General features: G+C 33.6%; 22 protein-coding genes, 2 long non-coding RNA genes, 1 other non-coding gene and 4 pseudogenes across 47 annotated transcripts; 10 read left to right on the forward strand and 19 right to left on the reverse strand.

The window, feature by feature from the left end:
* The first annotated feature begins 1214 nt into the window (after positions 1 to 1214).
* Positions 1215 to 4357, forward strand: LOC146944697 (mitochondrial pyruvate carrier 3-like). The gene is made up of 5 exons (XM_085743044.1): positions 1215 to 1314; positions 2418 to 2516; positions 2981 to 3033; positions 3584 to 3657; positions 4048 to 4357. Exons 1-5 carry the CDS (start codon positions 1260 to 1262, stop codon positions 4085 to 4087), a joined length of 321 nt encoding a protein of 106 aa, XP_085599170.1. The 5' UTR covers positions 1215 to 1259; the 3' UTR covers positions 4088 to 4357.
* Positions 4358 to 4558: 201 nt separating this feature from the next.
* Positions 4559 to 8395, forward strand: LOC146944698 (mitochondrial pyruvate carrier 4). Its single transcript, XM_085743043.1, has 5 exons — positions 4559 to 5399; positions 6822 to 6920; positions 7139 to 7191; positions 7738 to 7811; positions 8216 to 8395. Exons 1-5 carry the CDS (start codon positions 5345 to 5347, stop codon positions 8253 to 8255), a joined length of 321 nt encoding a protein of 106 aa, XP_085599169.1. The 5' UTR covers positions 4559 to 5344; the 3' UTR covers positions 8256 to 8395.
* A 2547-nt stretch (positions 8396 to 10942) lies between these two features.
* Positions 10943 to 19939, reverse strand: LOC146944699 (golgin family A protein). The gene is made up of 3 exons (XM_085743045.1): positions 19463 to 19939; positions 15857 to 16030; positions 10943 to 11356 (listed from the first exon to the last, which is right to left on the reverse strand). Exons 1-3 carry the CDS (start codon positions 19784 to 19786, stop codon positions 11228 to 11230), a joined length of 627 nt encoding a protein of 208 aa, XP_085599171.1. The 5' UTR covers positions 19787 to 19939; the 3' UTR covers positions 10943 to 11227.
* Positions 19940 to 22066: 2127 nt separating this feature from the next.
* On the forward strand, positions 22067 to 22153 carry LOC146944700 (small nucleolar RNA snoR109). The gene has a single exon (XR_015029567.1). It is a non-coding gene; the product is annotated as a small nucleolar RNA snoR109 (small nucleolar RNA).
* An 8156-nt stretch (positions 22154 to 30309) lies between these two features.
* On the reverse strand, positions 30310 to 31989 carry LOC146944701 (uncharacterized). The gene is made up of 2 exons (XM_085748799.1): positions 31441 to 31989; positions 30310 to 30846 (listed from the first exon to the last, which is right to left on the reverse strand). The coding sequence occupies exons 1-2, from the start codon at positions 31883 to 31885 to the stop codon at positions 30329 to 30331; spliced, it is 963 nt and encodes a 320-aa protein (XP_085604925.1). The 5' UTR covers positions 31886 to 31989; the 3' UTR covers positions 30310 to 30328.
* Positions 31990 to 38945: 6956 nt separating this feature from the next.
* On the reverse strand, positions 38946 to 40424 carry LOC146944702 (uncharacterized). The gene is made up of 3 exons (XM_085748800.1): positions 40138 to 40424; positions 39928 to 40035; positions 38946 to 39359 (listed from the first exon to the last, which is right to left on the reverse strand). Exons 1-3 carry the CDS (start codon positions 40372 to 40374, stop codon positions 39249 to 39251), a joined length of 456 nt encoding a protein of 151 aa, XP_085604926.1. The 5' UTR covers positions 40375 to 40424; the 3' UTR covers positions 38946 to 39248.
* Positions 40425 to 45130: 4706 nt separating this feature from the next.
* Positions 45131 to 49824, forward strand: ATCES1 (Alkaline phytoceramidase (aPHC)). The gene is made up of 3 exons (XM_085743046.1): positions 45131 to 45269; positions 47268 to 47589; positions 48867 to 49824. Exons 2-3 carry the CDS (start codon positions 47336 to 47338, stop codon positions 49378 to 49380), a joined length of 768 nt encoding a protein of 255 aa, XP_085599172.1. The 5' UTR covers positions 45131 to 45269; positions 47268 to 47335; the 3' UTR covers positions 49381 to 49824.
* A 2823-nt stretch (positions 49825 to 52647) lies between these two features.
* Positions 52648 to 59788, reverse strand: CDS2 (cytidinediphosphate diacylglycerol synthase 2). 2 transcript variants are annotated; one of them, XM_085743048.1, is made up of 13 exons: positions 58915 to 59788; positions 58494 to 58572; positions 58219 to 58350; positions 57128 to 57384; positions 56697 to 56848; positions 56373 to 56514; positions 55182 to 55338; positions 54980 to 55027; positions 54799 to 54885; positions 54090 to 54218; positions 53921 to 53977; positions 53224 to 53307; positions 52648 to 53134 (listed from the first exon to the last, which is right to left on the reverse strand). In XM_085743048.1, the coding sequence occupies exons 3-13, from the start codon at positions 58297 to 58299 to the stop codon at positions 53045 to 53047; spliced, it is 1284 nt and encodes a 427-aa protein (XP_085599174.1). In that variant the 5' UTR covers positions 58300 to 58350; positions 58494 to 58572; positions 58915 to 59788; the 3' UTR covers positions 52648 to 53044. The 2 variants fall into 2 exon arrangements, with proteins under 2 accessions (XP_085599174.1, XP_085599173.1); XM_085743047.1 differs by lacking the exon at positions 58915 to 59788 and having other exon boundaries at positions 58494 to 58684.
* Positions 59789 to 64474: 4686 nt separating this feature from the next.
* Positions 64475 to 67238, forward strand: LOC146944705 (uclacyanin 1-like). The gene is made up of 2 exons (XM_085743049.1): positions 64475 to 64933; positions 66655 to 67238. The coding sequence occupies exons 1-2, from the start codon at positions 64753 to 64755 to the stop codon at positions 66999 to 67001; spliced, it is 528 nt and encodes a 175-aa protein (XP_085599175.1). The 5' UTR covers positions 64475 to 64752; the 3' UTR covers positions 67002 to 67238.
* A 4546-nt stretch (positions 67239 to 71784) lies between these two features.
* On the reverse strand, positions 71785 to 78381 carry LOC146944706 (nucleolar essential protein-like protein). The gene is made up of 7 exons (XM_085743050.1): positions 78068 to 78381; positions 76527 to 76619; positions 73849 to 73993; positions 73610 to 73720; positions 72637 to 72719; positions 72500 to 72557; positions 71785 to 72113 (listed from the first exon to the last, which is right to left on the reverse strand). The coding sequence occupies exons 1-7, from the start codon at positions 78350 to 78352 to the stop codon at positions 72034 to 72036; spliced, it is 855 nt and encodes a 284-aa protein (XP_085599176.1). The 5' UTR covers positions 78353 to 78381; the 3' UTR covers positions 71785 to 72033.
* A 134-nt stretch (positions 78382 to 78515) lies between these two features.
* On the reverse strand, positions 78516 to 80095 carry LOC146944707 (uncharacterized). The gene is made up of 4 exons (XM_085747982.1): positions 79643 to 80095; positions 79111 to 79349; positions 78872 to 78999; positions 78516 to 78823 (listed from the first exon to the last, which is right to left on the reverse strand). The coding sequence occupies exons 1-4, from the start codon at positions 80093 to 80095 to the stop codon at positions 78516 to 78518; spliced, it is 1128 nt and encodes a 375-aa protein (XP_085604108.1).
* Positions 80096 to 85122: 5027 nt separating this feature from the next.
* Positions 85123 to 92291, reverse strand: LOC146944708 (transcription initiation factor IIF subunit alpha-like). The gene is made up of 9 exons (XM_085743051.1): positions 91946 to 92291; positions 91712 to 91870; positions 90833 to 90978; positions 90354 to 90721; positions 89776 to 89891; positions 87796 to 87936; positions 87289 to 87498; positions 86329 to 86544; positions 85123 to 85524 (listed from the first exon to the last, which is right to left on the reverse strand). Exons 1-9 carry the CDS (start codon positions 92108 to 92110, stop codon positions 85435 to 85437), a joined length of 1611 nt encoding a protein of 536 aa, XP_085599177.1. The 5' UTR covers positions 92111 to 92291; the 3' UTR covers positions 85123 to 85434.
* A 3312-nt stretch (positions 92292 to 95603) lies between these two features.
* LOC146944709 (transcription initiation factor IIF subunit alpha-like) lies at positions 95604 to 101949 on the reverse strand. The gene is made up of 9 exons (XM_085743052.1): positions 101625 to 101949; positions 101381 to 101539; positions 100873 to 101018; positions 100398 to 100756; positions 99778 to 99893; positions 99123 to 99257; positions 98595 to 98795; positions 97374 to 97589; positions 95604 to 96050 (listed from the first exon to the last, which is right to left on the reverse strand). The coding sequence occupies exons 1-9, from the start codon at positions 101787 to 101789 to the stop codon at positions 95961 to 95963; spliced, it is 1587 nt and encodes a 528-aa protein (XP_085599178.1). The 5' UTR covers positions 101790 to 101949; the 3' UTR covers positions 95604 to 95960.
* A 9907-nt stretch (positions 101950 to 111856) lies between these two features.
* Positions 111857 to 114875, forward strand: LOC146944710 (uncharacterized). The gene is made up of 3 exons (XM_085743053.1): positions 111857 to 111974; positions 112153 to 113382; positions 114501 to 114875. Exons 2-3 carry the CDS (start codon positions 112196 to 112198, stop codon positions 114664 to 114666), a joined length of 1353 nt encoding a protein of 450 aa, XP_085599179.1. The 5' UTR covers positions 111857 to 111974; positions 112153 to 112195; the 3' UTR covers positions 114667 to 114875.
* A 387-nt stretch (positions 114876 to 115262) lies between these two features.
* On the reverse strand, positions 115263 to 118405 carry LOC146944711 (uncharacterized). The gene is made up of 2 exons (XR_015026048.1): positions 117807 to 118405; positions 115263 to 115714 (listed from the first exon to the last, which is right to left on the reverse strand). It is a non-coding gene; the product is annotated as an uncharacterized LOC146944711 (long non-coding RNA).
* On the forward strand, positions 115607 to 118222 carry LOC146944712 (uncharacterized). The gene is made up of 2 exons (XR_015026049.1): positions 115607 to 115737; positions 116710 to 118222. It is a non-coding gene; the product is annotated as an uncharacterized LOC146944712 (long non-coding RNA).
* A 462-nt stretch (positions 118406 to 118867) lies between the features above and the next one.
* LOC146944713 (uncharacterized) lies at positions 118868 to 128360 on the reverse strand. 19 transcript variants are annotated; one of them, XM_085743070.1, is made up of 21 exons: positions 127991 to 128247; positions 127843 to 127876; positions 127381 to 127422; positions 127013 to 127042; positions 126828 to 126934; positions 126656 to 126700; positions 126196 to 126314; positions 125748 to 125852; positions 124960 to 125034; positions 124468 to 124508; positions 124295 to 124366; positions 124057 to 124116; positions 123772 to 123879; positions 123064 to 123142; positions 122758 to 122966; positions 122360 to 122397; positions 122107 to 122277; positions 121965 to 122016; positions 121587 to 121739; positions 120733 to 121019; positions 120253 to 120644 (listed from the first exon to the last, which is right to left on the reverse strand). In XM_085743070.1, exons 8-15 carry the CDS (start codon positions 125800 to 125802, stop codon positions 122857 to 122859), a joined length of 600 nt encoding a protein of 199 aa, XP_085599196.1. In that variant the 5' UTR covers positions 125803 to 125852; positions 126196 to 126314; positions 126656 to 126700; positions 126828 to 126934; positions 127013 to 127042; positions 127381 to 127422; positions 127843 to 127876; positions 127991 to 128247; the 3' UTR covers positions 120253 to 120644; positions 120733 to 121019; positions 121587 to 121739; positions 121965 to 122016; positions 122107 to 122277; positions 122360 to 122397; positions 122758 to 122856. The 19 variants fall into 19 exon arrangements, with proteins under 19 accessions (XP_085599198.1, XP_085599196.1, XP_085599189.1 ...); XM_085743063.1 differs by having other exon boundaries at positions 126828 to 126937; XM_085743069.1 differs by having other exon boundaries at positions 127381 to 127432.
* Positions 128361 to 131635: 3275 nt separating this feature from the next.
* Positions 131636 to 132011, reverse strand: LOC146944714 (protein RALF-like 32 pseudogene; annotated as a pseudogene).
* Positions 132012 to 139000: 6989 nt separating this feature from the next.
* Positions 139001 to 140719, reverse strand: LOC146944715 (protein RALF-like 32 pseudogene; annotated as a pseudogene). Its single transcript, XR_015026050.1, has one exon. The product of XR_015026050.1 is annotated as a protein RALF-like 32 pseudogene (transcript).
* Positions 140720 to 141340: 621 nt separating this feature from the next.
* Positions 141341 to 145814, forward strand: LOC146944716 (fumarylacetoacetase). The gene is made up of 14 exons (XM_085743074.1): positions 141341 to 141593; positions 142288 to 142366; positions 142580 to 142638; positions 142731 to 142855; positions 142943 to 143017; positions 143223 to 143298; positions 143500 to 143599; positions 143677 to 143736; positions 143928 to 143998; positions 144100 to 144162; positions 144306 to 144370; positions 144505 to 144601; positions 144721 to 144846; positions 145543 to 145814. The coding sequence occupies exons 1-14, from the start codon at positions 141384 to 141386 to the stop codon at positions 145603 to 145605; spliced, it is 1269 nt and encodes a 422-aa protein (XP_085599200.1). The 5' UTR covers positions 141341 to 141383; the 3' UTR covers positions 145606 to 145814.
* Positions 145815 to 150809: 4995 nt separating this feature from the next.
* LOC146944717 (uncharacterized) lies at positions 150810 to 152681 on the reverse strand. The gene has a single exon (XM_085747984.1). The coding sequence runs from the start codon at positions 152679 to 152681 to the stop codon at positions 150810 to 150812; it is 1872 nt and encodes a 623-aa protein (XP_085604110.1).
* Positions 152682 to 153106: 425 nt separating this feature from the next.
* On the reverse strand, positions 153107 to 156464 carry LOC146944718 (uncharacterized). The gene is made up of 3 exons (XM_085743075.1): positions 156392 to 156464; positions 155666 to 155725; positions 153107 to 153827 (listed from the first exon to the last, which is right to left on the reverse strand). The coding sequence occupies exon 3, from the start codon at positions 153825 to 153827 to the stop codon at positions 153396 to 153398; it is 432 nt and encodes a 143-aa protein (XP_085599201.1). The 5' UTR covers positions 155666 to 155725; positions 156392 to 156464; the 3' UTR covers positions 153107 to 153395.
* Positions 156465 to 157763: 1299 nt separating this feature from the next.
* Positions 157764 to 159113, forward strand: BAG5 (BCL-2-associated athanogene 5). The gene has a single exon (XM_085743076.1). It carries the CDS (start codon positions 158025 to 158027, stop codon positions 158586 to 158588), a length of 564 nt encoding a protein of 187 aa, XP_085599202.1. The 5' UTR covers positions 157764 to 158024; the 3' UTR covers positions 158589 to 159113.
* Positions 159114 to 195753: 36640 nt separating this feature from the next.
* On the reverse strand, positions 195754 to 201724 carry LOC146944720 (uncharacterized; annotated as a pseudogene).
* Positions 201725 to 201730: 6 nt separating this feature from the next.
* Positions 201731 to 203017, reverse strand: LOC146944721 (acyl-CoA--sterol O-acyltransferase 1 pseudogene; annotated as a pseudogene). The gene has a single exon (XR_015026051.1). The product of XR_015026051.1 is annotated as an acyl-CoA--sterol O-acyltransferase 1 pseudogene (transcript).
* An 8628-nt stretch (positions 203018 to 211645) lies between these two features.
* On the reverse strand, positions 211646 to 214711 carry LOC146944722 (rho GDP-dissociation inhibitor 1-like). Its single transcript, XM_085743077.1, has 5 exons — positions 214074 to 214711; positions 213910 to 213976; positions 213127 to 213345; positions 212673 to 212797; positions 211646 to 211961 (listed from the first exon to the last, which is right to left on the reverse strand). Exons 1-5 carry the CDS (start codon positions 214302 to 214304, stop codon positions 211890 to 211892), a joined length of 714 nt encoding a protein of 237 aa, XP_085599203.1. The 5' UTR covers positions 214305 to 214711; the 3' UTR covers positions 211646 to 211889.
* Positions 214712 to 228262: 13551 nt separating this feature from the next.
* Positions 228263 to 230823, reverse strand: LOC146944723 (uncharacterized). The gene is made up of 5 exons (XM_085743078.1): positions 230276 to 230823; positions 229506 to 229617; positions 229331 to 229412; positions 228739 to 228793; positions 228263 to 228630 (listed from the first exon to the last, which is right to left on the reverse strand). The coding sequence occupies exons 1-5, from the start codon at positions 230687 to 230689 to the stop codon at positions 228490 to 228492; spliced, it is 804 nt and encodes a 267-aa protein (XP_085599204.1). The 5' UTR covers positions 230690 to 230823; the 3' UTR covers positions 228263 to 228489.
* A 13453-nt stretch (positions 230824 to 244276) lies between these two features.
* LOC146944724 (Vacuolar calcium-binding protein-like protein) lies at positions 244277 to 245839 on the forward strand. Its single transcript, XM_085743081.1, has 2 exons — positions 244277 to 244377; positions 244955 to 245839. The coding sequence occupies exons 1-2, from the start codon at positions 244363 to 244365 to the stop codon at positions 245426 to 245428; spliced, it is 489 nt and encodes a 162-aa protein (XP_085599207.1). The 5' UTR covers positions 244277 to 244362; the 3' UTR covers positions 245429 to 245839.
* Positions 245840 to 246010: 171 nt separating this feature from the next.
* Positions 246011 to 249697, reverse strand: LOC146944725 (E3 ubiquitin-protein ligase UPL5-like). 2 transcript variants are annotated; one of them, XM_085743080.1, is made up of 4 exons: positions 247938 to 249697; positions 247165 to 247556; positions 246970 to 247094; positions 246011 to 246560 (listed from the first exon to the last, which is right to left on the reverse strand). In XM_085743080.1, the coding sequence occupies exons 1-4, from the start codon at positions 249565 to 249567 to the stop codon at positions 246500 to 246502; spliced, it is 2208 nt and encodes a 735-aa protein (XP_085599206.1). In that variant the 5' UTR covers positions 249568 to 249697; the 3' UTR covers positions 246011 to 246499. The 2 variants fall into 2 exon arrangements, with proteins under 2 accessions (XP_085599206.1, XP_085599205.1); XM_085743079.1 differs by having other exon boundaries at positions 246970 to 247556.
* Between the last annotated feature and the right edge of the window lie 13388 nt (positions 249698 to 263085).

Consider the following 263085-nt stretch of genomic DNA (forward strand, 5'->3'; position numbering starts at 1 on the left):
GAGCTGCAACTTCTTCTAAAGCACAAGCATAAGATTGCATTAGTCTTATACTACGAAGCACGAATACGGACACGGATATTGACACACCGACACCGCTAATAATTTAAAAAAATCACATAATTCAATGTAATTATATATACCAGTGTCGTGTCGATGTCGAACGCAACATGTGTCTGACACCGGGACACGTCTAATCTTAGGAGTGCCCGTGCTTCTTAAAGTATATACAAGAATAGGATGATGATCAGACTTAGACTTAGTTAACGTGCAATATGTAACATTATTCCAACCTTCCATGGCTCAACCGAAAAATAAATTTTGGCTTATAATAGACACAAAAATTATAGAGGACAAACCTTGGGTCAAAGTTGACAATTCCACACATGGGACTGGATAATCCACACATGTTACTGGTTTTATAATATTCAACATCTTTAACAAGAGAATTCTAATTTCTATGTTTTTTCTTATGACCTTTACATCTTACCAGATTAATCCTTCTTTATCCGGCAAGTGTTTTATAAGGTGGTTGTTGTGAATGTGTGTTGAATGTTTTTTTTTTTACTAATAATGTGTGTCGAAGGTTGAAATATACTATGACTACTAATTTTTTATTTAATTAATTAGATTTGAATATTATAATTTTACTTAAAGATGAGTTTTGACTATATGACAACCTTTTTAACATGTTACTGAGTTGATAAATTGAGTCGTTTATGAATTGGACCATCAATTTGTTTTGATAAATATTTTTAAAATATTAACTTTTTATAAAGTTTACTTAGATAATTAAATGTTACAAATATTTGAAAGAAAAAAATATTAAATGTCAAAATTGTATATTTGTATATTAACTTTTTTTTTAAGGCTCTTTCAAAAAAAAACATTAACTTTCATTTCATTACCTTTCTCTATCTATCTCTTGAATTGTTTTATCTCACGTCTGTTTTGTTTATTTTAAATATCATTTTCTATCTTTTTTTTTATCTAATCTTTACCTAAAGTCACTAAGCTCCAAAAAGATTGAGCATATCCTTATCCGTCAAAACAAAGTGTGTTGACCTGGCTTGAATCCCACGTGTCGCAAATTAATTGGTTGATACGGAGGAAGTAGTTCCCATCCTTCCGTAGATAGATGAATGATGTTTTTTTGACAATAGTAAAATATAAAACAGGATAACATTATAAATAAGTTTCAAAACCAATTTGGTTTCAATCCAAGAGAAGAAGAAGGAGGAGGATTCATTTCATTTCATTTGATGGTGGCTTCAAAGCTTCAAGCCTTTTGGAATCATCCAATTGGCCCCAAAACTAGTGAGTTACTTCCCTTTTGAGTTTTATTGCAATATCTTGATCAAACCTGGACTTATTATTATCAAAGATGTAGAATAATAGGGTCATGTTACCTCTTTTAAATTTGTAGCCCTTGAACAAAGTTTTATATTATACGGTTATGTTAGCTAGTGTCCCAAAGCAATACTTAATAGAGGTAAAAATTGAAGATTTTCATGGGAAACAACAAAAGTTGACTTTATCCTTCAAAACAAAAACAAAAACAAATTGTTGACTTTTAAAAAGTTGAATATAAATTTTTTCACACTTTCCAATACAATATTTCCATCGGTTGGACATGGGGCTGGGGTTTTATTTTTCACCAGCTTGGAGATTGGGACGAGTACAAGGATACCTGAACCCCACGGGAAGGCAACCGCTCTGCTGCCATGCTTATTTTAAATTGTAATAAAGCATGTTTGACACCAACAATATAACAAATAATTCCCTCAAAAAAAAAAATATAACAAATAAAATAGATCTTATATTTTTTAAAAACACCTGCAACAACGTCCCCGCTCCGCACTGCCATTTTTTTTTTGAAGAAATCAAAATGAAATTATATACCACATTCCGCCCTGCTGCCATGCTTAAGGGTAAGTTTGTTTAGGGTTATTTTTTGACCAATGAAAAATCAGTCCAAATAACCTTAAACAAACTTACCCTTAATTTTAGAAATATATTATTTTAGATGACACTAGATGTATATGTTCTGCACATACAAATACACATGTATGTTTGTATGTTATGTCAGAGTTGGATTCCCTAATGTAACTGCGTCACACAGCTCACAGCCGTTCAATCTGGATTGTCGGCTGATATTGTTTTACCATGTGAAAATGACTGTGTGATTATGTCAAATCGACAGTCGTGATTAACTATTACTTCATATCCGAACTGCAGGCGATTGTGATCCATGTCATGTCACTTGCTTTAAGTTCAAATACGAAATAGATTACATTTTTTTAACCTGATTCAAATTGTTGTTTCGTATTTGTTTCCAGTCACCAGTGTTGTTGTCAAGTGTTAGCATTGTTATTGTCAAACCTGCATCAATCCATTAATTGACCACTTTTGTTGTGCAGTTCACTTTTGGGCACCAGCATTTAAGTGGGGTATCACCGTTGCCAATGTTGCTGATTTTACAAAACCAACTGAGAAGATTTCCTATCCTCATCAAATAAGTATGTGCATGCTTATAGAACTGCATGTAGTGTTATCTATTGTGAAATTCTCTATGTCACACACACCTGCGCGCTTTTTTGCTCGTTATTAGAGATATAAAAGTTAGTTACATATTAGTTAGGAGTTAGTTAGTCCAATTGGCTATATGACGGGTATTCATCACTGGAAGGGATTGGAATTGGGAAGTACATAGCGTCAGAGATATTCACGTTGGGTACAATTGGACCAACTAATCTCTAACTCATCTAACTAATATGTAACTAACTTATACATCTCTAATACTCGTCATTCACCCTTATGAAAATGTGTATTTGTGGATTCTCTGAAAGGAGCAGACATGTGCAAGTGAATGAATTTACGGAATACTGAGTATTCAAGTTGCAAGCAGCTTTCAGCATATATTCTCTTGTATTGGGTTTTATTTCCATCTGTGCATTGCTGATTCCTTTTGTTTTCAACACAGCTGTCATGGGTAGCGGATTTATTTGGGCGCGTTACAGCACTCAAATCATTCCGGTAAGTTTTATATTTTCAAAGACAGATTACTTTTAAATAGTTCATGAAATATTGAAAATTTAGTGGATTGAGGATCATTTGGTTTTATATTTTCACTTCATTGCATTTATCGCTACAGATTATGTGTGCATGATTCTGGTTTATCATTACATTATCTCTCTTAGAAGAGTATGACATACTCAACTTGTAAGATTCTGTAACATCAATTAGACTATAACTTGGTGCGTGTAATATGCAACTAGACTCTTTTTTTGGCTTTATCTTTTTCTCTGTAATCTTTGGTTTCTCTTAGACTTTAATCCTTACTTTTGTTTACATTATCTGATTTTCTATCGTATACTAATCAGCTCTCTCCCTGTATATATATGTTTGCCTGCCAAAAGATTAAAAGTTAGTGTTAAAATAGAGTATACAAGAATTTAATCTCGGTTAACATGGCATCATTTAGGTATTATTTTGTTGCAAAACTATTACTAAATGAACTTTTGTTTACGCGATTCAATTTCCCATGATCCTGATATGTTAGTGGCAACTACTTCCAATTTTGCAGAAAAATTGGAACCTTGTTTGCGTAAACCTTACAATGGCAGGAACTGCCTTATACCAAATCTCGCGCAAGTATCAGTAAGTGATACTTATCAATATTTCTGTTAAGTTTTTGTAAGATTGCTTTTTGCTACTTTATGATTCGATGTTCATGGACTGAAAAATATGTGGTTGATGAGATTAGGTTGGCCCTTACTAGGCCAAAAAATATTTGGAACATCAAAACACTATTTTTAATCAGTAATTATTAAGTTTATTTTCTTTGAGAGGATTGGATTGAATTTATCATAAATTCATATTCTGACATTTTTCCGGACAAAATACAATTACAATGTCAATTGAAAAACTTCCTTCTTTTGTAGATTAACCTTTGTGTTATAGCCATTGATATATTTTTGTGTTATGGATTTTGGCACTGTTTTGTACCTCCATGGCGATACGTATATTAACTTGTGATCTACTTCTCAGGCATGATCATTCCTCAAAAGAGGTCGTAGCAAAAGAATGATGACAAAGAATTTGAAAATAAGTTATTTGGAGTATGATGCCCCAATTAAGTGGGACACATACAATTCATACATTGGAAAAATGTATTGTTGTATGATTCAAGTATTTAAGTGGTTAGAAGTAGTTATTAGTTAGTAACTACCTGTTTGTTAAAAGTTAGTTAGTTGGCTTGTTATACAAGTTACAAATCAAGGATATAAATACTTGTATCAATGTATTATATGAATTACTCAATTCATAAATCACAAGTCCTTACCACTCTCTTCTCTCATATTTTCATCCCTCTCTTTCTTTTCCTAAAGTGCTTGAATCCTCTTGAACTAACTACTTGAATCCTCTTACACTAACATCATAAAACATAATTTTAGTAAATGAGATTAAATATAGGGCTTGTTTATTATGGATTAAAAAAAAGTGATATTGACATTCAATAATTTTGAGTTTATTTTTCAGAGGTTTATAACAAAAAAAAAAAAAACTGAATCAATTTTGTGTTGTTTATCATAATAATAAAAACCACTTCTTAAAAAACAATTTTGTTATGGTAAAAAAACAATTTTATTTGTTTGGATACAACTATATAAAAAAAATTATTACAAAATTACATCCATCTTTTGATTCTTATTTTATCTCTTCTGTAAAAAAATCTATAATTTGAAAAATTACTCTTAATAACTTTTCATTTGAAATTACTTTCTAAAGTGATTTTTTTTATTTTTAAAAAAGATATTTTTTTGTTATAAAAGTTTTAAAAAAAATATTTTTCTTAGAAAAGTTATAACAAACGGCCTAATAGGGTCCATTTGTTACATATGAAAATAAAAGTGACTTTAACATTTGATAATTTGAAGATTATTTTTTTAGACATTTTATAAAAAAAAAATGATAACTATTTTGTGTTTAATTATCTAAATAAAAATTTCAGATTTAAAAAAAAAAAGTAATTAGTTTGTTTAAATACAATTATATAAAATAGATTTTTCATTACAAAACAACTCTTTTCTTTCACATCTTGTTACAAAAATTATCAAATGCTACAAAAAGTAAACAATAAAATAAAAAATTGGGATGTCAAATGATTAGAATGCCATATTTAATATTATCTTAAATAATAAATAAATAAATAAGAAAACAAATAATATTTTTTTGTTAAGGAAAAACAAATAATATAGTTTGCAAGTGGTGGTAGCTGAACCCAAATCGAATTCGCTTTTCAATCGGAGAGAAGAAGAAGAAGAAGAACGATTCATTTCATTTCATGGCGACTTCAAAGCTTCAAGCTTTTTGGAATCATCCAGCTGGTCCCAAAACCAGTGAGTTACTTCGCTTTTTCCTTCTTTTCTTATCCATTCGTGTTTTTATTTATGAATTCGTTGTTTTCCCTTTGATAATGCACTTCCGATCTTATATATCCATAGCAGCTCTTTGATTTGATCTATGATTAGTGAATTATTAGAACGTCAATGCTTAATTCATAACCTAAGTTTTTTTTTTTTTTCGATTAACTTAATTTGACTTTTGTTTGCTTTGTAAAAATTGGATCATTTTTAGGGTTGCAAAAATGGGTATTATTTCATTTTAATTGAGTATTTTGCTTGTTATGTTTATTGTGATATTTTGATACTTTGTGAAACTTGGACTTATTATTATCAAAGATCTGGGATTATGTTTGATGTGTGAAGTAGCATAATGTGAGGCTTTTTAGAGATTAAAAAAAGTTAATAATAAACCAATAAATTAGTCTCTACTTAGTAGGACACTCTCAAAGAGTGCTAAGATTATGAATATTTCAAGATACTTCTGATGTTATTAAACAGAGATGGCCAAAATCATATATACAAAGTTATGGCATATTATAGAAATAAACATGTACCTTGTATGCGAGGCGATTGAGCTATCATGAGAGAGGCCATGAAAGACAAACAAACTAGGGTTAAGAGCTCTTCTCTCCCTTCTTGATGCTTTGTACGATTAAAGTGTGTATGAGTGTATTCTGGCCTAATGGGATAGTCAATATACACAAGCACCAGTATAGAGAGAAGTTTATATATACTGACTATCCAATTAGGTTAGAATACACTCACACACTTTGATCGTACAGCCGAAGAGTGAGATGATCTCTCAACCCTAGTTTGTCTCTCATGGCTTCTCTCATGATAGCTCAATTGCCCTGGAGATCCATCGATCAGACAAGGTACACATTTACTGTATTTCTATAATATGGTATAACTTTGTATCTATGATTTTGGTCATCTCAGTTTAATATTTCAACCGCTGATTCTATTAAACGGCCAAGGTGGCCCCTATATTTAACCACTTTTATCAATTAAATCCTTATGTTTTACCCACTTATTAGCAATTTGGTCTCTAAATTTAGCCACAAACTATCAATTTGGTCTCTCAACCCTAATATTTCTAAGGACTAGTATGAGTCAAATTTGACAGAGACTGGTACATTTTTTAAATAATCATAATCTCGAGAACCTATTTGAGGATGTCCTGCAGAGTTAGGGATGAATTTGGTGGTTTATTCAAAAAGTTGACGAAGATTTATATATGTTCTTCACACACATATACACATTACTTTAAGTACTAGTACCAAATAGATTACATTTTTCACCTGATTCAAACTGTTGTCTCTTATTTGTTTCCAGTCACCAATGTTGTTGTCAAGTGTTGATGTTGACATTGTGAAGCTGTAATGAATGCATAAATTGACCACTTATTATGTGCAGTTCACTTTTGGGCACCTACATTTAAGTGGGGTATCAGCATTGCCAATGTTGCTGATTTTGCAAAACCACCAGAGAAGCTTTCCTATCCTCAACAAATAGGTATGTGCATGCATATAGAACTGCATGTACCGATTTCGCTCATCATTCACCCTTTTGAAAATGTGCATTTCTGAATTCTTTGAAAGGAGCAGACATGCCCAAGTGAATGAATTATGGAATGCTGAGCATTCAAGTTGCAAGCAGTTTTAGTATATATCCTCATGTATTGGGTTTTATTTACATCTATGCATTGCTGATTCCTTCTCATTTTGACACAGCTGTTACAGCTACTGGACTTATCTGGTCACGTTACAGCACAGTAATCACTCCAGTAAGTTTTGTTTTTAGTCAAAGGCATATTACCTTTAACTTGTTCATGAAATATTGAAAAACTAGTGGTCTGAAGATCATTTGTGGACCTTCAGTAAGCAAAGTTTTGTATAGATTCACTTTATTTCCTTCACTATATGTGATGTGTGCATGATTCGGGATTATAGTTGCATTATCTCTCTTGCAAGAGTATCACATACTCAACTTGTAAGATTTTGTAACATCAATTAGACTATAACATGGTGCATGTAATATGCAATGCGAAATCAAAACTTGGATTACTGTTTTTTTGTTGCTTAGTTAAGTCATGTGATAAATAATACTCTTTCTCCATGATCCATGGTTTCTCCTAGACTTTAATCCCTACTGTTGTTTGCATTATCTAAATTTTTATCGTATACCAATCAGCTCTCTCAGCATATATGAGAACTACTACATAGATTACTTTCTGCATATTATTGAAAGTGTAATTTTCTTTTGGTTTCTGTCTGCTATACAATTTTCCATAATCCTGACATGTTAGTTGCAACTACTTACGATGTTGCAGAAAAATTGGAACCTTTTTGCTGTGAACGTTGCAATGGCAGGAACTGGCCTATACCAACTGTCACGCAAATTGCGGTAAGTGATATTTATGAATATTTATGTTAAGTCTTTGTGAGATTGTCATTTGCTACTTTTTGATTCAATGTGCATGGGCCCAAAAGTACTTTGTTGATGATATGTTAGTTTGGCTCTTCCTGGGCCCAAAAATAGTGGGAAACACACTATTTTTAATCAAAGTTTATTTTCTTGAGTGGGTTTGGTTGAATTTATCATAAAATCAAATTTTGGCATTTTTCTTGAAAATCTTGAAGAACATCGTAGAAGGACAAAATACACAATTACAATGTCAATTGAAAAACTTTTGTAGTTTAACCTTGTGTGATAGCCATGATATATTTTGGTGCTGTTGGAAAGATTGATTTTGACACTATTTGTATCTCCATGCTGTTATGTATCTTAACTCATTATCTACTTCCCAGGCAAGATTATTCGTCAGAGAAGGCTGTAGAAAAAGAATGACGACGGAGAATTGGAAAATATCAAGTTATTGTGTAATTGGAGCTTGATACCTGGATTGCAATTTTCATGTTCAGCATATATTTGAAATTTCATTTTGGGAAAAAATAATTAATAGATTTTAAAACCTCCCTTTGCCGTAATTCATCCCTTTTTTTTTTTATTTAACAGCAGTAAGTCATCCCTTGTTGTAAGTCTTCTTTGCAATAATTTCCAAATTAAGACCTGTGCTTTTAAAGGAATGTCACACCTCCAAACATTTTTCAATACCTGGATCCAAATTGTGACTACTCATAAGAGAAAGAGAAAGCAAATTATTATTCACCGTAAAGCACTCATCAATACTAACTTGAAACAATCCGATCAAAACCACCTATCATCGTAACACAATTTCTTTATACCAACCTAAATGAGACAAATTACCAACTCCCACGTACACCATGTCTCTCCACCAAATTAGAGCTTTTTTTATCAACCCCATTGGAATCGCCACAAAAATATTTATCCCCATCCCATACTTAAAAGAAAGTAAGTCATGCCAAATAGCATCTTTATCATGCAAACACCGCCAAATCCAATTGGGTAAAAGAGATTATTAAATACTATTCCCTCCGTCCCATAATACATGACACAGTGGACCCTATTACGCTTACCAATGCATAATTTTGAGCTTAAATATCTTGAATAATATGTTAGAACAAATTATGAAAATTTGATATTTTGAAAATACTCATCAAGACGAATCTAACGATATCTTATAGGGCAAATTATACTCACCTCCCTTGAGGTATTCTTAAATAGCACTAACACCCCCTCCAGTTTTGAAATAAACATTAACCTCCCTTCTCATGTAACACCGTTAACTTTCTGTTAGTTACATGACAAAAATTTAGAGATTAGCTACCATAATTTGGCTACCCACGACTGAGGTAGTTAACTCGCTGCTAATTAAAACAAGAGATTAATAACGTTTCCCTCAATCACCCACGCTATGTTCATCAAATCTTACAACTTAACCCAATTTTTTTTGTATATATCCTTAATAAAACAATGTTCAAACCTAAATTCACATTGATTTCACATCTTTGTTTAATTCACATCAATCCACACCTTCTGCTGCTTCTTCTTCTTCTAAATTAACAAATTTCTCTTGTTTTACATCTTGCAATGATTTCAATAATATATTCTGCTAACGAGTTCAGTTCAGATTTTCAATCGATTTGTTTATATTTCTTTGATTCATGCACTTGATTTTTCTTCATCCTCTTGAATTTGGTTTATCTATTTTTTCAACCTTGAATTTCAGTTTTATCTTTCTACTTCCTTCTCCAATTCAGCAAAAGCAACGTTAAGCAATAATTCATCCAACTTTATTATGTTGATGTGAATTACAATCACTTCCTTCATCCTAAAATTGAATATTTATTATGTTTAGCATCAAACTTCACGCCTCAAAAGTTAAGGTTTTATTCCAGGTCTTTCCATTAATCCATTTTTCACTAGATAGAAGATAATCATTGTTATTGCTTTTCCATATTTATTTATTTTTTATATTTCCTTTAATCCTTCCATTAGTTCATTTTTCACTAAATAGTATGAAGCATGTGTGAGTTTAAAGAAGTTTGTTGAACAGCCTGGTGTGGCACCGTGGCTGTTATTGCTTGGCCGTTGTATGCAAAGCATAGATGAATGGTAGGGGGAGTAGTTTTGTTCAACAAGGAAGCTTAGTTAACAGAGAACTAACGGTGTTACATGGCAGGGGTGGTGTTTGTAGATTTAAATAAAATTTAAGGGAGGTTAGTGTTTAAATAAAAACTAGATGGGGTGTTAGTGCAATTTAAGAAAACCTCAAGGGAGGTGAGTGTAATTTGATATTTTGAAAATACTCATCAAGACGAATCTAACGATATCTTATATGATATTTATCTTTGTATATTAGTATAAAAATATGGTCAAAGTAAGTTTGGTCAAAATTGCAAATTTTCAACTGGGTCATCTATTGCGGAACGGAGAGAGTATCAAATTCTTCACACCAACTCACCTTAAGGGTGTGTTTGGATTGAGGGTTTAAGAGAGGAGAGTTTACTTTTCTTTTTAAAATTACGGATTATATAACATGTTTTTCTAAAATAAATTAAATGTGATTGAATTATTATATAATTGTTTATCATGCTAATATGTTAACTTTTTAAAAAAACATTTCATAGTGTCCGTAAATTAAAAATGAAAAATAAACCCTTCCCTTCCCTTTCCCTCCTAAATCCTCCATCCAAATACACCCTGAAACTTTGTTAAACAAAGAAAGTCCCACCTAATCCACAATACCTTTCTTCCTTCACTATTTTCACCACACTAAAATAGAATTGGAGCAAGAGAATCTCCTCGTTTAAACCCTTGCCTGCATTAATTGAGTATACACCGAATGGTTAGTCATTAGACTAAATAAAATCAGTGGATGATGAAGCATTATATTGTGGATTACCGAAACAAGTCAAATACAGTAGTTGTGTTAAGTGCCTGTTACATTTCAATGCTGAAGTAGTATACAGATACCATTAGGCATTAGATCTCTAACACAAGGTAATCTTGGTAGAAGGTTCGTCAGTAAGGTTGTTTGATTTTCTTTTTAAAAAAAAAAAAAAAACAATCAATTTCAGCTACGCATGATTGTAGCTTCCAAATCCATGATATTCTGTCGAAATAAGTATCTGGGAAAAAATTCTGATCAATGATTGGGAAAATGTATATCATATGTTCCTGCATTACATATTCTAATCAGACCAGCAAGGACATTGAAGAATAATAAAAACATACAATGGGCATATGCCACTACAACAATCCAACCTAAAACAGCTAGGGAGTGAATATCTAGCCAGGGTGAAAATTCACTTCTGCAGGCCAATATAAAGACTGAATCACTTAGAATCATGAGGCCACCCTGTTCATGTCTCGGTACTACTTGAGTTCAACTTGCGTCACTGGCCATCTGTAGTTTGATTGGTTTTTGAATCAGAATCCTGATCTTCATCATGTGATGTCAAACCCAAACTCAAATCCAAACTTTCATTGAGATCTTGGCGTACGACCTGATTTTTGTCCTGAGGCTGAAATATAAAGTCCTCATTATACATAATAAAGGTAATAAAAGGAAATTAGAACAAACAGCTCGCTAGTGACTGTACATAACAAAGGTAATAAAAGGAAATTAGAACAAATAGCTCACTAGTGACTGCTCTGAACTTCAATTGAGTTGGTCACAGGTGCGACAAATACAAGACATGTAGATTACTATTTACATGATAATAGTTTCAAAACTACAATTTTCAAATTGGTAATGCTTGTGTGAACCATAAATTTCAAACTGTGTAATGCTTGTGTGAACCATAAAACTTGTCCAAAGTCTAAAATGACAGACGAGCCATTTAGTTTTTTTATTGAGCAAGTTGAAACAATCTATCTATCTTCTATCTATCTACTATCTATCTATCTATCTATCTTCTACCAACAATATATAAAAACAAAGTACTACCAAAGTTACTTAACTACCCATACCTAATTTTCTTTCAAATTTTTTCCTTTACAACTTTAAGGTTATTTTTGTCAAATCCACTATCAAAACTCACTTTACTAAAACTCACTTTCTCACCTATCTTTATTTAATAATAAAATTTTCTCTCTCATCACACTTTCTCACATTTCTTTATTTAATAACTAGAACGCCGACCCGTGCATTGCACGGGTCTCACGGGGTTAGCTTTAGGGGTTAATCTTTAGTAAGTAAGATGTTTCGGAAAATAGAAGAGATAAATATGAAATAGTTGTTTCGAAAAATAGAAGAGATAAATATGAAATAGTTGTTTCGGAAAATAGAAGAGATAAATATGAAATATGATCAATGACTAAAATTGAATGACGCCTAAATGTGCAAGATCCAATGGCTTAGAAAAGTGGAGGGAAAAATAGGGGGAAAATATTAGGGTTAGGGTTAGCTTTAGGGGTTAAGCTTTAGTAAGTAAAATGTTTCGGAAAATAGAAGAGATAAATAAGAAATAGTTGTTTCGGAAAATAGAAGAGATAAATATGAAATAGTTGTTTTGGAAAATAAAAGAGATAAATATGAAATAGTTGTTTCAGAAAATAGAAGAGATAAATATGAAATAGTTGTTACGGAAAATAGAAGAGATAAATACGAAATATGATCAATCGCTAAAACTGAATGGCGCCTAAATGTGCAAGATCCAATGGCTTAGAAAAGTGGAGGGAAAAATGGGGGGAAAATATTAGGGTTAGGGTTAGCTTTAGGGGTTAAGCTTTAGTAAGTAAGATGTTTCGGAAAATAGATGAGATAAATATGAAATAGTTGTTTCGAAAAATAGAAGAGATAAATATGAAATAGTTGTTTCGGAAAATAGATGAGATAAATATGAAATATGATCAATGGCTAAAATTGAATGGCGCCTAAATGTGCAAGATCCAATGGCTTAGAAAAGTGGAGGGAAAAATGGGGGGAAATATTAGGGTTAGGGTTAGCTTTAGGGGTTAAGCTTTAGTAAGTAAGATAAACTTTTCTCTTTCATCTTTCTTTATTTATAATAATAAACTTTTCTCTTTCATCTATATTTATTTAATAATAAACTTTTCTCTCACCTTTATTTTAATAAACTTTTCTCTCTCAATCTCACTCTCCTCTCTTATCTTTTTCTTACCATCTTTCTTCATTTTTCATTTTCTCTCTTCATTTTCAACTCCATTTCTCTACTAATTTTCAATTGAGTTTCACTAACAAGTTTTTTTTAGAGGAACCTAACAAGTGTTGTTGTTATAACAGTATATGATTTTGTATTTTACGATAACACTATTATAAAATATGTTAATTATGTTTTTTCACGGGACACATATTAATATTTTTCACACTTAAACATATTAGTAAATAAAATCTATGATTATTTTTATTTATTAGCTTTTTTCATATCGTCAATACTAAAACATGAACAATATTATAATATACTATGATTAATCATACTTCAATTTTTTCTGTTGTTTTTTTTAAATGTATCCCTAAAAAACCCGTTGGAGTGTACAGTTGTAACACAAGACCCATTTTAATAACCACAACGAGTGATCAGTTTTAATTAGTATTTTTTTTAATATCACTAATTTAACACCACAATTGCCTAGGTTTTATTAATATATTAATAAAATATATGTGGGTGTATGGACTATATATTAATAAAAATATATGAGTAATGTTTGTTTTATGGGAATATATTAATATATTCTTATTTCTGAAATTTAATGGGAACTATATATTGATAAAATACAAATGAGAATATGAACTATATATTAACAAAAATATATCTCACTATATTTTTTTACGGGAATATGTTAGTATATATTTATTTATGAAATGTATTTTCATTTATTAGCTTTTTTAATATTGTCAATCCTAAAACAAGAACAATATTATAATATATTATGATTAATCATACTTCAATTTTTTCCCTTTTTTTTGAAAGTGTATCACTAAAAAAATCATTGGAGTGTACAATTGTAACACGGGACCAATTTTAGTAACTACAACGAGTGATCAATTTTAGTTAGTATTTTTTTAATATCTCTATTTAAACACCGCGACTGCCTAAGTTTTATTAATATATTGAAAAAATATATATGGGTGTATGAACTATTTATTAATAAAAATATATATGTGAGTATATATTTGTTTTACGGGAATATATTAGTATGTTCTTATTTCTGAAATCTAATGGGAATTATATATTGATAAATATATATATATATGAGTGTATGGACTATATATTAATAAAAATATATCTCACTATATGTTTTTATACGGGAATATGTTAGTATATGTTTATTTGTGAAATGTATTTTCATTTTTTTTAATATCGTCAATAGTAAAACAAACAAAAAAATTATAATATACTATGATTAATCACACTTCAATTTTTTCCATTGTTTTTTTAAAAAATGTATCAATAAAAAACCCGTTGGAGTGTACAATTGTAACATGAGACCCATTTTAGTAACTATAACGAGTGATCAGTTTTAATTAGTATTTTTTAATCTTTCAAAAAAATTAGTATTTTTTAATATCTCTATTTAAATACCGCGACTACCTAAGTTTTATTAATATTAATAAAGTATATGTGGGTGTATGGACTATATATTAATAAAAATATATATGAGTATATGTTTGTTTTACGGGAATATATCAGTATATTCTTATTTCTGAAATCTAATGAGAACTATATATATTGATAAAATATATATGAGCGTATGGACTATATATTAACAAAAATATATCTCACTGTATTTTTTTACGGGAATATGTTAGCATATGTTTATTTATGAAATATATTTTAAGATAACAATATTATATAATCAATTAATTATGATTTTTCACGGGATGCTTATTAGTATTTTTCACACCAAAACATATTAGTAAATAAAAACTATGATTATTTTTATTTATTAGGTTTTTTAATATCATCAATACTAAAATCTAATATATATAATTGTTCATATTAAAATTTAATTATTTTATAATTTTTTATTACTAACGATCAATATATACATTATTATGCTTTAAATGCTTTACATTTTTTCACTATAGACAAAAAAAATCACTATGCCAAGTGCATCCGAGACGCGACACGCGGCGGAGCCGCGGCGGAGCCGCGGCCATACAGCGCGGCGAAGCCGCGCTACCCGTGCTGTAGCACGGGTATCTCGACTAGTAACAGAGGAAAAGGAAAAGCTATGCCCTGGTTACTTTTGGAAAACATTTCCTGTTTCCATTTTCTAAAATTTATGTTTACTTTAAATTGCTAACAAGGAGATGGAAGAATTATGTATTAAACAATTGTGATAGAGAGAAGATGGAAGGCAAGCTTGGAAAACTGCATTGAAAACAATATTTTGACATTTCCAAAAAAAAAAGCTGAAAATGCTAGATCTATTTTCAAATATTGTAAAAGAAAATGGTGTGAAAAATGTTGGATCTATATTCTCTTATATTGATTAGTTGAAGTGATGTTAAAAACAGAAACACGATAAATAAATGGCCCTAACGTCTCAGTATGATGGCCCCTAATGCATCAGACAGAATACAATAAAGTTGAGGAGGACAATCACTATTCCCTCCAATCTTCAAAAGAAGATGTGCTGTGATTATTACTGACAACACAAGTTTTGTTTTGGAATGACAGCATAAATTTTCTTAAGAACCATTTAGTTTAAGAAACCATATGTTGTCATTAATAATCACAAGAATATCTCCTTTTCTTTAATTTATTCTTCATTTTAAATGTGTCCAAGAAATGGAGAAAGCAACATTTTAGTGTCTTTTCATCATTTCCCGCCATTCAAACTTTTAAAATGAAACAAATGATTATTTCCATGAAAAAATAGAAACTTCTCTCAAAATAAGCATGTCCTGATTCTAACTACAAAAGCAGTTCCCTTTTATCAATCTAAATCGACATTGAGTTGGATGTGAGCTGCAGTTATTACATTCTAGAAAAGTTCATGGTATTGGTATGTAGATAAACATGAAGTAAATGAAGAGGCAAGCAAGGGTTTACCTCGCTTTCTTCCATCGGGACATCATTTATATCAGGTTTTTCATCCAAAGTATCATTCTTGCTGGTTGGTTCTGCTGCACTTGAATCAGCCTCTATTGGATTAGAATCATCTTCAACCTTTTCAGCAACCTCATCTTCTGTAGCCTCGTTTTTCTGCTCCTCTAGTACAGCAACCTACATCATCAGATAGTCCAGATTACAACCATGGCATTGCCTTCCCAATCCCCATACTATTTAACATGATATATTAATTTATGATCATCCACCCAGATTATCAGCATCAAAACGAGAAATTATGAAATGATTTATCATGGTGAAAATGTGAAAGTGTAACAAAGATGATTTCGAGTTCCAGGCATAACAGACTAGATCAGAGACCAAATAGATCACAACAGGGTACAAAATTACTGAAGAGTGAAGGATGGTGGGACTGGGCCCCCTCGTTGGAGCTGGATTAAGCTCATCAAAGTTGGGTTCGCTTACCTTGTAGACCTGTTGGATTCATTGCAGCCTTGCAAAGATATGCTGGGAGCTGTAAGGTTCAGACTCAGTACAACACCGCCCCTTGTTTATTGATGAGTTCCCGTTGAGATGCTAGATGCATCTATGCAGACAAGTGCTACAACTGTGAGGTTAATGATTAGTGCACCACAGCCCCATATCATTCAGCTATTGCTCTTAGGGTTTTTTAAAAAACACTACCATTATCACTGTATGGTACCCATACTTGTGACTCTATACAAGTCTATCCAAGTCTACCACAGAAGTAACTTTTTGAGTTAACTCAATTAAGATACCTAGTATTGTAAAGTTATATGATTCAGAAATTGACAAACATCGATGACTATAGCTCTGATTAGTAGGTTCCACCTAACGGCCAACAAATGTGTTTGAGGGGAACATAACAAACACCACTGAATGTTGCACAAGCCATTTCCAACATAAGTGTGATTTGCCCAAGGGAACACTGAAGTAGTGTTTGATAAGTGTGTTAAACAAGGATGGGACATATATGTTTTTTCTTGGTAGATGGAACCATAAATTATAATGGGAAATGAAGTTTAAAATTGGTATGTTTTGATTCCACTAAATGGATTGGTGAGGAGTGTGGACCAAAGAGAACAAAACAAAACATCCCATTACGTTCAGTCTTCATATATGCCAACTGCCAAGCACTATCTAAAAAGGTATAAATCAACAACAGTACTACCCAAAAAATTCCAAGGGTTAGGTATATGGTCATCATCCGACTATTTTTAGAAATCAAAATTATGACAGCATCATTGCGTCAATAAATCAATTTTAAATCCTATCAGAGATGCAGCGGCAAACCACTATATTTAGATCTAACAAACACAAGTGCATCTGGACAATTAAAAGTAGACAGAACACCCATTATGATCCTCAAGACTTTTAGAACATCAATTTGATCCTCGATTACTGCCTCTTGACATTAAAATAGCCAAAAACTTATTGCTTACCAAACTTATAGCCCAAGTAGTACCAAAAAGTTAACCAAAAACTAATCTGTCCCTATACTTCTGTAATTTGCAAAGCCGACAAAAATGCATTTTACTATCTTACCAAACAGTTTAATAAACCCGACAAAAAGGCATTTTACTATCTTACCAAACAGTTTAATAAACAAATCTCAAAACAAAATTAAGATTCCTCACACTTCTTATCTTCCGTTTTATCATTCTTTTTAATTGATAAAACACATTCTCTGACGTAAATCTAAGGGAATCATAACTCAAAATACCATGTACAACAATCTTGGTCAGTTAATTATCAATTCCATTAAAAGATAATTAAAGTGTTAGGTCTAGGTATATGTTCATCATCCGTCTAGTGTTTAGGAAAAAAAAATCATTTAACAGCACCATTGTGCCAATACCTCAAATTGAAACCCTATCAGTGATGCAGCGGCTAACCACTATTTTTAGATCTAACTCAAATGCATAAGGACATTTAAAAGTAGACAGAACCTCCATTCTGATCCTCGAGATTTGAGAACATCAATTTTGTTCCTTGATCAATGCCTCTTGGCATTAAATAGCCCAGAACATATTGTATACCAATCAACTTCGTGACATTTGAGGACTAAATTGAGAGTTTACAGTTAATTGTACAATTATGTTGTCTATCACTATAAAACAATATTTCCTAATATAACAATAGAACTGACAAAAAAATACTTTTCGCGGATGATCAGCAATCTATCCTAAAGATGTATTAAAAAATAACCATATACCGACACAAGGGAGAAATTGGTATCTCCGCGCGAATAAAGACAATAACAAATTATTGAAAAATAATTTGGCAGATATCAGTATCTTTGCCGAATAGATCCTCTTTTTCCATTAGACTCTGACTACAACCACAAACCACTGTGTAATGCTATGTTTCCTTTCCATATCCACAAAAAGAATCCTTGTCTCCCTCCAATACTCTTGGATTCTCATTGTGTGGTACTTTTTCATGAAGTTCTTATTCTCATATTTAAATCATGTAACTATCAGCACTTGAGTAGTTCTTTTATTCATCATACAAGTTGCCAACTTGCATTTATCATATTTACAGACTATTTTTCAAATTCAATCCTAACGAAAACTACCACAATTTTTTATAGGAATTCTCATCAGTTGCCGTTATCTCAGGCCTCAGCACCACGACACTCGACAGACACCGCTCACCATAATGCATCCATATTTCCATCTCGGTACATTCATGCTAGAGTGAATTTCATTTCTTAAACAAAGAATCAGAATTCAGAAATCTTGTTCCCAATTCTAGTTTCATCAAACTGTACGCCAACTTATAGCCCTAGTACCGCAAAGTTAACCAAAAACTAATTTGTTCCTATACTTTAGTCATTTGGAAAGCCGCCAAAAGGACATTTTAGTATCTTACCAAACACTTGAAATAAAAAATAATCTAAATCTAAACAGAATTAAGATTCCTTACACTACTTATCTTCCTTTTCACCAATTTTTTTAATCATTATTAGAAAAGAAAAAAAAATATTCTATGAAGTAAATCTACAAGAACCATCACTAATAAATATCATGAACAACAATCTTGGTCAGTTAATTATCAATTCCATAAAAATGCAAATAATTAACAGAAACGCAAACATGTTCGGTTCTGCACCAACAAAAATTGATTTTACTTAAAATGATATGAATGTAAAGTGGCTTGTGTTTAGATTCATTTACATAAAAGTGAGTTGAACAATAAACTTTGGTATAAAAATCACTTTTAGACTCAGAAGTTATAAATCCTGAATTCAAGTTGAAATTCTAAAGGCAAAATCAATTCTATTAGAGAGCAACCAAACATATCAAAATCAATTTTACATTTCCATAATCGATTATTGGTGCTCCAAACGTGGAACCAACCATATATATCAGCATCCATAAAATATCAATTCTAATTCCCATTCTCAGACACTAAAACCCTAAACTAAACTCATAAAACCCGAACAACAACAACCACGCTTTATCCCACTAACTGCCTCGGCTACATGAATCAAACGACACCATAATATCCAAATTCAATAAAAAGATAAATAAAGAAAACAAGTGCATTGTAATTGAAAATTACCGGAACATATTTAAACTTGCGCCGCGGCGGCTCTTCCACCGGCTCCACGGCCGCATCCTTAACACTTCCATTTCCATTACCGTTGGCGTTGTTCTGGCTTTGAGTAATAGGAGTCCACTTAAAAAGAAGAAGATGAGAACCGTTATTACCGTTAGTACCGTTAGCGTGATTTTGATTCGCGTTGTTGTTGTTGGAATTCGATGAAGAAGATGAAGGTGAAACATGAACCCATTTCTTCTTCCATTTTCTAACCGGTCCAGTGAAAACCGTTGCCGGTCCATAACGGGTCGAGGACCGCCCCAGTCGGGCCCCAACTCCTTCCATCCTAAACTAACTAAACAGATCTGCCTTCCGATTACTCCGATCCACCTCTAACAATGATAAATTTTTTGGTTTTGTTTTTTAAAAGAAAAAAATTGGATATTTGGTTTTTGAGTTCTCTATGCAAAAACCCTTTTATTTCTCTCTCTAGAGATTATTGGTATTAGTGTGTTTTGCTTGTTTTTATAGTTTAGTTTCCAGGTTTTATGATGAGTTATCCAATGGCTCACATTTGGTATTGGTTATGTTGTAGCCAATCAGGGCCGTCCACAAGTTGTTTGTTACACCACTCTCTAAGACTCGTTATATTATTGTAAATTTATACCCTTTAGCCACTTTATATAAGATTTGTTTTTAAAATATGAGATCTATATTGATTTCGTCTAATAAAAAATAAAATGTTTCTAGCACTTGTTATCGTTGTATATTTGAAAATTAATGTGAAATATTCATGATTTAAAGCGAATATATTAGTTTGTCTCATAGTAAATTGAGCATGAAAGATTTTATAAACAAAGTGAAGGTGTATATTGCACTCTTAACTAAATAATCAAACTCGATAATAACATTTAGAGTGGAATGCAAACTATATGATTAACCTACATTATATAATCGGGATAGGGTCGTGTAATGTGCAAGGCGTACAAGGCCCTAACTTTAGACTCAATGTAAGATTGTTTGGTATTGCCTCTCTTTATAACTCTTTTGTTATCATTTTTCAAAACATGAGAAACTTTTGAGAAGGTCATCCAATTTATATGCATTATATGTCCAACACTGAACTATAAAATTCCCATGTTTTGCTCCAAGAAGATCGTGCATATTATGGACATAATTTGTATCGATCATTTCATTTTTGGTCTTCAATCGTAAAGGTGAATATAAAAGAGTAATTTAGTTTTGTCCAAGAGACGATGGATTAAGTCTTTGTTATTTCAAAAAATTACATCATTCCACTCTTTCCAAATTACTCAGACATAAATAAGTAAATTACGTGCATTATAGATTGTTGAGCTCTAAAAACATTTGTTGAATGACCAAACTGAACAAAGTGATTTGAAATACACAAAAGATCAACCGATAATATCTCAATCCAATGACAAACAAGGTGTCAAATAGCGCTGAAAAGATTACATTCCAAGAACAAATGATTTGCCAATTCAAATACACCACAACGACTCAAACAAAGTTGTGATTCATGATTTTTTTTTTAATAAGCTAAACTAGCTCACCCAATGTGGGGAAGAACCGAACTCGAGACCTTGAGTAGTTGCACACTCCAGGGTCCTTAGTCAACACCACCACACCAACCTAAGTGGGTTATGTGATTCATGATTAATGACGCCTTGTTTAAAGTTATCCTAAGTAAAAAGACGGTTGCGAAGAAGACGCCAAACAAATATAGATACCTATAGATGAACATCCTTATGTCAAATTAAATCTAAAACAGATGAATGAAATTGCGGTTCAAGATTAGCTAGCAAATGATACGCTTCACTAAGTGAATAACCAACAACATGATCTAATAGCAGTTATTACATATCCTCTTTGCTAAGAACATTATGAAGTAAAACCTTACACTCTCCTACCAACTTTTCCTCCTTTGCGTTCAACTTTTGTTGCCAAATCCTAAGGGCTTAACTCAAAAGTCGAAATATAATTCATTTTCTGTTATATTCATTTTTAACTTCAACCAATTCATATTCTTTTCATATCCTTTAAAAAAAAAAATCACTCTTGTTTCTCTTGTAACCAAAACACAATAAAAAGCATTCACAATTTTCCAAAAATTGAAATATCAATTATTGAATAAAATAATAACACATCTAATGGTGGTAAATAATGGCACATGATAGACCATATTATATGACACTGGAGCGTATAATTACCAAATTAACAATTTGATTAAGTTTTATTTCTACTACCTCCTTTATATCCATCGGATCAGTCAAAAATAAACGGCCACGATATGTTTACTAGGCTCAGCCCTGCATTTCGATTATAAATACTCACCCAGCCCTCACTCCAGTCTCATCTTTCTCTTCTTTAGGTTTAGGGTTTTACGGCTGATAGTTAACACAGATCTGAAATCGCAGCAAGTTTTTCATTTTCCAAATTTTTCAATAGCAACTTCGTTATTTCATCAATCTTATCTTATTACTCTCTATTATTATGTATTCAGTTTCTCTAGTTTTTTTTATGTTATTTTGTAACGATGCTACATTGTACCGAGAGAAGGGTGGTAACAAAAAACCAATACCCTTGATCTTGAATATGCCATTGCGGCTGTAGCTATATTAAATCGAAGAATCTTACTGGCCGGTTATTGTGACTCTGTCGATAAATCTGCTTACCGAGTTTCTCACATTTTTTCTAAGTTTCTTTCAGGTTTTATTACTTGTTTGATTTTTTGTTCGATCCATTTTTTGAGTTTTAATTTGAGAAAGGAAGAAGAAAGAAATAAGCATGTGATTGGCTTATTTCGGAGACCTTTCTCTTATATTGAACACTTTTGCTTTTTCAAAAGGGGGTAACTTTCCAAGTAATTTGCTTTGATTTTCCAGCATCTTGCGTCTAACGTTGCCAACAGATAAATACACGTTATTGTGGATTGTTTTTCATGCTTTATCAATCGATTGTGTCAATCTTGTTGAAGTGTTTGCATTTAGAAAAGAGGATGACATAATTTAGGAAAGAGATGTAGACGAAGATGAGATTTGGCAAGTATGTTGTTCTAGTCTCAGAGCTAGCCTTGTCCATAACAGACTTGTCTAATGTCATCTTTTTCTACATCTCTTGCAAATTAAAGAGTTGAAGTAGAGTATACTGAATCAACGTTGTTATGAGCTTGTGCATTGTGATGCGATTTTGTGGATAACCAGCATTTCTCTTTATGATCACACATTAGCTTTTGGCAAATTAATTAAGTTAATCTAATGAGCCCTAATCCATTTCAGCCCGTCACCTTCTATTTACCAAATAAGTAAATTAATTATAACAAATTCTAATCTATGTCAGCTGATGTTTGAAAATTTGAAAAAGCATCTGAATTATTTAGTGTCCGTTCAGTTCAGCTTTGAATATAATTGATTCTGATAGAATTGATTCTGACAGAATTGTATCTGAGAGAATTGATTTATGTTTGGATACAATTATGTAGAATTGATTAAACAAAATGATTTGTGTTTGGATGCAATTATGTAGAATTGCTTTTGAATGTATAATTACTAAAATAGACATAGGTAAAGGAGAATTGATAAAGAATCAGAATTGATAAAGGGCAATAAAGTAAAATATCATGTTGTAATAATAAAATATACAAACCTATACACGTTGTTCAAGGAGAATTGATTCTAGAAAAGCTAGAAGCTAGGATTTGTAGCTTCATGGAGAATTGCTTTTGGAGGATAAAAGCAATTCTGAAAAGCCAAACCAAACAGGCCCTTAGTGGCTGTTGTTTGTTTGCTAATGCATTGTTGGTCATTCAAAAAGTATAACAAATGCAAAGGAAACCACCTAGTCTTAGAAAGCTAGTGCTGTGAAATCCAGACAAGTGATATTTTAGCTGAGCACCATTTATAATACGATTACAATGAACATAAGCAACCATAGTATTTTTTCGATCTAAACTCCCAACAGAAGCAAGGTGACGTTTATGGTGGGAATGGGTAATTATTTTCCCATGGTGGGAAAAGCAAAGCTTACCGGTTACAGCCTGTTGTTCCAGTTTTATACTTTATGGAAATTTCAACCTGTAAAACTGAGAATGATTGTAAATGTTCCCAATTATTCTCTTTATTACATTTGCTATCTTTTTAACTAAACACTTTTTTTTATAAATCTTTTTAACACAAACAAAAAAATAGCATCCATCTACTTCTCATCTTTTTCATCAATTTTTTTTTTCCTTTATAGACTAAAAATATTCTCCATCACCGAATCTTGTTAACGACACCGCAAATCAATCATGTGTACTAAATCATTTTAACGACATAGCAAATCAATTATCCAATACCCAAATTTTCACCTCACGTTTGTGTTTTTTTCCACATTTTTTGAGTCATTTCCATCTCTAAATAAGAGTGAACTAAATAATTTTTTTTTGAGTTAACTAAATAGTTTTATAAATGTATAAATCATATTTAACATAATTAAAATGTACAAAGAAATACACCCACGGAAAACATCTTGAGAAATGAACTAGATTCTCTTAATACGGTGAACTAATATTTAAATCTTAACCCAGAGTGTTACTACATTTAACGTTGGGTTAATTATGTTTCTAGTCCCTATAAAATAGCGACCTTGTAAGTTTAGTCCCTACTTAATTTTAATAGCATTTTTAGTCCCTATAAAAAAAATTTACTTATAATTTTAGTCCCTGCTAAAACAAAGTTTGATTAATTATCCTTAAACTCTTAAATTTTTGAACGATTTTTTTGAGACAAGATTATAACACTATGAAAGGTTCGTTTACTAAAATTTAGAATTTTCTGACATGAAATGAATTAAATATGAATTTTTTAAAACGACAAAAGTTAAAGATAAAAAGTAATAAAATCTGGATGTAGAAATCAAATTTTGCGATAATTTTTTGCGGACGAACTTTTAGTAATGTTCTAAACATGTCTGCAAAAAAATTGTTCAAAAATTTAAGAGTTTAAGCATAAATTAAACAAATTTGAATTGAGTAGGGACTAATACTCAGTGCAGAAAAACAAAATTAGGGACTAAAAATGCTATTAAAATTAAGTAGGGACTAAACTTACAAGGTCGCTATTTTATAGGGACTAGAAACATAATTAACCCTTTAACGTTTAACACATCTCAAATATAATTGTGACCAATGAAGAGAAGTTATAAAAATAATATTTGCAAATCAATTTATAACTAGCAATTTTTTTTTGGAAAAGCTCAATTTATAACTAGCAATTTTCGTATTAATTTTTTTTAGATCCATATCATTTATTATAAAAATTTCTTTATGAATTATTAATCTACTAAAATTATTTTTGGTTAGTTAATTATTCAGTAACACACTTTTTTTTGGTTACAATATTAGCACTATTTATTAAACTTTCTTTAAAAAAAGTATATTCTGGGCATTTTATTATAGAAATCTTTGACACAAATAAAAGTTGTCAAAGTTGCAGGGACAAATTTATAAATAACCATAGATAAAGAAAGTGATTGGCACAAAAGGTAGCCATTCATCAATCCTGGCCATCAAATATTTTTACAATATGTTAATGGTGGATTTCAGCTTTTCCCATCATGGGAAAATTAAGAAGCCTTCCCACCTTAAACGTCACCCAGAAGCAAATATAATTAATGCAATCACACAATCTTGACAGTGAAATTGAGATCACTGTTTTCATTCCAAATCTGTTGTTCGTTCTATCACTAAACTAGAGAATGTTGATAGCATGACCATGTAAAAGCGAAGGAAGATCATAAACATGTTAACATTAGTATTTGTATAAGTTAAAAAATTGGATCAAAATGCGACATATATTTTGAAATAGAGGGAGTAACAATTTTGGACTTTCAAAATATGAAAATTTGAAAATACATCTCAGATTTTAGAATTTCAAATACGTCATTCACACAAACCAAGATTTTTTTGGAGTAAACCCTCGTTTTGATCCCTGAAAGTGTACTTTGCTATCAGGCATATCCGTGAATCAATTTAATCAATCAAAAAATCAAATGCATCCAAAACGTTAACTTGGTGTTAACGGTGCTGATGTGTCTGTTAAACTTGTCACTTCAGCTGCTGTATTGGCCTTCCATGTTGGCAATGGACCAAGCTGTTGGATGTCCACATAGGCTAGGGACCAAAATGACCACAATTATGTTAATGCATTCATCTTCTCCAACGCCTCCAATTCCTTCATCTTCTCAAACACTACTCATAAACTCATGCTCACCAACACCACTGCCCATAAATGATCATATTTGTATTCAAAATCAAAAAATTCAAAATTGATTTACTCTTTTTATCTTCTTCTTCATCATCAATTCAAAATCCATAATCCAACAACTCAAAACCATAATCAACATATAAATCTCCTCAAAATTCCATGGTTGTTCATGCTCAAATCTCTGATTTTTTTTTCTTTCTTCCATCCATGGTTTTTGGTATTCAGAACTATGGGAATAAGAATCGGCCCCAACAAAATACACAGAAATTCAATAGATAAAATATTGAAACTTACATATCTGAGCACAAAAATAAAACCCTCAAAATACCTCCAAATCCAAAATAGAAATTCAATCTATAAAAAAACTATGGAAATTCATTCAAGAAGAAAAACAATGTTATTAATTTAATACAGAAAAAAAAAAACATATTGTGTTGCTCAGTTTATACTGAATTTTTGCCGTCGGTGGTCTGACTTTTGTTATTTCCCTGACGGTGACGACGACGGTTATCACAGTTGAATTTGATACTCTGAGTTGAATTCAAAGACATTGATGGGAATCATGTATGGTTGATCTTGAAAGTGGTGTTTAGAGTCAAGTTGATGATTTGGATTCAATTGGGATTGATCTCAACAATGGTGAAACAGTTGATGAATAGATCAAATTTTCAGGTTCAACAAGGTATCACAAAAATCATTATTTTTGTCTCTTGGAATGTTTTGAAAGGAAGGGTATGGAGGAAGATGAAGATGACAATATGAGCTTTTAGTTTTTTCCAGAAGATGGAAGAGATATTACATTAGTTTTGGTCCATCTCCAACGTGGAAGTCACACATAAGCATCCAACATGACAACATTAATGGACACATCATCACACTTAAACTTTAGTTAAAGTTTGGACTATTATGACTAACGGATCAAACAATGGGGGAGTTTTTGGTTCGTTTCATTGATCCATAGACGCACTTGATAGCGAGGTACACTTTCAGAGACTCAAATGAGGGTTTACTCGATTTTTCTGTGGCAATGTTTCTTTTCTCTTTGATGCTTCTTGAATTAGAAGCACATCTAATGTTTCAATATGAATTCTTTGTTCTTTCTTCTATCTAGTAAATGTATCACATTTTTCTCACCTCTATTATCTTCATGTTTGTTTTTGTGTTTAACTTTCTTCATTCCCATTCGATATATAAAGAGAAAGAAGAAAGAATAACATGGAACACAAAAGTGTGAATGGAGAGTAGATATGACGAAAAATATTGACACAAATGGAAGAGATAACTTCACAACAAAATCCTAGACGTGCTTCTGGTTTACACCAATGAGAGAAGACGACATAAATGTTGTGATAGAAATTTTTTAGTATGCATGAATGAAGTTCGTCTTTTAGCTTCTTTTTATTGACAGTCTCCATGTTTTTTTATTGACAAAATTATACTATAAATTGTTTATCTTATTTATTTATAGAAAAATGATATTTGTACAACCATTTTATGACAATTTTTTGACAACTTTATCTCTCATACTCAAATTATGTTTTTATTCTCTCTCTTCCTTTTTCTCTCTCTGTTATTTTAGACAAATAAAAATAGAGGAAAAGGAAGTTGTCACTAATGGTTATTCATATATCACTACTCTTATTTATAACATTTACGTCATTACTTTTATTTTTTACATTTACATCCTTTATTTATTAAAGCGTATACAAGTTTAACTTTTTTTTTTTTACAATTTAAATCCAAAAAATGATGAGTTGGCATTCCACATAAGATTATTAATAATAATTTATTTTTAATGAATTTATTTTATAAAATATATAGACCCCAAGAAAATAAACACTATTTTTTCGTATATTCATCATCTTTTTCTTCAAAGTTCAAACCTATAAAAATCAAGAATTTTCATCTTCCCAAGCAATCCAATATCAGAAAAGATTATGATGGGGATTATGACTAGTGTGATAAATGTTGATGAAGAAGATTGAAGATGAAGATTATGCATGTTGCTTTTTTCTGGGTTTTTTGATAAAAGAATTTATTTAAGAATAAAATTATTATTAATAAAGCTTAAATATGTAAATCATCTTTGTAAGTTAGCATGTTTTTGGTTTTCGTCTTTGTATTTTTTTTTGTTGTTCTAAAACAAACATCCTAAGTTATAAACGTTTTGCTTTTGGTCCCTGTCATCATTATCTATTACAAAAATGCTTACGTGTCTAACAACAGCTGATGTGGTGACGTGTGACGTAGCAAATGAGGCTTATGTGTCGTTCTAGATGACCAGTGACAAGGTTATAGGGACCAGATCCAAAAACGAAAATTTATAGCGGGACGAAATTAAAAAACAAGGATTACCAAAATTTCAAATTAAAAACCTTGTTTTCCTTTCTTCATCTTCTTCCTTCCTCTTCTTCATCATCTTCAACCTCACCTTCATCAACTGTAAAAGGCGCCCTCTAGGAGTTTGATCTTGAAGGTAGAGAGGGCTTACAACTCGGTTGATTCAGATTATTTGGATGTGATCTTATATTTTAGTTAGTACTATGTCAGTATTGGTGAACGGATGTCCACTAGGAGACTTTAGAGTAGAAAAAGGTAGGAGACAAGGAGATTCACCAACTTCATTCCTCTTTCGTGCACTTGTTGAATTGTTGAAGGTTTATCAGGTTTGACTCCTAGAGTCATTGAGATTGGCGCGTGCTAAACCAAGAAGACACTATATATGTAGGTTCTTATGGTGGAAGCAATAAAGAAACTTTCTTGGTGAAATGAACGATATTTGTCATGGATGACAAAGTTGGGTTAATTATTTGAGAAATGATATTTGTGCAACTATTTTCTAACAATTTTTGTGACAACTTTCTCTCTCATACTCACAAATATTTTTACTTTATCTCTCTATTGCTTTGATTTCCGTGTCAAAATCTACTTTTTCTTTGTAAATTTATGGTTGTACAATAAGTTGTCAACCAAATGGTTGTTCAAATAACACACCTCTAATTATTTTGATGTAATTTTTTTTTTAAATGGTTAAATTTATTGAAATAACACAAACCCAAGTATAAGTTATATGCTCTGAAGTTCCGATACATTAAAATTGATGAAATATTGATGTCTGATACTTATTCTGATAGTATCTTGTGATTAAATATATTTTTAAAAATAATTGTTCGATACATTTCTGATACTTTCAGGATGTGCGAGGAATACGGCGGTGGGAATCGATAGACCCGAGATACTAGATTTTTTTATTATCAGTATAAAAAAAGGGAAACATGATTTTTCTAATTTCTTTTTCTTTTTTTCTTTAAAAAATAAGAAAAAAATAAAAACATTATAATATATTTCCTCCGTCCCAAAATATAAGTAAAAATTGGTCAACAAAAGTTAATGTATTTGGTTCAAAATTTGTACCAAATACATCAACTTATGTAATCCCTCAAAAAAAATACACATAAGGTAATGATATTCTTTTTGGGATATAGTTTAACAACAATGATATTCTATTTTTAGGATATACTCCATCGAGATTGAAATATAAACAAAAGTGATAGTTGAAAAATCAATGTAAGTGGTTAAAAAGTTAGTCCACAAACATCAACTTTTCACCTTTCCTTTTTGTTTATATTTCACTCGGGAGGGGGTATGTAACTGACTAAGTAATTGATGTTTTCTTTTTCGGCTATAACTAATGACTAATTGTCACTTTATTTATCATCAAAATTACTTATATTTATATATTGTACTTTTAAATATTTAATTTTTTATTAAAGTATCTCGACCACATCATATATTTGGGTTTCATAGGTTATACGAGAAGAAAAAAAAAGTTATACACAACTGCATTAAGGAGGAGAGTTAAGAATTGAAAATATAAATTAGATAATTGATACCAATAAATATTGATAGTTGTTTTATAGACCCCTCGTATTGCTCAAATGTCTCTTGTATTTATAGGATCATAACTCCAAATTGCATCAAATTTATCGAGAGTTACAACTCATTCTTTAAGCGAAAATTAAAGTGCAAAAGCAACACACGACAACAATATGACATCCCAATTATGTTGCACCTAAAAACTACCATCAATCCCTTGCAGCAACTCAATAAATATTAGTATTAAACAAAAAAGAAAGAAAATTTGGGGACTCAATGTCACAATGTCACCAACCTCAATGTCACTCAAGTGCTACCCCTCGGGAATGGATTTCCTCCTGTGGAAATTTCTCCAGTCTTCTCGAGTGACACAATCTGCACCATTAATTGTCTTCTCTCTCTTATTTTCAACATTGAAAATTCCCACATACATTAATTTTTAGTGGACAAGATTTCACTGGACTCTCATGTGACTGGAGAGGATCCAAACCCCTACCCCTCAGCCAATATGTCATGTATATATTAGACACAACCAATCATTCAAATTTGTACTTCATTCATATGCCACAAAATATAAGTGCTAGGTAACAATTGGATATTTGATACTGTATAATATTTTTTCCACAATATTTATCTCAAACGAACAAATGAAAATTGCTAACGATTAATCTCAATTGTTTGCTATATCTACCCAAAATTGACAAGAATTTCCATGGCTATACAAAATAGAACAAATGCAACTATATTACAATCCAAAGTTATCAGAATTTAAAGCAGCAGTCAAGTGACCAATTCTAAACCCATTATTAATCCCCACATAATCATCCCTACAATTATATGCTTTCACATGTCGTGCTTCAAATCCCATAAACTTCTTAGGACAAAAAGACTCAGCTGAAAAATGTGACGATGCTTTTATAGTTGCAACTGCATTAGTTGTTCTTTTGTAAGAACTAAACCATTTGGTTTGCATGTACAAATTTCTCCTCCATGGTGGTATGTGTAGGTCCATTTTTTTCATTGAGCCTTTGATTGCAGAGCACATTAGTCTCACAATTCGTTTGAGTTCTTCCATTTTACCAACAAAAATCATTGGGAAAATATTTAACAAAGAAGAATATTGGTTTGTTGGTCGAGCTATTTCGAATTCAGCAGCTAAGGAAACTTCGACTATGTAACGTTTTCCTGAGAGATTGACATCAATGTACTCATAGTCCCCAGCTGTTAATTTTCCCTTTTTCTCCCATTTGGTTTTGCATAGCCCTGCACAAATAGTAGCAATGTCAATATTTGGCTTGAATTTAAATGCAATAATATATCACTCCTTGTACTTTATATCTCTAGCTTAGTGATAAGGTGCTCCAAGTCAATACTATACAAAGTGGATCACTTTATGCATTCACTTAATAATTGATTTGGACTGTTTTTGTCAAAAAAATAAATAAATTGATTTGGAATGTTTGATTGAGATCAAATGACTCAATCTAGATTTATATGACGGCGGATTTGCATTCTTTTGAATCAAACATGAGAGGTTATGTTTATCATCTCACAATTAAAATTTATTTGAATCCACTTCTGTAACTTTTAATTAAGTTGTTATAAACCAAATAAATTTTAATTGTGAGACGATAATATAACCCTCTAATGTTTGATCCAAACGTTAGAGGATCCAAATAAGTATGATTGCATAGTGTACAACTTCTTGAAAGTAGGAATCTAAATCCAATTAAAAATACTTCAATGTGGTATTTAGTAGCGAGAATATTTCTTTTCCCAAAAGTATAAGTATTTGAAAACATCAATTAAAACAAATGAACATGGGAACTCATATAGGACTAGATAATTAGTACTCACCAGCATCTAAACCTTTCTCCCTTAATTGAGACATCAACGAGCGTTTGAATCCAGGAAATGAATCACTCCCAACAAGTCCAATTGCAACCTCAACCTCTCTTCTAATCCTTTCTTTTGCATCCTTTTCATCCTCATCAACATCTTCATTCCCACCAAACAAGCCCTTCAACATTTCATTCTTCTCACTATCACACCATTCACCAATTTCTTCAACATCTTCATCACCCTTTCCATTGCAATCTTTGCCACGAGCAACGACATCCTTTTCTTCCTCTGATCTCTCGTTGTCTTCCATGAAAGACAACACGAGATCAGACAAATCAGGTGAACTCTCTGGAGAATGCTCGCTTCCGCTGCTCTCGCTGCAGAGCTTCCCACGTGATAGTGCCACATCAGCATCAAATGCCTCCATCACTCTCTGAAACCTCATAGGAACATTAGCCATATTTAAAAAGCTAGCACCACCACGAATATTGTCAAAAATATGTTATGGTGTTAATGTGATAGGTCTAAATTGATTAATATATGTTGTTGATATGGTGTTTATGGAAATGGTGTCATATTTATACATAATTGTTGAATAGTACTATACATGTGCTTTAACTTAATAAGATAGGGAACGGTGGAGGGTTTTTCACTTCTAAGTGTAACATGAATGTAGGCTTAATCAGACACTTTTTGAATGAACCTGGCCTCCAAATGCGTCCGGGTTCAATTTGTAAAATGTTGTGTCCAGAACCAACATTGGATTATTATCACAATCATTCACCTTCCAAACTTATTATCATCATCATCATTATACTCAAAAAGAATTTTTTTCACGCTTTTCTTACTCTCCTTTGCTTTCTATATTTTAAACTTCTATCTTTTGACGGCTAAAGCTAATTCTTTGTTTTACGGTATCTATTTATTGACTAAGTCAAATCTTTACTACTCTCTCCGTCCCTATATGTAAGCACCGTTTACCTCTAATAAAAATATGCTTAGATATATTGACGGGGGAGTATTTTACAAATTTGGTTATGTTATTGCCTAAAAAAAATGGTTATGTTACTTTTATTTTTGACATTATTTCGTTGTGTTATTTACATTATCTCTCCTTGGATATATATATATATATATATATATATATATATATATATATATAGACACATAGGGACATTGTAATATGTTAAGGTTGAGGATTGAACTCTTGATTTCCAACTTATTTATCTTAAGTGGTGAATTTCTAGCAATGAGATTACTTATTAAAAAACGTACAAAGGATGATATAATAGTGAAAGTATAGAAATGCATTAAAATGAGTATTTGTGGTGTGTTTTGTATCGGTTTTAACACAAAAACTCATCTGATTTAAAAATAATATTATATCGTGGTCCAATTTTGGATAACTCATTTAAAAAAATCTAACCCGATCCAATTTAATGTAGTTTAATTTGAATTGATTCTTGGATATTAAATAATAAATTGTAATTTTTTTTACTAATAATTTTAAGGACATGGTTAAATAACAAATTTTATGCAAAATAATATATATGATTTATAAAAAAAATTAGTATCATGGAATGACAATGACGATTAAGTTTGATACATAAAAAAAAAGATCAAATAAAACTAGTAAGCAGTACTTTCAAAAACATTGAAAACCAACGAATAATAGACTTTTTTGGTGGTGACCAGGATTCGAACCCCGAATTGAAAACCAACGAATAATAGACTTTTTTGGTGGTGACCAGGATTCGAACCCCGACCTTCCATATACTATGCATTGTTCATACCAACTGTACTAAGCTCACGAGGACCAATGAATAATAGACTAAAGCAATATATTAATAAAAAAAATACTACATCTTGTCCTTATTATCAGAAAAACTTTTTTATTTTTTTTTAAGTTCCATGAATAACTGATGTATTCGGTCTATATTATAAACTAAATATATTAATTATTCATTGAACCTAAAAAGTAAATGTTTTCTTATAATAAGGAGTGGAGGTAGTAAGTATTAAAAAATATGTATGTGGTTTTGTTCCATTTTAAAAATCAATCCAAGATTCGATTCAATCCGAATTGTTTTCACAAAAGGACATACAAACACATCCAATTTTGTGCGGTTTTAATTTTTTTTAGATCGGTTTGAGATTTTAATTTGTATCGACTTATATTTGATCACCTCTAGTTCAAACACATGCCCACCCACACACATCCCCTAATATAACAACCATTAAGTACGTACTCCCTCTGGTCACATTTATAAGCAACTTTTACCTTTTTAGATTCATTAAATAAGTGACGTATCTATACTATATTATATTTTAGATACATTAGTTATTTAATGAACCTAAAAAAGCAAAAGTTGCTTATAAATGTGACCGGAGGGAGTAGTTTACTTTTCCGTCTCTTTTGGTGTTAACCTTTCCCTTTACAATTTTGTTAATAGGAGGAATTTGTTGACCACTTGACTTCATTCATTTGATTGTTTTCTCTTCCATCTCAAACGGGCTGTTATTTAATATTTTCTCAAGAATAAAATATAATTTAAATTAACATCCTTTTCAAAAAAAATATGTAACAAAAAAAACATCCTTTTCAAAAAAAAAGTTGACTCAACACGTTTTTTTTTTGTCAAGTAGTCTAGTGGTCGGAGCTCACACAATTAAATTGTGGAAAAGTGGAGTGTCCGGGGTTCGAACTCCAATCCATGCGTATAATATGCAATATCCCTACCAACTAAGCTAAGCTCACGAGGAGCACATTATTTTTTAAATTAAATATAAACAAATCTTAACAACTTGTCATAGTATTTTTGAAATATATCTCATTTAATTTAACTTTTATATCTTCAATTACCAAATATATTAGTTACGAAGGATAAATTAGACAGTAAATTTAATTTGTTATTGGGATAACATGGATTCAATGTGATCAAATTTTTTTAATATGTATAATTTGATCGATCCTTAGCTCAACTGGATAAATTATTGAAATTGTTATCAGACTTTTTGATTGATGTTCGAAACTGGACTCCTCCACTTATATGCGTGAGTTTCTATCGACTATACAATATTCTATTTCAAATTAGTTTGACTGCAAAATAAAAAATGCACACTTGTTAAATCTTTATGTTTTTAAGTGGATGTTAATTAGCGTTCTCCGTGTGTATATATGAGAAATATTTCTCCGGTCTTATTTATAAAAAACAATTGGTTTTTTAAATTCATTGAATAATTTATGTATCTGAATTAGAATATAAACCGGATACATCAATTATTCTATGAATTTAAAAAATTAATTGTTTATTATAAATAAGATCGGAAAGAGGATGCATATACATATATTATTTGAATTTTAGCTTTGACTTTCAAAGACAAATAGTAGTTGGTGAAGAGTGAGACGCGCAGCCTTTAATCCAATTGGTTCCACTTGGTTCCACTTGATATCATGTTAACTGTCAAGTAGTGGTGCGTTCAATGGAGTCAATTGTATGGATGGACTTGTATTGGCCTATTGGGCATGCTCTTTGTTCTTGTTCATAAATTGAACATGTGCTTTATTTTTCATCATTGACACATCTTGTGCTTGCTAAGAGTCCCGTTTATGTTAAACACAATACTTTTTTTTTTTTTTGGTTAAAGAGACACAATGCAATTTCGACTTTAGAAGTTTTCCCCACTTGACATAGGGTGATGGGTACACTTTTAAAATCTATACCAAGGGGGTGAGCACGATCCATCTCACTATCTGGATCATCATGTCTTATTTAGACATGTAGGTAAAAGGATATTAGAGGGAAGACAGCGAGAAAGAATTTCTACTTTTTTTAAGAGACTTAAGTTTATAGAGAATGATAAATGATTTTTTTTTTTGATAAAGAGAATGATAAATGAATGTTATTTTAATTTTAAGAGTAACGTAAAAACATAGACTCAATTTTAAGATTGTAACAAAAACCCTATAAAATCTTCATCTAGTATATATTTTGTGTTCCTCTAAATTAGAGTGATTTTGTCATGTGAAGAAGAATGAATCCCCCCTCCGAAGTTTTCTTTTTTTTTTTCTTTTGGAATTTTTCTGGGATTCTTGTTGTTGAAAGTTGATGGAGATGATATGAAGATGAAAAAGTGGAGAAGAGGAAGAAAACCTAACGTTTTTGAATTAAAATTAACGGAAATGACCCAAATGTGTAACAGAGAGAAGTTAAGGGACCAAAATAAATCAAATTTTAATTAAGGGACCAAAACGATACTACCTAAATAGTTAAGGGACCAAAAATACAATTTAGCCAATTATATTTGATGAATGTTCATATACTCGTATCCACTGAATTCCAAGTACTTGTAACTTGATATATGCGCTATGAATAACTCTAAAAAGTTACAGTAATAAAAAAACTAAATCTAAAATGAAAAATACAATTTCATTTTACATCAATAAAAAATAAAAACATTTATGCAAATTAACCAAAGTATGTCCTTTGATTAAAAGGAAAAGCCATGTTATATTTCAAGTTATAATGGGATGTGGAAATTGGGAGGTGTTGTGTTTGTTTGGGCAGGTGATTTATGTTCACCCAGACCAGGTTCAATGAACCACAATTAAATGTCTTCATTCAATGAATTCTAATCATTATCTTCTCCAATCTCCCATTCCATTTCTGGTAGAGCTGCTTGCGACATCAAATTTTGTCTTTTTCTGAAAATAAATGTTGATGACAAACCATGAAATTATTTTTTTCTTATTTTCAAAATCGGCATCTTTCTTCTTTTGGAAATGACCAATAATGTCACTTCTTACAAAAGACACTTGAATCATTATTATTTGGGTCTTGTTAACCAGTGCCCGGAGTGCCCGGGGCACTGGTTAAGGAAGCAAATGTAGTAATATTTGTCTTGAAAACTGTGTAATCAATACATTAAAAGATTAAAAAGTGTCTTTTTTGACTTTTACTTTCTTCTTTTAGCTTCCTTAACCAGTGCCTCGGGGGCACTCGTTAACATTTTCCTTATTATTTTTTTCTTTTTCTTTTTTGCTAATAGACATTTTATGTACTCTTTCCCTCTCAAAATAGATGTCCTTTTTTTTCGTATCAAATTATTTGTCTACTTTATAATATTAATACAAAATTTCTTATTCTTTTTCACCATCATATCCTTATTTATTGCATTTTAATCATCTAATTATATCACTAACTATAATTAATAAAGATGTTTTAGTGAATTGATCATATTTTTCCATTAAAATCTACACAACTATTCATTTCCAGAATATTATAATTGTGTGCGTGAGTTTTATGTGGTACTTGTCACTTCCGCCATGGACAAAAACATGTCTAGTCTCATTATCGAGAACCGAGTCAAAAATGTTTTCTTCAATCTCAATCCTTTGGTTTTTAAAGGGAATGACTCTATTAATTCGAGTTTGGGCGAGGTATAAGTAATGTTTCTTTAAAAATTGTTTAAGTGAGAATTTGAACTCAAATTCTCAAAAATAATTGTTACAACTTTAAAGAGTTTTATAAAAGAAACTATTACTTGTTGTTTCAAGAGTAACTAAGGTATGCTTGGATGCAAGATTTTGGAGGGTAGGGGTTGATGTATTTTTTTTTCTTTTTCTAAAAGATGGAATTTATAAAATATTTTTAATTAAATGTGACTAAATGTTACAGGACATTTATTGTGTTAATGTTCTTTTAATTTTTTTAAAATCTCATATGTATAAAATATGCTAATTTACACACCATCTAAAGACATACAGGATAATATCATTTGGATGAAGAAAAACCTTTTATCACTATTTTAAATTTGAAGGTGAAAGAAACATAAGAAGAGAGAATTGAATTGTGCTGATTTTTTAAAAATCTTTTTTAAGTGTTTATCAAAGATAGTTCAGAGATTAATTAGAAGCAGGGTTCTTATCAGAGTCTAAAACAGAGTTATGGAGCGGAATAAAATTAAAAACACAGAGAGAATAGAGAAAGAAACGACACAAGCAGATTATACTGGTTCCTCTCACAAACCAAGAGCAGTCCATTTCCCTTGCACTTTCAATGGATAACGTTGTTGAGTACTCATTCAAATTCCTTTGCTTATAATATAATGATATGTTACATTCTCTTTGTCCTTAAATTTCTTTGTTTGTATATACAAGTGAACAGAAGAAGACAAATTGTACTACTCTGATTTCCTTCAGAAGACGACAGGTTGGGTCAAAGTCTTTAGCTGCTGACATCACCTTCAGAGTTTTCATTCCTTCAGATGCTTATTAGAGAAAAGCATCTTATGATCTAAGCTCAAGAGTCGGAATTTAACTCTATAATTTTGCATACTTGAACACACATTAGCACATCCAATTGTTCTTTTATACATTGTTATCATCAAAATTTTAGAGTCATTGTTCAAAACTCATTTTTTTTTGGTGGTGGTCGGGGTTTGAACCCCGGACCTTGCATGTATTATGCATTGTCCCTACCAACTGAGCTAAGCTTACGAGGACGTTCAAAACTCATTTTAGTTCAACAAAATCAGTTTCAGTTAGAGGATAATTTGGTAAAAAAAATATTGTACAGGTAAATTTCATTTATTTCATATTTTGAAAAAGAAAAAAACCATGAAACATTGAAACCATGACAAATAGTCGAGAAAAGAGCAAAGACTTATTAATACTATGATCATGATTGGTTGGTTAATCCGCACATCTATTTTTGCTGCTATAAACCACTACAAGAAAATCTCTTATTACCCAGGGACAAAATCCGTCTGTAAGAGCAAAAAGCCGTGGGTAATCTTAATTACCCACGGCTTACCAAGGGTTCCTAGGCCATGGGAAAATGCCTCGTCGGTAACGTTACCCACGGCTATGTAAGCCCTCTGTATCTACCGTCGGCCACACCATGGATAATTTGTGGGTAATCGTGGTTTCAACAACAAATTTTTGGTCATATATTACCCACGACTTAGCCGTCGGTAGCATTACCCACGACTTAGCTGTCTGTAACATTACCCCGGCTTAACCATCAGTAATATTACCCACGGCTTAGCCGTCAGTAACATTACATAGGCCGTCAATAATTCTTTTGTATGCTTTGAGCTTCAATCATTAATACCTACGGCTAAGCCTTTAGTAATGTAATATTTTTTTCCCTATTCAATTGATGGTTCTTTTGTTTCATATATAGCCTTCTAGATTGCTATATTTTTAGAACCACACACACACACACACACACACACACACACACACACACACACATATATATATATATATATATATATATATATATATATATCGCATTGACCTTTATGTAATCAACAAAAACTAAAATAAAATCAAAATTCAATAACTTTCATAACTGCAATGGATTTTAACATAAACAAGTCTCAATCATTATATATCAATCCACAATTCTCAAAATGAAATAAACATTAATATAGCAATCAGTTTGACATGAAGTTAAACAAAAGATAAAACAAGTCTTCAATAAAACATAGTGTCGATGTCAAAGTAATAGTAAAGCATAATTCAATCCTCTACGTTGTCAACCGAGTCGGCCACCCTTGATTGAAGCAACACTTTCAGCCAATTCCTTTAGTTGTCTCTCCAAATCCTGTTTACGCTTATTAGCCTTGAGACATTCCTCACGTGCAACTCGAGCATCATCCTCTGCTGCATTTGCTCTCTCTTCAATTGCTGCCATCTGCGCAGCAATCCCGACAGAAACTTGGCTACTATATGGAGAAACCATTGATTGCTGGGTCAGGGAGGATACACCTGGCTTGTAGCGTTTTGCCATATCACCAGTACCATAAAGACGTCCCTAAGTCTTTCCCCCAGCTGATTTAGCCCATAAGTTCAATTGAGTTGCAGGATCAACCTCCTTGGTGCCATTATCAGATGCCTTCTTCATCTTCTCCTTATATGTTTCATGCTCAACAGAACAATATAACATACATATTACATTTAAGTTGTCACACGATATATGAAATTACTTAGCAATGAAAAGTATATAAACATACACATTTTTATATGATGACTGAAGCATACATACTGCAGTAGGTATATAACCTTCAATAACTTTCCATCATACTGCAGTAGGTATATAGCCTTCAATAACTTAGTTCTCTAATATGTAATAAATATTGCGATCTACTGTTCAATTTGCAATTGTTGTTTCCTACACTTCTACAATAAACATAGCAAGTAGAAATTCGCTGAGAGATGCACAAGATCACATTTAGCACTTTTTTCCTATGTATTTTTTGTCTCTATTTTTCTCTAACTTCTTATTAAGAAACAACTAGTGAAATTTCCACCAATAAACCAGATAAGCTATATTATACATATATCTGAAATCATCTCAAGCAACAAGCACAAAATAGTACTAGTTGTGAATATTGTGGTCACTACAAAACATGTGATTATGAGTTGTGGCTTCACCCAAAAACAGCAACACCCAAAATAAAAACTACATCTACTGAACATCAATAGACACTTACATATGTCCTCTTGGATCTTTCGTCCACCCATAAAGATTTGTCCTCCTTTTTCGTATGAGTCCATAAGAAGACCTCATCAATTGTGGGCTCTCTACCCATCCCTTGACGCTTATACATGATAAAAAATTACTTATGAATGTTAGAAACATTAAATATTGAACCTATAAATTGAATTTTAAGAGATCAAGTGTTTAACATAAAAAAACATACCATTCGTATGACATACTCATTTGTGGATATGGATCCACCTGTATGGACGGATCCACCCTTGGCAGAAGCACGATTATTCTTATTTCGGGCAGATTTAACCTTATAATCTGTAGATTGCCATTTCTTTTCAAGCCCTTTCCAAGAACGCGGGCCAATCCAAGATGGGCGTTCATTCTTGTTCCTTGCCTCCATTAGCATCTCAGAAAGGCGCTTTGAGCCCTTGCTCTTGAAGATCATCTTAAGCTCAAACTCATCCTCAGGCCGCCATGCAACTTTTTTCTGCAATAAGAACCAACACAAACAAAAAAAAATCAAAGTGAAAAACTTCACACAACTTTGAATAGCTAAGCATATTTAATGACTTAAATGCAAGAACAATTTGAATAAACATAACATTGAACTAAAGATTTGAATCAACCACAAACATTGAATAATTTGAATCAGTGACAATCACATCGAACAATTTGAACCACAATAAGCACAATCACAGTCAATTGAAAAACACAATCAAATTAAAATCTAAACCCTAATAACCACAAATATACATGTATTGAATATGTATTTGTAACTAGAGATGAGGAAAGTGAGAGTACTTACCAAAATCGGTGGATCACGAGCAAGAAGGTGGATCACGAGAGAGAAAGCGATAACTGTTCTTGTTCTTTCAACAGTGTCAATATTGAAATTAATATGAAATACGAATCTTTAATTAACGATGAAGAAGGAGAAAAGAAGACTTACCAAAATTGAAATTGGAGAATCCCCTTCCTCACAAGAACCCCTCTTCTGACGAGAACGACGAGAACCCTTTCTCACGAGAATCCCAAAATCGAACACACAGAGAGAGAGAGAGAGATGGAACTGGTGGACGATAGAAGAAAAGAGTGAGCCGGGTGAGGAGATTTCACGGACGAGAGAGAGAAGAGTGGTAACCGTTCTACAGTGAGTTCCACAGTGAGATACGTTTTGTTTTATGTTTTTTGTTTACGTTTTGTTTTATTTGTTTGTGAATATGAGTTTTGGCACATTTTTTGGAGCCAAATCTTTAAAATTTTGGGATTGGGGAAAAAGTTTGGAGCCAAAATCACAAATAAATATATTGTTTTTTTTTTAAAAATAAAACAAATATATTGTTGCCAATATGAAAATAAATTAATATAAATAAATGTATCATAAAGAGGGTTAGACCATGGGTAACTATTGACGATAAAAAGCCGTCTATAATTATTGATGGCTAAGCCGTGGGTAGCAATTTCAAAAAATTCACATTGAGATATTAACCTTACAGACGGTTTAGCCGTGGGTAATCCGTCACTACTCTAAAAAATTACCCACGGCCTTACGGCCGCGGGTAACTATTCGTGGGTAATGACAGATTTTCTTGTAGTGAACATGAGAGCACTTTTTTTTTTTCTTTCGGAAAGAAAACATGAGAGGACTTGAAAGTAAAAGATTTATAAAAAAAATGATATATAAATGTCCTTTATTTTTCAACATCTCACTTGCTCTACATCTCTATCTTTTTATCACATTATTCTATAAATTTCTTTATATCTCAAGGTGTCAAAGAGAGGTTTGTGTGTCTACAAAACATCTCTCTAAAATTAGTGAATTGAAGGCTGTTGATCGAAGCATTCTAATACTCTAAGAAACCATATCAACATAAAACACTTAAAACTATAAGTGAATTTTTACTATCTAAAATCTAAAACTAAAAGAGATAATTTGATGTTTTACTATGTGTTGGTGTAACAAGAATTTAGTTGAGGCTCTATTGAATGTCCTCAACTATGATTCCTTTACTTCAAATTGATTGAGATTAATTAAGAAACTTTTTCCATCAACTGTGTATTCTCTAACTTCTCTAGTAGGACATTAAGTACAATTATTTTTGGGGGTTTTGAGCTACACTGTGAAATGCATAAAGTAAAAATAAAGATAAGAAGGTGAAAGGATTAAAAAAAAATGAAATAAGTGTGTTTGGTTGATATTGGATTTTTTAATAACAGTGTATGTATTGAGTATTTATAGTAAAACTATTGCTTATTAGCCAAACGACGTGACTTATAGTGTTAAACCTCTGCTCGGCTAATTTTGCGGGCAGTGCATCAGTTTTCTCCCTTGAGGAGGTCGTAGCGTCCCATCTTCCACTGTAAATATCCTCATTCACGACATTATTCGTTGATACAATTCTTGGTGCATAGCTCCACTACAATCATGCTTCGCCCCTCATCCTCTTTGTGGTTAGTGGCACTACAAACATGGAATGTGGATTTTGTGTGTTATCATCGAGTCCCACTTTTTCTTGACTTAGTATGAGGTCATTATAACGAATGAACTCGATTAGCAGGCTTGTGAAATAATCAATTTCCCTCGCTCGGGGTGCTCCAAGATCGCCTTACCTTCCATCGGCTAGGGGTTTCATCACCTAAAATCCAATCACTTATCTGTCGAGGTTGGCTAACATGATAATTATTTTTAGGTGTGTACAAATGACTCATACATTGTATTATCAGGTTCCCTTTGAGAGACGAGAAGATGCGATGCAAATATCAAAGTTGCGCGTGAACATTGTCATTATTACATCGTAAAGTAGAAATGAATTGTAAAGTAACCTTGCCTCAACAGGCAATTGTCATCGTTGTTTGTCTTTCAATATGGACGATTCCTTTTCCCAGTTAACTCTTTCACTTTTCTCTATCTACCTCGGAGAACTTCATGCTTGATATTCAAGCATTTTATTTACAAATCAACATACTTATATAGGGGGTGTTTGGTATCCTTACTTCCTCTGATAAAACATGAGCCTCGCTCCTCCTTCAAATTTTAATATTTTAGACTTCGTAGTAAATACATCAAGCCTCAAGTTACTTAGAAGTTCTTTCTATTGGACATCATTTCCTCAATCATAACACTTCAATGTGGATAAGAGGCGAGGCTTTACATTCCTATTCATGTTGAGTTAAATCATCATCCCTTTCACTCTTTCTTTCACGCTTTGACTTTCTCGACGAACAATACTTTTATATTTCCTCCTTAGGCTAAGAAGAAAATTCATATGATGTGGAATTTGGAGAGTTTTTTTGTTGTTGCAAGAAGCACATTTAAAGCTTGGGAGAGACTCGCCAAGAAGTCTTTCAGAGAAAACAGGCTAATCCTTGGGTATTTGTCTCACCGCTCCTTTGCCTCATCCAAACCCTAGTGAAGATGTATTATCATTATGAGGTTTTCTCTTCATGTAGATCTTCAAAGAAGGATCCACATACGATTTTTTTTCTTTTTCTCGTAAAATCAACTAGATAGTTGACCTTGTGGCTATCCATTTTAATTTGAACATAATGGAACTTTTTGTTTTGATGCCCAATGTTTTGTTTTCAGCTTATGCTCATTTTGCATTCGCTAGCTGATATGTTCTTTTATCATGAAACATGTAACACATGTGAGCCAGTGTAGATAGAAAAGTTTATATAGTCGTTTAGAACTTTTATACCCCCACTTAACCTATGATCAACTTGGTCCTGCATGTATGATGAACAAATGGTCGCCTCTTTGATTAATATGAAAATAGATTTGAGAGTATATGTATTTCAATCTAAATATAAAAGGAAATCACTAACAACTCTTCAACAGAACAAAAGACAACTAATATTTCAGTTGTCTAATAAAATATATCTTTAGTCAAAGTCATCAGAGTCTTCCTCACTCGTCTCTGCCTCTTCACCTATAATTTAGCATTGTTTACTCTTGATATGACTTTATGCAAACATTAGCCGATCCGGCAAACTTGGAAGTTCTATAGGAAGAACTATTCATCGAGGACCTCGTCAAAAGCTCATAGGTCGCCTGAGCCTTTAGTTGGAAATCTTGGTTAGTGACGTTGAAAGCTTCTCGTGCTCCTTCTTTGTATTCCTTAGGAACACTGATAGTAATTAGGTGTGGCGAGTATAATAATGCATTCAACATTTTTACCTCTGTTAAGAAAAAGGTTCTTACAACTTCCACATATTTAACTTTATCGTCTACACACAACACGAACCTTTAGTGAATTGTAGAAGAAACATGCTCGTTGATATGATCCAATGCTCGGCGAGAATGTCATAGTATGGAAGCTTGCCGTCTGTAAAAAAAGGAAATGGATCTCACTTCCTTTTTTAGAGGAAATTGAATACGCTATATTTGAAGTTGACATCTAAAAGTATGATATACCAGAAATCATTAATGTTTTAAAAATTAATATTTTTAATTAATTAAAAATAAAGTAAGGAGAACGCGACACATATGTTTGAAATTAATATGTCTGAGTCAAATGTCGAATATCGCTTGTGGGTAGATCCAAGTAGGAAAAATCGTGTGCGTATATATAGACAAATATTTATTAAGTGTATTTATATTCGTTGACACCACTTTGTTAGGGTTTGCACAATATCATCAATGTTTTAACGTATAGTTCATACCTAATTTGTTTCCACGTGAATTTCATCGCTTGTGTATTCATATGCGTCGACACCACTTTGTTAGGGTTTGCATGATATCGTCAATGTTTGAGCGTATTGTTCATACCTACTTTGTTCCCCCGTGAATTTCATCGCTTTCAATTGTTGTTAATCAGATGTTCAAATCTCGTCCCCTGCATGTTGTTCTGCTCACGGGTATATGTATATTGCCCTTTTGTTCCCCGCAAAAAATAAATATATTTTTTTATCGCCCTTTTGTAAAATCTATAACAACAACAATCAAACTTTATTCCAGTAAACGAAGTCGACTACATAGATTAAATTACGTTGTAATGTTCTATCCTAAACCATATTCGTAAAATTTACTATATTGAAGAAAAAAAAAAAAACTTATCAAGTTTTGAAGGGCTTCATACTAAAAAAAAATTACAAGAATCAAAGTTTGTTAAATTTAGATAAAAAAAAATCTAATTAACCTTTGTACCGAAAAAAAACCTAATTAACCCAATATTAATGTCGTTTAAGATCACTCACGCCGTACGAGGAAAAGAGATCATCCGACCCATCCTTTTGTTCTGTTAATCTGACCGAATATTAATTTTTTCAAACACAAAAACAAACGCAGGAGCGAACCCAACCCAGGATGCGATCTACTTGTTTCTTCTTCAATCTCCTCAAGTATGTATCTTTTTCACATTCTCATTGCTTTTATTATTGCCTTATATATTTTCACCATCTGGGTCGTTGTTTTTGTGTGTTTTTTTCCTAAGCATGAAGCGTTTTTTTTTCTTATTTGGCATGAACTCCTTTGAAAATTGTTGACAATGCTATAAATTTTTGTTTTTTCATTGACCCTTTTGTTTAATTTGAACGGAAAACGATTCAGATTGGATCTTCTCTGCAAATTTTGGTAGAATTGGAGTGCATTATTTTGAGGATTTTTTTTTTTTTTTTGCTTTTTAAATTTTAATCTGTGGGATCTGATTATATCTATCTTCGTTTATGATGAATTTAGTCAAATATTATGTTTTTGAAACCAAATTACAATGTTTTTTTTTTTTGTTTGTTTGTGTTTTGTAGTTGTTATTTGGTAGTGACTTATTGTGGTTGATAAAAGTTTTCCATTATTATTTTTTTATGTATGTGTAATAAGGTGCATTAGAAATTGCAGAATTCACAATTATTTGAACATTGTTGGTCATTTTGAATTTCATAAGTAGGTAATTTACAGCTTCAATTGTTAGGATTTTTTAAGTTTGTGTCTTGCGTATGTATGGACATTGTTATTCTTTTAAGGTAATGAATCAAGTGTAAATCCTTATAGGTTCTCTTTCAATAGTTTACTTATCTTGCACTTTGAACCCGTGTTTTAAATAGAGGTCCGCAACTGCGATCTAGGATGTGACATGTCGGTTTTTGATATTGCTTAAACTGACCATGATTGTGATTGCGTCCTCTGCATCTGACTGTGGTTTCCGCAATGTCAAGAACTGCAATGCCACAACAACCCTTACCACTATCTAAAACCGTGCTTGGAACTAGAATGAATTGTCAAATTTTCTGTTGTTTTTTCATGTTGCGTTGTTTTAGCATAGCTATCATGATTTCCTTGTGAATTAACATCAGTTTTGTTAAATATCCGGTACATCAGAGCTATACTGCTCTTCCGTATTGGAAGTTAGGGTAGACGATACAAAATCCGATACGATTTAGCAACTTCGATATTTCCAAAATATCGGTGAGATTGCACAAATATGGTATATCAGTCATGGCATGCATATCGGAATTCCGCAATTTTTAGCGTGTATCTTTTAATGTATTTTTTTAATAAAGCCCAATATTATAGTATTTTATTGGAAACTGATGGGTCAGTCAAATAGGTAGGCCCAATATAATAATATAAAGAAATGCTATTTCTTACGAAAAATGTGTAGTGGTTCTTTTAATAAAAAGTCAAAGAGTATTTAATTTGTTATTTTATAGAAAACAAGGAGGGGCAGTGGATGTAGCTGGTCATAAAAAAAAACACGCTCGTATGTTTCGTGTAAGAAACATTCGTAAAATCCAGTATTTCCCATAATATAATACCAAAAACCTATGATGACCCTGTCTTGGTAGAATCAGAAGCAGAGTTTAAGGAAATTGATTCAGATGATTCAATTGAAGAAGTTGACGGAGATGCCTCACTATCTGAAAATGAGGACAATGATTATGTTGGGGAAGAGGAGAATAATTAGATCTTTTATTGTTCATAAAAAAAGATCTTTTATCACTAGTTAGAACTACCAATTATTAGTTGATTTGAACTATTTAGATTTTGGGTTTCAAGTCACTTTTAATTTCTGCTTCTGGCTTTCTGCAATAATGTGTGCAACTATGCACCAGGTTCTACTAGTTGTTTGAACTATTAAGATTTTGAGTTGTTTATCAATTCATTTTTACTTTCTGTTTATTTAGCTTTTATTTGTTTGTAGCATGCTTTATTTTATATATTATCATTTATTTGAACCGTTTTGTGGCTTCCGCAATATCGGATTCTTGGCGATCCGATATTAATAACACTGATTAACATGCTCATGTGCTTGATCGACGAATACTTCCTGCCTTATTGTTTCCATCCCTATAAAAAAGTTACAGGACTGATTGAATTTTGGCACGTTGCCACATGATTTGCAGGAATTTGTGAAATCTGCAGCTTTAAATACAAATATCTAGTTAAGCAAATCATCTGGTTGTAGAGGAGAATGGCAGAAACGATATCTAGCTTCTGGGGTCCAGTTACATCAACTATAGAGTGTTGTGAAAAGAATTATGCATACTCTTCTTATATTGCAGAATTCTACAACACAATATCCAACATTCCAACCATTCTCCTGGCTTTCATTGGTCTTATAAATGCTTTTAGACAACGGTTTGAGAAAAGATTTAGTGTTCTTCATGTATCAAATATGACGCTTGCCTTTGGAAGCATGTTATACCATGCTACCTTACAACATGTGTAAGTATTGATCTCTGTCTTCTTTTGCACTAATTTATCTAAACTTTTAGTTGTTTCTTTTCATTTTGTTTTTAAGTTGCTTTGCATCATATAAAATGTTTGTACAACATACATCATGCATTAGTTTTGTTTTGTAACGAAAATATTAAGGTCATGCAAACAACTTCCCTAAGGACATTGTTTAAGGAACCCATAAAAGAAAATTTTGTCTTGGAAATACAAGTCAAACACTTGTCGAAGTAATTAATACATCAATTTCTGTACAAAATTTACCTCTTTTGATTCCTTAAACAGTGCCCTGAGGGAACTTATTAGCATTTTTCAAATAAACCAGAAATATTAATTGTTATAGATATGTTAGTTTAGTTGTTTTCCACCGGCACAACTGTCTCACTAATGAACCTCGTTGTATCTGATGCACACAAGACTTTTGTGCATTTGAATTAGGTGGCTAATTTTGTGACTACATCTGTTTTCCCCCCTTGTATTTCTGCATTTACATATGTTAGACAAACTTATTTTTGCTACTGAGAGGAAGGGTTTTATTTTGATTGGGTTAGAAAGATGGATCAATAAGATATTTTGACTAAACAATAGCTGTTTGATTATGCTTGAGGGTTGATTATTGAACTATTTTGGTACTAAGAGCTAACTTTTTACAATCATTGGGAATTTTCTTTGTATGCATAATATTGTATGAGAAATGCTAGGGACACTCTCTTTCTAGCATTCTCTCTAACACTCACTCTCTTATTGGGTGAAACCCAAGTGGGTCTCACCATTTTATGTGGAACCCATTTCCAAAGAGTGGTACCCACATAGATTTCACCCAATATGAGAGTGAGTATTAGAGTGTTCCTAGCACTCCTCATATTGTATTCAGTTAGTTTCTTAACATAGTTTACAAAAAAAAAATTCAAGTTTATAACAGGTTCTAATTTAGGATGTCCTTTTAATATAGCAGGTGTCTATTTATTGCTAATTTACTAATGAGATATGAGAATGATATAGTGCTTCAAAATGCATGACTGCTCACTTACATAAAATCCTTTTTAGTTACATTTTTCTTCTGCTGAAGCTCATAGGCAATTAGGTGTTTGTTCACTATCGTAATCGTAATGCGTAGGCTATTAAGTTTGTCAAAGCTTATAGGAAAGTGAAGTTTTTCAATTAATATCTATTGTTTTTGGATGACTATTTATTCTTCATTTGTTGCACTTGAATATCTATTGTTTTTGGATGACTATTTATTCTTCATTTGTTGCACTTGAATTTAGGCAACAGCAGAGTGATGAAACACCTATGGTGTGGGAGATTCTGCTGTACATGTACATTCTCTACTCTCCAGATTGGCACTACCGTAGTACAATGCCCATCTTCCTATTTTTCTATGGTGCTGCTTTTGCCGTTGTCCATTCATTTGTCCGTTTCGACATTGGCTTCAAAGTCCATTATGTCATTCTCTGTCTCCTCTGCATTCCAAGAATGTACAAGTATTACATCTATACCGCAGATGTATGCGCCAAGTGGATAGCAAAGCTATATGTAGCCACTCTTCTATTAGGAAGTTTGTTTTGGTTATGCGATCGAGTTTTCTGCAAGGAGATATCCCAATGGCCGGTTAATCCACAGGGTCATGCTTTATGGCATGTTTTCATGGGACTCAATTCCTACTTTGCAAACACATTCCTGATGTTTTGCCGTGCTCAACAACGTGGCTGGTCTCCGAAATTCGTTCGTTTATTCGGTGTTTTGCCATATGTGAAGATTGAGAAGCCAAAAAGCCAATAAGGGAAGATAGTAGAAGATGATGAAGGTTTTCTTCAATGATACATTTTGGAAGAGTTATCAATGTTTCGTTCTTGGTTCTCAGTTTTGTTTTTCTGATTTAGATTGGTGTAAGTGGCGATGATTTTTTATATATTTTGTTGCAGTTTTAGGACATGTACCATATTTATGCCATATGGATGCTTTCTTGGCCTTAGACTGTTAACATTACTTTTGACAACCAAAGGTTTTGCTGTACTGGTTGTTTGATTCTAAGTTTCATACCAGTACCTCATTTTTACTTGTAACATGTTGTGTAGCCCTTTCTAGATGAGTTTTGAGTATGTTATTATTAACTTGTGGAACTTCAAAATTGCTTTCACTGGGAAATTTCAAAATGAAAGTTTCCAGGCCAGTTGGGAATTTGATGTTATGCAACTGAAAAAGTGCAGTTGTGGTTCATGTAAACTGAATAGCAGCTTTTCTTGGTGCATGATTCTGTTAGTTTACTCTGTATTTGGTCAAAAGCATTCGAGCATTTCGATTTTAATCAATTTTTATAGCCTTCTAGTTTGACTTAAAAAAAAAAAAAATTCTGCCTTCTGAAGTTTCATGTATAATAATAAATTTCAAAATTAGCTTATAAGGTGAATAATGTCACTATTTATAAACCTTTTTTAAATCTAAACTTTTTTTCAATGTGAGATAATATGCCGAGTGATCTGATCGTAGACTTCGATATTATTTTAGAATATAGGTCGAGTCTAATTTAACATAACAAAATTGGTGAACCCACTTTGGTTGGTTTGATGGTTTTGAGTATGCTCATCTTAAGATCTCAAGTTCGATTATCCCGGGTGTTAATTTTGGTGGGTTAGTTTGACTTAAAAAAACATCACAAAATTCGCTTGTATAAGGTGAACAGTGTCACTATTTATAAACATTTTTTAAATCTAAACTTTTTTTCAATGTGAGATAATATGGTCGGTGATCTGATGCTAGACTTTGATATTATTTTAAAATATAAGTTGAGTCTAATTTAATATCACAAAATTGGTTTGGATAGTGAGGTACGTTTCTCACTTATGCATTTCGATTTTAATCAATTTTTATAGCCTTCTAGTTTGACTTAAAAAAAAAAAAATATTCTGCCTTCTGAAGTTTCATGTATAATAATAAATTTCAAAATTAGCTTATAAGGTGAATAATGTCACTATTTATAAACCTTTTTTAAATCTAAACTTTTTTTCAATGTGAGATAATATGCCGAGTGATCTGATCGTAGACTTCGATATTATTTTAGAATATAGGTCGAGTCTAATTTAACATAACAAAATTGGTGAACCCACTTTGGTTGGTTTGATGGTTTTGAGTATGCTCATCTTAAGATCTCAAGTTCGATTATCCCGGGTGTTAATTTTGGTGGGTTAGTTTGACTTAAAAAAACATCACAAAATTCGCTTGTATAAGGTGAACAGTGTCACTATTTATAAACATTTTTTAAATCTAAACTTTTTTTCAATGTGAGATAATATGGTCGGTGATCTGATGCTAGACTTTGATATTATTTTAAAATATAAGTTGAGTCTAATTTAATATCACAAAATTGGTTTGGATAGTGAGGTACGTTTCTCACTTATGCATTTCGATTTTAATCAATTTTTATAGCCTTCTAGTTTGACTTAAAAAAAAAAAAAAATTCTGCCTTCTGAAGTTTCATGTATAATAATAAATTTCAAAATTAGCTTATAAGGTGAATAATGTCACTATTTATAAACCTTTTTTAAATCTAAACTTTTTTTCAATGTGAGATAATATGCCGAGTGATCTGATCGTAGACTTCAATATTATTTTAGAATATAGGTCGAGTCTAATTTAACATAACAAAATTGGTGAACCCACTTTGGTTGGTTTGATGGTGTTCACTTTGAACTTTTGAGTATGCTCATCTTAAGATCTCAAGTTCGATTATCCCGGGTGTTAATTTTGGTGGGTTAGTTTGACTTAAAAAAACATCACAAAATTCGCTTGTATAAGGTGAACAGTGTCACTATTTATAAACATTTTTTAAATCTAAACTTTTTTTCAATGTGAGATAATATGGTCGGTGATCTGATGCTAGACTTTGATATTATTTTAAAATATAAGTTGAGTCTAATTTAATATCACAAAATTGGTTTGGATAGTGAGGTACGTTTCTCACTTATAAACACATTTACATTACAAGATTGTTTTATGCTTCCCTCCAAAAAATTATTGTTTTATGCCTTTTATCTAGAGAGCATTAACGCTATTAGGGTTGAACCCTAATTTTTTAAAAACAAGTTATTATAAAAATTTGTGGTTCAATACCTATTTTGTTATATGTCGTGTAATGTTAGGATTGGAGTTATCTATATGAAAGTGTAGTTGAAGTTTTGGTTTATTTAAAACTATTTTATATCAAGGGTTTTAAGGGGAAAAAAAACTACCGATCCTGTTATAAATTAGTTATAAATCATCAAAGGAAACGTTTATATAGGTGAAATAGTCCTCCTTGATACTAAAAAAAGGTTTGTGATTTCACCAAAAAAAAAAAAGGTTTGTGTAAACAATTACAATATGTGAAACTAAGTCAACAGTGATTAGTAGCGAAAAATAATTTACAACATACTGTAAGTGGTTTTAGGCAAAATTTATCTCGAGATCCCTAAATTTAAAGCTTTAAATTTATCCTTTATTTGTTTTATTTGGTCCTTTATAATTTCAAAAGGCTAACATATTTATAATTTTCTGAATTTCCGTCTAATTCTTCCCCCTATCCATTAGTGACAAGACAACCAACACAAAACAAGGTTCATCCCTTCCTTTTAATTTCTAATCATTGTGCTCGTTCTCGTGCTCATGCTATCTTAAGAACCCAAGGCATATTATATTGATTGGTTGGGAGAATGAGTTGGGGTCCTCTCCATTTAAAAAAAAAAAAAAGGCTTCGTACTTCGTAACCAGCATGTTGTATTCGAAATTCCGCATTTCCAACGTATTCCAAATCTCCTTTTCACTTAGGAGTAACCAACTTTGTTTTGTGGAGTTATCAACAAAAAAGACAACAATTCAAGACAACACAATCATCGATAAACGGAGCTCTAAATCCCAAATCAAGGTGAAAATCAAAGCTTAACAAAATCACAGCAACCATTTGAACAAAAAAGTATCACAGGTAGAAAAGCAATTAGCATCCTTTCATGTACTTTGTTGTCCAAACCCGTGACAGCCTGCATTTCGATTCACAATATTGGCAACATGTAATAGTAACTAGAACAAGATTTATTGTTTATTGCGGTAGAATATGTTAGCGAACTACATTCAAATTACAGTTAATTGAAAAATGTTAATACTCCCCTCAAGGAACTGAAAAACAATACAGGCGTTCTTCTTGAGCTGCCATTGGCTATTTGAATATTAAAAGATATTGAGTGAGCAATGGCTGTTCAAGTAAAGCCATCAATAAAAAATTCAAGAAGAGTAGCGAGAGAAACATAATGGGATATTTTAACGGTCAAGATACACGCTGTACACATCTTGACAAGTTCCGAGTCTTTGATTCGTTTCACTCAAAACATACATGTACAAAGTATCCTTTTCCCTAACCCTTGTAAATGAAAGAATCAAATAGAAGGAGAAAGGACAAATACACCTTGCAACGGATCTAAGACAACTTTTGAATTCCTTGTTGCAACACTTCCCCAAGCCTCCGATACAGAGCTTCTTGTTCCTCAAATGACAGGCTCATCAATATCTGAAGCAACCCGTGCAAACACCATAAATACAACATTTTTCAAAATGTTATTTAAAAGAGTGTTGCTAGCATTTTTGTAAATAAAATACCTGGTCCAAAATCATCTCAACTGACAAACTTTGCGGCACAACAAATGACTGATGGTATATATATGCAAATACTGCCATAACCATCTACACAAGGACAAATTGGTCAAATATTGCTTGACTTGTACATCAAATCAGGGTCTAGAATGGTTTTCATTTCCAGTCCCCCATACTTATAATGAACTGAAAAGAACTAAAGGACAAATAGTAAAGGCAGCAGCATGTAACGGAGGGGTTAAGTTAAAATGTAGTGAGAGAGGAGGAGCAAAAGTAGGTCTGTATATAACTGGATACAATAAACACAAAATTCCTGAAACCACATTTTATTAGCATATCTTTATTAGCCATTGAAGATATTTTCAGTAAGTTCATTGAAGATCCTACGAGATCTACATGTTTTCAATAACTAGAACTAAGTGAATGTAGAATTTCCCTTCTATTTGTATATTTAGTGTGCAAGATCCCCTTTAATGTTTCATCATATTTTTTCTCCTTGGAAGTTCCTTCTATCTCCTTTTTTTACAACTTTCTTTGGGGGTAGGGTAAAGACGTGAGAGAGAGAGAGAGAGAGAGAGAGAGAGAGAGAGAGAGAACTGTGGTTTTGATTCTTTCTAATATAGTTTAGGTATTATGATATTTCCAAGCAGTCAAATATTACCAACTTAGAATAAGTTTGTAGACTGAAACATCAAAAGTCTACCTGGCAGTCCATTCTGTCAGTAAGTCCACCATGTCCTGGAATACTATCGCCAAAATCCTGCAAAAAATGGAAACACCCATCAAATCTATTTATACCTCCGACCTAAATGGGTGATATTCGCTCGCATGATCATATCTTGATCAGAAAAATGGAAGTGGCAAGAGCATACCTTTATCTTAAAAGCCCTTTTGAAACCACTTGCAAAGAAACCTCCGAAAGGTGCAATAATTGAAGCAAACAAGCCAAGACATAAAGCATGCCATTGAACTGGTAGGATAGATATCTCTTTCCAAGGAAACTGCACAAGACAACATAAAGTGTGTGTGTCAAATGTTATGATTTGCCGACATTCCAGGTTTATGGATTGGCATCTCATTATTACGGTCCATACATATATTATAAGCTCAACCGCAATATGGAAATAGAACGTTAAACATTCAGTGGTTGATAGAAATGTTCGCCTTCAAATCCTATGTTGATACCTTTCTAATGGTAATTCTATCTAAGAATTGAACTTAGAATGAATGGTTCAGATTTGATGGTTTACATTCATGATAATTTTGACCAAGTCAATGATACGGTCTATTGAGTTGGAGTAATTAATTGAGCTATCTGAGTCTATAACCCAACTGTTTTCGAGCTAACCCGTATCCTTCTTTGTCCCGATTAGATACATTCCAATTCTATATGTTTTTCAAGTTCTTTGAGTCTACAGAGTCAAATTGGATGTTGTGTCTGAGGTATCCAAAATGTGTTATTGGTAAATATGGATAAATTATCTGGTGAATTTTGGACTACTATCCCACATAATCATACACTGCAAAGTAGATACTAGTAGGTTATAGAATTCAGACTTCAGCTGAATGTCAAGTGCTTACCCAGTGAGGAGTCCATCCCAACAATGAGTAAGATTCTGGCTTAAACAGAAAACCAGGATCACAGTCAAGCCAACCAGTTGACAAATCCTGCATTTAATCCAACGGTGTCGATGATGTGAAATGAACACAAGTTGGTTGTTGAATAAAAGACCTGTTAATATGTGATGTGTTAGAGAGCTACCTTTCTTGGACATGTCAGCCACTGAGAACGACCCATGATGTTAGCAAGCTACAAAATAAGTTTTGAACAATGACATTAGCATCTAGTTCAGAATAACTTCTTTGATACATAAAGAGTAAAAGCAAGAATGTTTAATCATAATGAATATATAACATCACAAAAAACATGTTTAATCTTCATTAGCTAATTACAATTTGCTCACCATGAATGCAGATATGATGGTTGTAACAGATGCCCCAATAAAACCCTCCCAAGTTTTCTTTGGAGATAGTTTAATCAATGGGGTTTTTCCAAAGAAGAAACCAAAGATATAAGCAGCAATGTCATTAATGACAATAAGCGTTGCCGGAAGAAGAAACCTGTATAAAAAAATCAGTGAAACAGGAACATTAATTCAAATAAAACGCAATGGAGCAGTGACATGTTTTGTTCACGTAATATGATATTAAATATATGACTAAGTTATTCTAATGAGGCTACATAGTACATATACACAATCACTTTAAATCTTGGCAGTCAGATTATATCATTTTACAAGCAAGAAAATAATTTAGGAAACGAATTAACATAATATCTTCAACGATAAAAAAATTTAAAAGTAAATTGGGAGGAATAATATAGTCGTGAATAGACGTTAGGAATTAGGATTATATAAATAAGCAATTCTGCGCAGGCAGTATATCCATTTAAACGGACAGACATTTAACCTCTGATTCCAATATACTGAGATCAATTCTTCAAATAGACTTATAACAAAATTGTAAATACTAGAATGTTTACATAACAACGATGAGAAGACTTGACATAAAGATACGACCTCATATCTCCCATTTCATTTGTTTGATTGCTCCCATCAATACCTTAGTTTATGCTTATGAATGTAATCGGAAGTTCAACAGCCAATTGAAGACTATTTGATTCAATATTTGCTTAATATAGTAATGCATTTTAAAACTCTATCCCTATGCTCCGAAAAGTCGGCAAGTAATCCTATTTTACAGCTTTATGGGTTTTCCGAAAAGTCATCCATGAGGAGAGTATAATTACTTGGTCACCTCCCATGCAGTAGAAATTTTTCCTCATTGCTCAATCCCTAATCTTTTTTCCTATTTTAAGGCTTCAGTCAGTTCTACGGTTTGGGCAAGAATTCAAAACAACCGAAGTGATCTAGCTTACAAGCTCACCAAATATGAAATTTACTTAACCATCCTTTCAGGTGATTATTATGGATCAAATACCTATCAGATACCATTCAGTCAATCTAACTGAAAAAGTTGTTTACATGGATCAGGAACAGCACCACAAAGTATAATATCAAGCAATGCAAATGGTTAAGAAGTTTTCTGGGTATAATTGTTAAACAATCATTATTTCCTTTTATTGATTAAATTACCAGAAAATCCCTTCAAAAATGCTTGGCACGGTGAAAGAGGACTGCCCAAATACAACAATTAGAATCATGTGTGTCCAAGCATACTGTCCAAATTGGTACTTGTACATCTTCTTCTTCAATGTGAGAATGAACCATATAAATCCTGAGCCCAATCAATAAAAGGGAAGACAATCAAAGTATAAGAGTCCTTACAATGGTGTAAAATAATCAGTAAAATTGCAATCCTAAAAAAATAGAAACCAAATTTGCCAGGCATCTAGCAAAGACATTGCACAAGAACTAGCCCATGAACATTAAAACAACAAAAGTGATATGCACCGTTACCTGTAATGTACAGGGAGTAGCAGACGACCATATGATACTTTATAAGACTGCTCACAAGCCGATATAAAACCTTGTCGGAATTTACTGTGTTAACCAGACGTTGACTCAGAATACGTCCATAAACAAATAGCATTGCAGTGAAGAAAAAGTGCCTGAAATGGCATATGCCAATTAAAACATTAACAAGTTATTACATGAATTTTATTTTTATTCTAAATCGGATGGTGGATTATGACGGTCAGCCAAAAAATCGCTATATAAACATGGTGTTGCAGCCCTATGACAGATATAATAGATGTCACGGCCTATGGCAGCTGGCACAAAATCTGCCACGCTATGACGGCATGGCACCTCCATGGCGAAAATTGACAACGCTGACTCGAAAATAATAAATTGCCTTGATGAAGGGTTAATGAGTTTGTAATACATACCAATTCAATAGCCTAAATCCAGGAAGCTGCTTATCTTCATGAGTTCGACGGAGTAGATTGAACAATTCTCTTGCCATGAAGATTTGGATAACAACAATCATGGCAGTAATGTAGAGGTGACCCATATAGATGATCAACACAAAGCTCCCAATCATCCAAACGGACGAATAAGCACGAATTAACATGGACTTGTATTTGCTCTTGTCATTAACAAGTAATTGGCCGCTGCCATTCGCTTTACTAACTTCTGGAATAACCTGATATAAAGACATTCAGAAAAGTTATTTCAACGCATCAATTGACACCCGTCACCGTATATTGATACAATTTTGATTTCTTTATTGCAATTTTCTCTCTCCTCGGATCAATGCAAAGTTTAACTTGGGTGTATTTTATATGGTAACTGTCAAAGACTTAATACAATAAATTGTCTTGAAATAGTATACATATACTTTTCCAAACAGTTATTGCAGAAATTCAGTTCCTAAATCATTTTACTTATTAATTCCACGTCTGGAATCTCTGTGAATTTGACAAAATTACCCGACGACCGCGCTTTTGTTTAATCCCCAAAATATAATTTTTTCCTAAAATCACAATAACACACTTTCATTCTGCCAAACTCGCCTATGGCGGCAACAACATCAAGAAGTAACATAATACAAATGATAAAAAGTATAAGGGCTCGTTTCAATTGGCTTATTTTTGAGCTTATGAAAAATAGCTTATGCAAAGAAATAAACTTTTATGTTAATTTATGAATTTTCATCAATAAAAATTATATCTTCATAAACTGTTTTTACATAAACTTATGAATAATACATAAAAGCTTATTTATTTGCATAAGCTGTTCTGTATGAGCTCAAAATAAGCCTAATTGAAACAGTCCCTAAAACCTATATTTATTCTTATAAAAAAAAAACGACCTTTCTTCCAAATTCCAATCATGTTTTCCCTATTTAGACACATTTGACAAACTTTTGAACTAATCAACATGAATAAAAAAAAAAACTACAAATACAGTTTATAAATAAAAACAATGAGCAATTAAAAGCGAGAAAAACAAAGTGATTAAAGAAGTAATTAAGCACCTCATTAGAACGTTTTCGGTGCCTACTTCGTCCTCCTCCTCCTGAGGAAGAAGTAGAAGTAGGACTAGTATCCTTTTGCATAGCTCTTGAATCAAATTTCAACAAATCAATGTAAAAAAATGAACATGTAACCTGCAAAGTAAATGTGAAACGTTAATATCGAAGTTTGAGATTCAAAAACCAAAATCAAATAGAGAATAAAAAATGAAGAGATTAATTAATTGGAAACTGAAATCGAATAAAGTAAATCGAAAGAGAAAAGAGTTGAAAAATACCTGAGTGAAGTGGAAGTGGAGCTGCGAGAGCGGTTGGCGGCGGAAGAAGACGGAGGTTGAGAATGAAATGCGAAGTTTACTGAACGAAGAAGAAGAAGAATAATAAGCCAAACGGCGGTGAAGCTTTTTATGTTAATATGTTCTCAAAATAAAAAGGAATTGTTCTTTCCTCAACTGAATAAACAGCGCACAAATATCATTATTGTGAGGGATTCCTTTCTTTATTTTTTAGTTTGTTTATTTTTCTACAGGCTAATTTATAACAATAAATAAGCACCTCTAACAAAATATTATTTCTATTCACACCCCATATAATTCTCGTTACACCAAAATTAACTTAAATTTTTTGTTTTAATACCAAAATTGTCCCTTGTCTCTGCACCCACTATCGAAGTTGGAAAAAGCAGAAACATCATAATACCAGTACGACGGCGATGGAAGGAGTGAGGTGCGACTCGAGATAGAGGTGGTCGTCGGAGTAGATGACTGGTGTTGGGAGGAAGACTCAACACTGTAGACTCAACGATGGCGAGAGCTGGTGGCCGCTGAAACTAGTGGTGTGAGAAAGAAAGGCGCGTCTGCCTTTTTATGTTTTAAATAAGAAGTACCACATGGCACTACTTAATTGGTCGAACGGCAGGTGCTTTTCGCGGGTTAATGGCACCGAACCCACCAAATTGACAGCATAAAGAACGCAGAACACACAACAATGGTATATAAATCCAAATCACAAAACAATCAAAATCATCATGAATTGAAATGAGGGAAAAAACATAAATGAATTAAGAACACAGTTTTCTAACTTTCCTTGTTTAAAAATTGCTTTGAAATCTTGCAAACAAACTTGCTGTCTGTTATGTGGAGAGAAGAACTGTTTTGGAAGAGGAGATAATAATGAAGGAAAGGGTTTTCGGTTGGAAGAAGAAAGAAAGATTGCAAAGGTTTTTGGATGAAATTGGGAATTAAATTTTATTTAAGGGTGTTTTTGTCATTTATGGGTGTAACTAGAAAGCAAAAAAATCTCAGTAAAATAACAATAAGCCAGTTTAGGAAATTTCCTAATCTATAATATACTCCTCCTATTTGGTAAGCTGAATCATTTTTTTTCTCGGTATTAATACAAAAATCAAAATTTGTCAAGATTGTGTAAGTAAGTAACACTACAGCTTTTTTGGAAGGGCAGAGACCTGAATTTCTACAATCAAAATTATTCATTTCTAGCAAAGACATAAAGGACAATTTTATCTGATTATAGTGTCTACTCTCTTTCTAGTATTTAGAAATGTTACCTATCTGTTTGGGAGTGGAAGATTATTCGAATATAAAAAAGCAAAGGTTCATTTCTTCCATCATGATAAAGTGGCATTTTTAATGTTGCGCAAGGAATATATAGAGATTCTTCATCTTAAGATGCTGTGCTCACCATTTGTGCCATTATAAAAATACAATAAAAAATGGTTCAGTAAATATTATCAAAATGCCTATTAGACTGCAGTATTGTAGTTCTGGTCTTAATAGATGCTATTAAAAAATTCCAAAAAAAAGATATCATATTATACAAGTTTTTTTTCCCTTTCTTCAAATACCCTAATAACAAAAATCACACATCTATTATAATAAATGTTGGAAAAGGAGGTATTGACAACTTGTGTTTGGTTCCACTTCTAAATCGATCAAAATTTATTATGAAGATGTAAAATTGATTTTAACATGTTTAGTTGTTGTCGAGTAGAATTGATTCTGTCTCCATAATTGATTCTACTTAAATCTAGGATTTGTAGATTTTGATTCTAGAATTGATTTTCACACATAAATTTAATCAAAATCAATTTTCCCCAACGCACAACCAGACATGCACATAAGCTTTATGAGACAATTTTTATAAGTCATCCTTCTAAAAATATTATATAAGTCTTCAGTCATGTATTGATATCACATCTCATCTGCTGTAGAGTGTGGATTGGTTTTTGATGAAGTGTTTCAATTATTATATATATAAAATAAAACAATATAGTTTTCTTTTTACGGAAAAAATAATAATATAGTTGACAATGGCTAACATTAACATGTGTTTTGTGCAAGAGTATATTATACAATCTGGAATAGGATTATATTTAATTATGTTTTAAAAGAAGTTTGACTAAAAATGTTTCATATGACTGAAGATACAAAAATTAGTTGGGCAAATATTGTCAATGAATTAGGGTGAATTGTATTTTTGCACAAAGTCACTGTGATAAAAATACTAATTGAATTGTCAATGATCTGTCACTTTTCCGGTATGTTTTTATTTTTCAGAAAATTGAAATCGTCATTTTAAGAAGCAACATGTTTTTTTTAACATAGATTGCTATAAACTCAAAAAGACCAGAAAACTTATGGCAAACGCTGTGAAGCAACATGTTTTTTTAACATGAATTTTTTTAATTTGCTTTTTAACTCCATTGTCCAAAGACATATATATATCCTTAGAATTCACAATAGTATGACTATGGGTGCCAGGTAGCGGAACTCGAGAGATATTGAAAGATTACATGTAAATTAGATGAGAAGGAACGGACATGACTATGTCCAGGGATCAATGTTACCTGAATTCTTTGTGATTGTTTTTTGGAATTAATATGAAAAATGTCGATATCAATTTTCTGAAAAATGTCGATATGAGAAGGCTCCTGCAGATGTCATTACTTCCCTTGAATATGTTTTTAACTATTTTTTTTGGGGGTAGAAGTGAGGAATTTAGGAAAATATTTTTGATAAAATGGGATACTATTTGTCTCAAACAAGAGGAGGGAGGCTTGGGGTCAGGCGGATTAGGGAGTTCAATTTGTCGTTACTTTGAAAATGGTGTTGGAGTTTGAGGGAAGAAAAAGCCAGTTTGTGGTATAGAGTTCAGCTGCGAAGTATGGTGAGGAATGAGGAACTATAGAAAACGGGGGGACATTAGCCTCGCTATGGTGGAATAATTTACTTAACTTTCATAGGGGCGCTGGACTGAGGGATGGTAGCTGGTTTACTGGTCATTTACGGCGTGAGGTAGGGGATGACAAATGAACTTTATTTTGGTGGGATCCTTGGCTAGAGGGAGGAATTTTGAAAGATTGATTCAGTCGTCTCTTTTATCTCTCCGATAACAAATTGGCGACTGTGGCACACATGTTTTCGGTAGGTTGGGGGGAGGGCGGTGAGGCGTGGAAATAGCGCCGGAGGTTATTTGCTTGGGAGGAAGAATTGGAGAGTGATTGTTGCCCACTTTTACTACCAATTGTTTTGCAGGCTGATGTGAGTGACAGGCGGACTTGACAACTTCACGCCTCTCCAAGATACAATGTTGCTATTGTTTACAATTATTTGACATCAAGAGACTAATCTCTACATAATGATCATACTTCCATCTTTTAGCACAAGGAGGTTCCTTTAAAAGTCAACATTTTCGCTTGGCGTTTATTATGTAACCGCCTTCCAACAACTTACTCAGGAGGAGAAGGGTAATCCAACAAAATGCATTACCGTGCTCAGGCGGCTGTGGCTATGCAGAGGATATGGACCATCTATTCTTGCACTGCCAATTTTTTGGTCAAATTTGGTACGATATTTATACTTGGCTCGGGTTTGTCTCGGTCAAGCCAGCTAATGTTCATGACCACGTCCTTCAATTCAGATCGTTGGGTAGCTACTCTAAAACCATTTCTTCTGCTCCCTACTTGATATGGCTCTCTTGTGTTTGGATTGTTTGACGTAACAAGAATTCTAAAGTCTTCCAACAAACGGGGAATTCTATTAATCAACTTCTAGATAAAATTAAGCTCTAATCTTTTTGGTGGTTGAAGGAAAATCACTCTAATTTTGTTTTTAATTACCACACGTGGTGGCTTAATCCTCTTTTATGTTTGGGAGTTGTTATTACTTAGTTTCAATTTGTTTCAGTATCTTTTCTATGTTCTAAGCGTCCCTGCTTTTTAGCTATAACGCTTGGCTTTTTTTGGTAAACTTGATGTAACATATACTTTGTTTCCTTAGTTCTCCTCTGGCACTCCTTGTGCTTGAGAGACCAAGTGTTTGGTTATTTGATCCATTTTATCTTCTTCAAAAAAAAATCTAAAAAATAAAAACATATCGGGAAAGTGATTGAAAGTTTTTCGGAAAAAAATGCTTACCAAAAATGTAAGTTAAAGTTTTTCGGAAATTTTAAAAGTGAGGGTGAAAAATTTAGGTGTCAAAAGTTAAATAGTAAAAAAGATAATTTTTTTTTTTTTTTTAAAGTGAATTGTAGATTGAAGATATAACCGTAGAGGTATAGTGTAAAATTTCCTAATAATGGATGTTGGATTCATAACATCTCATCTCACTTTATCACCCACTTTCTTGTCCTCCACCCATAGTGTAAAATTTATATATAGTAGCGTGGGGTTTATAAGAGTAAAGCCCCTTAAATACCTTCTTTTATCTTTACTTTTTTAGTCTTCCATTAAAATTATGAGAATAGAGAGCACATATGGTCCTTATAAACTATTATTTTTGTTTCAAAATGAATGTCACTTTTAGTTTTCAATGCGCTATTAATTACTTTTTTCCAATAGTACCCCTTAATTATTACCATGCACACTACTTCCAAAGTACCACATTTTACTTTAATTTATAATGATGGGAAATGCACCAATAGTTAGCAAGGCTATTTTAGTAAAAATGTCATGTCTTTAGACAACATTATTGCATTTCTTAATATGTGTGTAACAACCTAAAACGACACTCATTTTGAAACGGAGGGAGTAAAATTTTTGATTGAATGTTGATGTAAAACTATTTTACAACTACAATGCATCTCCACAAATAAAATAAAATAAATGTAATTCATAAAGAATATTAATTTCAAATGGAGACTAATATTTCTCACAGATATTATAATCTCATTGAAAGAAAGAAGGAAAAATCTAAAAAAAGTTAAAGAATGTGACCCCATAAAAGGGGTAAAGTTGTAGAGGAATAGTGAGGGGCATGTTAGCCATTCAATTTATTGTGGTAGTTGTAATGTAAATAGAATTGAACAAAAGGGATTAAAAGGAATATACGTATAACCAAGGCTCTGTTTGGTAAGACCATAAAAAGAGCTTATAGCTTATAGCGGATAGCTTATAAGTCCGTTTGATAAAATAAGCTCTGTTTGGTAACTTTTTTTACAATGAGCTTATAGCTTATTTCACGAATTTCCACGAGCTAATAAGCTATTTTTCAGACGCTATTCCAAGTAGCGTTTGAGCTTATAGCTTATAGCTTATCATCTTTTGTTCCATTTTTACCCTTATTATTTTAATTAAAACCCATATTTACCCTTTATAATATATTATACTTTAAAAAAAAAATGCTACTGGACGGCGTACAATGCTTTTGTTTAGCACATTAATATTGCAGTTCAACAACTCTAATATAATGATGGACGTGTGTGTGTATATATATACCTCCCCTGTGTGTTATTTTTTTTTTAAATGATAATATACCTCACTTGTTTTTTTCCCTTGTTCTAAACTATATAAAATTGTTTTAAGTCTTTTGTAAAAATGTCTATTTATCCCTTATTGATTGATAATGTATTTAATAATTCAGTAAAATAAATTTCAAGAAGGTCCTCTCAAAAAAAAAATTCATTGTAACCGTCAATTATTAGGTTCTAAACCATATAAAATTGTTTTAAGTCTTTTGTAAAAATGTCTATTTACTTTTTAAAAAACAAAATTGAATTAAGAATTCATGAATATTTAAATATCAAGTTATATAAACTTTATATTTTGAATTAATAATACCCTTTTATGTCATTTTACATTTATCAGCTACTTAAACCGCTAATTTTACCAAACACTTCAACTAGCTTATCAGTCATCAGTCATCAGCTAGCTTATCAGCTAAAAGCTATCAGCTAGCTTATAAGCTAAAAGCTATCAGCTAGCTTATCAGCTATCCGCTATTTTTACCAAACAGAGCCCAAGATGCACTTTATTGTAAGCATGTGGTGAGTGTGTAAAGAGAGATGCACATTGCACAAATACCTTATACCTACCAGTCCCCGTCCTAGCTTGTTTTGCTTCATGTGACTTTTTTAGGAGAGGAAGGAAAGAAAAGTGGTTGTTGGTTGCTTCCATTCTCAGCAAAAAAAATTATAAATAGAAGTAAAACTTAGAAAGCTCTTTCCGTTACTTCTCTTAACTCTACTCTCCACATTCTATATACACATACTACCCACCACTATCTTCATCAGTATAGGAAAATGAAAATGAAAATGGGAGGGATTATTGTTGGTGTTATTGTTGTGGTGGTGGTGGCTATGAGCATGGATGTGGCAACAAGTGAGGTGCATCATGTGGTGGGAGGAGATCATGGGTGGGATCCAAACTCAGATATCTTATCTTGGTCTTCTGGAAGGGTCTTCAGGGTTGGAGACCAAATATGTATGTCTTTTTCTTTATCAATTTTTTTGTTTTGTTAATTCTTCTTCTATTTTCCCTTTTTTCCCACCCTTTAATCATGAAAGTTTATGCTCTTTTATTTATTATTATTTTTTCTCACAAGAGCTAGATTCAAAATGGAAAAAAAAAAATTAGGATGAGGAACGGTTTAAGGCTAGGCAGAGAGAACCTTAGGGCGCACCAGCAGAGTTCGAATGAAGAACCGTCAGAAAAATGAAATGATATTATCATTTGTGTAGGAAGGAAAACTCATGACTATCAAATAATTTAGGCTAAAATATGGTATTGGTCCCTGCAAAATAGGCCAGTTTTGGTTTTAGTCCCTGCAAATTTTTTTTATAGTTTTTGGTCCCTGCAAAAATAAGTCAGTTTTGGTTTTAGTCCCTGCAATTATTTTTTATAATTTTTGGTCCCTGCAAAAATTTTTGTTTTTGGAAATAGCCCCTGACCCCAGTTATGTGATGATTTGTCACTTTTATAAATTAAAAAATAATTATTGTATCTGTTTTATTATCATTTTTTAATTAAAAAATAATTATTGCTATATAAATTATAAAAAATAATATTATTTTTATTAAGTAAGCACATATGCACAAAAGTGACAAATCATCACATAATTGGGGTCAGGGACTATTTCCAAAAACAAAAATTTTGCAGGGACCAAAAACTATAAAAAAAAAAAGTTTAAATGTGTAATTGGTCCCAAGTGCAGGGACCAATATTTGTCCAAAGTGCAGGGACCAATACCAATATTTTTACAAAGTGCAGGGACCAATGCCAAACAAAAAAAAGTGCAGGGACCAATGACAATATTTTTACAAAGTGCAGGGACCAATGCCAAAATCTGTTGAAAGTGCAGGGACCAATTACACATTTAAACCAAAAAAAACACAAAACTAACGGAGTGCCACGTGGCCCAATCATTTCACGCCACGTGGCACCAATACCAATATTTTTACAAAGTGCAGGGACCAATACCAATATTTTTACAAAGTGCAGGGACCAATACCAATAGTTTTGTGTTTTTTTTTTAACAGAAAATTAACCGAGGGACCAATACCAATATTTTTACAAAGTGCGGGGACCAATTCCAAACAAATAAAAGTGCAAGGACTAATGCCAAAATCTGATGAAAGTGCAGGGACTAAAGACATATTTAAGTCAATAAAATAAAATATCCGTTCAAGAATAAATGTGTAAAAAAATAGAACCTGTCAAAAATAAAATAAAATAAAATAAAATAGAAAATGGTATTTAGAAGGTTTGATTTCAATTTATCTCATTTGATGTTATCTAAGTAATAATATAATTCTAAAAAAGTAATAATATTATTTATTATATACTTTTCTCTTTTAATCAAATATAACTTTTTTAAGAATACTTCATTCCATAGAATAAATAGATTTTTCTAAAAACTAAAAAAGTGAAATTCAATTTGTTTTGGTACAATTTTTTTTTTTAACATAACATTTACGATTTATTTCATTCTATTTACCACTTGCGTTGTTGCAAATGGTTAAACCTTTCACTTACACATGTGACTTATGTTGTTAATTAAATTATATGTAAATTCACAATGAAGTTGGTGGTTCTAGCTTGCATATGTGTGTCTCCCTCTTAATCTAAACTTTTTCTCATCAAAAAAGTATATATCATTCATTTTATTTTATTTTTGTGATGACAAACATTTTATTTATGGGCAGGGTTTGCGTACTCAGCAGCAGAAGGATTAGTTGCGGAGCTGAAAAGCAGAGAAGAATATGAATCTTGCAATATGAGCAACCCTATCAAGATGTACACCGAAGGTTTACATACAATCCCACTTGAGAAGGAAGGAATCAGATACTTTGTGAGTAGTGACTCTGAAAATTGCAAGAATGGTCTCAAACTCAATGTTGAAGTTCAACCTAAGGACTCACCTTTACATGCCTTACCCATCACTCAAACTGTTGTGGCTGATGGCCCCACTACTCCTTCTGGTTCAACCCGTTATGGTCACAATGCAATTCTTTCATTATTCTTATGTGTCATTGTGGTCTTTGCTTATTGATATAAGACTAAGAATTGATGAGTTTTTTAGATAAGGTGTTGTAAGCAAAGCATATCTAAGTGTAGTTTGGTTTTACTCTGGGCAGTTTGTGTTGTTGCGTTTGATTTGAAGTATTTGGCTTTTGGGTTAGCTTTCTTTTTTAGCACTTCAACCATGGACAACAGAACAAAAAAAAAAAAATTGGTGTTTTTGGAATTTTGGATATTGATATGATATGAAGCTATTACTTATGTCAAATATATTTTGTTCAAGGAAGTTTCCTGAAATTGTAGTCTTATACTATTGTGACATTGTGCGGCTTACAACCCATCTTTAGGGGTGTTTGACATGCATGATGCATTTTTTTCACATTGATGATGAATCATATAGGAAAATACTTTATTTTAACAATATAGGATCATTTTTTACGAGCAATATAGGACCAAAACTTAAAAGTCTAAATTTTAATATTTTGTTGCATGTTATGAAATTGATCATAAGTATTGCAAGATATTGTACAACATAGAAGAGTAGAGAGAAATGGATAAAGAGAGAACAAGAAAGTATATTGTATTGCTTCTCAAGTGTGTTCTTTACATTGAGATATAAGTCCTATTTATAGGACACAAACGTGGTAAGTTACAAGTACATGAAGAGCCATAAGACTAAGTGCCATTAACAATGAATATAGGCTTTCACTCTTAGGAGTTAAGGAACATAGAAAGCCTTGTGGAATATGGACATCCACATCATATTAATATTATTCATAACACTCCCCCTTGGATGTCCATGAAGGATATGCCTCGTTAAAACCTTACTAGATAAAAACTCAATGGGAAAAAATTATAGTGAAGGAAAAGGAGTACAACATCCTTTGTGTGATAATCTGCCTCGTTAAAAACCTTACCAGGAAAACTCAATGGGATAAAACCTTGGCTAAAGAAAAGAGTGCAGAACACATTTGTGTCTCCCCCCATATTTCATTTCAAACTTCTCTATAATCAACATATTTTAGAATCTCTTCAAGAGTTCTAATAATATTTATATCATCATCATAAAATTGATTATGACAAATTAAATTCTAAATCTTTAAAATTGACATATGATATCATTTCTTCATTATCTCATGAAAATGAACTCCTTCTGAGAATTTCATATACTCATTACTAACACGTGAGTCATACAAAGTTTCTATATCCTTGTTTGGGTTAATCTTTCCTTTAAGCTCCTTTTCTTATTCAAAGATTTTTATATTTGGAACTGATTGATCTATCATGCTTCATGCATGATTGAGACTCATTTGCAATATTAGATTATCCAACATGGAAATCTATTTCGTTTGGAGCATTAGCAGCTGATATTTGATTTATTTACCTTTGCAAATGAGTTATATCTTGAGGATCAAGACGAGACAATAATATTTCCTTTCAAATAATTTATTTGAACTTAAGTTCACATTTTCAGCTGCTTATTATCTCCCCCTAATATTGGGAAAACTAATCCATCAATTGATAATCAACCTACTTGGTTGTAAATAAGTTGGCTCAACACAATTAATTATAGATGGAGATTCATATCAAATATTTTTCCAATAATCATTCAGGATTTATCTTAGTGCATTATATTGGAGCAATTGTGATATACACAACACATCCAAAATCCACTTGGATGAGAAATATTAGGTTATTAACCTAAAACCAATGATAGATTAGGGTAGACTTATATATAGTAATGTGTTGGCTTGATGCAGATCAATATCTCAACATACAAGATTATTGATTCCCAAAATAGAGCTTATAAGACATAGTCTCATAACCAAACTAGAGTTTATAAGGTATGGCCTCGTAAGTATCAATCATACAATTAACTTTAGACGTCTAAAGAATGGATCTTCAAGTCCATTTTTATGAGCATATGCTACCAGCTGTTCAATGTTAATTTCAACTGACGAATGATACTTATCAAATGCTTTCTGAATAGTTTAGAAAATAAACTCTTACTCAAATTGTTTACATAATAATCTCACAAACTTCTAGTTTCTGCATCATAGTAGATCCGAGATAACCCAACCGGTTTTGCCAACGATAAATTTAATATAATTTGTAAACTTATGGTTTACAATAATACGTGCTTCTATTGCACAAATATAATATGTAAACTTCAGGTTTACATTAGTATGTGCGTCCATTAGTTATTTTTTCAACTATTTTTTTCCATAAATCTTAATCTATTAAACAGAACAATAATTGCCAAATTCACGATTATAATACTTACTATTCATTAGGAAAAAAAATGTGGCAAATTATAAGTGTTGAATATGCAAAAAGGTGATATAGATGATAATACCTCTAATTTATATGTGTTGTGTGAACTTATTAGTAGTAAATATCATAATCATCGTAAGCCATGAGTAATAAACTTTTACCATTTTCACATGTATCATATCAATTGTAATGTCTACTATATCAATGTCTTGCTACTTCAGGAGCCGATTCAAGGGACAATTTTTTTTTTCTCTTTAATTTTATTTCGTCCAACTTAGACTATGATCAAATAGATCTTATATATTTCAATTGTGACCAAAAGATTTAGTTCTTCGAGAACTCAACCACAAACCACTATCGACAATGACAAAGGAAATCACAATAGTTTTATTTTGCAATCTTTCGCTAATGCTTGATATTAAGTTATTAGTTCTTTTAGAACTATATCTCAAATCTTTATAAACAATGATAACAAAAACAATATTCATTCTTTGAGCAATCCTTCGGGGATGCATTAATATCACAAGAAAAAAAAATAGTTTTTCAAGAACTATATCATAAAATATCTTCATTATTTGAGCAATTTTTCAATGTTAAATTTTAGTTCTTCTGTTTACACATAGGAAATATACTCACGATTATGAGACGGTGGTAACGTGATGTCTAGATGGACTTAACGGCATGTGTTCCGGCGGAGGTGAGACATGGGTAGTGTATGAGCAAGAGGATGTTATGGTGGTTGGAAGGGCTGGCGAGAGAGAGGAAGTGAAACTTCCCTCTCTACATTTTTCCTATCATTTCTCTCAAAAAAACTCTCTTTGTTTTGTTTTCTTTCTCTGCCTAAAAATTCCTCCCCTTTAATTGTAAATTCTCCCTTTATTTGTAGGTGAAGAGAAACTTGCAAATCAAGTTAGAATATGGCTGTTTTTTGAAGCGGAGGATTAAGTCACAAATGGTTGGATGCAAGCTGCCATGTGACATCATCTTAGCTAGCTTTGATGATGTCATCTTAGTTGGCTTCGATGATGTCACCTCATTCCTTTTGTACTACAACCAGAATGTTCTCCAAAACGAACATTCTGGTGTATGCTCTAGATCCTTCCCAATAAAGCAAATCTCAATTCATGTTTTTTTTTTTTATATATATATATTTTTTGGAGGAAATTACTAAGGTTGCAAAAAACAAAAATTAAACAAATTAACACTTATTTGTGATTTTTCAAATTTTCCCGGGAAAAATTAGGGTACTACACACTCTTTAAGCACCTTTAATAGTAAGTTTTTATGAAAATATGTGTAATCAATACATTGAAATTTGTAACGTTTGACTTTTTGAAAGAATATTATCTAAATTTGGGATCCTTAAAGAGTGTCTCGGGAGCACTCGTTAACAAGACCCATATATAATCAACTGCCCAATAATAGCTTAGAGTGTGTTTGGATGGAGGGTTTAGGAGGGGAAGGGAGGGGAGGGTTTAGATTTCATTTTTAAATTACGGACACTGCGAAATATTTTTAAAAAATTGAACATATTAACATGATAAACAATCATATAATACTTCAATCACACTTAATCTATTTTAGAAAAACATGTTATATAGTCCGTAGTTTAAAAAAGAAAAAACAAACCCTCCCCTCCCTTCCCCTCCTAAACCCCCAATCCAAACACACCCTTAGAGTTTTCCTCAAACAGTTACTACCTCCGTCCCAATTTAATTGACACAGTTTTGCTTTTCACACATATTAAGAAAAATGTATAAATAAAGGGGAAAGTGGGAATGATAAAAGTAGTATTATTTAGTGTTATATTGTATTGGGAATGATGAAAGTTGTATTAAAAATTGAAATGGGTCAATTATTTTGGGACACTTTTTTTTAGAAAATAGGTCAGTTATTTCAGGACGGAGGGAGTATCATTTTAGGAAAAGTTCGGTTGATTAAATATTTTAGAACAAACCTCTGAGGTTGAAATACCCCCAACAAAATGACTTTTTCTAGTTAAACCATTAAAACATCTGGTTACATCCATTTTTTAATATTTTATCATAATACTGATATAGCTTATACTAATTTTACAAACCTTGTGTTTTTATCTTTATCTCTCAATGTTACCCTTCATCTCTCTCACAAAGACTCCTCTTAAAAAAAATATTCCCTCACACAAAGATCCATTACCTTCGCAATCTCAACTTGGGATTCTATCATCACCACAATTGCAACAACACATTTCTCCTTGACAACATGCCTCCCTGAAATCTACAATTCTTTTCATGTCCTTTTAAAGAACCATATGATTTGATTAATATGCACTTGATTTATGTGGTGGAATTGAATCCAATGGTGCACATATTTTAGTGGTAAGCGTAAACCAATACGGTTTACATGAAAAATGTATAGTAAGTACGTGGATTGGAGATTTTGATCGATAAATACGCTACGGGAGGGTGTAACTAGAAAAAATCCAACAAAATTGGTAGATCTCATCGCATGTATGTACCTTCAATATACTCACTGCAAAACTCTATTCTTGGCCTCTGTTATTTTCGTAGAAACCATAAATTTTTTCATAAAATGCTTTGATACCAATTAGGGAACAAGAGTTCCTATGATGTAGAAGAACATAGAGATAATTTCGAAAGTTACAAACAAAATCCTATGATGTAGAGCAAGTGAGCAACATAGAGATAATTTAGACTACGAAGTTACAAAAACAAAACTGATATTACATAAGCTAAATGTGCAACTCAAACAAATATACCGTCCATCCAGCATAAATAGAAGAAGCTAAATCACAATATGTTCCACTTTCCCTCAATAGCATTGGTAATCCTTGTAATACAGTAAGCAGCACTTAAAGGGTAACCAGAAACTGAAATCAGAAAACACAATGAAGTAAGATACTCAAAATACTTTTTTTTCCATTGTGCACAAATACATTAAGATCATATTTGGATAATCAGCTTAATCAAGTGCTTATCATATAAGTGTTTGTGTCTAAGTTCTTTCTATAGTAAAAGACAAAATAAAGTCAAATTGTCTTCATACAAGTTATAGGTTGTTTTCATAAGCTATCTTGGAGAGCTTGAGGAAATAAGCTGAAAACAGCTTATGGGATGTCAAAAGCTGTTTTCACAAGTTCTTCCAAACAGTCTCACAAATGCTTATGACAATAGATAAACTCAAATTAGCCAATCCAAACAGGCTTCTTAGTTTTCGGACCAAATTTAAGGAAAAGTGAATACAAGGATAACATACCAGCTATATAATCATCTGTGTAATCTGTCTCAACCTTCCCATGTGCCATTGCTCCTACCTTAAATTAGATCATTCAAAAGTTAATCATCAGCTGAGATAAATAGGTAAAGGAATTCGAAAATTGAGCTAGGGAGTACCACAAAGACAAGGTCCTGATTGCTTGGAATTGTTGACAAATAGTTGTTCATGTCTACCAGCTTCTCTGAACTAAAAGATAAACCTAACATTCAAAGGAAACAATTACTTATATTTTTTTTAAGAGAAGAGAAACACAACAGCAATGTTCCACAAATCGAGTGTTGACTCGCCGAGTTTACCGAGTTTACGTTTTTAGGTACCAAAATCCTGTCAACTCGGATGTAAACTCGATTTCTGGTAAAATCGGAATGTTTGACGAGTTTGACTCGAGTTAACTCGGTAAACTCGGGTAAACTCAAGTAAAATCGGAATGTAAGTCTAATTTTTTTTTTTTTATAGTTTTATTAACAACTTTAGGAACTTGTGAAACTTGCCTTTTTGGATGGTTAAGATTAAAGAGACTTATGATTTTGCAAGTTTATTTTGTATTTTGATGTTTAGTTGAACATAATGCTTTATTATGGCAGTTAAAAACCTTTATAATTTAGTCATATTTTGCACTATTGGACTATTTACAATATTATATTAGTTTACATATGTCATGTAAATAATAAATCTTATTTAATTTTAGGTAAACTCGTATGAGTTCTCGAGTAAAACGAGTTGAGGTAAACTCTCGAGTTGTAAAACCTTGCACAACAGTGTACAAAAAGGAAGAAACAAATTGAATACAAATCAGATCCAATTCCACTGTCTATCTAATCAAATGAAATACACATGCGGCCTTCATGATATCAGTGTTGTCAAATAGCAGCTATAGCAGCGCTATGGCAAAGCGGAATTTGAACAATTCGCTATTGGTTTCCCACCAACTATTAGTGCAAGGTGTTGTTAAATAGTGGCTATAGTGCTGTTAATACTATAGCATTGTAGCGTAATAGAATATGACCGAACTGTTATTTTCTGCGATCAACAATTGGCAACACTAAATGGAGTCATTTTTTAAACCATTGGGCAACAACAATAACTAACCTGCTTTTCGAGAGTTGACGGGCAAATACTGGGCTACGGGGTTTTTGATCGTGCGGAGAAGTTTCTCACGTTTTCCAGCAGCAGTTATACTCAATTTCTGAAGCAGTTCCACTGCAAAACAACAATGTATAAAAGCAACAAATGAGAGATTATTCATTTTCCTCATGAAAAGAAAATCATGCAGACACACACAGGATAGTAGTCCTAAGTGTTAACACAGTCAAATAGCTAAAACTTACACATGACACCAGCGAACCGTTTGAATGTTCTTGGAATACGAACATAGGGCTTAACCTCTATAAGAACACCTTTTTCAGTCCTTATGTATACCATTTTCAACCTCCCAGCTTTATTTAGCGGGCTATCTAAAATAGATAGAAGTGCCTGAAAACAACATTTTATATCGAATGAGATTTAAAGTTGTTATGCTTAAATGTTTTTTATTCCTCAAAATATGATAATATTTGCTTTTGATCCCCCAAAACTTTGTCTCGTTTTTGTCCTTAATTTTTAGAAATGTATCAGTTTTGGTCTTGTAGCTAGGGGTGTACAAAAATGTGGTTAACTGAATTGTAATCATAAACTGAACCAAACTGGACCAAAAATCAGAAGTGTCTCAAACAATATTCACGTATCCATGGTCTTCAAGCCTTTAAAGTCATACACACTGCCTTGAACCAACAACCTAGAGTTTTAGCACCTCAACGAAAAATGGTGATAAATAGAAATAAATGAAAGTTGAATACAAATCAAGGAGTAAGTTGTAGCAATATAGAAAATTTGTTAAAAAGAACAAGAGAAGAAGAAATGCCCTTTTTACTATCCAACGACATGTCTCCATCAGACGGGGACAATGCTTTTAGTCGTCAGCCTCGGACACGGCCTCCCCCATCGCCGTGGCCTCTATATGGAAGCACCTCACACTTCTCTTTGGGTTGGTGGCCTCTCCTTCATTGGCACTGTCGCACACACTTCACTCTCTCCCTTATTTTATCTTTCTTTTGTTCATTTTTTCTAAAACTCGTCGATGTCATCACACAGTTTTGTATCTCTAACTTTGTGTTCTCAATCTTTGGATTCAGAAACACATAACTCGTGCATTGAACCTTTAAATCAATTCGGTTTGAGAAGACCTATTAGAGCATCTCCAACGCTGTTCTATGCTTTGTTCTTGAGGCCATGAGAACTTGTTTTTATGTTCTATCCCATTGGAGTGGAATGACATGGAAGCCATGTTGGAGAACTGTTCTCCCTGAAGAACACGGGAGAACACTGTTTTCCGCAATAACTTGACAGAAAAAGAAGAAAACAGGAGAGAGGGGAAGTGGGGTGGGGCTGCAACTGGGGAAGGAAAACCGTGTGGGACCCACTTAGAAGAAATTAAGAACAAACATTATATTTTTGCATTAGAGTAAAACTACATGGCTGTTCTTGAATCCACATGTGGCAATGATGGACCGAGCAAAATGTTTGAAGAACACAAATCTTGTTCTAACATTATATATGCTCTTAACGGTTTGGTTCAATTTTACCGAAGTGATGATTCAAGCTTTCACTATATTGTGGAGAAGCTGAGTGGTTTAATTCATCTAGATTTTCTATTCTAAAAAAATGCATGTGAAGAGAGCAAAAATCTGGTCATAGATTTATGTTTCACAATCAACATGAGACATGCCAGGACATACTTTGTCCTTTTAAAGCAAGCTAACCGGCACTCATAGTTGGCTAATTGTGAATGTAGCATTGGGACACATTTGTTTTACATCTTACTTCATTATTCATGGTTGGTCAGTTTGTTAAGATTTGATTGTGCTCCTCTTCACTGCCATTCATATGTAAAAAAAATTACTTGTACTATGCACTTTGGACCCTGACATTGACTTGGTCAGTAGCTATCTAGAATTAAAGATTGCTAAAAAGCCCTTTGAGGGAGATGCCAGCAATAGTATACACAGTGCTGAGTTGAGAACAATAGATCAGAAAAATAGGCGCAAGACACAATTAGAGTATAATTAGACTGACAGAGTCTTAAATTTTCAGTCAATGCTAAATCAATCCTACAAAACTGTCTTGTAATATGAGAGATGTCTCCTACTTATAACAGTATCAGGCCATATCCCATCCATCCAATGTGGGACCCTAAACACACCCTCAATTCTGTATATCTAGAGCGTGATCCGAGTGGCCTAATAGCAAGCCCAACGAATCTTGGATAGCCTATGATACTATCTTAAAATTTGGATTAAGCCTTAATCAACCCAACAAAGTCAGCTTGTAGGTTGGGGGATGTGTTCCACATATAAACACATGTTTGGGTCATATCTCATCTAATAGTAATCTCTCAACATAAGAGTTAGCTACAGAATCAAAGTTGACAAGTTTTCATAACCGAGTCAAAAACTTGGTGGTCCAAAAGCAAAAAAAAAATTGTATTTCGACGACTTAAAACATATTTAAGCCCAATAATTACTACAAATATTCAAGACCAACATTGTACATTCTTTGAGGGAGAGAGGAACCCTTCCAATCAGGCCATGGTAGGCTGTGTAACAAGACAATACATTAAAGCTTTGAGGAAGAGCGCTTAATTACTGTGGCTTTGAGGTTCTACAAATATCCTAATAGAATCAGATTTCAAGGTTATGGTTAATCTTATTAAGCATGATTGTTCTTCTAATAACCTAAACTATAATTTGATTCACAGTATTTGTTAGTTAATGCAGTCAAATGGAGCTTGCAGTATTTATCATATTTAGCATGAGGCAAACCAAGTAGATTCGTTAGCAACGTTTGATTTATCTTTAGTGTTTTCCCGATTCAAGCGGGGTCTGTTCTCCTAGCGGTATCTAGCAGCATAAACATCAAACTAGGTAACAGAAAGTAGTGAGAATACAATTGAAAACAGTTTGGAACCAACCTGATGACAAATGTCAGGTCTGTAATCACCAGGATTCTTGCTATGTTTGCGGAGGAAATTAGCATGCTCATCAGAGTTCAACAGCTGATATGTCTGTAGACACAGTTCAAAATCATTATTACTCGCAATACCGAAGCATCACAACATCTTTGCTAATTGCTAGTAAAAAACAATATTAATACAATTGTTTACTTTTGATACATTATCATTGTAAAATTTTATCCCATTAAAAAATCATATATGTAACTTTAGAAGTAATTATGAGTAAAGTCAAATGTTTCTAATAATTAACTGACATTATAAAAACATTTAGAGACTATGTGAATGAAGGCCTTGTTTGGATAACCGTTTAATCAAGCGGTTATAGCATAGACGATTATCATATAAGTGTGTACATAACAGAATTTTACACCTCTCATAAACGATTATCATATAAGTGTGTGCGTAGCAGAATATTACACCTCTACTTTCTGTGTGTGTACGTAACAGAATATTATACACCTCTACTTTCTGTGAAATCAATCTTGCCTGAGATCTTTGATAGTTAAAAACAATAATTAAATAAGTGCATAGTTTTGATGCATTATCAGCCAAAAATTTACCCTGGAAACAAATCACAATCAATTATTTATGTGATTTTAGAAGTAATTTGATTAAAATCCAATGGTTTTGATGATTTAACAATAACAATCGGTTGACATTATAAAAAAAAAAAAATCTTTATAGAGACTATATGAATAACCTGTTTCTAATACAAAAGACAGAAAGAAAAAAAATCAAACTGTTTTCATTTTAGCTATCCTCCAGGGCTCATAAAAATAAGTTGAAAAACAACTTATAGACATGTCATAAGCCTTTTCATAAGTTCTCCCAGATAAGCCATGTTAAGATGAACAACTTACTTTGCAGCTAATATAACATAAGCGCAGATGAATAAGCTAGTTACGTAAAACAAGATAAAACAAAGGCAGATCGTTTAGAGTCTATAGGTTGTTTTCACAAACTATCATGTAAAATCTTTTAGAAATAAGCTGAAAACAACTTTTGTACGTATCATAAGCTCATAAGCTGCTTTTAAAAAGTCTCTCAAACAAGGTCACAACTCACACGTGTTTATACCAGTACATAAACTCAAATAAGCTGAAAACAACTTATAGACATGTTACAAGCCCTTTTCATAACCTTTCTCAGATAAGTCCTGTTTGAGTAAAAAAACTTACTTTGCAACTTATATAACACAAACACTTATCATATAAACACTTACTAATAACCAATTTCTGTAATACAAGTAAAATCAAATTCAAATTATTTTCGTATAATCTATTTTTATACGAGATCCCAAAGCTCAAATCAGCTTACTAGTTACCACATATCATATGTTGTTTTTATAAGTTCTCCCAAACAGACTCACAAAGTCTTATCTCACTAAGTAGGGTCGGCTCGGCTACATGGATCAAATTACGCTATAATGTTCTATCGAAACCTAAAAACAAATCGTAAATCAATTTAACAAAATAAAAAGATGACAAAAACCAAAGTACCTTGCCAACTTTAGCGACTTCTAAAGAAGCTTTTTCGAGAATGAATATGACACCTTGTTTCTCGCTATTCTTTTCATTCAAAGGAGCAATTGGAATACCAGGAAGTTCAGATTCCTCTGTTGTTGTTGCCATTGGCTCACTTTGTTCCTCGTTCTGACGATTTGGTTTCTTCGGTGTTGGTTGAATTTGTTGTTGTTGTTCTTCTTCTTCTTGTTCATGGTCGTGCTTTGTGGCTGCGTCTTTGTTCTTTCGCTTTTTCCCCTTTACAGTGTAAGCTCTCGTCATTTCTCACAATACGGCTCGATAATCTCTTGCGATTATTTTGTAGGGTTTTGAAGAATAATATTAATATTTATTTATTTTTTGATAAAATTAAATTAGGTCATCAAATTTGACACTAAAGAATTTTTTTAAAAGGAAAAATTGACAGGTTTTTAAAGAAGGATACTTATAGCATTTCATTATTAATAAAATGTTCAATACAACGAGGCACATGATAATAAATCTTGGGACTAGCTGATAATGTGGCAACCCCCGCTAAGGTGTGAGCTACCTCATTTGTTTGTCGCCTACTAAACTCGACCTTAGAGTTTGTAAAGTGTGTGGTAAACAACTGTCGGCATGCCGTAAGGATATGACCAGTTTCTGTGACATCCACGGTAACCTTTGAGTCGGAGCAAAAATCGACGTGGTCAAAGGACATATCACTCAACCATTCCAAGGCATGATAAAGAGCTAGAGCTTCTCCCATACAGACTGAACACAGTGAGGAAATAGGAATCACTTTAGCTAAGACAAACGTACCTTCGTCATCTCTTATGCAAATGCCAACCCCCGTGATGTTCCGCTGATCCGAAAACACGGCGTCCACGTTACATTTTACTCTACCATGAGAAGGGGCTGCCATTGGACCTGATTGTGCACTGAGCTTTCTGCAATAACAGGAGCATTCTGATGTCTTTGCCCTGGACATGATGTGATGCGCGAATCATAATTGGTGCTGCTGCCAGAAGTAAAACGCAAACTGCTAGTGTTTACATGACAATTGTTTGCTATCTTCCAACATTCTAATAGCATGATCCACAACATGAGCAACCGTTTCTAAAGCGTCATCCCAAAGCTTAAGGTTCCTGTGTTTCCAAAGACTCCAAATATTTGTAACAAAACGATGTTTGCTAACATAAGGCAAATTATGCAGCAGCTGAAACATGGACTCTGCTGCTGTCACAGTGTGCTGAAGCGCTTGTTGAATCACCTGCCAAAGGCCGCTACGCTGCCAAACCTGTACTGCAAATGGACAATTAAAAAACACATGATGCAGATCTTCAGAACCAGCCTCACACGAAACACAATTCAACGGACAATGCACCCCTTTATTTTGGGGTCTAACGCGCGTAAGAAGACAACCGCGACAAATACGCCAGATTAAATTCTTAATTTTCGGAGGGCATTTAAGCTCCAAATATCAGACCACTTGCCCGGTCTTCGAAGATGGGACGTGTCAACTAAGTCCTCAACACAAAGCCGATATGCACTCTTAATTGAATACACCCCATTCTTTTATGCCTTCCAAACCAATTTATCTTCCGCAATTTGCGCTACAAGAGGTGTGCGAACAATAGACGCTGCAATACCCGGGCTGAATACTTGTTGTATCACATCATAATTCCAAGTCTTCGAACTGTGATCCATTAAGCTACTAACAGAGAAACCGCTAACAAAGTGAGTGCCCACAATATTGTCTTCAATTTTGTCCCCACTCACCAACCAAGGTTCATTAAGAATAGGTATTGATTCTCCATTTCCTATACACCACCGAGCCCCACCACGCACAATAAATCTAGCTTTCAAGATACTTCTCCAAACATAACTCGGGTTATGTCCCAAATTTGCATTCAGGTAATTAGTGTTGGGAAAATATCTAGCTTTGAAGATACGAGACACCAAAGAGTTTGGTTCAAACATGAATTTCCAACCTTGTTTTCCAATCATAGCCAAATTGAATGCAGTTGAGTCTTTAAAGCCCATTCCTCCGTGCGTCTTGTGCATACAAAGCTTCTCCCAGGACAACCAATGTATACCTCGATTCGTAGCACCTCTGGTCCCCCACCAGAAAGAATTCATCATTTTCTCTATGGTAGATATTAATGATGTAGGTAGCAGAAAAATGCTCATCATGTACGACTGGATAGCTTGCAACACAGATTTAATCATCAACTCTCACCCTGCTTTTGAGAGACACTTGCTACTCCACGAATTGATTTTTTACCAGACACGGTCTTTGATATAAGAAAAGAAAGAATTACGATCTCTTCCCACCATCGACGGGAGGCCAAGATATTTACATGTGCCCAACATGGCTTGAACACCCACAATAGACGTAATCTCATTCCTCAGATCCTCAGGCACATTTCGACTGTAAAAGATTTTGGACTTAGGGAGACTTATGGCTTGCCCCGACGATGCTTCATACATAGTGAGAATATCTTTCATAATGCGGCCTTGGCGCGCTTCCGCTTTGCAAAACAGGAAACAATCATTCGCAAAAAGGAGGTGAGTAACCGGCGGAGCACCTCTACAAACAGAAGTACCTCTGAGCTCTCATTGTGCTTCAGCTCGCTTAATAAGGCACGAAAGCCCTTCTGCACACATAATAAAAAGATAAGGGGAAAGGGGGTCCCCTTGTCTCAATCCTCACCCCGGTCTAATAGGACCCCCCCGGTATAATAGGCATGAGAGTATATTGTAATATGGTTTTGAGAATAATCAATAATTTGACAGTTAAGAGAAGAGTTCCAATAAAAAGCTAAACCACCACTTCTACCAACACGATCAACAGAAAAGCAATTAGAAAAACCAAGCACATAACGAAATTCCTCAATTTTAGTTCGACTGACTAATGTCTCACTTAAGAAGAGGATAGCCGACTTATAGAACCGAATTAGGTACTTTAAATTAGGAATTGCACTTGGGCTACCTAAGCCCCGACAATTCCAGCTAATCATACTCATTTTCCTCGGCAAACCTGATTATCAGGTCCCGACGTTACATCATGATCTTCACACAAAGGATTATTGATAACATTACCCATACGGGAGGCTATAGATAGGAACCTAGAAAAGCATCTAGATCTTCTAAAAGAAGCCATATGAACATAAACACCCACAAGGATTCAGAATTCCGGCCACAAATTGAATGAACACGGCGGCCCAAGCTTAGTGGAGAAGAAACCCTAAACCTAGGAGAGAACACTCAATCATACATTCGTGCCATTAACTTGTCATTTTGTAAATTTTCTAAAAGAATGCTTGATATTAAGTTATTAGTTCTTCTAGAACTATATCTCGATGCATTAATATCACAAGAAAAAAATAGTTTTTCAAGAACTATATCATAAAATATCTTCATTGTTTGATCAATTTTTCAATGTTAAATTTTAGTTTTTCTTCTGTTTACACATAGGAAGTATACTCACGGGTATGATGCAATGATCAGTACATCAAATGATGTCAAATGATTTGATTATGCTCATAAAATAAAGAAACGGTTACAAGTATAACACATGAACAATTATGGATATTTTAACATGCTACTCATGATGGTAATAGCTCCTAATGTGTAAAAACTCCAACATGAAAAGAAACATATTTCATATTTAGATACAATTATCGATCATTAGAATAACATCTAATGTAATATTTTTCTCTAAATTAATTTCAGAAGATAAAACACCACAATGTAGAAAGTAGCACTAATATCCATATCCAAGAAGACAAAAAGTGTTGCTCAAAATCTAAATCAATTCAAAATTGATAAATAAACAATAGACGGTAAGAAGCCAAGAAAGCAATATTTTCATAAACTTAATTAAAACTAGGCATGGCAATGGGGCGGAGCGGGGACGGTTTTTACCTACCCCATCCCCAAACCCAATTCCCTGATAAAGCCCCGTTCCCCGCCCCGTACCCCATCGGGGATGAATAATTGAACCCAAACCCCATCCCAAATGGGTTCGGGTATCCCCGCCCCGCCCCCATACCCGCAGTGGATTCAGATTTTTAATAAACATAATCCCTTGGCCCAAACTAGAACATATATCATGAACCCAAAATTCGTCCGAACATACAAAAAAATTATTTCAAATAAAGTGCAGCAACCATACAACTCATAATCCAAATTATCAAAACCAATATCAAATTTATCAAAACCACATAATATTGTACTAGTAGATAAGAGTATTCCAAACTACCATCAAAACAACGACATAACCAAACCAATATTCCAAAACTGCCATCAAAACAACCACATAACCAAAAATATTCTACATCATTGTTCATTGAAATTGCTAACTAAGTAGATAAAAATCATTGTTCATTGAAATTGCTAACAAAAGTAGCTAGATAAGCTGCCACCACCAATGTAGTCTTCTTTCTTTCTCTTTTCTCAAAATACTATTGACCATCTTCAAAGAGGGAAGTAACGCCACTAGCTAATATTTCACCTATATAAAATATACAAGTTATAATATAAACATTAATATTTCACCTATATAAAATATACAAGTTAAAATAGGGGTAATTATGTAATTTAATATAATCGGGGCGGGTTCGGGGACGGGTTCGGGGTGGGTACATGTTTCCCCATTACCCGCCCCACCCCCATCCTTTAAAATCGGGGAAAACCCAAACCCAAACCCAAACCCAGTCAAAGCGGATTTTCCCCGTCAAAATCGGGGCGGGTTCGGGTGGGTACCCGCGGGTACGGGTTCTGTTGCCATGCCTAATTAAAACAAATAACAACAAAAGATGGTTGGGAGGGACTTATAGTGACTATATGCGAAACAAACATAAGTCTATACCATGTGCATCCAATAGTAAAATTTCAGTGATAAATTTTTCTATAAGTTATGTTTTTGCTTATCTGAATTCGCCATCATTTTTCATTGTAATGAATGCAAATTTTTACGCTTATGTCTCTGTGACCGATACTACACAATATATCTAATATAATCAAACAAAGCTAAAAACAAAAACAATGAGAAAGAAAATGACAGGATAATCATGTTGATCGTGAATAGATCAGTGAAAAAAAAAATGATGAGAAGAATAAAATTTCTAGCAATATAATTTCCTAGGTAATTAAACCATATTTTGATACACTATTTCGTTAATATTAAATTTTAGTTCTTCAATAACTATATATACCTCAAACCTTCATAAACCATGATAAAATTTGATTGTTTGCAATCCTTCAGGGATAATTTTTTTTTTTTTTTAATTCTTCAGGAATTATAGCACTCATGATCTTCATAATGATCAAGAACAATTCTTTCTTGTTTGTAATCCTTCAAGAATGCTTCAATGCTAATTCTTTCAAAATTTGACAAGAATAAACAAATAAAGATAGATAATTATACAAGTAAAATAATTTTTTCTTTTTCAACAAAATTTATGTGTAAAATCAAAACCTATAAGTTTCAAGAATTTTTATTGCCTATGTTAAATTAAAACCATCAACAAATAAACAACAACAAATGTTATAGAAAAATATTATGGTATGAAATTTCAATATACTAAATCAATATTCAAGAATAAAACTACTATACTCATTTTAAGTGTACATATATAGTTGAAGAGATTCTAAATTAACCGTTGAAGTTAGTTCCACACTGTTCAAATTGTGTATCGTAGGTAAATATATTTTAACACCTTTTATTATACATATAAAATATGGAATTAATTTTAGGGAAGAATAGGATTATGTACTATGAATAGCAGTTATATGTTTCGGTGTGAATCCTGTGAGCATAGTCCTCGAAAAAGGTAACTATCATCCACTAAAACCAAATATAATTTGTTGAGCAACCACAAATTATCGTAAAAAGAAGAAAGAAACAATGTTACCTCAAATGCTCGTGGAGTTTCGTGCTAATAACGTGTTATGAAATTAATCAAAAGTAATGTAAGATATTGTACAACATAGAAGAGTAGAGAGAAATGGATAAAGAGAGAACAAGAGAGTATATTATATTGCTTCTCAAGTGTGTTCTTTACATTGAGATATAAGTCCTATTTATAGGACACAAATATGGTAAGTTACAAGTACATGAAGAGTCATAAAACTAAGTGTCGTTAACAATGAATATAGACATTCACTCTTAGGAGTTAAGGAACATAGAAAGCCTTGTGGAATATGGACATCCACATCATATTAATATTGTTCATAACGTTGCATAAGTAATGCTATCGTATTTAGACTATTTGGATCGACTTGTTAACTCATATTTTGTTGTATTTATAAAATTACCATAAACTTTTTTTTTTTTACAAGAAAAATTATCATAAACTTGTAAATTTTAAATATTAATATACATTCACTCAACTGAATTGTAAATTAATTTTTATTCATAAGTTCAAAATTGTGCTGCTTAAAATAGATGATTGCCTTAAGGTCATGATTTTTTTTCTTCCAAAAAGCAAATAATATATTTATTTTTTTGAAAAAACAAATAAATTTTCAATATAAAGAAACACCCACAAAGCACAAGATATACATTGCGGGTACAACAAGCTAAACATGAAGTTAGATTCCAACATTGCCTTGATTTAACAAAAAATTTGATATCAACGTATGACTTTGCAATAAAATAAAAGAAATTCAATGGATGAACTACTCACTAAACAAACTACTAATAAACAAGTCTCAAGTATAGTACTTAGTCAGAAATTACAATTATTGTCTATATTTTGCTTCAAAATTACGGTTGCTTGCAAAAATTGATTTTCTTTATCTTTCCAATTAAAACTAGTTTTATTTTAGCATTCAGACAAAATTAGTTTTTCTAACACCACTTTCGATATATCATTTTTAAAACAAAAACCAGTTTCATTAAAATCAATTATTTCAAAGTCAATTTATTTTAAAAATATTGTTTAAAAATTATTAATTTTTATTTGCTATGTCATGAAATTTTTATCAACTAACATTTGTTTAGAAAATTGTTATCGTTATACAACATGAAAGGTAATGATAAATATGCGTATGCATTACTACTATTGTACAATTTGAATCTATCATATCATTATTTAGTATAAGCTTTTTTTCAAGGAATTAACTGGTATAAGTTGTCTATGCAATGCATTAGTGTAACACCATCTCCATCTCCAATACAACACTCCGAAATCTGTTTTTTCAAGAATAACAAAATTCGTACGCGTAATGGTCATCAACTTACTAAAATAATATCAAACTTCTCTTGGCACCTCGAAGATAATGCACACTGAAAGTTATCTGATATTAACCGGTATAAGCTGTCAATGGTGTATTAGCATATCTTCCAACACAATCAATCACTGGATATTGCAAAGTTACTTCTCTCTCAGGATAACATAACTGGATCCATTGGTTTTCTGTATCTTAGAGATTCTCTTCAGGATATTAGCAAAAGCTTCCTTATCCTGCACATAACAAACAAGCACATGAAATGTTCAGCCATGTTTTAAAAAAATAAACTGATGAGAGTTCCTGGTCAATGTTCTGACCAATTACCATCCATCCAACCAGATAACATGAAAAAAGAGCAAGTAAATAGTTATGCAGTATACAAACAAGAGAAGGCAATTATACTAGCTGGGAAGTGGGAACAAGTCTCGCATCCTGCTAGAAAAGGGGAGGAAGCATATGTTCCACCCTTATTTTAAACTTAATGCTGCAACTAATACTATTTGATTTTGAGCAAATCAACTGTGGGCCTATATTAGGTTAGAGACTGAAATTTTAACCAAAAGTTCTAAATTTTAGATGTTAGAACAGTTCACTGATTTTGATCAACTCATTCTGGTTCAACAAGGAAAATATGTTTTCCTTTTTCTGGACAGTTATATCAGCAAATTGGTCTAGTCTGGTATTTGAATTTGGCTACAAATCATGAGTAAAATTATTTTTAAATGTTGTATATTAATACATGACTGCCTCGGGCTAAGAAAAGGCGTCATAAGGATTCGTACGTTTATACTTCATATATCCAAAACAAAGGAACTCTCTCTTTAATTTGTGTGAAATGACATAATATGAAAATTACTATGGGGTGGAGGAACCATATCTAAATTTTGACCAAATGTTGATCAAGAATTAGCCTTGGGCTTCCGGGAGGAGGGAGCAAGAAAAGAAGGATTGGATGGACGGTGTAAAGATAATGAAATTTAGAATGGCTAAGCAAACATATTCAGTTTAAACAAGGATAAAGAAAAATTAGAACATACCTCTTTACATCTTAATCTTGCCCTAAATTTAGCTACAAGCTCCTGTGTGGTTAATGGAGTCCTCTGCATTAGAACAGCCTTAATTTCTTCCTCGGTTACAGGTCCAGAAGCTGCATTAGAAGACCCAGCGTTTGATGACGGTGGTGGTGTACCTTTTGGAGGTGCATTACTTTTGGACGAAGATCCATTGACATCTTTTGCAGAAGATTTTAGTTCCTGATTCAATAAAATAATGAAGAATTTTAATAACAGCAATAGGAAAACGCTCTAAAAGAAGTTATTTGAAGAAAAAAAAAATTCTCCGACAAGTTTTTTTAAAATATATTATCTGATGTGTTAGAATATATTAAATTTCTCATAATATTTAAAATTTTATATTAGAGTATCTTAGTTTATCTTTTAGAATCATACTATGCAGGATGTTACAATATTTACTTGTCCAAAGTCCAAACCATTTCAAAAAACAGTTTCCCAACAAACTTGCTTCGCCATTGGTTTTAAAAAAAATCTGCTTTCAAGGGTCTATTTACTTTGTGAAAACATTTTCAATTTTCATTTCCTAAAATTTGTGTTAGTTTTACTTATCAACAATGAGAGAAGAGATTCTTAAAGTGAGTCATTGTGAATTTGTGACAGAAAGAAGATCAAGTGCTAGCTTGGAATGATGTGTTTCAGGAAATAATGGACAGTTCTTTTGCCATTTTCATTGTTTCCAGAAATGCAAGACAGTTGTTCACTTCAAGAGTCTCTTTTCTCCTTATTACCAAGTAAGACTAACACAAACTTTAGGAAACGAAAATAAAAGATATTATCTCAAAGAAAACGTACCCTAAATAAGCTACAGTCCAACTTAATTGTTCAATTCTGTATTTTACAATGTTCTCCTAACAGCTAACATTAAAGGTTTATAATAAAAGAAGCCCTCATTATTAAGCTAGCCAACAAAAGGCAATGACTTACATTTTCTGTCTTCACCTTCTTCGTTGGTACACTAACAGAAGGCTTTGCTTCCTCGTTTGCTTTTCTTTTCGCCTTTGAAGACTTTGAAGTAGGTGTTCCACGAGCAGGTCCTGTTGCTGTAGGTTTTGAAGGACTGTTGTCAACAGGTTCTTCCTTAGGTTCCTTCTGCTTAGTAGCAGTCACAGCAGGAACACCATCTTCGTCATCAATCTATACAAATAAAATTGATCCACTGATTAATGAGATATGCTGAAATCTAGTCCAAACCATGGGCAAGGATTTAAAAATGGCAGTAAAGTTGGAACTAATCAGCCACTTCCTCAATAGAGAAGTTACAGAAAATGTAAAGCTATCTGTAGCACACCATAAAGGGAGTGTAATTTGCACTGAGCTATGCTTATCTTTCATCTTATAAGTGGAGCAAAGAACAATAAAAATTGTAGTAAATCGAAAGTAAGTAAAAGGAAAGGGAGAAGTGAAAAGAGAAAGAAGGAATAAAACCCATACATCGTCGTCGTCGTCATCGTCATCGTCCTCAGATTCACTTAGACCACCAGCTCGCCCAAGCAGCTTCTTCAGCTCTTTCCCAGATTTACTCAGACCTCCCCCTTCTTCATTATCTTCATCCTCCTCCTCCTCATCATCATCCTGCAATTATGATTAAAAGAGTTACTTAACAAGGAATGCTTGAATCAACAACACCAAAGAAACTAAATATGGAATTGTCCTCATCCACTCCATGTTATATTAGATATGTATAAGTCCCCAAAGATATAAATATAAAGGATGCCTGCCATCAGTCTCTAGTTAGGTTCCTAAAACTGGGTCAAAATGTAACCCAACTCACATACAAGAGTAACTGACAGGAGTTTGCTCCTATCTAGCAAGGGAATGTATTTTATAGATGAAAAAAGGGAAATAACAGAAGAAAAGGAGCATGATGCATTGTGTGTATCCCCTTATAAAACAGATGAACAAAACTATTTTTTGTTAGGTCAAGGAATAACCCACAAACAAAGATTACACGAGACTTCTTAGTTCAGAACATATTTTCTCTCTCCTGAAATTTTCTCCTCTATTTTCTGCCTAGAGTTGAGCATACAAAAATAAACTTGTAGACTTTGTATTTGTATTTGGGAAACCCATCAATATAGGCACCCATAAGTGATTGCCTAGTCCTCAAGGTAGAAATCATGAGACTTCCCTAGAAAGGTACATTTAACCTACTAAGAACATCTATCATTGTATCTGAACACAATTTACTTGTGGCTTGTAAAAAGTGAATTCAAGATTAGATTAATGAATAAGAACTTATTGATAGCAGGAATGGATAAAGCTAATATGAAAAATGAAAATGAAGTAGAAGGAGGAAGAAAATGGGGGTAGGAAGAAAAAAACAAAAAAAAGGGTGACTTGTAGGTGTTATTGTAAAGAGGGATGAACATGGGCAAAGTGTTGTTTTTTTTATTTCTTTTTTGAAAAACGGCTCAACCCAGCATCTTAGATTCTTAGTTAACTCACTGATTAAGTGAGACAAGCCAAGTTAACTTGGATTTTTAGTGAATTATAATTTTTCACCCACCAACCCCACTAAGTGGAACAAGGCTTGGTGGTTGTTGTTGTATAATTTTAACAACCAACCCACCAATGAACGTGATTGACTTTGCATATGATACAAAACAAATATGGGAAATGCTAACGGAGCACTCTTTAAGGACCTTAAATAGTAAGTTTTATAAAAATTTGTGTATCAATGCATTGGAAATTGAAGTGTTTGATTTTTTAAAGAATAATTTCTTAATTTGGAATCCTTAAAGAGTGCCCTAGAGGCACTCGTTATCCAACAAATATATACAAGTTGGACATAAAAGGAAAAAAATATCAGGGATTGAGAGAGATCACAGCTGCAAATCTCCTCTATCTAAGAAAACTAACTGTTTCAAGGAATAAGAATGAAACTAATAAATAGTAAGAGAAAATACAAAAAGTTATCAATATAATCAACCAGATCAAATAAATCCATCTAGAGAGTGACAGGATTCTTAGAAATTGTGATTGGGCCTAACACAACCCCACATAACCGGCTTGTGAGGATTACCCCCACTTATAAACACATCGTTAGGCCATCTTTTATCCGATTTGCAACTCTTTAACAGGGATAAAATGTTTTAGATACTTTATTGGTCAACAATTTTCACAACAAGGACAAAACCATGCCATGTAATCGGTATTAAGGTCCAATGATAGATCATTTACCTCAAATCTCACTCATTACCTCTATGGTTTGGCCTATAGTTTCCATCGTCTCTCTTTACCTCTAACAATTAAATTACCTTTCATTTAGTTAAATCCTTCTTATGAAGGATAAAAGTCCATAAATAAATACATATTTAATATATAACCAATTGTAGAATTAGCCATGACATAGAGAGGGCAATATATAACTGACGTATCTCAAGTAAAAGAATTTGTGGACTGAAAACTAACCTGTTTGATCTCAGGAGGAGCGGGAACTTCGGGAGCCAAATCTTCCCTTTCCTCGGGATCATTACCAACAGCTTCATCATCATCAGTGAAAATCTCTTCATGCTCCCAATCATCACCTGTAACAGATGTACAAGTACAACTATACTCAGAAAGAATAAGCACAAACTCATTAAAGTGTTTTGAAAGATTTCAATTCATGCCGAGTCAACTTTCAAGAAGCAACCAATTTGATTTCTTTATTACTCTCTGCGCTATCCTCCTCCAGGTGAATAGATCCACAGCACAAACTCATTAAAGTGTTTTGTAATTTATGACATACTCCCTCCGGTCACTATTATAAGCAAATTTTTACTTTTTAGATTCATTCAATAAATAATGTATGTGGTCTACAATATAGACCACATACATCATTTATTGAATGAACCTAAAAAGTCAAAATTTGCTTATAATAGTGACCGGAGGGAGTAATGTATACCGTAAAATAATTGTTCGCTACATAAAACTAACTAGAAGTAAATTGATAACCTTCAACATGGATTCATAAAAATAATATAAAACAAACAAGGCAAGATACTCACCCTTTTCAACATCATAATCATCCTCATCATGGTCCCCTCCCCTTGGACCTTCTTCATCATCGTCAAAGGTATTTTTTTTATTCGGTCTTTTCTTCCTATCTACTTCCTCGTCTTCATCTTCCTCTCCTTTATCAGAGGAAGGACCTTCATCTTCATCATCACCAGTCTTTTTACGGCCCCTCCCACCACCTGCATTGCTCTCCTTGTCATCTAACTTCCCATGTTCACCAAATGCAGCAGGCCCATTATTCGCTGCTTTCATCATCCATCTTTGATATCCATCAGCAGTTTTTTTCCTATTTTTCATCTTCTCTTCTGCTTCCTCTAAAGTCAATTGCTTATATTGCGCGACCTTGTTAAAGTTGTACCTAAAAAAAGGCATGACAAACTTTGCATCATCCTACTGTCTTTGAGCAGTAACAAACACAGATAACAAGAAGATAAAAAGCAGCCACAAACACAATCCTTAACAAACATACCAGGAACCAGCAGGAATGGCAACAAACTCCTTCTTTTCCTTCATTAGCAGGTAATACGTAGCTGATTGTGAACCTTCAAGATGACCCTGAAACTGGGACTGACCTGTTTCATCCTCCAAGAGCCAAGGCCTGTTCTTGTATTTCTCCTATGTAATGCAACACCAAATCACACATGAACAAAAAAGAAAAGAAAAAAATTGACCTATTAGTATTTCAACCCAGAGGCAATTATTCACTTTCTTCATGACAAACACATAATCGTATTTTCATGTCCACAACAATCATCAATTAAACAACTCAATATTTTGACCCAACATTACCATGACATGATGACTTCGGTATTCATCATACTATTAATAAAATACAATTCGCTTAAATGCAATTCTTATATATATATATATAGGAATTAATGAACCCCCATAAAAGCCAGTTTTCTCGCACTCGGGCTGAAAACATGTTCGATATGCTAGTTGGTGTAATAAAGAAATAGTAAACTACCAAATTTGCCTTTGACTTTGTAAGGCACTCAAATAATATGAGTAAAATTTGACAGAGTCAGGGACCTCTTTGAAATTCTAAAGAATACATCAAGTATTACACTTTCACAACTTCTAAGAGCATACATGGTGTTTTTAGGCAGTTATTCTCTCTTTAGCACCGACACTTCTGATCGAAGACATGTCTTTCGGTGTATGACACATCTCAGTGTCTGACACCGACACATGTGATTACATTCAATTTTGTTATTTTCTTAAATTACTACCAATGTCGACGTGCCAGTGTGTATCCGGTGTCGTGTATGCGCTTCATAGATTCTTCTAAATATAATGCAAGAAAACCACAAAGACAAAGCAATAATCCAAGAACAAATTAGAATACCCTTGTAGCATCAGTAACTTGACGACCCTTCAATCCATCCTTCTGCAAAGACCATTTATTTTCAGCACTTTTCTTCTTTGAAAAATCAGGTAACCCAGTCATAAACCTTCCAATGAAATAATTCTTATCATTGGCCGAACTCGCACGAACATTATACTCCTGTAACAAAAAATCATCAAAAAAATCGCACAATTTCAAAACCTAATTCAAAAAATTGAATAAAAGTAATCATACTCGAATCAAACGAGTGAGCAACGCGCCACAGGTGGAGCATTTAGAGCGATTTTCCGCCATGGTTTTGCCACAGGGGGCGCAAATAGTCAAGTGCTTGCAATTGCTTCCGTAGAGACCAGTGGTTTCACCGCATCCGCTGCAACTGGATTTCAATTGAAGATCCATTATCGTTGTTGTTGAATCTTTTCGGCGAGATTGAGATTTATGATAGGATTAACGAAGGAATTATCGTTCTAGGGTTTCGTGATTGGGATTTCGCTCAGTTCATAGTTTCGGTCTTTGGGAATCGTTTGCTCAGTTTCTGAGGGTAAGAAAGAACTCCAACACAATGTTCAATTGTTTAATTGCTTCGTTCCTTTCTCAAACTCTCACATAAATAAATGGAAAGTGTTTTTGGTTACAATAATTAAGGTTACACTAATTAAGTGTTTTTCGTTGCAATAATTAAGGTTTCAACATTTTATTATCTTTAATTTTCGGTTTTTTTTTTGGTTACCTCTTTAATTTTCGGTTGTATATAGCACATTTTCGGTTGATAGTATTTGTATATAGCACATTTTTTTTTTTATGAAGTATATTGATACTACACAAATTTAAAGTTTTTTTTTTTATGTTGAAGCAACTGAAATTTAAATTGATTTTTTATGGTACGACATAGATTTGAAATATATAAGTATTTTTTTTCGGTGGTGGCCGGGATTTGAACCTCAGACCTTGCATATATTATGTATTGTCCAAACCAACTGAGCTAAACTCACGAGGACACAAAATATATAAGTATATATAGACACACAATTGTCTGAAATATTCGTGACTCGAAACTAATTTTTTATGTGACTGTAATCTTTATCTTGTTATATGTAAAGCAAGACCCTTCTAAATATTATAGTGGAATTTAATTGATTTTTTTAACAAATAATTTATTATCAACTTGATAAAATTATATTAATTGATTTTTTTAATAAATAATTTATTATCAACTTGATAAAATTATAAATACTTTAATTTAAATAAAGGGTAAAAATGTACTACACCAAAATTATGTATCTCATTTATATACAAGCACAAATATTCGATATTATATGTAAGTTTTTTTTTTTTTTTGTTTTGCCAAATACCACATGCGATCCTTTTAAGAAGAGTTTAACTCAATTAGTATGGACAATGCATAATGTATGTAAAGTTTGGGGTTCAAACTTCGTCCACTACAAAAAAAAAAAAAAAAGATGTTTATAACAAGTTAGTCAATTTAAGTTTTTTGTTACAAATTTGTTCTTTTAAGTCATAAAATTTATGCACTATTTTCCTCAAACCTAGTTAAAAAATGTTTATATGGAAGTTTGATGTTAAGTTGGTATGTCCAAACTCACCACTCTCAAAATTATGGTTTATAGGTGTGTTATTCGGTCTTGATTTGAAAAAAATAACTGATCAATTTATTGATTTGTAATATTGTCGATGAAATATTTATTTGTAAAATTTTGCTTAAATTAAAAAAAAAAACATGTTTTATGTCATAAGCACTTTTGAGCCTACTACATCACTGCTAAATAGTTCATAAACACTATCCCCATGAGCTTAACTCAGTTGGTAGGGACAATGTATAATATATGCAAGGTTCAAGGTTCAAACCTCGGCAAAAAAAAAAATTGATAAACACTTTTTAACAAACTTTGTAAATATTATAATATTATATAACCTAAAATAATATTATATAACCTAAATGACCAATTTGTAACCAACAAAAATTTAAAGGACCAATTTATAACAAAAAAACTTAAAAATTACTTGTTATAAATATTTAACTTAAAAACCACGGGAGGTATTTGACCTTTTGGTCTATTTTTATTTTTTAACTTTTTTTATTTAAATCAATTTTTCAAACCGATTTTATATTCAACCCATTTTTTTATTCAATGAATTGTTTCTAAAATCAATGTTTCCGATTAATTAGTTCAAAGATGACTTTAAGTGTAAAATCGAAATTGTAAAAATTGATATTATTGTATCAAATTCGAATTTAACAAGTACTAATTATGTCAAACTACTCAATAAAAAATAATTATGTTTTTTAAGGGAGAAATAATTATGTTATGTCCCTAAAAAAAATTAATTATGTTAGACCAAATTGATTATGTTATGTCTCTAAAAAAAAATTAATTATGTTAAATCATTGTATTGCAATATTAGATAGAGCAACCGTAACCAATTACTTTTTTTGGATAGAGTAAAGGTAGTTCTTTACAATATTCAGAGGCACTGAAGAGGTGTGAGAAAGGGAGGCAAGATACTTGTTTCAAGTTTACCAGATCATTTCATTTTTATAATCTCACAGTTCTGACTTAAAAAAAAAAAAAAAAAAAGAGAGTGAGAGAAATAAAACGATAACAATTCTCGTGCATATGATACTCACAAAACAACAGAAGATTAAAATGTTTCCCTTGAAGCTCAATCTAGTCAAAGGTTTGATTCACTTTCTTAGAATATCTTTCTCATCAACATCTAGAGAAATTTTTCATTTGCATAACCAATGAAAGCTTACTTATGCATTAAATAAACTTGGCTTGCCTTCACGGGGTTCCCCCAAAAGAACACATATAACAGTTTTGACGAGAAGTCGACATATTAGTGGTGAGACAAACTCTTTACAATTCTAAGCAAGAAAAATTTTGTAACTTTATTTTTTCAGTGTCCTATAGTTTCAAGATATCACGCAACAGTGAATGAAAATATCTTAAATCTTGGTGATGCAAGACTCATAAAATCATAAAAATATGAGTCAGGATCCGTTGACACCAGGTGTAAGTCAAAGGATTTACACCAAATCTCAACCGTTAAATTTAATTGATCGCACAGCTCAAATTATATCAACATAATAACAAATAAAAACACAACACAGTGGATCTCGCTCTTCTTTCTTCTTTCTATTGTTTTTCTTTGCCACCATAAAACTGATCAGAAAGAAATTCTCATTGGTACCATGAAAAAACTAATACACAACACAATCAATCTCATTCAAAAACTGCTTTTGTTTGTCATCATCTACGTTAGAGCAACAAGGAGGAAGCTTTCAACGTGAAAAAATAATCAATTTTGATAACCGGCACCGATAATCAAGCCATCATCTTCAATTTTGATTTTCTATAATATTCTGAATGCCACGGCACATCTATGAAAAAATAATCCTAAAATAAGGAACAACAAAAACAATAGAAAGAAGAAAGAAGGAACAAGATGGGACCGATAATCAAGCAATCATCTTCAATTTTGCTCTTCAATTTGCTCTTCACGGCACAGATGGGAATTTCTCTTAAATCAGTTTTACAATAGAAAGAAGAAAGAAGGAACAAGATCCACTGTGTTGTGTTTTTATTTGTTATTATGTTGATGTAATTTGAACCGTGCGATCAATTAGATTTAACGGTTAAGATTTGGTGTAAGTCTTTTGACTTACACCTGGTGTCAACGGATCCTGACTCTAAAAATATTATGTCCTATTTTCCCGAAAGGAATCTCCATATTTATGAACATCTCACCATTGCTCTTTGAATTGCCTCTTGGTCAAATTTGGCAATTAAAGAACAGACATGTCTTTCCACAAAGATGACTATATTTGCTTCTTTAAATTGTAAAATCTCGTTAAATGAACACACAAAGATGATAGAACTAGTTGCATTATCATACTTCATTTTCCATCACAATAGTTGCATGGAGATTTCTTTTCTATGTCTATTGTGAAATGATTCCATGACCCTGAGCAGTTCTGATGCTTCTTAGTTTGCACTATTAGACCGTGGGTGGAGGGGTAGAAACTGTATGCTTTTTTTCAAGAAATTAACTGGTTTAAGCTGTTTATGCAAATGCAATAGTGTAACACCATCTCCATCTCCAATAAAACACTCTGAATCTGTTTTGCCAAGAATGGCAAACTCGTAAATGGTCAACAACTCACCATAGTTAATACCAAACTCATCATGGCATCTTCCGACACAATCAATCACTGGGTATTACATATTTACTTCTCTCTTAGGATTACATAGATGGAACCATTAGTTATCTTTTTCTTGGAGATTGTCCTCAGGATATTACCAAAAGCTTTCTTATCCTGCACATAACAGAAAAGCACGTGCAATGTTCAGCCAGGTTTCAAAAATTAAACTGTTGAGAGTTCCTGGTCAATGTTCTGACCAATTTAACTATCAATCCAACCAGATAATATGAAAAGAGCAGTAAATACTTATGCCAGTATACACGAACAAGAGAAGGCAATTATACTAGCTAGAAAGTGGGAACAAGCCTCGCATGATAATATGCTGCCACTTGTACTTTTTGATTTTGAGCAAATCAATTTTTTCTCCCTTATCTTAAACGACAATTTAGTTTGCTTTTTTTTTATCAAATGAGCTTATAAGCTAAAAGCTAAAAGCTATAAGCTCATTTAATGGGCTTACCAAACAGTCTCCGAATGGATTAGATCAGACTGAAATCTCGGCCAAAAGTTCAAAATTTAGATGATTAGACCTGTTGACTAGTTTTGGCCAATTCATTCTGGTTCAGCAAGTTCAGCAAGGAATATGTTTTTCTTTTTCTGGACAGTGCCTATGTGTAACTCTAATCTATAGTTGAAACAGTTTAGTCTGGTTTTCAAAATTGGCTACAAATCAGCAAATCATGGTTAAAAGTATTTTTAAATGTTATGTATTAATACATGACGACCTCAGGCTAAGGATTCGTATATCCAATTATCCATCCAAAACAAAATAACACCACAGTAGTTTACCATAATATTATTAGTTAGATAGATAATAGATTGCATCATTATAATCCAACATTGACAAAAAATATCAGTCACAGATTCATTCTAAAGATTAAAGTATTCTTCATAAAATTTAAATGTCAGATAAGTGTGAAACTAAAGCCAATTTATAGTTTTATACTCTTTTAGTCCCATAATAATTGTCACATTTGCAAAAGAAAAACTGTCCCAAAAAATTTGTCAATTTTGATTTTCAATGTAATTTTTAATTGTTTTTTTTTTTTTCTTTCAATTGAACATCTAATTAATATTATGTGCATTAACCCGAAATTATTATTTTACATTTCACATTTATTATAATGGAAATACACCAATGGTTAACAAAGTTAATTTGGTAAAACTGATACTCTCTTTCTTTCAAGTATAAATAACTTTTCTTTAATTTGTGTGAAAGGACATTATATGACAATTATTGTGGGGTGGAGGACTGGACGGAGTCCTTTTCACCATATATAAATTTGACCAAATGTTGATTAATAATTAGCCTTGGGCCTCAGTGGAGGAGGGAGCAAGAAAAGGCAGGACGGATGGACTATTTAAAGATGATGAAATTTAGAGTGGTTAAGCAAACATATTCAGTTTTAAAAAGGATAAAGCAAAACTAGAGCTTACCTCTTCAGATTTTAATCTTGCCTTAAATTTAGCTGCAAGCTCCTTTATGGTTAATGGAGTGCTTTGCATTAGAACAGCCCTAATTTCTTCCTCAGTTACAGGTCCAGAAGCTGCGTAAGAAGACCCAGCGTTTGATGACCGTGGTAGTGTACCTCTTGGAGGTGCATTACTTTTGGATGTAGATCCATTTACATCTTTTCCAGATGATTTTGGTGCCTGATTCAATAAAATAATGAAAATTTTCAACAACGGCACTAGGAAAACACTCTAAAAATTAAGTTATTTGTAAAAAAAAAGTTTCCAGACAAGTTTTGTTTAAAATATGTTGAATGATATTTTTTTTTTTTGTTGTTAACCCTCTGGGTTCCTAGGGGAAGGGGGCAGTAATCCGGAGTTCGGTTAGGAGAAAAGTAAAGTCTGACTAAGCATTGTTCCCACCATGAATCAACTCGGGTTCTCCCGAACGATTCGTAATAGGGAGAGCTTATTAAGCACTTAAGTCCAATCACTTGGTTAAAAATATATTGTATGATGTTAAAATATATTAAATATCTCATAATATTTTTAATATTATTTTAGAGTATCTTAGTTTATCCTTTAGAATCATATAATATGAAGGATGTCACGATATTTGGTTCTCATAACTGGAAAGTGCCACCATGTCAAATTAGGAGAATTGTTGTCCAAATCATTTCAAAAAACAATTTCCCAACAAAGCAGAGCATCGCCTTTGGTTTTAAAAAATCTGCTTTCTAAGAAAGGGTCCATTTACTTTGTGAAAACATTTTCTATTTTCACTTCCTAAAATTTGTGTTAGTTTTACTTATTAACAAGGAGAAAAGAGATTTTTAAACTAAGTCATATAGATAGTGAGAAGATAAAATGCTAGCTAGGAAATATGCGTTCAGGAAATAATGAACCTAGCTCTTTTGACATTTTCATTGTTTCTAGAAATGCTAGATAGCTGTTCACTTTAAGAGACTCTTTTCTCCTAATTACCAAGTAAGACCAGCACAAATTTTAGGAAATGAAAATAAAAAATATTTTCACAAAGTAAACGGACCCTAAATAAGCTACAGATCAACTTAATTGGTCAGTTCTGTATTTTACAATGTTCTCCAAGCAGCTAAATTAATGAAAATGTAAAGCAAAGAAACAATTATATAAAAAAAAAAATGGTGCCCTCATGATTAAGCTAGCCAACAAAAAGCGATGACTTACATTTTCTGTCTTCGCCTTCTTAGGTGGTACACTAACAGATGGCTTTGCTTCCTCGTTTTCTTTTCTTTTCCCCTTTGAAGTAGGTGTTCCACGAGCAGGTCCTGTTGCTGTAGGTTTTGAAGGACTGTTGTCAATAGGTTCTTCCTTAGGTTCCTTCTGCTTTGTAGCAGTTACAGCAGGAACACCATCCTCATCATCAACCTGGACAAATAAAATTGATCCGCTGATTAATGAAAGATGCTGAAGTCTAGTTCAAGCCATATGCAAGTATTTAAAAATGCCAATAAAATTGAAACTAATCAGCGGATCAATTTGTAAGAAAATTGCCACTTCCTTGATAGAGTAGTTACAGAAAATGTAAAAGCTATCTGTAGCACATCATAAAGGGAGTGTAGTTTGCACTATGCTATGCTTATCTTTCATCTTATAAGTGGAACGAAGAACAATAAACAATTGTAGTAAATCGACATTAAGTAAAAGGAAAGGAAAGGGAGAAGTTAAAAGCGAAGGAAAGAATAAAACCCATACATCGTCATCATCATCATCCTCTTCATCAGATTCACTCGGACCACCAGTTCGCCCAAGCAACTTCTTCAGCTCTTTCCCAGGTTTACTCAGACCACCCCCTTCTTCATTATCTTCATCCTCCTCATCATCATCATCCTGCAATTATGATTAAAAGAGTAACTTAACAAGGAATGCTTGAATCAACAAGACCAAAGAAACCAAATATGGAATTGTCCACATCCACTCCATGTTATACTCTATATGTACAATTTTCCAAAAGATATAAATATCAAGGATGCCAGTCATCAGTCTCATGGGTTAGGTTCCTAAAGCTGGGTCAAAACGTAACTCAACTAACAGATAAACAAGAGTAACTGATAGGAGTTTGCTCAGATATCCAAATCTCTCCCAATGGTTTGGCCTATAGTTTCCTTCGTCTATCTTTTACTATTAAATTATCTTTCATCTAGTCAACTTTTGGAGGATAAAAGTCCAAATATACATATTTCCATAAATAAATCCATACCTAATTACCTAATATATAACCAATTGTAGTTTTAGCTATGACACGGAAAGAGCAATTATGATTGACATGTCACACTCACAAGTATAAGAATTTGAGGATTGGAAACTAATCTGCTTGATTTCAATAAGAATTTGTGCACTGGAAACTAACCTGCTTGATTTCAGGTGGAGCGGGGACTTCGGGATCCAAATCTTCCCTTTCCTCGGGATCATTGCCAAGAGTTTCATCATCATCAGTGAAAACCTCTTCATGCTCCCAATCATCACCTGTAACAGATATACAAGTACAACTATACTTACAGAAAGAATAAATACAAACTCTGTGATCTGAAAGTTTTCAATTTATACCGAGTTAACTCTCTCTCTCTCTCTCTCTCTCTCTCTCTCTCTCTATATATATATATATATATATATATATATAGAGAGAGAGAGAGAGAGAGAGAGAGAGAGAGAGAGAGAGAGAATCAACGTTATAGTCAAGCTAATTAGTTGTGCTACAAAATCAGCACATTGTACTTAGATGCCATAACTCACGGGTTATCCTTATCCAAGCTCTACTCAAGTCTTGCGAGCTTATCAGTCTATTACTTACTGATTAACAGATTTTTGTGTTAGACAACTTTTAAACAATATGTTCTCAGATTGTCCTATTAGCAGATTTATAATGTATATGGTAAAAAAATTGTTCACTACATGAAACTAACCAAAAGTAAATTGGTAACCTTCAACATGGATTCATAAAATATAAAACAAACAAGGCAAGATACTCACCCTTTTCAACATCATAATCATCGTCATCAAGGTCCCCTCCCCTTGGACCTTCATCATCGTCATCATCATAGCCACTTTTTTTATTCAGTCCATGTCTACTCTTCCTATCTACTTCTTCGTCTTCATCTTCCTCTCCGTTATCAGAGGAAGGACCTTCATCATCATCACCAGTTTTTTGACGGCTTCTCTTGCTTTCCTTGTCATCTAACTTCCCATGTTCACCAAATGCACCATTATTTGCTGCTTTCATCATCCATCTTTGATATCCATCAGCAGTCTTCTTTTTCCTATTATTCATCTTCTCTTCTGCTTCCTCCAAAGTTAATTGCTTATATTGCGCATTTTTTTTAAAGTTGTACCTAAAAAACAGCATGGGGAACTTTGTATCATCCTACTGTCGTTGAGCGGTAATAAACACAGATAAGAAAATAAAGAGCAAAGTTCTTTCAACGAACACAATCCTTAACAAGCATACCAGGATCCAACAGGAATGGCAATAAACTCCTTCTTTCCCTTCATAAGCAGGTAATATGTAGCTGATTGTGAACCTTCTAGATGACCCTGAAATTGGGACTGACCTGTTTCATCTTCCAAGAGCCAAGGCCTGTTCTTGTACTTCTCCTACGTAATACAACAACAAATCACACATGAACAAAAAAAGAAAAGAATTGACCTATTACAACCCACATGCAAATATTCACTTTGTTCATGACAAATGTTATCATCTTTTCATGTCCACGACAATCATCAACTAAACAACTCAACATTTTGACCTAACCTTACCAAGACACGGTGTATTCAGTATCGTACTATTACTAAAATACAATCCACTTATCCACTTAGTAAAATGCAGGTTGGATTATTATTGATGTCTACTTGTAGCTCCGTGTCCATGTTTATGCTTCATAACCATAGGTTCTTCTAAATATAATTCAGGAAAGCCACAAAGACAGAGCAATAATCCAAGAACAAATATTCAATACCCTTGTGGAATCAGTAACTTGACGACCCTTCAATCCATCCTTCTTCAAAGACCACTTATTTTTAGCACTTTTCTTCTTTGAAAAATCAGGCAACCCAGTCATAAACTTCCCGATAAAGTAATCTTTATCTTTCACCGAACTTGCATGAACATTGTACTCCTGTCACAAGATATCCATAAAAAAATGCACCTCGCAAACCTTAACAGAAAAAAGAAATTGAAAAATTCAATGAAGGTAATCGTACTCGAATCAAACGAGTGAGGGTGGTGCCACAGGTGGAGCATTTGGAGCGACTTTTCGCCATGGTTTTGGCACAGGTTGAACAAAGAGTCATGTGCTTGCAGTTGCTTCCGTAGAGACCGGTGGTTTCACCGCATCCGCAACAGCATGATTTCAATTGCAGGTTCATCGTTGTTGTTGTTGAATCTTTACGCCGGAGAATGAGATTTATGATTTGATTAACGAAGGAATTTTGTTTCTAGGGTTTCGCGATTGGGAATTAGCGCAGTTCGTAGTTTTGAGGCGGAAACTCAAACGCAATGCCAATGTTCGATTGTTTACTCTTTGATCCTTTCTTCCGTATATATTTGCCTTTTTGTTTCTTGAGCAGCAAGAATTAAGTATTTATTTGCCTTTCAAAAGGGTTTTATGGTAAATTCATAATTTGAACAAAAATTAAAAAGTTTTTTTTTTATCTATACTATATATATATATATATATATATATATATATATATATATATATATATATATATAAAAAAAAATCTATACTATATATATACACACACTGTCCTCCCTCCGTCCCAAATTATAAGCAAAAAAACATGTTTTCTTTATCCCAAATTATAAGCAAAAAAAAAATTATAAGCAAAAAAAACCAACTTTTAACATATTTAATTATGTTGTTTCAAAAAATTATCTTTTCCAAAGGAAAATTAAATTCAAAGTGCATTCAATTTGTTCTCTCTTTCATTTTCTCAATAACTAATAACCAATGAAAATTATTTTTACATCTTCCTATCAGGGCCGTCTTAACAAATTCATGGGCCCAGTTTTAATTTTAGAAGGGATGCAAAAAAAAGAAAAAATTTGGGCCCCAAAAATAAATAAATAAGTCATTTAAAAAAAAATTAAAAAACACACTTTGGTGGGTCTTGAACACATGACCTCACACTCAACAAAAAGTGGCCTTGCCACTGAAGCAATCTTCAACAAAAAGTGGCCTTGCCACTGAAGCAATCTGTGCAGCTTGATATAATTTGCTTTTAATAAATATATATCCATTATTTTCGTGTCTTACATATAAAAAAAATATTTTGGGCCCCAAAAAATTGGAGGCCCGGTGCCGTAGCCCAGCCTCGACGGGCTATGGGCCGGCCCTGCTTCCTATAAAACTTATTTCAAAGATAAAACAAGAAACTATGTTGCAAACTACTATGTTTTAGTTTTCTTAATAAGTGTGATTTTTTTTTATTGTTTATAATATGGGATGGAGAGAGTATACAAATAAAATTACCCCTTTCAACACATTTGGACTGGACTTTTCTTTTCAAAAATACCCTTAATTTTCAATACAAATAACATGTAACAAATAGATACGAATAAATTTTTTTTAAAAAAAAATTAAATATTAAAACAAATTTAACAAACACGATATGAATATATATATATATATATATATATATATATATATATATATATATGTATGTATGTATGTGTGTGTGTGTGTGTGTGTCTATATACTATCATTAAAAAGTGTAACAAACTAGATGAGTATATTTATACTTACTTTTTCATCATTCCAATTATACCCTTAAACAAATTTTTCTATAATAAAATTGTTGTTCGTGTCATTAAAAAAATAATTTAGATTTTTTTTTGTTATATTGTATTATTGTTGGTGTCGTTGAAATAGATAATCGTGGTTAGTTTGATTTTTTTATAACTTGAAAGCAACAAACATTTATATTTTATTAAGTTTTAATCAAAATCAAAATCTCATACAAAAAAAAAACACCTTTCATAATTTTCAAATGTTAACGCAATAAAAGAGCGGAAAGACGAGCACGCGAGTGCCCGTCTTTTCACTAGTTTTTATAAGGCAACATGCTCCATTCATTTAATTTATATATCTTGGACCCGTATTCATGACGGTACATTAATGTAGAGGTGAGAGCTAAGATTACATGAGAGTGTCTTTGCAAGGCATCGCAACAAAACTCATACCCGCGGGTATCCACCCGAACCTGGTGATTATTGTCCTGCATTGAGCTGTGTGATTCATCTGCTTCACGCCTTGCCTTTAAGAAATGGGATGAACTTTTCACAGAAAAAGTAGCTGACCGTGAAGCGCCCCACACAAAGTCATCTTGCGCTTTAGAGAAAGAAATTGGCAATTGAAGAATTTGTTGAGCCTCAAAAGGGAGAAAAATTTCATTAATTAAAGGAGCATTCCAACATTGAATATCGTGGTGAATGAGATCTGAGACAAATGTAATATCACAATTAGGGGATTTAGGGGACCAAATCTTGTGCCCATTTTGATAAGGAAGCCAATTATCCTCCCATACATTAATTAGACGACCATCTACCACTCTCCAAATACCAGCTTTCTCAATAACATCCACTCGTGCTTACAAAATACTTCTCCATGTATAACTTGGGCAGTAACAAGTTGAAGCTTTCAAGAAATTGCTTGTAGGAAAATACCTTGCTTTCAAACACTGTGAGATCAATAAGTCGTCGTTGTGCATAATACGCCAGCCTTGTTTAGACAACATTGCAAGGTTAAACTCATGAAATGTTCGAAAGCCTATTCCACCTTTCTTTTTTTCCTTACATAAAGTCTCTCATTTAATCCAATGAATTTTACGCTCACCTTGTTTGCTGCCCCACCAAAATTTATTAATCACACTCTCAATATGCTCACATAAACCTAACAGAATTAGAAAACAACTCATCAAATACGTAGGAATTGTTTGAACCACTGATTTGATCAAAACTTGTCTCCCATCAGTTGATAGAAATTCTTCTTTCCAACCTTTCAGCTTCTTCCACACCCTATCTTGGACAAAATTGAAAACCTGTCAACAAAGTAGGAAGCCCCAGATACACTTTGAATGACACTCAACAGCCTTAATTTGCATCCAACCTTGGAACAAGATTTTACGATCATCAGGTACATTTCGGCTAAAAGAGATTTCAGATTTATCCAAATTTATAAGTTATCAAGAAGCAGATTGGTAAGTAGTAAGAATTACATGAATGGTTTGATAATCTTGAAAAGAATCCCTAAAGAAAATAAGGCTATCATCTGCAAAAAAAAAATGATTAATTTTTGAAGCTCCTCTACCAATTTGAATTACAGGAAGACCCTTTTCTGCTTGTGCCTTATTTAGAAGCCCAGAAAAAACCTCAACACATAAGATAAATAGGTAAGGAGATAAAGGGTCCCCTTGACGGAAGCCTCGTTGAGGATAAATCTTTTGACAAGGATTTCCATTCAACAAAACAGAGAAAGAAACAGTGGAAATACAATTGAAAATCAAATTCTGTCATTTCTGAGAAAAACCCATAGACTGAAGCACCTAAATTAGAAAATTCCACTTGATACAATCATATGCTTTTGACATATCTAGCTTTAAAACCACACACCCCTTCTTGCCTTTACTTTTTTTTCTCATATAATGAAAAGATTCAAAAGCTGGTAAGGCATTATCTGAATTAAACGTCCCGGCACAAAAGCACTTTGGAATTTTCCAATGATATCCGGAAGAATCATTTTCAACCTATTTGCAATTGTTTTTGTAATTATTTTTAAAATGACATTGCAAGGAGAAATAGGTCGAAAATCACCTGGCACCTTCGGCTTCTTCTTTTCTGTAATGAGACATATATAAGTATAATTAATGTTGCTCGGATTTCCACCACCATTTAGAATCTTCAAAGCAAAAGAAGTCACATCCTTTCCAACTATACTCCAAAATTGTTGATAAAATAAAGCAGGCATTCCGTCCGGTCCCGGGGCAGCATGAAGCTTTAAATTTTTAGCCGCTAAGAACACCTCATTTTCTGTGAACTCAGCTTCCAATATGTTACGCATAGCATCCGACAATCTATCTTTGACCAGTTGTACAACTTCAGTAATTCTTTCTGGGTGACTTGCAGAGAAAAGATCTTGAAAGAAATTATTAAACACCATGGCAATGTCTTCCTCATCATCAAATTTTATCCCATGATCATTACATATAGAATCCACCCAATTTCTAGATTTTCTCTGAGAAGCTTTTTGATGAATTTTTTTTTGTATTTTAATCTCCATGTTTTAACCATAAAGCACGAGACCTCTGAGCCCACCAAATTTCTTCACTCTCCACCAAGTCATTCAATCTAGCATCAACTCGTCTAATTTCTGACATCACCCCCTCATGTTGAGTTTGCTTATTAAGATCATCCAATTTCTTTTGAACAATTTTTACATCACCAAAATGATCCTTACTTCAGTTAGAAAGTTCATTCACACATCGATTAATTTTATCAGACATAAAATCCCCTGCGACCTCCCAAGAACCTTTCACTACATCCAAAATTCCACTATTACGCAACCAACATTCTTCAAAACGTTGTAATTTAAGAACATTTTGTTTTTTCTTTGGCTTCCTAGAAGCAAGTCGTATCCACAAAGGTAAATGATCTTAAGCATATCTCGTTAAACGCACCACTGAAGCTGAAAGATGAAATGAGGACCAATCTGGCGTCGCTACCATCCTATCAAGGTGTGCCTTGATATTAGATACATCATCTTGTCTATTATGCCAAGTAAATTTATCACCCTCAAAACCTAAGTCAAAGAGATTGTGATTTTGAAGAGTGTCCCGAAACAACGAAATCATATGAGAGCTTCCGAAATTCCCGCCTTCCTTCTCATCATGTGAAAGAATCAGATTAAAATCCCCCATGAGAATTCACTTATCAGTACTTTCCACCAATGATAATCGGTCAATTAACTCGCAAGTTTTATGCTTCGTTTGAGACTCCGGAAAACCATATACCCCAGTTAGCCTCCATTTCTCATCACTATTCTCAATAGCAATTAAGATATCAATATGGTTAGAGGAAAGAGATAATACCTCCACTTAGACTCCTTCCTTCCAAAACATTGCAAGATTGCCGACACGTCTATTACCTTCTCCTGAACAACTAACGGCAACAACACCAGATAAACCTTGAACATTCCGAAACTTGTTCATCTCAAAATCTTTTTTCTTAGTTTCTGAGAGGAATACACTTGTGGGGTTTTTTTTTATCTCTTAAAGAGCTTTTTGAACGCACTAATCGTCTGTAGATTACCAATCCCACGGCAATTCCAAGCTATGCAACTCATTGTCTCCGATAAAAAAACAAAAACTCCTTATTGAAAGGGAAAAACAATACTCCTTATCGAAAGGGAAAATAATACTCCTTATTGAAAGCGAAAATCAATACTCCTTATTAACACGGAAAACAAAAACACAAAAAAAAAAAATTCTTCGTGAGTAATTCATCAAACAGGTTGAGGGCATCCTTACTTGATATTAACAGAGGTGGACGAATGAATTTCAATGGTAGCAGCACAAAAAACCCTATTTGAAAATGCATAACATATGACTTCTCAACGATCAATCATCCTGACAAAATCAATAGTGTATTGAATTTTTCAAAAAAAGCTAGAACCCTTGTGATTAACCCATCAAGCTTCAGATACCTCAAAATTGTGATAACACAAAAACCCCTACTAGCTTGATTCAATTGTCTTCAAGCAATCATGATTAAGCAGTTTGTGAAAAACCAAATCAAAAAATGTGGCACCCAAGGAAAAGTCAAACGGTGAGCCCAATCAATAGTAGCTGATTGTAGTGGTTTGTAGCATCAAGGATTATGTGTAGCGGTCAATTCAAGTGCATCGCAATTCTAATGTTGTTTAACGGCTTCAATGAATTTGGGTGTTAAAGTAAAGAAAACGTAAGTCGTTTTCTTTCAGGGAGAATCGTAAATCGCTTCGACTAGAGAATCGTAAATCGTAACTCGCTCTCGTTTTAAGTTTGTTGTGAATTGAGCTTTTTATGTAAATACTAGTAACAGGGTGTGGTTATGGTGCATAAGGAAAATCCTTATGCACCATGCATAAGTCCAGCCCATTAACGTGTAGCCCAACATAATTGCTTCCTACACCCCCCAAACCCGAAAATCCTTTTCACTGATTTTTTTTACCTCTATTTACTAAGATGTATTGCTATCTACTGGCACTAAATCTGTAGTCTGGTTGTATTTAATCAAAGGGGCTCATGAGCTGTGCAGATAATGGGTGCTGAGGGGTTATAAGGGGACCACTAGTGCATCACATTATGCTTTTGTTGTATTTACATCTGATTCTGACTTTAGGTTGCTGTGACACATCTTAAGCTATAACACGTTATTGGCTTTCTTTAATAATAAGATGTAGCTTTTGCAAAAAAACAAATGTTATTTCTATCACTGATAGAAAAAACCAGTAAGCCAGATAATGTATCAGTTATGGGGAACTTGATTGCTGCTCAAGTGATTGCAGGAATGGTTTGGAAATATAGTATAGTTATAGGGAACATGGATTGGTGCATAACATAATACTATCTTCCACACTAGCATCTGGCAAGTTACAGCTCAACATCACATGTCAGAAATTGTTCTTTATAACAACATATTCAAAATAATAAAGTTATTTTGGTATCACTAGTGAGAATTCAAGTTGAAACCCACTAAGAGTATGTTAAGAAAGCACACTAAGAATCTATAAGTCAGGAGGACTAAACTACGCATTTATCTACAGTCTAGGGATTATGTCATCTTCTGTATCACTTCTGTTAATTATCATGTTTAAAAAATTTAATTGTTTGAAGATAGTGTCATTTTATCTGGGTTGATTTAGTTATCACCAGTGGCTCGATTCTAGGAAACCATAAGTATGGTTTAATGGTTTTGATAGTCATGTATGTGAAACCAAAATAATTGTGTAATGGTTTTTAATGAAATTATTATTGTTAGATGGTTTTGAATAATGATTAAGATGCTATACATTGAAATTATTACTGAAACCATAATTATGGTTTAATGGTTTTGATAGTCTTCTATGAGAAACCAAAATAATTGTCTAATGGTTTTGCTATGGGTATGATTTATGTGAGTTGTACTCCAAAACCATTTTGCTGTGGAAATGGTTTCTGCGAGTTGTACTCCAAAACCATTAGATGTACTTAATGGTTTTGAATTTTCTTTTTCATCAATTCACAGCAAGAAACCTTCGCCGGAGAAGACAGAGGAGACGAATCCGCTGAATCGGAGAAGACAGAGGTGCACAAACCCTAAATTCTTTCTCTCTCTTACAATTTCTGGATCAAACGTCAACTTTTTCCAGAAATTGTCAAGAACACTATGAACACCATCAAGAACAGTTTTCCATAAACGCAATACATATGAACACATAAACACAAAACCAAATTTACACCATTCAAACATCACAAATTACTTGAACTCTCCTTTCAATAACTCGTTTTCGGATCAGTTTTCTTTCAACAACAACACTGTTTCAACACAAAAATTCCATCAACGATTTATCACACAACAAGATCAAATCTGAAGCGAAAACAACACAATTCCGACTTGCACAGAAACCGAGAACGGAAGGCGGAAGACAGATTCAACCGAATCAGAGTAGTGAGAGGTGTAATCGCACGCGGATTTGTGAAGGGGAAAGGGAAAGAGATGTGTAATCAAATCTGATGGTTGTGATTAACTTATGCATGGTGCATAAGTTATGGCTTATGCACCATAACTTTTGCCCTAGTAACATACTCGTGCATCCGCACTGGTACTGGTTGGTCGTGGATGATTTTGTGTAATATGAACTCGACATTATGTATTTGTGAGCAGTATAAATTTAGACCATTTTATCAATGACAACTTGTATCGTGTATGATTGTAATATTTTAGTACATGCTCACATAGCCCGTGTATTTTAGTCGACGATGATTCAATATAATTGTAGAATTGAAGTGAGGTAATATTCTAAACATTATAAACGTTTTAGCAGGATTTTTTTTTTTTTATAAATTATAGTTTGTACCGTATATCAAAGTTAGTTTAGTTAGTGACAACTTATCACATGCATTTGAGTTAATTTTGAAATTTTAATAAATGCCCACTTCACTCATGCAATTTATTTATTTACGATATCATATAAAGTGTCCATTTACCCCGTGCATTTTAGTTGATGAGAGTTCAATATAATTATAGAGTTAAAGTGATGTGATATTATAAATAGTATAAACGTTTTTGCAAGAACAATATTTTTATTAATAACAATTTGTCCCGTGTATCAAACTTAGATTTGTTAGTGACAATTTATCCTGTGCATTTGAGTTACTTTTGAATTTTTGTCAATGCCCGCTTCTCCTATGCATTTTAGTTATTTAATTTTTTTTAGACAATGCCGACTTATCCCGTACATTTTAGTTGTTGACGGTTCAATATCATTGCAGAATTAAAGCGAGGTGATATTATAAATAGTATAAACATTTTATAAAGAACAGTTTTTATAAATGAAAACATGTCCCGTGTATCAAAGTTAGTTTAACCAATGACAACTTCTTCCAGTTATTTGAGTTACTTATGAAAGTTTTGATATGATAAAATTGTGGAAACTCGTTAATATTGTCAAAATATAAACATTAATACAATGTTTCTATTGAATAAATTTTTATTTTATATATGTAAAACATTGTTCAATGTTTACACCGCACCCGTTGCAGATTTTATGTACATATATATGCATAAATAATTTTTTCATGTACATATATGAGAAAATCGATATGATCAAATTTTGAAAACTCAACTATTTTCATAATATCAACATCTATGTAGTGTTTCTATTAAATAACTTCTTATTTTATATTTAAAATACCGTTAAAAATTTGCACCACACTCGTTGAGTATTTTATATGCTTATATATGCAGATTTTTTTTTTTTAGTAACGATATGTGATAAAATTAGGAAAAGTTGTGACTATTTTTAAAATATCAACGTCACTGTATTATTTTTTTATCTAATCGACATCACTGTATTGTTTCTCCAAACTACTGTTATGGATTTACACCGCATTCAATGTAGAATTTATGTGCTTATATCTCCAAAATCAAATGGAAAGATAGTCATGTTTTCTTTCTCCTTCATTCATCGAGAGGGGTGGTTTTAGGTCATTTTTTGACCTAGAATCACCATTCTACATCTTTTTTATGTTTTCTTTCAATATAAATAAGTAGTTTTCACATATATCAAGTTTTTTCTTTTGTGGTTGTTGTGATTTCGTCGTCTAAGTGCGGCGTTGTGTTGTTCGTCGTCTTGTGCGGCGTTGAATTTCGTGTTTTAACGCAGTGTTCGTTTAGTTCCTACTGAAAGATCGACTTCAGTGAATTACAAATTCAATCAATGATTTGAGCGTTAACGTTGCAGAGCCGGAAGCATGAATATTTCGGTGATTTATTATTTGTAGGCATTTTGCCGTTGTATCCTATTAACTTGGGTGCTGTGAGTTTGTTCCCAAATTCACCCTTTATGTTTTTAGCGATGTTTGTATCTGATGTACTCGATTAATTTGAATGAATAAATATCGTTTTATTTTTGTTAAAAAAAATGAAAAGATAGTCGTCTGTAATTATCATGATAGTATATTGGCTTTTAAAAAGGACAATTATGCAATTTTATTAGATTTTGATTTTTATATATTATTTTTTTTCAATATTTTTTTATATGATGAAGTAGATTAAAAAAACAAATAATATTTTAAAATTAAAAGTGTTCCAAAAAACAAATAAATTTGTTATATCTATCTATCTGGGAAGTGCAAATTAGTTACAATTTCTTTGTAGAGGAAAATTTGGCTACACCTTTTTGTTTTTAATTAAAAAACAAATAATATTTTAAAAGTATTCCAAAAACTAATTAATTTTGCATTCCAAAAAAAAATATGCATGGAAATTTTTTATATCAATGGCTAATTCCATAATATTTGTCCTCGTGAACTTAGCTCAGTTGGTAGGGCATAATATATGCAAAGGTCCGGCGTTCAAACCACGACCATCACAATTTTTTTTTCCATAATATTTGTTTCTAAGTCATTTTTTTAAAAACAAATAAATTGATTTTATAGTTATCCGTGAAAATTTGTTAGACTCGACCATTATCCGTAAATTTTTTAATAAATAAATTAATATTTTAGTTATTCGTGCAAGTTTGTTACAGTTATGATAACCATTATTCATAGTTAATTTTAAAAAAAAATTAAATTTTGTAAAGTGACCATTAAACACATAAAATTAAAAAGATTATGAGTTTTAAAAGGACGATTATGAAATTTTGCTTGTTTAACGTTCATATATATTTAGTAGATTGATGAGAAAACTGAATAAACTAGGAGAAAGAGACGCTGCCTCGAAGGAGAGAAAAAGACAGAAGTTCTCGTTCGCCGCCCCGACCAACACCGCCGCACCACCGTCTTCGTTGCCGCCGATAGATTTACCCTGAGGTTAGCTCTTTAACCTTTTTTTTACTCTGTTAGGGTTTCGAGATTTTAGCTTCCTGATCCTATTATTCGCTATTCGCTCTCAATCTTTTTCTCTTAACTCGCGTCCCATAAAACATCAATCTCCTTCATTTTATTCGATACGATTTCTTTTACTTATTTATGCATCTATTGAAATTAGGGTTTGAACACAAAAAAGGAATTGTTGAATTCGTGGAAGAACAATGTCTGTAACAGCCGGTGTTAGTGATACAGTTATAGCTGTAAGGGATAAGCTTAGAGGTAAAATTGGACAAACAAAAGTGAATCGTTATTGGCCTGGTAAAGCTCCCGAATGGGCTGACAAGGAGATCGAAGATGCATCCGGTGATATTAGATCCGATAGGGAAGCTGCTTTGGATAAAGCTTTTCCTCGTCATGAAGAAGATACTGCTATTGTTAGGAAAGATGATCGTAGGCTTCGTAGATTGATTGAGAGTAGGGTAGATAACCTCGAGGAAGTTAGAGCGGATCATAGAAGAATTCGGCAGGCTGAGATTGTTTCTACTTCTACTATTGAAGAGGAGGCAAAGAGGCAGGAAGGGTTGGATTTAGAAGAACAAGATGAGGATGCTACGACGGAGAGAATAAGACGGATTAAGGAGAAGTTGCCTCAGAGAGATCAGGAGGAAGCGCTTCCTCGGGAAGAGGAGGAAGAAGAAGAGGAGGAGGAGTCTGATTATGATACTGATTCTGATGAGGAGTACACCGGAGTAGCTGTGGTGAAGCCCGTGTTTGTTCTAAAGTCGGAGAGAGATACCATTGCTGAGCGTGAGCGTCTCGAAGCTGAAGAGGAGGCTCTTGAGGAAGCAAGGAAGAGGAGAATGGAGGAGAGAAGAAATGAGACGAGGCAGGTTGTTGTTGAGGAGATTCGGAAGGATCAAGAAATTCAGAAAAATATTGAATTGGAGGCGAATATTGCTGATGTGGACACTGATGATGAACTCAACGAGGCAGAGGAATATGAAGCTTGGAAAGTGAGAAAGATTGGTAGGATCAAGCGGGGTAGGGAGGACCAAGAGGCACCGTTGAAAGAAAAGGAAGAGGTTGAGAGGGTGAGGAATATGACAGAGGAGGAAAGGAGAGAGTGGGAAAGGAAGAATCCAAAACCTTCTCAATCCTCAAAGCAGAAATGGAGGTTTATGCAGATATACTATCACAAGGGTGCTTTCTTCCAGTCTAATTCCGATGACCGAGCTGCCACTGTTGGAACTGATAATATTTTCACACGTGATTTCTCTGCACCAACTGGGGAAGATAAAATGGACAAGACAATATTGCCCAAGGTTATGCAAGTCAAACACTTTGGTCGCAGTGGAAGAACCAAGCGGTCCCATCTGGTCAATGAGGATACTACTGATTGGAACAACCCGTAAGTTCACTTTCCCTTTGTATATCTTCAATAATAACGGTAGATTCCATTTTCTATTAGTTGATATTATTGTTTTGCTCTTTGATCCTGCCAAAACATTGCTTCTCTCTTTACAATTTACATGTTCTACTGAAGTTCATATGGTTTGACACTCATCCAAAATGGTCTTGGACATAATATTTTTACATTCTTGATTTTATATTGAGAAGCTTAGGTCTAAACTGAAATCAGGGAAATGTTAATTATAATAAGATGCATTGATAAGGATACGAAGACAACTAAGTGGCTTTTAGTATATCACATGCCTTTATAATGCATTTGTTTGAAAGATGTCTCCTATGTTCCTGTTTGTTTTTATAGTCCTTGTGTGTTTTATTTGTTTTTCATTTGCTTGTGAAGTTAAGAGACTATGGCACAATAGTTAAAAGTTATGATTCTAATTAATATAATGATTAAGGTCTATTTTCTTGGTGTTTTTGGACCATATGAAATGCTAGCTTTATCATCAATGAAACCTTTTATCTGTTTGTTTTGGATATTGATGTAGTTTCGTGGAACCAATTTATAAACAGCAAAAGGTTTTTTTACTTGTTTTTAGTCTTTCACCAGAGTTTTATCATGCATTCTCATTGTAGGTTGATAGGTTTGCTGTCATGTTAGTATGAATGATAATCATTATCGAAACCAGCTTTAGCATTTTAGGTAGCATTTGCTGCACTATCACCAAGATTGCTGCATCATGGCATATGTTTATTTTTAAATATAATCTGGATTCACACATAAGGTGGATTATGGATTAATATAGTTCGAGATAGTTCTATGATCCATGTAGCTAACTAACCTTATTGTTATCTGAGCGACTTTCTGAAATCTTTATGCTTCCAAGTACTTTTCTTGTCTGAAATATGTTTATGTCCCTCATGGAGATTTTTTTGCTATGTTAATGCATTGCTGAATTCATTTTGTATACCATGCAATCTTACTTCAGGACCACTCTTGTCTTGTCCCAGAAATTAAAAAAGGGGTTTTCTAGGATGCTAGAATGATTTTATACCTGGATTATTGATTTATTTTTTTATGCTCTAATGTTCTTTTTTTAATACTGATTTGCAATGCAGGTGGACTTACAATGATCCACTTCGAGCCAAGTATAATGAGAGAATGGCAGCAATGAACGCGCCTATAGGGAAGCGCAGAAAATTGAACGCGCCTTTGGATAGTTTGATTACTGAAAAGACTAGATTAGCTATGCCATATCCTATGTATACTTGTGTTCTATTTTAACAGGAAATGAAAGCACTTCATTATTGGCTTAAGCATGCATGCTATGGATCATGGAGCACAGTTTATGCAGATTGGAATTTATGCCTAGTTCATCTGTTCATTCTTTCTCACTTAATGAGTGAATCATAGGACTATGACTTCCTCCCTTGTATGTCATCACAATTACATTGTTACTGGCTGTTGATAAGGATTATATTGGGTTTTTCCTATATTGATGCTACTCGTTTTTTACAAGTCAATACTCAAATTAATAGTCGAAAGACTGTGTCTGTTATGTTAGACATAAAATGATTTTAAAAGTTGGCCATATTAATCTTCATGTTATGTAAAAATTGAATATACACATTCAACGATCAAATCTTATTGTTTTAAGCATCAATCAATCAAATATATATATGAGAAAACAAATGCCTACCAAAATTTCACAACTGTCCCTGCCACTTAATTTTCAACTGCACTGTATTTTCACTTTATCAAAGGGTAACATTGTAAAAAAATTTGAAATGGGAGAATCCTGTGTTTTTTACCAATTTCGGACTTCTAATACCCTTCTCCTATTCTCAAATTTAACTATAACACAAAGGGTAGACATGATATTTTGGTACAGAAAACCACTTTTCTAATTGAAAAACACTTTATCCAACTCTTTACTATTCATAAATTTCGAATTTCAAAATTCGAAAATTCAAATTTCAAATTTCAAATTTCAAAATTCATTCATTCACTTTATATTCCCTCTCTTACAATCTTTGCACAAAAACAGACTTCATTTCAATCCTCTCTCCTTCTCATTTTCTCTGTCTCTTTCTCAATGTTATATCTATCTATTTCTTCTCTTTCAAAAAAAAAAATATATCTATTTCTTCTTCTTCTTCTTCACATTTTATTGTTTTATCCCTTTTTCAGTTTCTTTTTCTCTCTACATCTCTTCTATTTCTATCATTTTGCTCTTCATTTTCTTCATTTTCATCCTCCCATTGTAATCTTAAACTCTTATATCTAACTGTTGATTGTTTTTTTATGCAGAAAACTTGAAAGATTTTCAACTCTGCAAAAGCAAGAAGGAAACATGTAAGTAAATGACAATAACACCAATTCTTTAGAAACACATGCATTCTTCATTATTCTATTCTTTAGAAACACTCCAACAACTGAAATTAACATCTATAATTTCTTCTGTAAAATATATTATTATTTCTTTTGTAAGAAATAAAATCCAGATCAACTTATTAACAATGCTTCGTAAGAAATAATAAAAATTCATGAACATAAAAGAATATATACTGCAATTTTATTATAAAACTTTATACTATTTTTGTTAAATCATAAATGTCACTAATTTGTTAAATTCATGAACATGTAACAATATATACTGCAATTTTATTATAATAAACTTTATACTATTTTTGTGTGTTTTTTATTTGTAGTACAAAAAGGAATTTTGCAGATCTGAAAATAGCTATGACAGATGAATTGATCTAAAAAAAAATACATACTCCCTTCTCTTGAAAATTGAAAATACACCAGAATCACACCAAATTTAGTTAAACCAAAGTAATTTATTCCAACGATTTCAAATATAAAGCAGTGTCAAGAATTTGGATCAGCCATGTAAGATTCACTGAAACATCAGCTATGCATTTGAACAAATAACTTACTAACGGCAAAGAATAAGAAAACAATTACCTTTGAGAAGTAAAAATGAGAATAAAACAACAGCAAAGAAAAAGAAAACAAATACCTTTGAGAACTAAAAATGAGAGAACTAAAATCAATTTGGAAAATGAAAAGAAAGAAGAATAACAGGTGAAATGAGTCAGTGTTAAAATAGTATGGGTATAATAATATTAAATGGTTTGGCCAAATTTTCAATTTCAAATTTCAAATACTTTATATATATCATGCACTACTCATTCATAAATCAATACTCCCATTATCTCTCTTAAAAAAAAAAATACTCTCATTATCTCACCTGTCTCTCATCTCTCATTTTCCTTTTTCTCTTCTCTCTTTGACTGATTCTTTTAACTCCATTTAATGCAGGAAAATTGTTATTTTTAAAAACAACATGGCAGGTACAAGAATTCGTTTTCATCCTTGAAGATGAGCAATTAAAGAAAAAAATACATATCCACACAGTACCAACAATTTTACAATTATCACTACAACAAAAAACAAAGGTAACTGATCTACAAAAGCAAATCAAGAAAAACAAGTAAGAATCAACTTCATAAGAAAATATATCATTTGAGTCTTCTTCATTTCCAAACTTGTCCTTGATATAATGTTTTTCCTTTGAATAGCAGGAAAGGGAGGTGTGAGAATATGAGATATCAGTGGAAAGAGGAAGTCTGGCCTAATTTTGAAATGTTTGTAGTGGTGTTATAAAACAACCATTGAAAATTTAATATTCGTTTGTACTATTTCTTACCCAAAATAATTTGTGATTGACAATAAAGATGTATGTTTTTAGTTTTTTTGAAAGAGAATGTATGTTTTTAGTTGAACTAGATATTATTATTTATATTTCAAAATAAGTGAATCAATTGGAACATACAAAAAAATTTGAGTTATATTAAAAGAAAGAATTCAAAAATAAAAAAATCTGGGATGAATTTCAGTTTGGGTTTTATTTTTTATGCATAACTATTTGGGCTTGGAAAAAATAACTATGTTTTTTGTTATACTGAAAACTAATTTTTTTTAAAGGAAGTTATACTAAATATTATTATAATTTAGAAAGAAGTGAATCGATTAGCCAACTTACAACAAATTTTGAGTTAGATTAAAAGAAATATTTTTTTTCAAAAGAACATAATAAGTCGCAATAAAAAAATTGTTAAATCATTCTTTTGTTTATGTTAAGAGTGAATATTGACAGGAAAAAACATATTCTTTTGATTTGCAAACAAAAAAATTATTCAACTATGAAAAAAACCTACTTAAATTATTCAACTATGAAAAATTACTCAACTATGCAAACATAAGAATAGTTTGTTTATGCATGTTTAGTTTCAGATTTCAGTATGTAGATTTAATTAAAAAAAAGTAAAATGTTTAAATAAAATCAAAAAAACATCAATTTAAAGTAGATATATTGCTGAGTTATTGTACCAGTAAAATAGAGGAGGAGGACTTACCAAGAAAAAGAAAGATAATACTCCGGTGTGGTGGCTGCCGGTGGTGGTGCGGTGGTGCAGTGGTTTCCGAAGAAGTTTGTGAGAACATTATTTTTCTTTGAGGTTTTTGTTAATCAGCTGGTCAAGAGTGCAGATCCAATATTTGTTTACACAAATCAACGTCGAAGTTGCCGGAAATGGCCTCTAAATCCGGCGGTCTGAAAAAATTAAATTGATAGATCATAAAAATAAAAGTGTGTCTTTTAAAGGAGGAAGTGATTAGTTTTCAACACATGCAAGCTTGAAGATTGACAAAAATGGAGGATTAGTGAATGAGGGTTGGAGAGAGCTTCACGAGAGAGAGAAGGAAGATCTCAATTTTTCTTCCTCTTTTGTCTATTTCATCCACTAATACAGCCACAGAAAAATTAACATTATGCCATTGCCACTCATCAGTTTATATTTTACTATTTTACCATTATATAGTTGTATTGACCACTTTATCCTTCACTTTGGTGGTATTGATCCAAAAAATATATTTTGATCCAAATATTTGTTAGACTTTAGATATTCTAATTCTTCTCCACTAAAATTTAGAATTGGGTTGTTACATATTTTCAACGGAAACTAGTTACAAACCCGTGCTTCGCACGGGGTGGATTGCTTTTTTCGGTTAATTTTGTTGGCAAACACATATTTGTTAATACGCTTAAAAGTAAACTGATTCCAAATATAGATATTACATGCATATAAATATAATAAACCATGATCCATAATATATCAAATCCTAGATAGGTCTACCATAAACCATGATCCACCCCCTACTTTCATTATGTAATATTTTGTTCTCATGAATGATTGCTTATAATGTTTATCCTTTTGGGAAAAATATTATATTGGATGGATAGACTGCGAAATAACAGATATTTATAGACTATAATAGATGAAGACGACTTATCACGAGTAATAAATGGAAAAGTGGGAAACTATCAACCATGGTAACATAAAATTGTCTAAGTCATCTAACTTTAAATTGTAACCGAAATAACAAAATATTGCTTATGCAGCATGCATTCATGAGATTATAGCTAAAACAACTTCATAATCGGAAAATTTCATTTACAAAAAACTTGCTAGTGGATGCGTACATGCTCAACCCACATCTTTGTTGGTGGATTCTCCAAGTCAAAAATCAATTTGTCATCTTTTTTCAAACCCCTATCGATGACAAATTTATGCCATTCACCACACATAGACTTTTCAGCATTCCTTCTTCCGGCAGTCCTTATTTTACATTTGTAAATCTTGTGTGTTTCGACATCTTCGAGTTTCATGCGAAGATACTTTCTTTTCAATATGCTCTTTGAGATGTGATTAGGGAAATGCTACAGAATATAATAGAAAAATTATAAAATTTAACATCATGCATAATTTTTCTAAGAACACAACCTATTCTAACTTTGAGAATATGATTTGATTTGCAATATGTTATACCTAATGACCCAATTGAATTCAGAAATAGATGCCAGCAATTATTCCAAATACTAAAAGTATGAAATCATATTCCAAAATAAAATAGATATAGATTTTTAAGACGGGAATGACTGAAGCAAAAACAGTAATTATGTTAGACCTTTAGCACCACCCAAAACTCAATCACCAAAATAATGAATTTGTTCTCAACTATAATAGCAGAAACCAAAACAACATGTGTTAGAGCTTTAGCATAAACCAAAATTCAACAATCTTAATATACAGGATATAAGTCTAGTTATCTTGGTGCACATTTTGTTCGTCATCTCTATATTTTAATCATACACACATTTTTGCACAAAAGAGATTGAAACAAATTAAGTGGAGCTTAATTTCCCTATAACTTGATTTGCTAACCCTTGGAACGTGTACTGAAGCATTTTAAAATGATTAGAATTAGAGCCTTTTTCATAGTACAGGACTCCTTATGAGAAGAAAAGCGTCCAATATTTTATGAACAGTATGCCAAGTTTTATGTTGTCAATTTTAAATTGCTTCTAGATCATGCAAGTGTATTCTAGTTCATGTCACGACTACATATCATAGCTCCACAACTCAATGTCTCGTGTTTTCATTATGTTGTGTCACGAGAGGATTCCAAGGGACCACCCACATTAGATAAGAGCAACCAGACAAATGAGATAGACACACAGTTATCTAAAACCTTAAGACGATGGGTTTAATCGCACTTATAAAGTGTTCAACCTACACTTTTTAAACCGATGTAGGACTTCTAACTCACACTTGATATACAATTGATTAACTTATATTAACCAATTAAAAGATTTTTTGTGTTGAGAAAACCCTATTAAAAGGTTAGCAAGCCTATTCCAAAGTTGTGATTATATGTGATAATTCATTACTACTAACATTTAAAAAATAAATAAGATCAACTCAATGATTGTTGAGAAGGACTGAAACTAATAAACAACAATTGAAGTGGAACATAACAAATCCATTTATAGAACTAAACGCCAATCAGACACACAGATGAGATCTACCAATTACCAAAGAATCCAAGTCCAATCAAATTCTCCTAGAATACAATCAAACATTACAAATCAAAGGGTAAACAAAGCCTTACATGAATATAATGTAATGCCATTTGACGTCAAAATTTACATATTTCTTGGCATACATTATCATCTTTAGTTCGAAGTAGTGTATCCTATAATTCTCAGATTTTTCATCATCATCGTTTTCCATGCTATCACCTTTGGAAGAGTCATTGTATTGTTCTTGAGGCATCCATAAACCTCCAAGAACTACAACAGAGTGATCAGTACCACTTGCAGCTGGAACTCTCCGCGTATGAAGTCGGTATTTCTGCAATAATAATCAAGAATCATATGTCAAACATTCAGTTCAAACTTGAACCAAAGCATGATGTAAAATTCATTAAAATGATCCTTACTTATCGATATTTTCCTTCACAATAAGAGAAACTGTGAAATTGGAGTTTTGCTATTTAGTGTGTTTTAAAAACGTACAAACAGAACCTTGAAAATACAAAAGATAAACAGAGTTTTTTTCCTCTCATCACAATGATATTGGCAAAAACAAAGTTATAATGTAAACTTTCCCATTCTTCTTTTCAACTTGAACAATGGTGACGTTTCGCTTCGGATCACGCAACATTATGTAGTCGTCAAGGGCCACACCATACTCTTTAGCAAAACACGTTGGAAGCCTTGCCTTGTCCTAGCAAATTAGCAAATAATGTCACACTTCTTGTCTGCATTAGCAGTGAAAATATAGTTTGGAATAAAAAGAAGAATGAGCAATGAGTGATAAATTGGATTACTGCCTTGGTATCCAGCATACAAAGCAAAGCTATGAAACTGTTATAAGGCCAACTTTTGATAAATTTAAACCGATGGTGTCTATACAAAGTGTTTACCTATAAGCAGGCGATGAAACTATATGTAAAAATAACCCTAGAGCATACTAAAAAGAAACTACATTGTAACAAAATTGCAACCAAATGTCCACTGGATGAAATATATGGATTACTTAGGTGTGAAGAAATCAATGACACACACATATAAACAAAGCGGTTATCAGTTCTACATGTCACGCCAAACATATATATGACACACATAATTGCTTCATTGAAAATTACATGAAAACTTCACATTCATATATGCTTGATCAAAACAAAGAATGTTCAAGTATAGACATTTTACCAATGCGATTTCAAATTCAACCATAAACCTGATGTTAGATAAAAAGGATTGAGGTTCTCAGTGGCAAAACATATTAACTTACAGATGTGAATTCATATTCAACCATATATGTCTTCAAATTCCAGATGTCCTTTCCAACAAAAGCAATATCATCACCAATATGCTGAGATGGTGGAAACACAAAGAGCATAGACAGATGAGTGCATAATGTGAAAATATACAAAAATTGGATATTCTGCACACAACAATAAAAGAAGACTATTTTTAGGGAACAAAACAATGAATCTTGTGTTTAACTCTAAATAAAAGAACCAGCATATTGTAAACGGAATGAGCTGGTAAAATGAAGTTATATAGTATTGTAAAAAAACACCATTAAAATCATTAAAGAGACACACCTAAGATCATCTACAAAGAAACAAAATGCAACGAAATAAACCAAAAAATAATAGAAGCTAACCTGGATATGTAAGTTGCCCTCATAACACAACCCACTCATATAATCTCGCAACCTGCAAAAATGATGTAAAGAAATCTGGAAAATGAAGGAAGATAGCGAAAGCAAGACATTTTACAACCACATCTAAACTCATAAATATCACCTTTGAAATTTTACCATAGTTTCAATTTCTTCAGGTCATAATGTAGAGTACACATCAGCAACAAAGGAAGATTACACATGAACAATCAGACCTATTTGACTTGACAATAACTTCATGATTATTTTCACTCATGGCCTTCAAATGAGATTTGTTTCCCTTGATTCTTAATCCCTGAAAATTTGCAAGAGATCACTATTTAATGTAATAATAGACATTATAATTATTATATAAAAGATCTCCCTTCAATACAAACCTGAGTTTTTTTCTTGGTGTAAGGCACTGCACTGTTACCTGCAAAATACATAACCACTGAATTTCAAACTTTGTTCAATGGCATTTTTATGCAATAGCATTCCTACCTAAATACATAGGTGTATATCTATCTACTTTACAAATACAACAACAACAACAACAACAACCAAGCCTTATCCCACTAAGTGGGGTCGGCTACATGTCATAGAGATTCGACAAAGTCTTACGTTGGCTGTCGAGGCCTAACACTTTATGTTTAAAAATATATACAAATAATACTATATATTTTTAAACACAAAGTGTTTTATTTTTCAGATTTTCAGTGTTAAATTTTCCCTCAAATTTGACAGAAAATGCCTTTTATGCACATAATACATAGCTTTCAGCAGTCTAACTCACATTCAAAACTGTCCCATGGTTGCACTTATTTAGTGGGATTGAAAGTGGAACAGCTGCATCTGAACTCGCATAGCTGGTCATACTAACTATGGCCTCTCTTTATAATGCTTCGGTTTCAGTTACTTCTTGCGCTTCAACGACATTGTGAATTTCGCCATAATCAGCTCCAAGGCATTTCAATATCATAAAACTCACAATCATGAAAAGTCCTTCAAAATGAAAAAGGTAAAAGTCACATAGATATAAAAAAAATGTAACGTAGGAAACAAAGTTTTCATAAAACAATAATAGTTTATTTTAAGGTACCTAATAGAATTATGCAGGAAAAAACACGAGCCATAAAAGAAATTTCAACAAACCATGCATCATTATCATCATCATTTCCCTGTAATCAATTCATAGGAACCATAATGAATATACATTGAAAAAAATATACAATAAGATGATATGAATTATAGCAATAATTACTTAATCTTACATTTTTTGGTGTTGTTAGTATCTTCATTTAAAAACCATAAGAAATTTGGAAAGGTTAATTCACAACAGAGCCAAGTCGTTTATAGCTATCAATAAGGGCATGGTTTGGAATCATATACATTATTAATATTCTGCATAAATGTAAAAGCTAAGCTACTTCTAATTTCTCGAAAAAGATTGCAATTATTCAAATCAAATTTTAAGCATACCACTGAGAACCCTGTATAAAAATTTACCAATTCATCATAAGACCAACTTGTAATACTTCAGTCATATATACCAATTCATAATCTAGCTACAGAATATGGAGAAAGTACTCCAAATATAATTTATAGAGTTTACATTAATTTTTCCACCTAATGCATATAGTTTTACATAAACCAAATGACATGCACACACTGCGGGAAGAGATCCTAGAAGCTCTACCCGGAACAGGACTAAATATCATTTTAAAAGGGGATCAACCATATAAAAGCAGGACCTGTAACATAAAAAATAGTAAAAATTGAGATTGACATTCTAGGCAAGAGAAGTAACCTCAAGCTTATTTGTAGAAATCTCTGATGAAGATGTTATTCCACAGATAACTATCGTCAATAAACTCAACTTATGAGTCCAATTCAAAGCCTTCCATGCTCTCTGATGCTACAAAACAGATTATATAGACTCCATCATCCTAAGATCATACATAATATCTCAGCTGTTTCCAAAGAACATACATAATACTTCAGCTGTTTCCCATTGTTTCAAAATTTCACTAAGTGCAATACTCATTACAATCCCTTATTCCCCCACAAAAATATCGAGACGATAGAATACTACCATGTGAATGTCGAATCTCTTAGATGCAGCATGTAACTGAGGTGCTAAAAATATATCCACCTACAAATGATAATGAACGTGTTAGGTTATATATAACTATGACAGACAAAAATTCAGCGCAAAACTTCAGTTTGGTTAAAAAATCAATGTATAATTACACATTTCCATTTATGAATATCATGAGAACTTACTGTGAATAAAAAATAATAAATAAGTGTAAAATTTCTGAATTATTTACAAAGAATAGTTTCAATAGCAGCTTGTAAGAACCCTCTTTAATAAAGGGCCAACCTTGGTTTCCTTCATAAACCTGAAAAACAAATAAAATCAAAACTTTTTTTCAATGTAAAGCAAAACAATGGAAAAATCAAAACTTTTTTATTCAAAGTATTTGAAGAAAAGAAAACTAACACCAAGAAGCTCCTCAACAGTTTCTCTAACCCTCTTCATACCTACACAATAAAAATCACAGAATTAAATCAAACTCTCCATGGTTAAAAGAGTTTACTTTTTAGGTTGAAATGGTTCAAAAACTTCCCTAGAATGAGTTGTAAACAGGCATGAAAATTTAAACTAACTAATACTTCATCAATTCAAAAGTATCATAATTTTAAGTTGATTTTTTTTTTTAAATTCTATTTAAAAGGTAACTTGCTTTAAACTAAGTAATACTTTAAGGTAATTTCAAAAACTTAAGATTAAAAAGATTAAATTTTTTTGTATTTGAGCATATATTCAAATCAGAATTCATTTTTATAAGAACAAAAGTAACAATAACTGCATTATATTCATAAAGTTAGAAAATCAATCATTTTTGCAGGCAAAACCTGAAAAGATATTGTTGGACTTTGTAAAGCCCCAAGAAAAATCTCAAACCAGAGGTTGTTGAATTGACAGACTCACCGGGAGCAGTAAACTCTGCCACTGAAATGGACGAATCAACAGTATAAGACAAAGCACTACTACAGATAGAACACCCTGCATTGTGTCAAAAATTGCCAAAATGAAAGCATCCCTAAAGCAATCAGAACTAATCCACATCAACAAAAAATGACCATTGATGTTGTCCATACTGATAATGCAAAGGCTTTCTCAGTAGCTGCCAACTTCGGATTGACCTTTTTTACCAAGTAGAGTTGTAAAGAAAGCACATATTTATGGATAACAGTTGTGTTAAAAATGACTTAAGAATTACCTCAGTTGGTTCAGAACAATCTAAAAAGTTTTATTTGAAGCCAAGAGAATCAATTGAATGTCATATATATTGAATAACTTGTAAATCTTCAAGAGGGTGGAACATAAAGTCAGAATTTGGAAGTGATTTACCTCACTGAACATGAATTTTTATATATTAAAACTTAAGTGAGGTTTGCTCAAGAACATGAAATAAAGTCCATACTCCATTGCACATATATTTTCAACCAAAATGAAAACCAAGTAACTTATTCTTTAAAAAATGTAAAATGAAGCAATAAAACAAAAACATGAGCACGCTGTTAAAATTGTTGAAGGGGTTTCTCAGTTTCTTACCACAACCTTGTGCTCAAAGTATAGTCCAGAATTTGAAACAATTAAATTCAACAATAAAACAAATAGCATGATATACCATAATTTGAATCAACAAATGAATTCAACAATTTTTGACTAAATATAATCACACAGATATATAAGATAGAAGAGAGATAAAATACCTAATTGTGTCGAAACTGTCAGTTGCGTTTCAGAGGAAAGAGCATGCACAGCCATAGTTGACAGTCATTAAAATGCAACCAGTCCCATATTGTTCCTCTCATGTTCTACGCAAAAAATATTAAAAACATACGAAACTTAATCTCGTGTTCCTCTCATATGTTGAACGGAATGGAATGATTGTTATTTATAATACTATGATGTACTAATTAGTTGGAAACCATATCATTTTCTTCTCATACTGATTTGGACGTACTGAAACTTCGATAAATGCAGGAAATAACCCTTGAATCAAAATTACAGATTATGATGCTAAGTAGGGATAGAGATTGGGATGAGTTTTAAGAATCTATTTCAGTAAATTATAATTTTCTCTCATATATAGTTATAGGTGTATAACAGAAATAAAATATGAAAGTTTGGCAAAGAAGTTTCAAATGATCTGCAAACCTTAGAGAAAGCCAACCCTTTCAGCTTTTTACACCGACGATCAGCATTGTCCAAAGTGAGGATTTCATCAGGTTTAAAATTTTTGAGAAAATTCACTGTGATATCATCCTCAACATATCCTGAAATTGTCAAATTCACACACATCACAGCAATTACGGGAACTATTTTCCCCTGTGTCTGTTTTCTTTTCAGGCTGAAGCAAAGTTACAGAAAAAGGTTCTTCCAAAAAGAAAGTCTGGAACGGAGATTAACAAACATTTCAATCAGTTGAAACATCGACTGTTAAACTTAAGCGCTTAATTATGTCTGGAAATTCAAACGGTAGAAAATGCCTACTAATTCCAAGTGCTTGGAAGTTGCAAACACAATTGCATTGAAAAATCACACATATCATGATATATCAACAGATGTAAATTAATTACAGTTCCTGATGCATAATTAGTACATCACAGAAAATTACCTTGCATATTGAAAATTTTCACGCAGCTTAAACACTTATTATTTCCTGAAATTCAAACCGCACAAAATGTCTTATATTTCAAAGTTTCATATATAGCACTTCATAAAAGACTATCCATTAGAGATATCCTTCTAATCCAGAACTTGTAAAGGGTGAATCAGAAGTGAATTACCTTCTACAGAATTTGGCAGGAGCAGGGCTGTTGTATTTGGGTCACCTTCATATGGTTTCAGCTATCCGCCTGACCAGCTTACACGGACCATAAAAACGCTTGGCAAGCTTCTGGATCAGATGCCAAAATTAAATACGGCCGCAGCAAGATAAAAAAACTCCAATATAAAGAACAAATAACCATACCTGCAACAACTTGTATTCCAACTTAAGCTTCTGCAAAACAAATTAATTGACAACTTATTGCTTCTAAAGACTTCAATTTTAACCCAAACACTAAAACATCAATTCAAACATACCCCACAACAACTTAACTGCTACTTTCTAAACAATCTGATAACAATAGTTCAAAACTATACAAATTGAGAAATTTTATTTCACATATTGAGACATTACCTCAAACACTTGGTGAGCACCTCTCCCAACCCATTTATTTTTTACATCAATTCACTTTTTACATCAAACAAAAGTCATAACTGATAACTTATAAAGCAAAAATCTAAAATAAATAATTTGTTTAAATAAAATCACATGACTGAGAACATAACAATTACCAGCTTTGAACAATGCATTCCGTTCTTCCTTCTTCTTTCCATCTGCATCAATCTTCTCTTAAAATAAAACCCTTAAAATAATAAGAACAACTTTCTCAAAACATGCAACCAGAATCAATGTTGAATAAAAAAAAGAAAAAACAATTTCACAAATTCATCCCACAAACAGCTTATGGTTTCTAGCTTTTCATCCCAAACAGCACAACAACAATTTCACAAATTGATTTCAATAACAGGACAATAAAATGGGGAAGAAATCATAAAAGAAACAATAAATACAAAATCACTAAACAACAAAACCAGAAACTTCAATTTGGAACCCTAATCACCGTCTGACTGAAATTTTTTTTTCAAAAATCAAAACCTTTAACATGCAATCTCATATCCAAAGCAAGAATAGAACAGAAAACAAAAAAATACAGTTGATCATGATTTTAGATTCATCAGAGATAAGGAAATTACCTTCAATGAAGAAGAACCAATGAGACAGAACTATCTGCAAAAATGAACCAAAATAACAGTAAATTAAACAGAAATCAACAAACAATAAACCAAACCCACAAAATCAAACCCTTAAAATCATAAAAAAAAAAACTTTTTGGAGACATGCATGCAATTAGATTGATGAAATTTGATGGAAAAGAAAGAAGAGAGGGTGAGGCCGTGTTTGAGAAGAGAGAAGGAGAAGAACGCGTTTTTTAGATCACTTTTCCGATCAAAACCAAGATTGCCTCCCTCCCACCGCCGGCGGTACTTCCTCTCTCACCCTTCTTTCTCTCGTCCACCCTTCTTTCTCTGTTCCTGTTTCCTCTCTCTCTTGTCCCCCTTCTTCCTCTCGTTCCCGTTTCTCTCGTCCCCCTTCTTTTGTTTTTTTTCTTTTCACATATATATAGGCAAGAGGAGTCCATTTACTAATTGACGAAAATGCCCTTAATAAGGGCAAAAGGGTAATTTCCACGGACATTGATTTTCATATTTGGTTTAGTAGATATAAGTGACCTTATTTGTTTTCCTAAAATAAAGTAATGCTATTTGAAATATTATAAAATTAGTATATTATAAATTATAAATTTGTATCATTTGTAATATAATGCAAACTATATATTAATAAGATGCTTGACTTACGACTCTTCCGTTAATAATTAAATATGCACTACACTTTAATCTATTTTAACAGAAATAAATTTTTTATGATAAATACTAATTTTGATATACCATTTAAGAAAAAAAATTCATTTCTTTATAATTTTTTTTAAAGGATCATTTCTTTATAATTTAAATGTCATTGAAAATTAAATTAAAATATTTTGCTATTGATTTTATAATTTAAAGTATAAAATTAAATTTTAAATAACCATGATTAATTTTCTTTAGTAACTTTCACATATTTTAATTTTGTTTTGGGTTGTTTCATATTTTATTATAGGATTTAAAACTATACGTTAATGAAATTGTGAATAAAGAATAGCGTGAAATAAGTATTCAAATTTTGTTTATATTAGAATAGATCCGCAATATATTAAACTATCATGCACTTGACAAGGTTTCACTAATCAAATTTCATAACTAACTCAAATGTATGTGATAAATTATTACTTACTAAACTAAATTTGATACACGAAAGTTATCATTGATAAAAAAAAAATTGAACACTAGACCGTCAAAATTAATGTATCATTAAGAAACTTAGACCGTCAAAATTATTGTGTTGTCCTATCCTAATACTTTGGTTTGCTTTAATAACTCAGTTTTGAGGATTAATTGTGATATTTGCTAATAAGATGACTAAGAGTTTATAAAAATACTATATAATAAAATCTCCAGATAAAATTTCCACAACCGAAATCATCCGAAGAGTGTATAATTGTTACACGGGACCGAATTTGAACACTAATATAATGTAAACATAAGAAACTTAGACCGTCAAAGTTATTGTGTTGTCCTAACCTAATACTTTGGTTTGCTTCAATAACTAAATTTTTAGGATTAATTATGATATTTGCCAATAAGATGAACTAAGAGTTTATAAAAATACTATATAAAAAAAAACTCCATTTAAAATTTCCACTACCAAAATCAACCGAAGAGTGTATACTTGATACACGGGAGCGAATTTGAAAACTAATCTAATGTATACATAAGAAACTTAGACCGTCAAAGTTATTGGGTTGTCCTAACCTAATACTTTGGTTTGCTTTAATAACTAAATTTTTAGGATTAATTATGATATTTGCCAATAAGATGAACTAAGAGTTTAAAAAAATACTATATAAAAAAAAACTCCATATACAATTTCCACTACCAAAATCAACCGAAGAGTGTATACTTGATACACGGGAGCGAATTTGAACACTAATCTCATGTATACATAACAAACTTAAACCGTCAAAGTTATTGTGCAGTCCTAACCTAATACTTTGGTTTGCTTTAATAACTCGGTCGTTTTGAGGATTAATTCTGATATTTGCTAATAAAATGAACTAAGAGTTTATAAAAATACTATATACAAAAAACTCAATATAAAATTTCCACTACCAAAATTATCCAAACAATGTATAACTCATACACGGGACCCAATTTGAACACTAATCTAATGTATACATATACATAAAAAACTTAAAGATTGCCAAAGTTATTGTGTTGTCCTAACCTAATACTTTGGTTTGCTTTAATAACTCAATTTTGAGGATTAATTTTGATATTTGCTAATAAGATGAACTAAGAGTTTATAAAAATGCTATATAAAAAAAAACTCCATATAAAATCTCCACTACCAAAATCATCTGAAGAGTGTATAATTGATACACGACACCGAATTTGAACACTAATCTAATGTATACATATACATAAGAAATGTAACGACTGTAAAAATTATTGTATTGTATTTGCCTAATATTTTGGTTTGCTTTGATAACTCGGTTTTGAAAATTATTTTGATATTTGTAAATAAATTAAATTAAGATTTTATAGAAATACTATATCAAAGTTTTTTTTTTTTTGAAAGGACTATATCAAAGTTTTTTTAAATGCTCCATACTACATTTCCACTACTAAAATTATCCGAATAAAGTATAATTGATACATGAGACTCAAAATTACTCACCTATTAAATTATAAATTTTTTTATAGCATTATTTACTATTATATTTGTTCTCGCTGACGTACAACGACACACATGTCGCCGCGCGGCGCAGCCGCGCTACCCGTGCTCAGCACGGGTATATCGACTAGTAGAACATGAAAATTAACGACTTATTTTCTTAGAATTTATCTGTAAAGTTTTCTTGTTCGTTAACTGTTCAAGCTAGTTTTTCAAAACAACTACTGGTATATATTTTATTTTACTTTCAAAAAAAAAAAAGTTGACGGTTGAAAGCTGAAACAAAAACACTACAAGAACACAAGATTATTCATGGATCTTTAGCATTAGTTTTTATTTTTATTTTTTTATAGGAAGGACATATTGTATAAGATTGAAGTTTAAAGGAAGAACATACTTTATAGGATTTCAATATAAATCACACACGAAATGGATAATTTGAGATCGATTATGAGCACTAAATATTTGTTAAAGAGTAATGATATTTTGACATCCATTTGATGACAACTTTGTTGACAACCTTGTTTTTCTCACTTCTTATTGGTCAAAAACAATGGAGAGAGAAAAAGGAAGAGAGAGGATAACAACATCATGTGAGTATGAGAGAGAAAGTTGTCCAAAAGTTGTAAAAAAGTGGTTGTCAAAATATCATTTCTCTTTATTAAATTATATGTTCTGCAGCAGACCAACACACTCACATAATTCATTGTTGGCATGTAAGATTAGATTAGAATAGAATATCAGTCGTTTCACACTCATTTGATATACACATTTATACATAATATACATGAGATGATTAGAAGGGAAATAAAAATGTGATGTTTTTTTCCCTATGAAATTCAATGTCAGCAATTCAGTTTTCTGCAAATGGAGGTAGTTTTCTACTGCTGAAGTAAATTTGCAGAAAGGCAAAGCCAACCCATTGTATATGCCAACACGCTAGCAAGCTAACTTGGATGATTATTAAAACAAAAATCGTGGACAACAAAGTTAGAATGTTTGAATTGAACTTATTTAGAAGGTTTGCAAAGTCTAAATGTAAATATAGTTGTGACAGAATATGTTGTAAAATTTCATAAATTTCCAAATACAAAAAAGTCATAAAATTTAATGAAAAACAAAAAAAAGTTGTTTGCATAAAAGCTTCTTCATTCATTTCAAGAATCAGACCTACAACGATAATGCTTAGAACATCCTCTATTATAAGGATTTGAAGGTGGAGGAATACACCCTGCAGATTTACTATAAGCTTCACTACCTGCACCACCATTACAAACTGGTTTATCTCTAAGAGCTCCTTCAGAAATGTATCTCCTTTGCTCCAAAAACCTTATGCTTATTTCAGACTCCATCAATTATTGTTCATCTTCTTGATTGCATTCAGCTATGGAACCATTGCATATGCTTGCATGATGATTACTACTCAATGATATTACAATGCTGCTTAAATTCATGAAGCTGAAGAGCATGAAGTAGAAGAAGGTAAGGAGTTTAATGGTAGATTTTGAGTCCATTCTTCTGATTTGTTTCTTGTCTTGTAGGTGTTGTGTATGTACCCCTATGATAAAAGCGTGAGTTTTTATTTTATTTTATTTTTTAAGCGAAAGGGTAGCAGATGGTGAACCAACTGCAAAACCCTAGATAGATATATAAAAAACAAGAACAAAAGGAGAGGGGGGACAAGGACCAAAACCCTCTTTTTCTTGCACACTATTTCAATCCATTTTTGTGCTATTGATTTTTTTTTTTTTTTTGTATTTTTCGTTTATGTTATTTTGGTTGTAATTATAAACTAATTCAATCCTTTAAAATTTATGTTTGTGCGACATTTGATTATATCTGCATTTTATGATACCTTTTGCTTTCAATTTTGCTATGGATCTATAATTTAAATCATTTGGTTATGGATATATTATAATGTATTTTCTTTAGTTTTTCTCATCCAAAAGAGGAACATTTTTTTTTTGTCTTAAATACATTTTTACTGCCCTCATTTAAGAAAAATATTTCTTGCACACCATTTCAATCGATTTTTGTGCTATTGATTTTGTTTATTTTTTTTGTATTTTTTGTTAATGTTGTTTTGGTTGTAATTATAAATTAATTCAATCCTTTAAAATTTAGGTTTGTGCGACATTTGATTATATCTATATTTTATCTCATGCAAAAGAGGGACGTATACTCTTTTTTTTTTTTTTTTGCCTAAATACATGTTTGCTTCCCTTATTTAAGAAAAATAATAGAGTTTTGGTCCCTCTATTTTGAAAATTGGTTTTTTTTATCTTCTTATTTTACCATTTTTTTTACAAAGTCTCCCTGTTTTACGTTTTTCTTTTTTTAAATTTTGGTCATTCGTCTAATCTTTTTGCCATTTTTTATGGTGTAACTTATTCATTTATGTATTATCCAAAAATAATAGTAAGTATGGATTCTTTCATTTGGCCGTTTTCAAATATTTTACTCAATGTTATGTTATTATTGATATATTAGTTAATTTCAAATATTTTTATTCTAAAAATTTAATCACTATTGCTTCACAAAGATTATTACTCACTATTACAATTTAGTTTTCTTATTTATATCAAAACAATTTTAAAACAATTACCCTCTTTCTCTAATTAAAAGCAAAAGTGGTCATCTAAGCAGTGTACCATGCATTGTTGATCGGCCCATTATATTAAGTAAAAAAAGATGCTATTATACAACATCATGTAAAGTTAAAATATATATATATATATATATATATATATATATATATAGATAAAAAGTATAATACATAGTGTTATACAAAAAATATAATACATAATATTATAAAAAAAATCGGGGGAATCGTGAGCTTTATTAGTACCCCATTTTTACTCTGTCCCTATTGATCCACACCTTTATATTGTTGAAAAGTAGTGTGCCATGCAATGTAGGTATCAAATAATGACAATAATATTGATTGATTGATTCATACAAACACGACTACTTTTCAATTTTATTTTCGTAATATGCATTGATGACGATAAATGGACACTAGAAACAAAACATGACAAAATAAAAATCTTTAATTTCCTCTCTAAAATAATCTTTAATTTCTTTAATTTGGTCAAGTGCACATTCAAATTTGTTCACTTTAAGTAAATAGAAATTGAGTCATAATTACTATAAATTAAAAAAGCTACAAATAAAAAAAAGAATGATCTATCTAATTAAATGCATTGATACACAATAACTAAAATGTCTTTTAGAAAAATCAATATAATTAATTCACCAAAAAATACTCTTTCATATATTATTCTTTTTGTTTCTAAATACATGTTGCAATTAATCATTTCACAGATGTCTTGCACAACTTTGAACATTATCATGTTTATTATCTGTAATAAAAAATTATAAAAAGTTGATCTTGAAAATATTCTTTAAGACAGATCGAACATATTTTTTTTTGACAAAAGATCGAAAATCTTATATACTAACATATATCTTTATTAGTAAGTATATTTGGTCAAAAGATTTTATGAATAATACAGACAAACTGCACACGACAAGTATTTAAGAACGAAGTGGGTACAAAACAAATTCACAAAAAAAAAAACTCTACAAATCAAGACAAGGAAAAAACCATGTAATTAATTTAAAAAGATTACAAGGTAACAGAACCTAAAGAAATCATTCTTTCTTCTTTACGCTACACTATATTTAGTAGTATTTATTCCTTTCTTAAGGAGGTTGTGCTGAATGATATGATGAAGAAAATGTTAGGTGTTAATGTCATTACAAGTAAAACCGCCAGTGACAAAATATTTGTTTCTAGGATGAATATGGTGTCAATTGATCTTAGTATAACTTTTAAATTATAGTGTATGCAATTTCGATTAACATTTTATCTTGCAATGATTATAATTAAGAGTCAAACCAATTTTTATGTAGGTATTTATCTTTCGAATCCCTTCTTTACACATGGTTAACTTTATTTTATTGTCTCTCGCCTTACATCTAAAAATGATAGAAATTTCTAAATTGGATGAAGAAAAAAAATTGCAATGAGACTATGAATGTATTTATTCTATCACTTTGTGTTTGCAAAATTTGTAAGCATTGATGATGAAATCGAGTTATTTCTTAATATTATATTATTCTATTGTTATTCTTTAAAATTTGTTGTGCCTCATTTTGTACTTTTGCTAAGGTAATAGTTTCATTTTGAATTATTTACAAGTTCAAACCAATTAACCTCTCATTATTGTATTTATAGCAGTAGCATTGACAATAAAATGGTTTCAATGCAAAGATATATATATATATATATAGATAGATAGATACACACACACACACATATGTGTATACACACACACACACACATACACACACACACACACACACACACACACACACACACACATATATATATGGCAGCATGTATTGCAAATAAATAAGGATATAACTTTCTTCCCTTTTAAATTTGAAATCTTAACCATTATTTTCTTTATTTGTATTTCCACATATTTAATCTATTACAGACCAAAATTTGTGGAATTTTTTTTGTTAGCATATATATGTAACTCATTTATCACCCAACAAACTATTCTTCTAACTTTTTTGGTACAAATTATTTTCCAAATTTATCAATCATAAAAATGTCTAATAAGCATACGCATGACACATTAACATCTCTCCCTTGAGTGTGGGACTCTCTGTATCTACAATTTGACGTGATACGTACCCAAATTAGGTTAGAGACACAACATGGTAAGAAAGATGAGTTGATGGTGGTTTCATATATGAATTATTTTGTTCCTCTCGACCTCTATGCTATTGTTTTTCTTTAAATTAGAAAAAGAAATAAAATGAAAAGTAACACGAGAAAAATGATAGAGAAAAGAATGTGTTGTTAGTAATTTTATGGGTTTGTTGAAAAAGTTGGATATTATTGCGTAATAATTCTACCAAAATATTAGAATTATTAAAAAAAAAAAATATCACGTCAATTTAAAATGTCTAACAAACGTGTGTTTTATCAACTCAACGTAATATATCTATATTTTTGCTAAGGTGGATGAGTTTTAAACAATAGAGGTCGAATAAAAAAATTATTGCAATGAGCAAAAAAAATTCCACGAAAATTAATGACATCCAAAATATAAACTTTAAACTAAAAAGATTAAAACAGATGGCATCCTAAAACTAAAAACAAATCATTATAATGTTGGAACTTTCAGTGGAGCCTACATATGGAGTTGTATCATCACATTAGACTAGGAAAAACCATAAAATGAGATTGGCACCACATCTTCAACCAATCTCTTTAGGCACATGTATATGAGTCATCTCACTTATTCAACATTTACTCTTCCATCAATTATAGAACTTTAACTCATATTTGATACATTAACATCTCTCCCTCTCTCCCCAAGTGTGCGACTCTCCACATCCATAATTATGTGACATATCCAAATAAGGTCAAACAGAGGTATAATATGGTCACAAAGATGGGTTGGTGATAATTTAATGGAGGGAGGTTTCTATTTCTTCCTTTGATGAGAAGATAGAAAGTAAATAAGAAATTATAGAATATAAAAAAATAAATTTGAGATTAAGAGAAATGATATTGGTACAAAAAAAAAACTGTGCGTTTTTTCCATGAGATTACAAGGAATTAAGCGAGTTGCTGGTAATTTTACGAGTTTGTTGAATGAGTTAGAGATTTTTGGGGAATTAATTTACCAAAAATACACTCAATTAAAAAACGCCACGACATTTAAAAATGTTTAATAAACACGTATTTTGTCAACTTAGTATAACACATCAAAACTTTTCTATGGTTATATCCCACCGAATACCAAAAGTGGAGGAAATTGAAATAATAGAGATTGAAAGATTGAATATAAAGTATTATAGGAAAGCAAATGATATCCAAAAACTTAAATTTAATATAAAAATCGAACAAATGACATCCAAAAACGAACAAGACAGTTCACGATATTGTCCATTTGTTCTAAGGGAGCATACAATAGGTTGTATCATCACATTAGACTAAAAGCAACTACACAAGTGAGAATGACACCACATCTTCACCCAAAACCTTAAGTCATTAGGTATTTTGTTCATCTCACTTATATGTTTCTCAACATCTACACTTTCATCAGATATAGTGACAATTGACACATTAACATATCTCACTAAGCGTAAAACTATCTACATTTGTGATATGGACACGTCATTTTAAAATGTCACTTCAACTCAGCATAACACATGCATTTTTCTATTGTCAGATCTCACCAAAGACTAAAAGTGAAGGTATTTAAAATAATATAGGTTGGATAAAAGAAATTGCATGAAAGCGAACGATACCCAACAACTTATATTTATATAAAAAAGTTAAGCAAATGACATCCAAAAAATAATAAAATAGTTCATCATAATGTTCGGAATTTTGAGGAAGCATACAGTTGGTTGAACCATCACATTTAACTACGAGAAACCCCACAAGTGAGATTGCCACTAAATCTTCACCCAAAACCTTAAGACATTAGGTATATCGGTCATCTCACTTATATATTGCTCAATATATACTCTTGCATTTAACGTAGAAATTTAACTCACACATGACACATCAACATCTCTCTCTTACGAGTGAAACTCTTTGTGTATGTGATCCGGTGAGATAGTCAAATAAAGTCTGAGGCACAACATGGTGAAAAATGTGGGTTGTGTATCTGTTCATTTTGTCATGAGAAAAGAGAAAGTAAATTAGAAAAAGAAATATAATAAAAAGGACTTTGAACATGAGAAAAATGACAACGGAAAAAAATTAAGGAGTGTGTTTTTTTTTTCCTTCTGATAGTATATAGAATATAGTGAGGTGTTGGTAAATTTATGGATTTGTTGAATGAGTTGGAGATTATTAAGTAATTATGCTACCAAAATCATAGACTCATTCAAAAAAATGTCACATCAATTTAAAATGTCTAATCAAGTGAATAGAGCACACCTACATTTTTTTCATTATTAGATCACACCGAAGACCAAAAGTGAAGGAATTTGAAATAATAGAAGTTGAATAAAAAAATTGCATGAAAAAAAAATGACATCCAAAATTTGAAACCTTAGATAAAAATTAAACAAATGACACGTAAAAACTAACAAAACAAATCATCATAATGTTAAGCTTCCACGGAAGCATACATAGAATTGTATTATTGCATTAGGTTAAAAGCAACAACACAAGTGAGATTGATATCACATCTTCATCCAAAATCCAAAGACATTAAGTATATGGATAATCTCAATTATATGTTGCTCAACATCTACGCGTGAATCCAATATGGAATTTTCACCAACACTTGACACATTAGAATCACTCCATTAAGTGTGAGACTCTCCGTGTCCATGATCTACCACTAAGGACCACTTTTGCTCCCCCACAATATTGAACCATAGGATACCACAGTTGGAGGAACAAACACTGGTGTGAATCGGCACATTGGAGAAAGGGAAACCGTACAAGTGAGAATGATACCACATCATTAATCAAAATTTTAAGACTCAAGTATATGAGATTTTTCACTTATTTGTTGGTCAACCTCAACTCTTTTATCCAATGTTGAGATTTATTAAATACTTGATACATCACAATATTCTCTCTCTCTCTCAAAATATAACGAAATTCTAGCCCGTGCTTGGCACGGGTGTCCATACTAGTTCAACGATCAAATCTTATTATTTTAAGCATAGAACATGAAAATTAACGACTTATTTTCTTAGAATTTATCTGTAAAGTTTTCTTGTTCGTTAATTGTTCAAGCTAGTTTTTCAAAACAACTACTGGTATATATTTTATTTTACTTTCAAAAAAAAAAAAGCTGACGGTTGAAAGCTGAAACAAAAACACTACAAGAACACAAGATTATTCATGGATCTTTAGCATTAGTTTTTATTTTTATTTTTTTATAGGAAGGACATATTGTATAAGATTGAAGATTAAAGGAAGAACATACTTTATAGGATTTCAATATAAATCACACACGAAATGGATAATTTGAGATCGATTATGAGCACTAAATATTTGTTAAATTATATGTTCTGCAGCAGACCAACACACTCACATAATTCATTGTTGGCATGTAAGATTAGATTAGAATAGAATATCAGTCGTTTCACACTCATTTGATATACACATTTATACATAATATACATGAGATGATTAGAAGGGAAATAAAAATGTGATGTTTTTTTCCCTATGAAATTCAATGTCAGCAATTCAGTTTTCTGCAAATGGAGGTAGTTTTCTACTGCTGAAGTAAATTTGCAGAAAGGCAAAGCCAACCCATTGTATATGCCAACACGCTAGCAAGCTAACTTGGATGATTATTAAAACAAAAATCGTGGACAACAAAGTTAGAATGTTTGAATTGAACTTATTTAGAAGGTTTGCAAAGTCTAAATGTAAATATAGTTGTGACAGAATATGTTGTAAAATTTCATAAATTTCCAAATACAAAAAAGTCATAAAATTTAATGAAAAACAAAAAAAAGTTGTTTGCATAAAAGCTTCTTCATTCATTTCAAGAATCAGACCTACAACGATAATACTTAGAACATCCTCTATTATAAGGATTTGAAGGTGGAGGAATACACCCTGCAGATTTACTATAAGCTTCACCACCTGCACCACCATTACAAACTGGTTTATCTCTAAGAGCTCCTTCAGAAATGTATCTCCTTTGCTCCAAAAACCTTATGCTTATTTCAGACTCCATCAATTATTGTTCATCTTCTTGATTGCATTCAGCTATGGAACCATTGCATATGCTTGCATGATGATTACTACTCAATGATATTACAATGCTGCTTAAATTCATGAAGCTGAAGAGCATGAAGTAGAAGAAGGTAAGGAGTTTAATGGTAGATTTTGAGTCCATTCTTCTGATTTGTTTCTTGTCTTGTAGGTGTTGTGTATGTACCCCTATGATAAAAGCGTGAGTTTTTATTTTATTTTATTTTTTAAGCGAAAGGGTAGCAGATGGTGAACCAACTGCAAAACCCTAGATAGATATATAAAAAACAAGAACAAAAGGAGAGGGGGGACAAGGACCAAAACCCTCTTCAGTGATAAAGCTAACCAAAAAAGAGAAGAAAAAGAAGAAAATAAAAAACAAAGAACCCAAAAGTAAAACAAAAGAAAACAAGAAAGTAAACGAACTCAAATAGATTCTTCAAGTTAATCAGGCAACCTAGCCCTAGACCGGGTGTTGAGAACATAAAAACCCTTATTCAAATTCTTTTTCGTGGCCTTTGAAACCACTTCAATGAAGGGCTCCTTTGTAGCAGCAGAACGGTTCCTCAGATAATTGATAGCAGCCGCTCTCTCTTCCTCATTAGTATAACCCCTTGAGGAGTGTTTATAGCATCTTTTCCCTTTCAAACATACCGACTCAAAATCTCCATGTCGTGAGCGACCCTGGGATTTAAATTATCATCAGTGACAATATCATTCGATTTTGTCACTGCATCACTCTATAAACCAACAAAACGCATATCAGGATAATGCTCCCTTTGTTGTTCACTCTTAACTGAATCAGATGAGTTGGATCCAAAGACCTCATGAATAGCCTTTTTAGAGAGCTCTTCAATAGAAACATTCAAATTCTTGTTACCTTGGGCACCCATGTCATCTGGATGTAAGGTATCAGTACTTACAACTTTTCCCCATCAACAATGGTTTTCACTTTAGTATTATCTAATAATACCAAAAGAGGATTTTTATCAACACATGTTTCAGTAACATTATCAACTAATTCCTTTGGCAAATCTTCCTTCTGAACGGGACTAGATTTATTACCCAAACGCTTATGCTTCTCATTAGTGTCTAATTTCTCTTGATCCACTTTAACAAGTATGCAAGACGAAAAACTATGACCAATGTTACAACAATGGGAACAAAAAAGAGGCAGATTTTCATAAACAACATGAACAAGAAACACTACTTTAAAAGAAACGTGAGTTTTAAAAGAAACGATAAATCAATAAATTAACTTGACAAGAAGAACGATATTGACATGAGATTCCATCATCACAAGAGACAAAAGCACGTGCTTTAAAAGAAGCGATAAATTGACTTGATGAGATGCACGTTAGCAACATATCCATTACCAATGAATTTTGGAGATGCTCATTCAAGGATGATTGTAAATCAATTGTAACAAAAAGAACTTAAAGATCAATTTAAAACAAAAATACTTAAATCACTAAGTTGATATAAAAAATGTATTGAGTTTGTTACCGTAAAAAACAAAAATGAAATGAATGTGAAATTTGACAAGATCATAACATGTGGTGGATAAATACGGTATATGTGCAGTGCACGGGTGAGGTGCAAAAACGCAGTACGGCAGCACACAACACAAGTGTGTCACTATTTATAACTTGGAAGGGTAGGTGGCTGTGCTCTCCACGTATCTAACCTCTTCATCCCCTCTCCCAACCCAACAACCACACTATATATATATTCAAACCATGATTGAATTAACAAATGCTCCAAATCATTCAAGAAAAATAAAATAACTTTAAAAAATATATTTTCTCAATCATAAAAAGATACTATCTTCTTTAAATTAAATTAGTCGACCAAACTCACAAATTAAACATTTTTTTACTCAAATGAATTTCAAACTTTCTCTATACACGTGCAAACTCATATTTATACTAATATAATTTGGTTAGACTATTGTTAAAAAAATAAAGAAATTCCCTTAAATGAATTAAATACAATACTACAATAAATGGAATGTTTGTTTAGTGTGACAAATAAATTAAAAAAGAGTTTCCATTTCCTAGTATTCCTCTAGCAAACTCTTTATATACACTTCAAAATTCACTGTCTTTTTCTCTCTACAAATCAATCATCCTTGACTTCACCATGGCTCTTCTTCAATCATTCATCCAAGTTCACCCAGATTCTCACTTCCCCATACAAAATCTCCCTTACGGAATCTTCAAGCCACAACCATCTTCTTCTCCTCCTCGTCCTGGCGTAGCCATCGGTGACTTCGTTCTTGACCTCTCTCAGATCTCTTCCGCTGGTCTTTTCAATGGCCCTCTTCTTAATAATTCCGATTGCTTCCTTCAGGTTCCTTCCTCTGTTTTTTGTTGCTTCAAAATCTTCACTTTAAGCTAATTTGAGCTTATTCAAGAGATTAATAATCAATTTGGGTTACTTCAAAGTCTTCTTTTTTATTATTTGTCTAAGATTTCGTGATTTTAGTTTCTACTTTTTAGTTTTCACACTCTTTTTCTTTTCACTAAAGAACCGGAATGAACCTTATTGTTAGGATGAAACACTCTACAATCATACCCGTTTTAGTGATTTGCATCATTGTAGTTTTTTTGTTTTTTAATCTTCTCTTTTCATGCATGTAACAAAATTTACAGTATGACTTTAGAAGTAATTGTAATAAATGTAAAAAGTTTCCAATGATCTAATAATACGAATTATATCGATATGAATTATGGCTCTGTTTGGATAACAACTTATTTGCAGCTTATAACATAAGCATTTATGTATAAGCTATTTCTATAGCACAAGATAAAAGCAATTTAAATAGCTTTCATATATACTATAAGCTGTTTTCATAAGCTATCTCACAGAACTTATGAAAATAAGCTGAAAACAGCTTATGAACAATGTCATAAGTTGTTTTAACACGCTCCCTCAAACAGTCTCACAGAACTTATGCCAATAGATAAGCTCAAATAAGTCAATCCAAATAGGCCCTATATCCATGATCTTATTATGACGTTGCCTTTATTGTCATTTTTAACAGCCTAATCTAAATAAATTTGTATCGCTCGGAAAGCCAGCTTGGAAGGAAGCTCGTGCCACTCTTCAAAAGCTCTTATCATGTACAATACAACTATAGTTTGTTTTATTTATTTCTTTAAATCTTTATAATGATCATGCCTTGTTCATGCATGTTCAATACTTCAATTTTGTATGAGCTGAAATGGCTGGTTTTTATGTCAATTGAATTATTATTATTATTGTTGTTGTTGTTGTTATTATTATTATTATTATTATTATTATTATTTATTTTATTTTATTTTTTTAAAATGCAGCATCTGAGCCAACTTTGAGAGACAATGCAGTTCTGAGGCAGAAATCACTTGTGCCTTTGGTATTACACATTGTAGTTAATATTTACAAATTGTTGTGTAACTTGTGTTGTGTTTGTCACTTTCCTAATAATTTTGATGTGTACATTTTCAGAGCCAAGTAGAAATGCTTCTTCCTGTTGTAGTTGGGGACTATACAGACTTCTTTTCGTCACTGCATCACACTAAAAATTGTGGACTCATTTTTCGCGGACCGCAGACTCCTGTTCTAGAGAATTGGTGTGTAGTTTTTTTAAAGGCTTTTCAAATAAACCAAGAGTAAATTTTTTCGTTTGTATTAAAAAATGAGTAAAACTTGTTTCGTAGGTATCATTTGCCTGTTGCTTATCATGGAAGAGCATCTTCTGTTGTTGTTTCCGGAACAGATGTTGTTCGACCAAGGTCAGACTTTTTTTTTACTAATTGAAATCTTTTCTAGTCATAAGTTCATGCGCTCAGGAGGATTTCTAAATTATCCGTATTCATGTGTTCTATATTGATGGAAATATAAATCTTTAGCTCCTTTTGCAGACATGTTTATTTAATTTATCTTTACACTATGTAACAATACTGTAACAATACTGTGCTACTTTGTGTGTTAGTTCAGAGGTCAAGCTCATCCTGGCGGAAACCCTTCGCCCTACTTCGGACCCACATTGAAGCTTGACTTTGAGTTAGAAATGGTTAGCTTTTTGTCTACATAGATTTTCTTATGCCACATTTCTCACTATTATGCACATGTAATTTTTTATTTCAAAATATGAAAATCAAGGTTATTTATTCTTTCATTTACTTCTTCGTTTTTAGTTGCTCCAAATTAGTTGCGGCAATTTATTGCTTTTCATTTGTTTTTTTTATGAATTAAAATCATAATTTGCTTACAGGCTACGATTGTTGGACCTGGAAATGAACTGGGAAAACCTGTGGATGTAAACAATGCGGATGATCATATCTTTGGACTTGTTCTATTGAACGATTGGAGTGGTAATTGTCCAATTCAATATCTATTTTTGATGTTCCTGCGCCCTATAATTGATGCTTCACTGAATTGTAATTTGCAGCTCGAGATATTCAGGCATGGGAATATGTTCCTCTTGGTCCTTTTCTTGGCAAAAATTTTGGTAAGATGCTTCAATTAATTACTTCAAATGTTGTGTCCCATTAAAAAAAATCCGAGCATTTTGACTCGTGCAGTATGCCTGACATAGATCGCAAGTACTGTTTGTTTTAGATGGATGGAAGTTATCACCTTAATTTTACCTGCTATTATAGTGTTAATCTTCCTTTATGTTGTGTGTCAAAAATTATATAGCCACAACGATATCACCGTGGATTGTAGCGTTGGATGCATTAGAACCTTTTGCTTGTGAAGCACCAAAACAGGTAACCGGTTTCTTACTTTTGAGATTGACATTTTAGAAACTTAATAATTACGCTGCTTGCGTATGGAGTTCATCATAAACACGCCAATCAATAAAATGCAGGATCCTCCTCCACTTCCTTACTTGGCTGAAAAAGTATCCAAAAACTATGATCTTTCACTAGAGGTATTTCAAAGAACCTTCATATGCATGTCGGTAGATAGTATTTCCTATTCCTTCTTTTGTATGTCAATGACAATGTTTCTTCACGGTCTTCGTGGACAACCAACTTTCCGATTGTATTCATAAAACTTTTTTTTTGATGCAAGGTTCACATTAAACCTGTCAATCACAAAGATTCAAGCATTGTGACGCGTAGTAACCTCAAGCACTTGTAAGGACTTTATCTTCAAGTAATATTGATTTAATCAGTCCCTCCCCCATACTTCTTAAATCAGTCATGTCCCCTTTGAAACTGTTATATGTAAATAATATGCATCCGCTTATTCTAGCCTTCTTGCTATGTAGATATTGGACATTGACTCAACAGCTTGCTCACCACACAATCAACGGTTGCAACTTGAGGCCAGGGGATGTCCTTGGAACCGGGACAATTAGTGGCCCCGTAAGATTCAATCTAGTTGTCTAACTTCCCAATACATGTTTGTCTTTAAGGAACTGTTACCTATCAATCTAGTTGACGAATTTCAGTTATATTATAAATAATGCTTGGTTTCATTGTAGGAGCCAGAGTCCCGTGGATGCTTACTAGAATTAACCTGGAATGGACAAAATTCGTTGTCGTTGAATGGCTTAGACAGGAAATTTCTTGAAGATGGAGATGAAGTCACCTTAACGGGATATTCCAAGGTAACAATCAATCAACGTCTTCAATGTCTTATTTTTTCAATTTGCTGTTATCTTTTCTAAAATCTTTCCTGAGAAATTTCAGTTCTTCAATTTTTTTTCTTCCATTATTATCAAGTTTTTACGCTTTACATGTTTGAATTAAATGGGTTCCAAAACTAAATCTAGAAACCAAAATGGAAACCTTATAACAGAATCACACGTGAGTATTTAATTACTAATTGCATTGGCATATTTCTCCATGTGCGACATATCATCTTCAACATTCCTTCATTTGCAAGTTTGGTTATGTATTGTTCTCACTTTTCACAACTATATATGCATTTCATTACACCAATACTGAATTTTCAACTTTGCTTTTTTTATTAATGTTATTTTAACATCAACTCCTTGAATAGTAGTATTTTCTAACAGTTTTTTTTTACAAAATATTTGTAAGATGAATGAACACAGAGCTAAGTTCTGCAGTATACTAGATAAATAGTTGTCTTCAAATCATTGGCGTGGTTTTGGTAAAAATTGTAGTAGCAATTATCAAAATTAAAATATCTACGAGCGTGTATTTCGATTTGTTAAGAATCAAGAGGAAGACACCGTCTTGATTTTATTGTATAAATCACATTGGTTTCTACCTATGATCTAAAATTGTTTTTGTATATAATTAATGACTTGAATGATGATCTAAATCTTGCTTTGCAGGGAGATGGTTACACTATTGGGTTTGGTACGTGCACGGGCAAGATTGTTCCACCAGCTCCCTGATGGAAGTATTTTCCACGCTCTTTTCCAATGGTATGGTATGGTGGAGGTTGTTGAAGCTGTATAATCTTTTTTAATTTTTTTTAAGGCGTTGAAGCTGTATAATCAGGAAGCCCTTCTCCTTTATACATCTGAATTAATAAGTGTTTTTTGCTGTAATTTACTCAATACTTGACTTCAGAAAGAGACTTGAATAAAACTGGCTTTTATCAGAGGATTTTCATGTACTTTTTATTTTACTTATAGCATGGATAAAAAATTGAGATGAAATAATACATTTGCCAAAGAATGGATTTTTTTTTTTTAAGAAGCCAAATTTGCCCACCAAAATTGGTACTGCAGTTAATCGAACTTGAGACTTAGAGAGGAGCATACTCCAAGGTCCCAAGCCAACATTACCATCAAAGAATGATTATAACAATACATTTGTTTACACCTGTACATGCTTACAAAGCTTCATTTGAACGTCAAAAAAAAAAAAGCTTCATTTGGCAAGGCTATATTATCATAAAAAAGGAACGCCAAAATCATGATACATCATAAAGAAAAATATGCTATTGGACTAAATAAAGAATGGGAGGCACCATCGTTCTTTGAATCTTTGCATTTTCCTTATCTATTAAGAAACTTAGCCTACGATTATTAAATTGCAGCACCACCTACCTAATATTACAGCTGCCACAGTTCTAAGCAATTACAGAGGATTTACCAGTCTCTGTAATCTATCAATGTTGTGAATGAAATAGAGCGTGAAAAGCAAATAAACTCTTCCTCTGATATCTCTCTCCTACATTTGTCTGCCGGGAAGTTTATCATCTTCTATGTTTTATTTTTCTCAGTAGCATTTGTACCATAGGCATTTGTTTTGCTTTCAACATGCATCTCATCATGTCTATGATTGTGTAACATCCAAAAATTTAACTTATATTTAAAAGTGTTTTAAAATAAATAATAGAATAATAATAATAATAATATAAGAATTGAAAAGTAAGAGGGGGGGGGGGGGGGGGGGATAGTATTTTTGTTGTTAAAAGAAAAAAAAATATAAAAGAATAAAATTATCTTTCTCCCCACGTTACTTTGTTTATAAAAAAAAAAAAAAAAATGGTTGTGGGGACCAAATTGGTGGTTATTTTAGTAACAAAACTTGTCTCTTTCAAAAGAATCAAGAATAAGTACAGATTGAATAGAGAAAGTATAATTCAGAAAAGAAAAGGAAGAGAGAGAGAGAGAAGACTAACCTGATTTGGTTTACAGAGAGGAGTTTTTGTGGTGTGTGTTGGTGATTAGCAAAAACCCTTATTTATTGGAAGATGAATGTGTACTCTTACTAGAAAACTTACGGTTCCTATCTTCTTCCTTTAATTATCCATTCCATTTTTTTTAATTTTTTTTTTATAAACAAAGTAACGTGGGGAGAAAGATAATTTTATTCTTTTATATTTTTTTTTCTTTTAACAACAAAAAAACTATCTCCACCCCCCCTTTTACTTTTCAATTCTTATATTATTATTATTATTCTATTATTTATTTTAAAACACTTTTAAATATAAGTTAAATTTTTGGATGTTACATTACTACCCCACTAAAAAAATTTCGTCCTCAAAATTCGTATACCTTCAAATAATTCTGGATATTGAAATCTCATCTTCTCTTCTAGTTCCCACGTGGTGTCTCCCATCGTTTGATCCTAGACTACTTTAACCAAAGGAATTTGTTTACCTCTAAGTTGTTTGATTCTTTTGTCATCAATTCGTACAGGTGATGACTCATATGACAGATTTTCTTTTAACGGTACTACATCAGGCTCAATTATATGAGATGGATCGGAAATATATTTCCTTAATTGTGAAACATGAAACACATCATGGATGTTTGAAAGAAAAGGGGGTAAAGCAATTTGATATGCCACTGGGCCAATACGACGAAGAATTTGATATGGTCCAATAAATTTAGGAGTGAGTTTTCTGGACTTAATAGCTCTACCTACCCCAGTCGTTGAAGCGACTCTCAAAAATACGTGATCACCTTCCTCAAATTCAAAGAAAAAAAAATATAAAAGAATAAAATTATCTTTCTCCCCACGTTACTTTGTTTATAAAAAAAAAAAAAAATGGTTGTGGGGACCAAATTGGTGGTTATTTTAGTAACAAAACTTGTCTCTTTCAAAAGAATCAAGAATAAGTACAGATTGAATAGAGAAAGTATAATTCAGAAAAGAAAAGGAAGAGAGAGAGAGAGAAGACTAACCTGATTTGGTTTACAGAGAGGAGTTTTTGTGGTGTGTGTTGGTGATTAGCAAAAACCCTTATTTATTGGAAGATGAATGTGTACTCTTACTAGAAAACTTACGGTTCCTATCTTCTTCCTTTAATTATCCATTCCATTTTTTTTAATTTTTTTTTTATAAACAAAGTAACGTGGGGAGAAAGATAATTTTATTCTTTTATATTTTTTTTTCTTTTAACAACAAAAAAACTATCTCCACCCCCCCTTTTACTTTTCAATTCTTATATTATTATTATTATTCTATTATTTATTTTAAAACACTTTTAAATATAAGTTAAATTTTTGGATGTTACATTACTACCCCACTAAAAAAATTTCGTCCTCAAAATTCGTATACCTTCAAATAATTCTGGATATTGAAATCTCATCTTCTCTTCTAGTTCGCACGTGGTGTCTCCCATCGTTTGATCCTAGACTACTTTAACCAAAGGAATTTGTTTACCTCTAAGTTGTTTGATTCTTTTGTCATCAATTCGTACAGGTGATGACTCATATGACAGATTTTCTTTTAACGGTACTACATCAGGCTCAATTATATGAGATGGATCGGAAATATATTTCCTTAATTGTGAAACATGAAACACATCATGGATGTTTGAAAGAAAAGGGGGTAAAGCAATTTGATATGCCACTGGGCCAATACGACGAAGAATTTGATATGGTCCAATAAATTTAGGAGTGAGTTTTCTGGACTTAATAGCTCTACCTACCCCAGTCGTTGAAGCGACTCTCAAAAATACGTGATCACCTTCCTCAAATTCAAGAGGTCTTCTTCGTTTGTCTGAGTAACTCTTTTGTCTGCTTTGCGCGGTACGCATCTTTTCACGGATCTGTTTGACTTTATCGGTCGTTTGTTGTACAATCTCTGGTCCTAAAATGCTGCTTTCCCCATCTTGATACCAGCACAACGGTGTTTGACATTTCCTTCCATACAGAGCTTCATAGGGTGCCATTCCTATGCTTGAATGAAAACTGTTGTTGTAGGTAAACTCAATTAATGGTAACAATTTATCCCAACTTCCCCGGTTATCTAAGACACAAGCTCTCAGTAAATCTTCTAGGGATTGAATCGTCCTCTCGGTTTGTCCATCGGTTTGTGGATGATATGCAGAACTTAATCTTAATCTGGTTCCTAAAGATTTTTGTAAACTCCTCCAAAAATGAGATGTGAATTTCGGATCCCTATCTGAGACGATACTTGAGGGTACGCCGTGTAGTCTAATGATTTCCTTAATATAAATCTGAGTCAGCTTTTCTACATTGTAGTTAGTGTTAACAGGTAAGAAATGAGCTGACTTTGTCAATCGATCGAAAATGACCCATATTGAATCAAAATTATTCCTGGTTTTTGGCAATCCTACGACGAAATCCATTGAAATGCTTTCCCACTTCCATTCAGGTATGTCTAAAGATTGGAGCATTCCAGCAGGTCTTTGATGTTCTACCTTTGCTTTTTGACATGTCAGGCACGAGGCAACATACTCAGCAACTTGCTTCTTCATTCCTGGCCACCAAAATTTTTGTTTTAAATCTTGATACATTTTGGTTGTTCTTGGATGAATACTTAGGTTGCTTTTATGTGCTTCGTCCAAAATCATTTTTCTTGTCTCCGGATTATTTGGGATGCAAACCCTCCCATTGCAGCGTAAAATTCCGTCTGCTCCCAACCCAAATTCTGAATTTGTTCCTTGTTCAATCAATCTTAGCTTCTCCTGAAGTTGGTCATCTGTTGCTTGTTGCTCTTTTATTGTATCCATCAATCCATTTGATATCTTTACCATTCCCAAATGAATTATTAGATCTCGATATTTTTCTATCAGCTCTAACTCTTTGACCATCATTGCAGACATGTGAATTGTCTTACGACTCAGCGCATCAGCTACAACATTTGCCTTTCCAGGATGGTATAGCAGGGTAAAGTCGTAATCTTTGAGAAATTCAATCCATCGTCTTTGCCTCATGTTGAGTTCCTTTTGATCAAACAAGTACTTTAAACTTTTGTGGTCGCTAAAAACTGCAAACTTCGCTCCATACAAATGATGCCTCCAAATTTTCAACGCAAACACAACTGCAGCTAACTCCAGATCATGCGTAGGGTAATTCTTTTCGTGGTTCTTAAGCTGCCTTGATGCATATGCTACTGCCTTTCTATGTTGCATGAGAACGCAACCTAATCCTTGATGTGAAGCATCACAATAGACTTCATAAGGCTCGTCTGGTTGCGGTAGGACCAATACTGGTGACGTTGTTAATTTCTCCTTCAATGTTTGGAAACTTTCTTCACACTTTTTAGTCCAGATGAATGCTTGGTCCTTCCTCGTAAGTTGTGTTAATGGAGCTACTATCTTTGCAAATCCTTCAATGAATCTTCGATAGTATCCCGCCAGTCCAACAAAACTTCTGATCTCCGTCACCGACTTTGGTTGTTCCCATGAGAGTACCGTCTCTACCTTCGCTGGGTCTACGGCAATACCATCTTTTGTGATGACGTGACCTAAGAATTTTACTTCTTCAAGCCAGAACTCACACTTTGACAACTTTGCGTATAACTTCTTTTCACGGAGAATCTTCAAAACTTCACGCAAGTGATCTTCATGCTCTTCCTTGTTTTTAGAATAGATAAGAATATCGTCAATAAATACAACTACGAACTTATCGAGAAAAGGGTTAAAGATCCGATTCATGTAATCCATAAAAATTGCAGGAGCATTCGTCACTCCAAACGGCATTACGAGATACTCATAATGTCCATATCGAGTTCTAAACGCAGTCTTGGACACATCCCCTGTCTTTACCCTAATTTGGTGATAACCTGTCCTTAAGTCAATCTTTGAGAAAATAGAAGCTCCTTGGAGTTGATCCATCAAGTCGTCTATGCGAGGTAATGGATACTTGTTCTTGATCGTCACTTTGTTGAGTTATCGATAATCCACACAAAGTCTCGAGCTTCCATCTTTCTTTTTCACCAACAACACTGGTGCTCCCCAAGGTGAAACACTTGGTCTAATGAATTGTTTTGATGATAAGTCCTCAATCTGAGTTTTTAGTTCTGCTAACTCATTGGGTGAGATCCTATAAGGTGCGATTGAAATTGGACTTGATCCAGGTACTAGATCGATCGAAAATTCGACGTTTCTAACTGGGGGTAAACCTGGAACATCTTCCAGAAATACATCCGGAAAATCTTTTGCGACCGGTATTTGGCTCAATACTAATTCACTCTCGATTTCTAAAGAAGATAATAACATGTATCCTTGAGCTCCTTCTTTTAAGGAAGCTTTTACTTGATTGGCAGATATAAATCCAGAAACCTCATGGTTAGGAAAAATTATGTTTTTATGTGCACAATCTAAAAGAATCTGGTTGAAAGATAACCAGTCCATGCCTAAAATCACATCTAATTGTTTTAAAGGCAAACATATCAAGTCAATAAGGAATTTTCTATCCTGAATAACAATAGGACAGTTTTGACATACAAAATGTGCAGAAATAGATTTAGAAGTTGAAGTAGAAACAATTAAGTTAAAAGGCAATGCCGTAATTGGTAAATTTAACTGTTTCACACGATCCATGGAAATAAATGAATGAGTTGCGCCTGAATCATATAGTACAGTTAGAAGATTATCTGACATATCGCAATTTCCCTGTATGAGATCTTCTGATTGAGAAGCTTCAGCACCATTCAGAATGTAAACTCTTCCTCTAACAGTTGGTTTGACACCTCTTACATTGTTCATCTTTGGTTCAACTTTTTGATTTGGGCAATCTCTAGCAAAATGTCCTGAATCTCCACATTGATAACATATCAATCCCTTAATTGGACAAGTGTTCGCCAAATGATCTGTTTTCTGACATTTGAAACACTTTCGGATATTGTTTGGAGGTTGGTTCCTTGATTGTCCTCCTCCAAAAGCATATACGACTGGACGATAAGGTTGTTGACCGCGGTTGTTACCTGGAGGTCGTGAGTAGGGTTTCTTTTGTGGTGCCTTTCCCTTCTGGTTTGATCCTTGTGAAGGATATTTCCCCCTAGATGGTCCTCCTACATTGTTTCGATTAATTCCACCTTCTTTCATCCTTTCTATCTTTCTACATTTTTCAACCAAAGGTTGAAACTGACGAATTTTCAATGGCAATACAAACTCCTTGATACTAAATCTAAGTCCACCTTCAAATCTTTCACACAACCAATCTTCGTCAATTTGATCCTGGAAGAAACGAAAATGTTTGGACAATGATTCAAACTTAGCCGCATATTCATCAACTGTCATTCCACCTTGTTTCAAGAGAAGAAACTCTTGTTCTTTGTTAGTTCTAGCACTTCTAGGAAAGTACTTGTCGAGAAATTTCGTGCGAAATATTTCCCAAGTAATATCTTGATTGTTAGCTTCAATCATCTTGCGAGTTCCTTTCCACCAGTATTCGGCATCTCCCAATAGTAAGTAAGATGCATATGTTACCTTTACTTCGTCAGGACATCTCAACACAGCGAATATCTTTTCTACCTCTTCGAGCCATAAGTCAGCTTTCTCAGGTTCGGTTTCTCCTAGAAATTGTGGAGGATCGTGACGTCTGAAATCTACTAATCCTTTATTTTCAGCGTTTCGTTCTTCCCTTTGTTGCTTTCGAATATCCCTTTCAGCCTTCGCAGCGGTTTGTTCGGCAATGGTTGCTGCCATTTCTGCCATAGCTTGAATAGCTCTTTCCATACCTCCTTCGGTATTGCTTGCTTCTACATTATCTGCTTCTATATGATTATTTCTACGAGTCATTGGGTTCCTAAAAGTCATAATTCGTTAGAACTTAATTATTAAATAATATAATAATCTATACAAAGTTAGTACAAACAAACGCAATTAGTACAGACATCCTCTAACGTTCCCGAAAGAATCAACCGTGCTCTGATACCACTAATTTGACACCCCTATTTTTTCTCACATTATAGGGTGCGTCACATACAATAAAAATCGCAAAATGTAAATAAATATAATCCGGCTGCGTCAAAATAATAATATTCATTTTTTTCTCGTCTTAACTATTATGTTTTTTTTTTCTTTCTCACCATTTTTTTTCGTATGTTTCTTTTTAAAACAAAGAAACAAAATAATAGCATGCTTCAGTATATTTCTTTAATAACATTCTTTCTTTTTTTTCTACTGAATGTTTCTTCTGTAGGTTTACACAACAAAATAAATTTGAAACATAATTAACAATATTTACATCATAATATATATACATATCATTCGGTCTAAACCTGCGGCTCATAATGCTAAAGTCATCATAGTGAATATTTTACAATGATCCATAAGTCTTCATGAGACTTAATATAAACAAAGCATAATTACCATCTAGCTAGAGCCAAAATGCATTAGTCAAAACTACATCAGTCCTACTATGTTTCCAAGGCTGACTACTATCCAAAATAAAAGAGTTTTAAGAGACATTAAGTACATAACAAACTAATTAGCACTCTTAAACTCTTTCCCACACACTAGAAGTCACATCTAAACATGGCCATTAGGGTCTCCCCCAATGAACTCTCCCTCCTCAAGGTACTCCTCTGGGTCCTCCTCTGGTTCCTCCTCTGGAACCTCCTCCTCAGGTGCATGGACTCCTCCTCCTCCCTGCTCAGCAACATCAACAGGATCAACAACCGGGGGAACTATAGGCTCCTGTGGGTCTGGTCCTACAGGTGGGACAACACCCATGTCATGGAGAGCTAGGTACAACCTCTGCAATGGTAGAATCATCTCTGTGGTCTCATGAGTAACAATAGTAGTATTAGGCTGGCCACCGAATCCTGTGGTAGTGCGAACAAGTCCGGTAAAGATCAATGTTTGGGTGGCCAAATTTATTTCCCAAACATCATCCCTCGGATCCTCAAGGAATTCGATCCTGCGTGTTCCTGAATGAGCTAAATATCTCCCTGGCATCATCTACAAAAACGTCCGAACATACCCAAAAAAAACAACAAGATACAAAAACAAACAAAGAAGGGTGAATTACTCGTAAACAAGTTTTCCACGTGATTTATTACATAAGGAAAAAGAAAATAATCTATATATAACAATATGATAATTACATAAATATTTTTCTTTACATCCACTGTCCAACAATTACAAAGCATATTATATATAAAAAAAAAAACTATCTTTTAAAAGGTCAAATTAGAATTAATAGTTTGACATTCAACTTGACACATGCATAAACTCTTTTGACTTTTCTCTCGACTCTAGTTTATTTTTCATTTCACATTTTACTACTCCATGGAGGTTCCACTCTAACGAGCATAAGGCCATTTCGAAGACTATAACATGATTATTAGTATTCTGAGCAAGATATACTTAAACTCTAATCATTCTAGTTCGATCGCACTACCTTATTATAGATAGTCTAGTTTTGTCAGGCTCACCGTGTCGGGTAGTACGAGTACCTTCAGCCGGGAAGCAATCCCCAACTATTGATAGGCGTTCGAAACACAAGTGCCCTCGATAGATCCTCAAAGTAACCAAACCATAACTATCCTCATTCCCATCTACACCTGAGTGTATAGGGGCCTGTTATAGCTCCTTAATTGTCCCTACTTTCTAGACAAGACAATTACTCAAACTCAACAATGTCAAACAATTAACCATTATAGTTATCATATATTCCTAAGACTACTCAGTCCCATCAGACTTTCAATTCGAATAGTATAGTCATTTAAATTAGCCATATTTGAAACAAGGATATTTGAATCAGTATATGATAATTAAGCAAGTAATAGAAAACAAACACATGTTCTTTTTTCTTCATTCTGTATGTACATGAAAATGTTTCTTTTTATTCATTCTGTATATACATGAAAATGTTCTTTTGTTCATTCTGTATGTACATGAAAATTTCAGCATGTAAGCACTTGATTAGATCTGCACAGGTTATTTTTGTGTACATACATTAGATTTCAGCAAGCAAGAATTTCAGTATTCCAATTTCCAATTGAACAGCACATGTGCATTTTTAAGGAGTAGCTACACGTATGGTATATTCATATATCTATAAACTTGTGTTCCGGGAAAACATTCATATGGTCATAGTCTTGTTAGAAAATTAAGTCAAATTAACACTAGGAGTTTTGAGAAACCAGTTGAGGCATATGCTTAATTAAGTCACTAAATATCAAAGATCAGTTTAGAAATTCCAAGGGACTAATATTAAACAGGTTACAAACCACAAGGCTTTGAATCAAGGCAAAACATATGATAATGAAATTTTCTTCTCCCTGACAGGTGTATAATCGTATGGCCTACTTCATATAGCTAGTAGCACTTAGTATAATATTTATGAGATAAAAACACCTTTTACTTGGATATTAAGAAGTTTTTAATCACGATTAATATTATAAATTACAGCGTCGAATCATAATCGACACTTTTAATCATATATTCAAACCTATTACGTACATCGAATTCACATAACACTTATATAAAAAAAAAATTAACATTCTCATCTATTTACACAAGAATAATACCAAATAAACATAATAGAACTATCTAATCAATTTCATCATTTACAAAACTTTTTCTTCTACTTAAATATTATATTTTCAAAACTCCTAATTATATTAACTAAAACACATATAAGTCGATATCCTTTGACATATACTTGATCGCTAGAAATTATCACATCATCGAGAAATTAACTCTCACAAGTAGAGTTATTTACTCACACATAATCACTTAAGCACATAACTTATGCAAAATCTTTAAAACTTATTAGTAGTAATTCCCCTTACCTTCGGTTTCTTCGAAAGTTGTTGGAATATTGTCTCCGTCGAAAGCAGCTCCGATATCACCTAGAATACTCACCCAAAATAAACTACCTATTAGACTATAGTTATTATTAAGGTCATGACAGTACAAATGATTAGTTAAGGTTTTTCAATTCTTTTGCCTCCTGTTGTTTCTTGTATCACGTTTTTTTTTTCCAGATTATAATAAGTATATTATACTAATTATATGATTTGATTTTACTTCAAATTGAACTTATGTTACTACCTTATATAGTCACAATCATTAAAGGCCAATTCAATAGTTGTTTCCTCCTCTTAAAACAGTATTCCTTTTAAATTTTGTTTCAACCTTTGCAACTTATCAGTGTAAAATATAACAAATTAAATCTTGCCTTTTTCTACTGAAGTTTGAAATAGATCTGAGATTTTTTTTTCTTTTTTTTTTATTGAACAATGTTTTTTTGTTAAAAAAAATGGTTGAAAAGAATTAAATTACTTTCATCAATTGTTTTGCTTAGGTTGAAAGAACTAAACCTGATAAAAGAACATTATAATCCTACGTTGTTGTCTTCGTCAAAAAAAAAAAGGATGTGGGGACCAAATTGGTGGTTATTTTAGTAACAAAACTTGTCTCTTTCAATAGAATCAAGAATAAGTACAGATTGAATAGAGAAAGTATAATTCAGAAAAGGAAAGGAAGAGACAGAGAGAGAGAGAGAGAAGACTAACCTGGTTTGGTTTTACAGAGAGAAGAGAGTTTTTGTGGTGTGTGTTGGTGATTAGCAAAAACCCTTATTTATAGGAAGATGAATGTGTCCCGCACCTATTTGTAACAGCCCAGGTGGGTCCCGCACCTATTAGTGGGGCCGTCCCACTACCCCGGCACTGTCACTCACAAGCTTAATCACTACCCCCCTCCACTAGTAGTGTTTTTGCCTCCCGTGGGAATCGAACCTAGTACTTGGGGATAAGTACTACTTCAATGCATTCCCACTACCAATTGAGCTAGTACTTATCCCCAGGTACTAGGTTCGATTCCCACGGGAGGCAAAAACACTACTAGAGGAGGGGGGGTAGTGATTAAGCTTGTGAGTGACAGTGCCGGGGTAGTGGGACGGCCCCACTAATAGGTGCGGGACCCACCTGGGCTGTTACAAAAAAAGGCGTCACTCACAAGCTTAATCACTACCCCCTCCTCTGGTAGTGTTTTTGCCTCCCGTGGGAATCGAACCTAGTACCTGGGGATAAGTACTACTTCAATGCATTCCCACTACCGATTGAGCTAGTAGCTCAATCGGTAGTGGGAATGCATTGAAGTAGTACTTATCCCCAGGTACTAGGTTCGATTCCCACGGGAGGCAAAAACACTACCAGAGGAGGGGGGTAGTGATTAAGCTTGTGAGTGAAAGTGTCGGGGTAGTGGGACGGCCCCACTAATAGGTGCGGGACCCACCTGGGCTGTTACAAAAAAAGTACTAGCTCAATTGGTAGTGGGAATGCATTGAAGTAGTACTTATCCCCAGGTACTAGGTTCGATTCCCACGGGAGGCAAAAACACTACTAGAGGAGGGGGGTAGTGATTAAGCTTGTGAGTGACAGTACCGGGGTAGTGGGACGGCCCCACTAATAGGTGTGGGACCCACCTGGGCTGTTAAAGTGTTTGTTACACTTTTATTTTAATATTTAAATTTATTCTTATTTATTTGTTACTTGTATTATTTGTATTGAAAATTGAGGAAATTTTCGAAAAGAAAAATCCAGCCCAAAAAAGCAGAAAGGGGTAGTTTTCTTTATATATAGTATAGATGAATATGTTTGTTGTCGACTAATATTTAAATCATTATTATGTACATGTATCTAAAAGAGAGAATTATAGTTTCTAAAGTATTATTTTAAGGTGCGTTTGATGGACAAGATTAAGAGACATGATATGATAAATTAATCATATCCTATCTATATCTTATGTTTAATGCACCATTAGAATATGATAAATTAATTTCTTTTTTAATCCTATCCTATTTGATTTACAGGTTTTTTTTTTTTTTTTTAAGATTGTATTTGAAAACAGCTTATAGCATAAGAGTATAAACTTATATAAACTTATATAAAACACTTGTTATGACAAACATGATAAATGTCTCTGACTCTCATGATAAACATTTGTGATATAAGCTGATTCTTTATCCAAACAGAGCCTTAAACCTATTACTAGGCGCCAACACCATTCAAGGAAAGATCCAAAACAAAAGCACTTTTCTATTTTCCTACAAACTCTACTGTCTCAAAACTGAGATTTCACCTGCCACTATATGCAATCTCTGACTCAAAAATCACCCTTTCTTTTTTTATTCCATTCCATGAAATGAAACCCTCTTCCAATTCCACCGTCACATACACAACCTACAACAATGACCAAACTACCCCTTCCAAACCCCGTAATTCCACCAATCTCCCTCCCCAATCCCAATCCAACGCCGCACTCACCATCCAATCAACCTACCGATCCCACCGCATCCGCACTCTCTACCGCAAAATCTCCACCGTCGATTCCGAAGCCGATCAAATCCAAAGTCTAATCCAACTCCAAGACACTGTAGACTCAATCCGCACCAACCACTTAGAAAAACTGAAAATGAACGAAGCACTCATGAAACTTCTTCTGAAACTCGATTCAATTCCCGGGATCGATCCAACGGTTAGGGAAGCAAGGAGAAAGGTGACACGTCGGATCGTGGGTTTGCAGGAGATTCTTGACTCTGTTTCGGAAGTGAAAGTTGATGAATGGTGGGAGATGAATAATTGGTATCAAATTGTTGAAGAAATGGAAGAAAGTGTTTGTAGAGAAAGAGGTGGTGATGAAATGGAACAGTTTTGTGCTCAAAATTTGGGATTTCGTTGCTTACAAAGGTTTCTTCATGAACCCTGATTCACACTACACTTATAGTATATAAGTATGTATACTTACTGTTTCACAAAAGCCGATCTAGATCGCGATGCCGAGGTTTTTCGATGTCTATACAAGTGTAACACATGTAATTGAGAATGATTCCGTACAATATCAAGAATTGTGATATAAGTGGGATTCAAAACTTTGTTTGGTTCAAATTGCGGTCTGCAGTTACAACCGTGGTCGTTTAGAAGTTTAAACAACAACATCGTAGCTGTAATTACAGCTGCATTTTGCTGCAATATCAAGGTGATATTATTATCTAGGCAAATGCGGCTGTAATTGTGCGTGATGTTGTTGTTTAGATATTGAACGATCATAATCGTAGTTGCAGACTGCAAATAAGAACTATGTTTAGTATAGTATATTATGTGTTGTATAATATCAATATTTTCTCTTAACTGTAAGTAGTTATGTACTTAGTTACATATCTTAGCAACTTTAATTGTACTTTACTTTGTTATTATAGCATACTACAAGGCAATGAAATTGTTGTAGCGTAAATGAATGAAATTAAATATGCTTAGCATGTGTTTGGTTTGGCGTTTGAGCCTCCAAACTCAGGTTCTGTGGTGTTGTTGTCGTGGTATCTTAAAAGCTACAAATTAGAGCTGAGCTTCTAGGTAAATATGAAAAACTTGCTGTGATTTCAAGCCAACGTGGAAAACTTGTCGCAAAACCAAACAGATGCTTGGTTAATTCAAATTATATGACACAGTCGGAACAAATTGCATGATCCGTCAACTGTATCGGATTGGCTTATCTACATTTGGTACATAATAGGAGCTTAGGAGTTTAATAATTATTAGACCCAAAACAATTAGTTAAGGTAATAGAAGAAAGTATTGTTATTTCCAAGGGGACTAGTTGATGCAGCTGCACTTGCATTTGGACATGCATCTCTTGCAGTCAGAGTGTTGGGTAGTTTTGTACCTAGTTACTTATCTTGGAAGCTTTAATTGTACTTCAGTTTTCTATACAATATACAAGGCAGTGAAATTGACGTGCACTAAATGAATTCTATTAAACAAACCTTAGTCAAATTTCATATCATATGATAAAAACCGGAACAAGTGCAAGATCCATCAACTGTTCTGGATTTGCATATCTACTTTGATACATAAGAGGAGCTTAGTAGTTTATTTTTTAGAACCAAAACAAGTAGTTAAGGTAAAAGAAAGTACTATGATACTTGACATAATAAAAGGTACTGTCATTTGAGGAGCTAGTTGGTGCAGCTGCACTTGCATTTGGACATGCATCTCTTGCAATCATAGAGTGTAGGGTAGCAAGTGTAGCAATTACATTTGTTGATGCAATTTGTTTTGAAACCACCATCCCATAAGCAACGAGCCATGCAGTGAAGGACTGGATAGCAGGTTGGACAACTCTTTTTCATCTGGTTTACAATGCAGTCTTTGCACCATCTTCTATTTGTGCGTGGACAACCCCAACCCATAATAGGTGAAGCCATCAGTAACATAATCAGTGACAGTGCTTGGATTTGGATTGCCATTCTCTGCTTCTTTGCCTCCATGATGTTTTTGTCTTGTGCAAGTCTTGTAGTGCTCTTCACAAAACGCAGTGAAGGATTACAAGTAGTCCTTGTAATTTCTTAGTATTAGATCTACATAAGACATTGGAAGTGAGGAAGCATTAAATTTTGGCCGACGTTGAAATTGAATACCACATTTAATCTGGGAAGGTTTGGCAGCAGAGCTCTCTTGGTTTGCACAATACTCTATCTCATTACTGTCACAAGTCAAACTATAATAGTCAAATGGAATGCAATGCAAGTGTCAAAGGCAAATGGAGTACATATAAAATTCTAAATACTACTCAGTGGGATTTGGACTTCAAGCAATCCGAAATACCATGGACGAACGAACAATCTAGGCCATTTGTGTTGTGAGGAGTGCTAGCAATATGCACTCTCTAACACAAACATATCACCACACTTTTTTTATTGTTCTAAATTCACATTTCTCTCACTTTAAATCTCGTGTTTTGGGGTGTGTTCTTAACATTACTCTTGTATAGTAATCATGAAGGTGAGAAAAACACAGGGGGGGGGGGTTGAATTGTGTTTTGAAAAATTCTTCGTTTCTCCTAAAAACTGAACACATTGATCAAAAGCTAAGTGAGACAGCTTCTGAAGTGATGATCAGAATCTAAATGCAGCGGAATAAAACAGAGAGAGAGAAGAAGAACGACACAAAGCAATTATACTGGTTCCTTCCACAATCCGGAAGTAGTCCAGTCCCCCTTGCACTTCCAAGGAGATTTCACTAAGAGTAATATCTGATTACAATTGCTCAAGCACACAAGCAAGAGACTTCCTTTGCTCCAGCACACAAGCTAGAGACTTCCTTTGCTCAAGAACACAATCAAGAGACTTCCTGCTCAAGCACAACTGCAAGAGACTTCCTAACTAAACAAAATTACACAGGAAATTGTTTAAGATTGAACACTTGATATACAATCAGAGGTGCTCACAATATAAATCAGATACAGACTCAATGGACTTAAGAATTTCTAAGATATGACTTTGAGACACAGAAATTCTAAGTGAATGCAGAACAATTTCAGCAGAGGTTTGGCACTTGTAAAAAATGTTGTGAGTCTTTCGTTCAGCGTTCTTGCATTGCCAAAACTCTAAGTCTTCACTCCTATATATAGAGGTGTGAAAGAGACGTTGTGAAATTGCCAGCACACCAAAGAGTCGTTGTTGAAGCTTGATCTTTCACCAATGATATTCTGCCTGATTTGATTGTTGTCCTATGAAGAACAAATTTGAAATCCATTCCTTATCCAAAGGAACATCTTTGCAGGCGAAGCCGTATTCTGAAGCTGTTTTCTTGTCTTGTAGCGTGGACACAAAACAGAGTAGTGGAGAAGGTGGTTGTACAGTTCGTACAATAGTACAATGTCAACGCTTTCGTCCAAATTGCAAGCACATGCCTTCAAACACCTTTGAAATGACCGTTGCAAAGTTCCACTAATTTTCTGCTGTGTTTTCGAGTCCAATAGACAGCTTTTGCAATGTAGATTCTTCAATCTTGAATCTTCTGCAAATCCAGTTGATCTTCAGCTTCTGGTGAAATGATTTCTGATGAGGCAGCTTCTGATGATGCAGCTTCTGACGACGCAGCTTCTTCAGCTTCTGATGATGCAGCTTCTGATGATATAGCTTCTTCAGCTTCTGATGATGTGGCTTCTGGACCTCTTGTCTTCAGGAGCACTATTCTTCAGGAGCGCTTTTACTATCTTCAGGAGCAGCTTGACTTCAGGAGCGCTTTCAACTTTCAGGAGCGTATTGCCTTCAGAATCGTCTAAGCTTCATTTTCATTTGCTCTTTATTTGCTCATTCAGAACCAATTAATGATGTAACTTTTTAACTATGGTCCTGTACACTTGAACAAATATTAGCTAGTCCAATTTACAATTTTTAATACCTTGTTATCATCAAAACTCTTTGAGGTTCATTGTTAAACATATTTTGTTCCAACAATCTCCCCCTTTTTGATGATGACAAACAATAGTATTTAAAATTGGTCAATTGTTGTTAATCTAATTAACGAGTTGACTTTGGGGTTTCTGAGGTTTGTAAGCTCAGAATCTGAGGTTTGTAAGCTCTAACTCCCCCTGAGTCTGATAGTCTTTAAGGTGAGGTTTGTAAGCTCCCCCTATGTTCTATCCAGGTTAATTAAATTCATTTTTCGCACAATAATATCAGAGCAAAAAAAATTGAAAGAATTGACTTATAGATAAGAAGAATGATTCAATTAATTTTATTTGAAATTTGATACTTCACCCTTTTTGATACACCTTTTTAAAGGTAAAACAAAAAGATAGAAATTTTTCAAATTTTTCAAATATTATTAATGGGGCTCAGAGCCTTTAAATACTATCACATATACTCCCCCTTTTGTCATTAGCAAAAAGACATAAACAAAAAGAAGAGATGAGAAAAACATAAGATTAAAGGTTCAGAGCATAATTCAAATTATTTTAAAGCATATTAACCATCTTCAAAGATTAAATAAACAAGCATAGCAAGCATTAAGAATTCAGAAGCAAATAATAACACACAAGGTATAAACAATTAAAGATTTTCAGAAGCAAGAAGAATTCAGAAGCTTATAATATCAGAAGCGAAAAGAACTAAATCAGAAGCAGAGATGATCAAAGAATATTAAAAGCCTAGAGAGACAAAAAAAAAATAAGCTAAAAGTGTGCAACTATGGGTTTGGCTTATTTCTCTAAAATCTTCTTCAGAAGCTCTTGAACATCAGCATACTTCTTGTCCATATCTTTTCTGTAGTTGTCTTCTCTGATCTTGGCTTCTTGCATATCAGCTTCCAATTTTGATATCTTCAGCTTCTGCTCTAGTAGCTCTGTTTCAAGCCTGTCATTTTCTTCTTTGAGCACCATGTTCTCCTGAGCTAGAGCCAGGTTAGGTGCATCAATCTTCTCCAGGATCTCAGAAGGAATAATCAGATGCAGCTCCTTAGGCAGGAATTCATCAGGTTCTTTGCCTCTGATACTGAGTGGATTCTTCACCCAAGTACCAAGAACTTCAACATCTCCAGTATTCTCTTCTATTCCATTCAACCAATCTTCCAGCTTCTGCTTGGCTTGCTCTTGAGCCTCAATGCAGGAATCATGCAAAGCTGAAATCAGGTTGACGACCCTTTCTTTTATCCTTCTCCATTGCTTCTGATAGCTAACTTGATGACCCAAGTCATTTCTTCCTGCTATCAGTCTGAGAACTTCAGAAGCAATATCTTCCCACACATCTTTTAGTACTTGAGAATCCAGGTAAATGGTGGGAGGTGAAGGTTGTTTAGAGGGTTTTGGAGGGGCTAAGTGTATAATGGGTAGGTTTGATGATGATTGGTCATTTGTAGTTAAGGATTGGCTAGTTGATGGTTGGTCAGGAGTGGGGTCAACTACCATATCAGAGGCATGATCATTTTGATCATCCTCAGAGTCTGTGTCCATATTACATACACCAGTATGATGGGTGATCTTGATAACTTGTAATGGTGAAGGAGTTATGGAAGCAGGGTTTGGCTCAGGAACAATGTGTTCAGGAGCAGTAGTTTCAGGTTCAGGTTCAGGAATGGGTTTAGCAACTGGTTGTTCAGGAACAATATGTTCAGGAACGGTCTTTTGAGGAATTGGTTGTTCAGGAACAGATGGTTCAGGAACGGTCTTTTGAGGAATTGGTTGTTCAGGAACAGATGGTTCAGGAACAATTGGGGGTGATGAAGTTGTAGGGGGTGAAAAGGTTTTTTCTGGTGAAGGTTTTTGTTGAGGGGGGTCTTCTGAAACAACTTTATCAGAAGCAGCTGCTTCTGGAGTTGTCTCAGAGGCTTTCTCTGAGGTTGTGTTAAAGCCAGATTGGGGTAGTTCACCTAGATAATGACTTTCTAGGTGATCTAAAAGAGAAGTGTCTTCAGAAGGAATAGAGGATGTGGTACAAGATATGTGAGAAACTTGAGGTACCTTAGATAACATTGCAGAGTTATCTACTGCTTCTGAAGTTCCAAGATTCTGAACTTGCTCTACATTTTCAGCATCAGCTTCATCCACGATTAGCATCCTTTCTCCTTCCTCTTCTATTCCAAGTTCTTTCAAGGCTTTCACTTCTCGCCTATTAGCTAAAGAGTCATCAGAATGTTCCTTCGCCATTCTCTTCATGACTGGAGTCACTTGAACCATAGAGCTTTTCATATCAAGTGGCGCCTTCTTTCTTTTCAGCTTAGGCTCTGCCTCTTCTTTCTCTATCTCCTCCCAAGCTTCTTCCAACCTTTCTTTATGATAAACGGTTTCAGCTTTCCCTCTCTTTCTCTTAGCAACCTTCTATTGCTTGCCCTTATCAGTAGCTGCTTCTGATGCAGTAGCACTCTTAGCCTTCTTCACTTTAGCAGGAACAACTTCCTCCTGAGTGCTTGCATCTTCTTCCAAGACATACTCAGCTACTGATTTTGCCAAGATTTTAGAATTACTTTCCTAAAAGATTGAAGGAAAGTTCCTGATAATCTCAGTTTCTTCTGTGGTCATCTCCAACCACTTTTCATTCTCAGGAGCTTTCTTGATAAACTTCATAGAGAATAAGCTCCTGCTACTAATAGTCATTTCAGCAGTAGATACTTCAAAGCATTTATCAGAAGCACTCCTTGTATTTCTCAAGAAGTTCAGCACTCTTCCTTGATGAAAGATCTCAGACAGTAATCTTCCATAAGGTACTTGTCTTCTTCCTTTAGTAGTGCCTTCATTTATAGCCCAGCAGAGATGATCCATTACATATCTTGGGAAGTTTATCTTTTCCAGATTGGTCATGAAGTAAATTGCTAGCTTCTGTTGGTTGTTGGGTTGATCAGACCCACCTGCTCTTTGAAAGAAGCAATCGTTACTGAATTTCACCAACATTCTGTTGTGAATCTCCGTTTCAGAAGGCTTAGCATCTTTGTTTCCACCCAGAAGAGTGTTGTAGTAGCTTTGCAGCAGGACATCTTCCTTCTTGACTATTTCTTGAAACCTTCCTTCTGCATTCATTCTACAAGCTTTAGCTATAACACCCTCAGTGATGGTTATAGGAATGCCCATCACTTCAGACCTTATTTCTAAGCTATCAAATGATGTAGGATTCATATTCATGGTCATTTTCCCTTTCTTTGACCCAGCTTGTTTGCTTACAACTTTTGCAGGCTTTTCATTGTACACTTCAGCTTTTAACCAAAAGTCCTTGACCAAGTTCACATATGTTGGCCCATTTAGCATCTTGAAATACTCAGACAGCTTCTGAGTTTCTATCAATCCTTCCATGTTCACTTTGTACTTCTTAAGTGAAGCGAAGTCCACCGGTGATTCTACTTGAACTGTTAAGGAATTCCATGGAATATCCATAGTCTTCTGTTTGTAGACGGACCAAGATTCTGGTGCGCTTTGCATGTTCGAGGTAGATTCAGAAACTTTTGAGCTTGATGATGCCATTTTGACGATGATTGAAGAAGATTTAGAGAATATAGGGTTCTAAGGTTTTTGCGCTTACTTCGCAAGAGGTTTGAGAGCAAAAAGTGTTTGTTGTGAGTGAGTAGTGTGTGAATTGAAAAAGTGTTTAAGAGTAAAAACGTTTGCAATTGAAAAGAGACAAACAAACATAACATTAAGGACAAATTGGGGGCGCGTGAAAAGTACTTTCAAATCTATTAAATCATCATTGCCCTTTTTGTTATACACCAACACATACAGGCCACGTAAGAAGTTCACAGAGTAACTACCAAGTTAGTGGGCCAGAAGTTACTTTTAAAAAGTAACTCCCAACGTTTCCACTAATTCAACTATTCGAAAGCAATAAATCCAGCTTCTGGACTTCAGATGCTGACGTCATCATTATCAGAAGCGAGTTTTCCTCAGAACCTCAATAAAGAGCTTCTGATGGACTACTGCTTCTGAACTAACTTCAGAACCTAAAATCCTATTCAGGAGCAAGCAATCATTTAATCAGATACAAAGTGCATGTTCAAATTTTTCTTTATAAAATCAAATCTTTCAACAGTTAAAGGCTTAGTAAATATATCAGCCCATTGATTTTCAGTATCAATGAATTGTATATCTAAAATTCCTTTTTGAACATAATCTCTGATAAAATGGTGTTTGATTTCAATGTGCTTAGCTCTTGAATGCAAAATTGGATTTTTAGACAAACAAATAGCAGCAGTATTATCACAATAAATGGGAATACTGTTAGCAATTATCTGATAGTCTTCCAACTGATGTTTCATCCAAAGTAGTTGTGTACAACAACTTGCAGCTGAAATGTATTCTGCTTCTGCTGTAGACATAGCAATAGTTGTTTGTCTTTTGCTAGCCCAGGATATAAGATTATCACCCAGAAATTGACAATTGCCACTGGTTGACTTTCTTTCAATCCTATCACCAGCATAATCAGCATCACAGAATCCAAATAGCTTATAATCTAAGGATTTCCTATAAAGGAGTCCAAGATTAGTTGTTCCTTTCAAATACCTGAAAATTCTCTTGACAGCAGTCATATGAGATTCTCTAAGATCTGATTGGAATCTTGCACACAAGCATACACTGAATAAAATATCTAGCCTAGATGCAGTAAGGTATAACAAAGAACCAATCATACCTCTATACAGCTTCTGATCTACTTTAGCTCCTTCATCTTCTTTGCTTAAGGTGCACGTAGGGTGCATTGGAGTGTTCATCACTTTACAATCTTCAAGTTTGAACTTCTTCAGAAGCTCCTTTGTGTACTTTGATTGATGAACATAGACTCCATCTTTGCATTGATTGATTTGAATGCCAAGGAAGAACTTCAACTCTCCCATCATGCTCATTTCAAATTCATCCTGCATCAACTTAGAGAATTCCTTGCGAAGAGATGCATTAGTAGAACCAAATATTATATCATCAACATATATTTGCACAACAAGAATATCTTTCCCAAGGGTCCTTCTGAAGAGTGTTGTATCAACCTGTCCTCTTTTAAAATCATTCTTGATTAAGAAATTACTTAGTCTATCATACCAAGCTCTGGGAGCTTGTTTCAAGCCATATAGTGATTTCTTCAGTTTAAAAACATGGTCAGGATATTTAATATCCTCAAATCCAGGAGGTTGCTTGACATACACTTCTTCTTCTATGACACCATTTAGAAATGCACTCTTGAGTCTTGACATCCATCTGATATAATATTATGCCATGATTAACTGCATAGGAAAGAAGTAACCTGATTGCTTCCAATCTTGCAACTGGAGCAAATGTTTCAGTGTAATCAATGCCTTCTTGTTGACTATACCCTTGTGCAACAAGCCTGGCTTTGTTTCTTGTTACTTCACCTTGCTCATTCAGCTTGTTTCTGAATACCCATTTTGTTCCAATAATGTTCTTGTGCTGAGGTTTGGGTACCAGATCCCACACATCATTTCTTTGAAATTGATTCAACTCTTCTTGCAAAGCTAGGATCCATCCATCATCTGAGAGTGCTTCATCAACTGTTGTAGGTTCAATCATTGAGATTAGTCCAATCATTGACTCTACTTGTCTGAAATGTGATCTTGTTCTTCTTGGACTATCTTTATTTCCAATGATTAGCTCCTCAGGATGTGAAGACTTATGTTTGAATATGTTTCTGGGAGGATCTGCTTGATGTGAGCCATCTTGTGCTTCATCAGAAGCAGTTTCATCTTGTGCTTCTGATGTGGATTCAGCTTCTGGATTATCTTCAGATTCAGCTATCTGATCAGGTTCTGGAGTAACTTCAGGAACCTGTATCTCTGCAAAACTTTCATCTTGCTTTGAAGTTTTATCTTCAAGCTCTTTGTCATCAAATCTGACGTGCATAGATTCTTCAACACAGAGTGTCTCTGAATTATACACTCTGTATGCCTTTGACCTTTCAGAGTAACCTAAAAAGATTCCTCTTTGGGCCTTGACATCAAATTTCTTTAGGTAGAGCTTGTTGTTCAGAATGTAACATGTACATCCAAATTGATGAAAGTAAGAGATATTTGGTTTTCTTCCTTTAAAGAGTTCATATGCAGTTTTCTCCAAAATAGGTCTAATATAGATCCTGTTTTGAACATAACATGCTGTATTCACTGCTTCTGCCCAAAAATGTTTAGCCAAATTGTTTTCATGGATCATGGTTCTGGCCATTTCTTGTAACGTTCTATTCTTTCTTTCTACAACCCCATTTTGTTGTGGAGTTCTAGGAGAAGAGAATTCATGGATGATTCCATGTTTTTCACAAAAAGCTTCAAATGGCTCATTTTCAAATTCTCCACCATGATCACTTCTGATTTTCAAAATTTTTGACTCTTTTTCAGTTTGAATTTGTGTGCAGAAGTTACTGAATACCTCATGTTTTATCTTGGTTTTCGGGTGTCAAACATTGATTACGTTTGAACCTTTTAAACCGGTGATATCTTATTTTTTTCTTGGGAAGGGAAAAAGTAAGCAAAACCCTTGAGAATCGAGGTCCGGGAGTCGTTTTCGCTACGGGAAGGTGTTAGGCACCCATAACGACTATAGTAACCTATAGGAACCGTCTTTAATTTCTACGCGCGCGCTTTATTTTTAAATGCTATTTTGAAAGAAAATATTAAGCCTAAGACTTACTAAATGAAGAATTGGAGGGAGAAGGGTGTTTTTGGATTTTTATTTTATTTGAATTGAAGGAATTTTGTTCCTTGCCTACGTACCCGTTTAAGGGATCAAATCCGCCGTAGTTCTCTCTCAAAAAATGTTTTTTGTTTTTGTTGGTTGATTTTAAGTTTGAAAAGGGAATTTGAAGAATAGAAAGAGGCCTCAAGGGCATGAGATTAGGAAATAGTGAGGTTGAATTAGTGAATTGCAAAATATGGTCAAAGTTTGATTATTTTCATTGAAATTTGATTAAGAAAATGGAAAAGAAAATACAATGGGATATTGGATCCCAAGGTTTGTTTGGAAAAGCTTTGAGTGAAGTCGTTCACATTTGTTTGGAAAATTGGTTTTTTCTAAGCATAAGTCCTAGGCATTCATCTAAACATACAATCCTAAACATACATCTAAACATGCATATTCTAGCTACTTAGTGATGTGTGTGCATGTGTCGGTGCTTGTGTCGGTGTACATTTTTAGAGTCCATTGTCCTTTACATCATACCCTAGATACATTCTATGGCCTCTTTGCCAAGAAATTAAAAGCATGAAAGAATATTACAAAATTTCCTAAGTGTTTACATTCTAACTTTTGGTACAAATTAAGTTGCAAGAAAGAAAATAGAGATGAAAATGGGATGCAATGATGATGCTTATGGTGAATATGAAATATGAAAGGAAAATGGTTAGTAGCATAAGGCAAATATCAAAGAAGTGAAGTAAGAGAAATATTAGAATGTAAAAGGTAGAAAATAAGTGCAAACATGGCTAAAATTTGTTCATAAAATACAAGAACCAAGTGACCTATAATTCTCACATTCCAATTACATTTTAAAGGTTTAGAAACAAGTATTGGAATGGGAATTAAGGCTACATGGTTTACTTGACATTTTAAAACAAGTTTGAAGCATATTTACATTATTTATTTACTTAATGACTTGCAAACTAAGTAACTAATCAATGTTCACATGCATACAGTAAAATCTAACACAAACAGTAGCAATAAACCCACAAAACATCTAGCATGTATCACAAACAATTATCAAGAATTTGAAATAGAATTTGGACAAAATTTTCATGGATTTTCAAACAATTTAAGGAAATAAAGCAAGAAAAATGAAATAATATTTTCCATCAAGATTTTCAGTAAACAAAATGCATAAAAACACCACAAAAATTAACAAGAACATGTACAAAAATTTATGGAATTTTTCAAGTAATTTTGATCATGAACAGAGGTGTAAAAAGCAAAACAGTGTTAGGAAATAGCAAAAATAAAAAGGAAAACGAATTCTGCACAGATACCAAGCCCAAGCCCAAACCCATGGATATGTCTGGATCATCCAAGAGCCTCAGAGGCGTTGGATTGATCCAGGGTTTCCAAAACCTAGATCTAACGGGTAAAATGGAAAGAAACTGAACCAGGAGCAAACCGGACCGGTTCAACACCTTTATATAAGGCATGAGACCGGTCCAATCCTCATTCTCAACATGTCTCTCTCTCTCTTCTATCGTTCTCTTCTCTCTTCTCTCTAGACTCATCTTCTCCGGCGGGTTCCACCGCCGCCGGTGAAGATTCCGATGCCGGAAACCTAACTAACACTCAAACATACCAAAACTCTCCGATCTAAAGCTTTTCACCGTTTATTTTTCAATCTAAACATGAATCAAGCATCAGACATCACAAACAAGACTTAAATCTATGCAGATCGGGGCTCAAACTTTACGGTTTTAAGTTTTTCGAAAACTCTTCGTACTTTTGAAACGAGGCTTTAATCCATGTTATTTCTTCTGCTGATGATAGATTTGATCTTGATTTTGTAAAACGAACGGTTAAATTGTACAGATCTGTCTTTTAGGGTTTCGTTTTCGAAGCTTTTGAATCTTTTTCTGAATATATCGAAACGAAACCCTAAACTGAAGTACTTTTCTTACTTATGATGATTATAGGCCTCGTTTCAAGAAACAAACGGTGAATCTTTGAAGATTCACATCGTTAGGGTTTCGTTTCGAAGTTCTTCGAATCTCTTTCGAAGCTCTTCTTCAACTTCACCGTTTATTTCTGTCTGTTGAGCTTCGTTGAGCTTTTGCGATGAGAATGAAGAGGTTTTTCGAGGATTACCTGGTTTACTTTTGGAGATTCGAACAAAAGATCCTTGTTGAAGCTTCCGGTAAGTTCTGGAACCGAAAATAAATCGGTGATCCCCTTCTTCTTCTTCACTGATTCACAATTGCTTCTGTTACTCTTCTCCTCGCCTCAAACCCTTCGTGATCGCACTTTGGTGCTTGAATTGCGAAGGTACGAACTCGATGATGAAGGTTCTTGATGAATCTCTGAGAGTTCGTGACAGATTCGATCGATTTGCACAATGAATTGTTGAATTAAGCTTTGTATTGATGTGAATTTGAGGAACTTTGAAGATTTTGGAAACGGTTAGGGTTTCTGTTATGAATGTTCTTGAAACTTTTCTGAGAATTTTGGTGTTTGATCTTTGATGATCAGAGAGAAAATCTGAAATGTGTTTGTTGAGTTGGCGTGTATTCAATGGGTTTAGCAATGATTGGGGCTCCTTATATAGCTGACATGTGGATATATGCCCCAATAGAAAATTGACACATGGACAAAACCCTAACTGATTCGGCCTTGGCATGATTTTGGACCTTGGGACCCTTTCTGCAATTTCTGAAACTTTGGAGGACTATTCTGCAAAATAAAAGTCAAAGAGGACCAAACTGCAAAAAATAAAAACTTAAAAGAAATCAAAAAAACAACAAAAAAAACTAATATGCAAAAATACGAAACTGAAGGGCCTGACAAGAAAATTGAAAAGGATTTGGATGCAATTTTTGGAAGTTTTGGACTTAGAAAAAAAACTAAGAAAAAAAATTGAAAATAAAAAATGATAACCTGACTAAACGTAAAGTGAAACGTCTAAAATTTGACAAAACGAACTAAAATGAACCAATGGCCTAAATGAGGTACTTTAAAGTACCTCTCTGCCGAAATTTCGTGTGAAATGACCAAAATGCCCCTGGGGCTGAAAACGACTAAAGATGACTCAGATGCAGTTAAAAAATGGATTTTTGACAGAAATTGAATCAAAGACTCACACAGGCAAAATTAAAAGACTCAGGGATAATTTTTAGGATTTAAACAGTGACTTGACACTTGAAAAGACTAAAATGCCCCTAGGGGCAAAATTGACTTAAAAATGACTTCAAATGCAATTTTAAAATGGATTTTGACATAGAATTGAAATGAAGACTTATTCAAACTATTTGAAAGGACTCAAACAAAATTTTGAAAGACTGAGAGAAATTTGACACAGGAAATGACTAAAATACCCTTGTATGTGAATTTTGCAAATAACATTGAAATAAAATGCAGAGAAAGATGCAATTGATCAGAGACATATCAAATGACTTGAAATGCAAGAAAAGGAGAAATTGATTAGTATTTTTAGGTCCAAAATTAGGGTATAACAGCTGCCCCTATTTAAGTTTCTTTGTCCGGAGAGTCAAGAGACGAAGTCTTAGAGTTGACGGGACGAAGATACTTAAATGTTGACATTTGCACTGTTTTTGGACATAAAAATACGCTTTCAGAGTTTCAAAATTATGAATGTCATGCAGTACTTTAGTTATGAATGCAAGACAAACAACTGGGGTCTATGGAACCTGTGATGTCACTGAGGATTCAGGTGGACATTGACAGGGTAGACAAACCAGGGATAGAAAATAAGGTACAAGCTGTTCTTTGGGTCGAACTGGTCACTTGACCAAGGAATACAAAACAAAAGATAGGTGCAAGCTGTTCGTGGAATTGAACTTGGCACTTGACCGGAAACATAGACATATAGGCAGATACAAGCGGTTCTTTTGGATCGAACTTGACACTTGGTTAAACAGATAGACAGACACAAACTGTTCTTTTGGATTGAACTGGCTGTTTGGCCGGAGACATAGACAAAAGGATTGATACAAGATGCTTCTTTGGATCGAACTTGCTTGTTGGATTATCACCACATCATGTGGGAGAGTGCAGACTGTTCTCTTAGAACGAACTTGTCGTTTGACCGATAACAAAGCATAAGCTGGGTACAAACTGTTCTTCAGATTTGAACTTGCCGTCTGACTGATAACAGAGCATGAGCTGGATACAAACTGTTCTTCAAATCGAACTTGCCGTTTGACCAATAACACAGCATAAGCTGGGTACAAACTGTTCTATCGAACCTGCCGTTTGTCCGGAAGCATAGGTATATAAGCAGGTACAAGTGGTTCTTTTTTGGATCGAACCTGGCACTTGACCAGTAACAAGATACAAATTGAGAGTCTGGCTTAACAAGATACCAATTGAGGGTAAATTGTTATTGACTTGATTTGGAAATAGACATGACCATTTTTGTTGGCCCAAGAGTAAATTGACACTGATTTGAATTGCATTGACAGTTGCAATTGACATTGACATTGACATCGACATTGGTTTGGAAATTGAAATTGACATTGACATTGACATTGGAATTGAAATTGGAATTGAAATTGGAGACTGACATTGGAGATTGTCATTGAAATTGGAATTGACATTGACATTGGATATTGGAAAGTTGCAATTGACCTTGAAATTGGATTGAAATTGGATTGAAAATTGGTATTGGAATTGGATTGAAAATTGGCATTGGAATTGGATTGAAATTGGAAATTGACATTGAAACTGACATTGGAATTGGAATTTGGCATTGGAATTGGAATTGGAGATTGACATTGACATTGTCATTGGATGTCAATATTGGAATTGGAGATTGACATTGACATTGTCATTGGATGTCAACATTGACATTGTCATTGAAGTTGAGATTGCTTCGAATTTGACATTTAAAATTGAGTTGAAATTGACAGTTTGACATTGAAGTTGAGATTGGAATTGACATTGGAGATTGGAAATTGCTTCGAATTTGACAGTTGACATGATTGGAATTGAAGTTGGAGAGTTGAAACTTGCATTGAATTTGGCAGTTGAAAGTTGGATATGCAACATGTATGTATGGTATAGCAAGATTATTGGATGTATGAGCACATAAAATGCATGATTATGCATGTATGAATGCTTGAAATGCATGATTGATTGACAGTTTGACGGAGAAGTTTCACAAAGGCAGACGAAATATTGGAAGATTGGGCACGTAGTGGCTCGTGCTGCAACATATTCACGGGGGAAAAAACCTCTTTGGAGAGACCGTCGTTGAGAGACGTATCAAAAACCATGGCTGAGGGCAGTAAAACTTGTGGAGGAGGACCCTTGGAAGGTCCTTGGATACAGGTCGCCGTTGCTAGGCGTGTCAGTGCTGGGTAAACATTGGATGTTCGCATCTGTGGTCAATGCTTTTTCAATATTTCATTCTTTCATTTTTCATTTTCAAATCCCACTTTTGCCTGAACCGCCCTTTCGGGTTTTCGATTCACCGGGGAATAAATTCTTTTCATTGCCCCATTTTTGCCTGAATTGCCTTCATAGGTTGTCAATCAGCGGGGTGCTCATTTTTGCCTAAGCCGCCCTTTCGGGTTTTCAACTTAGCGAGCTTTTCATTTTCATTTTTCATTTTCATTCTTGTTTTTTCATTCTTGCCATTGACCACAGATCATCCTGGGGAGTAACCTGCTTGTAACATGTATTGAAATAGACATTGACATTCATTTATTCACGCATGTTTCACTGAAATGTACCCTATTGCTCAGGTTTGCTTTCAGAATAGACAGAAAAAGATTTTTTAGCTTTCAAAAGATGTTTGTTTCAGACAGTGACATTATCAAATAGAAAGAAAACATTTTGTATAAAGCATTGAAAGTAGAAGGAAAAATAGAGTTTCAAACAATAGAAAGGCTCAAATTGATATAGAAGAGTGAAAGTCAGCCAAGGGCATGACTTCACGGATTTACAAAGCTTGGAAAATGGTAATTTTATTGGTTGGTGATACATTGAACACGATGACAGCTACATTTCATAGAAATTTTGAATTCACAGGTACAGAAGCCTCTGATGAAGACGATCATTGACAGTTGCAGATGCCCCAAGGGGTGATGGTGATTTGCCAGATATAGTTACTTGTCTTTTATCAACCTCATTTTTGCATGAACCGCCCTTTCGGGTTTTCGGCTCATCGAGGCGCTCATTCTTGCCTGAGTTGCGTACAATCTCAGCGAGCTCTTTCATATTCATTTTTTTTGTCCCTAACTTTTGCCTGGATCGCCCTTTCGGGTTTTCGATCCACCGGGAAGCGCATTCTTGCCTAGGCCGCCCTTTCGGGTTTTCGACCTACCACGCTGTTCTTTTCTTTTTAGACAAAGTATTTCTTGACTATATCGGCATTAACAGGATTTGGGAGTTCAACACCATCCATGTGTGTAAGAATCAAAGCACCACCCGAGAAAGCCTTCTTGACAACATAAGGACCTTCATAGTTAGGTGTCCACTTGCCCCTTGGGTCGGGTTGCTGACTTATTCTTCTCTTCAATACAAGTTCGCCTTCCTTGAATTCTCGAGGTCGGACTTTCTTGTCAAAGGCATTCTTCATTCGCACTTGATACAACTGTCCATGAGTCATAGCATTCATACGTTTCTCTTCAATTAGATTCAATTGATCATACCGACTTTGACACCATTCAGCCTCAGTTAACTTTGCTTCCATGATTACTCGAAGAGATGGAATCTCCACTTCCAGAGGGAGAACTGCTTCCATACCATATACAAGAGAGAAAGGGGTTGCCCCGGTTGAACTGCGTACTGTAGTACGGTAACCATGCAAGGCAAATGGTAGCATTTCATGCCAGTCTTTGTAAGTAGTGACCATCTTCTGAACAATCTTCTTGATGTTCTTGTTAGCGGCCTCAACTGCACCATTCATCTGAGGTCTGTAAGGAGAAGAGTTGTGATGTTCAATCTTGAATTCTTCACATAAAGCTTGCACCATGCTATTGTTCAGATTGGAACCATTGTCAGTGATGATTTTGTTGGGAACACCATATCGACAGATGATGTTATTCTTGATAAACTTGACAACCACTTGCTTGGTCACATTTGCATAGGAGGCAGCTTCAACCCACTTGGTGAAATAGTCGATTGCCACTAGAATGAAACGATGTCCATTGGAAGCCTTCGGTTCAATTCTTCCGATTATGTCAATGCCCCACATAGAGAAAGGCCATGGGGAAGAGATAACATTGAGAGCGTGTGGAGGCACATGAATCTTGTCAGCATAAATTTGACACTTGTGGCATCTCTTGGCATGTTTGTGGCAATCACGCTCCATGGTTATCCAGTAATAGCCGGCTCTTAACAGTTTCCTCGACATAGTGTGGCCCGAAGCATGGGTCCCAAAGGTACCGTCATGTACATCATGCATCAATTTCTCAGCTTCTTGTTTGTCAACACATCTCAACAAGACCATGTCATAGTTCCTCTTGTATAGGATTTCTCCGTCCAGAAAGAATCTGCTAGCCCATCGTCTCAAGGTCTTCTTATCTCTGTTGGAAGCACCAGGTGGATATTCACGATTCTGCAAGAATTGCTTGATGTTGTAATACCAAGGTTTTTTATCATTCACATCTTTGTCAGCTTGGTCTGGCACATTTTCAATGGTAAACACATGAGCGGGTCTATCAAGACGCTGCACTTTGATCACGGGCACATCATTCCAGTGATTGACTCGAAACATGGAAGACAAAGTAGCAAGAGCGTCAGCCATTTGATTTTCATCCCGAGGGATGTGGTGCAGCTCAACCTTGGTAAAGTATGTCAACAGACGTCTTGCATAGTCACGGTATGGGATCAGCCTCTCATGATGAGTCTCCCATTCACCCTTTATCTGATTAATGACAAGTGCAGAATCTCCATAGATGTCAAGGTGTTTAATTCTCAGATCCAGGGCTTCTTCAATGCCCAAGATGCATGCTTCATATTCAGCTATGTTGTTTGTGCATTCAAAAGTTATTCGAGCAGTGAAAGGAATGTGGTGCCCCTGCGGAGTTACAATGATGGCTCCGATTCCCTTACCATAAGCATTAACAGCACCATCAAACACCAATCCCCACTTGCTATTGGGATCCGGCCCTTCATTGATCAGTGGCTCTTCACAGTCTTTTGCTTTCAGATACATAATCTCTTCATCCGGGAAATCAAATTTAATCGGCTGGTAATCATCAAGAGGCTGACAAGCAAGATGCTCAGCAAGGACACTTCCTTTGATTGCTTTCTGAGCTTTGTACACAATATCATATTCAGACAACAACATTTGCCAACGTGCAATCTTTCCAGTAACAGCAGGTTTTTCGAAGATGTACTTGATTGGATCCATTCGGGATATCAACCAAGTTGTATGATTCACCATATAATGACGCAGGCGTTTGGCAGCCCAAGCTAAAGCACAGCAAGTCTTTTCAAGCATCGTATACCGAGTCTCGCAGTCGGTGAACTTCTTGCTCAGATAGTAGATAGCATGCTCTTTCTTGCCAGTCTCATCTTGTTGACCGAGAACACAACCAACTGAATCATCTAACACTGACAGATACATAATCAAAGGCCTTCCTTCCACTGGCGGGACAAGGATAGGTGGCTCCAACAGGTATTCTTTGATGCTATCAAAAGCTTCCTGACATTCATCATTCCATACAACAGGCTGATTCTTTCTGAGCAATTTGAAGATTGGACCACAAGTAGTAGTCATGTGAGATATGAATCTTGAAATATAATTCAGACGTCCGAGGAAACCTCTGACTTGCTTCTCGGTTTGAGGGGCCGGCATCTCTCTGATGGCTCAGACTTTATCAGGGTCAACTTCAATGCCTCTTTGACTGATAATGAAGCCTAGCAACTTTCCAGATCTTACACCGAAGGTGCACTTGTTTGGATTCAACCGCAGCTTGTACTTTCTCAATCTTTCAAACATCTTTTTCAAATACACAACATGCTGCTCTTCATCACTTGACTTCACAATCATATCATCAACATACACCTCAATCTCTTTGTGAATCATATCATGAAACAGAGTTGTCATACCTCTTTGATAGGTAGCACCGGCATTTATCAAGCCAAACGGCATCACTTTATAACAGAATGTTCCCCACGGAGTGATGAAGGACGTCTTTTCTCTATCTTCAGGAGACATTCGTATCTGGTTATAGCCAGAGAAACCATCCATAAAGGAGAACACTTTGGATTGAGCAGTACTGTCAACAAGCACATCAATATGAGGCAATGGGAAGTTATCTTTTGGACTAGCTTTATTCAAATCTCTGTAATCCACGCACATTCGAACTTTCCCATCTTTCTTTGGTACTGGTACGATGTTGGCAATCCACTCAGGGTATTCAGCTGTCATGAGGAAGCCCGCATCAATTTGCTTCTGTACTTCAGCCTTGATCTTAAGAGCCATGTCTGGACGAGACCTTCTCAATTTCTGTTTGACAGGAGGACATTCAGGCCTTGTCGGTATTCGGTGTTCCACAATCTTGGGATCTAGACCCGGCATATCTTCATAGGACCATGCAAAGACATCTGGATAATCATGAAGAAGCTGAACAATCTTCCTTTTCACTTCTGGCTCGAGTGCAGCACCAATCTTGATCTCTCGCTTGTTCTCTTCAGTACCCAGGTTGATAAGCTCAATCTCTTCCTGGTGAGGCTGAATGGCTCTTCTTTCTTGCTCAAGCAGTCGAGTGATCTCATACGGTATCTCTTCATAATCATCATCCTCATCTTCAGCTTCATATACAGGGAATTCAAAATTTGGAGGAACCATAGGGTCATTGTGTTCAACGGGTTTATTATGGTTCAATCTGCATAATATGATTGGGATGATTTTAGAAAAAAGTTTTTCTATGCAGATTTTTGAAATTAATAAGAAAATACAGATGTTTTGGTTTTTTCTGGCATTACCATTATTTCCAAGAAAAAGGCACTAAAAAGTAAAAAAAACAAAGAGTCGTGAGAAAGACGACAACTTTTTATTGATTAACGGCAATACCGAAACAAACACGCCCTTACAAAGATATCACTTTCGCCTTGGGCAGAGCGAAAGGATTGTTATTTTGAAAACAAGAAACATGAGCAACAAAACACATTACATGGAAGCATGCATGACTAAAGGAACATCAATGGCTTCCCAATTTCTCACAGTGCCTCCTGGTATAACAAATGTAGGCACGTGACCACTTCCCGCAGCGTCTTCAGCAATGGCATTGATGAACCCAGCACTGTAGAAAGTTCCCTTTGAAACAGCAGATGTCGGGGAGAATCCAAGGCCTTCTTTACGTTTGTTTTCCAAGATCTGAATCACCTTGCCCCAGCCGGCAGCTTGCCCTGCTTGAACAGCCTTCTGGGCATCTTTCAGTGAGGCCATGCTAGCACCAGCCCTCCGGGGCTCTGCACCCTCAACAGTCAAGCCTTGAAACGATGTCCCTTCCGCGGACCCTGCTTCAATACAAGAGAACGATGATACCTGGCTAACTAGATATGCTTCTTCACCGTGCACAGTGACAATCTTACCATTCCTTATGAACTTGAGCTTCTGATGCAAAGTGGAAGTTACCGCTCCAGCGTCGTGGATCCACGGTCTTCCGAGGAGACAGCTGTACGAAGCATTGATGTCCATGACTTGGAAAGTGATTTGGAATGTCTCTGGACCGACGGTGATTGGCAAGTCTACTTCCCCGAGAACATCCTTGCGGGATCCATCGAAAGCTTTAACCAGATAGCTGCTACCCCTCAGAGAAATTCCATGATGGCTCAATTGCCTTAGTGTGGATTCAGGCATTACATTCAGAGACGATCCAGTGTCTACCAATACGTTGGATATCAGGTCAGACCCACAGTGCACCGAGATATGTAGAGCCAAGTTGTGGCGTTTCCCTGCTTCGGGGAGTTCATCATCACCAAACCCCAAGTTGTTGCAGGCAGTAATATTGCTCACTATCCCATCAAATTGATCCACAGAGACTTCGTGGTCGACATAAGCTTGCTCCAGTATCTTCATTAACACCTTCCTGTGAGCTTCTGAGCTCATGAGCAGAGACAAAATGGATATCTTTGATGGGGTTTGTAGCAACTGGTCAACAATCTTATAGTCACTTTTCTTGATAAGCCTCAGGATCTCGTCCAGATTGGACTCTTCAATGGATTGGCCTGCTGGGCCGGTGTTCTTGTCAACAGGAGGAGCGACTGGTGGAGTTACTGTAGCAATGGGTGTGACTACCTGTCTTTGAAACAAGGGTGGACGGACTTTTCCACTTCTCAGAGCTGTAACTTCACTAGCAACATTATCAACTGTAGCTGGGGATACCAGAGGTACTTCCACCCCATTTTCAACCATGGTTGCATTGTATTTGTAGGGAATTGCTTTGGTAGAGGTATAAGATACCGGACCAGGTAACCTGATTACCAAAGGCTCAACATTCTTTGCACTTTCAACAGGAGAATCATGGAACACTGGCACGATCACACATACATCACTGACGATCAAGTGTTTGTCATCCATCAGACTCTGGATATCATCTTGCACAACACAACAGCCCATAGGATTCCGCAGACATTCTGAACAAGAATCATGATCATGATTGAACAGAGAAGCCTGGCAAAGTTTGACATGTAATGGTACCAAGGGAGTAACGACATTGCGGACATCCAACCTGGGATCCTCTTGAGGAACGGGGACCCTTTCAAAGGCCTCAATCATATTGACAGCAGCATGGTTTGGGAGCGGGTTGTCAAGAACATGAGGAACACTGTTCTCAAAAGTCAAGCGTCCCTTTTCTATCAGATCTTTCACAATATATTTCAGAGCAAAGCAACCTTCAATATCATGGCCTTGAGCACCCTGATGGAATTCACATGTTAAGTCCTGTCGGAATCTGGGAGGCAACGGATTAGGCGGAGGCTTGCCTGGTCTGGTGACGCAGTGTCCCTTAGCCAATAGAGTTGGGAGCAGCTCACCGTACCGCATTGGTATTGGTGGAAAAGAAGGCTTGGGTCGGGGACCCTGTTGTTGCTGCCGTTGCTGTTGAGCAGGAGGCTGTTGTTGTGTTTGCTGAGGGATAGCATTGACGGGCATTGGTGGTTGACCCGGCGGCAGAGGATATTGTTGGTAGAATGGTGGGAAGAAAGGGTGTTGAGAGTATTGCATGTATTGATAGGGCAAAGGTAGTTGCATGGCTGCTGCAGACGGGTTACCAGACACCATCCCTACATCAGATTCTTTTCTCTTGTGGTGACCATTGCCATACTTCTTTGGTGCACTGTTTGAAGATTCGCCCTTCTCAAGGACAATAATACCATTTCGGACAGCCTCTTCTAGACGGGTTCCCATTGTAACCATATCAGAGAAGTTGTTCGGAGCAGAGACTATCATTCTCTCCTTATATTCCTTCTTTAGAGTCTTCAGGAATGTCTGCGTTAATTCTTCCTCATCAAGTCGAGGAGAAACACGAGCAGCTGCCCCTCTCCACCTCTGAGCATATTCTCGGAAGGTTTCATCTGATTTCTGAGATAGGGCTTTAAGAGAGTCCCTGTTTGGCCTTAGACGGGTATTGAATTCATATTGACCTTCGAAAGCAGCAGCGAGTTCCTCAAAAGTATGGATGTTGTCTTTGCTCAAGCTAGTGTACCAATCTGCCGCATCATCTGTCAAGCTACTCTGAAAGCAATGGATCATTAGTGCATCATTGTCGGCGTAGTTAGCCATCTTTCGGACATACCGGATAACATGGTTGTGCGGACAAGAAGTTCCATTGTACTTGTCAAATTCTGGCTCTTTGAATTTCTTAGGAACCTCAAATCGGGATACCAAGCACAGATCACGAGCTTTAGCAGGAGCGCCATTGTTTCCTCGGCTAGCCTTGACCTCACGGAGTTCTCCAGCCAACTCCCTTAACTGTCTCTTCATAGCTTCCATTGCGGGATCTTGTCCACGCGGAGTATCAACATCAATCACCTGTTGCACAGTGTGTACAATAGGATCGGTAACAACAGTGGTTACTTGAGGCATAGCAGTAGACACAGGAATCTGTCCTTGACCAGCAAAGCCAGAGACACCAGCAGCAGTATTAGGAGAATAGAAAGGTGGGAGGCCATAAGGACGGCCATTGGGCATAACAAACCGAGCATCAGTAGCCACAGTAGATAGTGGGATAGAGGGAATCACCTCAGCAGTAACTGGAATAGAAGTGGCTGGCTGTTCCTGTGAAGCCATCATAGCGGACATAGCGTCATGTGCCTTAGCCAAATCTTCTTTCATAGCAGCCAATTCGGCACGGAGCTGAGCATTCTCTTCTTCAAAATTAGCCATCATCCTTCTCTTGTGAAATCTTGTCTGATGAATTCTATCTGGTTGGTAGACTTTGCGAACACGAGCCACTTTTCAGACTGCGGCGGACAAAACCAGGAGGCAATGAGCACGAGAGAAGTTTTTTGTGACCGATGAATGCATATGATGCATGAAATGTATTAATGCAGATGCAAAAAGACTCTTTTTTGTGTTATCGAAGGGTTTTAGACGAATTATAAACTTGTAAACATTACTAAACAACAATGGACATAAATGGGAAACAAACAATCAACATATAGTTTTACAAGACGGTTTCAACATAAACAAATGGAAATAACAACAGAAAATGGCAATCCTCAAGCATAGGAAGCGGAAGCGTCGTCCTCAGAGTCGGACTCATAGTCGCAGTATCGTGCATAGAAGTCACGGGCACCCCTAGTTCTCTTGGAGTCCCTCATAAGCAGTCTATCTTTCTCCTCAATCTCTCTCTTAGCCTTAGCTAACTCTTTCTTCAGTGTCAAGACCTCATGAGTCTGCTGCTCACCCTTTCCATCCAAAGTCATGATCAAGTTCTCAGCCTCATAGTATCTAGCCCTCCACTGATGCTTCTCCCGACTCTCCATAGCTAGATGCTCCTGATACATCTCCTGGGTAGGTGGGAGTAGAGGCAAAGGCATGGTAGGAACAGTTGCAGACACGTATCTCATAGAGGGGTAAGGCGTACCAGCCTCCTCAGCTCGGCTTATCACCCACTGTGTATAGGCCTCATGAGCGATACCGGACCTCACACCCATATGCTTTACTTCTTTCTTCCGAAGCTTAGTCCAAGCATGCATGAAATCTTCTCTAATTCCGGTGGGAGCATTGGAGTAGTGAAAGAAGTAAGGAGCCGTAGCAAGATTGATGGGTTTATCTTTCATCGGGAAACCAAACTGTCGCAAAGCAAGCTCCGGGTTATAGTTGATTCCACCCCGGGTACCAAGAAGAGGTACATTAAGAAACTTTCCACCACCGAAGATGATTTCCTTGACCCTAGAAGCGGGAGTGAGCCAAACCACTTCATTAGGAGTGAGAGCCATAATCCTCTGTGAAATAGACCAATTCCTCGGATTGTCGTGGAAAGACTGCGGAAGGTGCGAAATAAACCACCTATAGAGGAGAGGCACACAACAAAGAATGTATCCACGACCTTTGCTGGAACGATCGTGAATAGCATGGTATGTGTCAGCTAGTAAAGTAGGAACCGGATTCTTGGAGTGGAAGATCATAATAGCATTCATGTCCACGAAGCCATCAAGATTCGGAAAGAGAATAAGCCCATAGATGAGAAGTGCAAGAATAGCCTTAAGAGTGTCCTGACAAGTGGTATTGAGGTTGGCCTTCCCAAGAAGATACTCTGAAGTGAACCCTCGGATATGTGCCTTAGTGACAAGATTCTTGGAGACATCGGTGGTCTTGAGATAGAGATCCTTAGCAATAACCAATGGAGGAAGAGGATTTTCAGGTCCTGAGAAAGGTATCCCCTTAGCAATAGATAGACCTGTCAAGGAAGAATAAGCCTCTAGAGTAGGCACCAACTGAAAGTCTGGAAAGGTGAAGCACCGACACCCCGGATCATAGAATTGCACTAGAGTGTGCACAAGCTTCTCATCCACATTAGTATGGAGAATAGGAAGTAAAGCCCCGTAACGGTGTCGGAAACCAGTCGGATCCTCAATCTTGAGTGCCAAATCTCTCAAACTAGCCAAATCCACTTCCTTGAACTTGTAGGACTTAGTCATCTTCATGCCTACAATGTTTACAATTTCAACTTGTCTAAGCCCTTCGATAACAATGCATGACAAAAAGTTTATGCATGTATGCATGTATGCATGAATGCATGATTATGTTCAAGTTCGGAGAAAACATGGTGGGTTTGAAGTTCAAAGTCGAGGAGTCATGGGTGGACACGGTGTCCGGTGAGACTATGGTTTTAGGATAATAGTAACCGGGTTCTAAAAAGGTTCCCAAGTTGCAACCTCTCCGACGTATCTCATGGTGCCACGAGACAACACTCGCGCCATGATTATACGTAAGAAGGTCTAGCTTGAGTGTAGTATCGCGTGACGACTAAAACTCGAGACGACACTCGGTTTAGCCTCCGCACTACGTCCTAGAAAATGGCCATGGATGGGTTTGGTTATCTGCGGTTCATAGCGTCATAGAGCAATTAGAAGCAAAGTGCCTAAACGCGACAACCCGCGCCGACAACATCACCCCCAAAATGCCTCAGCTATGTGGGATTGATCGCATAATCCAAAACACGAGGCAACCCCCGGAATGAATTGTCGATTATATCCCTCCTAAATCCTAAGTTCACTCAGCCCGGGTGCAGGACTTTTGATATTCTCACCCCACACGTTTGCAAGAAATTAAACATTTATTCACATAGGAAAGCAAGTAAAAGAAGCAAGTAAAAATACAAGCGCAAACGTGGAAATAAAAACTAGGCGTAACTCTCGAATCTCCCCAGTGAAGTCGCCAGCTGTTTTATCTTGGTTTTCGGGTGTCAAACATTGATTACGTTTGAACCTTTTAAACCGGTGATATCTTATTTTTTTCTTGGGAAGGGAAAAAGTAAGCAAAACCCTTGAGAATCGAGGTCCGGGAGTCGTTTTCGCTACGGGAAGGTGTTAGGCACCCATAACGACTATAGTAACCTATAGGAACCGTCTTTAATTTCTACGCGCGCGCTTTATTTTTAAATGCTATTTTGAAAGAAAATATTAAGCCTAAGACTTACTAAATGAAGAATTGGAGGGAGAAGGGTGTTTTTGGATTTTTATTTTATTTGAATTGAAGGAATTTTGTTCCTTGCCTACGTACCCGTTTAAGGGATCAAATCCGCCGTAGTTCTCTCTCAAAAAATGTTTTTTGTTTTTGTTGGTTGATTTTAAGTTTGAAAAGGGAATTTGAAGAATAGAAAGAGGCCTCAAGGGCATGAGATTAGGAAATAGTGAGGTTGAATTAGTGAATTGCAAAATATGGTCAAAGTTTGATTATTTTCATTGAAATTTGATTAAGAAAATGGAAAAGAAAATACAATGGGATATTGGATCCCAAGGTTTGTTTGGAAAAGCTTTGAGTGAAGTCGTTCACATTTGTTTGGAAAATTGGTTTTTTCTAAGCATAAGTCCTAGGCATTCATCTAAACATACAATCCTAAACATACATCTAAACATGCATATTCTAGCTACTTAGTGATGTGTGTGCATGTGTCGGTGCTTGTGTCGGTGTACATTTTTAGAGTCCATTGTCCTTTACATCATACCCTAGATACATTCTATGGCCTCTTTGCCAAGAAATTAAAAGCATGAAAGAATATTACAAAATTTCCTAAGTGTTTACATTCTAACTTTTGGTACAAATTAAGTTGCAAGAAAGAAAATAGAGATGAAAATGGGATGCAATGATGATGCTTATGGTGAATATGAAATATGAAAGGAAAATGGTTAGTAGCATAAGGCAAATATCAAAGAAGTGAAGTAAGAGAAATATTAGAATGTAAAAGGTAGAAAATAAGTGCAAACATGGCTAAAATTTGTTCATAAAATACAAGAACCAAGTGACCTATAATTCTCACATTCCAATTACATTTTAAAGGTTTAGAAACAAGTATTGGAATGGGAATTAAGGCTACATGGTTTACTTGACATTTTAAAACAAGTTTGAAGCATATTTACATTATTTATTTACTTAATGACTTGCAAACTAAGTAACTAATCAATGTTCACATGCATACAGTAAAATCTAACACAAACAGTAGCAATAAACCCACAAAACATCTAGCATGTATCACAAACAATTATCAAGAATTTGAAATAGAATTTGGACAAAATTTTCATGGATTTTCAAACAATTTAAGGAAATAAAGCAAGAAAAATGAAATAATATTTTCCATCAAGATTTTCAGTAAACAAAATGCATAAAAACGCCACAAAAATTAACAAGAACATGTACAAAAATTTATGGAATTTTTCAAGTAATTTTGATCATGAACAGAGGTGTAAAAAGCAAAACAGTGTTAGGAAATAGCAAAAATAAAAAGGAAAACGAATTCTGCACAGATACCAAGCCCAAGCCCAAACCCATGGATATGTCTGGATCATCCAAGAGCCTCAGAGGCGTTGGATTGATCCAGGGTTTCCAAAACCTAGATCTAACGGGTAAAATGGAAAGAAACTGAACCAGGAGCAAACCGGACCGGTTCAACACCTTTATATAAGGCATGAGACCGGTCCAATCCTCATTCTCAACATGTCTCTCTCTCTCTTCTATCGTTCTCTTCTCTCTTCTCTCTAGACTCATCTTCTCCGGCGGGTTCCACCGCCGCCGGTGAAGATTCCGATGCCGGAAACCTAACTAACACTCAAACATACCAAAACTCTCCGATCTAAAGCTTTTCACCGTTTATTTTTCAATCTAAACATGAATCAAGCATCAGACATCACAAACAAGACTTAAATCTATGCAGATCGGGGCTCAAACTTTACGGTTTTAAGTTTTTCGAAAACTCTTCGTACTTTTGAAACGAGGCTTTAATCCATGTTATTTCTTCTGCTGATGATAGATTTGATCTTGATTTTGTAAAACGAACGGTTAAATTGTACAGATCTGTCTTTTAGGGTTTCGTTTTCGAAGCTTTTGAATCTTTTTCTGAATATATCGAAACGAAACCCTAAACTGAAGTACTTTTCTTACTTATGATGATTATAGGCCTCGTTTCAAGAAACAAACGGTGAATCTTTGAAGATTCACATCGTTAGGGTTTCGTTTCGAAGTTCTTCGAATCTCTTTCGAAGCTCTTCTTCAACTTCACCGTTTATTTCTGTCTGTTGAGCTTCGTTGAGCTTTTGCGATGAGAACGAAGAGGTTTTTCGAGGATTACCTGGTTTACTTTTGGAGATTCGAACAAAAGATCCTTGTTGAAGCTTCCGGTAAGTTCTGGAACCGAAAATAAATCGGTGATCCCCTTCTTCTTCTTCACTGATTCACAATTGCTTCTGTTACTCTTCTCCTCGCCTCAAACCCTTCGTGATCGCACTTTGGTGCTTGAATTGCGAAGGTACGAACTCGATGATGAAGGTTCTTGATGAATCTCTGAGAGTTCGTGACAGATTCGATCGATTTGCACAATGAATTGTTGAATTAAGCTTTGTATTGATGTGAATTTGAGGAACTTTGAAGATTTTGGAAACGGTTAGGGTTTCTGTTATGAATGTTCTTGAAACTTTTCTGAGAATTTTGGTGTTTGATCTTTGATGATCAGAGAGAAAATCTGAAATGTGTTTGTTGAGTTGGCGTGTATTCAATGGGTTTAGCAATGATTGGGGCTCCTTATATAGCTGACATGTGGATATATGCCCCAATAGAAAATTGACACATGGACAAAACCCTAACTGATTCGGCCTTGGCATGATTTTGGACCTTGGGACCCTTTCTGCAATTTCTGAAACTTTGGAGGACTATTCTGCAAAATAAAAGTCAAAGAGGACCAAACTGCAAAAAATAAAAACTTAAAAGAAATCAAAAAAACAACAAAAAAAACTAATATGCAAAAATACGAAACTGAAGGGCCTGACAAGAAAATTGAAAAGGATTTGGATGCAATTTTTGGAAGTTTTGGACTTAGAAAAAAAACTAAGAAAAAAAATTGAAAATAAAAAATGATAACCTGACTAAACGTAAAGTGAAACGTCTAAAATTTGACAAAACGGACTAAAATGAACCAATGGCCTAAATGAGGTACTTTAAAGTACCTCTCTGCCGAAATTTCGTGTGAAATGACCCAAATGCCCCTGGGGCTGAAAACGACTAAAGATGACTCAGATGCAGTTAAAAAATGGATTTTTGACAGAAATTGAATCAAAGACTCACACAGGCAAAATTAAAAGACTCAGGGATAATTTTTAGGATTTAAACAGTGACTTGACACTTGAAAAGACTAAAATGCCCCTAGGGGCAAAATTGACTTAAAAATGACTTCAAATGCAATTTTAAAATGGATTTTGACATAGAATTGAAATGAAGACTTATTCAAACTATTTGAAAGGACTCAAACAAAATTTTGAAAGACTGAGAGAAATTTGACACAGGAAATGACTAAAATACCCTTGTATGTGAATTTTGCAAATAACATTGAAATAAAATGCAGAGAAAGATGCAATTGATCAGAGACATATCAAATGACTTGAAATGCAAGAAAAGGAGAAATTGATTAGTATTTTTAGGTCCAAAATTAGGGTATAACACCTCATATGCATAATCCTTACTTTTCAGGAATTTCACCCAAGTCCATCTGCTGTAATCATCAACAATGACTAATCCATATTTACTTCCATATAAGGATGCAGTACTCACTGGTCCAAATAAATCAATATGGAGTAATTCTAAAGGTCTTGAGGTTGAAACAATGTCTTTGGTTTTAAAAGATGATTTCACAATTTTCCCTCTCTGACATGCACCACAGAGTGCATCTGAATGATAGTCAATGTCTGGTAGCCCTTTCACAAGTTGTAACTTACTAAGCTTAGAGATTAACCTCCAGTTAGCATGTCCCAACCTTCTGTGCCACATCCATTTCTTATCATTCACTGATAGTAGGCAAATCACTTTCTGATCAGCCAGTTCAGAAAAATTGATTTTATAGACATTGTCAACTCTCTTTCCCTTGAACACAATGGATTTGTCTTCCTTGTTGATTACTGTACAGTTGGGTTTTTCAAAAAGCACATCATAACCATTATCACAAAATTGACTAATGCTCAAAAGGTTATGTTCAAGACCATCTACCAACCATACATTATTAATTGAGGTAGAGGAATTACCAATAGTTCCTGTACCTATGATCTTGCCTGTCTGGTTTCCTCCAAACTTCACATTTCCTCCCTCTTTCATTGTTAGGCTGAGGAACATGGACTTGTCTCCTGTCATGTGTCTTGAGCAACCGCTGTCTAGGTACCATGATCTTTGCTTTGGCACTGCTCTTAGACATACCTGCATTATTGCTTTTTTAGATTTAGGTACCCATTGTCCTATGGGTCCTGGAAGGTTAGTACTTAAGGCTTTACTCTTCGCTTCTTGTACCTTGTGTTGTGAGTTGGGTTGCTTCTGATTAACCATCACCTTAGGTTTTGGTACTTCAGAAGCAGTAACTGTCTTCTTCTGAAACTTAGACTTCAGAACCCCAGATTTTGGTTTCACCAGACTCTGAGGAATGGGTTCTGATCTTTTCAGGATCCTAACCTTTGAAGTCTTGGAATCAGATTTGATCATAGCCTTTGACTTAGAGTTCTTTGGCTTTGAAGTAATCTTAGCCTTAGAACTAAAAGCTTCAGGTTCTGATTGAACAACAGTTTCCAACTCAGCCCCTTCTGGTACAAAGAAGGTTTTCAGACCTTCCTTGATGCATTCACAACAAGATTTTAGATTGGTTTTCTCAAGTTTCACTTCTGGAAAACCAATTCCTCTGCCATTGTTCTTGTAAATGCTATAAATCATAGAAGCTACTCTGCTTCTGTCAATGCCAGATATAATAAAATCTTCAAGAGTAATTTCATGGTTACTTAAAGGTTTTTCATTACACTTTTCTTGTAGCTTCTGACATAAGAACCTGGGCTGATCTTCATATGTTTTACACATGAAGTCAAAGCCCCTAAGTCCTTGTTCAGAAGCTTTCAGATCCAATAGAGTTGATTTTTGCTGTTGTACCAGATCAGCATATTTTTCTTTTAAATCCTTCAACTCATTGGTTCTTACTTCAAAATGTGTAAGAAGTTCTTTAAGTGACTCAACAAGTTCATCTCTGGGAATTTTGGAATATACCTCGTTTTCATCTTCTGAGTCTGAATCTGATCCAGCTTCTGAAGTTGCTGTTGCTACCAACCCAACAACTACCTTTGCATCTTCAGCTTCCTCTTTATCAGATCCAGATTCACTACCCAAATCATCCCAGGTTGCCATTAAACTCTGCTTAATCTGCTTCTTGAATTTTCTTGGTTTGAATGTAGACCTCTTTGACTTGTCCTTTGACTTTTCTCTTTGAAGATTAGGGCATTCAGCAATGAAGTGTCCCAGCTTCTTACAGTTGAAGCATCCCTTCTGATCTTCTTTCCTTGAGCTTCTGGAGTTACCCCTTCTGGCGAGAAACTTTCTGTTCTTCTTGGCCAGATATTAAAGTCTGTTTGAGAGCATGGCCATTTCAGCAGCATCTGGTTCAGAATCTGAACTTGACTGTTCTTCCTCTTCAGATTCAACCACTTTGAGAGCTTTTGATGACTTGCCTTTGGATGAAAGAGCTATTGATTTACTCTTCTTAGTAGACTCATGTTCATTAAGACTTAACTCATGAACTTTGAGAGAACTAACAAGATCTTCGACACTTAAAGTGTTTAAATCTTTAGCTTCCTCAATGGCAGTCACCTTTGGTCTCCATCTGGCAGGTAAGCTTCTGAGTATCTTGCTTACATGATCAGAAGCAACATAGCTCTTCTTTAGAATCTGTAGCCCAGAAACTAAGGTTTGAAACCTTGAGTACATCTCCTCAATAGTTTCATCATCCTTCATCTTGAATAACTCATACTGATGTACAAGCAGGATAACCTTTGCTTCTTTGACCTTCTTGCTCCCTTCATAATTTGAACAGAGAGAAGCAAACATAGCTTTAGCAGTGGATTTGTCACTCATCTTCATGTATTCTGCTTTGGGTATGGCAGTGACAAGGGCTCCTCTGATAATATGATGCTTCTTGTAGAGTTTCCTCAGTTCTGGAGTATGTTTCTTTCTATCCACAGCAGCTCCTTCTTCATCAAGGACTAAATCACCAACACCATCTTCCAGAATATCCCATAATTCTTCATCTAGGCTCATGATGTAACTGTAAAAGTTGGTCTTCCACTAAGAGAATTCTTCAGCATCTCCATTGAATTTTGGAATCTTCCCAACACTGGATTTCTTACTATCACTATAATCATGTGAGACATTTTTATAGATAGTATCACTAGAACCAGTAGGAGGAGGAGTAGACATGTTTTTCTCAGATCTTTGACTGTTGCACGGTTAAGTGTTACACAACAAACCAGGCTCTGATACCAATTGAAGGTGAGAAAAACACAAGAAGGGGGGGGTTGAATTGTGTTTTGAAAAAATTTTCGTTTCTCCTAAAAACTGAACACACTGATCAGAAGCTAAGTGAGACAGCTTCTGAAGTGATGATCAGAATCTAAATGCAGCGGAATAAAACAGAGAGAGAGAAGAAGAACGACACAAAGAAATTATACTGGTTCCTTCCACAATCCGGAAGTAGTCCAGTCCCCCTTGCACTTCCAAGGAGATTTCACTAAGAGTAATATCTGATTACAATTGCTCAAGCACACAAGCAAGAGACTTCCTTTGCTCCAGCACACAAGCTAGAGACTTCCTTTGCTCAAGAACACAATCAAGAGACTTCCTGCTCAAGCACAACTGCAAGAGACTTCCTAACTAAACAAAATTACACAGAAAATTGTTTAAGATTGAACACTTGATATACAATCAGAGGTGCTCACAATATAAATCAGATACAGACTCAATGGACTTAAGAATTTCTAAGATATGACTTTGAGACACAGAAATTCTAAGTGAATGCAGAACAATTTCAGCAGAGGTTTGGCACTTGTAAAAAATGTTGCGAGTCTTTCGTTCAGCGTTCTTGCATTGCCAAAACTCTAAGTCTTCACTCCTTTATATAGAGGTGTGAAAGAGACGTTGTGAAATTGCCAGCACACCAAAGAGTCGTTGTTGAAGCTTGATCTTTCACCAATGATATTTTGCCTGATTTGATTGTTGTCCTATGAAGAACAAATTTGAAATCCATTCCTTATCCAAAGGAACATCTTTGCAGGCAAAGCCGTATTCTGAAGCTGTTTTCTTGTCTTGTAGCGTGGACACAAAACAGAGTAGTGGAGAAGGTGGTTGTACAGTTCGTACAATAGTACAATGTCAACGCTTTCGTCCAAATTGCAAGCACATGCCTTCAAACACCTTTGAAATGACCGTTGCAAAGTTCCACTAATTTTCTGCTGTGTTTTCGAGTCCAATAGACAGCTTTTGCAATGTAGATTCTTCAATCTTGAATCTTCTGCAAATCCAGTTGATCTTCAGCTTCTGGTGAAATGACTTCTGATGAGGCAGCTTCTGATGATGCAGCTTCTGACGACGCAGCTTCTTCAGCTTCTGATGATGCAGCTTCTGATGATATAGCTTCTTCAGCTTCTGATGATGTGGCTTCTGGACCTCTTGTCTTCAGGAGCACTATTCTTCAGGAGCACTATTTCTTCAGGAGCGCTTTTACTATCTTCAGGAGCAGCTTGACTTCAGGAGCGCTTTCAACTTTCAGGAGCGTATTGCCTTCAGAATCGTCTAAGCTTCATTTTCATTTGCTCTTTATTTGCTCATTCAGAACCAATTAATGATGTAACTTTTTAACTATGGTCCTGTACACTTGAACAAATATTAGCTAGTCCAATTTACAATTTTTAATACCTTGTTATCATCAAAACTCTTTGAGGTTCATTGTTAAACATATTTTGTTCCAACAAATCAAAGTGAGTAAATCACATATAAGTTCTTTAAATTGTAAGGTTAGTCAATTTAATTCTCAAATTTGAAAAATAGCAATTTATTATCTAAAATCGAATTTCGGTCAATATAGTTGTTTTTCCAAATTTAAAATTACCATTTTAGAGGTTTTATACTTGTCTTCGTGTAACAGAGACTATTTAAGTCAACATATAAGTCTTTCATTAATATTATATTAAGCATATTTTTTTTTCAAACACTAAATTGATTGATGTTTTTAATTTAAAAGGTTACTTTGCTATTTCGTATAAATTTTAGAGACTAAATTGTACTTTTAAAATTTTGAGGATCAAAATACTCATTTGCTCTTATTCAAAATAGTTATCAAAAAGGGTTTTCCTGATTAGTTTATCATGTCATGACTAGCACTGTGAGGGATAATAGCAGAGACCATGTATGGAAGAGACTGGACATGGAAGAGCTTAAATGTAACGTTGATGCAAGGTTATTTTCTCAACAAGGATGCTACGGGCATAGGTATGAGTATTCATGAAAAGAACGGTGAATATGTGAGAGCAAAGATAATGTATATTGATGCAAATTTTAGCTCCCAAAGGGCCTGAAGCTGGTTTACTACATGTTTTAACGGGTGTACATGAATGAGTTGGGTATTAAAAGGGTTTCCATTGAATTAGATTCTTTTTGGTGCAAATCGGATATCCTTACGCACACAACTGCGGAGACCCCAAGACATTTGTTAAGTTAGAAGAGACTTGTGTCATCTCATCCAAACGTTATTGGGTATCCATTGAATTAGATGATAAACCAATGGTTGATGGTATCAATGAATATCACACTAGTGCAACTAAGTTTTGCTCTATTTTCGCAAAATTGTAAGCCCATCTTTTTTTAAATCAAAACACTTACGAGGTAAACAAACTTTGTTGCTCATATCCTTGTGATGCGTCAAGGTGTTTTGCTAGCTCCCAAGTTTTTATTTTGTTTAAATCTACCATATATATAGAGGAATTTATCCTATATATGTTGGAAATTATGTAAACTTGTTTCTTTCACACACAAAATTTGTCGCCTTTTTGGATGATATACTCAATCCTCTTAAATACAATGTCCATAGACATAGGAGACACAAAATTCATATGCATGACACTTTGAACTCTTTTTAGAAGATCAACAACATCTGATGCTATGAATCCAAAATCAATCCTCTCAAATACAACGTCCATAGACCTAGGAGATAAAACATTGCTACACACGACCCTTTCAACTTTTTGTAGAAAGTCAACAACCACTAGTGTTAAGAAGTCAAAAGTGTCAAATGCAAATAGTACAAAAACATGTTAATTACTAGAACACGTTTTATCATGTTTGACCAATTTTCTTGAAGCATGTTTGAGGGTTGTTTGTCCCAAAGTAAAACCCCCGTTCCCCAATCTCATAAGCGAGAAGACCACAATGAAGTTCATACATGCTTGTTTCCATCTTACCCACCCGTGCACTAGAACACATGTTGGCTTAAGTGTTGATCTTCCTTCTTGTGGGTCGGTCAAGAAGTTCACAAACGTCTTCTTCATCACAAATACTATTGTCCTCCTAACTATATCGAAAAGAACATCCCTAGCTTGTATTTTGAAGTCGCGAAGCTCCAAACAATGATATGTGTGCTCCGCAAAGGTATCAAGGCACGTCTTACGACAAACATGACACACTTCATCAATCAAAAATAATGGAATCATGTGATATATGAGGATAGTACGATACTCTACTTGTGTTATATGCTTGCCTAACTCATTAATAGGGATACAAAAGAAAATCTTGAACATGTGCTACTTGCAAACACTCAAAAATTGTTTTCTATCTTGTGGTCATATCAAATTTCAATTTCATATCTTTAACACTTTTACTAAAAGGGTACTCACGAAAACACGTCGTGATTTATGAGAGACGGAGTCCTTTCTAGTAAAACTGCTAAAGTCAAAATCTAAAATCGTACCACGAAGACCATCTAAGCATGGTTAAAATCAGAGTAAAAGTGTTTCTTCCAAAGATATAAATGTGTAGAATGAAATAAATTAAAAGTACTACAGGAAAAAAAATTATTTCATTAAAGTAATTGTAAAAATTCAATAGCATCAGTGTAATATTCCAAATTTCATTTCGTATTTCTTTCATATATACATATATAATCTTAAAATGACAAAAAAAATCCAAAATTAATAAATAAATAGTATTATAATTGGAATGCAAACTCCAATTATTGTTTCCTATTCAATTGATTACAGAGTCAGAATGGGCCTTTTATAATAGGACCCTAATGCAATATAAAATTGCTCTTTAAACATCTGCTAATTGTTTACATACACCTTAAACTTTCAAAAGTACCTCAACACTAATTAATTATCGTCTGTGAACGATAGTTAATTATCCTTAAAATTATTGTTCAACTCATATTTTTTCAAATTGATGATAGACCTCACTAGATTTGACAAGGCACATATCCTCAATTGATTAGTATTCTTTCACGTGACAGAGAGGAAGAGACATGCAAATAAAGAATATTCAGGACAAATGAGCTTGGAACAAGGCGGTGGATTTGAGAGAAGAACTCAAATGATGTTTTGAACAAGCTGAGGTCAGCCATGGAGGAAAGGAAGTATTCAACATTATCCGCTTGTCAGAAAATGCAGAAGTAGAAAGGGAAAAATCATATAAAGAGATGGTCCCAAGACATTCCATGGGATTTTGTCTTTAGCAGCTTCTTCCAGCTAAACTTAGTTGGTTAGGAAGGAAATACATCTGACAGGGGGCGACATGGTTATCTAAAGTGTATCATGTTGCTAGGAGTAACTTTGAACGGTAATTAATTAGGGTGCTCGAAGTCAGGAATTTTATAGAGTTTAGACAAAATTTTAACTGCAAATTTACACGTGACATAATATATAAATAGTCATAAATCAAAATAAAATAAGCTCGTTATTTTGTCAACAAAAGTATAATTTAAAATAAGAGAGATGAAACATAACCTGCAATAGTGTGTTAAATAAAATTAGGAGGTAAATGCTCTTTCTAAGACCTCTTTGTCGTGAATGTTTGAATAATATCAACATCAAGTGACTTGAATATCTTCCGCTCGGTGTAACATATCATCAAGTCTTTGAACCACACATCGTTGATCTTGTTGCGCAATTTATACTTGATAATCTTAATTGCTAAAAAAGCTCTTTTAACGGATATTGTTGACACCAACAATATTAAAGTCAACTCCATGAGTTTGTAGACCAATGGAAATACCAAATGTTTCTCAGTTTGAACCATCTTATTAGCCAAACTTTGAACATATTCACAAGAAGAAAAGAAAGCATGTCTTTTCACTTGAAGTACATAAGTGCCAAGTTGCTACCTTATTGTTCCACGGTCATCATCAGAAAAAGTCTGCATGATAAATATCACTAAGGCTTTGTTTGCGAGTTGGGTTTTGGAGGGGAAGGGAGGGGAAGGAAAGGCTTATGGAGAGATAAACCCTTGTTTGCGAGTTTTAAAAAACAAGGGAAAGGTTTTGGGGGGTTTAGAAGGGCTTCATTTGTTCATTTTTAAAGTTCCCCCAAATTGGGGGGTTTTGGGGGGTTAAGCATACAAATTGACAATTTTGCCCTCATGATAATTCAAATTGACAATTTTAGATATAACCTAATTATTACGATCTCTTTTCAAAACAACTTTTTCTAAACAGCTTATTTATCAAAAACAGCTTATTACAACATCTTTTCAAAAAACAACTTATTTATGCAAATTAGCTTTTAACGACCTCGTTTTCAAATCAGCTTATTCAAAACAGCTTATTCATCAAAAACAGCTTATTACGACCTCTTTTTCAAAAACAACTTATTGAAAACAACTTATTCATCCAAAACAGCTTATTACAATCTCTTTTTCAAAAACAACTTATTCAAAATAGCTTATTTATCCAAAATAGCTTATTACGACCTCTTTTCAAAAAACAACTTATTCAAAACGGCTTATTTACGTAAAACAACTTATTACCACGTCTTTTTCAAAAACAGCTTATTCAAAACAACTTATTTATCCAAAACAGCTTATTACAACCTCTTTTCAAAAAACAGCTTATTTATGCAAATCAGCTTTTAACGACCTCTTTTTCAAAATCAGCTTATTCAAAACAGCTTATTTATGCAAATCAGCTTTTAACGACCTCTTTTTCAAAATCAGCTTATTCAAAACAGCTTATTCATCAAAAACAGCTTATTACGACCTCTTTGTCAAAAACAACTTATTGAAAACAGCTTATTCATCCAAAACACCTTATTACAATCTCTTTTTCAAAAACAACTTATTCAAAACAGCTTATTTATGCAAAACAGCTTATTACCACGTCTTTTTCAAAAACAGCTTATTCAAAACAACTTATTTAACCAAAACAACTTATTACAACCTCTTTTCAAAAAACAGCTTATTCAAAACAACTTATTTATGCAAATCAGCTTTTAACGACCTCTTTTTCAAAATCAGCTTATTCAAAACAGCTTATTACGACCTCTTTTTCAAAAACAACTTATTGAAAACAGCTTATTCATCCAAAACAGCTTATTACAATCTCTTTTTCAAAAACAACTTATTCAAAACAGCTTATTTATCCAAAATAGCTTATTACGACCTCTTTTCAAAAAACAGCTTATTCAAAACGGCTTATTTACGCAAAACAACTTATTACCACGTCTTTTTTCAAAAACAGCTTATTCAAAACAACTTATTTATCCAAAACAGCTTATTACAACCTCTTTTCAAAAAACAGTTTATTCAAAACAACTTATTTATGCAAACCAGCTTTTAACGACCTCTTTTTCAAAATCAGCTTATTCAAAACAGCTTATTCATCAAAAACAGCTTATTACGACCCTTTTTTTCAAAAAACAACTTATTGAAAACAGCTTATTCATTTAAAACATCTTATTACAATCTCTTTTTTAAAAACAACTTATTCAAAACAACTTATTTATACAAATCAGCTTTTAACGACCTCTTTTTCAAAATCAGCTTATTCAAAACAGCTTATTACGACCTCTTTTTCAAAAACAACTTATTGAAAACAGCTTATTCATCCAAAACAGCTTATTACAATCTCTTTTTCAAAAACAACTTATTCAAAACAGCTTATTTATCCAAAATAGCTTATTACGACCTCTTTTCAAAAAACAGCTTATTCAAAACGGCTTATTTACGCAAAACAACTTATTACCACGTCTTTTTTCAAAAACAGCTTATTTAAAACAACTTATTTATCCAAAACAGCTTATTACAACCTCTTTTCAAAAAACAGCTTATTCAAAACAACTTATTTATGCAAACCAGCTTTTAACGACCTCTTTTTCAAAATCAGCTTATTCAAAACAGCTTATTCATCAAAAACAGCTTATTACGACCTTTTTTTCAAAAAACAACTTATTGAAAACAGCTTATTCATTTAAAACATCTTATTACAATCTCTTTTTTAAAAACAACTTATTCAAAACAACTTATTTATACAAAACAGCTTAATACGATCTATTTTTCAAAAACAACTTATTCGAAACAACTTATTTATGCAAATTAGCTTAATACGATCTCCTTTCAAAAAACAGCTTATTCAAAACCGCTTATTTATGCAAATCAACTTTTAACGACCTCTTTTTCAAAATCAGCTTGTGCAAAACAACTTATTCATCCAAAACAGCTTATGACGACCTCTTTTTCAAAAACAACTTATAAAAACAGCTTATTCATCCAAAACAGCTTATTACAATCTCTTTTTTAAAAACAACTTATTCAAAACAACTTATGTATGCAAAGCAGCTTATTGGATGAATAAGTTGTTTTCAATAAGCTGTTTTTGAAAAAGAGGTCGTATTAAGCTGTTTTGTATAAATAAGCTGTTTTGAATAAGTTGTTTTTGAAAAAGAGATCGTATAAAGCTGATTTGTATAAATAAGCTGTTTTGAATAAGTTTTTTTGAAAAAGAGATTGTAATAAGGTGTTTTGGATGAATAATCTGGTTTCAATAAGCTGTTTTTTGAAAAAGTGGTCGTAATAAGCTGTTTTGGATGAATAAGCTGTTTTGAATAAGCTGATTTTGAAAAAGACGTGGTAATAAGCTGTTTTGTATAAATAAGCTGTTTTGAATAAATTGTTTTTGAAAAAGAGATCGTAATAAGCTGTTTTGGATAAATAAGTTGTTTTGAATAAGCTGTTTTTGAAAAGAGGTTGTAATAAACTGTTTTGGATAAATAAGTTGTTTTGAATAAGCTGTTTTTAATAAAAGACGTGGTAATAAGCTGTTTTGCATAAATAAGCTGTTTTGAATAAGCTATTTTTTGAAAAGAGGTTGTTATAAGTTGTTTTGTATAAATAAGCTGTTTTGAATAAATTGTTTTTGAAAAAGAGATCGTAATAAGCTGTTTTGCATAAATAAGCTGTTTTGAATAAGCTGTTTTTTGAAAAGAGGTTGTAATAAACTGTTTTGGATAAATAAGTTGTTTTGAATAAGCTGTTTTTGATAAAGACGTGGTAATAAGCTGTTTTGCATAAATAAGCTGTTTTGAATAAGTTGTTTTTTGAAAAGAGGTTGTAATAAGCTGTTTTGGATAAATAAGCTGTTTTGAATAAGTTGTTTTTGAAAAAGAGATCGTATTAAGCAGTTTTGTATAAATAAGCTGTTTTGAATAAGTTGTTTTGAAAAACAGATCGTATTAAGCTGATTTGTAAAAATAAGCTGTTTTAAATAAGTTGTTTTAAAAAAAGAGATCGTAATAAGCTGTTTTGGATAAATAAGTTGTTTTGAATAATTTGTTTTTGAAAAAGAGGTCGTAATAAGTTGTTTTGCATAAATAAGTTGTTTTGAATAAGTTGTTTTTTGAAAAGAGATCATAATAAGTTGTTTTTGGACAAATAAGTTGTTTTGAATAAGTTGTTTTTTGAAAAAGATATCATAATAAATTGTTTTGTATAAATAAGTTGTTTTGAATAAGCTGTTTTTTAAAAAAGAGATCGTAATAAGCTTTTTTTTTATATATAAATAAGCTGTTTTTTAAAAATAGATCTTAATAATTTACTTTTTATGAGATAAGTTGCTTTGGATAAATTTCAAGATAAATTACAAAGTATAACACAATGTATTGTTTTTAAGAGAAAGAAAGGGTAAAATAGTAAAATTATTACATAAGCCCTCCATTTCCTTTCCTTGTTGGTTTTTTAACTCCCAAACAAGGGGAAAGTTTTCCCTCCTTTCTCCCTTCCCCTCCTTTCCTTCCCTTCCCCTCCTAAGCCTTTCATTTCCTTTCCCTCAAAACTCGCAAACAAAGCCTAAGACGAGCAAGCTTATCAACATCAAACTTGGAGAAAGAGTTCTTGGGGTCAAGACATGAGAAGCAATCAACCACAATGTTACTTCCTTCACTAAAGCGGTGAGGTGAGGTGAGGACGAGATCGCCGGATTGAGAACAAAAAGATGGTGTGTAGTTTTTTTTTCTCTGTTCAGTCTATTTTTTTACAGCACGACCATATTTATTCTTTGTTCAGTTTATTTTTTTAAGTGGGTTAATGGGATATCGAGTTAAGTCATATACAAAGAAAGTATGGGTTGAGTCCGGACATGTGCTCAAGCTTGCTGGGGTAAACCCACCCCTGATTAATTATTGTATTTATACATGACAAAGTTCGAACAATAGCTAACTAATGTTTATAGATGAACGAAATTTAACTATTGTTAGAGTATTTTAAGAAGTTTAAGGTGTTTTTGAGTAATTGTTATCAAGAACAATTCCCAATACAAGATTACATCCGTCAAGAAAGAAGAAAATATGAAATTAACCGGGCCCTATCGGCCGAGACCTAATAAATCAAAGGGCAGCCAAATTGATTATTGACTTTTTTTTCTTTTTAGAGAATAAATTTCTAATTTTGACAAAAAGAAAAAGACAATCCAAAATTTGTAATGTATTCATTATTTCTTTATCAATATGTCTAAATTGCGTTACATCTTTTTCTTGAAGGACATCTTACAAAAAATAATCAAATTGTGAACAACTTTAATACCACAACATTTTTAATTTTCGCAACTTATTCATGAATTTTTGTTTTCCTTTGGTACAAATTCATGAAATATTTTGTCTTTATTTAGTACAAATTCATGAAATATTTTAAAAGACAATAGTAAACAGGGGCGGATCCATGTTGGGGCAATGTGGAGCTATAGCTCCACATGCCTTTTCCTCTTTTTTTATTTTTTTTATATTTTTTTTATAATAGATAAAACGCGGCAGCAGAATACTGAACTTTTACGGTGTTTCATGCTTGAGTTTCGCAAAGTCATTTGCAGCTTTTGATGTGAACAAGTTATTGAGGATGACTGAGTTTTATCCAAATGATTTTATAGATGTGTCGAAAGTGGCGTTACGCACTCAACTTAAGAATTATGTTACAATGTTCGATCTGACCGAAAATTTGCTAAGTTGAAAGGGCTTTCAGATCTTTGTGCAAAACTTGTGGAAACAAATAAGTACAACATATTTGCTATGGTTTATAAACTTTTGAAGTTGGCTTTGTTCTTGCCGATAGCAACTGCAAGTGTTGAACGTGTTTTTTCATATATGAAAGTTGTGAAGAGTAACCTATGTAACAAAATGGATGATCAGTGGCTAAATAATTGTCTTGTAACTTATATATAGAAAGAGATGTTCTTTTAACAATTAGCAATGATGTCATTTTAGTTCATTTTCAACAAATGGATAGAAGACGTTGTCATTTTAGCTCATGTTCACCAAATGGATATAAGACGATTTTCATTGTAATGTATTGTATCAAACAATATTATTACTTATTTTCAATATAGTTTACATTATTGTTTCTTTAAAATTTTAGCTCCACATGTGCCTAAAGTCTGGATCCGCCCATGATAGTAAATCTAACAATTGTCTTCTACCAAAAGATAAAAAAAAAAAAAACGAACAATTGTCATTGTCATAATATGAAGAATCTATCATGAATTGATTTTTTTGGAAGAAAAATCATTCTTTTGTTCCGACATTACAAATGGTGGAGAACATGACCTACCCACTTTTTCTTTTCAAGTAAAAAAAAGCAACCCTAGCAACATGGTACACGTCCTTCCCAAACTCAGTCAAAGCATTCAACTCTCTAGAAGCCTTTTCATACACCCGACACCTTACAAGTGCCGGCACGAACAACCACAATGCCGTACACCAAACAAACACCACCGTAAACAACCATGACACCATCGTCGGCAACCGCAGCTTATCTCCAAACACCTTTTTAACACCAACTTGAACAACCAAACACACCCCATGCAAAATGAAAAAACATATTGCATCCCACGAGGGTTCCCATGCTTCCCACGTGCGTTTCTCTCTCTTGATGTAGTAAAAAATAACCTCATGCATTATAGCCGACATGGTGAAAGTAGCAAGAATCCCGGGTAGTGGGGCCCACTTTCTTCCAATGCAACGGGTAGAAAAATTTACGACTGGTTCGTATATGGTTGGATGTAGGACACGATTCACAGATATGTTCCATCTTTTACCCCAAAATTCTTGAAGTGATGCACTTAGATATGGTTTATTGAATTGTGGCTCTAAATCAATACTTAGAAGTTTTCTAATGAACGTTGATGCTAAAGCGAAAAAAAATTCAAGACCAATATACATGTGGAGTGAGTATAAGAATAAAACAAATTTTGGATGGAAATTTTCTTTATTACTATAGAGTGGAATTAATAAGGCTAATATGATAATCATTGTTGCAGATGCATAGGTAAGGGTTGATTTTGAATTTGAATTTGATTTGTGGTCTTTTTTGTAAATATTGGTTTTTGAGGGGTTATTGTTATTGTTGTTATTGTTGTTGTGATTTATATTGGGTTGGTTTTGGAATTTGATGGGAAGTAATGATAAGGAGATGAAGTGAAGTATAGAGAGAGGAGGGTTAGTTGAGAGAGGACCTTTGTTGAAGGCAAAGAGGAAGAGTTTGAAAGTGGAAAGCCAACCTATGAAGAAAGAAGAGGGACCTCCAAGGTGGATTGAAATGAGTCTTAGAGGGAGGAGAAAGAGGATGATTATGGCAGGGATAAGGGCTATGAGTCTTGATGTGCCTTTAGAGATAAGTTTGCCAATTGTGTGGCAATATGCCATTGTTGATGCAGCTATGGTCCACACCATGATGAAATTGTTGATTTCTCCATCCATATTTTGATCTTTGATTTGTCTCCCTACTTTTCTTTGTTTCTCTTCGTGTTTGTGCTTCTTTTAAAGCCTAGTTAATTCAATTCAATTTTTTGGGCCCCATAATTTAATATACTTAATTTTGGATGGTACTATAAATTATGTATTATAATATAATAACTTGAACACGCCAAAATAAAATATTTTGTTCATAAAGCTTAGTAAGCAGAATCAGATTGGAGCATTATATAAATCGAAATATAGGACCAAAAAAATACTCAATAATGCTTTCGTCAGAAAAAAAAAATTAATAATCCAAACATGACCATGTATGACACGAGCTGGGCGAGGCCATCAATTCCTTCTATCCAACCCACCCCCACTTGCATAATTACACGTAGACAACCCATTGTTTTGACTTCAAATTAAACTACCGGCTCGTTCATTTAAGTTTTTTTAATTATTTTCTTAAGTTATGTTTATTTTTAAAAAATTGTTTTGTTAGATAATGCACGGTTGACTAATAGGTTGATGTTTACCTAAAATACTAAAATAAAAAGTCTCAGTAGCATCGCTCAATTGATAGGAATATGCATTGTTATATACAGGGGGTCGGGTTCGAACCTCAGACACTCCACTTATTTACCTTAAAAAATATGAATTTTAGCCACCAGAGTACTTGACAATTACCTTAAAAAATGTAAATTTTAGCCACCAAAGTACTTGACAAAAAAATCTTATATTTGAAATGACAAGCACGTAATTTTGGGATAACAGAAAAGTTGTCATCATCGAAAACGACGCTTATTAGCATCATTTGAAATCCTTTTAATAAAAAGTAAAAAATATCATTTGAAATGCGTATCAAGTCTCAATACGTTGGTGGGCAGATATGTGGTTTTGCTCCAAAATTATTCTCCAATCTCATATATAAAAAAGAGTTTTTTTTAGTTAAATCATTCTCTATATATAAAAAAAAAAGAAGAGTTTGTCCCGATCCTAACTCAGTTGATAAGGACACCACAAAAAAAAAGAGTTTAATGTTTGTGCACTTTTATTTTGAGCTTTAATGAAAGTCAACCGTTTTTCTGTCACACAATCATTTTTAAATAATATGTTCAAATTAAAAAAAATATGAAAGACATATATTTTTCAAATGTCACACAATGGTTTTTATATTCACATCCTTTTGTTTGTAAATATATAAATAAACTTTATATTTTCTTAAAAAAAATTAAATTAGTTAAAAGATATTTTTCCTAAAAAAAAGTTTAGTTAAAAGATATTTCAAAAATAATAATATTAAGAAGATGGATTAGTCAGTCACTCACCGGTGATAAGAAGATGGATCAGTTAGTCACTCACCAGTGGAGCACTGCACAAAAATACCATAAGATTAAATGGTCTAGATTTATTTATTTTTTTGACAAAATGGTCTAGATTTATTAAAATTAAAAATGATAATATCTGCATATCCTCACATATAATCTCATCTAACTTCTCTCTCTCATCTATATCGGTCCAACCCCAACCTCAAATGTTATGACATTGTTGAATTGTTGGTGAATAAACATAACTTCTCATTTTTTTTTAATAAATTTGGGCCACGTATTTCATCCTACACTAATTATGTTGTGGTCCATTGGTGAAGGACTTAATTGAACTCTTACCCTAAAATTCACATAGAGACTATTTGGTAAGACACCTCTATTAGCTTATAGCTTATAAACTCGTTTGACAAAAAAAGCTCTGTTTGGTAACACTTTTTCACCATGAGCTTATAGCTTATTTCACGAGCTTATAAGCTATTTTTCAGAAGCTATTCCAAGTAGCGTTTGAGCTTATAACTTATAGCTTCTCACTTTTAATTTCAGTTTTACCCTTATTATTCTAACTAAATTCCATTTTTTATCCTTAATCATTTATTATATTATAAAGTAAAATACATGTTTTAAATATGAATGCTATTTTTTTTATGAATGAAAGATCCTTTTTTTCTCTCAATAGAAAAAGATATTTTTTATACCGTTACGTTTAAGTTTTTTTTCGTTACAATTGTTACGTTTTTTTTTTGTGTGACTATTTCAATATTTAATGTCACCTTTTTTTTTTGCGAAATGACACGTTATTTTTGTGTGATATATCAGAATTGTAGAGAATAAGAATAAGGACAATGATTTTCTCCAAAATAAAAAATGAGAACGTTACGTTTACCTTCACTATATATACATTTTTGTACAAACTATATTTTATTTATTGTTACGTTTAAACTTTTTTACACTTTATATCTAATTTTTTTAGGCAAATGAAAATAAATATAAATTAACATTCAGGAATTAAAAATTAATTTAATAATAATATTAAATTAACAATGTTTAATTTTTAATTTTTAAATACTGTAAACATTAATTGATATAAACTTTATTATGAATTAAAAATGTCCTTTTATGTAATTTTATATCTATCAGCTAATTGAACCGCTAATTTTACCAAACACTTCAAGTAGCTTATCAGCTATCAGTCATCAGCTATAAGCTATCAGCTATCAGCCATCAACTATAAGCTATAAGCTATCAGCTAGTTTATCAGTCATCCACTATTTTTACCAAACAGAGCCATAATATTAAACATGATATAATTATTTATCTTTTGTTTACAACACTCCTTCATCTACATCAATCATTTTTGTTAGACTCAGGTGATCCATTCAAGCTTAATTAAAATCAATGCAAGAAATTAAATGTTCTTTAAACAAATTTAACATGTACCTAATAATTTATTTTAGAAATAAATATGTTTTTTTGTCCTTATAAATATATCAACTTTTCGTTTTAATCCATCTAAAAAATTTCTTCAACTTTTAGTTCCTATAAAATTTTCAATCATTACTTTTGGTTCCTATTTTTAAGTAAATTTTTGTATTTTTTAATGAAATTGTGCATAAATGTATATAATATTGTAAAAATCATTCCAAAAAAAATTTAGCAAAACAAAAATTAAATATGAATTTTATATAGCCAAAAATATAAAAATTCATGTTTTGTAAAAAAATTCTATTTTTTTTTGGAGAGATTCTTATAATATTATAAATTTTCTACAAAATTCTATTCAAAAATATGAATTCTGCATATGAGGATGCAACGGGAACAAGTGAAGACGGAAAACTTTTGGAGGACTAAAAGTTGAAGAAAATTTTTCGAGGGACTAAAACGAAAGTTTACATATTTATATGGACCAAAAACACATTTTACCATTTTTTTAAAATGCCAAGTATATTGATAACATGTCCCTTTTCAAGACGAACAAAATACAAGCAAAATGAATGCTACAAAGTAGCATGCGTCGTATATAAGCATACCACCCAAAAAGAGGAACATAGACATAACAAAGTCCTTACACAAGACCCACAAAATAAAAGGCTAAACTTGTCACCCCACAAAGAGCTACAAATGACACCCCAAAACAACCAAACTGCACAAACTCGTAGGGACAATAACAATTGGCAAAACCCCAATCATCAATCACCACTAGACCACTAAAATATGTCCACACCTACAACCCATTACACCCACCAAAAATTTGAACAAGTAAATGAAACCCAAATTAGTAGTAAAAATTCACTGAGCAACAACAATATTATCCCCTCACACAATCTTCCACCCCAAAAACAAACGAATAACCCTCCAAACAATAGCAATACAAACATTAGACCTTCACAAAGCAACCACAACCAAAACAACATCCCCAAATCCAAGCTAAATCCCTAACACCATACACGACCAACCCTAGCCCTACCAAATAGAGACACAACAAACACAACCACTTACACCCGCACCTCATCCAACACACTTGATACACAACAAACTTTCGTATTTCAACTTCATTTATAAAACAAGCACCCATCCTACTCAATTCTTCCTCTAGACGATAAAAAAATAGGTCATTTGATACAACTACATCACAAACAATAGACCTCTGCATAACAACTGCAATCAACACAACAACCCCAAAGCTAAACAAAAGCATATAACCATACACTAACCTCCCCAACCACTTCCAAAACAGAGAGGTAACAACCACATCTCGTCCGACATAACTTGACACACACCAATCTTCCAGACAAAATAAATTCCCAAAGTTCCAACGCCATTCATAAAAACAAATAAGTTGGCACTTTCATCTTAATCAAACTCCATCTCCACGATAACATATCAAACCCGCTAATAAAACAACATCACAAACACCATACCTCCCCATAACAACCACAACCAACATAGAAACACGAGATTTGAACGAGGATCCAACACATAAACAAAAGATCTGGCGAGAAGCCGACAAAACAAAACCTCCGCAACCATGAAGCAAACGAAACAGAGCCGCTTGTGAGAACCACTGAATAAACCCAGATCCATGAAGCAAAATGCCGTCAGCGGCGAGACGTATTGACGTCAATTGAAAACAAACCATAACCATCCAAAACCACTGTCTCAAAGGCCGCTAAAGTTCTGGAACAAAGATGGTGTAGAGGGTCAGCGCTGCTCCATGGACGACTATAGGCCGAATCTATATGCTAGAGAAAGGGTTGGAGTTTGGAGGAAGGAGGAGATGACATGAGGGTTTTGGTCAGAGAGATAACAAAGGAGTTGAAGAATACAATATTTTTTAGGTCAAATAACTTAATGGATTGAAATTCACTTTCAAGGCGAACACGTGCTGTGTCAGGGGTTTGAACCCCTGCATATATTATGTAATGTCCTTATGAACCGAGCAAAATTAATAAGGACGATACAAGATATTTTACATGATAAAAATTTACTTATGTAAAATTTGTTATTGTGCTCTAGAAAAGTAAATTTTAGAAACAATATTATGTGAAACACAAATTAAAATTTTATGAAAGTAATTTTTTTATTTTGTAAAACTTAAATTTTAATTTTATTGAAATATATTTTTATCTCAAAAAAATAAATCGAATGTGAGTTTTATAGAATACAAATTTACATCTTTAAAATTCGAAGTTAACTTTTACTCTTGTTTGTTTCATTCAATGTCTTGTCATTTTGACAAATAGACACTAATATTTTTTTTTTTTATAATGAATCTTAGTATCTCAAATTTTTCAACACTCACATACTTTGCACACTAGTTGTTCTAGATTGATCCAAGGACCGTAATCCTCTTCAAATTGTGCTAGAACACACTAGTCCAACATATTAAGATTTGACTCAATAAATTTTTTGGTTCGCTTCATATCATAACAGCTTCAATGCCTAGCCTTGGATTCCACATGTGTGCAACGCCTCAATGGCTTCTAACTGACGCTAAAATCCTTCATTGTTTGGAGCACCGATCATAATGGCCTCACATCAACTTCACAATGATACATTGTCAATGCATAAAAAAGCCATCTTTCACCACCAACATCAGATACACGTTATCTATCCTTTTTTTTCAACTCTCGCTCTTTTCTTTTGATCAAACTGTCTTGAGTGTCAAAGTGCTTTCAAGTATCCTTGACTCACATCTCGAAGAATTGCTGCTCAACACATGCCACCTTTCTAATCACTCCAGATTAGTGGTGGACTTCATGAAAACTAGGTTTGCCCATATTTTTTTATTTCTCCCAAAGATCAAAACCTCCCGAAAATCCAAAAACACTTCACATCGCTAAAGAACAAGACCATTGTCTCAACAACATTATTATGTGATCTACTCCAGTAGGCGGTAAAACTGTCGCACAGTCTCTCTTGTCGACACCCCTCAAGTTTAGTAGGTTGGTGAGCCCTTAACACCACCAGAGTGAATAAAAGAGATTTTGTACACCTTAGTTCAAGTGGTGCAAAATAAAAATCAGATCATTCAAGACCAAATCCTACGATTACAACATGTAGAGACTTATCAATATTGATTGGTACGACAAAAGTGCTATGCAACATTCTTAGTGCTCCATAAGAAGTGAACATGAACACTCGTACTTTTATATATTTTATATTTATAACAACTAAATTTATCAAATATTTTTATTTCAATTGATTTGTTTTTTGGTTATTTAACTATATGTTATAAACTAACTTTTATGCTACCACTTATCAACTATCTTATAATTTAATTTTATGAAACGAAACATTTTGATCAAACAAGGTTATAGGCTTTTTAAATAAGCTAGAAGCTAGCTTATTAGCTTTACCAAACGGAGCCATAATATAATGTTTGAAAAAATTATCCCAACAAATACACCTTTAAATTCAATTATTTAGAGCACTTACAATAGAGTTGTCTTACTTGAGTGCCTAAATGAGTCTCACTTATACATATTCCTCATTTTATAATATTTTTTATGCCTATACCTAATAAATATCAAACTCCTAAATAATATTACAAAATTAATCAATTGATAACTTTAAATAATTATATTTTAAATCAAGTGGTACATTAGTACCAAAATAATATTTTATTATAAAAAATGACGTGGTTTTCTTAAAAAAATTATGCACTTTCAAAAATCTTTTATTTAACTTCTCTAAAATATTTGACTGAACTATTTAATGAAATCATTTATAACTTCTCTATTTATTTCAATTTTTAAATATTTTATTCTTTTATGATTTTTTAAAAAGAATTTTATTCATTCATGATGATATGCTATAATAAAGTTATACATTTTTTTTTGAGAAAATAATAAAGTTATACATACTTTCCTCAAAAAATAAAGTTATACATACTATCATAAAAAAATTGACATTTATAAAAAAAAAAAAATTTACCAAACTCTAGTCAAATTCAAAGAAGATTTTAAGTTTTAAAAGTTATGATTACCAAACAACTTTAAAGTTGTTATTTTTAGCTTTAGCTTTAAAATAACTTCTAAGTAAAAAAAAGTCGGGTCAAATGCAACCGTTGAGAGGAGCACCAATACTAATTTTATGGAATCCTTCCTTATTTATAACAAATCTTTTTTCATTATGTCTCGAATATGGTCATAAATAATTCCGATTGATTTGCCTAATTTTACTACTTTTGTATTGGTAACGTTTTTTTATTAACTAGTATTTAGTGCACATAGCTGTAAATTTTAAATATAAATAGAATAGAATGGAGCAGGAGAGAAATCAATAGCAATTGTTAAAAGCCTCTCATCATCAAACAAAATGTCTACTTCAATCCATGTATCCTTCTTGCTACTTCTTGTGATTATTATGTGTTTCAATAATTCAACTTTTGGTAGTAGAGCCTCTATTTCACTCCCCACTGAACCTCCACCAGAAAAAATACTTTTACTCTCGGTTGAAAATGATTTACCAGAAAATTCAGGAGAGTTATCCTTCCATATTATCAATGAAAAACCAAGGAACGTTTTGAAACGAGGAGTTCCTATAGTTTTCTTTTCCAACTTTGTACCAAGACAAGCTGAGATGACATGGGTGCGTCAACAACCACTACATGCAACATTCAACTTCTATGATCCTAACGTCGAAGGAAACCATCAAAAAATATATTGGTCAGCGAGGCAAGATGGTGTGTATCATAGTTGGGATAATGTCAACTGGAATAAAAATACGAATTGGAGCACTTGAATACTATGTTACTCTACTTAGTTCCAACAATTAAATAAAGTGATCTACAAAATAGTCTTAAGAATTTGGTGTCATTATATGTTTTGCTCATCTAATGTCAAAGATGGCCATATTTTTACCTAATTGTTGTGATTAGGTTTCTATCTATCCATGTATTATTGAGAATGCTATAAGCTAATTAAAAAAAGTTTTTTTTGTCAAACACATCTAATTTGAACAAACAAACTTATAAACTATTTCTTCCAATTTTATTTTTAATCTATGCTTTTTTTTTTAAGCCTAAGAACTACACTCACACACATTAAGTGTGGAGGAATAGAGAATCCTAAAATCAAACTCATACCTAGACATATTAACGCCTATGCACCTACATGTTGAGTTGTACTTACATGACACCATTCATCTATAGTCTACATCTATGTATAAAAAGAATATCATGGTTTGATATAATAATTTTTTCATTCATTTAAATTTTTATTTGATTATTTTTACTCCATCAAAAAACTGAAATTTTATCACCAAAGAGAAAACTGAAATTTTTAATTAATCGCATAAATTTTTGTTAAAATCCCCCAATTTCTTAATCAATTTACTCCTCAGGTGATTCCAGTACTAATTACGGTTTGGATAATCCAATTGAGTATTTTGTTTGAATTTCAAAGACTCAAATTTGAGCAATCTAGAACATGTTCTTATTCCTAAAAAGAAAGAACATGTTTTTAATTTCCAATAAATTTTTTTTAAAAGAAATAAAAAAATTAAAAGGAACTAAGAGTAAAATGAACTTTTCACTAGGTTTGTGAATTTAGGGGTCTAGGTTTAGAGGTATAGAAAAGACCAAGGGAAACATATAAACAGTAAGCTTGTAAAAAGACAAATTTATATATAAAAAATTTATTTATTTTTCTTCATAAAACAAGTATTATAGCTACTAAAAAAACAATATCGTGAATATTTTTAGAAAAATCAAATCAATGTACCTAATTTTTTTTTGTTTTTGACAATACAATGTACCTAAAGTTATTTTTCTTTTGGGTACAAACGATGAACCAAAAGAGTGAACAGTTTGATTAAGTATGTACATGCTATTATTCCAAGAACAAGGACCATATTTGTGCACCCCAAACATGCAAAACTCAAATTTATTGACAAAACTATCTATGAAATGAATAGTAATACCAATTTCATCCTTCAAAATCCTCTCATCATTGTTAAGATTACCGGTCTCAGACAGGATTAGAAACAAACAATTAAACAATGAAAAAGAAACAAGTAAAACACTGAAGGAGATTTCAGCACAAATAACAATGATTAAGGATTAAACATATGAATCAATCAATGTAGGAGGAGAATTCTGCTATCTGACTCCTAATTACTGCCAGTCCTTTCTGATATCAAAAGTGTAGTTGATCTCCAAGTAGCACTTGTTATCATCATCAACAAACTGAAAATGAAAATGAGAAACAAAACAAAAAATCATCAAATCAAATCATATACATTAAAAGAAACGCATCAACGCATTTGTCCAGTGTCGTGTCTGTGTCAATGCTTCATAGGTTAAAATATCGTTTTAAATAGTCTGTTTTTACTTTTTAGCCTCTGTCAATTGCTTCATTCAAAAGCAAAGGCTGAATTCATTACAATTCTATCCAAGAATTTCAGAGAAGTAATTCAAATATCAGAAAAGTGGTTGAAGGTGTGAAGTCTAACACCAAATTTATTAGAACATTTATTGAATTTATTGATGGAGTGATGTATGCAAAATAGTAAGCATTAATTCAGCTTCACATGATTTCCCAAACAAGTAAAAATATGTAAGCAGATAAGAGTCCAGCTCAGGCTCACTAACTCTTTTTCTTAACTCATAGCAGCTGGCAAATGAAATTAGTGAAAGGTGTAGGCCTTCACAACATTCATAATATTGCAAACAATGTTTCATGAAAAACATGAAGATAGTAAATGCACAAAAACTAATACAAATTTATACCTTTGTCATAACTCAATTTCAAACAGTACAAAACCAACAATAATAATATATGTTCGGAATCATAGTGAGTTTGACAAAACCATAGTGGCCAAATACACCGCCAATCCAAACATACACTAGCTCTTGATTCATCGATAAGGAAGCACATGATATGTTAAAAATGGTTACCTTACTTCTAGCTGAATATGCCCCTCTAGCAAACATCCCAGATGGTGTTGTCTCTTCAGGCATCTCATGAGTGTAAGTCTCAGTTTGAGGACTAAAGGTTCCAATCATTTCTTTACTGCTATCAACTGTAACAAACAAACAAGGCTCAACAATGAGGCCAGTTTATGGTTTGACATAAACTATTACCCTGATTGGATAAACAACTTAACGAACCGTTCATCGCATAATCACTTACGTATACTTTTTTTCTACGACAAAAGATAAGATAAGTTAAATATTTTCACATAAGCTATATCTCAGAGAGCTTAATGAAATAAGCTGACGACAACTTACGAACATGTCACAAGCAGTTTCAATAAGTTCTCTAAAACAGTCTCGCAAGTGCTTATATCAAAAGATAAATTCAAATAAGTGAATCAAAACATGCCCTGCGAGAGGGATTGATATGAGTTACCTTTGATACCAGTTTTCCACACAGTGTTGGTGTACTTGAGACCTGAAACAATGTTATGGTTGACCTGGAAAGTGAACATTAATCTGTATTTGCTACCTTCTTTCAAAGTAAACCACAAACCCTTTGGATTTCCATCTTCTGGTATTGGAAGAACTATATCAGGTCTATCAGCAGCTTTTATTGCAAGGCTCAGAATCTTCACTTCTGGCTCCAGAGTTTCTAAATTTCTCACAATAAACCAATGGATTTTCATTATGAGGTCAATTTACGAACATTGAAATGATTAATGATTCAATTAGTACTTGGAATTCACAAAATGAAATCATGGAACAGATTTTTCTAGTTCAAATTTTGTCACCCATCTACTATATAAACAACATAATTAAAAGGAAAAACCAGCAACACTAGAAGGATATTTGATACATTTGCATATAATGATACAGAAATTACAAATTGAAAAACATTCCTAAGACCTTAAATAAAAGATGATGCAGATTGTTTGATTTCATTTTCTTTTTGTAAAATCCATAACCAAAATGACATTTATTCTGTTTTAGATAATGCTTTAGGACCACAATTCAAAATCTTCAAAGAAATTCATCATATATTAATTGAATTAAAGCTGAATTTCAAGCCAACAAACAATGCAGAAAATGCATACAAAGAATTAACACATATTTCAAAAATTAGAAACAGAAAAAGAGATAAATTAAGATCACAATTAACAAAAATTAAAATAGAAATTAAAAACTAAAAAAAACAATATAATTTCAAAGAAATTACCTCCAACAGCATTGATGTCAACACTTCCAAGAAGCTGTTCCTTCCACCTCCTCAAGCTCTCATCATCCTAAAATCACAACAAAAACAAAATTAATTTTTTTTATTTTATTTTGTGAAATTTGAAAGAGAATAATAAAACAAGAAGAAAGAAACAAAAGAAAAACCTTATCCTTTTCAAGTTGTTCCTTTAAGGTACATTGTGGACCCAACTCAATCTTCCTATCTTCATCATCATCTTCCTCCTCAGTAGCAGCAACAGAACTCTCACTCATGTATCTGCTATCGCCACCCCCACCACCACCACCACCACCTCCTTCATTATCACTTTCTTCAACAACACGAGAACTCTTCTCCTCTTCCTTATCACTTTTCACATTATCATCATCAAGACCCATCTTTTTTCTCAGAATTCAAAACCACTTCTCCTTCAATGGTTGTACTCAAAGACAAAAGCAATAACCCATCAACGAAAAAGGGACAAATATGCAAAAACAAAAACGACCCAGTTGGTAGAATCTTCCAAAGAACAAGAAAAAAGTACCTTGGGTTTGTAACAAAAGAAAAGAAGAAAAAAAAAAGATTGTGTTTTTGATGAAAGAATAGAAAAATGAGATAAAGCAAAGGAAGAAAAGATGCCAAGAAGGCAGAGAAGGAAAAGGTCGTGTGGTGATCCGAAACAGGGGAGGTTTGAAAGAGAAAATATAGTATGCTATGAGAGAGAAAGTTTAAGAGAGGGAAAGAGAGAGAGGTGGAGGAGAGATCGTGAATGTCACTCTCATATTGTTGCAACAAGACCAAGATTCCAGGAAAATTTTTTCTTTTTCTTATTATAATGCACAAAACATATTTATTACATTTAATAATTGATAAATTAGTTTATAGCGAATAAGTTTAGGATAGATGATTTTTTTTTGACAAAAAGTTTACGATAGATGATTAATAAACTACTCCCTCCGTTCCTTTTTAAGTGTCACTTTTGGAGAAAAATTTTGTTTCAATTTAACTGTCACTTTCAAAGTTCAATGCAACATTAAATGTTGTTTTACCATTATTACCCTTAGTTATTTATTGTAGAGAGAGAAGTATATGAAAGAAGATATTAAATGAATAAGGTCATTATGGTAATAGTATAAATTATTGTATCAAAAGTAGTAACATTTATTTATTGTCTTGATATGTGTAAAATGTCAAAATGTGACAATTAAAAAGGAACAGAGGTAGTAATTTATAAATGTTATAGAAAAATTTTGTACTCGTCGATAAAGCATGGATAATTGATAAATAAATTTAGGGTCTTGCTAACAAGTGCTCTAAGGGCATTGTTTAAGGAACCAAAAAAAGAAACTATGTCTTGAAAATACAAGTCAAACAATTTTTAAAGTCATAACCGTACAATTTCTAATGCAAAAATTGCTACTTATAGATGCTTAAACAATGCCCTTAGGGCACTTGTTAGCATTTTCCATAAATTTATAGCAAATAAATCTATAACGATAACCGATAAACTAACATATAAATGATACTCTCTCCGTCCCTATATATAACTCTCTTTTACTTTTTTCACATTTCTTAAGAAAAGTTGTTAATGCAATTAATGTGTCTATTTTGTGTGTTAATATTACCAAATTATCCTTTGTTTGTATGTGTGTTAAATTTGACTTTTCATATTTCAAGATAAGTTAGCATTATTAATTAGGGGTATATTTAGGAATAAATTAATAAATGCATCTAGTAATTTGAAAAGGAGTTTATATTTAGGGACAATTTTTTAGTCAAATGAGTGGTTATATATTGAAAAGGGGTTTATATTTAGGGACAATTTTTTAGTCAAATGAGTGGTTATATATAGGGACGGAGGGAGTATTCGACAATTTTTTTGTGTTTGGTGATATTAGTGGTTAAACTAAATTATAAATATACAATGTAATGACATGAAAAAGTTATATTCAATTAATATTAATTTTTTGTGAAATTGGGTTAAAATATGATAAGCAATAAGCGGAGTACTTGAATTAATTTATCAAAAATATTATAATCTAGTGAAAAAAATAAATCGGTTAAGTAGTCATGTGATTAAAAATTCACTTTTTTAAGGTGAATAAATGTGATATTTGAGGTTCAAACTATAAATGTATTATATAATACTTTTATCAACTGAGTTAAATTCACATGGATAGTAAAATTAAGTTATAATCTCATAGTAAAAATAAGTTATAATCTTATGGGGACAGTAAAATTAATTATACACATATGAGAAAGTGACAACCAACTAACAAATATTTTCTAATAAACTTATTCACAAAAAATATTTTGTCAAAGAGATCCATAGTCTAAAGGAGTGAAATGAAAATTTTAGATTTTTATACAAAAAGAAATGAAAATTAATTTTTGTATATTTAGAAAAGAAAAATTGAGTTATTTGATTTGGATGTCATGTATCATACTCAAAACTTTAACGTTTGTATGTTTTTTATGCGTTTGGATAATCTTTTTCTTTTGAGGTGTTAACATTTATATTGGAAGTTGTAACTTATTATGAAGTATCAGCTTGACACATTTGTTTCTATTTTTTTATTTTTATAGCAAGACCCTTTTTATTTAAAAAAAAAAAACGTATTTTGTGTCATATGCTTCAAGATGCACAGCTAGTATACTGCTAAATTGATCTCATCTTGATTTTTATTTTTTTTAACAAAAACAAAATGATATTCATTCATTCAAATCGAGAGATTACATCATTCAACACCGCTAAAAACGTAAAGGATGAATCTGCGAACAAACTCACAGCATCCAAGTTAATAGCATACAACGGCATAATGCCTACAAAAATATATGATAAAATTAAAGTGACCGAAATATCCATGACCTCCGGATCTGCAACGTTGACGCCCAAATCTTTGATTGAATAATCGATCTTTCAAAATGAATCAAATGAACACCGCAAGAAGACGGGAAAACAAACAACGCCGCACAAGACGACGAACAACAAACCACCACACTTAGATGATGAAATCACAAAGAAAAAACCTAGATCTATGTGAAAATCACTTATTTAGATTGAAATAGAGAGAAAAAGATGAAGAGAGGTGATTTCAGGTCAAGAATTGACCCAAAACCACCCCTCAATAAAGAAACTGGAAGACAAAACCTAGAGAGAGAAAACTAGGGCCGGCTTGTTGGAGAGGGAGACCAAATAAGCAGATATTACATTTTTTTGATCTCATCTTTATATGTGTACTATATCTTAGTATCTTACATCATCCATATATTATCCTTCCCCAAGCCCCTCCATAGTTCTTCTATAAGTTTGTCCTTTAAGTGAGATTAGGATTGTCTTCATTAAAATAGTTCTTGAATATTTTAAGTAGAATCTCAACCATCAAATGTAAGAGTTAAATCATAAACAAAATTGATTGGTGTATTTTAAAGGTGGAAATTTAAAATGAAAAAAAAGAGAAATTTTTAGATGGAAATAATCCAAATTCCTTTCGGTGTAACATCACCATGACATTGTAGCCATTAAGCATGGCAACAAGTCGGTCCAATGGTAATGCAACTAAGGTTTTGTTTGGGAGTTTGGAGGCAGGGGCGGATCTTTTTAGAGACTCGTAGGTGCCACTGCACCCCAACTTTTATATAAATATTATATTAGGCATGATATAACAATTGATATGTTGGTGTTGCGGCGGTTATGCAGTCTTTTAATCAGTAAAGGTCGCGTGGGATTTGAACCGGCATCCCTCATGTTACATTCATGCAATTGTACCATCACACCAGTTTACAACATTGTATTTTTTTTTTTTTGAAACTTTTTAGTATACTCCACAAATATTTGGCACCCTTGAGAAATAAACTCAAGATCCGCCACTGTTTGGAGGGAGGAGAAGGGAATACTTTGGAGGGTTGGAAATATATGAGAAAATGGTAAATTCTTTCACATATTTAAAAGAATAATTTTTTAGAGAATGATAAATTAATGCTTATGATTAATATATTTTTAATTTTAAGAATATTATAACAACATAGATTAAATTTAAAGGATTAATGTAAATCCTTCAAAACCCTCTCCCAATGCAATTTTTGAGTTCTCAAGATGAGGAGAATTTTGTATTATGAAGAAAAATGAACTCTCAAAGCCTTCCTCTTTCAATGTCATCTATTTCTTCAATTTGCTTCTTCCTTTTTTCCAAACCCCTCCCTCCCTTCCCTTTCAAACTTGCAAACAAAGCCTAAGACAATTGTCTTAAGCCTTCAATTTTTATTTTCTAATTTTAAATTTTACTTGATAAATATGTCTCATATCTTTTCTTTTTTTTTTTTGAAATGAAAAAGCCTCATATTATACTTTTTTTGTCAAGTTATATTATGTGTTGGGCCGGCCCTCATGCCAACGGTGCTGAGTGGTAAATTTTTTGCCTTCGCCATCCCTGATTCGACGGAGTTTGAGTATCTTTGTACCTTACCTGCCCCCAATCTCCAAACGGAGGGACAAATGTAAGCCCAAACCCGTACCTATATGAGTTCGGGTATCCTAGTCTCGCCCCATCTCTGCATGAATTTGGACTGTATTTTGACACTTTTTTGTTTTTTACTAAAAATAAATAAAAAGCTTAAAACTACGTTTTTTATTGAAGAAGCTAAATTAACTCACCTAAATTGACACTGGAGAGAATCGATCCTGAGACCTCGAAAAGGAGCACACTCTCAGGTCCCAAGTCAATATCATCAAACCAACCCAAGTGGGTTAAACCTAAAACTACGTTGTTTCAACAATTTGATTGTTTTTATAATTTTTTAAAGGGCTTTTTTTTAAGGTACACATTAAAAAAAAAAAACTAAACAATATGAGTGTAATTTAACACTTTGTTTAAAGGTTTCCAATTAAAGAGAGGTAAACATGTAATTTGGAAATGGAAAAAACCTAAACCTAAACCCAATCAATTTGCTTAAGGATTATTTAACATTTTTCAATTTGTGCAAATGTGTCCAAATAAATTATATTTGAGGCCGTGACTATACAAATGTTCCTCCTAAACTCAAAGTATGATAGTGTTAAGCTTAGAGACGGGAGGAGCAAGAGGACATGATTGGTGTAGATACGTATCATATTAATAACTAAAACTATATTATGTTTGGATGAGAGTTGGAGAAGGTTTACTCTCGTCCTAACGTGAAATCAACGAGGTCATGCAAAATTGGAGAGCTAACCAAATCAGAGTTGTATCTGAGGCAGGGCAAGAAGGACGACCGTCTTAGGCCCCAAAAAATAAGTTTAAAATTTGGGTCTAAAATATTAAATTAAGGGATCATTAAGTAAAACAAAATAAATAGAGAATGCTAAAACCATATACATTTTAACCGAAAAAGGACATATTAGGGAATTTGAATATCACATTTTTTAAGGTAATAAAAACTACCTTCTTCAAAAAATTATTTTCACACTTTAGGAATTCAATTTTTTTTATATACTTATTGATTAGAGTCCAGATTGTAGGTTCGCCTATAAGCCACCAAAATCTCAAAAACGGCCCTGAACCAAATGTGCGGTATTGTCATGATTTATTAGTCGCCTGAACACATACTTAGCGGTGCATCAAAGACCACACCAATGATACCATACGACAAAGCATATACTCCCTCCGTTTCAAAATATAAGCAAAATTCACTTTTTAGATTCATTCATTTAATGATGTATGTAGTCCATATTATGAACCACATACATCATTAAATGAATGAATCTAAAAAGTAAATTTTGCTTATATTTTGAAACGGAGGGAATATGTGTTTGTGTTAGGATTCCCATTTGCACAGAAGGTATCATGAACCGAACTTGAAATCACACATCGGAAGTCATGTAAAAAACGTGTTTCTAATGTGAGACTCCAATTGCAGCTTCAATCCTATCATGCAGTGACAATTTGTTGAAACAACCAATTTTAATAGAGAAAATTACAATTACCTCCCTTGAGGTTTTATTAAATAACACTCACACCCCCTCTAGTTTGAAAAAAAAACATTTACCTCCCTCATGTTTACTCTCTTGGTCACCGTTACCAAACTTTTCAGTTTTATTCCAAAGTACCTTTAAAATTGGAACGCATTCTCAGCTTCCTTACAAGTAATTGAAGCAAAATCCATTGTAGTGTTGGAATATTTTATTATTTATTATATTCCAATAATATTATGTGGGCAAATATCGTAACAATAATTATATTAGCTATTTATCATTTGTGGGCCTTAGTTGATTAGTGATCAAATTAAGTAATAAGGCTATTAGATTTCTAATTGGATAATTAAATAAATATTTAATTAGTTGATATGGACTCAATGAGTGGATGTCTGGATGGCCCATTAACGGAATAATGGGAAACCCTAATGGCCATCCAATATAAAAGAGGCTATGGTCCCCAATATACCGTACATGGCGAACTCTCTCTTCTCCCCATCTGAAGAGAACTTGAGGCATAAAGGTACCGGTTGAGGAAGAACCAAATCAGCCGCCGCTAACCGTGTTGATGTTGATGTTTGTTTCAGATCACCTTCTCTCCTTATTGCCGTTGTCGAGAGGGCTACATGAAAGTCAGGTATTCCTAATACCCTAATTCTTAATATCCTTGATAAATCAAACATGTCGTAGATCCGATCATAAATCATGTTCAATGTTTTGTTTGCTTCCGCTATTGATTCATAATTGTTGAACATGTTTTATGTTTTATGAGATCTGTTTTTGTTAAGACCTAAATTTCCAACAAGTGGTATCAGAGCGGTCTTCATGTTTGATTTAATTGGGATTTGTTAAGTTCCTCTATTTGTTTCTATCGTATGAACCCTGAATTATATAATTCAGGAATATTTTCTTTTAATCTGTTCGCTGCACATGTATGATGATATTGTGCAATCTATTGCACGTGAGGATTCATTATTTTCCTTACCATGCATAATTTGATAATTCTTGTCTCCGGTAAAATTATGTTGCGTGTATATATGACCATGAAAGTTTGATACAAGGTTTGGGTTTTGATTTCTTCTTGCCGATGAAATCTACTATTATTGTTTGTTTATTTTTGTTTTGAATCCGCATTATGGGTGCAAGCTTGATTTTCATGTTATATCAGTTTAAATCACTTTATGCTCCATCGAGTAATTTTCGTTCAGATGGTTTCGATTTGTGCCTAAACTATTTCGAATATATAAGATGTTTCTCTTTTGGAAATCTTTATGCAAATTGAATTTGGCGTTCCTTATATAGCTCACTTGAAAGCTTGATAAATTCTTTATTGCTTTGCCTTCTTGAGAAGAATATATGAAAATAATGATATGAGCATTAATTTGGGATCGGGTAATTTAACGATACGGTTTTGTGTTGGTGTGTATCTTTTGACATGTATTTATTGTTTTGTTGAAATTTAACAACAATTGAGTGACATAAAATTCAAAGGCGACAATATTTCAGTTTTCTAATCCAGGTGCTTCTCGGTTTTGTGCTTGTGTACATGTGATAATCTTGGCACCGATAATTTTCATTTTGTTGAAATCTTTAGTTTTGATTAAACTGAAAACACTGCATAAAGATTTAGATATGGATTGAATTTAAATTTCATTCGAGTGCCTTTCAAATCTTCAAATCAAATATATAGGTTTAACTTATTTATACAGGTTGTATTGTTATACTTCTTTAGTAATAGCAAATACAAATGTGTGGCTAACAAATAAGTATTCAGTTTTTGATTTGTTTTGAAATTGAATTAATTCACAAATTTTGTACTTCAATATCATTTTGAGAAATAGACAATTAAAGAATTAATATATACTTTGTTATCGTATATTATTTATAGAAATTTGATGTCTCTTTTGAATAGTGTTTAGCAACACATCTCAAAATATTATGAAAGAATTTTGCAGTACATGATTTAAAGATTTGATTCTTCTAACTTTGGGAAATATGGAGTCTAGAGTTGTTTGTTTAATTTTTAAGCATATAAAGATTTGTTTTCTTTAAGTTTGAAAATAATTGGTTCTAGAATTATTTGTTCCTTTATTTAAAGAATCATCACGTGTATATGTGAATCAATTGTGGCATGAATATATTTTGGTACATTCAATTTTCTTTTGATTTGAAATTAAATATTTGATTTATAGCATGATTGTGATATTTGAGTTTATTGTTATTAAGTTTCTACAATAATATTATTTTGCTTTTCTTCCAATCATGCATTTTGGACATATTTCATGCTATGTTTGTTGTCGCTTTTATGTGATATATGTAAATGTATTGTCATACACACATTGGTGTGATTTGTGACTTGCATCTTCTTTCAAATTCATGAGTTTGTCTTCACACTTAAGTATTGTCATACACACATTGGTGTGATTTGTGACTTTCATCTTCTTTCAAATTCGTGAATTTGTCTTCACACTTAAGGGTTGCCGAGTGACCTCATGATTACTTAGCAACATAAAGAACTAATTTGGCCTACATTGTGTCAGTAGTGCCTTGTAAATTTAAGACCATTCCCATTTAATTTACTGTGAAATGTCTAGTAATTGCGGTTGTTTTGGTTGAAACAACATGTTGCCAAAGTAACCTCTGTTGCGTAGGTTTGATTCAACTGAACTTACAAAAGGCGTAGTATGAAATTATCCATGTGAGTCGTCGTCGGCCCCAAGGAAGGCACAACTTGACCGGATAGTTACATACATATGATAGTAAATGTGTGGTGATTATAAAGTAATTTTCCATGTGAATAATAGGATACTCGAAAGTGACTATTATTTGACAGGATTTATCACCCCTTTTAATATATATTAAAATTGTCTAGTAAAATTAGTTGAGTCAGTTGAAACAATAATGTTGCCCAAGTAACCTCTGTTGTGTAAATTGATTTCAATTAAGCTTACAAAAGATGTAGTGTGTAATTATTTATGCGAGTTGTCGTCGGCCCCAAGGAAGGCACAACTTGGCCGAATACTTACATACCTGTGATGGTAAATATGTGGTGATTATAACGTAATTATCCATGTGGATAATAGGATGCCCAAAGGTGACTATTATTTGACAGGACTTATCATCAATGTTTGATCATTACATTGAGAGTACCGCTTGCAGTTAATTCTTAGCAATCCAAAGATTGTGTTTTAATGGTGCGCTTGGTATCTTGTTAAGGTCTTTTATTTACAAATAAAGAAGCACGTTTCTTTAATATTTTACTGACATGTGTGATGATGCTGTGTTAGTGTAAACTTATTTAAATATTTAAGTGTTTACATTCACATATATTATGATAAACATATGACAATTATAAGAATTTATTCTTTGTTAAAGTAAATTGTCATTGTTTGATCATTCCTGTAAAATACCACTAGCAATTGATATTATTGTTTAAAGACTTGATATTGATGGTGCACTAGGTATTTTGGTGAGTACTTTTTCTACTCTTGTTCTCTTTAAGCTAATATAGTTTAATGTATTTGTTAATTTAAGTTAAATTTTTTAAATCTTAAAAGTTCTAACTTTTAGGAATTAAAGAATAATATTAACATTATCCTTGGATCTAGACCTTAGATAAGGGTGGTGAAACTCACATTCTCTCACAAATTCAGTATCTAATGTGAGAATCAAGTTTGACAAGTGAGTATACACCAACTCTCAAATAGGTCATATGTGATCATAAAGCTGAAATATCATATAGATTAGAGGTGTTATTTAAGATGACAAAAATTTTGTCATATTTTCTTTGCTTAAACTAAGGTGCTTTTAAAGCAATATAGAGAAAGACAAGCTCTCATTGGAGAGTGGGTATTTCATGAAGATTATTAGGCAAAGAAAATGTAAGAAGCACATTATGTAAATATTTAATCTTGCTAAGACACTATAATTTCGACTATCTATGACTTGATCGAAAATTCAGTAATTTCGACTATCATATGACTTGTTCGAGAATTTAGTATTTAGTATTCTCTTTTCACAATTAAGTTTATAACTATTTCAGTTAGAAATGATCATTCAAATGATCAATTCATAAAGTGTGCAAATAAGGAAAAGTTGAAGCAAGAGAAAATAAAATAGTGTTCATTCAGAAAATACCTCAAAAAGATAAGGGCAAATAAAGAAAAGTAGTCTTGACTGACTTATGTCTGATGATGTTGAAAGATATATCAATTTAGAATGGACAAAGTCGATATAGATTGCTTTATTTATTTTTTGAACTATTTTTAGATTGTCATTAATGGATTATTTTTTGTATTTAAAAGACTATTTGGTGAATCATTGCTTGGATTTATTTTTTTTGTTTTAATTTCTCTCTTTGAATGAATCAAGATATTTTAAGTTTTTTATTTTATGATGATTCAATGTGTCTTTTAAGTTCAATTATTAGAGTCAATTCAGTTATGACTTGTGACATTCTACATTGTTTAAGGTTTTAAATACTATAAGTTTTCGTCCCACAAATTAAGAAAATTTTGAGACATGAATTGTTAAGTTTTCTTGAGGATATTGAGTTTGGGGGAGAGATATGGTAATAGAACAAAATTAAATGAGGAAGAATTAGTTCTAAACTAATTCATATAGTTACTATTATTATAGTATATTTGGATCCTCATGAGGACATTATTGTTCTTCCTCTCAATCAAGTTAAGAAACTATTTCATATAGATCAAACTCAACACCCTCAAGAACTAGGGATTCTAGTGTCATTAAGAATTGACTGAAAAGAGAAATTCTATTTAGTATATTTGAAAGACTCTATTAAGACAGTCATGATACTAGTTTGCTTATTATAATTATGGAGCTGCATAAGATGGATTTAAATATAGTGTTTCTTAATGGTGACATTAATGATACAATATGGTGCAGTCGAATAAAACTTTTGTGTCAATTGATACAGAGTAAATGATTTGCAAAGTCATGATCCACTTATATGTTAAGAAATTTGTCTCTTTAGTGTTACCACAAATTCTCATAAAGTAATTGTCTCATTTGGTTTTGAGATAATATTATGGAGAATTGTGGATTTAGCAAGTTCAGTGGGAGTAAGTTTATATTCCTAGTTTAATATGTCAATTTTATTTTATTTGGTCAACTATGATATATGTTTGTTATGTGAAACCAAGGAAATCTCTAACAAAAGTTAGTGATGAAAGATCCTGGGGACACCTCTTTTGTATTAGGCATTTCAATACTTTGAGATTCTTCTCAAGGTATTATTCGGATATCACAAAAGAGTTATATCAATAAAGTTGAAAAAGAAATGACATAATTTTTGGATGACCTCAATCACCAAGAGAGACTTTTCAGTCTCAAATATTGCCCATTAGAAAATTTATGAATTTAGAAATTTAAGTATTTTCCTACACTTTGTCTATAGGATTTTTATGTATAATATTATTATACGCATTTGGAAATAGCGTATATAATAAGATTGTTTGACAGATATTTGAGCAATTCAAAGTTTGAATTGTTGAAAAAGCAACCATAAGGATTATTAAAGAGAACAAGAGAGTTTATGCTCACATCAGAGATCTGACAATTTGGAGATCATCTATGTGTCAGACTTTGGCTTTTGGATGTAAGAAGATAATACACATCCTAACTCAAGAAATGACTGTAAGTATTTATGTCACTTGGTTGCATATTGTTAAGGTATTGAAAAACCACTCAAGTTATATAGTGACATAATTCAGTCGTATAGTTGTTTAATAACAAATTTCTAAAAATTCATTACATATAGATTATTGTTGTTAAATGATAGAACATGTAGAGACAAATTTTATGCTAGCTGATCCACTAATCTAAGACTTGACACATAAGGTGTTTCATATGGTTGTTGTCATTAAGGATATCTTGGATTAGTGGGAGTCTCTTATTTTATGTTCTATACTTTTGTTTTAGTATCGATACAGACTTTATGTTTTGATTTTCTGCAGAAATAAAGTTCATGAGGTTATTTTGTTATAACCATTTCTGTATCATTTTGTGCAAATACTAAATTTGCAAACTTCAGTTTGATCTCACTAAAGTTTTCAGTTGGATCAGTTGGAAATAGGCATGATTTAGAGATCACATTACATGAAATTTCCATGCCACTCATCCATATCAATCTATGTCATCAAGTGCATTGATATGGTGGTCGTCGGGGTTCCGTTACGTTATATGTCAGTGACGACAGCCGCGGTGGTCCCATTATTAATGTATGAGGTGGACCAGATTGTAAGGTTGAAATCTAAAGATAAATAGCATTCGGATGCGCGCCTAAAGAATTCTGATATAATTATTAAGATATGTAGCCCAAGTGGGAGATTGTTGGAATATTTTATTATTTATTATATTCCAATAATATTATGTGGGCAAATATCGTAACAATAATTATATTAGCTATTTATCATTTGTGGGCCTTAGTTGATTAGTGATCAAATTAAGTAATAAGGCTATTAGATTTCTAATTGGATAATTAAATAAATATTTAATTAGTTGATATGGACTCAATGAGTGGATGTCTGGATGGCCCATTAACGGAATAATGGGAAACCCTAATGGCCATCCAATATAAAAGAGGCTATGGTCCCCAATATACCGTACATGGCGAACTCTCTCTTCTCCCCATCTGAAGAGAACTTGAGGCATAAAGGTACCGGTTGAGGAAGAACCAAATCAGCCGCCGCTAACCGTGTTGATGTTGATGTTTGTTTCAGATCACCTTCTCTCCTTATTGCCGTTGTCGAGAGGGCTACATGAAAGTCAGGTATTCCTAATACCCTAATTCTTAATATCCTTGATAAATCAAACATGTCGTAGATCCGATCATAAATCATGTTCAATGTTTTGTTTGCTTCCGCTATTGATTCATAATTGTTGAACATGTTTTATGTTTTATGAGATCTGTTTTTGTTAAGACCTAAATTTCCAACATGTAGTTCCCCAAATTACAGCATTGCAACATGAGTTAAAAAAGATAGTATTTTTATATTGATAGATTCATAAATCAATTTGTCATAACAAAATAAATCAGTTAGTTGAATAAAGATTGCTATCGAGAAATTTATATTTGTTGTCATGTGCTTTAGTTATATTTTCTGAGTCGGATTTTCTTTCAAAATTTAGAGATTCATCTTTTTAATTGGTTGAACTGCATATCACAAAATCCATATAATAAATGACTTCAGATTAAAATTCATGTTGGAATGAACTTGATACAGGACCACGAAGAATAGAAGAAAACATAATTTAAAGTGCAGCCTGGATAAAAACTTTAACATGGGGGAGTTTGTGGTAGTAGAAAAGGTACAGAGTTAACGGTGATTAAATTGTGCTAAAATGGAAGGATGGTGTTTGTCAATTTGATAGCAAAATAAAGGAGGTTTGTGTTTAGTTTAAAACTCGAGGGGGTGTTTGTGTTATTTAACTAAACCTCAAGGGAGGTTAGTGTAATTTGCCCATTTTAATATTATATTGGGAGGAGGGATTGAACTCAAAAAAAAATTAGCCAACAATTTTGCACCAAATAGTAAAGTTCTGATGAAATTTTTTATGCTTAATTATATCATATGGCTACACAAAAACACAGTTGAAACATGGTAGCAATTTAATAATTTAATGCAAAGATAGAGAAATTGTTCTCCTAATTATTATAACATTCTCAATAATTTTTGGAACAGAGAATACGGGGTTTTGGCCAACCAGTCTAGTTTTTATTTTAGATCCTTGCCTTGCATGATGTGTTTTAATAATCCTTTTTTTTTATTAATGGTATTCTCTGGATTGCTAAATGATTCGAATGTGCTCAAGTTTTTGGTTGAACATGCCACTTTTGTGTATTTTATACATTCTTCTCTCCATACATTTTTATAAGACTTCTATCCCTTTTTTTTTTAGTCTTATAAACATGGTAAGATACATGTCATAGAAGTAACCATGTATGATTTAAGTAAAAGTAGGAACATTGTAGTTGTAGCAAGGGTATACCATAGTATTTATTTTGCATGGACTTGGTCATCGTGGCTAATAGGTCAGTATTGTGGCAGTGATAGTAAGAAAGTGATGGTAAAATTGCTATATTGGTAAAGTATTGTAGAATTACATTGAAATATGAATAATTCATGGTAGAGATGGGAATTGCAACACAAATCCCACACATGTCCTGAAAATTAACTTTCAAATGGAGAAAATAGTAGTTATCTTTAGATTACCACATGACAATTTTATAAAATTCTTCACCAAAAATTAGTTTCCTAATTTTATAAAATTCTTGGACAAACATTATAAATGCCTACACTTGAATTCCAACAATTGGTAAATTCACTCTTAAGCAAACCCAAGTGTCAATTCAAAGATTATAAGGTTTACTATTCGATTTGGTATTTTGAATTCAATTTAGATAGTCAAAATTTACATCGTTCAATCATAATCCGATGGATACATAATGATAAAAAATGTGTGACTTTAGATACATTTTACTTTTTACAAGAACTATGGTTTTTGTTTTCTATGGTTTTATTTTTTCACGATTAATAAAATTATTTTTGCATAAAAAAATGTACCTAAAGTTAACAAATGGACCATGGCATGATTCATGACGAGGCTTTCTATAAAGCTAGTTTCATGAAGAAGAATAATAACGCAACCAGAGATAACACAGCAAGCACAATTCTTTTTCCCTTATTTCCATATTCTGATCCCGTTAATGAACTTATCTTCAAGATCTCTTGGACACTTGCCTTCATTTTCTGCATCAGGGAAGACATAAAAAAGGGAGGGAAAAAATAGAAAGTGCACAATAGCATATATTCATTAATTTTATAACATTATTCATGTTAAAAAAAATGGTTGCATACCAGTCTCATGAAGGGTTCCAAGAAGAGCAATGGCTCCATAAACATATCAATATTCCTGAATCAGGCACAAAAGTGTATGTCATTAAACTGTAAGCAATCTTGATTAGTTGAAAAACCACAATGACCTAAATGTTGTTTTGATCCTTCTATTTTGGGAAAACCGCAATTTTGCTCAACCTATTTCTAATCAGTAATCACACAATTTTGGTCCCCCGTTTCATATCAATCAATGATTTTGATCGTTCAATTTGATGATGTACCAATAAATTGTTCACTCCCAACTTTTTGTATCATTTCAGTTGATCTTCTTTTGACTATGTATGTTTGGTCATGACTTAGTTTTTTTTTGAGAAAAAAAAAATCACGACTTAGTTTAACACTCTATTTTTGACGACTCAGCAATTAAGTTTTAGTTTTGTGACTTCTTTAAACTGGATGATCAAAATCATAGATTGGTTAAAATTTCTGAAATGGGGTCAAAATCGCGCAATTAAAATTAAGACGACTAAAATTGTGGTTTGGCTAGAATAGAGGGATCAAAACTATATTTAAACCAAATTTAAATATGTCTTAATTTTGTCTATCAACAAACTTTATTACTGCCTTTCCGCGGTAAGTTTGGCATATGTGGAAGCTGAAACCTTTGCCTAAAGGAATGTGTATAGTGTTCCATTCTGCACATGGAAGAAATGTTATAAGATTAAGGATATTTTTGTGCTTAATGACATGATTATGTATATGGGGAAGAGATTATGATTATGATTTACCAAATTTCCAATGGACCCCAACATTCATGCCGTCATGAAGAGTGGGTTTCACCACAATTTGAATGTTGTCACCAAATAAACGTATCAAATGAGAGAAGAATTCCAACACTTGCTGCAATGCAAAAAAAAGGATGAACCATAAGACAATATGAATTACATTTTTTTGTTGTTGATGATTATGAATTAGACATTTTACGCATATAATTACTAGTATCTCCCTTGATGGTTCAATGCTGTATTGGATGAGCATTTATGGATATTTGAAAGGAAAAGAAATATGGATTATCATGTAATTGGTGCGAAGTATCCACCAACTTTACGAATGACTAATCTCGGTCGGGTAACCTGACTACTTTAGTGTATTCTTTCTTTCCAAGCACACTTTTTATATCAATTTAAAGTTTAGACCATATGATATGAGATAGATAAAATTTAGACCATATAGAATCATGACAGGTTTCTCTCTTCTTTAAGCCTTGGTTCCATATTATTTTGGATATTAGAAAAATTTAGTCAACACACAATTAGTTTATGTGCTAAAACACAAACTTTTATAGGTAAATTATTGTTGCCACCGTAATTTATGTCACTAATCAGAATCCAGAAGTATTGTTGTAGAAAGCTAAAAACTAGACAATAAGTATTGTTAAGATTTTAGAACGTATAAAACTGAATTGGAACAAAAAGAATAAAGGACTAATTAATTAAGAACTAAATGGAGTAATTATTTTTATTTTTAGTGTTAATGAGCTGAAAATAAGAGCAGATACCGTTTTTCCTTGGAAAGCTTGGAAGAATGAGAAGAAATTGCATACACATCTACATTCATCTGCAAGTATCTCAGACAATTCTTGTATGTTTTTATTTTTGAAGGCAGAATAAAGTTTCATAACTGCATCTAGGGCTTGATCATCATCTTCTCCATCTGGTTCTGAGTTCTTCTTAGCATCAAAGGCAATAAGAGATAACCCTCTCTGCTTTCTAGAATACAAATTTTCATGAATTGAAGTTTGGCATGAAAATGAAGAAAGAGAGTTAAAATGTATATCACCATTTCTATGTAGCTTTCTAGGAAGAGAAATATATTTGCAACAATTATTATTGGTAACAGAAAAGGGTAGTGCAGAAAATGACACTATTCTATTATTACATTTTATGGGACCAGTGATAGAAAAGGGAGACATTGAAGATGGGACCAAATTTCAAGTTTTTACCATGGATGATATATAAGAAGGAAAATAAAATAAGTTCAATCTCCTGAGCAAAAGAGAGAAAAAGTGTTATATAGAAGATGTAGAGATTAATATGCTTTAATCTTAAGGCAAGGTTGAAGAATATTTGATTATATAAAAAAGGATAAAAGCTATTGATCCTTGATTCAACTTCAAAGCTAGGTATTTCCCCACAATGTCCTATACTATTATCCAAGATTTCAACCATGTGATAAATAATCTTTTATTTGATATTATAATTAATAATTCTTGGAATGAAATGAATTTATTTTATCTGTTATTCATCTTATATAACCTTTGACTTAGTACTCTGTCAAGGATAGAAAAACAATATTAGTGGTTAACAATTTTTTTTTTTTTTTTTGATAATAGTGGTTAACAATTTTATCCTTTTCCAATTTAAAACCACGTTTTTTTTCCATATTAATGTTATATTAGAGTATTATTATTATTTTTATATTAAAAAAATTAGCTGAGTTGAGAGCTAAAAGTTCACAAAGAATAAAGAAAAATCACACACTTAAAAGATAATTCCTTCTGAGATACGAGTTAAGAACAAGGCTTACCAAAACTCATTCACACTTTAGTTTCTATCAAGTAAACTTATGTAAGTCTTACATTTTTTTTACCTTATTTTAGAAATGAGTTTCACATAGAATTACATGAATTTTATTCAATAAAAAAATAAGCGTAGTTAGCAATTTTAATGGATCAAATTCTTATAAACTAGACCAACGCTCAAAAAGTTTAATATAATATTTTGAATTTAAGGATGTAAACAAATTATCGTTTTCTTTGTCTCAAACTTGTGTTTGTGTTTAGAAGAAAAAAGTGTTAAATACACGCAAATAAAACACTACAATGAGCTAAAATGCTAATGTGCAAATAAAATACCTCTAACGGTAGTTAACTCCTGTTCGCTCGAAAGAGAAAAATTAAACAGTAAACTACAGTTGGGGATAATTAAAGGTCATTTCTATGTGTGAGATAGCAGTCTTTAAAGTCTAAAGAGCAAAGTTCATAGTTTTTTTTTCTCATTTGTAGGCTCCCTAATAAAATGGGTCTAGCCCAAACTGTGTTAATAAAAGAAATATAAGAATTTCTAAATGTACTTCAACAATTGAGAGTGTACTCCACGGATTAAGATCATTTCAAACTGGAAAAAAAAAATTAGGAAATTAAGTGAGAATCTAAACCATTAAAATTTAGAAATTAGGAAATAAATTGAGAGTGTACTTCATCAATTGATCCTTTCAACAATTGATGTAACATATGGATATGGGTGCTACTTTGTTTAATCTATGTTTAATTTGTGTTATTTATGATTCGCTTAAATATTTTGCTTATAATTTGTTTTGATGCAAGTTTGAATCAATCCTTATAACTCAATTCACAAAAAAAAAAGGTGTTGACTAAACGACACATATCTTGTGTATCTGTTAACATATTTCGGATTATATAATGTAAAATGTATTTTATAAGTTCTTATTATATAATCTAAAATGTGTCAATTTATACATTGTAATTCGTCTTTGAAATGGTTTTTTGAAATTTTTGATTCATTTCAGATTATATTATCCATAATTTTTTTTTTACAGTCATCCATAATATTATTAAGGTTCTCGATTTGCATTTTTCGAATCATATGTTTACAAATTTTGGACATAAGAGAGCAAATCTTGGCCTTGCAATCTAAAAAGGTTACCTTAATTTATAGGTGAAGCAACTTGTTCCTAAAATTTAAAACATGACAGGTGAAGCAACTTGTTCATAAAATTTAAAATATGACAAATTAATTCTTAAAGTTAAAATCAAATTCTGTAAAACGGGTATTTTCGACGCGTGCAACTGTGAAGATTAATTCCTCGAGTTTTATGGAACCCAAATGAACGGCAAGCTCTCTCTAAGAGTTTTAACATGTTGCATACCTAAGGCTGGATTCGAACCCAGAACCTTGGTTAAGTTAGAAGAGACTCGTGTCATCTCATCTAAACACGCAAATGATCGTCGCTCTATTATTTAATAGAATAAAAAAACGAGTTGAAATTCTATCTATTTTTCAAAAAATAAAATGGAGGGTTCTATTTGAAGAGGAAAATACTAAAAATTAGAAAGTGTTTTTCATCATTTTCTTTTTATTTTTATTTTCAAATCTCTTTGTATTATTCTTTTTTTGAAGAGGCTAAAATGAAATTGTATTACCTCCTCGAAATGGCCTTCCCTGCACAAGGTGTGCAAAGGAAGAAACACCAGAATTCAAACAGTTACACCGACATATTTACAGCTCAAAACCAATCCGCAAAGGCGGAAAAAACAGCAAAGAAACTAACAATTAACCTATGCCAAGTTGTCGACTTAATCTTGTCAGCCACCTGATGAATGGTGCAAAATTTCACATTGAATACCCTGTTGTTTCTTTCTTTCCAAATTTCCAAGAAAACTGAACTGATTAAAATGGCTTGGTGCATCTTTAGGCATAACTGAAAAAACACCTATCCACCTGAGAATTAAATTCCAAATAGATCGAAAAAAGTCACAATGTAAAAACAAATGGGAAGATGTTTCCATTTCCCCACACTCTCCAGCACAATACTGGGCATCAATAGTAATTGTTAAGAGTCCCACATCGGTTAGGAGTTGGCCTGACAATTTGTTTATAAGTGGGGGCAATCCTCACCTCACAAGCCGGTTTTGTGGGGTTGTGTTAGGCCCAACCACCATTTCTAAGATGGTATCAGAGCCTCTTCACGATTCTTTGGGCCACCTGTTATCAGGTTTCCGTTATCGGGCCACCCGTCATTTATGTTCACGCACCAGATGTGTAATCCTGAGCGTGAGGGGGTGTGTTAAGAGTCCCACATCGGTTAGGAGTTGGCCTGACAATTTGTTTATAAGTGGGGCAATCCTCACATCACAAGCCGGTTTTGTGGGGTTGTGTTAGGCCCAACCACCATTTCTAAGAGTAATAACATGCCGACGGAAAAGATTGTCTTTGGTAGGAAGCCTATCACGAAATAGACGCCAGACAAATATAATCTCTTTGTATTATTCTCTCGTAATGGAGTCTTCAAATTCTTTTGAGAAATTGAGATGCAAGGGAAGATTGATTGATGTATATACCAAATTGTTCGATATACTTGAATCATTCCATAAATTTTGGACAACCCAATTGTCAATACATTTCTATAATTTTTAGCATGGATGAAAGATGATTCACTCCATTCCAATAATATAGCATTGCATCTATGTAACAAAAAATCTGTCAAAAGAGTATAAGAACATAGTTTTATAATACTCCCTCCGGTCACATTTATAAGCAAAAAACACTTTTTTAGGTACATTGAATAATTGATGTATCTAGTCACATTTATATGTTAGATACATCAATTATTCAATGTACCTAAAAAAGTGTTTTTTGCTTATAAATGTGACCGGAGGGAGTAACTTATAAGTGGTTGGATTGGAACCAATGATATGAATTGTTTTTACGGTTAAAGGTGGGGATTTATATCAAATGAAATAGCAAAATAACATAATAAAACTTCATTTGTCAAACACCAAAAATTAATAATAAAACTTCACTTGGCAGTTGAAGTATCTTTAAGAACATAGATACCACATGACCCTTCTCAACTTTCACAAAGGGACCTTGTTTGTTCCTTATTTAGGACACAAAACATACACCCAAATGCATTATCAAACAATAATAAAAAGAAATTTCCAAAAAGAAGGATCAAAATGAAAACGATGTTTTCCAAGTGGTCGTCATTTTCAAAATTAAAGATTGTCTCCCAAAAGCAACTATTTCAATAATTAGTCCCGATCTTGACTTTCAAACTGAACTTATATGTAAGTGAGAATTTCTTTCATGAATCAACGAGTGTCTCTGATTTTCATTGAGCTAGAGAAAATAGTTTAATGGAGAAGCATAGTCACAAGGAAGTAGTTTTAAACTAATATTTAATAATTATAGCTCATCATATTGACAAATAAGTTTATTTTGTAACCGTGTTTTAAAAATTATGGCAAAATACTCTATTTTTGTTGAAAGTCGATCTGAAACTAGATTATAATGATGACAATGCATGTCCAATTTCCTCTATTGTAAAGACATACTATATAATTAGTTTATAATATAATTTGATAAAATCGTAAAAATATATTGTCTTAATGTTATTCTTTTACCATTTCTTTGTATTACGTTAAGTTATTAGACCTTTGTTTGTAATTAATTACTATTTCCTATATTTCATAATGAGTAACATATTTGACGATAAATTATATAAATAAAAGAAAGAAGTATTTTTATAAATTAATCTTATCAAAAAAATAAAAATTAAACGTAAATGAAAGGTATTGGCTAGAGAGTGGTCGAATGGCACAATTACTGAAAAAATATAAGTAATTAATATTGTATTAAAAATAAAAAAAATAATTTGTTTTAATTTTTTATTTACAAATATGTCATTCATCATAAAACGGAAGCATTACCCCTTTCTTCCTCTCTCTTCTCTCCTTCTCAAACCCTAGTTGTCACCCTTTTCTTCTACTTCTTTTTAGAGGGGTGATTAAGGGTCAATTTTGACCCAAAAATCACCCATCCGAATTGTTTTTCCTTCTATCCTAGTTGAATAAGTGATTTCACATATTTTCTGTTTTCTTTCGTTTGTTTTTGTGATTTCGTCGTCTCTGAACGACTCTGTTTGTTTTGATTTCCCGTCTTTGTGCGGTGTGTTTTTTACTTCCCGTCTTAGTGCGGTGTTTATTTGATTCAGGTTGAAAGATTATCTTTGAGCAAGTGCATATCCGATCAATGACAATGACTTTGGCACCGTCAGCGTTGCAGATTCGGAGACATGAGTATTCCGGAGACATGAATATAGTCCTATTAGTCATATTTGTAGGCATAGGTACTTTGCCGTTTTATGCTATTAACATGGATGTTGTGAGTTTGTTCACAGATTCATCCTTTTTGTTTTTAGCGAATTTGGATTTGTATTGTATCGATGAATGAATATCGTTTATTTTTATTATATTTTTTTTTGGAAACAAACTTAATTCATATCTTTATCAATATCAATAGCAATACTGCTTGACATCAACTCTAAAACTTGAGGATTATCCATATATGTTGAAGCCCACGCTAACTTGTGATTAACAATGTTGGCTTGTCTCTTAGAAAGCTCAACTTTTGACCTAAGTTTTTAAGACTAGAAATACAATCCTTCAAAATAAAACCAAAATAGGTTAAATCTCCGGAGGAATTATTATCAATATAAACTACCACTTTTGCATCAAGCTCAAGAATAATATATATCATACAACCCATTTCCGCAGTCCATCTAATAGCTTGTAACGACTCATATGTTTAGGGGTGTTCAAAACCGAACCAACCCAATAGAAAAACCGTAAACCAAACCAATCCAAACCGAAACCGCAAAAAACCGCACTTGGTTCGGATGAATTCGGATGACTTTTGCATTGAACCGCGCGGTTCGGTTCGGTTTGCATCTCAGCAACCGAACCAAACCAAACCAAACCGCAAGAATAATCAATATTACTTAAACTTGTACTAGCCCAATTACATAACCCAAGAATAATCTCTTTTGATTCGATTTTTTCATTGTTGCACCATCAGGTTCGATTCTAATTCCTTTCCATCTCCTTGAATTCATTTTCAGTGATGAATTTGTTTCCTTTTCTTCCCAATAATTTGTTTCATGCTTATGTTTCTTCTTAATTTTACCTATTGATATAAGTTTTGTTTGGTTCTAATCTGGTTAGTTTTAATCTGGTTAGAACTCCTATTTTTATTTTGTAACAAGTTTCAATATTAGAGTTAATGTAATATTTTTTTATCTCGTGATAAACCGCACCAACCAAACCAATCCAAACCGCATTAGTTTGGTTTGGTTTGGATGACTTTTTTAAAAATCAACTGAACCAAACCAAACCACATGTTTTTTTATTTCGCGGTTTGGATGACTTTTATGCTCAAAACCGAACCAAACCGCACCGCGAACATCTCTACATATGTCTCACCTTCTTTCACCAACAACAAAGGAGAAAAATACAAAGTTTTGGATCTTGTTAACTTGTCGTTATGGTTATGGTGTCACATGTCAATATCCACTTTATCACCTATAAAAGATTCATCAAGGTTGCATTGTAGTTTACTAATTGATGGTTTTCTCCATTTCACTAAATTTGACAGGTTATGGTCATCATACCTTTGTGTGTCGTTAAATCTAACCCATTGTCATTGGTTGAGGAACGTGGCAACACATTGATATATCGTTGAAGCTACCTCAACAATTTCGTCCCATAACTTCATACTAAGACTTTTTTCAAAGGCTCCGCATTGTTGAACGTCACCTACCCGGTTTAACAAGTGACATTTGATTGGCAACAATAAATAACAAATCAACAATACGATAAGCACTCATAATTTGTGGTTCAATCATATCTCATCTCATCTCATAAACCCAAAACTCTCAAAGTCTCTTCAGCAATTAGACAAATTACAAATAGGTGCCAAACATTTTCCCCATACTCCCCACAACGAGTGCAATTGTTAGAACACATATCTTTTTTTGTTATAAGCTTCATACTAGTTGGCAGGCAATCTCTAAACATTTTCCATATAAATCACAATCCAAGGTACTTTCAAACTCCACACTAATGACACATTACCATCCATATGTAAGCTTGTAATGCCAACCAAAGAGAGTGCATTTTGAGAAGCTAACTTTGGTGTTCTTTGGGAACGCCCTTCCTTCTTATTTGGTCTTGATGGGTTCAATACCACTTATATTTAATACCCGATTTAATTTGGTGGTTTGAGTAGTATTTATCCCTAATGAAAAATAAGATTCAATTTTGGAATATAGGGGATGGAGATCAGATGTTGAATGAAAGAGATAAAGAAGAATGATGTTCTTGAGATGGAAATGATAATTGATTGTAAGAAAAAACCCTATAGGTGAGGTCTACATTACCTCTTGATGAATTGGGGTGGTTTACCCCTTATGAGAAGTCGGATTCGATTCTAGACCGAAGGAGATGGATATAACATGTTGAATGAAGGAGATGAAGTTGTTTGATGTTTTTGAGATGAAAATGGTTACTATTGTAATAATAAAGATGAATAAGAGTGATTTTTTCTTTGATAGAGATAAATTACCCCCAAATAATAAAGGGGTAACGTAGAAAAAACTAGTATTTACACTTAGTTTTTCCCCTAGTTCTAAATAAAATTGTACTTTTGTCATTTAAAAAAATGTCAAGCAAGCTCCACACCAACGACCAATCACAAACGGAAGGACTTCATGATAAACTTAAACTCAATTTCACTTTTTTTTCCCAATGATAAAAAAAAACTCAATTTCACTTTTCAATTGTCATTGATGTTTTAAAATATGTTATGGGCAGCTATAAAGGAAATTGTGCAGCTATAAAGAGGAAATTAAAATGGGCTTATCTTTATATTAATTGAGGTTGGGTGGGACTGAAAAAATTTGCAGTGGGAAATTTAATTACTTGATATCTAGAAACAAAAATTATTTGGTCTCTAGTTATTTTATTTTAGGCTTAATTGATGTTTAGTCCTTTATGTTTATTTTAGGCTTAATTGTATGTCGCGGAAGAGACTAACTTATTCCAACACGAGTAACGTTTTGGATCAACTTGAAACCTTTAAAATGTAAAGGACCAACTTAAAACTTTTAAAATATAAGGGACCAACTTAAAACCTAAAATAAACATAAGGGATCAATCATACCATTAAACCTTTATTTTAATTAGCATATTAATTAATTTATTAAAATAGGAAAAGTATTTCTTGGGCAATCATACATCCAAATAATAAGTATATTGAAAGAGAAATAATAGTGATGATGATATGATATATGTAATATGCTAGCGATAAAATGAGAAGAGATATATGAAGAGAAAATAGGATGCTGAATGAGTATTGAAAAATTCAAGGTGTATAAATATTATTGTCTCCCCTCCTTTTTTTGTTTTCCCTGGACCTTCAATTAACATAAGAGTTTGATATCTTGATTGAACACTTGGTTAAATAGGCTTGAATTCCAATCTCAAAAGTTGTCCAATCACAAATGTATATTATCCGTGATACCTAGCTAAGTCAGACTCCAATACACATCACGTCTAACATGGGTCCTAGATCCAATTCCGACATTATCTTCCTTAACCCGACTTTGATAGCATGTTAAATATTGTGTTTGGATCTTAATCCTAAAAGTTACTCATAAGATGAGGCTGCTAACCACACATATACATCTAATAGCTAGGAAACCTTAATAACGTGATTCGTATATACAATTTCAATACACTTTATGGTGTGAGAGAAAAAAATACGATGAGAAAACCATAAAAGTAAAATTATAAAAATTATATATATAGTTAAATATGTTTTTACTCCCTACAAAATTATAAACTTTCAAGTTTAGTCCGAAAATTTATTTATTCACTTTTAATTTCTAATTGTGTTTTATAGGGGTTTAAAAACTAGAGAATATTCTTACAAACTAGTAGGGTTGACAATGAACCGAACCAACTCGAATAAAGTTCTAGACTCGATTCGTTCATTGATTCGTTGGACTTGATTCATGAACTAAATGAGCTGAACTTAGGCTATAAATTAAATTCATTAACTTAATGAGCCGAACATGAACTATATATAATTTGACTCGATTGGTTCATGAACATGCTCGATAATACATTATACGTACATATATGACTTAAAATAAAATTAAAGAGAGTGTGAACATGAATATAGCTAAAAATAATTAGTTTGAAACTATCACTAAAATTTTATAGGGACTAAATTTGAAAACTTGTGATTTTGTTGGGACTAAGAACATATTTAAGCCCTTATATAATAATTTAAAGTTTTTTTTCAAAGATAAGGGACATATGTAATATTAACTACTTAGTAGTGGTGCAGGGGCAGCTAAAACCAATATGAATTACCCTACATAATACAACGTTGCTCTAAATCTAATCAAGCATGTATTTAGGCACTTTGTTGCTCTTGGTTACAAAGAAGCAGCAAATTTCAAAACGATAAGTCACAAATCGCTGTCTCAAACCAAATTGCAATTGACCACAGCAGCAATTTGTAGTTTGAGTGAGTAAAGTGAAGTGCTTATGTGACGATGTAGATGTGACTCCACAAATGTCCATCCCTAAACTACGTGTTTACACGCTGGAACCATTATTATTATGCAATATTCTTTAACAACAACATCACAAATAAACTGTAACACTGTATAAAATATAAATTATAGACCAATGCTATATATGAAGAAAGATTTTTTCAAGAAAATTTCAAGAATGACATGACAGAATAATCACCCTTAGATTTTATCAAGAAATTGTCCCGAAGTTAATGTTAGCCAATAAAATCTCAACCTGACCGGAAATCATGGGGTGATGGGTGTTATGTATTTTTCTTTATGAAAGGTTAATAAATAAGACTGAAATCTAAGGGTGATTATTCTGCCATGTCATTCTTGAATCTTTCTTGATAAAATCATTTTTGATATCTAACATTTTCCTAAATTATAAGCCCCTAAACTATAGATAAAGATTAGAATATACGAAAATGATGCATGGAAAGGAATCTATATGATAAATGAAGGGTCCACATGGGGTGACTATTATTGGGCCACATTATCAAAGTTGGAATGATTCAGTCACCTGGTTGGAAAGCTCACCTTAACATGTTCTACCACGTAAAGATTCACACCATAATGGTTAAGTTTTTAGACAGCCAAACATGGAGTTATTCAATTTTCAAAGGTGTTGGTCCTAGTCAGCATCCATGTGGCTGGTCCTTATTGGTTGATATTTAGGTTAATGGTTCCAAATGAAATTATCAAGCAGTCTTTTTTTCTGCTGAGGATGTGCTGTCTAATTAGTGATGATCACTCTCCACCGCCCTTCAAACTTTTCACCTAAACTTTTGTCCCTTTACAGACAATATTTTGTGGTGAAATGTCTTAACAAGTTCTAATTAAATTCTTGATTACACATCTTATGTTAACATAGAATCATGGATCTCAAAAGTTTATAACAAAATCAAAATATAATCTTAATTAAAATTATAATTACTATAACGATCCAAATATATTGTTTACAGAGACTAACTTGGGTATCAATTCACTCTATAAGTATATACATCCATGTAATAACATGGCACACGGTGAAAACTGAAAATCGAGAGAGAGGACACTTTAGCTTACGTTCCTTCTTTTTTTCCCCCTTAAATTTTATAAATAGAAATTAACATTATCTTGTTATACAATAGATCGATGAGCATGATCATGCAAGATCCACGATAATATTTTTTATTTTAATTATTTCATAGCCAACATGATAATGTCCAATACCAAAAGAACAATAAGACGTGTACGGGTTAGAAATAATGAATACAAATAAAGGACAAAGGCTAATTTAGTAGTGTGATTCGTGATATATGATCATATCACTAGTAAAAAAAAATTACTCATCTTATATGGAGTATCAAATTTACTTCTTACCAAAAAAAATTATGGAATTAGTTCTATAGAAAAGATTACTATGGAATTAGTGTGCTTTCTATTGATCCAATTTAAATTTTTGTGTTTATGCTCACGATTTTGACAGAATTAAGTGCATTAATAATGAGAAGAATATGTAAGCAACATTGAATGATAATGGTCTGACGTGGAGCATCAAAGGGGCTGGAACAGGGCCAGTGTCACGAGTGTACGACATGGAAAGCATAGCCATGTGGGGCCACGTGGATTTTTTCATCTTTTGCAAAAGAAAGGGTTCCCAATGCTATGTGTAGACTAATTCAGGGAACCAAAAGTTGTCCATGCAATTAATCTCTTTTTCTTTTGTTGTTTTTTCTTTCCTATTTTTTTCTCAAGGTGGGTCCAAATTTTGATTTGTATTTTGGACTGTAATGATGTTAATTGATTAAGGGGTCCCTCATTAAGCACCGGCCTAGTTCATTTCATTTGTTTCCTTTCTATTCGGCTACTTGTCCAATCTCTTCAATGTCCATTTCATATTTTGATTACTAGAAGCTACTTACAAACCTTAAATTTGGTTAACAGCTTCACTTGACCATAATATAAAGTGAAAAAGAAAAAAAAAAGCATACACTTTCAATGGTTTACAAAATTCTTTAATTAAATCACGATATTTTTTTTTTTTTTGAGGGCACTTTACTTTATTATAATGTAACTCTTTGCATGATATTGATAACAGTACGTATAGGCAGGGCTGGTATAACCACTATTCATGCAATGTAATTACATTTAATATAGATAGCACTAGAAAACATTGCTATAATGTATAATCAATACAATACCCATTAATCAAACCTAAATATTATGCACATAATTACTAATGCTACTTTGTCTTTTGGTTTCACCGCACGTCTGTATCGTTCTTGTCTATAAAAAGTTTGATTAAATTTTATATCAAATTTCTTATTTTCATTATTCAGGAGGCTCTATTTTGAGTACCTTGCTAACTAACTTGTTATTATAGGGAAAGGATGGTCCATTCTGATGTGTAGAATACGTGTTTTAAGGTGTTACTATAAAGAAAAGAAGTCCCTCACGCTCACACAACACATGGAAAATGAAACCCCACTCAAGAGGAAAACAGCTATACCATGAGGGGCAGTGAAAAATAATTTTAAGGCTTAAAACAAATTTTTCCAAGAGTATGTTATACACTAATAAGCAATTACACACACACACACAAGAAAAAAAAAAGACTACTGGTTCAGTAACTGAATTATTTAAGCCTGATCTAACGAAAGGTTTAGCAAAAGAATTTTCTAATTGGTCACTAAGTAATATGTCATAATACAGTTTGAATTAATGAATAACTCCAATAAACAATTTAGTTCCATGCTTTAATAACCAAGATGTTTTTAGTGTCAATGCACTTAACACTTCTAATCCTCCTTTCAATGAATTTAGGATTTTGTGATTCAATGTAAAAGTCTCTTATTAAATAATCCTGACTTTATAGAGTCGTTTATTCGAAATCCAAGCAAATAAGGTTGTTCACGGTATTACTAGAGCTGTCTTATTTCATCACAACTCTCATATTTTTTATCATGTATCTCCTACTTTATACTCTTTGATCATGAGTAAAATGCAGTAATTTTTCCTTTGTTAAAAATAAAATAAAATTAACAGAGATGTTTTTCTTTGTTGAAAATTGATTAATAACAATGTAAACAAAAAAAATATACGATCATCCAACTCTTCCTCACCATGATATAATTTTTTCATCTCACTTTCTATAATATCTCATAGTTATCTAAGTTGTGAGATATGACTAGACGTATATTCGAACTAATTTTTAATATCTCATCAAATATCTACGGTGCGAGATATGACTAGACATATCCAAAGTATTTTTAGAAGCATAATTAATAGTAAGCATCTTGTTTTCTTTTTGGTAAACAAATTTAAACTCTACTTCTTTAGTAAAATAACATTTTTTAAAATAACATTTTTTTTTGTGCGTCGTGATCTTTAGTAAAATAACTTGAGAAATAGTAGGTTTGCAAATGATATTGAATGATATTTTTTAAATGCTTATAAAACAATTAATGAATAATAAAAATGAGTGATTATACTTAGGGGTGTTCGCGGTTCGGTTTGGATCGGTTTTGAGGTAAAAAAATCAACCGATCCAAAATAAAAATCATGTGAGGTTCGGTTCGGTTTGGATGATTATGTTAAAAAAATCCGAACATATCCGAACCAAATATATGCGGTTTAATTTGGATCGGTTTTTGGATATCCAAAGTGTAACATGTAATTTTTTTATTGATATTAATATTACTCATACACAATAAAATAATAGGTTTGATACAAAATATGACACAAATTTATTTAAAAAGTTAACATTACACAATGAAAATGATTGATTATATTTGAAATAGATGAAGTTGTAATAATATAGATTAAATTAATGCAATATATAAGATTAAATACCAATAAGTAATATATTAATGCAATATATAATACTAATAAAATAATAAATAAGTATAAAAATTTACTTTTGCGGTTCGGTTTTGAAAAGGCAATCCGAAATCCGAAATCCGATCATAGCGTTTTTTCCAAAACAACATCCAAACACATCCAAAAATATTCGGTTTTTTGCGGTTTTCGATTTTTTTTTGATCGGTTTGCGGTTTTATTTTGAATCGGTTTGGATTTGAACAACCCTAATTATACTTCATTTAAATTATACAATACACGTATCAAAATAATTAACAAAATTTACTCAGAAAATAATTAATATTGTTTTCTGCAGGGATAAATAAACAAAAGGAAAAAAACATTGACAACTAGACATATTGATCAGTCTGGTTGAAAAAAGATTCTTACAGGTGATCACACCACACCACAGACCACATTACACATGTACATTTCTACTACTATTCATCACTTTATGCATCTATATATACCACCCTCACTTTGATCACTCCTCATCTCACTCACTAGCATTCTTAATTTCTCTCTTCATTGTTCATTCACACACCCTTAAGTTCATTTCAATCCCTCTCTCTTTTCCAAATGGCCAGTGTTGAGGTAAAATAACTCAATAAGATACATAGTTACTTTGTGACTTATATAATTTTCATTTGTATATATATTCCTTTCATTAGTCTACGTGTAATATAGTTCTTACATCAACACGATGAAAATCGAAGCTTACTAACACTATATTAGAGCTATTTAATTTTTTTAATTATTCATATTTTGTTTGCTATGATTAACTATCGACCAATCTACGAATCAATTTGATCTTCCTTTAATTCCCTCTAACGTGCGATCTACAAAATTGTATATATAACTATATAAGCACTTGATAAATGATCGCTACATCACAAAATAAATATATATATCAATAGATCATAGTTGCCTACAACACAGTATCACAGATCAAACACCATTTTATTCTTGTATACAAAACAAAGATTGTGGATCAATAACTTAAGTTTTTATGGGACTAAGTAACTAGCACTACTTTAAAGTTCTATTAATGTAATATTAATTAACCTAATGTATTCTTAACAGATTATGATATTTAGTTATTTTGATTATTTGATATTTCATTTGTTTGTATACTACAAGATTTTTTTATAAATGAAGATGATAATTTCAGGTTGCACAAGTACCACCACCAACAACAGTGCCCGAAACAACACCGGAGGTGATCAAGACAGAGGAAACTATTCCAGAACAACCAGCGACCGAAGTTCCTGCTCCAGAACAACCAGAAGCTGAAGTTCCTGCCACAGAAGTACCAACAGAAGAAACAACGGAACAACCAACAGAAACAACAACAGAAGAAACTCCAGCTGCTGTAGAAACACAAGATCCAGTTGAAGTTGAGACCAAGGAAGTGGTAACAGAAGAAGCCAAGGAAGAGAATTCAGAAGCACCTAAAGAAACAGAGGAATCAGTTGAAGAAGTGAAGGAAGAGGCTGCAGCAGTAGTGGAGGAGCCTGTAGCAACCATTGAAAATGAGTCAGAAGCACCAGCAGCAGTAACTGCTGAGGAAGAGAATGTGAAACCAGTTGAGTCAGTTGAAGCTCCAGCAGCAGAAGAAGTTCCAGTTGAGAAATCTGAAGCTTAAAACAATGGAGGGTGTGTGAATGGAATTGATAAAAATGAGAGATTAAATTAATGGTTCTAGTTGTTTGGATCGGGTCTACCATTTTGCATGTCGAGGTTGAAAAGTTTTCTATTATTATTTCTTTACTTTCCTTTCCTTTATTAAAGTTTATTATTGTTGTTATAGTAAGTCTTTGGAAGTGGTTATTCATATGGAGGGTATAGCTATCTACATCAGTTATGTATGGAACTTTGCTCCATGTCAGCATATATATACATGCTGAATGGTGGACATGTGAAATTCTATTCCATGAGTTGTGTATTGAAGTGATCAGCTATAAGGTGTTATGGTTCTTGGGAAGGTTACATGAGTTTTTCATGGTGTGTTCCTGTGTTTCTCTAGATTTGAATAAATGATATTTACTTTATTTTATACTCTCGTCTTTGTCCCAACAATTTATCATCTTATGCATTTATTTGGTTATGAATCGGTATACTACATAGCTCTTAACAAAATATGCCTAAATATTTGTTCTTTATACGGTCGAGGATCCGGAAATCATTAGAGTTGAAACGGAAGCAAAAAACTGGGTCAGTAAAACTGTTAGTATGTGAAAATGAATATGACATCAAAACTTCTTTCCTTCAATCCTGTTTTCTTGACTCTTGACCCCTCATACAAACACTTCACATAAGATTAACGGCATTGCCACCCAGAATCGATTTGAGAGACAAAACTAGAAAGCCTTCACATATTATCATATTGACAAAAAAAAAAAAAAAAGGAATAATCCTATCCAAATGTACAAAGGTGACTACCGGTATTTCTATGTGCAATAAAAAGATTCAAAACCACTTCTAACCAAATTACAGGTGTATTCTATTCACCGTTATGGAGTACCGAAACTGCAGCTGATGTGCTCTTGAGTGATGATTCCAAGGCGATCTTGCATGATAGCCATAGAAGAATATGGGGGAAAGCACAGCTTGTAAAAGCATGTGTGAGATGAGGGCAAGTGATTATCAGGTTTGCTGGATTTGGAAATTAATAGAGTCGAATTCAAGCCACGGAAACCTTCAACTGGTAAATGTTTCACAGATGTCCAAAAGAACAGAAGAACTTTCTTTTGCTCTGCCGACATTCTCCCGACGATCTGCCAAGTTTTTGACAATAGAATATAATGTTAAAAAAAATTAAACACCGAGTAGCCACATGCTTCAATAACCACATAAAAAATGTTACTATTTGAAGGCATAAATGAACTAAAGGGAGACATTTATACAAATGAAGCAAATCAAATCTTGAACCTAAAGTAATAGGGCTAGAACAAAAGGAATAATTTAAACACACAGATTATAACTCTAGCATGACTACCAGGCACATAATTTCAAAAGTGGTTTATGTGAAACAAGGCACATAATTTTGTCATGGAATATGAAAATAAATATAATAAACTTAAACTCGCCAAAGAATTTTAAAGTGCAGGAAAAGGGGGGAAAATAAAAATCAGTGAAGATAAAGGTGAAGCCAATGTGATTCCATAAGATCAGTATCCTACATACCTTCCAAAACCAAGATATCTGATGATCATTCTCTTTATAGCCATGGTACTTGGTATGTGCCTTCCAATCTTCAACAGAAATGGCATTCTCACTCCCATGCAGCATCCAATCAAAATCTTCAAGGTCTAAAAATTGAAAGAACTCGAGCCTTGAGCAAGATAAAATATCAGCAAAACCTTGGGCAAAATGTGATACCTGCTTAGATATGGATGTCACAAAACGATTCTGTATGAGAAGATGAACATACTTCTCCCTGTTCTTACTATCCACAACAAGGCTTTCTCCCCCAGGGCAGAGCTCAATCAATTCCCTGTGTCCTAATTCTTCTACCTCTGTAGAAAATGTCAGTCCTAATGCATCTGAATCAATATAATCAGCATCCATCTCCAATATTTGCTTGCAGCTACTATACATTATAGGATCGGCATCCCGAATATCTTCTAAAGTAATAATATAGTTTCCAGCCAATTGCTTGAAAAACACACGATCAAAAACAATACCCACGTGCACCTTCTTCTTCAAAGCTAATGCAATAATACGTCCAGAGAGGATGAAGTACTTTAGGTGCAGAGAATTTACCTTAGATGCTGCAAACAAGTAGAAGGAGAGTATACTAAATAAATATGATTGCACAGAAGCTGTTCAATAACATCTATTGATATAAATATATGGTAAAACACGTCGATACTTAAGAAGTAAGTTGTGTTCAACCTTTGAACTTGCATTTTGTTTTGTTGGGACTTAACATATTAAGTAATTATTTTGCAGATGATTTTTACACCCTTGAACATTAGGTCAACATTTTAATACCCTAAGAAATATCATTTTGTAAACATTCTATAAATCTCATCAAATTTATGTTTCTTTTGAAAAGACACGGAAAAATGTACTTGTCATCGAAAAATACTTGGAATGCAAGGTAAACAGAAGAGAAAAATTAAGCATTTGGATATCCAGATAAAACTCACCAGCATTAGGAAAAAACCTCCTGTGGTCATTTGGACATGCCACAAACAGAGCATTTTTTGGATTAAATATTTCCCGACACACCAAAACAAACCACTCCCTTAGTACACCCGGTCCTGTAGCTTTCTCATTCTTGAATGCCATAAATATTCCACCCTGCAGAGATTTAGCCTTAGCTCGAGACATGTACTCAAAAGATTCAGCCAAAACCTGAGACCTGTCAATAAGCATCTCATATCCCGATATTTCATCTTTTGAGTCAGGGAATAGCATCAACGCCAAATGCCTCCTGGATTCAAAATCGGTCACAATTTTGTTCTCAAGAAGCCATCGATGATCATCGGTTTTCTTCACGTACTGAACAATCATATGAGGTAGCACATTTTTTCGATGCAAGAAAAGTCCCCAAAACTTTTCTTGTGCACCGCTATAGAACTTAGAGATGTGACACAGTTCCTTAAGAATTATAAGATAATGGGACCACCCAATATGGATAACATCCCCTTTTCCTTGTTCCTTCTTAACCAAGCAATCTTCCATGACTTGAAGGCACTCGTCCATTTTGCTCAATAACTTAATAAATACAATATGAAGTTGATCAGGTACTCCTGAAAACAAGGGATCCTCCTCATAGCAAATATCATAATTCAAAGATTCATCGGATGTTTCTTGCTGCTCGGCAAATCCCATCCTCAAAGGGCCACAGAATTTAACAAAATCCAAAACAACTTTGTACGAAATCCCCTTGGCAGTGTCACAATTCATACTCAAATCCAAATACATCAACAACTCGTCTGCGATATCGTGAACACAGTCAACAACTCCTCGAAGCAAAACCTTCATATTAGGATTGTTAATGGGGACACCACCAACGAGCGTCAGCAAATTTCCAAAACCATCCCGACAACTAACATACAAAGGATCATCACAATTAAACCCTAACCCTCTAAACAATTCACAAAAATCCAACAACATTTCAAGGTAGAAACCCTGCAACTTTTTGCACTTCAATTCTAAACAAATTTCGATGAAACTTTCAATAGAGAAATCAGCAATATTCTTGTTACGTGCAAACGGGGACATGTAGAGAGCTACCAACAGAGAAGGAATTTTCATTAACTTGAAAACATAAAAACATTCAAAATTATTCATGTACTTTGCAAAGTGATTATGAATAATCATGGAAGCACCATTCAGCGATTCGCCTCTACAGAGGTTGAGAATCATTGAAACAATATCATCTGTAGAATTCCACACTACAGGACGCCCTATACTCTTCAATTGACCAACCAATTGAAGATTGGCGTCGTTTTCGATGCCGCATTCGCTGAGACTCTGTTGTTGCTGAAGCTGTTTTCCATTGTAGATCAATCGTTGATGTTCAATAGGAATTTTGGTTTTGGATGAAATTTGTTGGAGAATAGATTCCACTGTGTCTTCTCTTGAAGCGTGGATGACTATGGTGTTACATTTCCACATCATGCGAACGAAGAATTGCAACGGTAACGACGTCGTTTTGCTGTCGTTGAATTTGAGCTCCGGGGAGTGGTTGCTGTGGTGGTCGGCGGTGGCCCCATTGATGCTCTGTTGGTGGAAACAACCGCCGGCGATTGTTTTAGTGATTGATGACATTGACGTTAGCCCTCACCGCCGGCAACGCGGTGAATGAGAGTGAGAGGGAAGCTAAGATATCGGTGACGGTTATTGACTTGAGTGATGAAAAAGTGTCATGCAATGAAAGGTACTACTACTTATTGACAACTTTAACCTCATCGGTAGTTAACTGCCGCCGGATTCTTTTCCTCGGCAGTTAACTACCGCCGGTTCAATTCCAGCGGCAGTTAGCTGCCGCTGCGATCTTGTTTCTCCAAAACACCACATTTCATCTGAGTATGCTGCAAAATCAAACAATGCATGTAAAAAAAACCATAAATGTGTGAATGAAAATGATAAAAGGAAAGATGATAAAAGGGAAAAGGCTAAAAACAACAAAAATCATTCAAATTTGGCACATATTTTATGGCTTCTTTTTTAGTTTTTAAGAGGAGTGGCGATGAGAGAGGTGCTCATACCATTGTATGTTTGAACCATCTAACTTCATACCATCAACCTTCTCTCTCATGACCACTCATCTTTTAAACTATCTACGCCTCCGCATTCAATTCAAAACAAAAAATAAATTTAAGTAGGAAGTGTTTAGTTTGGTTTTTTTTTTTTAATTTTTAAGAGGAGTGGTGATGAAAAGGAAGGTTGATGGTTGGATTTAGGCAAGTGTACCAAATCGTTTACTAAGTAATAAAGTGATAAGTAGAGCATCGTATCCACATGGATTGTCGTTTTAACTAAACAATTCACGTTACTTATTTAGGAACAATAAAATAAATAAAAGATAAGGGTTTAGAATTTTGCAATTTAATCTGTTTGCAACAAAGTAGAGTATACCAGTTTCATTGCAAAATGTTAGCGGCAGTTATAATTCTTCGAATCCCCTTATTTAATTGTTGGAATTACGTAACAATCAAGTCTTATGCATGCTATTAATCGTTATCTATCTAAGTGATGAGTTTGTGGGGTTTTACTACATATCAAATGTCGAGTTGCACCTGCTGATCACGTGTGAGGTCTTACTCTCTCAGAGATATGAGTTCATTCCCCTCTAACTGTCAGTTGCAACCATTACACTGATATGCCTACATGTTTAAGTGTTTAGGGTTGTCAGTCATATAGAGAGATACACTTACGCGCGAAGGTTTTCGTGTAGGTTCTTACTTTCTCAGAGATATTTGAAACAAAGACTGATGATAGGGTTCCTAAATTCAAAGTATCCTAAAGGTTCCCTCGTCTATTGAATCTTAGAAACACATATCACACTCTCCCTCTAGGTAGTTCAACAAATGGGCAACCCTATCAGCGTCAACCTTACCAAGATAGAGGAAAATGAAGTTACTAGGCTAATTTAAGTCGCGAAGTCACTTATTCGACTAATTACTAACTAGTTACTTCCTGATTGGAGTAGGTTTGCACCAATATTAGGTATGTCACCTCCCTAAGTACCTTTATCTCAGGGTTCTGCTCTATGGCTTGTTTCCCTAGTTACTGATCAGTTACTTCCTGATTAAGACAAGTATAGACCAATATTAGGTATATCACTTTCCTGAGTACCTATGTATCAGAGTTATGATTCAGAGGAAACAAATCTTACGCACGACAGTAAAATTAAATAACATAAAGAAAATAATCGAATAAAGACTTTAAAATAAATAAATTATCCAACAACTAGAATAGATGTTCATCTTAGAACCCTAGCCTAAAAAGATTTAGTTACACATGGTAACTAAAGACAAATTAAAAAGAAATAAAACATACTCTAGAGATTTGGAGTAAGGAGAGAGAAACTCCTCCACGAGGGCTCCTAGTGAAATATAAATTAGAGACTTAATTATGATCGCTATAAATATCCACAATTCTTTTTAGTTCGTAAATTTTATTTTTTTAGTCCTTGTGACATATTTTTAACATTTTTATGGACCAAAATTGTTAAATGTAAAATTTTACCAGAGATAAAATGTTTGTCGAAAATTTTACAATGACTAAAAATATTGACAAACTAACAAATGCAATTTTTTTAAGGATTAAAAATGAAGTTATAGCTATTTAAGGGTATCATTAACTTAATGCAACCTTGAGTAAAAATGGTATGTGAAAAATTGATGTATTTAATTTAAAATCAAGATCAGATAAATTAAATTTCAAAAACCTTTTATTGCTTATACTGTATTGCAGGGATAATATGTGTCTTTTTTCCCTTCCATTTTTATACATTATTAGTAGAAAGATGTGTTTAAAAAAAATTATTAGCAGAAAGACAGATACTGATATACTTATATATTCGATTTTTTGATGCGCTTAATCGTATGTAAAAAAATATTAATATCGATATATATTATTCACTAGCGAAAACACAGGCACTCACGTGTCCGTCTTGCCGCTATTTTTATTGCGCTAACATTTAAAAATTATGAACGGTGTTTTTTTATTTTTATTAAAACTAAAGATATAAATGTTTGTTGATTTAAAATTATAACAAATCAAACTAACCATGATTATCCATTTCAATGATACCAATAATATAACAAAAAAATATAATCTAAATTCTTATTTTTTTTTAATGACACCAACAACAATCTTTATGATAGAAAAAGTTGTTTAATGGTATAATTGGGTTAATGAAAAAGTCATCTAGTTTGTTACACGTTTTAAAGGATAAAAGATAAAGGAAAAAACTGGACTTACATATACTAAAAAAAAATCGTGTTTGTTACACTTTTATTTTAATATTTGAATTTACTTTTATCTATTTATTATGTGTTATTTGTATTGAAAGTTGATGATAATTTTGGAAAGAGAAAAAGTCGGCCCAAAAGAGCCGATGTTATTTTCTTTATATATATATATATATATATATATATATATATATATATATATATATATATATATTTTAACAAATAAGATTAAAATAAACTCTTTTGTTTTTATTTTAATTTACTGAGATTTTTTTAATTATTAATTGAAATTTCATTAACACAAAAGTGTTAATGAAAAAGCCATTTCAAAACCATGTATCCCATTTATATATTTTATTGGTGCTAACACTCCGGTTTCGAGGCAAAAGAGACCCTAGTAATCCGGAGTTAGATTGCAAGGGAAGTAAAATATGCCATGGATTTTCCCACCCAATAATCAAACTTGGATTCTCCAGATTGATTTGTCATTTGCTAGAACTCAATCACTTGGTTATCTCATTTATAAATAGGTATAGATTTAAACAATTTATATTTACTATTTTATCATTTTTATTATAATATTTAAATTCTTAATTAAAAACAAAATAGCTAAATCAAATTAAAATATAAATCATGCAATTATAATAGAAACAATACTGGACAATATAAAAAGAGATTATTTTAATCTAATTTACTAAAACTATTTGATCATAGTATATGTAGACATTGATATCTTTTGTGTATACAATTAAACGCAATGGAATATGCTCGTCTTTTTGTTATTTACATATATAAGCTAAGGTTACAAGTGGTATAAAATACCAAATCCGTCTCTGACATCTTAAGGCTCTCTTAAATAAGTCCTTGAGATTATAAGTATTTTGAAGAGGTCTGCGATTCTATCAAAATTTACTCATTAGTTCTTCAATAGGAATGTTAGGACTAACGTCATAATAAGTGACTAAATATAGAGATCAAATTGATCATAAGTGGTTAAAATTTAGAGTCATATCACATAGTCAATAGTAAGTGGTTAAATACAAGGTTCGTCTCTTTTAAAAAAAAAAAGGTTCAACTTAACATTTTAATAGAGTTAGAGATCATTTTTTTTCCTAACTCCCGGGTAGAGTTTATTAGGCGACAAGCGAATTCGGCGGCTCATGCTCTTGCAAGAGAAGCCATTTCCCTAGCTAGTTCCACTACTTATTATGTAATCCCAAGTTGTATTGAACACATTATCATTAATGAAATGCTATAAGCACTTTTCTCTAAAAATAAATAAATAAATAGAGTTAGAGATCATTTAAAAAATTTCATAATCTCACTTACCACCTATTTGAGTGTTTCTTGAAAATTTAAAGCTGATTGATCATTTCAAGAGTTTGATTTAGTGGTAAAAATATGTGCCTTGTCATGTAGTATGTCTTTAAGATAAATATAAATATTTTTGTAAGTACTCCATTTGTCTCTAAATAATAGTCATTTACACTGTGTTTGGTTGAGGTGAAATAGGAAAGAGAGAAAGAGCAGGCAGAGAAAAAGGAGAGAAGTTCAGAACTTCTCCTGTTTGGTTGCAAAGAGAAAGAGAGAAGAGAGATAAAAACATGTGGGACCCACGTCTGTTTTTAGTCTCTCCAAAGTAGCGAAGAAGCATAGAAGAAACCCACTTTTTATTTTTATTCCACTAATGCCCTTGTGAAATTGTTGCAAGTTTGCAACATGGACAAAAACGGAAGCATGGTGTGATTAGTGATAATGTGTTCCTTTCCTAATATACAGTGAGTAAGCAAACTTTTTAAATTTACTTAATAATTGATTGATTGAATTACATAAAAACTATAATCAGTTTAACTTAATTCAGTTAAACTAATTAGTTTAATTTAGCGCAAAAAAATAATTAATTTAATTGATATAAAGTTAAAATAAATAATTTAATTAATTAAAATAAATTTGAATAAAAGGTTAAATAATTTAATTTTTGACAAAGATTAAATAATTTAATAGATTTTTTTATTGTAGGGGTATCTTAGTACTTTTATAAATAATCAACACTTCTCTCTCTTCTATCTCTCTTTTCTCTCTTATACCAAACAACACATCAAATCTACTCCATTTCTCACATATTTCTCTCTTCTCACTCTCTCTCTCACCTATTTCTCTCTTCACAACTTCTCTTCCAAACCAAACACACCCTTAAGGTTTATGCACGATTATTAAAGAAAGAGAGGTGCTAAATGGTACAGGTGCTTTTTAACGAAATTTAACGATGATTTGTTTACCATGCTATAGGCAACATATCTGGATTATCTGCTCATTTATTTTATTAAAAAATTGGAGATTAAATTAAACAAATACTACCACTAGATTAAAAACAAAATAAAAAATTCAACACGCTTTATAGAAATAATAATAATAAAGATAAAGATAGTGATCATGATGACGATGAAGTCCACTGGATTAGCAAAAAAGGTGTTATGAGATCAATTTATTTATTTATTTATTTTTTTTGATAAAAACAAAACAATATTGATTCATTCAAATCGATAGAATACATCAGAATCAAGATCGCTAAAAACCTAAAGGATGAATCTGTGAACAAACTCACAACACCCAAATTAATAGCATACAACGGCAAAATGCCTACAAATAATATGAGAAAATCTAAATCACCAGAATACTCTTGCTTCTGGATCTGCAACGTTGACGTCCAAATCATTGATTGAATCTGTGATTGACTGAAGCTGATCTCTCAATATGAACCAACGAACACCGCAACAAGATGCCAAATCAAACAACGCCGCACAAGACGACGAACAACACAAGGTCGCACTCAGACGACGAAATCACAAAAAAAACACAAAAGAAAACGCTTGATATTTGTGAAAATCACTTATTTAGATCGAAAGAAAGGGAAAAAAAGATGCAGAGGGGTGATTTTAGGTCAAAAAATAACCTAAAATCACCCCTCCTTGATAAGTGAAAGAGAATGAAACTTAGAGAGAAGTTGGAGTTTCTCTCACTAAAAAAAATAGGGCTAATCTAAGAGAATTAAGTAAAATTGATCAATTTATTTTTTAGAAACCGACAAAATAGGTATATGGCACAAAAAATCAAATCAGTGTTCAATTTGCTTCTTCTACTAGAACAAAAAAATCCAGGCATAAATTCAAAAAAAAATGCGGTTAAATTCAAAAGAATAAATCCAGGCATTGCTCGTCCGTGAAAATTCGTAGTCACTTTGACCGTACTATGTATCATTTTAGATCGTACCTGATCAGAAGGTGACTGCCGGTGCTTTGAATGCGGTGGTTGTGACGGTGGTGGAATGCGTCAGAATGCTTCTTGGAGCGAATGGGGGGTGTGTACCTGCAGGCACTCCGACGCTCAAGTCAGTAGAGATCAGAGAGTGAGGGTTTAGAGGGAAGAGAGATTCTACCTTGGGGACTGCAGTGAGTCCCCTATTTATAGAGGTGGAGGGCTGCAGAGCCGTTGTAGTGGCACACCTGGCTCTGGCGGTTACGAAATCGAGAGAAGTGTAACCGCTAGAGAGTTTATTGCAGGAACATGCAGAGAGATGTTGTGGCTCGTTTGAACCGGTCTCGCTCGCTCCGTGCACCCCCCTCGCGGAGAATGGGTGTGTCGCAAGTAAAGTAGCCAAACGTGGAGTTTGGGCTTTGGATTGTATTGGGCCTAAGTAAATGGGCCAAAGATCCTTTTGGCCGGTCCAGAACAGTAGCCCCCCAAGTCGTTGCTCTTGATCAAGAGTGATGACTTAAGTGTGGGCGTTTTGATCGTTCGTGGTCGGTCATGGAAGGAGATTCGTTCTAATGTGCTCTCCTGTTTGGAGTGTGGAATGAGTCTTGCTCACCAGACATGAAGGTATCACTGACTTAGGGAACTATTTGCAGGAATGGTCGAGCATCGCGAGGATTGGGCGAGCGAGTGTGTGAATGGGCTCGTCATCCTCAGAACTCCATTCGTCCTTTATCTGAGTAAGTTCGCTCGAGAGATGAGTCATGTTCGGTCTTCGAGTGTTCGGCGAAGCAAGATCAGACAGAAAGATTCCCTCGCCAGGAAGTTTGGTCGAATGTCATTCCGCAATTAATGCACACGTCTCGAGAGAAAAATTGAAGAGACATGACCTTTGGTTTCTGCATGACACGTGTAAAGGCTATTATGGTACTTGAGTACCTATAGTCTGCAGGGTGTTCTTGGTTTGTGTTTCCAAGGTGCCATCATTACCGTTGATTTAATCCTGACGTTTAGAGAACCGCTGCGAATGATCAGGACCCTTAGATGGACGGTTTGATTTAATCTGGATCGTAGAGGTGTCACTTGAAGGGAGAGTCGTACGTGAAGGGCTGTATTGGATAGAGCTTCGTGACTTTTGAGTGGTTTTATGAACGAGTATAAATAGTTCAAACGTTGTTTGGAACATCACTGTGTTTCATTTTCAGAAACATGGAGATTTTTTCCCCAGAGTTCTTTCAAAGGCGAAGTCTCTTCGAACCTTCAACTTCTCACTTTCAAGTCCAGTTCATCCATCGTAAGAGGTAATGCTCTGATGACTCCCTTTCTTTCGTTTTTGTGCTTTTGATTTTCTTAGTTTCTGTCTTTAGAAACCGTAGTAATGCATGCTTTTAGGGTAGAAGTTACTCCGACTCGGTGGTTTCCGTCGTTTGGCTACGGCGGCCTCCACCGTGCATCAAGAGTTTTTAAGACTTGCTGTCTGTTTTCTTTATGTGTTTAGAGGAACATTGGCGACAGACTTTAGCTTCTTTCATAAGCTTGGGGTCCGTTCGCCGAGAGTTGGTTTCCTCGATGCGTGAATGAGATCCGTTGCTTCCTTTTACCCCTTAACTTTTAGAGGTGGCGCTTGACCCCTTCCTCGACGTGGTTGACCTGATGGGTGAAGGAAGGGTGGATCTGGATGTTGGATTCACTTTTTCCCTTGCTTTTTCAGGTCTTTTATGGCAAACGAGGGAGCTGTTGCGCCTGCTGCTTCTTGGCTGGGAGAAGAGCCTTTGGAAACGGAATCCATTTTTGCTACTGACGGAGTGGGTGAGGTTCCTTTTGGGACTATCAGCGGAGTGGAAGATTGGGAGTTAGTTCTTTCGAGCACGTCCGACCGGGTGTGTTCGGAGTACGAAAACTATGTCTTTCCCATGTATGAAGTGGTTTTCAAAGACATGAGTTTCCGGCTCCCTTTTTCTGACTTCCAGCGAGAGATGCTCCGTTGGACTAAGTTGTCCCCCTTTCAAATTCATCCCAACTCTTATGCCTTTATGAGGGCTTTCGAGTTGTTGTGCGAGTACCTCCGCATTCCTGCTTACAAAAATGTCTTCTTCTCTTTCTTCACTGTGCAACGGGGCACGTATTGGGTTTCCTTCCGTCAGACCCAGAAGATGTTCGAGATATTTGCTGGAAAAGTTCGGAGTTTCAAAGAGCGCTTCTTTTTGGTTCGGCTGAAGAGTGGGGCCGCATTTCCACTTGTGTTGGTCTCAAGACCATTTTGCTTATGAGCCGAAGGATTTTGGCCGAACCCTCTCCAACCTTACAGATGAGGAAAAAGACTTGCGTCAACAACTTTGGCCGTTTGTTCAGTCCCTTCCGCAGAGGGCTAAGACTGACAAATAGGGAAACCCATTGATGAGTGCGGACGGGACCCCAGTAACAGAGCCCCGCCTCATCAATACCCATGAGTTGTTGACTTCCGAAGACTCTGAAGATTGTCTTGGTAGTTTATATTTTCTTTTCGTCTTTCATCTGCTTGCCTTCTTGCTTTATTCTTGTTTTGTTTCCCCTATCTGATGAATTTTCCCTTTCTATGTTTTGCAGAAAAATGAAAGATTTGGAGGGGGGGGGGGGGCTTTGTGAATGCGGCGAGCAAGAAGATCTCTTAAAAGAAGCGACGTAAGAACGTTCGGTCCTTGGACCACCTCATAGTTGGTTCTGGTACCAACTCAACCTCTAGTCCTGTGGTGGACTTGGAAGGAGAGGATCCTTCTAAAGAGTTGGTGCAGGAGTCTGTGAAGAGGCAGAAAGTGGGAACGCCTTTTGTGGAGCCAATCACGCCGATCAGAGCAGTTCCTGTTCGTACTGAGAGAGGAGACTTCCTTCAGCTTCCGAAAGTATGGTCCGAGCCGGAACTACGCAGTCCTTAGTCGACCCTTTTCTTGGATGACCCTGAGCTGAAGATTATCCAGGACCTGGGTCCAGCTGGCCGGAGTACGGCGATAACCGATGGGGTTATTGCTACTATGAAGTCTTTGGAGGTCGCTGCTGCCCTGAACAATGCTTCGCTGAAGAGTGAAGTTCGGGTCGATGCTTTGGCGCAGGAGAGGGATGCTCTGACTGCTAAGGTTGCTGCTCTTGAGGGGGATGCAAGGAGCAAGAGATCTATTGCTGAAGAGCGTGACCGCCAATTTGCCGTCATGGAATAGCAATTGACAGAAGCTCGGACTGCTCTTGAGCAAGCGGCCGATTCTTCCCGGAAGCTGGTTGAGGAGAAGGTGTCCTTGGAGTAAGCTTTGAAGAAGGTGGACCTCCCTGGAGAGGATGAGGCGGAGGATACAGCTGTCCTGAGGCGTGCCGACCTTGTGGACAGGATTGGTGAGCTGGAAAGAAGCTTGGTGGATGCCGTCAAGCTAGGCTTTGACCGGGCGGTGGCTCAGCTGAAGGTGGCGAACCCGGACGTCGAGTTGAGCGTCGAAGGAACTCATCCCCTTAGTGATGGAAAAGATGAGGTGATCATCCCCCCTCCCGATCTTGAGGAAGACAATGGGCATGTTGACGAAGCCCATGCCTGATGAGATCATTCTAACGAAGAGATCGTTTATCTGAATGTGTGTCCAAGTTGTGTTTCGGACGTGTAACAGCGGATTAACGAAGAGATCATTCTAAGTTCAATGCACTGAGGCATGAATCACCCATCGCGAGCTGGGTTTCTACCTAACATGCCGAGCAGTGATGTCGCAGCGGTAAGCATACATACTGAGGAGTAAGAGAATTTGTTGTGTAAATTTCTCTTATCTTTTTTCTTTTTGGATTCGGAGTGGCACTACTTTCCTCTTCCGTTTACTTGCTCGTTTGGAGCACGAGAAGTTCGTTGCATAGAACTAAGTATGTGCGTTAGAGCAACTTGGCGTTGTTTGCCATCTAAGTGTAATAATTTTTGAGTTTTTCAGCATTCCAGGTTCTTGGAATTATGTTTCTGTGGAGGTCTTCGAGTCCGTATGCTCCAGTCCCGGTCTTCATCCGGATCCTAAAGGGCCCGTCCCAGTTGGCGGCGAGTTTTCCCTCTTCAGAATCCTTCTGGTTTCGTCAGAGAACGAGGTCACCTACTTCGAATTCCCTCTTCCTGACTTTCTTGCTGTGACGAGCGGCTATTTTTTGTTTTAGCGCAGTTTCTCGCAGAGCAGCGTCAGTCCTGACTTCGTCGACAAATTCTAGCTCTTCACGTAGATTTGTCGCGTTGGCTGGGAAGTCAGTGTTGGCGTCAGTTCGCCATGTGAGTTCGGTTAGCTCAATGGGTATGACCGCCTCTGTCCCGTACGTGAGCCGAAAAGGTGACTCGCCAGTTGTGGAGTGGGGAGTAGTTCTATAGGTCCAGAGGACCGCGTGCAACTCTTCAGCCCACTGGGTTTTGGCCGCATCTAGCCTTCTTCGTATCCCTCGCAGAATGACCCTGTTTGCTGCCTCGTCGAGGCCGTTGGCTTGAGGGTGTTCGACAGAGGTGAAGCTTTGCTTGATGCCAATGTTCCTTAGGTAGTCTTGGAATTTTTGATTTGTGAACTGGGTACATTGTCGGATATCACTAGAGTCGGTACTCTGAATCTTGCTAGGATGTTCCTTTTGAAGAACTGGAGTACGTTTTTAGCTGTGATCTTCGCTAATGGTTCAGCCTCAATCCACTTTGTTGAGTAGTCGATGACGACTACCAGATATTTGAGTTGTCCAGTGGCTTTAGGGAATGGTCCCAGAAGGTTGATGCCCCACCATGCGAAAGGCTAAGGGTAAACCAGTGATGTCAGCTCAACGGGGGGTGCTTGGTGCATGTCCCCGTGTCACTGGCATTTGTCACAAAGGTTCACGTAATCTTGGGCGTCCTTCAACATGGTAGGCCAAAAGTATCCTGCTCGTAGGACCTTTTTCGGGAGAGCTTTGACGCCAAGGTGTTGTCCGTAGATGCCGTCGTGGAAGTCGGCGAGGACTTCTTGGGTCTTGTTAGGTCCTAAACACTTGATTAGTGGTGTGATGAAGCCCCATTTGTACAAGGTTTGTTCCACTAAAGTGAATGAGCAGGCCATTCGTTTCAGCCTTGTCCTCTCGTGTGGGTTTGAAGGAAGCTCCCCGTTCTCTATGTGACGAGAAATGGGTCTTCTCCAGTCTTCCGCCCCGATGATTGAGTTGACTTCGAGGAGTTGAACGTCATGTCTATGAACGCTTGGTTCATCAAGGACTTCTTGTATGACGGTTTTGTTTCCGCTTGTAGTCCGTGTGCTGGCGAGTTTCGAAAGAATGTCTGCTCTGGTGTTCTGTTCACGGGGAACATGAGTTACCTCAACAGTTTCGAATTCTTTCATTTTCTCTAGTACTAGTTGGACGTATTGTTCGAGGTGCTCCTCTTTGACCTGGAATTCGCCCGTGACCTGGGAAGCTACCAACTGTGAGTCGGTAAAGATTTTCACCTTTTTGGCTCCCAGATCTTGAGCGATTCGCAGGCCGGCTAAGAAGGCTTCATACTCTGCAGTGTTATTGGTAACATGAAAAGATAAACCAAGAGAGATTTCAACCACGATACCTTTGTCATTTTCTACGATTATCCCGGCACTGCTCCCTTTGGAATTGGATGATCCGTCTACGAAGACGATCCATTCTTCTGCGTTATCCTCGACTGGAAAAGTCATTTCGGCAAGGAAGTCGGCGAACACCTGTGCCTTTAGTGCCTTTCTGGATTCGTAGTGTATGTCGAACTCGGATAGCTCGAGCGACCACTTCATCATCCGACCGGCTACTTCAGGGTGACCCAAAATCTATCTGATGGGTTGGTCTGTTCGGACTATTACCATATGAGCTAAAAAATACTGCCTCAATCTTCGGGCCGCTGTAAGGAGGGCGAGAGCTACCTTTTCGATTCTCTGGTACCTCGTTTCAGGTCCTAGCAGCGCCTTGCTGGTGAAGTAGACTGGTTTCTGTCCCTCCGTCGTTTATCTGATGAGGACGGCGCTTACCGCGTCAAAGGAAACGGAAAGGTATAGGTACAGTACTTCACCTTGGTCGGGTCGCAAGAGCACGGGCGGTGTAGAGAGGGTTTCTTTGAGATTTTTTAAGGGGTTCTCACACTCGTCTGTCCAATCGAACTTCGTTTCCTTCCTTAAGAGTTTGAAGAAAGGAAGAGCGTGTTGAGCGAACTTAGCCACGAATCTTGAGAGGGCTGTTAGCATCCCGTTGAGTGTTTGGATGCACTTCTTGGAGTGGGGTGTTGGGAGCTCAGTAAATGCTCGGTACTTATCTGGGTTCACCTCAATTCCTCTTTCTGTCAGGTAGAAACCAAGGAATTTACCCGCTTGGACTCCAAAGGTGCATTTTTCTAGGTTGAGCCGCATGTTGTACTTCCGAGTTTGTTCGAACACTCTCCTAAGATGAGCGGCATGATCCACCTCTTTTTGGGATTTTACAATCATGTCATCCATATAAACCTCGAGAATGTTGCCCAGAAGTGTCTTGTCATAGACTCTGTTCATCATACGTTGATAAGTAGCCCCCGTGTTTTGCAGACCGAAGGGCATTATGTTGTAGTAATAGTTCCCTGACTCGATCATGAAGGCTGTTTTAATTTTATCTTCTTCAGCCATGGGTATCTGATTGTACCTAGAGTAGGCGTCCATGAAGGATAAAATTTTATAGCCGGAGGAATTATCTACGAGTTTATCAATGTTAGGAAGAGGATATGCGTCTTTAGGGCGGGCCATATTAAGATCGATATAGTCAACACACATACGCCATTTTCCATTAGATTTCTTGACAAGTACAACATTGGAGAACCAAGTAGTGTATTTGGCCTCAGAAATGAAATTTTCCTCTAGGAGGTCTTTTACAGCTTTTTCTGCGGCCTCTGATTTTTCAGGAGTTTTCTATGTCGCTGGGCTACAGCGCTAACTTCAGGATCTACTGTCAGCTGGTGACAAGCGACGCTAGGGTCGATTCCGGGCATGTCAGCCGCACTCCATGCGAACAGGTCAGCATTTTCCCTGAGGCAGGCGACCAGCTGTGCTCTGACAAGTTCAGGAAGATCCTTGCCAATCTTGAAGTTCTTCGAGGGGTCGATTCCAAAAGGGACCAGCTCGAATTCATTGTCAGGAATAGGTCTAAGAAGTTTCACGTTGAGCGGATCCATCTTTTCCCGCTTTTGTTCCTTAAGGTCTTCCTTGGTGAACCTAGGATCATGTTCGACCAAGTTGGCATCCAGAGTGCTCGCAGCAGCTTTCCCTTTGTCTTCAGCAAACTTGCTGGATTGGGAAACCGAGTTCTGGGATTTGTTAGCCTGGAGGAAACATCTTTTTGCAGCTTTGATGTCTCCGTTAAGAGAGGCGATGATGCCATCTTTTGCATGGTATTTCAACTTCAGATGAGCGGTTGAACATGCAGCACCCAGTTGGGCAAGCCCGGTACTCCCTATAATGCAATTGTAGAGAGAAGGGCAGTCGATCACCAGGAATGGGACCTTTATTGTCTTCTTGGCCTCTTCTTCGCCAAAGGTGACCAGTAGTTCTACGTATCCCCATGGCTGAGTAGACGAGCCGTTGAAGCCGTAGAGTTCATTTCTAACATAGGGAGAAAGGTTTTTCTCCGTCAGTTGAAGAGT

This window comes from Medicago sativa, chromosome 2, assembly GCF_051527215.1.
Source record: "Medicago sativa cultivar Bolivia chromosome 2, Bolivia_mono, whole genome shotgun sequence".
In the NCBI taxonomy this organism is placed as follows: domain Eukaryota; kingdom Viridiplantae; phylum Streptophyta; class Magnoliopsida; order Fabales; family Fabaceae; genus Medicago; species Medicago sativa.

What these genes read in the sequence shown, in the direction of transcription:
- LOC146944697 (XM_085743044.1), top strand. Translation starts at nt 1,260, where the DNA reads ATGGTGGCTTCAAAGCTTCAAGCCTTTTGGAATCATCCAATTGGCCCC. An exon ending in TTCCTATCCTCATCAAATAA is followed by an intron (nt 2,517 to 2,980) that starts GTATGTGCATGC and finishes TTTTCAACACAG; the next exon opens with CTGTCATGGGTAGCGGATTT. An exon ending in CAAATCTCGCGCAAGTATCA is followed by an intron (nt 3,658 to 4,047) that starts GTAAGTGATACT and finishes TCTACTTCTCAG; the next exon opens with GCATGATCATTCCTCAAAAG.
- LOC146944698 (XM_085743043.1), top strand. Translation starts at nt 5,345, where the DNA reads ATGGCGACTTCAAAGCTTCAAGCTTTTTGGAATCATCCAGCTGGTCCC. An exon ending in TCCAGCTGGTCCCAAAACCA is followed by an intron (nt 5,400 to 6,821) that starts GTGAGTTACTTC and finishes TATTATGTGCAG; the next exon opens with TTCACTTTTGGGCACCTACA. An exon ending in CAACTGTCACGCAAATTGCG is followed by an intron (nt 7,812 to 8,215) that starts GTAAGTGATATT and finishes TCTACTTCCCAG; the next exon opens with GCAAGATTATTCGTCAGAGA.
- LOC146944699 (XM_085743045.1), bottom strand. Translation starts at nt 19,786, where the DNA reads ATGGAAGGAGTTGGGGCCCGACTGGGGCGGTCCTCGACCCGTTATGGA. An exon ending in GCAAGTTTAAATATGTTCCG is followed by an intron (nt 16,031 to 19,462) that starts GTAATTTTCAAT and finishes CTGATGATGTAG; the next exon opens with GTTGCTGTACTAGAGGAGCA. An exon ending in TCCCGATGGAAGAAAGCGAG is followed by an intron (nt 11,357 to 15,856) that starts GTAAACCCTTGC and finishes TTTATATTTCAG; the next exon opens with CCTCAGGACAAAAATCAGGT.
- LOC146944701 (XM_085748799.1), bottom strand. Translation starts at nt 31,885, where the DNA reads ATGGCTAATGTTCCTATGAGGTTTCAGAGAGTGATGGAGGCATTTGAT. An exon ending in GGAGAAAGGTTTAGATGCTG is followed by an intron (nt 30,847 to 31,440) that starts GTGAGTACTAAT and finishes CTATTTGTGCAG; the next exon opens with GGCTATGCAAAACCAAATGG.
- LOC146944702 (XM_085748800.1), bottom strand. Translation starts at nt 40,374, where the DNA reads ATGATCTTCAAGAGCAAGGGCTCAAAGCGCCTTTCTGAGATGCTAATG. An exon ending in ATGAGTATGTCATACGAATG is followed by an intron (nt 40,036 to 40,137) that starts GTATGTTTTTTT and finishes ATCATGTATAAG; the next exon opens with CGTCAAGGGATGGGTAGAGA. An exon ending in AAAGATCCAAGAGGACATAT is followed by an intron (nt 39,360 to 39,927) that starts GTAAGTGTCTAT and finishes TGTTCTGTTGAG; the next exon opens with CATGAAACATATAAGGAGAA.
- ATCES1 (XM_085743046.1), top strand. Translation starts at nt 47,336, where the DNA reads ATGGCAGAAACGATATCTAGCTTCTGGGGTCCAGTTACATCAACTATA. An exon ending in CATGCTACCTTACAACATGT is followed by an intron (nt 47,590 to 48,866) that starts GTAAGTATTGAT and finishes ACTTGAATTTAG; the next exon opens with GCAACAGCAGAGTGATGAAA.
- CDS2 (XM_085743048.1), bottom strand. Translation starts at nt 58,299, where the DNA reads ATGCAAAAGGATACTAGTCCTACTTCTACTTCTTCCTCAGGAGGAGGA. An exon ending in CCATCATATCTGCATTCATG is followed by an intron (nt 55,028 to 55,181) that starts GTGAGCAAATTG and finishes CTTATTTTGTAG; the next exon opens with CTTGCTAACATCATGGGTCG. An exon ending in GGCTGACATGTCCAAGAAAG is followed by an intron (nt 54,886 to 54,979) that starts GTAGCTCTCTAA and finishes GATTAAATGCAG; the next exon opens with GATTTGTCAACTGGTTGGCT.
- LOC146944705 (XM_085743049.1), top strand. Translation starts at nt 64,753, where the DNA reads ATGAAAATGAAAATGGGAGGGATTATTGTTGGTGTTATTGTTGTGGTG. An exon ending in CAGGGTTGGAGACCAAATAT is followed by an intron (nt 64,934 to 66,654) that starts GTATGTCTTTTT and finishes ATTTATGGGCAG; the next exon opens with GGTTTGCGTACTCAGCAGCA.
- LOC146944706 (XM_085743050.1), bottom strand. Translation starts at nt 78,352, where the DNA reads ATGACGAGAGCTTACACTGTAAAGGGGAAAAAGCGAAAGAACAAAGAC. An exon ending in ATCAGGACCTTGTCTTTGTG is followed by an intron (nt 72,558 to 72,636) that starts GTACTCCCTAGC and finishes ATCTAATTTAAG; the next exon opens with GTAGGAGCAATGGCACATGG. An exon ending in CACAGATGATTATATAGCTG is followed by an intron (nt 72,114 to 72,499) that starts GTATGTTATCCT and finishes TTCTGATTTCAG; the next exon opens with TTTCTGGTTACCCTTTAAGT.
- LOC146944707 (XM_085747982.1), bottom strand. Translation starts at nt 80,095, where the DNA reads ATGGGCTTTAAAGACTCAACTGCATTCAATTTGGCTATGATTGGAAAA. An exon ending in TTGGAAGATAGCAAACAATT is followed by an intron (nt 79,000 to 79,110) that starts GTCATGTAAACA and finishes CTGTTATTGCAG; the next exon opens with AAAGCTCAGTGCACAATCAG. An exon ending in TTGCATAAGAGATGACGAAG is followed by an intron (nt 78,824 to 78,871) that starts GTACGTTTGTCT and finishes CACTGTGTTCAG; the next exon opens with TCTGTATGGGAGAAGCTCTA.
- LOC146944708 (XM_085743051.1), bottom strand. Translation starts at nt 92,110, where the DNA reads ATGGATCTTCAATTGAAATCCAGTTGCAGCGGATGCGGTGAAACCACT. An exon ending in AAGTTACTGATGCTACAAGG is followed by an intron (nt 90,979 to 91,711) that starts GTATTCTAATTT and finishes TGCATTACATAG; the next exon opens with GAGAAATACAAGAACAGGCC. An exon ending in CAAGATTAAGATGTAAAGAG is followed by an intron (nt 85,525 to 86,328) that starts GTATGTTCTAAT and finishes TGTTATGTGCAG; the next exon opens with GATAAGGAAGCTTTTGCTAA.
- LOC146944709 (XM_085743052.1), bottom strand. Translation starts at nt 101,789, where the DNA reads ATGAACCTGCAATTGAAATCATGCTGTTGCGGATGCGGTGAAACCACC. An exon ending in GCCATTCCTGTTGGATCCTG is followed by an intron (nt 100,757 to 100,872) that starts GTATGCTTGTTA and finishes GCTGTTTTTTAG; the next exon opens with GTACAACTTTAAAAAAAATG. An exon ending in AGGATGATGATGATGACGAT is followed by an intron (nt 98,796 to 99,122) that starts GTATGGGTTTTA and finishes TTATTTGTCCAG; the next exon opens with GTTGATGATGAGGATGGTGT.
- LOC146944710 (XM_085743053.1), top strand. Translation starts at nt 112,196, where the DNA reads ATGTCTGTAACAGCCGGTGTTAGTGATACAGTTATAGCTGTAAGGGAT. An exon ending in ACTACTGATTGGAACAACCC is followed by an intron (nt 113,383 to 114,500) that starts GTAAGTTCACTT and finishes TTTGCAATGCAG; the next exon opens with GTGGACTTACAATGATCCAC.
- LOC146944713 (XM_085743072.1), bottom strand. Translation starts at nt 125,802, where the DNA reads ATGGCTGTGCATGCTCTTTCCTCTGAAACGCAACTGACAGTTTCGACA. An exon ending in CTGTTGAGGAGCTTCTTGGT is followed by an intron (nt 124,367 to 124,467) that starts GTTAGTTTTCTT and finishes TTTGTTTTTCAG; the next exon opens with GTTTATGAAGGAAACCAAGG. An exon ending in TGCTATTGAAACTATTCTTT is followed by an intron (nt 124,117 to 124,294) that starts GTAAATAATTCA and finishes TATCATTTGTAG; the next exon opens with GTGGATATATTTTTAGCACC.
- LOC146944716 (XM_085743074.1), top strand. Translation starts at nt 141,384, where the DNA reads ATGGCTCTTCTTCAATCATTCATCCAAGTTCACCCAGATTCTCACTTC. An exon ending in CCGGGACAATTAGTGGCCCC is followed by an intron (nt 144,602 to 144,720) that starts GTAAGATTCAAT and finishes GTTTCATTGTAG; the next exon opens with GAGCCAGAGTCCCGTGGATG. An exon ending in CCTTAACGGGATATTCCAAG is followed by an intron (nt 144,847 to 145,542) that starts GTAACAATCAAT and finishes CTTGCTTTGCAG; the next exon opens with GGAGATGGTTACACTATTGG.
- LOC146944717 (XM_085747984.1), bottom strand. Translation starts at nt 152,681, where the DNA reads ATGACTTTTAGGAACCCAATGACTCGTAGAAATAATCATATAGAAGCA.
- LOC146944718 (XM_085743075.1), bottom strand. Translation starts at nt 153,827, where the DNA reads ATGATGCCAGGGAGATATTTAGCTCATTCAGGAACACGCAGGATCGAA.
- BAG5 (XM_085743076.1), top strand. Translation starts at nt 158,025, where the DNA reads ATGAAACCCTCTTCCAATTCCACCGTCACATACACAACCTACAACAAT.
- LOC146944722 (XM_085743077.1), bottom strand. Translation starts at nt 214,304, where the DNA reads ATGGGTCTTGATGATGATAATGTGAAAAGTGATAAGGAAGAGGAGAAG. An exon ending in GTGGAAAACTGGTATCAAAG is followed by an intron (nt 212,798 to 213,126) that starts GTAACTCATATC and finishes TGTTTGTTACAG; the next exon opens with TTGATAGCAGTAAAGAAATG. An exon ending in CATATTCAGCTAGAAGTAAG is followed by an intron (nt 211,962 to 212,672) that starts GTAACCATTTTT and finishes TTTCATTTTCAG; the next exon opens with TTTGTTGATGATGATAACAA.
- LOC146944723 (XM_085743078.1), bottom strand. Translation starts at nt 230,689, where the DNA reads ATGTCTCCCTTTTCTATCACTGGTCCCATAAAATGTAATAATAGAATA. An exon ending in TGGGGTCCATTGGAAATTTG is followed by an intron (nt 229,413 to 229,505) that starts GTAAATCATAAT and finishes TTCCATGTGCAG; the next exon opens with AATGGAACACTATACACATT. An exon ending in TGGAACCCTTCATGAGACTG is followed by an intron (nt 228,631 to 228,738) that starts GTATGCAACCAT and finishes TCCCTGATGCAG; the next exon opens with AAAATGAAGGCAAGTGTCCA.
- LOC146944725 (XM_085743079.1), bottom strand. Translation starts at nt 249,567, where the DNA reads ATGTCATCAATCACTAAAACAATCGCCGGCGGTTGTTTCCACCAACAG. An exon ending in GAGGTTTTTTCCTAATGCTG is followed by an intron (nt 247,557 to 247,937) that starts GTGAGTTTTATC and finishes ACTTGTTTGCAG; the next exon opens with CATCTAAGGTAAATTCTCTG. An exon ending in AGATATCTTGGTTTTGGAAG is followed by an intron (nt 246,561 to 246,969) that starts GTATGTAGGATA and finishes AAAACTTGGCAG; the next exon opens with ATCGTCGGGAGAATGTCGGC.